Source organism: Phacochoerus africanus, chromosome 10 (genome assembly GCF_016906955.1).
Source record: "Phacochoerus africanus isolate WHEZ1 chromosome 10, ROS_Pafr_v1, whole genome shotgun sequence".
Lineage (NCBI taxonomy): Eukaryota > Metazoa > Chordata > Mammalia > Artiodactyla > Suidae > Phacochoerus > Phacochoerus africanus.
The window spans coordinates 113,693,115-113,942,122 of NC_062553.1; the positions used below are offsets into that span (position 1 = coordinate 113,693,115).

Below are 249,008 nucleotides of genomic sequence, written 5' to 3' on the forward strand. Positions count from 1 at the left end.
TTAAATGTTTAACATGTGCTGTATTATAGTAAGAACTTACAAACATTCACAGTCAACCCTAATGATCCTGCAATTGTCCTTAGTTTACAGATAAGGAATTTGTGACCCAGAAAGGTTACATAATATCTCAAAGGTTATACAAATTTGCTCAGCTTGACTTTAAACTGCATTAGCATCCAAAATTTGAACATTGACTATTTTATGACATTAAGGAATTATTGTTAACTGTTCTTTTAGGTGTGATCATGGTATTACAGTTATTCAAAAAATAAGTGCTTATCTTTTAGAGATACATTCAGAAATATTTACTGATAAAAAAATCAAATAACAGTCAATGTGTGACATCAGGCCCAAAGTATTCCCTCAGTGTACTCCCTCAGGATCACTGTCATTTAGAGAGAACCAAACCCAGTGGCCGGAAGAGGGTCTTTCCCTAACAAGTTCTATGACCTTTGGTGAATCACTTCACCCCTTCCTTTTATAGATGAAAGAGGAAGCATGATGCTCTCCAGTGCTCTGTTCAGCAGGGTGATTCTCGAAGATGATGATACTTATTTACGTTTGTTTTTTAGGACATTTCCATAGTTAATGGTGGTTTTCTTTTAATGAGTACAAACTTCTAGCCAGATATGATCCAATCTGTCTGGGTTTAGACATAACCTTAATAAAATATTCTCTTATTAACCCTTTTTTAAAATGAAATATTATATAGATGCCTAATTTATAAAGACTTTAAAAGGAGTCGTTCGGATTTAAATGAGAGCTGAGAATCACCCCAAACAGCATCCTGTAAAAACTCACCTGTCTATGCCACCCAGAAACTGTTTTAATGACTTATATTTCTTTATTAATTCATTTAATTATCATGTCCATATAAGACAGATACCATTTAAATATGTAACACAAACAGGTCAAGAAATTTGTCCAAGTGTCATAAACATAGGAAGTACCTGGGCTGGGATTCAAACCTGGGCAGCCTGGTCCTAAATCTGTACTCTTAGTTGCTATGCCACGTCCCTCTCAATGCGGCTACATATTTATCTCCCACTAAACTGTAGGGCAGGAGTACATGACTCTGGATTCCTAGCGCCCAGTCTAATGGTCAATCAAGAACAGGCGTTTAGTGTAGAAGGAATGAAATTCACTGGGCACTTTTCAGAGGCTAAACCAAAGCTCATCAAGTTTCATGAATATGAATGAATGAGAGAGATCAAGCTAAGAAGCTCTTTATTTCAAAAATAAAAAAAACTAAGGTCCTAAAGAGTTAAGTGATTTTGCCCAAGACCAGTTAGTAGCAGAACAAGAACCTAAAACCTAGGTCTCTTGACTAGTAAATCAGTAAAGGAAGCAAAAATCATTAAGGGATTTGATTAACAAATGCTTATACCTTTTTCTGTGTTGAAGCTGTTCTTTTCCTAGTCATGTGATATTGATGATTAGGGGGGTGAGAAAGCTTTGTCCTGATCATAGTAGAGCTGGAGGGGACTCAAGGGGTAGATTCAGGAGAGGCTATTTTACATCCAAAATACTTCTAGTTGGTACCAGCTGGCAAACCAAAAAGTGTCTACTCGTCAACATAATCACTAAAAATACTGCCTGACTCCCAAAGTTCTCTCTTTCCTTCATAGGGTTTGATAGGGGACTACAAACTGTAGCCTTGGCCCCATTCCAGGCCCCCAAACAATCAGGATGCAATTAAAGAGTCCCAGTTCAATATTCAGATGGCTTAATCAATGAGTATGTCTAGGCATTTTCTGACACGGTTCTAGAAACTAGGCTTCTTTCTTGTACTTTAGGACCAAACCCCCACATATAACCCAGTTCAGACAGGACTCTTGTTCTTCCATTTTTAGGCCTAAGAAATAATCTAGATAATCAGCTTCCTGAAACATGCAGGGCTAGAAAACATCTGGCTCACAGGCTGCCACTCTATTTCACCTCCCCTTCAGAAGACATCACTCACTGATCACAGCATCCTTTCCTCCCAAGCCTGGAAGTGGCTTTAAGATCTTTCTCTAGGAAGCCACTGCACTCAAGAGGAAACCTGTGTGCCACAAGCTTTATTCCTTTAAGGATCTGTCATTTGCTTCATTCCGGCTTTTATCTCCTAAAGGGGCTGGAGTTCTATCAGTTCCACCGGTCTTGCTGCCTGTCAAATAACCTGTCCAATGCTGAGCGTTGCCTACACACCTGAGAGCCATCTGTGCAGGAGACACAGACTGTCCCTCTTCCCTGAAGCAGTGGTTTGTTAGAGGCCATTTGGGGTCAAAGCCAGAGGAGAACATACATCTCACTTAGAATTCAGTGAAAGTTAGAGGTGTGTATCCAGTACAGGAAGGATAAAAAGTATTAACTCGTTAAAGCCAGAGAAAGGAATTGAGGAAAACCATAAGAAGAAATTGGGGGCCAGCATGCAGAGAAGGGAACTGGAAAGCAGAAGAGACAAGATTATGATGTAGCAGATCAGTAAGTGGACGGGTCATGAGTGGGAGGGAATTATGTAATCCATCCTATTTCTCCTATTCTTGGCTAGGAATCCCAGAGTTAAATTTACTATATGATAACAGTGACTATAACCCACCTTTAGAGGGTTCATTTTGTTTTGTTTTGTTTGAAAAATATGACTCATTTTGTTATACATTATGTATGTATTAATTTCCATATTTTTATTTACAATAAGAATGGATCGGTCCTATTTGAGAACTCTACCTGAAAGCCCACAGAACCTTAGACCTCCATCTGGAAGGAGAAATTTTAAAAGTATCAAGAAATGAAAGGTGAGAAATCTTCTGATGATCCTCCTCTCTCAACAAAGCTCAACAAGTCTATTGGGCATTGAAAATGCGTTGAGCTCTGAATTGGATTCTGGAAAGGACATGAAATTTAAAAGGTGACCCTTGAAGTTCCCATCATGGCACAGTGGTTAAGGAATCTGACTAGGAACCATGAGGTTGCAGGTTTGATCCCTGCCCTTGCTCAGTGGGTTAAGGATCTGGCGTTCCTGTGAGCTGTGGTGTAGGTTGCAGACACAGCTCGGATCCCGCGTCGCTGTGGTTCTGGCGTAGGCCGGCCGGCGGCTGCAGCTCTGATTTGACCCCTAGCCTGGGAATCCCATATGCCGTGGGAGCGGCCCTAGAAAAGGCAAAAAAAAAAAAGGTGACCCTTGCCACTTAGGAGATGATCATTTTCTTAGGGAGACTGATTATACAGAAACATAATAGTTTATAAAAACATCTGACTGATTACGAATGTGTAGTGTGACTGAGAGGTAAACCTCTGCTATCTTAACCATTGAGATCTGGCAGTTGCCTGTTACACAGCAACCCTAAGCCATTCTCAGAGCAGCAGCAGCAGCATCACCTAAGCATCTGATAGCAATTCAAATTCTCAGTCCCACTCTCCACACACAATAAATCAGAAACTCTGGGGGTGGGGGCAGGAATCTATGTTTTAACAAGCACTCCAGGTGATTTTCGTGTGCCAAAGTTTGCAAAACTCCAAGTATATAATATTCTTTGCCACAGACACCTCCACATTTCCTCCTCTTCCTTCTCCCATAGTACAGGACCAGATCATGCAACCCTACACACTCCTGAAGACTGGAACTGAAAATGAAGTCAGGCTGCACAAGTTCTAAACCAACAGTTCCCTTTATAAAAGTTTAGACTCAAATATTTTTTTATTTTATGTATTTATTTATTTATTTATTTTTTGTCTTTTTGCTATTTCTTGGGCCGCTCCCGCGGCATATGGATGTTCCCAGGCTAGGGGTCGAATCGGAGCTGTGGCCACCGGCCTACGCCAGAGCCACAGCAATGCGGGATCCGAGCCGCGTCTGCAACCTACACCACAGCTCACGGCAACGCCGGATCGTTAACCCACTGAGCAAGGGCAGGGACCGAACCCGCAACCTCATGGTTCCTAGTCGGATTCGTTAACCACTGCGCCACGACGGGAACTCCTAGATTCAAATATTTAAGCAAGAGGCCTAGTTTAAAATGCAATAGGCTCAACTGAAGATGGCCAGTGGATCCTGAAGGAAGAGAATTCCAAGGACACAGGTCACAAGTATTGCTCATTTCCTGTGTTAGTTGATCTACCATCCCCCCAACCCCTCCACCTTCCAAAAAACCCTATAAAGAAGATAAAATTATCATTCCCAATTTACAGGGGAAAACACAAAAGCTGAGAGCAATCAAGTAACTTCCTAACACCCCGCAGTTTGTGATGGTATAGAGTCAGATTTGAACCCAAATCTCTCTGACCCCAGAACTTGTGCCTTTCCGCATTTAGCTTCATAAAGGAATGAGCTATTTTCTGAGAGTTCCTGAGAACACAAGGCCCAACAATGAGTCAACCCCATCATCATATCAACAACCCTGCCATCAGTTTGTTGGGCATCACCCCATAATTATGCCTTTAGCTTTTTTTTTTCCTTGAAAAAACCGAGAGATTCTGCTACTTAGCACCTACTTACCTGTGAGCTGGAAGGAACTGAGGTATGTAAAACTTAAGAGAACTAAGGATGAAAAGTGTTATAAATAGTATTATTACAAGTAGCAATAAATCAGCTAAAGAATGTAACGTGCAAGTTGAAACATAAACTGAAATTAAACCTCATAAATATAAAAGAACTCAGGGCATGCGGTTCCTTGAATTCTAATAGTAAAATGCTTAACTTCAACTTTACATCAACAGGGCACCCAAATAGCCACCCCAGAAAGACCTAAGTTGAGAAGGTTGGGAGGGATAATAATTGGGAATGTGTTTCAATGGCGAATCTGATTAAAATATCTTTCACGTTTTTTAGAAAAAAGTTATTGTTGGGAAATTTAACAGTTTATTATATGCCAGGGAGAGTTTCTAAGATCTTTACATTATTATCTTATTTACTCTTCACAACAATCCTAAGAAGTAAGTCCTATCAATATCCTCCACAGGTGTGTGGTCATCCGTGTTCCTGGCGTTCTCTTGCTTCAGGATCCTGGGCCACCTTCACAAGGGCTTACAGTCTTTTAAACTAGGCCTCCTGCTTAAATATTTGAGTCTAACAGGGAAACTGAGGAACAGAGATCACATAACTGGTCGGTGGCAAAGCCAGAATAATTTAGGCAACCTGGAGTTCCCATCGTGGCTCAGTGGTTAATGCATCCGATTAGGAACCCTGAGGTTTCGGGTTTGATCCCTGGCCTCGCTCAGTGGGTTAAGGATCCAGTGTTGCCGAGAGCTGTGGTGTAGACCACAGACATGGCTCAGATCCCACGTTATTGTGGCCCTGGTGTAGGCTGGTGGTGGTTACAGCTCCAATTAGACCCCTAGCCTGGGAACCTCCATATGCTGCAGGCACAGCCCTAGAAAAGACAAAAAGACAAAAAAAAAAAAAGAATTTAGGCAACCTGATGGACAAGAGGCACATGAAAAGATGCTCAGCATGGCTAATTATTAGAGAAATACAGATCAAAACTATAATGATGTATCACCTCAGTCAGAATGGTCATCTCTGAAAACATCTACAAATAACAAATGCTGGAGAGGGTGTGGAGAAAAAGGAACCTTCCTACACTGTTTGTAAGAATGTAAACTGGTACAACCACTATGGAAAACAGTACAGAGCCTCCTTAAAAAATTAAAAGTAGAGTTACCATATGAGTCTGTAATCCCACTACTAGGCATATATCTGGAAAAGATGAAAACTCTAATTTAAAAAGATACGTATTCCCCAATGTTCACAGCAACACTATTTACAAAAGCCAAGACATGGAAGCAACCCAAGTACCCATCAACAGACAAATGGATAGAGAAGATGTGATGTGTCTGTATACATTCATATTTATATTTATACTTATATTTCTCAACCAAATTTTAAAAATCTTTTCCTCTTTTTGCATTAGTTTGTTCCCTCTTCCCTTTTACCATCATTATCTCTGGCTGGGCTCATCACTCAGAACTCCAGCAGTAGGTCAATGAATATTGCAACAAACTACAAAAGAAAAAAACACCACCACAATGACAATAGCCTTTGCATCCTTTTCAAATGAAGCCATTTAGACAAGAAAGTTCTTTAAGCAGATTCCTGTCAAGGAACCTTAAAACAGGCAGTGAGCATTTTGCACACAGTATAACAAAAGGAGCACTGGATACATATGTAGACAGCAATTCTCTGTACACAGTGATAACCACTGCTCTTCTCAGTGAATCTCACATGCTTCCTTCCTCTGGCAAGTCTCACTCAATTTCTCTTATCTAAAATCTCTGCCCAAATTGATGCCTGCCAGATAACTTTCTCAATGTAATTCCATTTCAGAGTATTTTAGAGTTGGTCAAATTCTTAGAAACCAACTAAGCTGATTCCATGAAGCCCTGAGAAGTAAGCAACTTTCTCAGTGTAACTGAGTGGGTTAGTGCATGACTCATCTCTGAACCCCAGACCTGCCTGGGGTTACTTGCAACGAGTATGTGAGTATATACTTAGAAAAGCCAAAGACATTCAGTAAAAATCTATTTACATTCAAAGATAATCTTTTATCTATCCTGTGCATGATAAACATGCAAAAATCACTAATATTTCTATATACCAATAATAACTAATTAATTGGTTTGGTAGAAGGATAACTATTTCTGCCTCTAAATAGAAAAATTAGATATATAAAGGATGACTGATTCTTCACATACACAAAATATATTTTAATGGAATCCCGGTAAGATTTCTACTAGTATTCTCCAAAATTAAATTAAAATCCATCTGTAAAAAACAAATAGGTAAAACTATAAGTAATATTTTGAAAGAAAGGAGCAAGGACAAAAGGCTATTTTTATCAGATCGTAAAATATAGTATAAGGCAAAAATCCAAAGAGTATACTTACCAGTTCTAACTGAAAACTAGACATACACAGTAATGGATCCAAATAGGAAGTTTATGTATAAGGGTATAATACAAGATATGGAAATTTAAAGTATTTTCATAGAGGGCATTGTGCTGTCTCATTAGAAATTGGGGGAGAGAAATAAACTTAAGATTATACCTCACACAAAAACCCAAATGAGTTCCAAATGCTGTTAGGAATTAAGGAAGAAAATAAAAACAAAAACTAGTACAAAAGAAAATCTAACAATCAAATATTAAGAGGATTAATAATTTCATAAGTTTGAAAATAGATGAAATGTCCCTATACAAAGACAGTTTTCCTTAAAAAAAAATTAAACTATAATCATTAAAACAAAAAGGCAAATAGATTAAGAAAAACAATTTCAGTAAAAATGGCAAATGGTCATTTTTATATCATCTTGACAATATAAAAAGGCTACTCAAATCAATTTTTAGACAATGTCAAAATAATAAATTACATAAAGACTTCCCACACATAGACAAGAAAATAATAAGATGCTAATAAATAATTAGGCAAAAGACAAAGCACAGACAATTCATACAAAAAGAAATACAATTAATAAATAAGCCCATGGAAAAAATATTAACATTGCAATTAATCAAAGAAATGCAAATTAAGGCAACAATGGAGCACCATTCTCCAACTATAAAATTAACAATACTGTTTTTCAATAAAAATACTCAGTGTTGGTGAGGTCATGGTGTACACTCATGCATTTTTGGTATTAAGGTGGAGGATCACAAGTAAAATAAAAATGGGATTCACCCTTTTTTTTTTTTAAACATTTTAAAATGAAAGAACTATGAGCAACAAAGGTATTTACAGCTGCGGGTTTTTTTTTTTTATTAAAAACTTCGACGATTATCTAAATGTCTCAGCATGTACTTCCTCTAGGAAGCTTTGCCTTCCTCCCTGCCCTGCTGCTTCCTCTCCTGTGTGTGCCTATCACTAACATGGCCCTAGCCTTTGGCACAGGACATGGCACAGAGTAGAGGGTTAGTAATTATTCATTGAGTGAATGAATAAATGAATGAATCAAACGAATCCCTGTTAAAGAGCAGCAGATTGCATTAGGATGGCTCTTGATGAAATATAAAGCTATTAATTTGCTAATTATGAAGATTATGTTGCAACTCGGAAAATGCTTCAGGATAGCAGTGCCAAGTGGGGGGAAAAAACAGAATACGTAATTGCACATACATTATGATTGTAGTTAGATAATCGTAGTAGGCACATGGACAAGCCCTGGAAGATAATATGTAAATTTAATGATGTTTTTGTTGCAAGTATGGGATTATGGGTATTTCAGTCTTTTTTTTAAAAAAGCATATTAATTTTTCCTTTTTACAACTACAAAAAGGCAAGGGAAAAATTCACAAGCCTTGAGTCAGAATACTTGGGTACTAGTCCTGGCTCCATTATTTAATAGCTTTCTCGCCTTGGACAAGTTACTGGGACTCTTTGAGCCTCGGTTTCCTCATCTATTAAATGGGAACTATAATAGCTACCTCTCAGAGCTGTTGTGAGGTATAAATGGCCAAATGCATGTGAAAGGATTTTATAAACTATAAAGTGCTATATAAATGAGGCACCACTATTATTAAAGTAGCTTCTGTTTCCTTAGAGAAATAAGAACTTTTTCCCTTCCAAATTGTCTATATTTAGTTTACATACAACAAAAAACAATTCCAAAGTCAGTGAAACACACACCAAGCTGTGTTTCATAAGCTAACATCATCCTCCTACCCCATGGGTCCTAAAAGTGGGCCCATCAGGCTGTACTGGATTTCCAAATGGGTAAATATAAGAACCCATGGGGTTGGGGGCATGAATGGGAAGTGAGCCCAAAGGAAAAGGTTTCTCCGGGTAATCAAATAAGGAAAATCACAGAGACTCTATCGCCAGCTTTTAAATGTTAATTATTTAATTAAAAAAAAGAGAGAGAGAGAGAAATCTCCCTCCTATTCCTATCTCTGGTCATCCTGTCATCTCCCTTCTAAATGGTAACTATTATTGCTTTATTGTGTTCTTCTAGGATACTTTACCTACATGTAAGCAAACACAAATGTATTATTTTTCTCCTTTCAGAAATATTTAACTATACATCTTGGCGCTATTTACATATTGGTACATAGATAGTTTCCTCCTTCTTTCTTTTGCAGCTGTGTTCCATTCTATTGAATGGATGTGTCCTTATTCAGTTACTTTATCAGTCTCTTTTGAAAGAATACCCAGGTTGTTTCCAATCATTTGCTCTTCCCTCTGAGGAAGGAAGATTTCATCCTGCCTTAAGCGGTGACAATGAGGCAGTTTGCGAGTAGGTCCAGAGCAACCCCAGCCTAGAGAGCCTGCTGCCTGCTTGCTTCCCTTCTCAACAGTTAGACAGACCTTTGGAAATTTTCTGTTATTTTCCTAGCCCTCGATCAAAACCACATGGTTGGGAGGATCTATTTCAGTTAGCCCTTTTCTTCAAAGTTAGTTAATTCTGTAGTTAAGAGTCTGAAGCCAGACTCCCTGGGTTCAAGTGCTGGCTCTTCTCACTTACTATTCAAATTCTCTACCTCAAAAGGGAGATAATAAATAGTATACACCTCACAGACTTTCATAACGTTTACGTGAGCTATGTATGTATAAATGGCTTTTATAATGTCCACCAACTTTCAGAAGGTATTTAGGAAGGATCAGCCAAAACAATAACAAAAGTATCTTTATCTCAAGGAGTTATACCCTGAATCAGTCATTCTCAAAGTATGGTCTATGGACCAATCGTGTCACCTGGAAACTTGTGAGAAATGCAAATCTGTTGAATCAGAAACCCTGAAGGTGGGAGGGACCCAGCAATTTGGGTTTTAACAAGTCCTCTAGGTAATTCTGATAAACGTTATGGTTTAAGAACCATCGTTCTAAAATGTCGGGTTTGGGGGAGGGGTTTAAGCCATATCTGTATCGTGGAACACCAGAAAACCATGTTCTTTATGGGGCAACATGAATTGTTGACACAGAATTCCATGCATTTTACTAGTGGAAAAATATGCCCATACTATTTGTGTGAGGTTTTCTGTATCTTAAAAAATATAGATAGAATTGTTTTCTTTTAAATCACATTTCCAAAACAAGGAAAGCATCTGTTTGCCACTAGTTCAGTAGCACTGAGAGATTAAATAGTAGCAGGTGTCAATATTTTCATTAAAAATATGGAGGAGAAAAATTCAAAATGGAAAAAATCCTCTTATTAAACTCACTCTATAATTACAAAATGGGACTTAACGCTCTATGATTTAACTTTAGCCATTTTTTCATTCATTTATTCACCCAGCTAATGTTTAATGAGCATTGACTTACATTGTCAACTGTGCTGAGCACTTGGAATTCTAGTGAATAAGACTGGCAAGAGGATATGCTCTGTCCATTGATCTAAGGTGATCTATCCGCAGAAAATCACTGTCCAACTTGTACCGTACCCATGTTGCCAAGTCACTGGGCAGAGTTTTCAGAAAGAAACAAGCCATTACTGTTCTTATTCCACCTGGATCCAGCACAAAGCTTTCTCCAAAGAAGAAAGGCTACTATCCTGTAGCATAAACCAAGGGTTTCAAATAGGTCTGAGGTCAATTGCAGCCAGTTGGCGGTGCCTGCTGGAGCACCACTTGGAGAAAGACTCTGAGACAGTAATCTAGTTGGGCAGGAAAGAGTGCTCCACACAAGAAGAGCCATCATAAGCGTTTTTATATTTGTGCCCCCTGGAGAGCCTAGCCTTTCTTTTCCTTTGGGACATGGGAAGCTATTTCTCAGCATTTCTTGGATTATAAAATCATACCCTTTGCCTTGTGTCTTCCTAAGGCTCCTGATATTTTGGCCTTCTCCTTTCCCCATGTACTTTCTCCTCTAAGCACAGCTGAGAATGGCCTCAAATTCAGTCAGTGAACTATGCTTCCTGATGTAGATACATTAGCACAGAATGATCTTCTCTGTGGTGTTTGGGCTGAGGCCCCAGTGCCCAGCCCTACTGCTTTCTTCCACTGGCTTCAGGATGCACGGCTATTTCCCACACAGTGTGAAACAGCAGGATTTATCTCCCTGAATGAGAGAGCACACACTTTCCCCTTTGCTACCTGGCTGGCATTACACAGATGTGAACAAATGGCCCTTCACCTCCCACCTCCATGTCAAGCAAACTTTGGAATAAACATAAAGAAGATTCCCACTCAAGCTTCATGCAAGAGAACACAGGAGGACACAAAATCGGCATTACGTTCAAGAATCCATTGGTTGGGCTGGTTCTCCATTTGCTCTACAATTAAAGAGGTGTGTGTGGCATTTTTAGATTCTTCTCTATTTGCTTACATGACTCTCTTACCATGAAACTGGACTTAAGAGCCATTCTACTCATAGCTCAAGGGAGGTCTGAACCAGATCAGTTTAGCTCATGTGGTCATCTAGAGCTACAATTTGGAATGCGGTGTAGAAAACCTGTTCCATGATTCAAATGACAAAGACCTTGAAACTCTGAAATTTTTTTTTTACAACCCATTTCTTTCAAGAATAGCCAATATGTATACATTCCCAGGAGAACTTTCAATTAGATCTATTGAGAACAAATGGAGATTCTATTTATTCTGATTTACTAAAGACAGTAGAAATAACTTTTCTTCCCCCCACAAAAGTTATTTTTTTCCTCCTCTTTCCTCATGTTTTGCTTCTTTAGCCACATCCAAATAAGCTCACCATACTTGCTCATCACCTGATTATTTTCAGGTATTATTTGGATTTCCAAATTTTCTTGGCCTTTCTTTCTAAATATTTGTTTTCTTTAAAAGTTTTTCAGGTGTCTCAAATATACTATTTTGTTTTGTTTGCTTTTTAGGGCCACACCTGCGCCATCTGGAAGTTCCCAGGCTAGGGGTCGGCTGAACCAGAGCTGTGGCTACTGACATACACCAGTCATAGCAATGCTGGATCCTCACTGAGTGAGGCCAGGGATCAAACACACATCTTCATGTATACTAGTCAGGTTCGTTACCCCCGAACCACAATAGGAACTCCTCAAATATGCTATTTTTAGGCTCTTGTTTTAATTTTCTTTCCACTCATTAAAAAGTACATATATGTTCTGGAATTATCTATTCTAAACCCCACCACAAAATGATGCTTACAACTTTTGAAAAGTTGTAAACTGGAAATTATATCAATGTTTCCCATAAAATAATTAATTGTAAGAACTATTAGGTCTTTATTTGATTGATTCTAATTCTAGACCTCTGATTAAAAGATGGCCAACTGTGACATCTGATTAAAAGACGGCCAACTCTCAATTGAGCCTAATAATAAGAGATAAGGAGAGTACTGTACATTAAATTAAGTCACAGATTACTGTTTCCATAATAATATCAGAATTATTATATCTCACCAGAATGCAGAAGTGACACTGAAGGGTAAAACTCACAGGCTTACTTTTTTGTTGGTCTTCCTCCCACCTTCTTTTAGAAAACAATGAGCAGGGAGTTGCCACTGTGGCTCAGTGGTTTACAAACCTGACTAGCATCCATGAGGATGTGGGTTGAATCCCTAACATCACTCAGTGGATTAAGGATCTGGCGTTTTCATGAGCTGTGATGTAGGTCACAGATGCGGCTCGGATCTGGCATTGCTGTGGTTGTGGCTGTGGCTGTGGTTGGCAGCTGCAGCTCCGATTTGACCCCTAGCCTAGGAACTTCCATATACCTCAGGTGCAACCCTAAAAAGCAAAAAAAGAAAAGAAAAAAAAAAGAAAGCAAGCAAGCAACAAGCAAAGACAAAGGGGAAAAAAGAGAGTAAAGGATGAACACCATGAAAATGCCATGAACCATCCCTAGAGAGGTAAAAAAAAAAAAAAAAAAGGCTTTGTTGGGATTTTCATGATTGTGGACATAACACACCATGTCCATTCACTGGTTCTAAGCACAGTTTTTACAGCCAGTCATAAAATGGAAAGTAAAGGTTCATTGTGAAACAGTTGGCACATATTTAACAAAGGTAAGACAAGCTGGCACCACTATAATTTACACCCATTAGCATGGGGTTCAGGGGTGATCCTATGTAGAGGGCACAGCTAATAAAGAACTTCAAAGAAAAGAGAACAAATTATGAAACGTAGATTAGTATAAGCTGTTTATATTTTCAACCATGGTGAAACTAAATTTAACTTGACGACATTAGCAAACATCACTACTGGTTCATATAAATAACCCAGCAGTTCTCTAAATGGATAGAGATTTCACACGAGTTTTGTCATAAAAAAAGACCCAGTCATCATATCTAAAATCTACACTGTTTTACTTTTAAAAGAAATGAAATGTTAACTCTTGAAAGCACTTAAGAGAGGTTATATGTCAAATCTACACTTGTAAAGATTTTCCTTGTGAAGAAAGAATAACTGGATCCCTTTGCCTTATAATAACTCTTCATATTTCTCAAAATGGGAATTAACTGGCTCCTTAATCCTTCATTTTACAAGTAAAACAATTCCATCCCCATGAGCTTTTTCTTGAACAACCCATTTTCTATATCCTTGGTTATCTGGTTACTTTTCTCTGGATCTTTTCCCCACCTCTACTTTTCTCTCAAAATAAGAGTGGTTAGGACTCAATCAAATTTCTTCCAAACCTCACGCAGAAGCATTTCCACTACTTCTAACTCCTTGTGTTTTTTTTTTTTTCTTTAGTTTAGGCAATTCTATCAACAACATAAACAGACACTTCTGAATTCCTAAGAGACATGAAGCCAAGATTGCAAGTAAACCTCTAAAATCACGACAGCACTAATCCCCACTAAGTGTACGGAGGGTCTGCAAACCACATGAGCTCCTCTGGAGAACATGCCCTTTACCTGGAAACTAACAGCTTTGCTGTGAGATAGGCTCTCTGCTCATCTTAGGTCTGGCCCTGAGAGCTTATACTGTAACACACAATATAAAAGGGGTGGGGGGGGAGCAGTGAGCAAAATGCTGTGATGAGGGTATGAGGATACTGAAATCACTTGCTTTTTCATGCATTATTTTAGTCGTGAGAAAGTTGGATAAGTCAAGCTCTTTCTGAGACCCCAGAGATCAAAGAGAATTCAGTTAAAGGCAAGTGTTTGAAGAGCAACAACTATTCTATTCTTTACCAGAAGGTCTGTGAAATGTAGGTTTGGCACACTTATTTCTGTCATTCTTATTCATATTTCAAATATCAGGGAAATCTGTTGAAAATATCGATTTGACCCTTAACATTTGGATGGCATTTTGCTTCAGGGCAGCAGACGGCACCAAGGGGCAAAGTGAAGGTATAGCTTTATGTTATTCACTAGTATCACAACGGTCACGCCAGCCATGCCCTGTAAGTTAGGAACAACATTAAAAAAACATAGCTGTGAATGCTTCATAGTCCAACTAAAACTGACACTCGAGTCTCTTTAACCAGAAGACTATACCTCAGAGTTGACAGGCATACTGTAAATCCACGATTTGTAAACCTCTACCTATTCTTCAGCACATATCCCTGCGTGCCTTACTACCCACAGGCAGCACTTGAGAGCTAGTGAGAAATGAGAACCTCTGGCCCCACCTCAGAGTTATTAAATCTGCATTTTAACAAGATTTTCAAGAGATCTCTATGCATATTAAAGTTTGAGAAACACTGCTTAATAGATGTGTGTGTATATATATATATGTATACATATATATATTAATGTGTGTGTGTATATAAATGTAGGCTGTAAAATGACTTTGTCCTCTTAAGTTCCCTCACCAGGAAGTTAAAAACACTAGTTTAACAAATATATAGCAATTCCAACTCTCTTGTAAAGCCACTGGAAAAGCCTTCTGTTTTACAGGACGGCCTGTTTCACTAAGGCCAGGGAGGGAAAAAAAAAAAAAGAGTTAAAAGACAGCTCTTGGCAAAACATCAGATATTCCCTTCCATGTCTTACCTTGTCTAGTGAGGAATCTCCCTAGAATTTGCTCCTTTATTTCATATATTTTTCTACCATTAAGAGTCTCAAAAAACTTCAAAGGAGGACCAGGTGCTCTAAGATTAGCCACTGTTTATTATTTTAATTAATTTACTGAAAGAGTTTAGTTCCCTAGCAGTCCTGAGGAGATTCTGAACAAGGCTGAAAGGAACAGTAAGCAGCCTATATGCATATTCACCCAAGATCAATTCCACTCCACAACTCACAGCAAGTGAGCCTGAAAAAGGTGGGGGAGGGAGAAGATTCTATTATGAAAGTTCTTGGAACCTTCTTTCACTAGTTCAAATTAACATCAGGATGGAACTGTGGGGCTCTAATGTGAGGTGAACTACCTTTCTCTGATGCTGCATGACTTCCAAACCAGCCTGTGGTTTAGTTTTCCATGATATCAGGCACTGGGCAGAACCTCATGGATAGAACATTTTAGGAATAGAGGCATGGATTCTGATGGAAAAGGGCAGATACCTGAAGACTAGGTTTCAAAGGATATGGGAAATAATTTCTTACAATTTCATGTTATTTTCATCAGAGACACAAGAGCAATGGCTAGCAATTCTTGCTAGTTTCCCAACCCAGCCCTTTCAAAAAAGTACTTATACATCTTCAGGCATTTTAAGAAATCATTTGTAAATGGGCTCTTACAAATGTTTTCTTTTCTTGTTTTCTCCACCCAGCATATACTATATAGCAGTAACTGCAGAGAGCAGTCCAAAGACAAGTCCTAAACATAATTCTTTAGAGTAGTGCTTCCTTAAAAGTGGACCAGAGGCCACCTGTTATCAGAATCACCTAGAGTGCTTGTTACAATGCAGGTTCATAAGTCTCCAGATCCACTAAATCAGAATCCATGGACGTTAGGTATTAGAATCTACATTTTTAACAATCCCCGGGGTGATGTTACATGTGTACTACTGCTTACAGTTTAAAATCAGTTGAAGTTTGGATTATGAGAGCACTCCAGCCTATGCAGCATTCCATAACTATCTCCAACATTTAGGAAAGGGTATGAGTGAGCCTGAGGTATCTTACCATCTTGGGAATCTCAACCAGCTGAGGTGTGATAGGAAGTATTAGGGAAGAAAGCAAAGTATGTCAGTGGATATATGCTGATGATTTACACTGAGGATTGATGGATCTCCAACCAAGCTCCTCTCAGTGAAAAGATGTTTCCGCAATCAAACTATAGCACAAAGCAGGTTCTCTCAAACTCTGGGATTAGAACAATCATTGTGGGACAGAAGTGGTACTTCGGCTAGCTGGTTTCTAGAAACTCCTGAAGGAACACACAGCATTCCAGTTAGGTATCTATTGGTCCCTGCCTGAATTCACTTTGTAACTGATTGTTCATATCTTGGGTTGTTTGGGATTGCAGTGCCACCAGAATTATGCTCCCATTTCTTAACTTCTATGCTGAGAAATGGTTAAATTAAATGATTTACATTTTCCCTTCTGGATGAGTAACAGAGAGTTCTGGTTGAGTACGCCTTTTCACCAAGCTCTAAATTCACCATGCTCTTGTCACATTGCTGGTGTTTCTTTTGTCCTCCCCAGTAGAAAGGAAATATTTAAATAGTAGAATAAAAAGTGATCCAGAAAGAGAACCATTACAACACTCAATGTTTATAAATGAGTGTTAATGCATATTTTAATTTAAGCTCCAAAGACGACCAATGAATCAACTTGTACACATTGAAAGCCACTTTTATAGTAAAAGAGCTCTCTTCAAACTCTGTTTCTTACAAGCGTAAATTCAGTCTTCCAATGAAATCAGCAATGATGTTACAGATTTCTGGCCAGGTTTTTTCCACCAACCCATACACCCAGCCCTGATTCATAAGCCATCATCTGGACACCTACATACTATGATTAACAGTTAACCATCTAATGTTTCACTTAATGTGAGATTTCCTCTTTGAGGGTCTGTATTTCCAAAAAAAAAAAAAAATACACAAAGAATTAAGTTTCTCTTCAAAGGAGCAATAAAGGAATGTTATGCTTGGCCCAAGAATTAAATGATTTCCGTCCTCATGGAAAGCAGACAGCCATAGGTATGTGACCAGGCTCCTCATAGGTGACCATCAATTCTTTTTCCCTAAAACAACTGACTGTTGCCCCTATAAACTGCTCAGAACCAAGCACACTTAGAATGAGGTAAGCTTGGCATTTGAATGGCAGAAAGTGAAATATGAACTTTGAGTGATGTGTAGCCACACTCACATTTTAACCCTTTGTTCTTTGTGCTCTCAACATCATTGACATGCGAACAGAGATTTATTCTGGATGCCCACTCTCCCACCCCCGCAAAAAAAATTTCAGTCATTCCATAGAACGACATGTTCAGTGTCTGGTATTTCTGGGTCTGAAGTGTCCAGATCATTGGCCAACTCATTTAGAATGTTTCAACACAATATTGTGCGTTCAAGTGACAAAAGGATAAACAGTGTGTGCCAGCTAGTCAAAGGTAGGAGGAATGGCTCTTTTAAACAAGCTTTGTGAAGCACACAAGCACAGTCAGATGGCAGAGAAGGAGCTGCTGCCTGAGCATTCATGAAGCTACGGGGAGACAAGGAGAGGGCTTATTCCAAGGCCCTATTTCTCCCAGGAAAGGTGTATTTGGTCTCATGGGTCATCAGTTTATGAAATTACTAAGCACTTGTCTGCCCTTAATTTCCTAGAGGACTGGTAGGAAATAAAACAAAAGATCATCACTGTTTAATAGATAAAAAATAAAGAAGTTTTCAAATGAATTGAAAGACTTGCCTCGAGTTTTGTAATCATTCTATGCTGAGCCTAGATTAAAACTCAAAAGACAGGGACGCCTGGGAAGAGATGGAGAGTGTGTCCTCGGGGCCCACACCTCATCAAACAGGATCTCCCACCATTCTTACAAGAATCCTATAAAGTCTTCTTATACCCATTTTACAGATGAGGAAATAGGTCATTTGGCCACCTTCACACAGTTGGGAAATATCAGAGACAGGAATCAAACACAAGTCCTCTTTCTTCAAAACCCATGCACACTAAGCTTTAAGTTTAGCGTTTCTCCTAGCACAGTATGCACGCACTCCTTCAGGTAGTACCTGGAAGAAAACTTCACTACTGCAGTAGTTCTCAGACTTAACTCTGAGTGAGAATCACCCTGAAGCTCGTTAAAGTGCAAAACTCACAGCCTCCCCAAGGGCTCTGAGTCAGCACCACCCAGGTGATTCCGAGCAAATGTTCTGATGGTCTCACCTCAAGAAACACACTAGAGATGAAAGTGTAATTAGCGCTACAAACCCACTTCACAGGCCTTCTCCTTTTTAAATAAACTCAAGTACAAAAAGGGGAGGGATTTTAAATCCACACATTATATTTAAAAATTCACTTTATTTAAAGAAAAGATTAAAGAAATGATGGCAGAGGTGGTGGCAGATCTGCCAAAGATTATGGAGGTGGTACCAGAAAGAGTGGTGATCTGGGAAACCCAGAGACTCACTGCTCTGAGACTGAAAGGAAAAGGACCTGCTTCTGTTTGCCCAGATACAGTAATAAGCTGGGGAGCAAAGTCTTTCTGGGAGCTCTGGGCCCTGTGCTGCTTCCAAGCCCTGATCTCACCACTGGGGCAGCTTGGGGTAAGGACACAAGAAAAACCACTGGGGTCCAGTGAGGAGGGGTCCAGCGAGCAGGGCCTTCTCTCCTTGTGCTGAAGGCAGAAGGAAGCATCCTCCCCCCAGTCTCCCATCGTGGTCCAGCAGCACAGAGGGACAGTGCAGTCTCCTCAGCCTCTCTTGGCTGGGAAGGGTTCTGACCATTTCAAGTCAAAGACCAATTTGATAATCAGTAAAACCTTTGAACCCCTTTCCCAGAAAAATGTTCATATATACACACACAAATGTGTTGTTCTCTTTCACTGGCCTCAGGTTCTTCAAAGTTCATCCTCAGACTCCAATTTAAGAACCCTTTTTTATGAAAACTAAGAGTTTATTCCAGCTCCTGGCAATTTTCTTTGAATTCAACTTAGCCTTCCTCTGAGTAAAACACTCTAAACAGGAGCTCTTTATCTGGAGTTCACGGTTCCCAGTCGGGGGAGCTGGGGAGGGGTGTCAAGAGGTGTAGATAAACCCCTTGATCCTGACATCCTCAGATATTGCACATTTCATCAGAATATTGGAGCTCAAAATTCAGAAAGTTTTTCTTTCTTTTTTTTTTAAAAAAAACCACTTTTATAAATGTAAATAAAACACAGATAACAGAAGACACTCCCCCAAAAGACAAAAGCATGGCATAGCGAACTATTATCAAGTGAACAGCCTGTGACCAATACTCAGCTCAAAAAAACAGAACTTTGCCAGCCCCCCAGCAGCCCCTCCAATGTGCCTCAGCCCATCACAGACCCTGCCTTTACTTCTAAAACAACCACTTTCCTGAGATTAAGAGCAATTATTTTCTTGTAATTCCTTCTGGTTTTATCACCCAAGTGTCCATCCTGAGAAAATGTCATTTAACTTGCCCATTCTTTAAAATCTGATATATTATTTTCAATCTCCTTTAATCTACCAATTAACCTCCATGCCATTATTTTTTTCCTCTTATAATTTATCTTTTGAAAAAATCTCAGGCTATTTAACTATAGTGTTTCCCACAGGCTGGATTTTGTTGATTGCTTACCCTTGGTGCAATTCGTTACATTACTCTGTCCTTGGTATTTCCTTCAAATTGGCATGTGGATCCACAAACTGGATCAGATTTAGTCTGGTAAAGCTCAAATGGTGTTGTGTTCTTCCATCAAGTGGCATATAATGTCTCATTTTCACTCCTTTTTGATGTAAGCAGCCATTGATTCAATGCCTGGGTCTATTCATTCACTAGAAGCTGCAAAATTGTGATATTCTAATTTTATCATTTTGTTTTTGTTAGCTGTAATAATTTTATTTATTTTTCTTTTCTTTTATTTTATTTTATTTTTTTTATTGTTATTTCCCCAACCACTATGGAGAATAGTATGGAGGTACCTTAGAAAACTATACATAGAACTACCATATGATCCAGCTGTAATAATTTTAAAAGGAGATATACCTAGTGATATGATTCACAAAGGAGAAGCAAATAAATGCTTGATTCTCCCCTTCTACCTACCCAGTTTTTAAAGAAATGAATTAGTCCCTGTTATCTTCAGAAGGTGACAAACTAGTGATATATGTGATAAATATATAATTATATATACATAATTATACAATAAATATGTATATACACAATTATATTATATATACATAATTATATTATATACACATAATTATGTAATAAATATATATATGTGTGTATATATATATCTCCTCCCCCCACAGATTTAAGCATGTTTGATGGACTTTAAGCCTTTGCAATTCTTCTCTATTTTGAAGCTCAGATTGGTCAGTGGGAGCCTTGTCTTTAGTTTGGTCTGAAGTCCATTAGACATGACCCTACCAGTCTTTGTCAGCTTCGTTGCTATCTGGTATTACAAGGCTTTCCACGTTCATCTTGTTTTATTGTTTGTGCTTTTTAAGGCCACACCTGTGGCATATGGAAGTTCCCAGGGTAGGCATCGAATTGGAGCTGCAGCTGCCGGCCTATGCTACAGCCACAGCAACACCAGATCCAGGTGCATCTGTGACCTATGCTGCAGCTTGCGGCAAGGCCGGATCCTTAACCCACTGAGTGAAGCCAGGGATCCAACCTGCATTCTCATGGATACTAGTCAGATTCATTTCAGTTGTGCCGCAAAGGAAACTCCAGAATTTTTTTTTTTTTCTTTAAAATTCAGTAATTTTACAAGAATTTTTCTTGTTGTTGGTCACTTGGGGTCCATAGTCTAAGGTTCACAGTGTGCTTCTTAAAACGTACTTTTGGAGTTCCCTAGTGGCCTAGCTAGATGTTAGGGACCTGGTGTTGTCACTGCTGTGGCTCATATTCCATCCTTGGCCTGGGAACTCTTCCATGCTGTGGGAATGGCCAAAAAGAAAAAGAAAGAAAGAAAAGAAGAAAAAAAGAAAATGTAGCTTCAATTTTTTTCTATTTCTAAAATATTTTCTGGAATTTTAGTATCGGTTCTATTCTTGTCCATTGGTTTTCTTCTTTAGGGATCCTATTTATTTGCATGTTTAAATTTTCTTTGTCTAGCTTCAAATATTTGTCACATTGTCCTCAATCTTTTTTCCTCATTTTTTTTTAATTTAAACATTCTTCTTTTCACCATCTATTTCCCTTAAGAAATTATTTCTTATATTTATTCATTCTTGCTTTTCTTCTAATTTAATCTTTTAATTATTTTTGACACCTATTCCCTGATTTCTGGGTCTTTCAAATTGTGTATTTTTGCTGTTCTTTCATGTTTTGAATAATTTTCTTAAAATATTTAGCTTGTTTTGAAATAGTAAATACTGTTTTTATCTTTTTTTTGCAGATGTCTTTCTGGTATGTTTTCTTGCCCGTAGAAATGTTATTCTGCTCTCATTTCTCTTTTTGCTTATAGTAACTCTGTATAGGATTTGACCTCAATAATTTTCTGTTGCCAATTATTATGTGAAATTATCTTCCTGGCCTTTCAAGAAGGCTTTTGGTTCATACAACTTTTTTTTTTGTCTTTTGTCTTTTTAGGGCTGCGCCTGCAGCATATGGAAGTTCCCAGGCTAGGGGTCAAATCAGAGCTATAGCTGCTGACCTACCCCACAGCCACAGCAACTCGAGATCCAAGCCGCGCCTGTGACCTACACCACAGCTCACAGCAAGACCAGATCCTCAACCCACTGAGTGAGGCCAGGGTTCGAACCCACGTTCTCATGGATACTAGTCGGGTTCATTAACCACCGAGCCATAATAGGAACTCCCCATACAACTATTTTAACTTTACAAAGATCTCTCCTCTCTTGTTTTTGTAAATTATTTAAGCATATATATACACACACACACCTATATGACAGCTACAAATACAAGTACAGCTACGAGTAGTCCTTAAAATTGTCAAAGTCATCAAAAACAAGGAAAGTCTCAGACTGTATTATAACCAAGAAGAGCCTAAGGAGACATGATAACTAAGATGGAATCCAAAACCAGGAAAGGGATATTAGGTGAAAATAAGGAAACTCAAATAAGTATAATTTGGGCAATAGTATATTAATATCAGTTCATTTGTTATAACAACGCTATTACACTAATATGTTAAATGTGTTACTAGTGGGGAAACAGGGTGGGCAGTTCATGGGAACTCTCTGCACCATCTCCTCAATTTTTCCCTAAATCTAAATCTGTTCTAAAAAATAAAGTCTATTATGTGCACACACACACTGCAGCTTGCTATCTAAAATCTCCTGGCTCTGTTTTCCCCACCTATCTACTTTTATCTGAACCTACTCGTTCCTTCGTCTCTGCAGTGTGAGGCCCTGAGCTGGAAGAGAGCTCTGGTGAGTCAGTTTCAAGAGCTCACAAAGGCTAAACTGCTCCAGTCACTTCAAGGCTTAACATGAGGCCCTTGTTTCACCAGCAACTGAGGTGCACAAACATCTGACAAGATCAGCTGTTGTTATCAAGTTGACCTGTTTAATCTAAGCTGCATCTACTTTGAGGTTCTTCAATTCTCATATTCATCAAACCCAGCCCCACTGCTTCCCTGTTTCCTCTTACATAGATGTCAGAAGGTACAGGTTTTGTAGCTCATATTTTAGAATTTCACTGGTTTATCTTGTTTCTGGCTTTTCATATGTATTATTCATGGATCCATGAATTTCTGGGTTTATGATCAAGTTGCTCAATTTTTTCCCCTATAGTTTAGGATACTGAGCTTTCATATATATATATATGAATTCTATATATATACACACACAAAATATATATATATATATTCTATTTCTTGTATTATATATTTATACAGCCTTGTTGAGATATAACTCATATAGGATACAATTCAATTCACCATGTGCCTTTTGTAGGGAATTTAGAAAGACCCCCCCAAATCATGCAGCCACCACTTTCCCAACATTCTCAAACCAAACTTCAAGGCAGTCATCAACATCATAGACTACCGAGCTAATGAAGATTTTATTACAGTAGATCCAGTGGCTCATTTAACTATAGGCAGGCTAGAATGTGTTGTGGGTGGTAGAGATATGGTGCTGTATTTTGCTATGTGTTTAGAAGTGGAAACTCTAGGGCTTCCTGCCACAAGTGGTTTATAACCAGTTCACAATTATTGACAGTGCTATGATGGCAGCTGAAATCCATCCATCATCCCAAAAATCTCATTAATTTTACTTTGTTGCCTGAATTTCTCCTAGTTGTTGGGTCTTTGAGGAGTAAAAAGAAAAATCCAAAACATACACAAAGTGTAATTTTGTCATCTTCTGCCAGGGAGTGCATACCTGTGTGGGATTTTCCTCCTCTCACCCAAGAAACTCAGCTGTGCCCTGGAGGGAGCTCACAATGATGCAAAACCCAGGTGACACTGCAACAAAAAAACTCACTGTGAAACAATATGCCTAATTTCCAGAGGTTCATTCTCAAAAGTTCTTAAAACAAACAAACAAACAAACAAAAACCCCTAAACTCTAAAGGTCTTATCTGAGGTTCTTTCTAACTCCCATGATTTGGCGAGCACACACAGACTATATTTTTGGCCCAGGTTTCACAAGCCTGATTCTACTACTGTGATAGACACTTTTCCTAGGGCCTGCTCATACAACAGTCTATAAATCGATAACTAAACAAAGTTAAACTTGTTAGAGGGAATTTTTTTTTTTAAAGGTTAGAAGAGATTTACTGAATACACTGCTAAGGGAAGCAGTAAGCAGGGGAGCTCATCTGCCCAGGGTGGTGGTTTGGGCTCTTTTTATAAAGGAACTAGCTTCAGACCTTTCCCTCTCAGTTCCCGTCATGCAAACAGATTGAAACATGGCAGTTTTGATTGGCTGATATTCGAGGCTGCTCATTAGTCAGCTGGAAGTTAGCAAAAAATGGCTTGGGTATAAAATGATTTCCACGTTACCCCCCTGATAGATAGACAACGCCTAATCTTTGGTATTTAGGTAAAGGTCTCATCTTCTATTGCTGCTTGGTGCTGAGCAGGGACAATGTGTTGGCCCTACCTAGGAATGTCCGTCCATCAAGGGTTCTGTGTGCAGGTAAATTGGAATAAGAACCGTTTTGGCGGAGTTCCCGTCGTGGCGCAGTGGTTAACGAATCCGACTAGGAACCATGAGGTTGCGGGTTCGGTCCCTGCCCTTGCTCAGTGGGTTGACGATCCGGCGTTGCCGTGAGCTGTGGTGTAGGTTGCAGATGCGGCTCGGATCCCGCGTTGCTGTGGCTCTGGCGTAGGCCGGTGGCTACAGCTCAGATTCGACCCCTAGCCTAGGAACCTCCATATGCCGCAGGAGCGGCCCAAGAAATAGCAACAACAACAACAAAAGACAAAAAAAAAAGAACCGTTTTGGTAATTTAGGAGTGGTTTGAGTAAAAATCTTCCGAAACTTGGTCTAAAGGGCTCAGAGAAAGTGGAGCTTCCAGTGAAACGGGTTGGAAACCCTCCTGGAGCATCACTTGAAGATGTAATTGTTGGCTTCTGGAAGAAACTGGATCGGTCCAAGAACTATTGTAACCAGGGGCCCAAGCAAGGTTAAGAAGCAGGTTACACTTGGTAACAATTTTGATCATGGTGCAGAATCAGCTTGGGGTACACTGTCCAAAGGAATGGAACCACTTGGCATGGTCATATATATTCTTGTCCTCTGCCTTTGAGAACAGCTGGTGGCATCAAGTCTGACACAGCTTTAAAACTAAGCAAAAAAATAACTAAGCAATACAAGGACTTGTCTGAAATTACACCCATGTCACCTAGTATTACCTTCAATATCTGAACCACAGCTACTCCACTGTGACTTCTTTTGGCCACACGCATAGCATGTGGAAGTTCCTACTCCAGGGATCAAACCTGCACTGCAATTGCAACCTGTGCCACAGCTGCAGCAACACCGGATCCTTAACCAGCTGTGCCACAAGGGAACTTGTCAGAGAGACTCTTTGGGCAAAGTGCTAAAAGGCAGCCAAGGAGAGGAAGTACAGGGACCCTCACATAATCCATAGCCTGGGGAATCAAGCCCTAAATAAAGGGCAATAGGCTTCGTGATATTTTATTTTAAAGCTGCAACTAGACCCTGTTGGAATTAGACAGCGGCTCTTTCTCCCCAGAACATTTTAAGGATGAGGCCACCCTCAGAATGCCACCCTAACACAAACTCATCCCCATACACACCACCAGTCATGGTTTGTTTTCTTAAATAGCAAAAGTTTATTTTATTTCACTGCTCCATCAAAATTATTTATCTCATTTATCATACAGTTCCTGCCTAGTGTGTTTTGCCAGAACTAACATGCATGAAAATTATGTTAATGGGCCTTGGACTGGTTTTAATGTACTTCGTATAATCAAGAAGCTAAACAAACAGAAAGGGCCCTGAAAGGTACCCATTCTACTTGGAAGAACCGCTTGCTCTTGTAAGACACGTTTTTGAGGAGACTGACTGCCAAGGATCAAACCACCAGCAGTGCCCTCAGAAAAGACCTGTTTATTCAAAAAAGAAAACAGACTTATCACCGTGCGCCACTCCATCAAGTGCCCTAGGTTTCCGTTAACCAGTGGTGGTTTCATGGAGAGAGACTGGGAAGTGATTTGGAAAGGATTCTTAACATGGAAACTGACCCTCCCTGAGAAAAATTAAGTTTTGATTTTTTGAGAAGAAGCCAGCTTAGGGAAAAACACCCATTGCTTGAGGAAATCAATGTGTGTATACACAGGGATGTCACTATAATGCTGGCCTGGTGGTCTACTTTCAAAACACACTGACGCAGGGAAAAGCCATAGTATAATAAAGAGGTCTTTCTGCTACTTCTGAGAAATGAGTATCCTAGGACTTAGTACAAGGTGAACCCACGTTATAATGACTTTTCCTCCATAAATATGTCTTATAGAAAAACTCCATTAAACTTGATAAAGAGCTGAAACTTTGGGGAGTAATTTTAAATAGCGTTGTGATATTGCCTTGAATATTTATATTTATATGCTATTTTTAATAAACAATTGCAAAAAAATTTCTTGAGAGCCAGGAATTGGGCTAACTCTGGGATATAACAACTACCAAAAAACCCCACAAACCCATATTTGCAATATTAAAAGAATGCTAAAACCAGATGAAATCTATGTGTCTAAAATGAAAACACATTGATCTGCTATTTTTAATCATTTAAATGATAGTATCAGATGGACTGACTGACCCATCAAACCTATAGAAGTGGACAAAATACATGATCTCAAAAGCACTTCAAAATGTAAAATATGGAACTGTCATTCTTGTCTCAGACACCATTGGTGTCATTTCTATACCAGTGACAGAAGGACCTTTGTGCATTTCACAGGAGAAATGGTGTCAGTTTCCAAGATTTTTTGTCTTGTTCTGTTAAGTTTTTATCTAATCTCTCTTCCAATGAGAAGAATAATTTTGCTTCCTGAAGAAGACGGCAAAAATACAGCTGGATGTCACCAAACTCCGAAGAGTAGGCTGCACCTGTGAGATTAGGCCATGGGGCAGGCTGTGAAGCAGGGCCCTGGAGACTGCAGGCTGGCCAGGACTTGCGCAAAGTGGGCACCTGTAACATGATATGAATTCAATAAAGCACCTGCCCAGCGGTTCAACCACAGCTAAAACTCGGCAACTGCAACTATTATTTTTTTGACTCAAATTAAATAAAGCTTTGTCCATGGAAATAAAAATGTATATACCTGAAGAGAGGTGGCACATTAAACTTATCACTTATTTTATACTTCAACTCAACATATGAGTCACATTATTTCTTTACTTTTTGTTATAATAGGAGCAGCTTGGGATGGAGGGAGAGCAGGTGCAGAGGCAGCAGCAGTGAGGTAGAGAGAGAAGGACACAAGTGGTGAGAGGGCTCCTAGGGAGGAAAAAGAAAATAAACCCTGAAGGGGTGAAATAACAGAAATAGAAGTATAAATAAAAATAGAAATGGAAGCCAAAATTTTTTTTTTTCCCAGGGCTGCACCCATAACATATGGAAGCTCCCAGGCTAGGGGTCAAATCAGAGCTACAGCTACCATCCTATGCCACAGCCACAGCCACATCCACGCCAGATCCGAGCCGTGTCTGTGACCTACACCACAGCTCACAGCAACGCTGGTTCCTCAACCCACTGAGCTTGGCCAGGGATCGAATCTGCGTCCCCATGGACACCAGTCAGGCTTGTTTCCACTGAGCCACAATGGGAACTCCTGGCAGTCAAATCTTAACCATACATTTTCCCCTTAGGCATTTCACTTATAGTCAGTCCTGCAGGTAGAACAAGATAATGACCCATCTCTACTCTACTCAACATTGTGATAAATACTGGGTCTGTGAGTAAGCCACACTTTTATTATTATTTTATTATTTTTTTATTATTATCTTTTTTTTAGGGCTGTACCCATGGCATATGGAGGTTCCAGGCTAGGAGTCTAATCAGAGCTACAGCTGCTGGCCTACACCACAGCCACAGTAACGTGGAATCCAAGCCGTGTCTGCAAGCTATACCACAGCTCACGGCAAAGCCAGATCCTTAACCCACAGCAAGGCCAGGGATTGAACTCGCAACCTCATGGTTACTAGTCAGATTCGTTTCCCTTGCACCATGACAGGAACTCTTTTTTTTTTTTTTTTTTGGTAAGCCACATTTTTAAAAAGATGTTGCACAACTGTTATACGTCCAAAGAATATGACTAGGAAGATGAAAATCATGCAGGACCTTTGAGGAGACTAAGTATGTTTAGCTAGAGATAAGATTTAGCAGAAGCATGATAATTAACTCAGAGTTTGTAAAGGGGAGGAAGGCAGATGAAGATGCACATTTACAAGTGTTACCACTGACCAATGAAAGGATATAAATTCAGGATCTATGTTGAGTTTTCTAATATTCAGAATCACCAAAAGAGAATTGAACTGTTTCACAAAATAATGAGGGCCCTATCTCTGGATGGATTCAAGAGTCAGCTGCTTAGTACTCATTAGTTTTTATGGAAAGCAATTACACCATTAAGAGCTCTCAACTGCAACTGACAAAAACTAATTTAAATGGCTTAAACAAAGAGGAAATGAACTGGTTCAATGTAATTCAGATTCAGCACAATTTTAGGATCAGATGCTCCAATACTATCATTAGGGATCTATATCACTCAGTTCTGTCAGCCTTTGTGTTGGCTCCATACTAAGACCATGGCAAAGGTGACAGCCTACAGCTTCAGTCTCACACTCCACCAACTAAGCAACAGGAGTGGAGTTTCCTATTTTGAGACAATACCAGCAATTGCTGGAATTCGCTCCAGCTTGGGTCAAGGGCCTCCCCCTGAACCTACTGCTATGGCCATGGGAGAGAAGCAATCTCATTAGTCAGAACTGAGTCATGTGCTCACCCCTACACAAATCTTGGCAGTCATGGGCAAACAGCACTCTCTTTGGCCAGGTCTGGGCCATGGGTGCACTCTTAGAGTAGGAGAGGAGGGTGGATGTGGAGAGATCAACTATTTCTCCCTCCTAAACCATGCAGACTTAGAGTTGCCAAGGGAGAATCGAGATGCTATTAATCAGTAAAAGACGGAAGAGTTACAGAGCAGACAAAGATAATGGCTATCCTTTGATAGGGTTCTTTATAGGGTAGAAGAAGACAGGCCTACAAAACTTTTGTGGCCTTTTTCAGTTAAAATATTTTTGTTGCTAAGTCACACGTGCTAAGTCAAGAACTAATACTTATTTTAGATGGAAAGCCAAACTTTTAGTTTCTTAATCCCATACATATTCAGTAATACTGACACAGAAAGTGAACATTCAAGGAGGAGCCTATTATTAACTTCCCTTTGTAAGATGTATGAAGATAGAAACTAATAGTGTGCTGGGAGAAGGGCTCTCTGGAAAATAAAGCCTTGATGTATAGTATCTGCCAATTTCCATGGTGTAAATACTTCCATGACAACCAATTTTAAGCACTCAACAGGAGGTCACTAAACAGACTTGGGAAGAGATGTGTGTCGCTTCTGAGTTGGCACCATCCAGCTCCAGCACATTTCATAAGACTTAATAAATATTCTGAGCCTGTGAAAAATAATCTCAGATGATAAAGTCCAGGGTTTGCTTGTTTTCTTTTTCATTTCATTTGATTATACAGTAAGGGACTATGGATTTAAGATATGGCATAGGAGCTCCTGCTGCAGTGCTCAGTCCTATGGGATTGGCGACATCTTGGGAGCACTGAGATACAGGTTCAATCCCCTGCCTGGCACAGTGGATTAAGGATCTGGCATTGCCACCCACAGCTACAGCCTAGGTCAAGACTGCGGCTCAGATCTGATCCTGGCTCGGCAGCTCCATATGCTACAGGGTAGCCAAAAACTGAAAAAAAAAAAAAAAAAGCATAAAATATTTAAATTAAGTGTTTAAATTTCCTTACAGTGGATACTATTCACCATCACAGTGGATTTTTTCAACATGGTATGGAATTTCCTAGTGAGGTCTTCATAAAATAATCCTCATTTCTTACGGTTTGATTTCAATGATCTTGAAGGAAAACAGAGGCATTGCTAGATGGTGGCTTATTATGATGCCTCCAGACTTGTTTGAAAAGCCTAAGCCCCCCCTCCACCTAAAGAATTGGTATACTTTTAGCAAAAATGAACCAAACCTAATGGGAAGTAAAACAGGTCTCTAATAGTTTATCAATGACTTGACTTGTTTGTAATAAATACAAAAAATCCCATAAAAACAAATATAACTGTATGGATGTCACATCACAGGCATTCAACAAGGGAAGTGACTATGAGCAAGCGGCACAGAAAATTGATAGGGAGTCGTTCCTCAGAGTGTGCAGATACGTAAAGGTACCTCTAGCACAGTTTCCTATTATGTTTCCTCCCAAAAAGCTTCAGTTCAAACGCTGAGCATCCTATATACCCCAGGTAGACAATGGCATTATTTGAAAGGAATTATGCATATTTCAAGCTTTTCAATTACTCATATTTCAAGTTTACTCTATTGTAAAATAGAGTACAGCTAAATATATACTTCTCAGTTTTGTTTTATGGTATTCCATTGGAATTTTAGAAACTGATTTTGCCTCACCATCAGCAGCCTCAAATATTTAACCATTTTGAACTGTGAAAAAGACCATTTCGATGTAACACTTGGAAAGAGTAATAGTGTGGAGCCCTTCCTCTGTCCCAGGCACTCCTTTATTTAATATGGGTCCTTGGATACATTCAGTCAGCAAACAGTATCACACCAGACTGAGGTTTGCAGGCCCAATATGTGGGTTTCAGGGGGCATCCAAACAAATGAAGCCGAGCTGAGATGCACAGAACAAAAGAGTGAGGGAGAAGTGAGGTGGCCCAGGGAGGCCAGAGGGAACCCATCCTGTGCTCTGGAGCTGCATGGGCTGCTTGCTCTACTTCGCAGGTCAGAGACAGAACAAATAGAGAACAGCCTTTTGAAAATGAGAAATCTGAATTTTAAAATATGTGGATTTAAAAGAATTCTGTGGGGAGGCTATTTTTAAGAAAACCATAAAGCTAAGAGACCATAAATGAAAAGGTTGATCTATTGAATTTGTCTCAAAATTTAAAAATTCTGTAGGAAAAAAAGTGCTACAAATAAAGCAAAAAAACAAACCTGAATAAAGCTTTTGTAATTCATACTGCTTGGTACAAAAAAGATCTCTTATAAATCAGCAGAAAGGAAAGGAAAGGGAAAAGAAAAGAGGGAAGAGAGGAAGGAAGTTAAGAGAGAGGTAGGGAAGGAAGAAGTAAGAAAGTCAAAAAGAAAAACAAGCAAAGGAGAAAACTGAAAACTATCCCATAATTTTATATACATCACCCATAATTTAAAAACATAAATACTGGAGTTCCTGTCATGGCTCAGAAGTTAACAAACAAGACTAGCATCCATGAGGACCCAGGTTCAATCCCAGGCCTCACTCAGTGGGTTAAGGATCCAGCGTTGTGGTGAGCTGTGGTGTAGGTCACAGACACAGCTTGGATCCTACATTGCTGTGGTGTAGGCTGGCAGCTATAGCTCCGATTCAACCCCTAGCCTGGGAAAGTCCGTGTGCCTCGGGCACGGCCCCAAAGAAAACAAAAATAAATAAATAAATAAATAAATATTTCTTATATTTTTTAAAACGTAAATTTACACAACAATGAAGTTCTTTTTTAAACCTGCATATCTAAAACTAAAGCAAGTATGTCAGCAAGTGTGTGGTGGGAGATAAATTATGCAACTTTCCTCAAGGACAATTTGGCAAAACATCAAAATTTAAAATGCATATATTCTTTGACTCCACAATTTGACTGAATCTGGAATCCAGAAAAATAAATGAAATTATGATTCTGAGTAATGAAGAAGCAAACCACCAAAAATGAATACTATTGTTCTTAGATGATTGATAATGTAATGTATAATATGAGAGAATGTACGCTTTCTTAGACTGGCCTGATGGATAGCAGATCTACTTAGAAGAATATTTAGGAGCAGAGCTAATAAATCTGAGCCTACTTTGATCTGTGACTTGCTTGAATTGATTTTGCCCTTGCCAAACCCCCACACTGATCATCCTGTAGAAACCAAGGCTACTCAACACCCAGCACACAGGTTAGCAAGCTCTGTACCAGGGCCCAGGGAGGGGAGAGTTTAGTGTGAGACAGGGTGACAGAAAAAGCAAATGCTATGTGCCTATACAGGGACAGGGGCAGGGGGGGCGGGGGGGTGGTGAGGGGAGGAATGGCTTCATAGAAGAACATTACCTGCACTGTGGCTTAAACAACAGGAGAAATTGGAGAGCTGCAGAGAATTGGAAAGGGCATTCCAAGGACAAGGAATAACGAGACCCAGAGCCAGGAATAGGCAGGAAACTATGAGACTTAAAGATAAATCTAGAGCATATCGGAAAAAGAGCAATAACATTCTTGGCACTAATCTACATCCATCAATAGACCAAAGAAAACAAAGCTCCTGGGTCTCAAAATACCTTATATTGGTGTGTCTTAAACTTTACACACTTAGGACTCACCCTCCATATTTTTCGTTGTACTGGCCAATAGACATATTCACTCTAAAGTTTTCCTTTTAAGTCTATTCCTTTTCTCTTCAGCCTTATCTTAATAAATTTCTACAAAATAAAAGATTTGGCTTGTTATAAATAGTTCTAGTACATGCTAAGTAAACACATAGCCAGTAAAATGTTTTTAAAATTTATTTGTATAACACCTCATACCATATTGTGAACCAACAAAGGGATACATATTCCACCTTGAGAAAGGCAGGTCATCAGAGACAGTCCCTTCAACTGGGCAACGTGAAAGCTGTCATTTATTCGTGTTTACATCACAAATGACAACCTAGACCAAACATGTACTGTGAAGTTGAATACGCCAGATGGCATTTTAAATGGTGCTGAAGCATAACTTTATATACTACAGTAGAATGAGAAGCTAACTTTTTTTTTTTTTGGTCTTTTTTGCCATTTCTTGGGCCGCTCCCGCAGCATATGGAGGTTCCCAGGCTAGGGGTCGAATCGGAGCTGTAGCCACCGGCCTACACCAGAGCCACAGCAACGCGGGATCCGAGTCGTGTCTGCAACCTACACCACAGCTCACGGCAATGCCGGATCCTTAATCCACTGAGCAAGGCCAGGGATCAAACCCACAACCTCATGGTTCCTAGTTGGATTTGTTAACCACTGAGCCACAATGGGAGCTCCGAGAAGCTAACATTTTGAGGGTAACAATTATGTGCAGACTGTGTACTAGTTATTTAAAATATCCTATGAATTCCTGTAAAAATGTACAATGGAAAGGAATCTGAAAAAAAAAAGTGTATATATATATATATATATATATATATACATATATATATATATATGTATATGAAAAGAATCTGAAAAAGAACATATATACATATATACATACACACCCAAATCACTTTGTTCTTCATCCAAAACTAACACAATATTGTAAATCAATTACACTTTAACTAAAAACTATCTTATGAATGGACACAGAATCAAATAATTTAACCAAGCAAGTAACCTCCTAATGCAAACACCTTCATAGTTCAAAACCCTTACAACCTGATATTAAATATCATTTCAAAGTAGTTTGGGCTCAGTTTTGACTTCCAACCTTTGAGGAAGGTTGTTGGATCCCACTTAAAAGGATGACTATCCTCTAAGGAGGAAGGCCACAATACCACAAGAAACAAGAAAAAAAAATACAACTATCAATTATCTTCCAACATTTACTAAAGGAGGAGAGGTTTCAAAAGAGTGTGCCTGCTGGCTAGAGTCGTGGCGTGCCTTCCCCTTTATCTGTTCATTTGCTTAAAATTCATGTATTCATGCTTCTCACTGGCATAGTTTTTTGGGTGACCAAGAGGATTTTTACCTATACTACAAATGTGTCAGTGCGGACCTTTCTTCGTGGAAACTAAGCCTTGCATTGGTCACAGAAAGGAATAAGGGAATCATGGCTGTCTTCCCCTCTTGGTTAAATGGCTATGGTTTGGGGGATCTGGACTGAGTCTGTTTCTATTTCCCTGTTTATCCCTAAACCATACAAAACCCCTCTTCCTCTTCATGCAGACAAATGAGGCTGAAGTGGGATAGGTCTGAAGGTACCAGGTGAAGCATGGTATCAAAAGTATTTTCGAAGGTTTGGGAAATAGTCCTCACGACGAAAGAAGTAAAGGAATTTAGATATATTATGCCTTAAGAGAAGAAGGTTGAAGGCAGAGATAGGGCTTTATTCCCAAGAGAAAGGGATGACTATTGAAGGTGGATGACAAGGATCAGTCAACCACATGCATAGGAGTGGAGCCACATTGAACTTGACAGGAGATGCTTCTATAAGCAGCAACTCCCTGACTGCCTTCTAGAATACTGTCAGTGTACAAGAGGCAGGGCAGCAAACAGTGTAGGCACACAGACTCTGGAGGCAGACTCTGAGCCTTGGTTTCCTTACCTGAAAAATAACAATAATAGTGCCCACGTCATTAAGTTTTTGTGAGGACTATGTTTGTTACTATATGTAAAATGCTTGAACCTGGTGTCTGGCACATAGTAAGTGCTACCTGTCTGCTATTGTTGTTATGCTTTGCCAGTATTATATTAGCTGTAAGCACTTGCTCTATATTTCCAGTAAGATCAAGAAGTTTGGAGATTAGGTTAAAGTGAATGAAATTGAGGCGAGATGTTGAGTGTAACGAAATTTGATATTAAGCAGGATGGGAACTTTATTCTTTGGGGTTGGCCCATTTCTGTTGTTGTTTGAGACAGCATTTCCTTTCTTTTCTTTTCTTTTAATATGAGGCAGCATTTCTGAGTTGGTGTGAACATAGTTCTTTCTAGAGAGTAAAGTGCATCCAGGATGACCCGCTGAGTTCTTCACACCGGCTAATTTGGTATCGACAATGTGACCACGCTAGCCCAGGATAAAGACACTGTTTCCTAAATGTCGCTCACGAGAAACATCTCTTGTCAAGATCTATGTTGTTTTACTCGCATGCATATGGCCGACAGATCTTTGCTGTCCATTAGTCAATAAACATGTGTGATGGAGTCTCTCCCTGGCGGGAGGGGGTGAAGAAGTATCTCTGAATCCAAACTTCACAAAGGATATGAACAGGCTCTTGTGTGTCTCTGCTGCCCATGTCATTCAATAAAATTAGATCCTTACATCTCCCTTTCCTTGAAGGCATTTAATAAGTTACACATTCATTGCTTTAAGCAGCACACTCGAGTAACAATACAGCTTGTGGGCAGAAAAAAGAACTACTCAGACTGGGTTCTGAAGCTATAAAAACTTGGTGATAGGAAGTAACCTCAAACACTGGTGACATCTTCTGAACAAAGTGGGAGTCTCTGCCTGCTGAAATACTGCAGGATCCCATCCGAGGGGGAACTGCTTAGTGGTAAACAGATGTGGCTCGGTGGGTGTTTAAATCCTAGAGATCCTTGACATTTGCAGATTCAACTGTTCATAGTAGACCACTGGGGAGCAACCTCAGCGGTCTATGCCGTGCAATCATTTGTAATTCTACTACAAGGCTGGAACTCTTGGGAGACTGCATAGCTTGTAACAGGACATGGTGGGCTACTGCAGCTCAGTCCAACATATTGTCAGAACTGGGAACAATGACTTACTGGACATATTAGAATCGCCTTTGTGTACTATTGATAATTACAACAGGACAATAGGCATAACTGAATCTGAACTCGGCAAGGAGAAAAATATGGTCACCCCACTCAATGTTCAGCATTGGGATCCTCTACTTGTAGAAGCTGTACCCCTGTTTAATAACTTTAAATTTTCTTTATTTAAAATTTTTTTATTCAGTTTGGTTAACCTGAATGAAAGTTTGCAGACAAAACAGATAACTGTAGGAAAGCAGGGGGCTATACATGTCTATTTTGAAGATTCATCAAAATCTTGCCCTAGAATCTTTGTGAGTCTCCAGAATTTACTGAATTTTCAAACAGATCTGAAGATTGTATTCTATCAAACTGGGTTAGGACATTTAAATAACAAGATGATCACCCGAGCACAACTCTAATCACCACCACAAGAGTTCATAATTCAGAACACTAAACTGGATGATCAAGTGGGTCACTGGTGATATTGATGTCTTGTAAAAAATTACTCATTTAACTTGGAAAAAATTGGAATCGGAAGCACAGTAAAAAGCAACCAGCCCTATTAAAGCTTCTGGGTAAGAGTGAAATAGGCCAATAATTAATGTGTGCTGTGCAGGCCGTTTGCTAGATTCTTCATATGTGCGCTCTGATTTAATCTCCACAACTCTATAAAAGAGATAGTATCCTCACTTAGCTGCTTGAGAAATCAGAAAGTTTGCATAACTTGCTCAAGGAGAGTCATTTATATCTTCAGTAAACATTTTTACACGATCATGGTCGGGAGGCATGTTTAAAGTTAGCAGCAGAATACTAACTTTCATCTTCTGTTCACTTGGGAAGGGGAAGAGATATTAACTATTTGCTGCCTCCGATAAACCACTACTATTCCATGCATCATGCACCAACAATATTCTAGAGGCTAATTAGACTAAGATCAGTGCTTTCCTACAAACCTATCTATTTGTTGGCTGTGATGTTCCTCCATGGAAAAATTCTGGGAAATCCTAAGTGACATAAACAGGGCAATGAGTTTCAGATATTTTACCAGCAACATTAAGAAAGTCCCATTTGGGTAACCTCTTTCCTAGTCTTCATCTATGTTGGGTCATCAAAATGAAGAGGAAGAAATTGGTATTAAGGGGTAAGAAGAGACCATAACTACAAACGGCAGCCAAGAAGTGAGTGAAAAGCACTTTGTTAACAATGCAATGGTAAACAAGTGTGGAGGGCATCAGTCTATTTTAAAACCTGACACCAATCTGCAATATGTGACACCAGATGAACTCACTTTAGATTAGGTGAACAGATTGAAGTTTGACCCTATGGTAGTTACCTATAATTATCATTTTGGATTTTTTTACGTAAAAAAAATAGGTTATAATCATGCTGCAATAATCTACTTAATATACTGTTTTGAGTATAAGTAATTCTGTCTATGATAGGAAATGGGAGGGTGCGAAGAAGGATAATCTTCAATCAACGCTTTAAATGAAAATGTTTTGTGTCCCCCCAAGTGGGATAAATACAATGATCTGGGATTTTTAATGCATATAGGAAACACTGGAATGCTGGCACTGGCAGATTTCAGAAGTAAAAGAGTAACCTGACTAAATCTGTGTGTCTAGCTGGGCAGTGTGTTCAAAGATGAAAAGTTTTTGACTGACTTTCTCTAGGACACACTTTCGCTCTGTAAACTCTTTTGGTAGAAACAGCCTTCTTACTCTTCCAATGCCCTCTGGCAAAAACATGCTCACTATTCAAGATGCATCTCAGATGCCACCTCTGCTGCAAAGCCTTCTCCAAGCCCAAGGCAAAGGTTTGTGATCTCTTAGTGAGTTCCTTTGGTCTATGGACAAGCCTAGCCTTCCCACGCTCAAGCACACCCCGCTAGTATTCCCGAGTTGTCTACCTCCAGCATGTCATCCCACAGACCCTGGGCTGATTCTAGCGACCTAAAGGATTAGACACAGGATCTGTTCCTCATTCAACAGCCAAGAAAATGACACGTATTCTTAGTGGAAGGCTTCTGTTCAGTACAAGACAAAGAAGTAACTCACAAATAAATACCTGTTTGTGTGTGTGTGTGTGTGTGTGTTGTCCACTAGGCTATGAGTTCCTTGAGCCCAGGTTTTAGGACTTGCTGCTTTTTTTGTAACCTGTGCTTATACAGTACAGATTTTATGTGCCTCAAACATAAATGTCTGTTCATACAGTAAATTGCAACAAAAATAATGTAACCACCCTCCTCTTTTTAATAATGCCATTTTCCAAGTCTTTACTTTCTAGAATCCATCCAGGCTTAAGATGTTTTTATTTTTATTGTAACTGAGATAGCTTCCAATTTTTAAAGCAATCTGAATTTCTATTTCCAGCTCTGAGTTCCAGGTACACATGAGCAAATTCCAAGTTGACTCTCCACTTGTATGTCTAATAGGTATCTTAAGACTGTCATGGCCAAAACAGAACTATGGATTTCACCCTCACCCTAACCCCAAAAGTGATCCTCCTCACTGTTCCACCTCCATAACTTCGATATGTATCTTTGATCTCAAATCCAACCATTGCCATCACCCTGGTCCAGACCATTGTCATCTCACCTGAATGACTTCCATCTGCTCTCCCTGTTCCCATCCTTGTCTCCCTAATGCAGCAACAGCTACAGTACCCTTTAAAATAGTAATCACCCTGGAGTTCCCGTTGTGGCGTAGCAGAAACAAATCCGACTAGGAACCATGAGGTTGCGGGTTCGATCCCTGGCCTCACTCAGTGGATTAAGGATCTGGTGTTGCCGTGAGCTGTGGTGGAGGTTGCAGACGAGGCTCGGATCTGGCGTTGCTGTGGCTCTGGCGTAGGCTGGTGGCAACAGCTCTGATTCGACCCCTAGCCTGGGAACCTCCATGTGCTGTGGTTGCAGCTCTAAAAGGACAAAAGACATTAAAAAAAAAAAAAACAAAAAAAACAGTAATCATCTCATGTTATTCCTACGCTCACAAGTCTCTTAAGATTTCTCAAGATACTTGGGACAAAGTCCAAGCTCCTTCTCAGGGGCTCCAGTGTTCAACACCCCGCCTGCCTCTCTGACCTCATCTCCTCTCTTCACCATCCTCTGGGGGTCCACACCCCTTTCTATTCCAGGAAGCTGCCAGGCTGTTCTCCTCTTAGGACTGCATTTCTCCTCTTTGCCAGGCCTTCTCCTGGCTGGCTCTGTCTGGTCATTCCAGTCTCAGCCTAAGCATTGGCTCCACAGAGAAGGTTCCCCGACCATCCCTCTAAAGTAGAACTCCAAGCGCTCCCTAGAACATGCCCTGTTCTGTCTGGTTTGAAAATGATTTTGTTCATTGTCTGTACCCCCACCAGAATGCAATTTCCATGAGAGCAGGCACCTTGCCAGTCTCCTTCACTGCTGTATCCCCAGCTTCTGGAATAGGACAGGGGCTTACCTGTAGAAAGAAGAGGGAGGAATTCTGGGGGGTAGGAAACCCACAACGTCAATGAGAAATTTGAATTTTAGTATCATCTCCAGGAAGCGGCTGTTCTGTAGACACGTGATGCTTTCTTTGTTGTCAGCTGCAGGAATCAGTGAGGACTACACACAAAGAACAATCTAGCGACAAATGTGCACCAGTTTGCGCTGTGACGACATCCCCAGCACGGAAGTTTGTCAGTGTGCTGGTAGAACAGATGTTCTCCAAATTGTCTGAAGGGCCAACACAGCTGTGTTGGACACGTGGCCTGCTCAAAAGAGGGTGGGCAGGACTCTCACCTCGGAAGAGATTCTCACTGACTGGAAGTACTGCAGCAGATGAAAAACACAGACAGCTGACCTTTAAGTTCAAGGGAGGGAGACTGAAGAATTGATCTCTTTTAGAAATTAGAACTCTTGATCCTACCCTGACCCAAACTGGGGTCACCATGACTAATGAGTTCCCACTTTGGTTTCTTTACCTCTGGTTTCTTTAATTATGATCTGATGCTGATATCACATCCCCCAGCTCCTTGTGACACAGCTAAAAAGGTGTTTATGTGCCAGAAACACTCCAAAGGCCATCCTACATTGACTTTCATTGCTTTGGGCCATTTTAATGTCCAATATAACATATAATTTGTTACGGATTTGTGATAACTGCTCATCATTACAGAAGTTTCCCGAGCCACCAGCATGGTACTTACCATATGGCAGTTAATGTGGCCATAACCCCTTACAGACTGATCCAGCCTCCACTGTAGAAGCGCATGATGTACTCTTAGTGGAAACTCTAGAAAACTCACTACTCCCTCCCTCCATCACCGCCCACCTCATCTAAAGATATTTGGTTTTTTGCTTTTTAGTCACTTCTAGGGGAATCAGAAGTTGTGTATCCTGTTTCTGGTTAAGGCTTTAATTTTCTGTGGTTTAGGGGGAACTTTGAAACTGAGCACATTGAGTGACCTGGACACTTCTGCCAGTCATGACTTCCTCTGAGGTTTGATGCCCCCGTTTTAGGACCCTTCGTGATCTGCAAGCCATAGTTGGTCCATCACCTGTCACAAGCAGGAAATATTTCTCCGAAGTTTCTTGTGTCACACAGCACACCTGCTGGTGACAGGGGCTATGGTGGAAGAGATCCACCTCAAAGTTTGTGACAAGGTTATTGGAGAAGAGGAATGTGGCTGAGAGTGAAATGAAGGACAACATACTACAAAGGTACGTTTTGAGATGAGATAGTTAAGTAAAAAAATACCAGATTTTGCCACTTACTGGCTGCACCATATCTGATGACTGACAACCTCTGTCATCTCGGTGTCTGAAAATGAGAAAAAATATAGCACCTACCTTGTAGGTTGCTTAAATGTTTAAATGAGGTAATAGATGTGAAGGGCTTAACATAGTTCCTGGCATATGGTAAATTTTAGCTTTCACTGTAGCAGTATGGAGAATTTGAGTTTCCAGATGCCATTTACTGATAAATGGTGATTAAATGCATCTTTAGTTATAGTTTGATGACTTTATTGGAAGGATTCAGGCAACAAAGTCCAAGGCTCTTCCCGCCCTGTATTTCCAATATTTCTGGAAGGTTAGAGGAGGGAGGGACTGTGCCAGCAAAGGTGTTATTACACAAAACTAGTTACCTGGGAATCTAACACACCATGCCCTGGCATGGGTACTGTATGAAAAAGTAAATGACTGAAGATACCCACTTCATTGGATAATTGTGAGAATTAAGTGAGATAAATTATTTGAAACTACCTAGATTCTAAGAAGTCAACTTTTCCTCTTTGCATGGTTTGGAAAATGTTTAAAGTCTTTATTTGGTAACTAACTGAATTTTTTTAACCTAAAATCTAGAGAGATCATTTCTCTCCGTGATAAATTCTTGGAATGCTATGTGTTTATTAAACGTTTTTCCTAATCTCTCCTTCCTTTCTCACCCTTTGATCCTTTCTTTCCCTTGCAGTCCCTCCATTTCTCACATTCCTTTAATTTACATTTTCTTGCAAAATCCTGATACAAGAGCTTTATTGTGGCACCAATCACAGAATGATTTTTTACATGGTCAGTTTCTACGGAAAAGAGTAGAATCCTAGCAAGATGCATCCTGCCACACTCTGATAGATACTCATTTTTTCTGAATTAAAAAAGCAAAAAAACAAACCAAAAAACCCCAGCTCTTTGGTATTCTATGCAAATGAACTCGACTATAAGTTGGAAACGCATTTAGCTGCCTCCTCAAGCAAAGACGTCTTTTCAGTGTCAGAATTCTTGAAAGTCCTTGAATAAAAATTCACTTCCCTCTAGAGTTGTATTGATGTATTTTTAATATTGCTATTTTTCTTTTATTGTTGCATAAAGATGCATTCTAATTTTGTTTGTAGCTTATAATAGAAAGGAACCAAGGGAAAAACTAGTAAGGGTCTATTGAAAGAGTTAAATCATTTCCCTACAGCTTTCCTAAGCGGAACTGATAGTCTTAGTCTGACTTAGAGAGCTGGAATAGAAAGGCTGCCAACATCTGTTTTGGTCAGAGACAGATAAAAGAGCCTAATTCATAGAGGGAATAACCCATGTATGGCATTCTGTATTCCATTACCCTTTTCACAAAAAAAATATGCATGATATAGATAGACAGATATATTTCTACCTAAACTTTTCCACAGTGAAATAAAAGAAAGGTGAAAGGCTCGAGAGAGTTATTATTGATTTATTTACCTAGAATGAAGCCAGGAGGCAGAGCACAACAACAGCACCACCACCACCTAGCAAAGCTGGGTCTCAGACATTTAACAAAACTGATCTTAAAATCTAAAAACACAGAAGTGAAAACAATTTTTCAAACACCTGTAGAAACACCTGAAAGAAACAATTGAAATGCATGAATAATATGAAGTCTTCATTTTATCCATTCACATAAACCTTCTCTCCATTAAAACTAATTTCAGAACTGCTAACACTAAGTCAAATGAACTAGTTTGAGACCCTTTTTTGTCATTATTGACAAAAGGTGCTAAGAGGTAGACAAGAGAAACAATAAGCTAACTGGACAATTGGTGAAATGAGGGAGCCACACAGAAATAGTCAGGAGTTGCCTGTATCAAGAGGTCAACACCAGGAGAGGGAAGGATGTTTTGCATTTGACAGGAATGCCACTATGGAGGCCAGGGAAAAAGATTTGGTTTCTTTGGTTGGTCAGTTGGCTGGCTGGCTAGGAATGAAGATCTGTCAGTTCCATTTCTTACTTAAGAATCCATAAAAAGCATCCAATACCCAGAGTCATCAAGAAACTTGTTTAACTCTGAATTACTTCAGACAAGTAGTTCAGGTTTAAAACCTATTTCACTTTTTGACATGAATCTTTGCATGATCGAAAGAGTGCTGTGATAGGTATGTTTATGATATACTTTTGACAATGAATAGGAAAATCTCAAGTCAAAGCAGCTTTGTGGATGAGCTACATGCCACAGTTCTGACATCCAGAACGTACGATTCCCATGAGAGGAAAAGCTCCATCCTGGATACTCCCTCCAAAAGCGAAGGGGATGGGTGCTCTTGATCGTCTCAAGGTCTGAATTCTCTTCTCTGACTTAAAAACCAAGCACAAGTTCTTCATGACTAAGCCTACTCTTCTGTTCTTCTACTTCTTTCTTTCTTGGTCCTTTTTTTCACCCTCCCTTTCTCTTCCATTGCCTTGGAAATGGATCACAGTCTAGGCGAGGAATATGTCTAATAGGTGGGGAATATGTCTTATACTTGAATACTGGAATGCAAGCTCACTGGGGGCTGAGACCGCACAAGGAGAACACAGAGGAGATGCTCAAATGGGTACTTTAAAAACAAAACCAGGACCACACCCAAGGTTCCATGCTGAGGATGCAGCAGTATCATAGGGGAAGCAGCTCCTGCACAGGGAGGGTCGGGCTGATGTGATATATTGTTTCTTATACCTCAGAATCTGAAAGCATTTGCTTATGAACAACTGTCTTGTTAAATAACAACTGTAGTCTTTGATATTCAGAACACAGTACAAATGTTGTATGTTTCTAAATTCTTTAAACATCTAGAGCCTTAAACAGAACTCAATGAAATGGAACATTATAACCACCACCCCCCAAAAAGTTTAGGATTTTTCTGTCATTCATCCCATTTTTATTTTATATATATATATGCTTTAAGTGACTCTCAGTGACCGCAGATATGATTGATAAATATATCTCTGAGTACACCAAAGACAGTATAAATTCAGGCCAATCTCTTAAATCTCCTACAGGCAGCACACACAATACTGAATGCATTCGTATTCAGAATCCTAATCCTGAAGCAGAACAGAGCCATGATAATGGAAGAAATATTGCTATGCTCTCTGTTCTTACAAAGGCAAGAAAAACTGCTACTGCTCTTCAGAAAGATTTTCAGCAAGACAGAATATTCTTTTTTCTTTGCATTCCAGATAATTGAATTTCTTTTTTCATCTGCCAAAGAATGTCAGTGCTCTGATCCTTCTAAGAAATCTGGGAGTAGTAGCCTGGAATTATTTATGATTTATGCCTACTGCCATAAAGGATTTGAGGCCTAGAAATCAAAGAATTGATATGACCAATATGCCAGACTCTACCCTTGACTTTTTGACCAAAGATGTGTGCTTCATTTACTCTAATTTAGAACAAGAGACAGGGAATCATAGGATGACAGCGTTTGAAGGGACCTTTCCTACTGGAAACGATAGGTCATTGTGGAGAAAACCAAGTCCCGGGGAAGGAAAATAACCTGTCTAAAGCCAAAGTGCTCAGCAGCAGCAGAACTGGGAGTAGAACCAGGTCCTCTGACTCCAGATCTTTTCCCACTGGCCCAGACAATCTTGTCTCTGTTCCAGAGTCATTATCAGGGGGAGACCATTTTGCTGAGTCTGGGAATGCTGGGATATGCCCTGGAAGCACAAAGTATCATCTAATTTTCCTCTAACTACCAAGTTCCACCCTGACACGTAGACTAACCTAAAGGTTACCTCAAATGGGTCATAAGCCCGCACCTTAGTTACCAAGCACTCACCAGTATGCTCCTCCTTTCCCTGTCATCATCCCTGGTGTACTGTTCTTGAGAAGCCACTGATGAAATAGTGCCCAAAGAGCCCCTGCCTCTGACAGCATGAGGCCCCCCATTAGGTTTCCGGATTGCCTTCCCTGGGGGGTGGAGGTGGGGGGTGGTGGAGGTGGTCTAGCTCACATGCTGGGAGTGTGAGCCAGAGCTGGTGGCACTAGATGCTACCAGACCGCTAAGCTGGGAGTGGGGGTGCGTAAACAAGGAGAGATAATAGGTTATCGAACTAAGAGGGCCTGAAGCATACATTGGTAGATGGAATATGGCTCCATGGGTTTAGAGAACCAGAGAAAAAGAATGCCATAGGCAGGCAGTCCATGCACATGTCTAGATTTTTTGCTTTTCACATGTAGCTTTTTGAGGAGAAAGATCCACCCTTAGGGGACTGTAGGGGATGATTAGAAAGACTGACTCTTTCTTCTCTTTGGGCAAAGCTGTAGTTCAGTCTGTGGAGGTCAAAGAGCCACCTCAAGCAGGTCAGGTACCTTCGTCCCTCACTTGTGCCATAGCTTCTCCTCTAGTATCTAACACAGAAGAAACTTTGGCTCTATCTCACAGAATGTTTTCCTTGATTTTTTTTCCCCACTGTACAGCTTTTTATCTAACTTTTATATCCTTAGCCAACCTATGGCTACAATTATCAAACCAGTATAATTCCCACAGAAACACTGGTTAATACTTTCATGGGTATTAAGGAGTCAAAAACAACAAAGACATATATCAGAACATTTGTTTACTGATGATGTAAGCAATCTCTCTGCTGATTCAGATAATAGTGTTTGAATACTGGAAGAATAGTTCCTCATTCACAATGCGATGACTACACGCACAACCTAAGATTAAATTTAAGGTACATTACTAACATCTTCTCCATCAATTGCTTAGGTCTACATGACAAATCAGGTCCTGATTTGCAGCCAATTTCTGTGATATAAATACTCCCCTCATGCTTCTTTCAAACTACCTATGTGATGTCACCAAAGGTGGTGTTGTGAAGAGACACCCAGCAGCGCGCAGTTAGTTATATGACATGTCCACCGGACAGGTGTGACAGATATAAGTGACTTCAAGGGCAGAGGTCATACTGAAGAGTAGTAAAATGTTAGAAAGTGGTAAAGTTTAGAGTATTTGCTACCTTTGTTTTTAATATAACTTCTACAATTGTATGTTTATATAATCTGATTTTTAAGAGTGGCTATGTTTAACAACTGGCTCACAGATTTCCTAAAACCTTAACAATTGGCTCTCATAAGTTGGTACTAGCTGGCTCCAGTACTCCACTGAGGGGCAAAGACATTCTTCTGAAACAAAGTCTCAGGAAAAAGATTGCTGTTTCATAAGATATATGTTCATATTAAGTTATAAAGCTGTTTATTAAGAAACTGAATTTTCGGAGTTCCCGTCGTGGCGCAGTGGTTAACGAATCTGACTAAGAACCATGAGGTTGCGGGTTCGATCCCTGGCCTTGCTCAGTGGGTTAACGATCCGGCGTTGCCGTGAGCTGTGGTGTAGGTTGCAGACTCGGCTCAGATCCTGCGTTGCTGTGGCTCTGGCGTAGGCCGGTGGCTATGGCTCCAACTAGACCCCTAACCTGGGAACCTCCATATGCCGTGGGAGCGGCCCAAGAAATGGCAAAAAAAAAAAAAAAACAACTGAATTTTCAAAACCCGTGTGCAGTCAGTAGATTTAGCACTTCTGTCCAAGCATGTGTGGGGTTAGGTCCCCCCACTTCCCCCACAGCCTGTAACCACCCTCACCGACTATCCCACAGACACCCACTGCACAGAAGGGATTCATTTAACACACCTCATGAGAGCTTCACCTTGTCCTATCCAAAATAACTCTCTCTGGAGCCAATTTTTTAGTGTAATTTATTCCAAACCTTTGATGGGGAAACTTGTACTCTTGAAGCTGTTCAGATGTGTAGCCAGCGGGGAGCTCCTGGGCCATGTTGGCTGCTACAGCCCCAGATGCTGCGGGCAGCCCTGACGCCCAGGGACACCACGTGGGTTAGAACATTCCTTGAGGGATGGCCCATCCATAGCCTGTAAATGAATGCATTATGCTTATCCACGTACATGTTTTTCATCGGTGACAGGTATTTTATGGATTGGAGCCTTCATTTAAATGTTACATAACCCTCCTTTAATAAGCAATGTGAATATTTAATATAATTGAAACAAGAAAGACGGCCTTTGTTTCAGCATAACTGGTTCAAAAATAAAAGGACTCACCACAGGCTAGAGTTGGAGCATCAACAAGTTATGTTAGAAGGTAGGATCACACATCTATTATGGTTTAATCATAATGAAAGAGGCATAATGATATAAGGATTTTGCCTTTCTATATGGTCATCTCGAACTTCTCAGACACAGGCAGCTACAGAAATACACAATACGGTCAAATTACTGATTTGGCTTAACTAAAAGCAAGGCCAGGATGAATTAATTAAAAATGCTAAGTTACAAAATATTTTCTACCAAGTACATTTTTAAAAAATCAAGTTGCATTACTCTGCAGTCGAAGACATAACTGCAGTTTCTATTCAGTTATCAAGCAGAGAGCTCTACGTCAACAGCTGTAACGTGGGGGAGAATAAAGACTACCAGGGACTCTGTAACCGAATTTGAAAGACTCTGTACCTGTAGCACTTAGCACAATGTCTGGCTAAACACTCAAGAAGAATTTCTAGAATGAATTAATTAATGTCTTAATTTCTAAAGATAATTTATTAACATTATTTTAAAGTCTCCTCTGCTATGTAGGCTAATCTATTTTGTGATTTTACTTATGACACTAATTTGTTTAAAAAAATTTTTTTTCCATTAATACTACTGAAATTTAGGCCCTCACTAAATTATCACATTTTGGATTATGGGAGTCAATAATTAAGAAGTTACAGTACTCCTTTGTTGTTTTTCCCGTCCAGGATCCATTTCACCTTGCAACAAGAGGATAATCGGCACAGGTGCTCCTCTACTTTGAGACCCGTGCTTAACTACGGATTTCTCTTGGGAAACCATCTCTCCCCTTCTCAGAGTCCTTCAGGATATATTAAAATCTACCCCAATGTCAGTCCACAGATAGGCGTATGATCCACCCTGGTCAGTCAGACCATTCCATCCTGCTGTCCACACTAACCGACCTGGGGATGGGCACGTGACCCACTCTGGACCCACTCCCAAGATTCTTGCTGGAACTATTATGAGAGATATGCTCTCTTTCTGTTTGTGTATGGGAGGGTGTAAGCGTGGGGCCACACTAAGCTTAAGGAGAGAACCAGACCAGGAATGAGGCCCATGTAGGAGAATGCAGAGCCGTGAGATGGAGAAAGACAGATGGGTGACATTGTCTGCATCTGCACAGTGACCAAATGCTGCTCTACTCTGGGACTTTAATTTCATAAATATGTAATTGAGATGGGTTGTCATTAATAACCAGAAGAATCTATGCTACAAGTTTCTTCCATGCTTATTTTCAAAGCATGTTCTCATTATATTTTAAATCCCAGCAAAAACATATAGGTTTCTTCAGCTGATATTATGCAAATTTAAAATCTTAGGAATTCTTCCAAACATTTTAGTTAAGAATTTCAGTAATTCAGAAAGCCAAGAACTGAGTTTTACCAGAACCTCTTAAGAAAAGGTTTTTCTGTGTACCTTGATGGCCTCAAGAAGCTAAGACAGTAAATAACTCAAAGCTTGGAAGAATGTGATTCCAAAAGTCCTTTCTCTCTGCGTATTGGCTAAATAATACCCATCACCACCAAAGACAGGAATCTAGAAATATATTGTTAGGGTGGCTCAAAATACACAGATTCACAAAACGAAAAACCTAGAAGATGGCCATTCTTCTAGGATTCGTGGAATGCCTCACAAAACCCTTCTCTTCAAAGAGGGTTTGAGAGAAATTATTCCAAAACGGTTTATCATCCCCAATACTGTACCCTGTACCATGGAATTAAAAGGGAGTATAAAGGTGTACAAAGAGGAGCCCTAAACTGGATGTGGTTCCCACTTTTGGTTACTTGCCATCTGTGTGACCCCAGTGTTAGCTTCAGTCTCTCCATCTGGAAAATGAGGATGCTCTTCGTCATTTTTTCCTTGCGAGACTCACTGCAGACAGGAGACTTCATGTGCTCTAAGAGCTCTACAAACGAACTGTGACCTATCATTTTCAAACATAATAATACAATATTTATTGGCAGAGTTCACATACTTAAAAGAAAATCTGGTGTGGTAAGCAGTTAGTATACAGGGTATTTATCCAAAAATCCCCTATGTACCTGAGACAGACACACAAGGATCTAACCACCTTGCAACAAGAGGATAATCGGCACAGGTGCTCCTCTACTTTGCGACCCGTGCTTAACTACGGATGGCCTAGGGAACTCTGCTCTTTTCTGCAAGGCAGTATGCTAAGCACTATCAGATCAGAGTGACAAAGGTGTGTAAGACAGTCTCTGTTTTCTAAGAATAGAGAAGCCAGCTGTGGAGCCAAACATAGCTTATACCAAGCACAGCATGAGTGCTAGGACAGATGGGCAAGCAAATGGCTATCTCAGTGGCAAGCAAGAAGTAATTAAATCCAGTTAACCTTCATCAAAATGGGCATTCCCACACAATTTTGAAAATGGCCTGGGTGGTCACAGGTGCTATAGAAGTGGACTCACAGGAAAAAGGAAAGCTATCTGGAAAAGCACTGAGGAGCGAAAATGCAGCAGGGATTCATCAAAGGTTGGAGATGAGCAATAAACTATGAACAAAGGGTTTGTCAGATTAGGGAGCAATTTGAACACTAGCAAAGAAGTTGGACTTTACCAACAAGAATGAGTGAGCCATTAGTTTTTAAATGAATGAGCTACAAAAAACAAGTTAAAATTTTAAAAGAAAATAAAAATGCAAACATCGGTGTGAAGGGTCTCTTGAACAGAAAAAGTACACTGGCAGGCAAAAGAAGTAGGAAGTATGGTCATTTATCCAGGTAAGGGAAGAATGCGAGAATGTGAACTATGCAAGTGCCAGTGGGCATGAAAATGAAGGAAGATATTTTAGAGACTTATGCATATAAAATATTGGATATGGGGAGTTCCCATCGTGGCTCAGCAGTAATGAATCTAACTAGCACCCATGAAGACGCAGGTTTGATCCCTGGCCTCACTTAGTGGGTTAAGGATCTGGCATTGCCATGAGCTGTGGTGTAGGTCACAGACGTGGCTTGGATCTGGCATTGCTATGGCTTGGTGTAGACCAGTGGCTACAACTCCGATTTGACCCCTAGCCTGGCAACCTCCATATGCCATGGGTATGGTCCTAAAAAAAAAAAAAAAAATTGGATATGAAAACTAAAGGGAGGCACCAGAACTTCTTGACAGAGTGGGAAGCTGATAATAATACTGATCAAGTAAGAAATTCAAGTGGAGGAACACAGTTGGAAATGAAGGTACATTTTGTACTTTTGGGGTTTGAAGTGCTGATGACATTGTGTAAGAGATATTGAAAGGTATGGACCATGATGGAAAAGAACATTAAAAAGAATGTATATATACGTGTCACTGAGTCACTTTGCTGTACAACAGAAATTGGCACAACACTGTAAATCAACTATACTTTAATAAAAGAAAAAAATTTTTTAAGAAGGCAAACAAAAATGAAGATGTTTAGTCAGGATGAAGGTTAGAGCTAGAGATAGAGACAGAAATCATTTTATAGATACAAATATTTCAGAATTTTTTCATCCCCAGGACCAGGGCCAATTAACACACTCATTGTAAAACTAGATACTATAGAAAGGTGGTTTAAAATAATAATAATCATTTACATTTCTTAAATCCTAAGCACAGTCTCAAATGTTATTTTCCTGGGTTTTCTTCCCCCAAATTACTCTCTCCAAAACAAAGAAGGAACATTAGAGATTTGGGTGACTTTTTTTCTTTGGTTTTACACTTTTAAGTGTTTTTCTAAGTTTAAAAATATTTTAATCAAATTTATTTTCAAAACTAACCTAGGAATTACAATTCAACAAAGCTTCCATTTGAAAAAATGCATTCACATAATCACTTAGACAATGGTAAATAATTCAAATTTACTTTACAGAAGAGACAGAAGAGCCTTAGGCTTCTTGTGTTGTGAGAGCTCAGCAGTGGGAGGCAGTCCAGGCTACAGAGAGGAAAATGAGGAGGACTCCTTGGAGGAGAGAGATTTACTCTGCTGGCCAGAAAACCCCTTGACAGAAAAGACCCTCATGGTGGTCTTCACACGCTTTCTGGGAAATCAACAAGATAAACTCCTAGTGTTATGAATGTGCCCCTGGATCCACCGGCATCACAGAAACTTACTGGCACCAAGGTGAGAATGGCAGAGGAGGGAAGGAAAAAGGTCTCTTTGGTGAGGGCTGACCTTCGGGGAAGACCATGCTGAACAAGTCTCAGCTGGGTGCTCTAATGGGGAAGCCCCTGGTCATTTCAGATTTGATTTTTGTCCTAGTAGCCCTACATTTCCAGGAATATCAGTCTTCAATGTATCTAGACCTGACTGCTTAGATTTCTTTGCTTAGTTCTTCAACCATAAAGTCTATTTCAGCAGTTCCCGACTAGGAACCATGAGGTTGCAGGTTCGGTCCCTGCCCTTGCTCAGTGGATTAAGGATACGGCATTGCCGTGAGCTGTGGTGTAGGTTGCAGACGCGGCTCAGATCCCGCGTTGCTGTGGCTTTGGCGTAGGCCGGTGGCTACAGCTCCGATTCAACCCCTAGCCTGGGAACTTCCATATGCTGCGGGAGCGGCCCAAGAAATAGCAAAAAAGACCAAAAAAAAAAAAAAAGTCTATTTCACTCTGAAGTACAAGAATTAGGTGGAAAAGTTAAAAGGAATTGATTTTCACCAGTCACCTCTTTTCTAGCTGTTCCCGATCATTTCTAATTAAGGCTGATTTCTTTTAAGGTTAACTTGAGGTCATTAATATCCATCTATGTTTAAACATCTCAAAAATTTTACACTGTGAAAAGTTGCTTAGCAAAATGCATCTCTTTCTTTCCACATGCAGTTTTTTGTTTTTGTTTTTTGTTTTTTATCTTTTGTTTTCACATGCACCTGTGACATGTGAAAGATCCCAGGCTAGGGGTCAAATCGGAGCTGTAGCTGCAGGTCTACACCACAGCCACAGCAACGCCAGATCAAATCCTTAACCCACTGAGCAAGACCAGGGATCTAACCCAAATTCTTGTGGATACTAGTCTGATTTGTTACCACTGAGCCATGCCAGAAACTCCCTATGTGCAGTTAATTCTTAACTGAGTGAAAACTTTTCCTCCAATAAAAAGAGAATTATTTAAAATTCAACAGTTGATACCCATTCTATCATTTCCCAAAGAAGTCTGCAGTAAGGATGGCTAGACTCAAGTTTTTGGCTGCCAGCATTACAGAGCTTCTCTAGAAGAAGCCCACAGCACAAATCCAAGGCAGTCACAGCCTCTTCATGGCTCTCATGGACAACACAGAGCTGCTGCTGGTTGCCAATATCCCAAGAACCACAACAAACCAAGCAGAACACTCCCCAGAATGTAACCTGGATCTAAACCTACCCCTGGTAAATGGGAAAGCCCATCAGCTGATCAGGTCAGTGACAAAAGAGGCATATCAAAGATGAAGTGAGTCTTGACATATGTATATACCCATAAAACCATCACTCCAATCAAGACAACAGATACCTCCCTTACCCCCAAGTCTCCCTGTGGTCTCTACAAGCAGCCTTCCCTCCATTCCTACCTCAGGACAACCACTGATCTGCTTCTGACACTGCAGATTTGTTTGTATTTTCTAGAACTTTATATAGAAAGGAATCATGCTGTATGTATTACTTTTTGTCTAGCTTAAAGCAAAATGATTTTAACATTCATTCATGTCATTCTGTATATAAATACTCTGTTCTTCTAGTAGCAGTATTCTATTACCTGGAGATAACCAGATAACACACAACTTGTTTAACTATTTACCTACCTGATGAGCCCATGGGTTATTTCCAGTTTTATAAGTAAAGATGCTATGAACATTTGTTACAAGTATTTGTGTACAAACTTGCTTTTCCCTTCTTTTGCTTAAATACCCAGGAGTAAAATGACTAGGTAATATGGTAGGTATATGTTTAATTTTTTTAAGAAATTACTGAATTATTTGTGTTTAACTGGTATTATTTTTTCCTTCAATGTTTGGTAGAATTCACAAATAAAGCCATTTGGGCCCGGGGTTTTCTTTGTGGGAAAATTTTAAGCTACTAATTTACTATCTTTAATAGGCATAACTTAATGTTCCAAGGCTCACTGATGCTCTGTTTTCATCTTTTAATCTCTCTTTTTCCTGTGTTTCATTCTGGATAGTTTCTATTGCCAGTGCCTTCAAACCCACTAATCTTTTCTTCTGTAGCATTTAATCTGCTATTATTCCATCTGGCATATTCTTTATTCTCAAACTCTGATTTTTCATCCTAGAAGTTTGATTTGGGTCTTTCTGATTTCTTCCATTTCTCTCCTTATCATGCTCATGCTCTCCTCTATTTTCCTGAACATATGAAGCATATTCCTAATAGCCCTTTTAATGTTCTTCTCTATTAATCTTATGATTCATAGCATTTCTGGGTCTGTTTCTATTTATTGACTTTTCTCCTACATTACATGTTTTCCCATTTGTTGTGTGCCTACTCATTTTTCATTAGTTGTCAGACATTGTGAATTTTGATTGTGGAGTGACAGAGTTTTGTTTGTTTGTTTGTTTGTTTTTTAATGGCTGTACGCACGGCATGTGGGAGTTCCCAGGCCAGGTACTGAATCCGAGCTGCAGCTGTAACCTAAGCTGCAGCTAAGGCAATGCCAGATCTTTTAATCCACTGCACTGAGCCAGGGATCAAACTCATACCCATCCCAAGCTGCTGCAGTCATCAGATTCTTAACCCACTGTGCCACAGTAGGAACTCTGGAGTGATGGATTTTTGTTGTTATATTCCCTTAAATATTCTTGAACATTGTTCTGGGAAAGTTAAGCTACTTAGAAACAAACAGGTTGATCCTTTCAGGTCCCGCTTTTAATGTTTGTTAGGCAGATCCATAACGACATTTAGTGTAGGGCTTGACCCCACAGCAAAGGAAATACCTTTCTGAGCACCCAACTGACTGTCTTATGTGCTAAAAGGTCTTTCCACTCTGAACGGCAGGAAGATGACCTTGCTCTGCGTGAACTCTGCGGATTGTTCTACCTACTTCTTCCCACGATTCTTTCCTGGCTTCAGAATTTTCCTTCATACATGCGCTGATCAGTACTCAGCTACAGACTGGAGGGCATCCTATGCACATTTCCAGAGCATTTTCTCTCCCTCATGTAGCTTTCTACTCTCTGGTACCCTGCCCAGTGAATTCTAGTCGCCCCAGCCTCCTCAAGCTGCAAACTCTTTCTTCTCAACTAGGGAAGGGTTGCACTACTGTCTGGAAACATTCACCAGGCAGTGAGCTGGGCCAATCGTAGAGCTTACTTCATTTGTTTACCTTCTCCCAGAGATCATTGTCCTGCAGTGTCTATTTTAAAATAGCTAAACACAATTGTTTCACATATCTCTGCCCTCCCCCCTTTTAAAGTTTAATGCAGAAGGGTAAATGCAATCGTCATAGCACAATGTGAAACTCTGATTCAGAAGATTTAATATCAAGTTCAGAGATTTGAAATATAAATTCTAAGAGTTAATGTAGAACAATTCATACAAACTTCTCAGTCTGACCCAGAGCCACCCAACAGCTATGTGGACCAAGTGGATTCAGTGTTCTTTCATTTCCCATAAGTTAAGATTCAAAGTATCCTATTTTCATTTCCAGAAGTTAAGATTCAAAGTATCAGTGTGTACTGCTGTACATTTTCAGATCCGAACCCAATGCTTTGGAGAGATTTTCTCTCTAGCTGTATGTATGTGTGCATATGCGTGTCTGTGTGAGGGGATGTCCTGTAAAGACACATGGGTATATATTTTGCATCCAGTTGTGTGACTAGATTTAGGCTTAAGATAAAATTTATGAGCAAACTTTGTTTAAAATACATAAACAGGAAATAGCCACTTGTGAATTCATTAATTAAAATCCTGTTTATAGAAGTATTGTGAAGGATAATCCTTTGTTCACATGAATGAGATCCGGTCGTCATTATGAAAAATATAGAGTGAGGTCCCATTAAAGAACATGTTGTAATTTCACTGCACTGTCAGCCAATTTCTCTCAAGAGCCCTCTGCTTAGGATTCCCATATCCTAAGACAGGGTCTTACTCTCAAAGGAGCAAGCCTTTGACTGGGCTAGAGCTTTGCATAAGAATTAATCACCAATTCACTTGCCCCACCCCCCACCCCATCTTTTCTTCCCAGTCTGTTCCTAGAGCCGCCTTGGCTGCCTGCCCAGACCCTTGACGAGTCAAATTTGGGCCCACCTTGTTTCTCATGCCTGGCTGAACCCAAGGCCATCCGCCTTTCTTTGACCTTTGGGATAAACTTTCTAGGCTCCTGTCTGCCTGTCCCACCTGGCCATTGCTTGGCCTGATGCCCAGCATATGTTAAAAGCAAAAGGCAGGATATAGGAATCTACTTGCTTCCTCTGAACTATGGAAAGGCAGCCAGCGGTCAAGAGAGATGGATATGGTACGTATTTATAAAGTTAAATGAACCTAGGATGAAGCTACAATATTAATGCAATTCAACAAAACACTTCTTAATCCAGGCACTGTGCAAAGGTCTAAAATACAGCTGAGTAAGATGTTGGGGGCTCACCTTCCAGTTTGGAAGACAGACAATAAAAAGAGATTGTAATACAGCATATGAGAGAACCACAGCTTCTCCTTGCCTGTCTAGTTTCAAACTCTCTACTTTTATTTACATATATGTTCAAAAAACAGACTGTTATGCTAGATGACAATGACACCAAGTCAGACTGATTTCCACAAACAGTTTATATGTCTGTTTTTCTGACTAAATCAAAATTCCCCAAGGACAGGAGCCATATCTTATTCCTCTTGTCACTCCCAGTGACTAACTTAAATTCTTCTTGAATTAAAGTATATGCAGCTCACATATAAAGGGTCTACTATAAAGTAATACATTCATTATACAAGAAACACATAATAAATTAAAGAACCTTTTGATAAGTAGTAATAATTCTAGTTATCTAAGAAAATATAATTATAACTCACAATGTTAATAGGTTAATTAACTAAATGGTTAAAAGGTTAATAAAGAAATTGTTAATAAAGAAATTCACCTTACCTAAGCTTTATCTGTGGTATATGTGAGTGTAGAAAGGTTATGTCCACACATAAGCAGCCAAGGCACTAATGGCACCAGGCATTTGGGGGACTGACAAGATGGTAGCTAAATTCATATTTTCAAACAAGAAAAACTCTAGATCCTGCCATTGTTGCTTTTTTTTTTTTGTATTTTGTCCACTGCTTTCATCTACCACACCTTCACTCTGTATAAAGTTGCCTGAAAGAGAGAAGACAACCCCACATAGTTTAATGCCTAAGAAGAGGTAATAAGGGCTTAGCTAGCAGCCAAGGAGGGGCAGGAGGTGGAAGGAGGAGTCCAGCTAACCATGTTGGGTAGGATTCTTCCAAGTGACAAAAAGCCAGACTCAAAGTGCTAGAATAATATACAAAAAATAAAGGAAAACTGTTTATGCTTCAGGTACAGCTAGATCGGGGCTCAAACACCATCATCAGAACCCTGACTCTCCACCTCATGGGTCCTGCTCTCTTCATGTTGGCTTCATTCTAGGCATTCGTTCAGTTCATTGAATAATTCTACCTTTGGCAGAAGCTGATTGTAGTAACAATTTGCTAGAAACCTAATACTGTATTTATAGTGAATAAAGGATGAATGAATTGTTTAGTCCCTCTCTGCTTTGGTAATATAATTTCAAGCTGTAATGTCAAACTCACTGACAAAAATATTAAAATATAATCTAACCAAGAGAGGGGCAGTTCCTTTTATCTTGGCAGTTTCTAAATTCAATGGTATCTTCAAGTCTCATAAAAACATACTATGTTAAACAAAAATGAAAGACACAGTTCTGCAGGTCTGTTGATGGATGTGAACCTTGATAAGGGGTACTTATTCAGTTTATCTCTCAAAGTCCATGATGGGATTTATAATCCATTTTCTAATCACCTTTTATGTTCTCAATTCCCATTTGTCATGGTAAAATAATAGCATTTACTTCTGGCCTTTGTCACTGCATTGGTCTGTCTTGGCACATACAATGTTTCAAGATAATATTGTGTTTTAATCAAGCACAGCGCTTGGTCCAAAGTAGGTGGGTAGTGGAGTTCCCACCATGGCTCAGCGGTAACAAGCCCAACTAGTATCCATGAGGAAATGGGTTTGATCCCTGGCCTCGCTCGGTGGGTTAAGGATCCCGAGCTGCTGTGAGCTGTGGTGTAGATTGCAGATATGGCTCAGATCTGGTGTTGCTGTGGCTGTGGTGTAGGCCGGCAGTTGCAGCTCCAACGGACCTCTAGCCTGGGAACTTCCATATGTCTCAGATGCAGCCCTAAAAAGAGTAAAAAAAAAAAAAAAAAAAAAAAAAAAAAAAAAAAAAAAAGTAGATGGGTAGTAAGTGTATTTTAAATGAATGGCCTCCATCTTCAACAATCCGTCAGTCCAGTGTTTTGCTGACTCTACCAGTCCCTACACACCTGCTTGCTATCTCATTCACACAGCACAGTGCCTGTATCTGTCAAGATTCTGGATCATAACCACGGTATGTGTGTGTTAATTAAGGTATAACTTACATATAGTAAAGTACATTAATCTCAAGTGCTCAAGTATACAGTTTGACAAATTTTTGTGTGACCCTCAACCAGTTCAGTAAATAAAGCTTTTCCAGAAGTTTCCTCATACCCCCTTCCAGTCAGTCCCCACCCAAGATAATGGCTATCTGACCTCTATCACTGCCTGGTTTCTAACTACATATAAATAAAATCATACACTGCATTAGCTGTCTTTGCTGGATAACAAACCACTCCCAAACTTAGCTCTTTAAAACAACCACCATTTTATTTGCTCATAATTCTTTTGCTCACTCCACTGTGGGTCACTCATGTGGCTGTAGTCATCTGGCAACTCGATTTGGCGTTTCGTGGTCTAACAGGGCCCAAATAAATGTCTGGTGGTTTCTGCTGACTAGGACTGGAATACATGTGTCCGGCAGGACAGCCTGGGCCTTATCACATGGCATCCGTGTTCCAAGAGGGTAAGAGCCACAAGCCTCTACGGCTCAGGTTGCAAAGGCACAAGGGTCACTCCTCTCACATTCAATGGGTCAGAGAAAGTCATAATAGCAACTGATATTCAAAGGAGGAATAGATGGACTCTGTCTCCTGTTGAGAGCAGCTGGAAAAAATATGTGCCCATTTTCCATTTACCACATACAACATGTAACTCTTTTATGTCTGATTTTTTCACTCCACATTACATCTAGGAGAGACATACACGATATTGTGTGTATTGTTTGTTCTTTTTTCTTGCTATGTAGTATTCTATTATGAAAATACCACAAACTGTTTATCCAGTCTACTACTGATGGACAAATGGGTTGCGTTCAGGTTGGGGTTATTGTGAATAAGGCTGCTACGAACATTCCTGTGTATCTTCTAGTGGACACAGGCACTCCTAGACATGAGTGGGTATATATACCCAGGAATAAAAGGATTGAGTCACAGGGTATGTGTATGTTTGGCTTTGATAAATATTTTTCCAAGTAGTTACTACAAAGTGTTGTGATCTACAAGTCTCACAGTGGCTTGGAAGATGATTTCAACACTACTACCCGTGTGTCTTCTTGGGTTCTCAAACAAAATTATAGATTTCTTTCCCCTCTAACATATACTTCAGCTGCTTCTTTAATGGTAAAAAATATTTTCACATGGCCATTTCTTAACTGATTTGGTCTAAACAAATTTCCTTGAGCAATCAAAATACCAGTTCTTTTTCCAGAATGGTCAAACCAGTTATATGGCAGACCAGTAAATCTAACTGATAGGGAATGCAGCAGCCGCATCAAACAAACATGACCAGAATCACATCAACACTAAGGCAGCAGAGAAGGGTGAGAGGAGGGCAAGTGGTATTAATCAGAAACCTACTGTGTGACAAGCACTATGCTATGCACTCTGCCTACAGAATCTCACTGACTCCTTACAGCAAGAGAATGAGGTAGGCTTGATTATTCCCATTTTGTAGGTAACGAGATTTAGCTGCCAACGCAAAGTCACATTCACCTGCTAAGTGGCAGAGTCCAGATCTAGATGTTCATATGTACTACCTAGCACTGTATCAATTAATAGTAAAATGAAGATCTTCAAGGTGAGAAAGATCCATGAATTGCAGATCAGGCTGAAACTGATCCCTTGATTAGCACTTGAACATCCCAAGGCTCAGAGGAAGCCAACATGACAATGTTACAAATTCCTCAGCATGTCCTGAAAACACAGACTAAAAATGTCTCATACAGTTTGTTATGCATCATTTCTCAAACCAAATTACCCCCACCATCCTCAGGTATCAACCACAGGGTGAACAGCACTTTCCACATGCCCAGGAAGGAGGACCGCTCTGTGGCTGAAATGACCCAGGGTGCAAGGAAAGCACCTTTGAATCCACACTCAGGTGTTCTAGCTCCTGACAGTATTTCATCAATTCTAAAGTCCTCTTCATCCCAGCGGATAACCTTTCGAGCTCCCTGATGAAGCTCTTGGTGCTCTGTTGGAGTCCCTGTCCCACCCTTCCTGTTCGCTGCTGACTCATTCTGTCTCAGATATAGGATGAGTTTGTCTGTCTCCTATGCATGCCAGATCCCAACGCCACAGGCCCTTCTGTCTTTGCTCAGCCCTCTCACCAGGCACAACACAACATATGCAAACATATACATGGTGTGCGGTTTGCAACTGAAGAGTATACAGTCTATGCTTCCTATGGTTTTGTTGCCATAGGGAAACATTTAGTTCTGCACACATGCTATCAAAACAATGTGCCTCCACACATAACGTCCCATTCTTAATACATGCTCACGCACACACATGCACGCACACATCACACACTGCAGTCTCTTCACGGAAGTGAATCAATGCACTGGTCTTTTTCAGTCTGTTATTAAACAAGGCATTTTTTCCTTCCACCAGAGCTAAATATTCTCCATAATTATCTAGGCTTTTCTTTATAAAGAAAAGAAAGGAAATCAATAATCCATATGTACTGCAATTGTCCCAGCCTTTGAGGTGTTTTGGAGGTGCTTTTTGAGACTGAGATTCACTGTGGAGCTTTGAAGATCACTCATCCCAGGCCAAACAGAAATGAGTGTCCTTCTCCTGACTGCTCCCTAAAAGAACACAGGGCCTATCATCTCCTGAGTTCTTGGAACTTTCACTCCTAGATGACATTTGGGAACTGTTTATGAAACACCAACACTCCAGGTTGGAACTTGGGGGTTTATCTGGAGGCTGGATGTGTAATGATTAGGAAGACAGGCTCCTGAGGTGTGAATCTTAGGTCTGTTACTGACCAACAGTATGGCCTTGAGGAAGCTACTTTGGCTTCTAGGAAACAGAAATAGTATTTTTAAATCTCACTTTACTTAATGAGATAATTCATGGGATTACCGTACATTATCTTAGTACAGTACCTAGCACGTAATAAGGCCTCAATTAAATGTTAGCTATTAATATCTCAACAAACTGTCAACATCACCCTTGAATCTTAAGCTTGCTTCTCAGGATCCTTTCTTGTTCCTGTTATTGGAATACTGCCCTACTTGGAAAGTTCCACCCTCTGTCATCCCTTCCTACACACTCCTTCCAATCTAGCTCAACCCCTTCTATTTCCACATCATGAATTCCTCTTCTACTATGTCCTGTGGAACTTCTGTTAACAGAAACACCCTCTTTGTCCTGTCTCCTCAACATCGGCTTGTCCCTGAAGATACCATTTCCTTTACAACCCTTCCTAAGAGGGACCACTCATTCTACAACCCATCCTCTGAGCTGAGCTTACTCTAATCACAAACCTATTCTTCAGGCATCTCCTGAAATTGGCTTACCTCTAAAATCAAACCATCACATATATCACCCTTCTCCATTGTGTTGCATCTATATTTCTTAGCTTTTTCATAAATTATACCTGGTCCAAATTTTGGTCTTACTCCTGTACTTAACAATTATGCTCCAATAACGGGTGTACGAAATCTTGCCTGAGGCACTGGGAACATAAAAGTAAGACCTTTCCAAGCCCTGTATCTTATGTGTCCTTGATCACTTCCATTCTCCTACTTGCCCCGCCCAGAAAGAGACCCCTATTTAGATCTGATCTTTCGTAATTTAGAATTGCTCACCTCCAAGATCTTAAACTCTTCAATTCCCCTATTTTATGGTAAACTCCAATCCCAGCTAAACCTGCTATTTGCCCTCATCTTCTTAAATTCCTAGGACATTCCCTATTCTCACTACTCACTGGTCCCTTTGAGACCTTTTTGCAACCTCTATCTGTGCCATTAATTCTATCAGCCCATATTCTCCAGCCTTAACTTACTTTAAGAATCCCTAACCTGGGTCTTCAAACCATCCCTATCCCTATTTCCTCCTCCCGAGGTGCTAACTGTTCCTGGAAACATTAAGAATTTTTATTTATTTATTTATTTTAGGGCCACACCCACAGCATATGGAGGTTCCCAGGCTAGGGGTCGAATCGGAGCTATAGCCGTCGGCCTATACCACAGCCACAGCAACTCAGGATCCGAGCCACATCTGCAACCTACACCACAGCTCACAGCAATGCTGGATCCTTAACCCACTGAGCGAGGCCAGGGATCGAATCCATGTCTTCATGGATACCAGTCAGGTTCGTTACCGCTGAGCCACAATGAGAACTCCAAGGATAATTTTTAAATGAAATGATCCCGCTATAATGTGTGTGTGTGTGTGTGTGTGTGTGTGTGTGTGTGTGTGTGTGTGTATCAATCTCACCTGGTCCCTTTTCCTTCTCAATAGACAGTACTTTTATTTGGTGAAACCCAATCATGTTGCCTACAAAACCAACTTTACAACATTCCCTTTCTTGAAATCCTCCTACCGCTTTGCTGCATGAGGCCATGGGAGAGCTCTTTCAACTTCCTATCCCAAAAGAGCATTCCCTTGATATACTACCCCTCAAGCTCCCGCCCATTCTCTTTTCTTCTCTTCACTGCCCACTTCTTGAAAGAAACATGCTCACTGATTCCCACTTCCTGACCACCCACTCATATCTTATGCCTGTGCAATCTGGCTTCCAGCCATGTGGCTCTAATAACAGTGCTTTGACACAGATCACCAAGGAAAATACAGGATACCAGAGGAATCACTTGAAACCAAGGTTAAAATAGAACAGAGTTGGGCCTTTTCGGTGAAATTCTCACAAGAATTAAAAACCACCCAATTCTCACGGTTGTGTACTGTTGATTTAAAAGAAAAAAAATGTTCTTAATTGTTTTTCTGAAAGAGGAAGAAACTTCAGGATGTAAATTACAAATCATGTGGGCTCTTTTTCCTCTTCCCTAAAATACTCTAATTCTTAGAGCATAATGACAATATATGGTGTTCTATAGAACCATCTTAATTTATAATATATAACTTTTCTGTTTTGTATGAAATGAATCACATTGGGTCTTACAGTTCATACAGTCCTCTTCATTTATAAAAGTAGTTCCCAGGAAAAGTGATGAATCAATTTAACTAAATCTTTCATTACTCTGAAGAGAGGAATAAAAACTTGGGGAAAACAGTCTCTAATCCTTGGAATCAAGAACCATGACACACCCTTCTAACTATGGCAGAATAAAATTCAATATTAACATTATATTTTCATGAGTTTTAGGAGGTTTCTGCACGTTGTTGGTACTGTCCGCACCTTTACTGTTACCCCCTTTCACTGGAATTCTGCTGACAATTTGTTCTAATATATTCTTGCCTTCTAAAGAACTGCACTACTTCTTCCTTGACCTATCTGTATTAGTGTTATCAATTAACTCCATGCTTGGCAGCTTCACAATATAAATGCCTTATAATTAGTATAATGACATTCAATTATAGTATAAGAATCAACTGAGACTTCAGAAAGCTGAGGGTGTGGCCTCTCTGATCTCTCCAGGCTTCGGACAATTAAGGACATTTCTGTTTATACCTTTTACTTTATACTTTATACCTCATGCTATGCAGGGTGATAGTGTCTACACTTTAAGAGTGTTTCTGCCATTTTAAACAAAAAACTGTTAAGGTATAATCATTTTAGAAGAAAAGTGGGAGGAAAGGATGATTTGGAGAATGATAAAAATTCTTGGTTCCTAGATTTTATTTCTTCTTAGGGCGCTCCCTTTGTGGGTGAATTCTTAAGTAGAAGGAGCTCATTACAATGACTACTCACTGTCACATAGTTAAGCCTAAAAGCTGAATGCTGTTTGCAAGGACCTAGAAAATGCCAAAGCCAAAGAGCCAAGATGCATGGACATTATCCTCTCTACTGCAAAATCACAAAGGTAGCAAAATACACATAGCCAGGCCTGTCTTTTAGTTTTAATGATCTAAGAATTCAAGGTTGAGAAACTGCCTTTCACCAAGAGTATCTTCAGCTAAGAGCCTTAAATCTGTTAGCTATGGAACAAAAGCACACCTTTCTGTGACTATTTCCTGACAAGTGAAGTAAGAAGCCTAGGGTAAAACTCTTCTGCACCGTGATTAAAACTGGAATACATCTTGTCCTTTGCCCAACACTGCTTCCTTATACAATGTTATTCACACACCAAAGGGAATTCTAGTTACCATGAAAAACAAGCCACAGGGACACTATAGAAATTTCCCACAATTATTTGTTCCAAAGTAAATACGTTTCCTTTGATTTTGACAAAACCATAAAACACAGAAGCATATTGTGAGGCTCTGTTTAGCGGTGTGTTTACCAATACCCCGGAGGCTTCACTCTTTGAAACGCAACAAGATTACATCATGCTGTTTCATCTCTCATCACTTGGCATGCATATATATTATACCTAACAATCAGACATTAGCAGAAGAAAACAATAAACTAATTCATGAGTCAGGATTCTGTTTTATACTCCATTTGTGAAGGATAATCATGACTTAGCTTAAATAAGACTCTATGCTTTGATTACAGGTTTCAAAGCATGGAAGTGTTGACTGTGCCAAGGCCCCTAATAGAGCATACAAAATGTAGAATTTTCATCCTATCTTTTCTGAAGGGCCTCATAGGTGTTAACTCATGTACAGCATAGGAACAAGCAATAGGGTATACAGAAGATCTTCACTGCTAAATGTAGTCAATATTCTTCTCAGCCATAAATAACAATACCTGTGTTTTCACTGAATTTTCTTTTGTCTTCCAATCAGACAAGCCTCTCTTCCAAATTTTAAACTTCTAAAATTCCACTCTCCAAAACCATATAGTTGCTTCAAGGGAACATTTTGTTTTCATTTTAGATGGCAAACTTCCCTTTTCTCTTTTCATCTATTTTATTAGATTATAGGTATACTGGGATTACTAAAGAGTGATACATGTTCACAAACCACACAGGTAAAGCCCCACTATTTCAGTTTCTCCTTATGTTTATCTTTTTATTCATCTACTCTGTAAATCTTGAACATCTAAAATATGCCTGGCATTCACCTTCCAAAAAACAATACAGAAGGATCTTGTATTTCTATGACCTCCTTCATTCTGGTTCATTTACACCTGTTCCCATGGACCCATTCCTGATCTCTCTAATCACCACTACTGTCACACCTGTTCCCATGGCCACTGGGACAGGCTTTATCATCACCTTTGGTCACCCCGAACTCACACACAAACCACACCTTCCTATCTATGCCCCTCTGCTATTCCTTTACTCTTTTAAAATTGATTCTTTGATATGACTGACACCTGTAGCTTCTCATCACTTGGGAGATTTCCAAATTTACCTTGATTCAGGCACTTGTTTACTAAAGCCCACAGTTAGTCATAACAGCACGGAGCCAATACCCCTCCTTCTAGTCTCCTTTGTCTTTTCACCGCCTTCACTATGACCAAACTCAGCTCAGTTCAACCCAACTGGACCCACAGAAGGTAAGTGGAATGATTTGGCCCCAGACAAGGTACTGGCCTTCAGAGTCAGTCTGTGATTTGGATCTGCTTCTGCCAATTGCCAGCTGTGTGGCTTTACTAAGCTCCTAACCTCCATAAGTCTCAGTTTCTCCAGCTGTATGATGGAAATGATATCTACATCCAGGCTTTGTTACAGGAATAGAGAATGGAATCTTAACCATATAGCATAGATCCTGGCTTACAGAAGGCATGAATAAACAGAAACTAGCATTAATTTGTCTATTTCTAGTTAAGGTCTGCCTTTCTGGAGAAAATTGCATATTCATGTTGCTGGGCTCCATTATAAATTTATGAGCTCTATCCTTAGCGGGGCCCTCAAGGGTTTTTCATCTACTCCATTTCCGTTCTCCATAACAGCTGTTCCAGACCTTTACCACTTTCCTCAAGGGTCCTACCAGCTTCCTGCCTCATCTGCTCTCAGCAGGTGGCCTAACCTCCTCCCTCACTTAAAAAGCAGGTGCCTATGAGCAAATACAACTTCCACTTCTCTGCTTCTGTCCTGATCTCTCTAATCACCACTACTGCCAGGACCCTTCTCCCACTCCACTCCTAAATCAGGGAAAAGGGTATCCCTGCCCACTCAATCATTAACAAAGTGACCCAGGAAGTATTTATTGAACGCCAATCAGTGGACCATGTGTCAGCACCTGGGCTGGGTGCCAACCTGCCCTCAGAGAGCTCAAGCCTCATGGAGGAGTCAGATCAGTAAACAAAGAGGAAACAAATAAGACTGATGCTATAATAAATGCAAAGACAGGTACAGGCAAAGGCTTGCAAGGTGAGCTAGGATAGCTCCCCATAGGTAGGTTGCTGAGGTCTGAAAAAGAAATAGTGATAGGAGTTCCCTTATGGCACAGTGGGTTAAAGATCTGTCACTGTAGTGGCTTGGGTTGCTTCTGTGGTGCAGGTGCAATCTCTGGCCCAGGAATTTCCACATGCCACTGGAGCAGCCAAAAAAAAAGAAGAGAAGTAGTGGTAGCCAGGTTGCTGGGATGGGGAAGGGTCTTTCAGGTGAAGAGGGCAGGATGTGCAAATCAGGGAACCATGGAAGAGCCAGGTGCTGGACCCAGATTTCATTACAGATAAAGAAACCTAGAGCAGAATAGCTGTTGGATACAGCAGCTGGGCACTGAGTGGAGAGGAATGAAGAAGCCAGACAGACCCTCCTGCCTTGCTCCAAACCCAAGTTTCTAGTGTTTTGGAGGACGACCAGAAAAACTCCCAATCTGAGCATGACAGTTCTGTGCTGGAAATGGAAAGGCTTTCCCCTCTATACGACTGAGATGAGACATGGATTATGACCACAGTCCTTAAGAAAGATGGCCGAAGTCTCCGCGCCACTTTCTATCCGCGCTGAAGGAAACTGTAGTTAGAAACATTCTTGCTTAAAAATCCTATTTGCTTCCTTTTTTGTTATGTGTACCTCCATAAATAGAGGAGAGAGAAACTTGCTTTTCTGTATCCCAAATGAGGCAAAGGGAAGTTCCTTTTAAGTAGCTTTCAAAATGTGAGGCTACAGTTTCTTCTTTGAAAAACATTTTAAAAGATTAGAAACTCTTAGAAGAAAACATAGGCAATAAGTTCCTTGACATTGGTCTTGGCAATGATCGTTTAGGTCTGACAGCAAAAACAAAGGCAACAGAAGCAAAAATAAACAAGTGGGACTATATGAAACTATAAAACTTCCACACAGCAAAGGAAACCATTAACAAAATTTCTCCAATGGGAGAAAATATTTTCAAATCACATATCTGATAAAGGGTAATATCCAAAATATATAAAGAACTCATACAACTTAATATCAAAAACATGAAGAATCCAGGAGTTCTCATCATAGCTCAGTGCTTAATGAACCCAACTAGTATCCATGAGGGCGTGGGTTTGATCCCTGGCCTTGCTCAGTGAGTTAAGGATCCAGCATTGCTGTGACCTGTGGTGTAGGTCGCAAACATGGCTCAGATCCCAAATTGCTATGGCTGTGGTGTAGGCCGGCAGCTGTAGCTTGGATTCGACCTCTAGCCTAGGAACCTCCATATGCCTCAGGTGCGGCCCTAAAAATACAAAAGACAAAAACAAAAGAGACAAACAAAAAAACATGAACAATCCAATTTCAAAAACAGGCAGAAGATCTGAATATACATTTTTCCAAAGACACACTAGATGGCTAACAGGCACATAAAAAGATGCTCAACATCACTAATCATCAAGGAAATTCAAATCAAAACCACAATGAGGAGTTCCCGTCATGGCTCAATGGTTAACGAATCTGACTAGGAACCATGAGGTTGTGGGTTCGATCCCTGGCCTTGCTCAGTGGGTTAAGGATCTGGCGTTGCCGTGAGCTGTGGTGTAGGTTGCAGACACAGCTGGGATCCCGCATTGCTGTGGCTGTGGCGTAGGCCAGCAGCTACAGCTCTGATTAGACCCCTAGCCTGGGAACCTCCACATGCTGCAGGCTAAGCACTAGAAAAGACCAAAAGAAAAAAAAGAAAAGAAAAAGAAAAAGAAACCCACAATGAGCTATCACCTCACATCTGTTAGAATGCTATTATCAAAAAGACTAAAAATAACAAGTGTTGGTAAGGATGTGAAGAAAAGGGAACTTCTGTGCCCTACTAGTGGGAATGTAAATTGGTGCAGCCACTATGGAAAATAGTATGGAGGTTCCTCAAAAAATTAAAGTATGGTCCAGCAATCCCACTTCTGGGCTTTTATCTAAAGATAATGAATATGCTAATTTAAAAAAACATATACACCTCAAGTTTACTGCAGCATTATTTACAATAGCCAAGATATGGGAACAACATAAGTGTCCATCAATAGACGAACAAAGAAATTCGGTTATATATTAGATATAATATATACTCTCTCTCCACATAGCCATAAAAAGAGGGAAATTTTGCCACTTATAATAACATAGAACTTGAGGACATTATGCTAAATAAAATAAATCACACAGAGAAAGACAAATACAGCATGACCTTACTTACTTGTGTGATCTAAGAAACAAAAACCAACCAAACAAAATGAGCTCAAGGATACAGGGAACAGATTGGTAGTTAAGGTGGCAGGGAGGAGGAATGGGTAAAGGGAGTTAAAAATTACAAATTTCCAGTTATAAAATAAATACATGATGGAGATGTAACATAAGCTTGGTGACTATAGTTAATAATACTATATTTATAATTGAAAGTTACTTAGGGAATATATCTTAAAAGTTTCCACCGCAAGAAAAAAATCTTGTAACAATATATGGTGATAGATATTAACTTGACTTACTATGGAAATTATTTCACAATATATACAAACATGGAAAAATTCAGTTTTACTAGGAAGACATCCTGGACAAGCTTCCGTGACCCTGCTACAGAACCTGTCAATCCTCTGTTATCCACCTCCATTTGCTGAGAAACCAGCACCCGCTCTGAGATCTGGGATTTCCCAGATAGCTGCAGATTCTCATCGTCAGGCAAGAAGGGTCACTTGAGCATGGGTTGTGTCTGACTTTTCTTTAGATATTACTTTTGAAAGGAATAAAGGATATGAAGTCATTTGACTGGTTTCTACCCCTCGATGCATGGAAATCTGCCTTATTATACTTAAAAGAACTGAGGTTACTCATCCCCCTGTACTTGTCTCATGGCCTTAGTAGTATCTATATTCCAATACTGTCCATGATACTGTGATTTATAATAAATATTAATTAGGTCTTCATCCCCATTTCTGGCACAGAGCTCCCCAAATCCTCAAGATTTCCTAAGTACACAGCAAGAAAGGTGTTTTTGGTTACATTAATGAGGTGACTTGCGCACTGCACCTAAGAATGGGCACCTGTTGCCAGGAGAACCAACCAAGTGATTAGAGGGTTCGAACTTTCAATCTCCCTCCCTCAACCTCCGGGGAGGTGAAAGGGGCTGGAAATTGGATCAGTCATCAATGGCTAATGATTTAATCAATCATGACTATGTAATGAAGCCTCCATAAAAACCCAAAGAATGAGGAGTTCCTGCTGTGGCGTGGTAGGTTAAGAATCTGACTCCAGCAGCTCAGGTTGCTATGGAGGATCAGGTTCAGTCCTCGGCCCAGACAATGGCTTAAAGGATCTGGTGTTGCCACAGGGCAGCTTGGATTCAATCCCTGGCCTGGGAACTTTCATATGCTGTGGGTGTGGCCATTAAAAACAAAAAACGAGGAGTTCCCGTCGTGGCTCAGTGGTTAATGAATCCGACTAGGAACCATGAGGTTGCGGGTTCGGTCCCTGCCCTTGCTCAGTGGGTTAACGATCCGGCGTTGCCGTGAGCTGTGGTGTAGGTTGCAGATGCGGCTCAGATCCCGCGTTGCTGTGGCTCTGGCGTAGGCCAGTGGCTACAGCTCCGATTCGACCCCTAGCCTGGGAACCTCCACATGCCGAGGGAGCGGCCCAAAGAAATAGCAAAAAGACAAAAAAAAAAAAAAAAAGAGCCAAAAAACCCCCCAAAGGATGAGAACTTCTGGTTTGGTGAATAGGTAGGGATTTCAGAAGGGTGGCATGCTTGGAGAGAGCTCAGAAGCTCCACACCCCTTCCCCATACTTTGCATTGTGCACCTCTTCCATCTGGCTATTCCTGAGTTATTTATAGCCTTTCGTAATAAACCAGTAATCTAGTAAATAAAATATTTCTTTGGGTTCTGTGAGCCTCTCCGAAAAATTAATTGACTCCAAGGAGGGGATCATGGGAACCTCTGATGTACAGCCAGCCACAAGCACAGGGAACACCTGTGCTTGTGGCTGGCATCTGAAGTGAAGGGCAGTTCTTTGGAACTGAGCCCTTAACCTGAGGAATCTGAAGCTATCTCCAGGTAGACAGTGTCAGGATGGAGCTGAACTGTGGGACACCCTGCTGGTATCCAAGAATTGCTTGGATGTGTGTTCTTTGGTCCTCAAGCACTTTGACTTGCGCACTTCCGACTGTTGACAATCTCTGTTGAACTTTCTTCTTCAGGGTTTAGCATTATCATTATTTCGCATTACCTAATGAGGGTACACTGTCATTTTTTCTGTGCTAAGGGACGCTCAAGTTCCTGATATGTATCTTTATGTCCTCAGCACCAAGTACAGCACTGAGCACATAGTAGGACCCTAAGTGACTGTCTGTGGGTGGATGCACAGATAAATGGTTGGAATATAGGGGCAGGTCTGGTTCCTACTCACAGGCTCCCATTCTTGGATTTTTCTCCCCTCATTCTAGCTTGCCTTGAGCAATCTCATTCAATTCCATGGTTTGAAACCATCTTTGGAGATAAGAATTGTTACCAGCTTCTTCGTATTTTCTGTACTTTTTATAATGCATAAACAAACAAAAAAGTTTTTATTATATATACATTCTGACATTTTCCAGTATGTCATGGAAATTAGTCCATATCATTACATTCTTCTTAATAGCTGCATAGTATTCCATTGCAGAGAACCACTAAAATTTAATTTCTGTTGATGAACATATAGGTTATTCCTAATTCTTCTTTACTACAAATAATGCCACATTGGGTATTTTATAAATATATCTTTGAGCATGTGTGTGAATGTTTCAGTAGAATAAATTCCTCGAAATGGGTTCATTTTAGATTTTTCTTAAATAATGAAAAATTGCTTTCCAAAAATATTTTATCAATCCACATTTCCTCCAAGAGTCACTTGAGAGAACTAGTTTCCTCCTACCCTTACAAACACTAAATATTGTGACTATTAAAAAAATCTCTGCCAATTGGATATACAGAAAAATATGTCTTTATGGCCATAATTGCTACTTCACTGAATATAAAGAGGTCAAGGACCTTTCAATATGTTTAATGGACATTTGTATTTATTTTTTTATGAACTACCCATTATTGTACTTTGGTTGTTATTCCTCTGGGGTGTTGATATTTTTCAAATTAATTTTTAGGAACTTTTTAAGTTTTGTTTTGCCATATTGGTTACAAATAGTTTTCAATTCAATGAAGCATTTTTCAGTGCAAAATGTTATATGTTCCTGGTGGATTTTATCTTTTTTTTTTTGTCTTTTGTCTTTTGTTGTTGTTGTTGCTATTTCTTGGGCCGCTCCTGCGGCATATGGAGGTTCCCAGGCTAGGGGTTGAATCGGAGCTGTAGCCACCAGCCTACACCAGAGCCACAGCAACGCGGGATCCGAGCCGCGTCTGCAACCTACACCACAGCTCACGGCAACGCCGGATCGTTAACCCACTGAGCAAGGGCAGGGACCGAACCCGCAACCTCATGGTTCCTAGTCGGATTCGTTAACCACTGCGTATCTTTTATTAATATTACAACAATATTCTGTTCAGTGTATGTTGTCTTAAATTCTTTTCTAAGTACCTACATTACAAATTTTCTTTTGCATGCATTGATCTGAGATATCTTTTCAGGTCTCTTTTAAAAAGTAATTCTTTGTCATTTACTTTCAAATATATCTCATAAATAGGAACTGGTAGTCTTGCTTTTTTTGACTCATTTGGCAAGGCTTTGCTTGAAAATATGTATGTTATTGAGTAGTATGAGGGAACAGAAGTAAGTCATTCACATTTATTCTAAACACTGATATATTTTTACAACTGATTTAGTCTTATTCCTGTCACCTTAATTTGTACTTCAACTATTTATTTATTTATTTATTTATTTATTTATTTATTTATTTATTTATTTTTGGCTGAGCTCACAGCATATGGAAATTCTGGGGCCAGGGACTGAACCTGTGCCACAGCAGCAACCCAAGCCACTGCATTGAAAACAATGGAATCTTAACCTGCTAAGCCATATGGGAATTCTTGTACTTCAACTTCTTTTTTTCTTTCTTTCTTTCTTTAGTTTTTAATTTTTATTTATTTATTTTTTTATTTTTTTTATTTTCCCACTGTACAGCAAGGGGGTCAGGTTATCCTTACATGTATACATTACAATTACATTTTTCCCCCAGCCTTTCTTCTGTTGCAACATGAGTACAAAGTTCTCAATGCTATTCAGCAGGATCTCCTTGTAAATCTATTCTAAGTTGTGTCTGAGAAGCCCAAGCTCCCGATCCCTCCCACTCCCTCCCCCTCCCATCAGGCAGCCACAAGTCTCTTCTCCAAGTCCATGATTTTCTTTTCTGAGGAGATGTTCCTTTGTGCTGGATATTAGATTCCAGTTCTAAGTGATATCATATGGTATTTGTCTTTGTCTTTCTGGCTCATTTCACTCAGTAGGAGATTCTCTAGCTCCATCCATGTTGCTGCAAATGGCATTATGTCATTCTTTTTTATGGCTGAGTAGTATTCCATTGTGTATATATACCACTTCTTCCGAATCCAATCCTCTGTCGATGGACATTTGGGTTGTTTCCATGTCTTGGCTATTGTGAATAGTGCTGCAATGAACATGTGGGTGCACGTGTCTCTTTTAAGTAGAGTTTTGTCCGGATAGATGCCCAAGAGTGGGATTGCGGGGTCATATGGAAGTTCTATGGATAGATTTCTAAGGTATCTCCAAACTGTTCTCCATAGTGGCTGTACCAGTTGACATTCCCACCAACAGTGTAGGAGGGTTCCCTTTTCTCCACACCCCCTCCAGCAGTTGTTATTTGTGGATTTATGAATGATGGCCATTCTGACTGGTGTGAGGTGATATCTCATGGTAGTTTTGATTTGCATTTCTCTTATAACCAGCGATGTGGAGCATTTTTTCATGTGTTTGTTGGCCATCTGTATATCTTCTTTGGAGAAATGTCTATTCAGGTCTTTTGCCCATTTTTCCATTGATTGATTGGCTTTTTTGCTGTTGGGTTGTATAAGTTGTTTATATATTCTAGAGATTAAGCCCTTGTCGGTTGCATCATTTGAAACTATTTTCTCCCATTCTGTAAGTTGTCTTTTTGTTTTCTTTTGGGTTTCCTTTGCTGTGCAAAAGCTTTTCAGTTTGATGAGGTCCCATGGGTTTATTTTTGCTCTAATTTCGATTGCTTTGGGAGACTGACCTGAGAAAATATTCATGATGTTGATGTCAGAGAGTGTTTTGCCTATGTTTTCTTCTAGGAGTTGGATGGTGTCCTGTCATACATTTAAGTCTTTCAGCCATTTGGAGTTTATTTTTGTGCATGGTGTGAGGGTGTGTTCTAGTTTCATTGCTTTGCATGCAGCTGTCCAGGTTTCCCAGCAATGCTTGCTGAATGGACTTTCTTTTTCCCATTTGATGTTCTTGCCTCCCTTGCCGAAGATTAATTGACCATAGGTGTCAGGGTTTATTTCCGGATTCTCTATCCTGTTCCATTGGTCTGTCTGTCTGTTTTGATACCAGTACCACACTGTTTTGATGACTGTGGCTTTGTAGTATTTCTTGAAGTCTGGGAGAGTGATGCCTCCTGCTTGGTTTTTGTTTCTCAGGATTGCTTTGGCGATTCTGGGTCTTTTGTGGTTCCATATAAATGTTTGGATTGTTTGTTCTAGTTCTGTGAAAAATGTCATGGGTAATTTGATAGGGATTGCATGGAATCTGTAGATTGCTTTGGGTAGTATGGCCATTTTTACAATATTGATTTTCCCAATCCAGGAACATGGAATATCTTTCCATTTCTTTCCATCTTCTTTGATTTCTTTGATTAAAGTTTTATAGTTCTCGGCATATAGGTCCTTTACCTCCTTGGTCAGGTGTATTCCGAGGTATTTGATTTTGTGAGGTGCAATTTTAAAAGGTATTATATTTTTGTATTCCTTTTCTAATATTTCATTGCTGGTATACAGAAATGCAACTGACTTCTGAATGTTCATCTTATATCCTGCTACTTTGCTGAATTTATGAATCAGTTCAAGTAGTTTTGGGGTTGAGTCCTTAGGGTTTTCTATGTATAGTATCATGTCATCTGCATACAGTGACAGTTTGATCTCTTCTCTTCCTATATGGATGCCTTTTATTTCTTTGGTTTGTCTAATTGCTGTGGCTAGGACTTCCAAAACTATGTTGAAGAGCAGTGGTGAGAGTGGGCATCCCTGTCTTGTTCCAGATTTGAGTGAGAAGGCTTTCTACTTCAACTTCTTATACTTGCTTTTTGCTTCCTTTCTTCTTCATTAGCCTTTGGTTATTTCATTCTAACAAATGTAAATAAGCTTATATTTTTCTATCAAGAAATATTCAGAATCTTTAACCTATCTCTGCTCAATCATCTTGATCAGATCTTCTGCAAAATTTAACTCCTCTACTCACTTTTAGGCTTCATTGAAGTAAACTGAAATTTTAATTACAGACTTATTTTTTTGTTATAATTTTTCTCTTATGGTATAAAAATCCTTAAAATATACATTAAACTTCACAACTACATTATCGATTAATACTACAAATTTTATTCTCACCACTCTATTTTGTATACCTCAGCTTCCCTTCTTGACACTTTTATTTTGATTTATTTTTCATTTGGCCCAAGTACTTCCCTGAGTAACTTTTTAAATAAAAGATATGTAGGTAGCATGTTTTCGGTCTTTTCACATCTTTACAACTGAATGATAACTTGGCTGTATGTGGAATTCTGGGGCCATGGTCTTTTTTTCATTAGAATCCATCATCTATTAGTAAATAGTGTTTGCTTATGAAAAGTCAGATTCCAATTTGATTATGTTTATTGGTAATCAAATAACTGGTAATTAATTGGTATCTGGAAGTTTCGATTGAAAATTTTCAAAGGACATGAAGTAAACCATTACTCAAAAATGTCTGTCCCCAGCTTGTTCAATAAGTGGTGCTGGGAAAACTGGACAGCTACATGGAAAAGAATGAAATTAGAGCACTCCCTCACACCATACACAAAAATACACACAAAATGGATTCAAGACCTAGATATAAGACCAGACACTATCAAACTCTTAGAGGAAAACATAGGCCAAACACTCTATGACATAAACGACAGCAACATCTTCTCAGATCCACCTCTTAGAGTATTGACAATAAAAACAAAAATAAACAAATGTGACCTAATCAAACTGAAAAGTTTTTGCACAGCAAAGGAAACCCTAAACAAAACAAAAAGATAACCCACAGAATGGGAGAAAAATCTTTGCAAGTGAATCAACTGACAAGGGATTAATCTCCAAAATTTATAAACACCTTCTGCAGCTCTATACCAAAAAAAACAAACAACCCCATCCAAAAATGGGCAGAAGATCTAAACAGACAGTTCTCCAAAGAAGACATACAGATGGCCAAAAAACTCATGAAAAGTTGTTCAACATCACTCATTATTAGAGAAATGCAAATCAAAACCACGATGAGGTATCACCTTACACCAGCCAGAATGGCCATCATCAATCAAAAAGTCTACAAACAATAAGTGCTGGAGAGGGTGTGCAGAAAAAGGAACCCTATTCCACTGTTGATGGGATTGTAAATTGGTGTAACCACTGTGGAAAGCAGTATGGAGATTTCTCAGAAAACTAAACATAGAACTACCATTTGATCCAGCAATCCCACTCCTGGGCATCTATCCAGAGAAAAACCATGACTTGCAAAGACACTTGTACTCCAATATTCATTGCAGCACTATTTGCAATAGCCAAGACATGGAAACACCTAGATGTCCATCGATAGAGGAGTGGATCAAGAAAATGTGGTACATATACACAATGGAATATTACTCAGCCATTAAAAGGAATGAAATATCAGCATTTTTAGCAACATGGATGGACCTAGAAATTATGCTAAGTGAAGTCAGCCATACAATGAGATACCAATATTAAATGCTTTCACTGACATGTGGAATCTGCAAAAAGGACAGACTGAACTTCTTTGCAGAACAGATGCTGACTCACAGACATTGAAAAACTTACAGTCTCCAAAGGAGACAGTTTGGGGAGTGGGGGGATGTGCTTGGGTTATGGGATGGAAATCCTGTGAAATTGGATTGTTATGATCATTATACAACTACAGATGTGATAAATTCATTTGAGTAATTTTAAAAAAAGTCTGTCCCAAGGATTTAATGATTTCATAAATGTCATTTAGGAATAATTTATATTCTACTAGGAAAATAATGGCTAATTTTTACAAAAGCGTAGTTAGCTTTTTTTTAGCCAAGTAGGAAAAGAGCAAATGTGATTAATCTCTATGATTAAAAAAACTAGTCTATGCAGAATGAATTATTTTCTAATTACAACAGTTTGGGGGAAAGTTTATAAAATTAAATACCACAAAATAAGTTTCTCAAGAGTCCAGGAGAGTCCCTGGAATTGGGAGGGAATTCCAGACTCAATCATATAGCATGCAGCAATGGAAGACGATGTATCAGGCATTTTACCTACACTATTTTTCTTCAGGACTGGTCCTCAGAGAAGTGCAACACTTACTCAAGACCCCAACACTAATAAATAAGTGGTGGAACTAAAACCTGAGTCTATGCCTTCAGGTGAATGTTCCTACTTTCAAGTTGTTACCGGAGTAGATCCTACTTAAGGTACTTAGAAAGGAAGGAAGGAAATGAGGGAGGAAGGAAAGAAGGAAGGAAGGAAGAAAAGACGGCGGGAGGGAGGAAGGAAGAAAGAAAAGAAAGGAAGAAAGAAAACTAGCATTTCTCTTCTTATTAGTAAATCTTAGACCAAGAATCTGTGATTCAGAAGAAAAAATGCCCTTATCCAGGTGCATTTTTATACATTAGCATTTAGGGCAAACTGCCCAGAAATCCAATACTAACTTACCCTTAGGATCTCAGCCCATAGTTACTGTTGGAATTTTTGGCAAGTACATTTCCCTGAGGGTAACAGTTAAATTAAGAAATCTTAAAGAAAAGGTGTGAGTCTTAGGCAACAGTTCAAAGCTAGATGTTCAACGGTGGGAGGGGTACCCAGCCAGGCAGTGCCCCAGTGGGTAAACAGGGTTAGAGATTATTGCCTTTTTCTCTTCCCTAAACCCCTGCTTGAAGGATCGGTGGTAGATCTGACTGCAGTGGTGACAGTCTTTCCTTTGCACTCAAAATAAGAGTGGACCAGATTTTAACTTCTAACTCCAAAGTTATTACAGCAGATTTAGGAGGTAAGCATTTCCATGGTCACACTTGAACTCTTTGTAAGTATGAAATGCCAATGTGAGTTTAGTAGTCCAGAATAAACACTTCCTACACCCCTGCTACTCTCTTACAGCAGAACCCAAATTGAAAAGTTCTGTCCTATTGAACTGGGAGTCCCCTTAGATTAACCAGGGAAATGATAAATAGCAATAACAATAGCCACCGTTACTGATCACTTACTATGTGAAATGGTCTCTTCCAAGGGTTTTGCCATTCATTTAATCCTCACAACAACTCTATGAGCTTGCATATCCACTTTATAGAGGAGAAAACTGAGGTCCAGTGAGATTAAGTGATGTGCCAAAGATTATACAGCTAGTAAGTGGCAGATCCAATATGTGAACCCACCCAGACTGGCCCCTGAGCATGCATTACTGATCACTGCCATTTACAAGGTTCCATGTGGTCACATGAGATCTTTAACAAATATTTTATCACTTGCATTAATCTTGCTCAGGCCGAGTGTGAGTTTGGTTGAGGAAACTGACTTGCTTTAGGACTAACTCCTACGAAGTTAAGCGGTATCCTTTGCTAACTCCAAAGGGCTCTAGAAGAAGGACTGTCAAGGAAGTTTAAACATTAAAATGGAATGAGGTAGAAATCAGCGGGAAGACAGTATTAGGGGAGGGCTACAACTGACGGGCAGGACAGTACTCATCCCCCAAAGAGTCTGTGGCAACAGGATTAAGTCATGCCGCACAACCTCGTAAGCCCAAGGTACTAAATCTGCTCACTATTGTGATCAGGACTGATTTAGGAGTTGGGTATTATGGAGCCCGTCCACGGAAGGCACTACAGGCAAGAGGCTGAGAAGGCAGAAAGTGGAAACTAGAATAAACATAAAAGGAACAGTTCTGAGTTCCATGTTCACTTCCAACTTGGGAAAACATCTACCTACAACTTCCCAATTTGAATTAAATTTCTACTGTCAAGTTATCTGACCTACCTCAGTGTCCCCTTCTTTGAGACACTATGGAAAAGAAATATCCAATAGGAGTTTGTTGATTGACATAAAGTGTAAGATAGAAGGAAGGATTGCCCTTCATGCACTCCCTGCCTCCCTTGATCCTCTTGGAGAATCACTTCCTCCATTTTGCCAGGAAGCACTTCCCCAGGAGAGGACACCTCCTCTAGAAAGCCTACAGCTATACCCCAACTAGGAGCTACCTAGATGACTTGACCAGTGTGATAGAGTGTGGCAAACCGAGGAATCAGCAGTCCTGCATAAGACAGCTAATCTGGACTTTTTTAGACCCACAAAAGACTAAAATTCCTCTTCAGCAAAGTGGAATTGACCAGGAGCCTAGAGATAGGAATTTCAGGTAGGGGCTTTCCTGGGTGGCCTTTTAACTTTAAATAGCAGTGAAAGACCTGAGTTTTTTGGTTATTTGCACCTTTCCACATCCAAGGTTTTCCATCAAGGATGTCTCTGGCTGTCAGGGAAAATACTGGCAGCAGGAAGGGGAGATTGGCCACATTTTATTTCTATCTAACTTCAGAGGCATTGCTTTTTGCCAAATTGCCTACCCCACATGAAAGGATTCTCTTTCTTCTGGTTTTGATCTAGTTATCTGGCAAGACAGATGTGATTTTTTCTTAGCACTTCTCTTCCTCCAGCCAAGGCACAGGCTGTTTGTTTGGACACATGGTCTCATTTCTATAATCCTTTAACCTACAGGAGACTTGGGCACTAGGTGACGGCAGGTCTATTGGGGTTCCATCTAGAACAGCTGAGGAGTTGGGGGTCACATCCTCACAGGACACATGTCTAGAAAAAGACGTAAGATTCATGAGATGAGGTCTGTGTGGGTGTTACAAGCCCCGTGTTCCCAGCATGGTCATAATGCCTGGCACAGGGTGTTCTGAGTGGCCAGCACTATAGGTTATAACATCTTTTCCCAAAGTGTTCATGGGACACTAAATTCAAACGGTGTTCAGCAAAAAATAGATTTTGTGATCAGGTAAGCTTGCTAAATATTACACACCAGAGCCTTTTTCAAAAGTCCCTATCAAATTAACCTACTACAGAGGTGTTTCAGTTTTTCTGTAAAGAAATACTTTCAACTTCAACCTAGAATTTCTTCAACTTTTTTTAACCATGGAACCTTCGCATTGTACCTATTACTTCCTATCCCATAGGACAAGTACTCCTCTGAACGCCCATTGGAATCATGTCATGATTTGCCCAAAACTCCTTTGAATGGATCTTCTAGACTTTCCTCTGAAATAATTACATGAGCCTAATGAACTGTAATTTCCAAATCATTCCGGGTGAAAATAGGGATAACAAGCTCCCTTCTGCCCTCTATGAAGAGAGCCTAGCATCCTCACTCAAAAGGAGAGGAGCTGGCAAAGGGCAGCTGTCTTGTGCGCCCCTGGCATGGAGCTCGAAGACAGCTAGCTGGTGGGAGTTGGAGCTGGACCACGGTTAGTGAATGCTGGCTTCTTGTCTGCCCGTCATGTGAAAACTAGGCCAACATCCACAGTTATTAGAAGGAACACTTGTCCCGGGTGTGCTGGGAGGATATTTTGTAGACGTGGTTAGCATTAACAATCGGCTGACTTTAAGTAAAGGAGATCATCCTCAATAATCTAAGAGGGCCTCGTCCCCTAAACTGCAAAATCATAAAAGCAAAGTTGAGGTTTCTCCTGAGGAAAAAGCAATCCCACCTGTGGACAGCAGCCTTAGCTCCTGCCCGAGTCTCCAGTGTCCTGCTGGTTTGGGTTCTCTGACTGAACCCGACTGATACACCGCCTGTTCACTGTGGTGGTCCCTCATCGACGCCCCTGTCAGGCTGGGCGCGATTTGTGCTGACACGCTGGTCAAGCAGAGGTAAGGAGCCAGCAGAGATGGACACTGCATCTTGCCCTCAGGTTGTGTAAAGGGTCTGCCTCAAAGCCATGGGGAAGTGTCAGAATCTGCAACAACAAGAAGGCTGGAGAGATAGACAGGAGGGCCTCTGCCCTCTACTGTGCGGGAACACATGCTTCTAAGGTAGTTTGTGTCTCTTCCACTGCTGCTGCCCAGCAGTGATGCAGGGCGTGAACTCCTCAACACTGACGTATTTCCATGCCTAGGCACAACCAGGTGGATTAATTTCTGGAAAAAAATGCTTGCCTTCAATTTAATTTAATTATCACAGTTTAACAGTATCTCAGGGCATTTAAGATGAAGATCATAGATTTGAATATATTATGAAAATAGATTGTAGTTCCCATTTTGATAATGACTGCGAAAGCCCAGCCTATTCACCTGCACTGACTGAGGAAGAGATGGACCATGTCCATGCGCTGATGTGGCTGTTCTTTGGCTGAGGATAAGGAAGACTTTAATTTTCAAAATATGTGTTTAAAACCTCAAAGTGTGCATATGCAGTGATTCCGGGTCCAAGAGTTTATCCTGAGGATACATGCAAAGTTATAACTTGGGAGATTTCATCTCAATTGTGAAAAATTAGAAGTCTTTTAAATGTCCAACACTGAGAGGTTAAAGGACTATGGTACCTGGATATGGAAGAGAATAAAATAAAAATAGTTATTCATTGAATGGCCTGCCAGGTATTGTTCTACAAGGGTTTCATATGTATTACCTTAATCCTCACAACAAACCTCAAGGCAGGTTCTCTCTGCCTCCTTTTATAGGTGAGCAAACTAAGGCACAGAGTGGCAGAGTAAACTGCTCGAGGTCACACAGTTAGGATTCCAGCTTGGGCAGTCCGGTTCCAGGGCCCACACTCTACATCCATGCTGGGCCTTGCTTTCAAGAAGGATGATCTTATTTCAAACATCCATGAGTTAGGAGACATATATTCAAAACACAACAACAACAAAAATGTAAAGTTCTACACTTTAAAATGAGTGACCTTTTTTCTTTATTGCTCACTTGTATTTACTAAATTTTCTGCAATAGGTATCTGATATTTTATAGTTTAAAAATAAAAACAATGAAAATGGATGTTATTCTTCTGGGTGGGAATGGACTCTTACAGATAAAATCCAAATACCTTCATTCGACAAAGATCCCAAGGTTCAGAGAGGTTAAAGAACTTGTCCTCGGTTACCCAGACTGCCAGAGGCCAAAGCAGAATTAAAAACCAAGTTTTTAGTGCCTAGTCCAATACTCTCTGCATTCGGTCATGCTACCTACCTCAGGGATTTGTGCTCAGTCGAAAGAACGGAAAAAGACATTAGTACAAATCAACAGCTATTTTATGAAAGCCACTTTCTATTCACTCTCATTACACTAGCAGTGTGCACCAAAGTATACAGGGTAAAACATGAGGGTCCAACCTTCACAGACCACAACTCCCCCCACAAAGAGGTGAATACCACAGTCAATAATCTGGGGTGTCACCTTCCAAACCCCTTTCCATGAATCTTGCACATATATTCGGCAGTGTGCCAGAACCAGCTTGTACCCGTTCTTGAGAGCCAACTAAATTTTCAGGAAAGTTGTGAGCTGGATGTTAAATATAGTCATTATTAAAAATTAATTTATATTGAATTATATTTTTTTAAAAAGATCAGAAGTACTCAAAACTAAACAACAACAACAACAACAACAACAACAAAAACACACGGCGTTCTCTGATGGCTTAGTGGGTTAAGGCTCCTGAATTTTCACTGCCTTGGTTCAGGTTGCTGCTGTGATAAAGGTTCAGTTCCTGGCCTGGGAACTTCCACATGCTGTGGGTGTGGCAAAAAAGAAAAAAAAATAGAGAGAGAGAGAGAGAGAAAGAAAAAGAGAGAATCTGAAATAAACATTGTAACTCTCATTTAAAAAAACATAAACGAAACCCTCATCACTTCCCTCTTTTTTAAAAACTATATTTTACTATTACCTATGTTCTTGGGGTTATTTATGTTTACTGGATCTTTATGGTGGAAAAACTAATGGTGTGTTACTACACATCTCTTTCCAACTTCACATTCAGTGATGTCACACTGTAGACCCCACCCTAGTGAGAGCATTTAAAGGAAATTGACAAATACTACAAATCAAGGTCTTCCCTGCCCTCCTCCAAACAGCCAATTTCTAAACACTTACTAGCATACTATGATAGACACATTTTTTTTCAAGTATTTTTTTCTCTTCATAAATAGACTACTGAAAATTTTTCAAGTCTGTTAAGTGTATTTCTTTTCTCTTTTGGAAACAGCGTAGAAGCACTCTGAAACATAATATATTTTTGCCATATATTACAAAATTATTATGTTATTCACCTTCTTTCCCTCAATAACCTCCCTTGATGCTCTAGCCTATTTTAACTAAATCCCAATTCCTTTTAACGTCTCTCTTCAAGTTTATTCTGCCCCCCTCCATTCCCCCAACTTTCAAGCCTTAAAGAGAGAAAAGGCATTTTTAATGGTAAAGGTGAAGTGTTCCTAAGGTAATTACTTGATAGGCAACAAAACAGGAATGGCTGGATTTGCTCTGCCATGATAAGCACTGGATCCTGCTTCCACATTCTAGGCTCTTGAGTGTCAGAGGGAAAGCAACACACTTAGTCCCTTTTGTTTATATACCAGAAGATTAGGTTTCCTTAAATTCCTAAGGAATTTCAGAAGATTAACTTTTAGATAGGAAACTTCATAGGCTGAGCAGGCTGAGAAAAGAAAAAAGAAAAAAATCATGTCACCCTCAAGCAGTTCCATCAAGGGATGAAATTTTAAATCACATCATGTCTCACACCCATTTCTTAGTGCAAAATAAATCACTTGAACAGAGTGCAAGCCAATTTTTACTTTAAAAATGTTGTGTCCTAAGGCTGTCTTCTTGAACTTCAAAAGCACACTTTGTAATTACTCTACCTATCAAAGGAGGCTCAACACTTCACCTCCAATCTTCTTCAGCTTGTGTTATCACTTTTAATTGTTAATAAACCACATTAATTTTAAACTGATTATTCTGTTGGGGAAATTCTATGTTTTCAAACAGAATACAATGAATTAATATACAAATGAATGTATTCAAGTACAAGCTAAAGTTAAGTGGGGCCTTTTCTCACTATCCGTCATTGCTTTTATTTTTAGAAATTTCTGGCATTTGGAGACCCACAGCAATTACTGTCCTTCACTTTTTTAAAGGAAGAGTTTTCTGGGAATGAAATGGATTAAAAAATGCCAAAGATTTTTACCAGGGTTTGTGCCCAAAACGACAGCATTTTATTGTGACTTGTGTGTTTGCGATTTTTTTTTTTTAAGGAAAACGAAGGGCTAAAAAATACTTTGCCAAATTCAGACCACCCTATCAATCTGTATAATTCATTCATATTTATTTACACCCTTCCTTTTCTTAATAAAATTTTCCCCACTTGGAATTAACAAGTGCTTCTTTTTTTTTTTAAATTTAATTTTTAGGGTCGTAGCTGCAGCATATGGAGTTTCCCAGGCTGAGATTGAATGGGAGATGTAGCCGCTGGCCTACACCACAGCCACAGCCACGCAGGATCCAAGCCATGTCTGGTGACCTACACCACAGCTCACAGCAACACTGGATCTTTAACCCACTGAGTGAGGCCAGGGATCGAACCTGCAACCTCATGGTTCCTAGTCAGATTCGTTCCTGCTGCGCCACAATGGGAATTCCACAAGTGCTTCTTGTTATCAACCTCCCCACCACTGTAGGCACTGGTCATGTCTATTTGCAAAAGCATTGGTTCACAAACCATATTTTTCCAACCTAGCCAGTTTTCTCTCATAGACAGTTTTCTCTCTACTAGCAAAATGTTCTTGAGATGGGAACATGCCATGTTTGTTTCCACCCTGGCACCAAGCTCAGAATTCAGGAGTTGAGGGCAGTTCTTCCCTGACTAAAAAGTTCTCAGAACATCCTTCTCTCCACCCTATGCCCTGAGAGTTGAGCCTCCACAGGAAGGGTGCTCCCTCCTCTCCTCCACTAAGCAAGACCCATCCCCCAGTGCCCTCCCCGGACTCCTGGAGAACACTGACCAGCCTCCGCCTGGTTCCCACGCTGCAGTGCTAGTGCCCCACCCCACCGACATCATCATTACCATCATCTCTGCCGAGAGGTCTCCGTGATGCCAGGCACAGTTCTACGAGCTTTACATGTGCTAACTCATGTGAGCCGCACCACAACCCTATTAGTAAGCACCACTCTTATTCCCACTCTATAGCACTGAGGCCTGAGAGACTAGTGCCCGAGGTCACCAGGCTGGTAGATGACAGAGCACACCAGCTCCAGGGACAGCACACTCCTGCACTCTACCATGCCTTCCTACTCCATCAGGCAACTGAGTTTCCCACACTGCTGTCTCTCCGCTGGTCTGTATACCTTATCCACTCCCACACCACCCTGAGTGCCTGCCAGCTGTAGAGCCCAGTGAGTGGTAGGGGTTCATAAGCTAGTCAGAGAATGAATGAATGGATTTTCCTATCATTTCCAGGTATAGGACTTAAGAAGCATCTCCACAAGAAGACAGCCAGTGGTGGCATCAGGAAGAGATCACTGAGCTGGTAGCCCTGGACTGTACATGGCCTTAAGCCAAGATCTGTCCATTCCTGGGCTATATAATGGAAGCAACAAAAAATGACTTTGTTAGTCAGGTTAATACTAATAAGTATCACCTCTCTAGAAAGTTACAGCAAGTAAGGGCCATAGACAATACCTGATGTACTGTTTTAAGTCAGTGACTGAGGTTGGTATAAACTAGCAGGGCTGATCCTGGAAGGCTGGCAGTAGGATATCTTTCTGATTCTTTTATCACTCCATTAGCAAAATTATAATTCAAATTTATTCAGTTGTTTCTACATACCCTATCTTGTCCCTAGAATAGTTTATATACTCAGCGAATTTATAAGTTGGAAATGAGAAAAGAAAAAAGAAAAACAGGGACAATAAATGGAACTTAGAAATAGGCTAATACCAAAAAAAAAAGGTATTTAACAGAGTTGTTACATATTGGCTATGGCTGAGGGAAAAGAATGAAATGTAGGTAGTACTTTGTGATGTACATTCCCAGCGATTCTCAACCTGGATCTTCAAAGAGGACACTCCCTATAGCTAATGTTACTATGCGCAGGCTACAGGTGAGGAATCTGACTGAGTTCACGCAGAGAGCCAGTGTGAGCGAGACCAAGGCAAAAATGAACCCTGTGAGATACGGAAGTGATTCCAAATACTGTTGCCTAGGAGGCCTAACAAATCAGCCATACCTAAGGCATCTCTTCCAAATGGGAGAAAATAATCAAACACAGTTCAGGTAAAATAGCTATTTGTTCCTTTCACCCACAATCATACAGCATAGTAACTGCAGCTTGCCAAACCTCTGTGTGAGTCTAGAACTGGTATTTCATGGGTCTGATGGTGCATCTTCACACACTCCTGCTGACGTAAGCCATTCTCCCTCCTCACAGCCCAAGTCTAGGTGCTGTTTTCCTGAACCTGCTTTTTGGGTTAAGATCAGAAGCTTCACCTCCACTCCTTTATATCCCTTGGTTTAAAGAGCTCTCTTCGGGAGGACTGCTGGGGTGGGTGGCGGTCCCCGGGCAGAATGGGTCTTCTGAGCATGAGGAAACCTGTGGACCAGCATCTGGCACCTCACATAACCCTGACTTCCCTTTCCCTTCTAGTTAGACTGGAACCAAAACGTGAACCAGAGGGGCTCTGACGTAGGTGCCTGAGAAAATGCAGAGAGCAAGCAAAAGAGACTTCTGATAATGGAGAAACAGAACTACGCACAGGCAGGTAATTTTACTAGCTGGGAGAGAGGGAGCTGGATTTTACTAGCCTCAGTGGACTCTCCTCCCTCTTTGCCCCTTATCCTTGACATTCCCTCCATCACTCGTTCTGCCCCAGGACAGTTCCCCACCTGAGCAACCCTAAGGGAGGCGCTTCGGACACGCCTTTCCAGAAGCGTGTTTCTGAGCATCTGCTGCTGTCAGCATTTATAGAAGGTTTCACTGCGGGGTACACGAGCCATCAGAGTGAAGAAACATAATACTACCCACTTAGACATGGGATTAGTGGCAGCCAGACACTGAGAAACAAAAATTCCCTGGCCTCCTGCTGACTTGCTGCATGAAGGAGAGGTCCAGCTGATGTGTTAGCTGTGTTCTTCCCTGAACAATAAAACAATCGAATGCTTTCTGTTCAGACACAGAGTCACCACTAATGGGATCCTGCCAATGACACAAACAGCCTTGCTGCCCCCACTTTTCCTGACTTTCCTTACATGGCCTTTTTCTGGCTATGATAATATACCAGCATGTACATATGCAGATACTTCCCTTCAGAAAACTAATCATAATTCTGAGAAGTTGGGAAGAACCCCAACATCATCTTGAGACTCTCTGGAGTCCAGCAACTTTGTCTGTTTATAAAGTGAACTACAACCAATAAATAGACTGTGGATTAAAAAAAAAAAAAAAAAACTTGTGGGAGAACATGAAATAAAATCCAAAGATATCTCAAAGAAAGAAAAGAGATTTGGGGAAACAGTTTAATCATCTTCGTCAAATACCCTGACAAGATGACCACAAACTGGAACAAACTTTGGAGATAATGAGGAACACCTTCATTTTACAGATGAAGAAACTGAGGCCCAAAGAACTTAAATGTCATCTCAAGGTTGTAGTAAAAGTTAGTGTTAGGACAAGAAACTAAATGAGTAGGACAGGTGGCAGGAGAAGAAAAGCAGTAAAAGAGAGCAGCTTGGAGAACCCCAGACTGGTGGGATCACGCGGGCTTCTGCACAAGTTAGAGGCACTTGTACCCTCTGGCCCCGTGCTGGTCCCGTACAATTCTCTCATCCCACTGCCTTTCCCACTGCTTCCACCCCGCCTCCCATCCTGGAATGGATGCCACTTCACACTTACATCCGGGACACTGTCACAAATGATGAGACGCAGAATGGATGACTGAAGTCATCTGAGCCCCTTCGTACACTCAGTGGGTCCACTTTCCATCCACTTCCAAGGAACAGGCCAGGGAAGAGTATGGCAAAGGGAGCAGTACCGCTTTATTTATCCTTATTTACAGAAGTCCCCCTGCCCACCAAAAAAAAAAAAGGTTTTAGCAAAAAGATATTAGGACAGATTTTTTTAAAGGCTTAAGCTACAGAAGTTTAGGAACTTAAGTTTGTTTTTTTTTTTTTAAAGTGCCACGATGAAAAATGAGGTCAGAAATGAATCATCGTCCAATTGCAAATGGATAGCTACCTCTTCAAAGTTGCTTAGGAAAACTCATTACAGAGGAATTGGAAAGAAGACTACAACAAATGCTACTGAGTTTTAGGGTTTTTTAAAAAAACAAAGTTATCACTTAAAAATTAGCTTCCTTTTTTAAGAAAGTAATGGTTGGCCCTTGGTGACAGTACTCTAAGGAAGTCACACCTGCTCTAACGATCGCTTTGGAGGCCTTACAGGATTCCTGAAGGCTGGATTCTAATTTATTCACTACTGACTTATGTACAGCCTTTTTTTTCTAAACTCCTTTGTGATGTTTAATGATACATATTTAAGTTTTACCGTAGAAATGGAACTGATCATCAGCGCCAGATGTATCAAGGTAACTGTGAATCTTTGCAAAGAGGGAGAGTGTTCAGAGCCTACATATGCAAAACAGCATCTAATATTACATGTTGAGTAACTGAACACATCTGGGAAAAGAAACTCACTGCCTCTTAAAATACCTACTCTACCCTCTAGCACATCTGTGGTGCAATTAAGGAACCTAGTGCACAGTTAAAATTCAGGTCAGCACACAGCAACAATGGGGCTCTTTGATGTGAGGTCAGCTTTGGTCATTCTCATATACTCATTAAACAGGTTAATCAACTTAGGGCAGGATATAGGACAGGAGTAACCAAAAATCTATTTAATTACCATTACCCTGAAAGCATCAGCAGAAAGATCTGTTTTATTTGTTGGATGCAGTGACTGCTGTTTCACTGTCAGTACATGCTGGAGTTAAAGTGCCATTCTGGACTTGTGGGCCTTTTTCCAGCTAATGAAACATAGAAATTACACTAATATCTGTGATTTTTTTCTTTTTCTTTTTTTCTTTTTGGTCTTTTTGTCTTTTTTAGGGCCGCACCCAAGGCATATGAAGTTCCCAGGCTAGGGGGCGAATCAGAGCTACAACTGCCGGCCTACACCACAGCCACACAGCCACACCAGATCTGAGCCACAGCTGCAGCCTACACCACAGCTCACAGCAATGCCAGATCCTTAACCCACTGAGCAAGGCTAGGGATCAAACTGGCAACCTCATGGTTCCTAGTCGGATTCGTTTCCATTGTGCCACAACAGGAACTCCTGTTTGTATTTACTATTAACTAAAGTATTATGAAAACAGGTGATCTGGTTTGTGCCTTTCTTGTTTCCTCCTTGCGCATTTCTCTTTCTTGGGTAAAGTAACAAAGCAGAGGCTGAATCTGTGGATATATGAGTATGTATCATGCTCCTTACATTTGTTTGTCTTCCCTTGAGTGAAGAAGGTATTAATGTGACACATTTAGTTCAGATGAGTAAACTCCATTCATGTTCTCCTAATATGTTTTATGAACTGCCCACAAAGAAGGACAGTTAACAATGACTAGTGCCTATTGTGAATGCTTTAGCAGAAAGACCTGGAAAGACCTGGACTTTAGGTCAAATAGACTTGATTCAAATGCATCTCCCTGTCTGCAGACGCTCATTTGTAAAACAAAGATAGTAAGACCTACTTTGCAGAGTTGCTGCGAAGATACAATAAAATAATTCATGCAAAGTGCTTCGTGTGGTGCTTGGAACACAGTTAAACTTAATGGCAACTATTTTTATCACTGAGAAAAAGCATTTCTAAGTCACTAAGGAATGTACAACATCATTAATTAGAGTACAATGTTCTTTTTCTCCCTAAAATCTGTATTCAGTGCTTCTTAATACAAAAAACCCACCATTGTTGGGGGTTTTGTTTGGTTTTTTTTTGGCTGCACCCGTGGCATGTGGAAGTTCCCAGGCCAGGGACTGAACCTATGCCACAGCGGTGACAAGGATGGATTCTTAACCTGCTGACCCATGAGGAACTCCACTGTTGTTTTTCAACAATGATGCACTGAACATGCACTAATACTAATAGCAATAACACTAAAGTAAAAAATAAAAATCTTTCACCAGATTTTTAAATAACGGGGTCTAAACAACCTCAAGAGGAAGGCATAGTCAGTAGGTGTCAGAGGCATCCAAATGCTTCCTGTGTCATGGCCAAATAAGATGCTGGGAGTCCCATCTTTTAGGAGTAAGAGATGACATGGGTACACTCGAGGTTAAAAATCACAAGTTGCCCAAATAATCCTCAAATATCCTTTAGGAAAGTACACTTGATTCTTATTATTTGCAGTAGTTACATTTTACAAAGTCATTGCAAACAATGAATTAACGAATACTGAACCATTGCTCATAGGAGAAATGTAGGGTTAGGTTCCTGTGAGCTTCTAGTCACATTCTTGTCAACTGATCAACACATAACTTTGTTTTCTGTATGTTTCTGTGTGTTTCTTATTCAATATATATTATTGATTCATAAATACTGAACTCACAGCAATAGCACTTCAACTCATGCCTGAACAAGGTTTATCTAATGCCCATATTTTCTCCATAAGTTACATCACAGCCTTCTTGCACATAATAATACTGGCCAGCACTTCAACACTGTGCTTGGAGGCCATTTTAAACATCACAATCAAGAACAAAAAGCACAAAAATGCAGAGTTCCCATCCTGGTGCAGCAGAAATGAATCCAAAAGAACCATGAGGTTGCAGATTTGATCCTTGGCCTTGCTCAGTGGGTTAAGGATCCAGCATTGCCGTGAGCTGTGGTGTAAGTCGAATATGTGGCTCGGATCTGGTGTTGCTGTGGCTCTGGTATAGACCGGCAACTACAGCTCCCAAAGAAGGACCCCTAGCCTGGGAGTTCCATATGCCGCAGGTGTTCCCCTAAAAGGGCAAAAAAGACAAAAAAAAAAAACAAAAAACAAAAAACAAAAATGCAAAAACATGGCACTAAAATGAGCACAAAAAGAACCCTTTTCCTTAGCAGAAATAAGGATGCAGAGTTGTGTTGTTCCACCAGCTGGGAAACTCATGCACTGGGCAACTCAAAGTTTTGCCACTCTGCCATGTCTGTGAATGAGTATGGAAACACCACAAATATTGATTTTGTGGGTACAAATAAATTTAACAAGTGGATGAATTCACAAATATAGAATCCATGAATAATAAGGATCACCTATGTCAACTTGAAAACTGACACACCTCTAAGTAAGCACAACATAGTGAGTCTTTGCTTCAGTATTTGAAAGGAAGCTGATTCCCTGGGTAACCACCTGATGAAGTCCCTGGCATGCAGTTAGGAACCAGGTTGCACGAAAAGAACTAGAACAAATTTTAAACACTAGAACAAAAACTCTGAGGAGTCTCAGAGTGCAGCAATTCTAACTCTATGAGAAGCAAGAGTGAACTTGAGAACAACTAAATAAAGGATGAGCAGATTCAGGTCTCCCATTGCCCATTCGTTACGGAAAAATAAAGAAATAACAACCAAAAAATAAGTCAAAAATGATAGGTCATAATTATTTAGTGTTTATTATGTTCAGTATGTTCAAGTATCCAAGTTTTTATTAAATTATTAATTTACTAAATTATTTATTAAATATATATTAACACAGTAATTAAGTACTACGTTACTATTACTATTGAATGGGTCAACTTGTTTTCCTCTATTTTTTCTTTAGAAAATTTAGTTTGGTGTCCCAGGAAGGACAGCTATCCCTGGTGTTTGGAAGCAATGACGTAGAAAGACTAGAAGCCGTGGATTTCTAGAAGCATGCTCTCACCTCACCCCTTACATAGGAGCACAGATTGATTCATGCAGAGAGAAGCCTCGACTAGGTTCAACAGGACCAGTCAAGTGGAATCTTTAGAGAGCCAGATAATTTTTAAGATAATAAAATATTAGACCTGGGTGGGAGGTTAAGATGTTAAGTGACAGAGCTATTAAGATACATTTGGGAGTTCCCTGGTGGCTCAGTGGGTTAAAGATCCAGTGCTGTCACTGCTATGGCAGGTTTGATCCCTGGCCAAGGAACTTCTGTGTTTTCTGGGTGTGGCCAAAAAATATAGATATGAATTGATCAGTTAGAACACTTATGTGATCATAGTAACAGATGTTGAAAGTAATTTGATTAAAATAACTACTAATTTAAAAGAAGAGAAATAAGAATGGACACTTGCCTATTACAATTAAAATGTATTATAAAAAAAGTGTATCATTGTTTAAAATGCAGCACCAAAGAAGGAATAAACAGACTCGTGGAGTGGAATACACAGCCCATTAAAAAAAGTGTGTTCGTACGGATAATCATTTGTAGTAACACTTATTCTCCAAAAGAATATACAGATTAAATTGAGCTAAATTTTTATAAACTGGAAAATATAGATAAAATATAAATTGATATTATTAGGTCTGTTTAAGAGGGGCATTTTAATTTTGCAATAGTGATAGAAATTACAAAAGAAAATATCTACAATATAAAATCTGGTAACCACAAGGCAATAACTACAGTGTCAAAGGTCTATTCTCTCCTTTTCACTAACATAGAACCAATTTTGTTAAAGTAGCAATGTATCCAACTAAAAAGCCTGCTTTGGATATCTTTGCAGCAAGGGTGGCAATGCAGTAAGTTTGCACAGAAGAATTATATTAGAGGTTACCTTTTTTCTTGTGAAAAAAGAGACAAACTGCAGCTAGTGTCGTGGTTTGTCCAGAGCCCTCAGAAAACCTTCATCTGCCCCTTGCGCCCTGCCCTCATTTCTGTGCATTCTGATCCTAACAGCTGGCACCTGTTACTTTCTTCCAACAGCCACCTTTGGGTTGCTCGAGAGAGCCTCTCTGCTCAGATGTTCACAGCCCCCACCGACTGGGGCAGAAGTCTGCTCTTGGAGACAGAGAGGTCTCTGACTTAATTCATGCTGTGTTCTCCTTGAGTTCAGGCCCAAGCACTCCCTTGCTTGGCTTTAGAGTCTTCTCTGTGCTGCTTCTCTTACTCTACTCATTTACTGAATTCACCTAGAATTATTTCCTTAGTAAATCACTAACATGTGAATGAATCTGCTTCTGGGGAATCTGACTTAAGACATGTTTCCGTCTATCTTTCAGTCCTTTGCCCTGCACACTGCCACCATTTTACCTCCTGGAGCATAAATGCTTGGAGAAATGCCTGCAGTTTCAGCAGCCATCTAGCAACCACAAGGCAATAAGCACAGTGTCAAAGGTCCATACTTTAAGGATGATACAGCAGAAAGATGGAAAGAGCTTGAACACCTGATTGTATAATCGAGTTGTCATACTAGTCCTGGCCTGACACCCTTAGACTTATTTTTGCATAAGACAAGTAAACACCTTGTTTATATGCCTGGTGTAGTGTGTAGTAACGGCCCCCCAAAGAGGTCCACATCCTAAGCCTTTGAACCTGTGGCTATATAGTGTTAATAGTAAAGAGGAATTAAGAGTACAGATGGAATTAAGGTTGCTATTCTGCTAACCTTAAAACAGGGAGAGTACTCCAGATTATCCAGGTGGGCCCAATGGACTCACAAGAGTCTACAAAAGCAGAAGTGGAAAGCAGAGACAGGAGTTACAATATGTGAGAATGACTCAACCTGCCGTTGCTGGAAAAGTGGGCAGACTTTAGCAGCTGTCTCCTAGAGCCTCCAGTCCTTTTTTTTTTTTTTTGTCTTTTTAGGGTCACACCTGCAGTATATGGAGGTTCCCAGGCTAAGGGTCAAATCAGAGTTGTAGGTGCTCACCACAGTCACAGCCACATCAACGCCAGATCCAAGTCGCGACTGTGAACTATACCACAGCCACAGCAATGCAGGATCCTTAATCCACTGAACGAGGCCAGGGATCCAACGTGCATCCTCATGGCTAGTCAGATTTGTTTCTGCTGAGCCATGAGGGGAACTCCGAACACAGCCCTTTTAACATTCTGATTTTAGCTCAGAGACACATTTTGGACCTCTGACCTCCAGAACTACAGAATATGCTTGTATTGTTCAAGACACAAGTATGTGGTAGTTAACTCTAGTACACTGGAAAATGAATACACCTGTGTATACTTAACATTTGCTGAGAGAGTAGATCTTAAGCATTCTCATCCAAAAAAAGTAAATCTATGAGATGACGGAGGTGTTAATTAACTTGACTGTGGTAATGATATAATGTATCATATGTCAAATCATCATGTTGTACATTTTAAACACATACAATTCTATTTATCAATTATACCTCAATAAAGCTGGGGTGGCAGAAAACAAATCACCTGCTTTTCTGTTACCTGCAGCCTAATTCAGTCCTAAATGATACTCTTAAACTGAAACTGGTTTACATTTCTGATATAGAAAAAGCTTACATAATTCAATAAAAACACTAAATCTAATAAATTTATGGGTAAATAACACATGTAAGACACAGATGAGGACATAAAGGTGCTAAGGAATAACATGGAAGTAGGTCTTCATAAAAATACATAAAATATTTTTAGGGAGTTCCATTATGGCTCAGCAGGTTATGAACCTGACTAGTATCCATGAGGGTATGGGTTTGATCCCAGGCCTCACACAGTGCATTAAGGATCCAGCATTACTGCAAGCTGTGGAGTAGGTAGCAGATAAACCTTGATCCCGTGCTGGTGTGGTGTAGGCCAGCAGCTGTAGCTCCACTTAGACCCTTAGCCTGGGAACTTCCATATGTCAAACGTCATTGTGTTATAATGTTGCATAAAGAAGCAAAATGGAGAGGTTATATTGCATGTTTCCAACTATATATATATATATTTTTCCCAGTGCTCCTGGTCTTTTTCTTCTCTTTTTAATTATTTCCCCAATACAATTTTTTTTTCTACTGTACAGCATGGTGACCCAGTTACACATACATGTACACATTCTATTTTCACACATTATCTGCTCCATCGTAAGTGACTAGACAGAATTCCCAGTGCTACACAGCAGGATCTCACTGCGAATCCATTCCAACAACAATAGTTTGCACCTATTATCCCCAAGGTCCCAATCCACCCCACTCCCTCCCCCTCCTGCTTGGAAACCACAGGTCTATTCTCCAAGTCCATGATTTTCTTTTCTGTCGACAGGTTCATTTGTGCCATATACTAGATTCCAGATATAAGTGATATCATATGGTATTTGTCTTTCTCTCTCTGACTTCACTCAGTATGAGAGTCTCTAGTTCCATCCATGTTGCTGCAAATGGCATTATTTTGTTCTTTTTTATGGCTGAGTAGTATTCCATTGTGTATATATACCACATCTTCCTAATCCAATCATCTGTCCTACACATTTGGGTTGTTTCCATGTCTTGGCTATTGTGAATAGTGCTGCAATGAACATACGGGTGCATGTGTCTTTTTTTAAGGAAAGTTTTGTCCGGATAGATGCCCAAGAGTGGGGTTGATGGATCATATGGTAGTTCTATGTACAGCTAAGGTACCTCAAACTGTACTCCATAGTGGCTGTACCAGCTTACATTCCCACCAACAGTGCAGGAGTGTTCCCTTTTCTCCAAAACCCCTCGCACTTGTTATTTGTGGACTTATTAATGATGGCCATTCTGACTGGTGTGAGGTGGTATCTTGTGGTAGTTTTGATTTGCATTTCGCTAACAATCAGGGATGTCGTGCATTGTTTCATGTGCTTGTTGGCCACCTGTACCTCTTCCTTAGGGAAATGTCTATTCAGGTCTTTTGCCCATTTTTCAATTGGGTTGTTGGTTTTTTTGCTGTTGAGTTGTATAAGTTGCTTGTATATTCTAGAGATTAAGCCCTTGTCCGTTGCATCATTTGAAGCTCTTTTCTCCCATTCTCTAAGTTGTCTTTTTGTTTTCTTTTCGGTTTCCTTTGCTGTGCAAAACCTTGTCAGTTTGATGAGGTCCCACGGGTTTATTTTTGCTTTTATTTCTGTTGCTTTGGGAGACTGGCCTGAGAAAAGATTCATAAGGTTGATGTCAGAGAATATTTTGCCTATGTTCTCTCCCAGGAGTCTGATGGTGTCTTGTCTTACATTTGAGTCTTTAAGCCATTTTGAGTTTATTTTCGTGCATGGTGTGAGGGTGTGTTCTAGTTTCACTGATTCACATGCAGCTGTCCAGGTTTCCCAGCAATGCTTGCTGAAAAGACTGTCTTTTTCCCATTTGATGTTCTTGCCTTCTTTGTCAAAGATTAATTGACCATAGGTGTCAGGGTTTATTTCCGGGTTCTCTATTCTGTTCCATTGGTCTGTCTGTCTGTCTGTTTTGGTACCAGCACCACACTGTCTTGATGACTGTGGCTTTGTAATATTGCCTGAAGTCTGGGAGAGTGATGCCTCCTGCTTGGTTTTTGTTCCTCAGAATTGCTTTGGCAATTCTGGGTCTTTTGTGGTTCCACATATGTTTTTGGATTGTTTGTTCTAGTTCTGTGGAAAATGTCCTGGGTAATTTGATAGGGATTGCATTGAATCTGTAGATTCCTTTGGGTAGAATAGCCATTTTTACAATATTAATTTTTCCAACCCAGGAGCATGGAATATCTTTCCATTTCTTTACATCTTCTTTAACTTCCTTGATTAATGTTTTATAGTTCTCGGCATATAAGTCCTTTACCTCCTTGGTCAGGTATATTCCCAGGTATTTGATTTTTTGGGGGTGTAATTTTAAAAGGTACTGTATCTTTTAATTCCTTTTCTAATATTTCATTGTTAGTATACAGAAATGCGACTGATTTCTGAATGTTAATCTTGTATCTTGCTACTTTGCTGAATTAGTTGATCAGTTCAAGTAGTTTTTGGGTTGAGTCCTTAGGGTTTTCTATATATAGTATCATGTCATTTGCATACAGTGACAGTTTTACCTCTTCTCTTCCTATTTGGATGCCTTTTATTTCTTTTGTTTGTCTGACTGCTGTGGCTAGGACTTCCAGTACTATGTTTAATGACAGTGGTGAGAGTAGACATCCTTGTCTTGTTCCAGATTTTAGTAGGAAGGCTTTCAGCTTTTCTCCACTGAGTATTATATATTTGCTGTGGGTTTGTCATAAATGGCTTTAATTATGTTAAGGTCCTCTATACCCACTTTGGTAAGAGTTTTGATCATGAATGGATGTTATACTTTGTCAACCACCTATATTTTTTAAATAAGCCTTGAAAGAAAAGACTGAAAGAATAAAAGATTTTTAAATAGTGAGATTAGGGGTGGGTTTTTTCCTTCTTTCTATTACTTTTCTGTATACATCATATTCAAATGGCCAATTCTCTCACTTTATTCAGTTCTCTTTAATAAGAAAAAGAAAATACACTTTGCTTTAAAAGTAATTATAATACTGTATGCTATCTGTAATAATACACTGAAGGAAGCATAAAGTCAAGTGATGGCACAAAGGAGGGGGTGAGGCTTCACCTGCAACACTGGGAAAGCATCGCAGAGGAGCAGATAACTAAGTGGGTCTTATCTAGGACCACAAGGGAAGAAAGGTGTCCCAGGTAGAGGAAGGCTGTGCAATGCAGAGGCCCAGAATTTTACATAAACTGCACACAGCTGTGATGGTTATAATTCTGCGTGGGAAGGAAAGAGCAGTGCAAGATTAGGTACGGACAAGAAGAAACCACACCTGAGACACATTTACATAATAAACAGCAGAGTTTGACTTTTATTCTAAGGTTTGGCTGTGTCCTCAACACCTAACACAGTGCCTGGCTCATAGTACCTCTCAACACACTGACTAAAAGAATGAATTAATAAAGAATAAAGTCCCAAGGGGGGGGAACCAAAAATTAGTCTCCATGCCAAGAATAATCTGCACCCACTAAAACAAGACAGGTTTGGGGCCAGAGAATAAAAGTACACAGCTAGCCCTTCTGTGCCCCCGTTTCCTCATCTGTAACTGAGAATACTAAAGAGTCTATTTCACAGGGCTGTTGTGAGGATTAAATGGCTTAGTAGAAATAAAACACTTAGAATAGCACTTGCCATAAGCTGCCACTGTATGTGATTATATGCTTATTATTCACAAGGGGCATTTTTTCCTGAGTAGTGTACCTCATGCCTGAAGCAAGCATGCACAGGAAGGGTTGTTTACAGCACAGTGATGTCCAGCACCCCAACCTAGAGGGGCACAGAGCAGGAATGGCTGAGGTTGCTCCTCCTTGCAGTAGCCTGTTATCTACAACGCGGTACCAATGAGAAAGTTATGACCCTGCTCTGTGGAAATGCACCTAACTCACTGCTGCATTTTCAGCCCATCTGTAGAGCTGGGCCCAATGAGTATTCCTTCTTTATCCTTCCCAGTCCCCAAGAATAACACTTCAAAGAGCATGTTTGCCTCCTTACAACAGATAACAGCACTGCCATAAGCTTCAGGGTCCACACATGCTACAGACAGAATGAATTAATAACTTCACATATTTATAAAATATAAATTAACTCAAGAAATATATAACTCCAAGTGAAATTCCTGCTTTTTAAAACTGAGCAGAAAAAGACATTTTGATAAATAAAAGGTTAGTAAATGTTCATATGTGGCATCACCAAATTGACACTTATCACATGGAACAAATCACTCCTCTCTGATATATAGATGTTGACACACAGAAGCATCAGGCTGAGGGTAGGGGATGTGGAATCCAGATAACAGATTTTTTAATTACATTTGATTATTTGATGCTTTCTTTTAACAACAGAAAAGCAAGGAATATGATCAGTAAGAATTCTAGAGGCTTTGTTGCATTTATATAAGCACAGTAAATTACTCGTAAAAACCATGGGGCATTACCTTCGTTTCTGTGTATAATATACCATGTCTGTGTGGAACCCAGTTCGCTTTGATGGTAAACAGCTATTCTCTCTGAAATCTTGCTTTTTCTCTTGCTCTGCACTGTGCTGAGAGGTTCCCTTAATAACCAAACTGGTTCTCCTGGAAAAACAAAAAGAAAGCAGAGCAAGAAATGTATGTATTAGATTTCTTTCTTTTCCATAATACTGTAATGATAATTTACATTCATATTTGAAGATGTAAAGAGCCATACACCAGCTTACAGAGAAGCAGGCAAAATGTAAAATAGTATCCTATACTAAATATACCACAGCAAAGAAAAAAACTGTGAGTCTATTCCCCAAAGACATAGTGTACTAAAAACCAACCATTTTCCTTCTTGGGTTCCTGACCTCAAAATAGAACAGTACGTTATATGTGTAAGAGTGCTGAAGATATTTACTTAATGTGGATTATTTATTACTGGGGTTGGGGATTACTGTGTTGTTAAAGAGGCCTGAGGGAGGCTATGTTTAGCTATGAGACATTTCCAAACATTATTAGAGACATATCATTAGAAAAGAGAGCAGCTTCGTAACTTAAGGTTCTATTTTCCTTGAAAAGAATTTTCCATTGAAAACCTGAAATAATTTTAATAATAACAATTATACATATATATATATATATATATATATATCATGATTTTATAAGTACAATAGAAAGAAATAAGATTTAAAAAAAAAAGAAATCATCAGCATCACCTTCAGGTCAAGAAATACATGAACCGAGATGGAAGGCCTTAATATGTAAAGCTAAGAATACTTATTTCCATACTGAAAATGTGTCAAGTTTTGCAGAGGTAATAGCACTGACGGAAAAATGTTAATTACAATAAATTTCTCAGAAACACCCTGAGCTAGAATCCCTCTCCCCACTTCAGGATGGCTTATAGAGCAGACCAAAGAGATTGTGCCTGCCCTCTTCTCCTGCTCTCTGGCCTTTTCTGAATGTTCCCAGGTGTACTAGAAAATTTCCCTTTGGCAACAGTGCCTGGAAGTGGCATCCAGAAGGACCCAAAGTTACCCTTCGTGGAAGCTCGGTAAGGGCCCCCACAGCCATGGAACAGTGAGCCAGAGATCCAACCAGAATCAGGCTGTGAGCTCCACCCCAGCTGGGGCCACCCGGCCTCTTGGCAATGCCCACTGGGCAGCCACTCAAATGCTGCGGCCACACAGAGCGCCACCTGAGAGAAAGGAAGAGATCCTTCCTGCTCCACACTCCTCCACCCGCCAGGCATACCTGAGCCAATGCCACCCGTCCCCCTAGCACACCCAGCAAAACCGCAGTTGAGTGCAGAATAAAACAGCACTGCATGGAAAGGCAAGAAGCTAGAACAGTGTGTAGTGCCTGTACCTGACAGAACCCTCCTTACTGAAACTTCCTCCCAGAACTTTTCCTTCACCGAGTAAACACTGTTACTAATACCAAGCTGTGGTCTTGAGGGATGTGCTGGGTATGAAGCTTATTTGAAAACAGGAAGAATGCAAAATGGGCGATGTACACAAACTACCTTTTATTAGAAATTTCTATTGTACTAAGGGTCTGCATGCGTTATCTCTGGAAGTTTCTGTGATCATTCCATTCTATAGAATGGAAAGCAAATCTCAAAAACATTATAACTTGCCCAAGACTACGTAACTGTTAAGAATCTGAGCTAGGTTTGAACCCAGATTTGTGAGACACCCTTGCTTTTAACCACTGGGGGGGAAAAAAACATACTGTTTTTCTCTGTATATTAGGCAAATGTGGACAGTATGAAAAAGAACCCATTTATTGATTTAACAAGCAATGGTTTCATCGAAATATGTATGACAATCTTATAAACAGCATTTGAAGGAGAGACATTCTAATGACATAAAGAAATTGATTTGACTTTATATTCACACACACACATAAGCAGGCAGAGACACACAGGTTAAACTGATAGAAAGTACAAATACAGGAAGGCACACGTAGGGCAGAAAGGCTATATCGTGTGATCACATGATCTGATCCTGTGGTCATAAGGGTTTTCCTCCAGCCATACAAGAGCCTACATGGTTAACCCCAGAGGCTTCAAAGCGCAAGGTTGCTGCCTCCCTCTGTGGGTTAATCAAAGAGCAGTACTACTAAGTGCAATGCGGTTTCCTGAATGGATCCTGGAACAGAAGAATGATATGAATGGAAAAACTAGTGAGATCTGAATACAGCCTATAGTTTAGTTAAAACCAATGTGCCAACGTTAGTTGCTCTTTTGACAAATGCTCCATAGTTATTTAGAATATTAACATTAGGACGAACTGGGTAAAGGGAACATTGGAACACTGTACTAACTTTGGAACTTTTCTAAAATCTAAAATTATTCCAAGATACAAGATTTGGTTTAAAACGTTAGGTAAAATCTAAATATAAAAATAAGAAAGAGAGTGACATACTAGAAGCCAGAAAATCATCTTGTTGGCCACTTATATCCAAAGGAGAAAACTATGCAGTATAATTTTGCAAATGTTTTTAATTTCTTATGTCACTAAAATGGTAGTATTTTGCATGGATGCAAAATCATTGGTTGTGTATATTTAAATAAAGAGAAAGATGATCCTCAAAGATTAGAAATATACATCAGTTAAATCAAAATCTTGCTTTGTCTGAATAATTCTCTGGGGAGCTTATCCTCTTGCTAGTGTTTCATTGGGAGGGATTCTCTTTACTGGAGTTGAGTATTAAAAGAATCTGCTACTAGACACAAAAGAAGACTTGGAAAAAAAAGCAAAAAATACCATGTTCTTAGAAAAAGATTTAATATCCTAAAATTCAATTCTCCCTTAATTAATCTGTAAACTTAATATGTTCCCAACAAAAAGGCTATTTTTGTGGGGGAACTAGACAAGTTGAACTTAACATCCATAGGAAACAATAATAGCCATGAAAATTTGGGGGAAAAAAGAATAAAAGGAGAGAACGAACTTTACCAGATTTTAAAGTACATAAACTATGATTTTTAAAAGCAAAGTGGTACTTACTGACTTTGACTAGAAAACTCAGTAACATAAAACAGAATGTTCAGAAATAGACCTGAACTGCTGAGATAATTTCATATTATAGAATAGTAATTTTTCAAAACATTATTGAAAAGATATTTAATAACTGGTGCGGAGGCAAGCAGGTGGTAATATGGAAACTATCAGCAATACCTTTTACCAAAATAAGTTCCAGATATATCAAACACGAATTCATAAACAAACAGATAAAAACATGCAAGGTTTTTTTTTTTTTTTTAAATAAACTATTTTGGGGAAAGTCTCTTTAAACACAATAAAAAAACCTTACGTCATAAAAGATAAAGACCTGGATATCTGACTACATGAAAATAAAAATTTCTAGGAGTTCCCGTTGTGAGTCAGTGGTAATGATCCCGACTAACATCCATGAAGACTTGGGTTTGATCCCAGGCCTCAATCAGTGGCTTAAGGATCCACAGTTGTCGTTAGCTGTGGTGCAGGTCGCAGATGCAGCTTGGATCCTGCGTTGCTATGGCTGTGGCATAGGCTGGCAGCTGCAGCTCCAATTTGACCACTAGCCTGGGAACTTTCATATGCTGTAGGTTCGGCCCTAAAAATCCCCCCCCCCCAAAAAAAAGAATAATGTTGATTGCCACATTGTTGGTGACAGGAAAAAATTAGAAACTATCTAAATAGCTATCAATAGAGGACAGGTTAAATAAATTAGGCTCATAAACCAGGTTAAATAAACTCTATCCATATAATGGAACACTATGCTGCAAATAAAAAGAAGCAATTCTGTACGGACTGAGAGCAAAAGGCCTCCAGAATATATTAAGTGAAAAAAAGCAAACAATGAGACAATGAACAACAAGGTATTGCTGGGGAGGTACACATTTATAAATGGACATAAAATTTGTGTAGGGGAACATTTGGCTACAGGAACAAATACAGAAAGAGATTTTGTGACAGAAGTTCATAAGGTTACTCTTTTCACCCTTGTGAATTATTGTATAATGAACATTAATTCCATATCGAATAAAGAAAATAAAGTTAATTTTATAAGAAACTCCATCAAATGCCCTGTAACTACTCAAAGGCATTTCTGAGAAGAAAGTGAAAACAAACAGAACCACCTGGTTCTTCAGACGCTTCCCCCCTCCCCACAGGAAAACAAGGCAGTGTTAAACCCTCAAAGTCTCTCAGCTCAGTTGTTAGGGTAATTGTGTTTACTCTTTTCCAAACAAAGTCTAGAATCAGAAAAGTAAATGTGCTCAGTCTTCAGGTTCTTTGATGTCATCTTCCTCCTTGCTCCCGCCCAGGGCACTGCTGCCCAGAACAAGACACACGAATTCTAGCAGTATTGCCATAGCTACGCCATGCTGCTTGTGATCATGATGTAAAACAAATAAAACGTAAGGAAAACCGAATTCGAAATAAAACACTAAGCCCCAAACAACGTTAAGCTGTGGTTTGTTTGTTTTTTTCTGCCCTTTGAACACTTGCAGAGATTATGAAACTCTGGAGTATTTTAAAATTTCAGAACAATGTCTTCGTGTGGCAAAGTCCCAGAAACAAGACTACTTTCTTTCCTGAAAATAACATCTGATCAAGGCAAATGGTATGTTGAAACATTAAAAGCCAGTGTACCTCCTGAGCCTATCAGATGCTTTCCCTCTAGATGACCCTTGTTAAACATCACATCAGTTCTAAATATGATTTTAGGATTTCAGGTTCCTAAGACTCTGAAGCTGGTAGCTATTTAGTCATACTGGCTGGATCTAGGCAGGCAAAGGACAGAGATGTCCATGCCGTATTAGATGGACTGCCCGAGGCATCCAGATAAAGCCCTCTGGTCTACAGGATACCTACGGTCTCCTCTGCCCTAAACCTCCCAGAATCAGTCCCTTCTCCTGGTGGGGTCCTCAGTTTACTGTCCTGGAGCCTTGGGTGTTTTCATTGTCCCCCCACCCCCTTTTTTAACACTCTCTTTTCCTCCTAGTCTTATAACAACAAACTTGAAGTTGAAAGATATTTAAGACGGAAAAAAATAGAAAAAGAGTCCAGAGAAATCTGCCAGAATATCCTTTGCTCATTTAACACCCTGAGGTTAAGCTTCTCTAATGGCATTTAAATCCTTTGGGGTTTTTTCATTACTTTATGTACTTGCAGTAAAAACATTCCTTTAGATGCTAGAAATTCTAAATAAAACAAGAACAAAGAGTGTTCCTTCTTTTCAGCTCTCCACCCAAATGTTACCATTGTAAATCAAGGTAACAAAGTAAATTAACTACTGGCATTTAAATGTTTGCTGTCCCAAATATTTATTCCTTTCCACTCCCCCAAATTTGTTTCATACAAAACATTGCTCATAAAAACAATAAATATTCATTCTTTATCTACTAAAAAGTTTAGATCAAAGTACTGTGTGGCCCAAATCCTCAATAGCAAAAAGTAACGCTCTTTGTTCAGCAGGAAGCCTTCAACTTCCCAATAGCAACCTGACCAAGTCTGGCTTCCACTTTAAGTGCTGGCGTGCTGGGTATAAACATAATAATATGATCAGGATTCCACATTTGCATAGAACATTGCAAAGAGAGTTTCACTCACCCTTTAAACGTACAATGTGTTAGCAGACCTACTGGTTCCACCCAACATCCACCATTCACCACCACGTTGTTTTTTTGTGTTTGCATGTCTGTCTCCCACTATTAGAAAGGAAACTGCAGGGAGGAACCAGGTCTCTACCTCTGTAGCCTCAGAGCAGGCTCCAAGGCCACTTTAAAAAAAAAAAAATTATCACAGTTGATGCACAATGTTCTGTCAAATCATGCTATGCACTGAAGTGACCCAACCATTTTTTATGCTGACTTAAGCGTATTAACTTTTTATTCTTTTCTTGGGCTCACGAAACTGCTCTGTGGTCCCATCCATGCCCCCCAGCAAAAGGGAACCAGAGCCTCCATTTTTCCGGCCACATTCCTACTACTACTCTGCCAGGCCCACTGAGGCTGAACATTTATGGGGAGCTGTGAGAACCTCCCGGAAAACGTTTCCTCCAGGCTCCAGTCCTGAGCCAGGCTAGGTGGGCATAAACCATCGCCACCCTTGCCAGCCCTGACTTGCCCAGAGCCTCGCTATTCTCCATTAGTTGCCGTGTCCCTCAAGACACCCCCTCCCAACACAGGCACACACATGCACATACACACAGGGACACAACTCCCAGGCTCAGGGTGCCAGGCAGCCCCCAGCTTTCCATCCAGGCCTGTGGGATTCATTCCCAAGGCATTTGCACCTTTCTGCTGTCCCCTTAAGAACTCTGTTTCCCTGAGGTGAAATCCCAATCCCCAGAACCATGGTTTGTGCCTGTGCCTTGTTCAGTGACAAAACTGTTGTCCCTGGGGACATGCTCTTGTGTAATGAACTTGGCAAACAACTTTGAAATGACTAGCAATGATCCAGCCAGGGCAGATTAGCCAAGGGCAGATGCACACTGTCCACTCCTGCAAACTGCTTTGTGGTCCCTGAAGTGCCCTTGGGCATCTCTTTCAGAAAGTACATGGAGAAAGGATTGAGGTTAAGTCATGGACCTGTAAAATAAAATACTTTTTAGTGAGATGGACTACTGTCCTACTGAATTATTTGGTGACATGCTAAGTGATGGATTATTGAGCCATCATTATGCTAGCTGCTACCGGTGAGACAGCTACAGGGGGCACAGGTTCCAATTCCCAGCTCTGCCCCAAAACCATCTGGATGACCCTTAGCCTAGCTCTGAGCTTCAAATTTCTTTCTGTGAGATGGAGCTATTCTGCTTTGCAGATTATTTCCAGGATTAGAAATGACATTGTGACACACAAGATGTACAGCAGAGAGGGAGAGGCTCAGTAAATGACAGGCTTTATTATGTTGTTTTTTAAGGGCTTGCTAAGAGGCACAGCCCACGCTCTCAAGAGACTCATGGGCATATGTGGAGGGGGCAAACATGTAAATATCACGTGGGCTCCAGAATGGACCTCTCCATAGGGTAAAGTCCCAGGCTGGCGAACAAAGGGAGCACAGTCATGCCTTCTGGGGTGGGGAAGTCCTTCATTGAAGAGGTGACTCAGTCTGAGCCATGAAGGATGTTTAAGCACAGGGCAAATGGCAAAGACCAGAACAGCACTGCAGATGAAGGGAACAGCATGAGCAAAGTTCAGAATACCCGCAGCCTACAGGATAAACTTGAGTCATATAGCATAAGCCTGCTGTGTGGGGGACAGGAAGCTTTAGGGAGAATCGGCAGCAGAGTATGGTGAATTTTTAGCCCCCTGCTTGTAAGCAACAGGGGGTGTACACTGAATGTGTTTTCTTCTTGAAAACCTCTTTATTCATTTGAACTAGAAAAATAACATGCTCATTATTACCGCAAAATCAAGTTGTATAAAAGTACGCATAATAAAAAGCAAATGGTCCTGCCCCACTCTCTAGAGGTAAGAGTTTACTGTTTGCCCCGGATTTTTCATTAAATAGTGTTTTAAGCAAGAAAGTGTCATGATCAGACTTTGTATAAGAAACTCACTCTAAGTATAGGATAGTGGGTAAGGTGACTGAAGGCAGGGAGCCTCCCTAAGTGCCCGGGGCAGGTCTTCCAGAAACCACGGGAGCCTGCATGGAGGCAGTGCCATGGGGTGGAGAGGAGGGCACTTGACTCCTCATCCGTTGTCAAGGGTGACAGAGAGGGAGGAGTCAGGGATGACATCTTGATTCTGGCTTAAATTCATGAGACTGGATATACAGAAGAAACATTAGGTGTTAGGGGAGAAATTATGAGTATAATTTTGAGCACGATGAGTTTGATGTGGTCCCGGGACCTCCAGAAAAGGAGGCCCTAGGTCTGGGACTGAGAAGAAGAAGTGGCTTAAAGAAGACATGGAGGAGATTTCATGCCATAGTGAGACCACTCAGGGAGGAGAGGAAGGCCTGCATTTAAGAAATGCGCAGGGATGGGGGCCCTTACGAGGAGATGAGAAGTAGACCTAGGAGGAGAGAGGGGAGAGCGGTGTCACAGTCAGTGAGGCAGGAGACTTCCAGAGGATCAACCATGTCAGATGCAGTGAAGGAATGAGTAATCTGACTCAGGTGAAAATGAGCTTTGCTCATAGGAGTCGTCAGGGAGCTTTCCTGGAGTGGGTTCAGCACATCATTTACGTATATTATTAGAAAAGAACAGGAAGAAAATATAACACAATGTCAACAGTAATTATTTCTGGGCATTGAGATTATGGGTGATAGCCATTTCCTTCTGTTCCTAGAAGAGAAATGAGGGGAAAAGGAGGAAGAAGAAGGTACACTATTCTAAAAGGAAACATTTAAAAATTATACTGATAAATCAAATCTATTCAACATGCCTAACCATTTCAAGTCATAAGGGAAGACACTGACTTTATGGGGAATATGTCATAAAATAATATTGCTGCCATGTATTACTGCTTCCTGTTTGTAAGGGTGCTACATGAAGCAGAGTGGGAAACTCTCTGGTTGCCGCAGAAACCCCACAAAGTCAGCTCAGGAACCCACAGCAGGGTGTTCCTCAAACTTCAGCCATTTAAGTCCACAATTTTTGTCAAATCCCTTTACTGCTGGTCCTAGTATTTTATAAATATTGTGTTTAAACCAAGTCATTTTTAAAACAAATGGATCCATGTATATCACAATAGAAAACAAAATATAATACATAGAAGGTAATCAAAAATAAGTATATTGAAAACAAGACAACTCTTGGTAAGTCTAGCAAGATACTCTTAACAACCTAAAGTTTCCAGCCTGAGGCCTGAACTGGCTCGCTGGTAATAAGGAAGATCAACAGCACTAGAAATGGTTAAAGCCTTACTGGTACTGTCTTAGTTCAGATTTCTCCAGAAACAAACCCTCTGACAAGAATTCAGTTGCAAGTAGTTTACTTAAAAGGGGAAGGAAATATGGAAACACAAATAAGGGAGTTGGGAAGTGAGGCAGAAAAGGGGAGAAAGCCAATAAATGATGTGTTATCAAACCAATGATCACCCTGGGCAACTGAAGCTTAATCTCTCTGGGCAACCTGTGGGAGCCAGTGCAGAACACCCCTCAGAATTAGCCCACACAAAGGGTGAGAGAGCTGGGGTATGCATACACCACTGGCTGCTGAAGGCGGATACTGGGAACATGAATTCCCCAGCACTTACAGGCTGTCTGGTGGGCAGCAGAGCAGGCCCCAGAGGCAAGAGAAGACCGCAGGCAAAGAATACAAGTCCTGCAATGAGAAACCTGATAGAACACAGACTTGATCAAGGGTGGAGATGTGGTCAGAGGCTGCTAGGTAATAAACTGGAACAAAAAGAAACTAGAAAAGGAAATCATTTTCTCACTATTTGAGTCAAAGGAATTTGTGGTGAGCCTGTTAATCACTTGAAATCATCTCCCCTACCACCAAGGTAAGACTCCCCACTCCAGGAAATCTTCAGATACCTGGTAAAGCCTGAAGCAGCTCAAGAGGTACAGAGCTCAACCCCACAACTGTGTGAGGAGCCTGGTCAAATCTCATCCATACCACGCCACCGAAAAACAGACCTTTTAAAATATTTTAAAATTTAAATTTATTTTCCTTCGTACTATTTAGAAATAGCCTCATCATAGCTGACTGCCCAACAGAGTTAGGATGAAAATCTATATAGACAACATGGGCAAATGAGAGTACAATTGGTCATTTTTTAAAGAAATTTTTACCCTTATACAAAGACTTCAAATTCCTTCAAGTGATAGTTTCCCTGATTAATTTAAAATATGAATTATTTATCTCTATCAAGCTCTGCCCAACTATAACAAGGGATAAAGCATACAGGTTCTAAGTGCTATCAAATGGTATGCATGTATTTTTGTTCTTTTAAAGATAGTCTTCTATTCAACAAATACATGTTGGACTCTTTTTATTTACAAGGAACTATTCTAAGTGCCTGGAGATATAGCAATGAAAGAAAAACACAAAAATCCCTTCCCTCCAGGAAACTACACCCTAGTAGGGAAGACAGTCAATAAATAAATAATATGTCCAGGATGTCAGCTGGCAATAAGTGTCACCAACACAGCTGGAAATGAGGATAGGGAGTACAGGTGGCTGAAGGAGGGGTTATAATTTTAAATAGGGTAATCAGAGAAGACCTCACAGTCAAGAGATATTCTGAAAGACCCAAGTGAGGAGAGGGTTTAAGCCACGCAAAGATCTAGAAAAGAGAACTACAAAGAGAGGAAATAGCCTGGGCAGAGATCCTGGGGCCAGAACCTGCCTGAGATTTGAGAAACAGCAAGGAAACTGGTTAAGGCTGGTACAAAGTAAGGAGGGGAAAGAGCAGGAGGAGATGAGACCAGAAACATCAGGGGTAGGTGGGGTTCAGAGAGGGTCCTGTGGACCATTGTGAAGTTGTAAATGACTGGAGAGTTCTGTGCAGAGAAAAGATCTGAAATGATTTGGATTTAAGAGGATCCCTTTGGCAGCTCTGTAGACATGAGGCAGAGATGGGGAGACAAACTGGGAGATTGTTGTCAAAATCCAGATGAAAGATGATAGCAACCTGAACCAAGTTGGTGAAAAGTAGCTGGTTCTGGTTATATTTTACAGGTAAAGGCTTTGTAGACAGATTAGATGTGGGGTGATAAGTATAATGCGAGGGTAAAGGATGGCTCTAAGTCTTTTGGTATGAGCAGCAGCAGAACTGACCTGTCATTTCCTGAGACAGAGAAGACTATGGAGGATCAGATAGGGGGAGAGGTCAGAAGCTGGATTTTGAACAAGTGAAGTTTCAGATACCTACCAGACATCTAAATGGAGAGTCTGCAGACAGCTGAAGCAAGGCTGTAAGTCAAAGGCTAGGTCTTGGCTAAAGACATAACTCTGGGAGTGGCTAGCATCTACAATGTATTTAAAGGAATGAGTTAGACAGAAGGGGCTGAGAGGCTGAGCTATAGGGGCAGTCTGCCAGCTAGAGGTCAGGGAGAATATGGGGAACAAGAGGGGAAAATGAAGGGCAGCCCAGGAGACCAGGAAAGAATCAGAAACAGATGGCATCCTGGAAGCAAGGGAAGGAAGAGTGTGAAGAAAGAGTAATCAAGTGTGTCAAATGCTGATGGTGGGACTGACAAGGAGACTGAGAACTGACCAGCAAATATACAAGTTTTGGCAGAGAGCGGGGGCCAAAAGCATGCCTGTAGTGTGTTCAAGAAAGAGTGAGTGAAAAAGAATGGACTTCAATTTGCCACTCTCTTTTTTTTGGTTTTTAGGGCCGCACCTGCAGCATATGGAGGTTCCCAGACTAGGGGTCCAATCAGAGCTATAGCTGCCAGCCACAGCAACATCAGACCTATGGCACAACTCATGGCAATGATAGATCCTTAACCCACCAAGCAAGGCCAGGGATCGAACCTGCAACCTCATGGTTCCTAGTCAGATTCGTTTCCGCTGTGCCACGATGGGAATGCCTGTCAGTGCTTTTAACACTGTTTGGAATCAAAAGAAATGTCTGGGAGTTCCCGTCATGGCTCAGCAGTTAAAGAGCCCGACTAGCATCCATGAGGACTCTGGTTTGATACCTGGCCTATTTCAGTGGGTTAAGGATCCAGCATTGCCACAAGCTGTGGTGTAGGTCACAGACAAGGCTTGGATCCTGCATTGCTGTGGCTGTGGCTGTGGCTGTGGCATAGGCCGGCGGCTACAGCTCCAATTCAGCCCCTTACCTGGGAACCTCCATATGCTGTGGGTGTGGCCCTAAAAAGACAAAAAGGCAAAAGAAGAAATGTCTCATTCCCCCCAAGACAAAATAAAGTCCAAATGAATATCAGTTCTGCTCAATTTATTAACTGACTAATTCAGGCTAAAAAATGGCCTTTTCTTCAGCAGTAGGGTGTTTTGCTTAAGATATTTAATATTTGGTTTAATTTTCTTCTTTACTTTTTAAAAACACACACAAAGTATTGACTACACTATAATACGTGTAGGCTATCAGGTAGATATTCTGCATGTGCAGCCTGTGTAGTGAGGTGACTTGTAGAACATAATTCACCTAAGGCAGTAAATACCTATCTCCTTCCAGTTAGGCACCAATAATCTAGAAGACAGGAAACAGGAGATGGTAGGAAGAAAAACAGAAGCAAGCAATACTTCTGAATTATCTCCAACCTGATGATGAAGTTGGTTCCCTTTAAATCCAGTATCTACACAATTGACGGACACAAAGTCACATTCATCAGTGTTCACAGCATCAGAGGGTGGAAGCAAAATGACTGATGCAGGCACAATGTAAATTAAGTTGCCAAAATAAAAAGAGAAATTGCTACTTCCTTTGGAACTAAATCTGTCATGTTGATCTGAATACAATCCTGACTTTTCAACTATATATAAATTAATTGTAATGTCTGCACTATCATTTTTATTTGATTGTAAATGCTTCTTTCAAATTATTAAGACTAGAAGAAACTATGCGGGAACAGGATCTTGCTCACCCCCTGGTTAACTAGAAATAAGAGCAGTTTTATTCCAAGGATAGAAATGCAATTACTATTGTTTCTCTATTTCTTTTACTTTTGGTCTTTTTTTTTTTTTTTTTTTTGCCTTCAATAAAAATGGAGCAAAAAGAGACAGTATAGCTGAAATAGAGTTACTTCCATAAACTTTCTTCCACAGTGCTGGGAACCCTAAGATAACAGCCCTATATTCAAATGTGAGAGGCAGAAAATGTAATTTACTTCAAGCATTATGTGAAACAGAATACGCTTAAAAAAATAGTAAAGTGAAATACAGTAACTAATATACAATGTCCATTTGATTTTCAATTTTTTTCATTTTGAGTAATCAAAACATAGATATAATGATTTTCATTTAAAGATCATTTTTGCTATTGCTATTGTTAGAATAACGAATGTAATTAATTACAGAGCAGTAACTCTTACATGGAAAACAAGCAAACAAATAAATGCCACTTCGATTTACAAGTGAGGAGAAGAGACAGAAGAAAATATTTAGATAAAAAGTAAACTTCCTCTCGCTTCTTTTTCTCAGATTATAACTTAATTTTTATTGTTGCTCTCTGTTCAATGGCCTTCTCATAGAAATGAATCTTTTTTGTTACCTTGGTCTTCAGCTCACTTACAATTTCTTACTCATATAGCCATTATGCAAAGGTGTTTCTTACCTAGGTGACCCTTTTTGGTGACCAATTCACCACCCTGGGTACCAAATCATCCTTCCTATCTGTTTTCATTTCCCTTCATTTTCAAGGGTCAAACGATGAAATTCTTGTAGCTCACCAGTGGAAACAGTTTATCAAGTGATTTCACACCCCACATGCTGCAGGGTCCATGAAGAAAGAGGGACAGATGAAAAGCATGGAGAAGCAAGACACCAGCTCGGGAGTGCTCTGCCATCCATACCTGGAGGAAACCCCGAAGGCTGTTTTCACAGTATTGTTTTTATTTCCCTCACAGCATGCCACGTCCTTCTGGACTACCAGTAGAGTAATCCAAGAAGTTCTGATCTTAGCTAAGAAGTTATCCGATCTGAAACACTGCAATTCATTCCACAGCCCTCTTTTGGATGATTCTGACCTGTTAACTCATCAGATTGTTCTGGCATAGGCATTTGAACCCACATTTAAATTGATGAAATTTCCCCCTTCCTGCAAGTTCAGGTTTATTTTCACATTAGAGAAAGAGATAGAGACAGAGAAGACAAGAATGCCAACTATCTCACAACAAAGGGGAAACACATCAGACTACATCCCGTCTGTATATTTTAACACTTCCCATAAGAGAAATCCAGGAAATGTGCCTTTTTTCCCCCAATGAGTACAACTTTGTGCTACAGCCAAGAGACCCTCCTGTTTGCTGTGCTCAACTGCATGAATTCAGTGGACTAGATCAGACAGAGCCCAAAGGAATGCTGAGCTTAGCAGGCAGGCGCTGGAGTCTGCAGAGATCTGCTGTATTGCTCCACTTCTTCTATACCCACCGAAGAGCCCCACATTGCCAAGTCTCTGGGATGCAGCTGCCTCTGGAAATCACCCCATTGCTTTGTTCTCAACTTTCTTCCCCCAAAACATCCATGCCTGGAGCACCCAAGACCTCTTCTGACTGCTGTGTCTGTTAGGACCACAAATATTTCATCTACTAGATTGAAAAACAATTTGCAGTACAAATATTTAAACTAATTCACTTGGTGTTTCAATTCAGCATTTCAATAGTCAACCACATACTGTGAGTGCCATTTCTTCCCTTCCTATAAAATACATTATTAGCACATTTTCTAGAAAGGTATATTCTAATCTGACAAGTTTTTCAAACAGAAATTAGATCACGGAGTTTAAAGGACATGTGCAAAGCAGTCAATAAAGAGTCTAGGAATTTCCACTGTGGCTCAGCAGTAACGAACCTAACTTGTATCCAAGAGGATATGATACCATGAGCTGTGGTGTAGCTCACAGACACAGCCTGGATCCCACATTGCTGTGGCCAGCAGATGCAGCTCCGATTCAATTCCTAGCCTCAGAACTTCCATATGCCGCAGGCGCAGTCATAAAAAGCAAAAATAAATAAATAAATAAAAGTCTTACAATACATGACCTGTTGCCAAAAATGTAGCTTAAAAAGGTGCTTTAGTATAAGTTCATCCATAGCGGAATTTCTGGGATAGTTGAAATGTTCTGTATCTTGATTAGAGTGGTGACTCCACAAATATATAAATTTACCAAAACCCATTAAATTTTACACTTAAGACCTACACATTTCACTGTTTAATTTTACCTTAAAAATAAAAAAGTCCATCTTTCTGATTACTACAAACGGTGAGAGCCCCTTCCACACACCTACCAGTTGGCCTTGAAATTGTGTCTGCTATAACACAGTAGCTCTACCACTACCACTGCTGCCCCCCCTCTTCTTTTCCTTGATGATTTCTTACTTTTTTTTCTTTCTTTTTTTTATTATTGTCAAAAATTCTCTAGAACCAGCTTATTTTTAAAATCTTTTTAATCATATTACATTTTAACTTTATCTTCCTTTAATTTATTAATATTGAATCAGTGCACATAAAGGTTTTTTAAAGCACAAAGAAGATAAAACCACACGTATCTCCACTATTGTACTTTAGTGACAACTCTGGATATATTCAGTAGGTACTGACTTAGTGACAGGACTTGTTCTAGGCACCAGGGATACTGTGGTAAGCAAGACAGTGCCCGACTTCATAGAGTTTACATGCAAATAAATGATATGCACAGAGGGATTTTTTTTTCAAATTAGATAGGACTGCACTTACTCTTTTATGACCTGCTTTTCCCACTTTGCAATATATCACTAATATCCTCTCATGCGAATAAAAATCGTGTGATGTCATTTTGATAGCTGTACACTTCACTGTATGGCTATATTAGAAATTATTTAATAAATTCCCTGGTTCAAACAGCTAGCACTTTCAAAGTTATAACCTACATTTCTATAAACATCTCAAGAGTCTTTTGAATATATATTTCATGATCTTTCTGCTGGCAAAATAATTTCAAGAATCATTGTTTTTTATTCTGTTTTGTTTGTCTTTTCTAGGGCCGCACCCCTGGTACATGGAGGTTCCCAGGCTAGGGGTCCAACTGGAGCTGTAGCTGCCAGCCTACACCACAGCCACAGCAATACGAGATCTGAGCTGTGTCTGCGACCCACACCACAGCTCACGGCAATGCCGGATCCTTAACCCACTGATCAAGGCCAGAGATCAAACCCGCAATCTCATGGTTCCTAGTCGGATTCGTTAACCACTGAGCCACGATGGGAACTCCAAGAGTCATTGTTAACACAACTGTTTTCCTTTAAAACACTCTTCACTTTAGTAGAGGCATAAGCTTAATCCTTAATTCTCTGTACGTCTGATGAAAGAAACTATAGGTAACTTTCAAGGTCACAGTAAAGGATGACATGCTTATGTAGTTATATCCAAGTAATTCATCTCTACTATAAAAGCACATCAAGGCCTTGGAGGCAGGTAACTCACCAGACGATTCTTTACCCATTTCTTCCAGGAAATTATCCTGTTTTTGTTGCATCTCTGAAATGGGCAGAATGATTTTTGCAACAATAAAGCATTTGCCTAAGCCTAAAGCTAATGCCTTATGAAGGTGTTTTGGTTACTATCTGGCCCATGTGTGGCCAAGAAACAATTGAGGACGTAGAGCTGAAAGTGAGTCTGGGTGGGAGTGGGAGCTCGCCATGTTATATACTTCCTGACAAATCCTTGATACTAGAGAACTTCACACTTAGCAGTTTTGCTGGGGAGGGGAACGTCATTCTTGAAAGGATGATACAGGAAATCTTCAGCTTACATGTTTCCCAAAGTTCAATAGTAAATCTATTATTTAGAATGTAGAAAAAGACTCAGAGAAACAATTCAGCAACACATCTAAACCACAACTATTCACCGAGCCCCTAATTATGAGCAAAGTACATTTAAGATGACGTTCACACTCTCAATCCAATTCACAAAAAACTTGTTTCACCCTCCAGTACAGGTGAAAGCCTATATTTGCCATGAAAAATAGCATATAACAACATACTGTGATAGTCTTTCATACAAAATTACCTACTTTTTCAAGGGAATTGTGCAAGGTGGGGGTGAGGGCTCCAAAGATGAACCAAAAACTTGTCATTAAGGAGTTAACAACTACAGCTGCATTCATGTTACTACAGACGTGTTGTTGAGCCCTCGAAATGGGGTTGGTCTGTTGGGAGAAGGAGGTATGGGGATGACACATCAAGTTTGAAAAACTCAATATGAAATAAAGAAAGTTAAGAGCTGTCATTAATAACTTTTGATAGTGATTACATGTTGAAATGGTAGTAGATACCTGGATTAAACAAAATACATCATTAAAATTAACGTAGGGAGGGAGTTCCCGTCGTGGTGCAGTGGTTAACGAATCCGACTAGGAACCATGAGGTTGCGGGTTTGGTCCCTGCCCTTGCTCAGTGGGTTAAGGATCGGTGTTGCCGTGAGCTGTGGTGTAGGTTGCAGACGTGGCTCGGATCCCGAATTGCTGTGGTTCTGGCGTAGGCCGGTGGCTGCAGCTCCGATTAGACCCCTAGCCTGGGAACCTCCATATGCCGCGGGAACGGCCCAAGAAATAGCAACAACAACAACAACAACAACAACAACAAATTAACGTAGGGAGCTCCCTTCGTGGCTCAGTGGAAACAAATCTGTCTAGTATCCATGAAGACACAGGTTTGATCCCTGGCCTCGCTCAGTGGGTTAAGGATCTGGCATTGCCATGAGCTGTGGTATAGGTTGCAGATGCAGCTCGAATCTGCTGTTACTGTGACTATAGCTTAGGCTGGTGGCTACAGTTCTGATTCAACCCCTAGCCTGGGAACTTCCATATGCTGTGGGTGCGGCCATAAAAAGACAAAGGCAAATTAGTTTAGCCTGTTTCTTTCTAGCTTTTTAATTTGAAATTATATGTATGACATGTGTTATACTTCAGTTGGAATTGCTAATCTACAAAATTATAGTTACTATGTACTCAGTGTTTATACTATATGCCAGGTAATTTTTATACCAAAAATATGTGCACTTCCATGAGAGGGATTACAGATGAGGAAGCTGAGGGGTCTAAAGCTATATTAATTAATCATTCAACACATATCTAGTGTATGTGCACCAAGGGCTGTCATGGGCAGTGGGGATACAACAAAGTCCCTACTCTCATAGAACTTTCGTTCTCGTGGGAGTAAAAGGTAATAAATAAGTATCAAAAATTTGCCAGGCAGTGAGAGGGAGGAGAGATGAGGCTGTAAAAGATGGAATGCCTATAAAATTGGGTGAGGTGGTGTGGGCTATTTTTCAGATAACAAGGTCTGAGCAGCTGTTATCAAAGCAGAAACATGAAGTGATGAAGTGAGTCCTGTGAACATTGACCTGGCCAGGAGCTTCTGGGCAGAAGAAGCAAGCACCACAGTGTGTGTGCATGTATGTGTGTGTGTGTGCATGCCCATTCATGCTTTACACTCTGGAGGAGCAGCAGGAGAATCAGTGGTGCTAAAGAGCAGTGAAACAGAAGCAGAAGGAGAACAAATCAGGAGCCAGTTCATGCAGTGACTTGGAAGCCACCACACCTAGGACGCATTCAAGGAGGGCTTTGGCTGCTCTGTGACACATGGGCTGTTGCGGCGCCCGTGTGGAACCCAGCAAGAGTGGAAGCCAGAGACCAGTTAGGAGACTACTGCAGTAGTACAAGAGAGATCTTATGAGGTCTGCCCAACTCAGCCACTGGAGATTTGCTGTTCCTGCAATACAAAGTAAAATAATCTAAAAATTATCCAGAGAATTTGAACAGCAAAGGTCAAATATCTGGATAATTCAAGTCTCCAAATATATTTGAGAGTCTATGGTTATCTGAACTGGCAGTCAAAAATCACTGTCAAACTTCATAGGGTAGTAATTTATCTCTGTCCCTTGCTTTCTACCAATTTAACCAAAGGGAAATGGATTTGAGATCTGTAATTGGCAGAGTGGGCTTGTAGGACCTTTAAGTTAGATTCAGATCAAGCAAATCAGCTTTATTTTTGCCAAAGAAAATTGTTCATTGACCTAGATGACAATTTTGTAGCCCAAACTATTTACATTGGTTCTGCCTACCTTCTGAATTATTCCCATAATTAATAATTCGGAATTAAAGTTAAGCATAGCTGCACACAAGAGACAGAGTTAAGGAAAGAACCAGAAGCTGTGTTTTGGATAAATATATCACTTAGTCTAGATAACTCCACTCAATGAGTCTGTTTTTATGGACAAAAGCACTCAAAATAAAGAAAAGCATCCTCAAGATCAAATGTTACGTACGCCAATCCTTCCTCCTTTGAGAGGTAAATGAAGGCTTAAAGTAGGTACCCAGTTTCAAATGAAAACAAATAAAAATCAATCACAAGTATCCTCAAAAGTCATGTCTTGATAAAAAGGATGCTCAATCCTGACCCTCCAGGTTGATTTATTTACTGTGATGGAACTCAGTGGAAAATTGTTCAACTCCATGCTTTACTGTGCCTGTGTAGATGTGTTTTCTGGGCATTGGATGTAGTTCATGTCAGTCAGGCACTTTCCTGGAGCACTAAAATGTACAGATTATACACATCAAAGGCAGGCTGCAACGACTGTAGCTGAAATTTACACAAATCTGTGCTGCGCGTAACTGGATAAACAATGAGACTAATGACCTTGTTCTGCATTAATCTCCATATGGCTCTGTTGGTACTGCTCTTGCCTTCAGGCAAGAAGGTTGTGGCTTTGGCTTCTAGCCTCAAACCAAGGATTAGGCGCTGGCCCAATGCTGACAGAGACCAGAGCCCTGCTCCTACAGCCCAGGGAGCCTGGGAGGACCACAGAGGTCGTCCATCTTAAGAGGTACATGTACCACAATTCAAGAAACACCCCTATTACCAGACTCAGCGAGGAAACGGATTTATAAAAATCAGAGAATCTTTTAGCCATGCCCCCTTCCCCTTCAGAGAATTTATCTTCTTCAAGAGGGCCCCAGGTTTTCCTTGAGGATTTTCAGGGCCTCCCCTCTGCCTTCTCCCCAAATAAGACAGAACCCTCAGCATCTTGGCCCATGTCACTCTTCCAGTCAAGAATGAATTTCAAAATGGCTGCATCTAGAGAGTTCCTGTTGTGGCTCAGCAGTTTATGAATCCAAGTATCCATAAGGATGCCAGTTCGATCCCTGGCCTGGATCAGTGGGTTAAGGAGCCAGCATTGCGATGAGCTGCGGTATAGGCCATAGACCTGTAGCTTCAATTTTACCCCTAGCCTGGGAACTTCCATATGCTGCAGGTGCAGCCATAAAAAACAAAACAAAACAAAAAAACAAAAAAAAAAACCCAAAGCTGCATCTACAAAAAAGAGTGGAAGGAAGGACTGAAGTTGACCAGTAATTTCAATCAGCATTCACTTCTACTCTGGGACATTTAGGAAAAGATATGCTAAAAATAGAAGGTTCTCCCCTCCCAAGTCCCCTCTGTTGCCCCCCCCCAACCCCTGAATTCCTACAGGGTCCCTTCAACACTAATCTGCATGTTGCTGCTGGCAGAGGCAGCCCAAAGGGCTGGAACATCCCAGGAGGATTCTGTACCTGGGCAGCCTTGGGCCACAGTAAAAGGAGACCGGAACACTGGAAACCACCCTTACTCCTGCTTTCATCACCCTGTACACAGGTCATAGTGAAAAATTTATACTGGGAGGTGGAGTCCAGGAAATGACTCCAGAGATGGGGTTACCTTAGGTTAGCAAGGATCATGATCAAGAAGCACACTCAGCTAAATGCCCTATTGTGCTACACATGTGGCACTCCTGCCACCTTATATCCAGCTCTAGCCATAATCCTTACTGCCTATAAACTGGAGATGAATCAATCTAAATATGTAATCACATTCTATTCAGAAACATAAATTTAGGTATCCCAAGAAACACCTCTTATATACCTTTCTAGTCACTCCTCTTGTGTTATTTCTGTTTTTGTTCGGACTATTTTATCCACATACATGCTAATCCTTTCACAGGCCACCACATTACCAAGGCTGTTCACAGAGTTATTGTGAGCTGTGTCAAACACCTCACAAAAAAATATTCTATATTCAGGGCCATTTTTCTTCATCCACTTATTAATTCATCAAGAGCTCATCATAAACCTGATGAGAGTTAAGTTCCCTCTCTCTTTGGAACATTCTTCCTCCCATCACATTCGCTCACTCTGGGGATAACAAATGCTAAGGTGATTTTGATGCCTTTGTAACACAGCTGTTGCAGATGTGGAGATGGTCACAGCAGTGGATGTCTCAGTGTGAAACCACTCCCATTTGCCCCTGTGGTAAAGATTCCTAGTGCTTTAGACATTTTTTGTCCGAAACTTACTCCTTAAGGCATCACCTATGCTTTGTACCTTACATTTATATGTACTTTCACGTGCATTATCTCACTGAATTATTACAACAGCCTTCCTAGTACGCTATTATTACACCTATTTTGCAGAAAGGAAACCGAGTTTGGGAGACTTAAATAGCTTGCCTGCCGTCACCACAGCAGAGACCTAGTGGCAGCATCCACCTCCAATGCAGGATTTCTGACTCTGCATTACACTATTGCAAAGCTGTCTCTTTATACTGGTTATTTCTGAAACAACAGAATACTGATCAAGCAGTGTATTTAAGAAAAGACCTGAGAGGTTTTGTTTTTTGTTTGTTTGTTTGTTTGCCATAAAGACAGAAACTTTCTGGCTAGTCAGCATGTCAGAAGATTTTTCCAAAGTCTATCAAGAGGAGGATTTCAAATCATAGAGACCAACTGTGATAGTGAGTGCTTTGGTAAAAATAATCTTAACATTGGTTCTCCAGACTGCCATGGAAGGAAAATTAAGTGGAACACTGTACCGGTGTGTAGAAAAAGAAGCACTTTGCACAACCAACGTATGCACACGTCTCCTGTCAAGGTTCTCTTTCTAAATGTGGCCGCAGAAGAAAGTGTGAAGCATACTGAAATGAGACAGTATTTATAGCTGAAGAAATTCGACTTCACATAATGGTAATTACGAACAAGATATTTTCCCTAATAAAATTACTGTAAAACCAAATCTGGAGAAACTGTTTCCCTCTGTGCTCTTTATTTCACTCCATGTGCTTAAGAACGGTTGCGAGAAAGAGTATAGGGAGCAAAGGGAGAAAGAGAGGCAGAGGGAGACAGCCTCTGCTGAGGGTTGGTTTTGCTTTAGAAACTGGAATGTGTCCAGGCTTGATTTTTATTTTCAATTCACATTTCAGATCCAGCTCCCCAAACTCTTTGATCTTTCTCCCTGTCTCCTTACCCGGAAGAGAACCCTTGGCCTTCTCAGCTGGGAGCTGGGAGCACACGTGGAAAGACTGGCTCGGATCCATATTCTTGCCAAATTTAGTCACACAAAGGGGCCTGCAAGGGAAAAAAGAAAGGATGAAAGCGGCAGCCGCCGGGACTTCAAAGGCCGGGCCGCCGCGCCGGGCCCTGCGCAGGCGCCGCCCTCCGAGGATATAAGGCGCAGCTCGCGCGCGCGGGCCGCCTTTCGGCGCGGCAGTCCCGCGCGCGTCCCCGGCCGGAGGGTGGGTGGAGGGGGACTGGCGGCGGAGGCGGGGGGGGGGGGGGGCGCCAGGGAGGGACGCCGTGGCTGCGCTACCCGCCGGCAGCCTGAGGCCGGTCCGCACGCCAACTTTAAGTCGCCTGAGAAGTTTTCAGAAAGGAAGGAAAAGAATCTTACGTCCAGCCCACTAGGAGAGCGGTCCTGGGGCTCGGGACTGCATTCCAGTTCCCACATCCATTCCACTCCATTCTGGGGACCCTTCCAGACGTATCGCTGGCTCCTCTGCGCAGGAGCCAAGGGGTCCCCGTCACGGAGCCGAGCCGCGAGGACGTGTGGCAGGGCCCTCTCTAGCCATTATGCTCCTGTGCGCCCGCCCCGCATTCCCGTCGCGATCGCCCCAGCTTTCCTCCTCTCTGGGCGCCCTCGGGACGTGAGCCCTGGCCTGCGAGTGGGCAGAGGGTCTGCTGGCCTTGCCCACAGATGGTGGGGTTGGGTATGGCTCTTCTGGCGGGCCCCGGGAGGACCTGGCCCCTTGGACAGGAGAGCATCGGTCCCGTGTCTCCCCCCCCCCCCCCCCCGAGAGATGCGGACGCGGAGGTCGGCCCGGCAGGCGGGAGCATCCCGGGAGGGCGCGGGAGAAGCCACCCGAGGGCTCTGGGGGAGGGGGTCGCGCCGGCGCGGCGGGCTCTGGGGGCGGACCCGGGAGGCTGCGCGGAGCTACGGACGCCAACCGGCGCCTGCCCCGCGGAAGCCCGACATCCGCAGGGGGCCGGATCTGGGAACGGCTTTTCACCGTCCCACGAGTTCTCTGTTAGTCGGGCGGGTGGTGGTGGTGGGTGTTGAGTTTGTCTTAGGAGGAGGCACGAAGAAGCGGAAGAACCCCTGGGACACAAACTGCCATTTCCCTCTCCCCCCACCCCTCGCTTTCTGAGAATTCCGTTAAACCGAAGATGCCCACAGCTTTAGTCCTCTGGTGGCACTGGGGTGGGAAATCGAGGGTGCCGGAGTTCCTTCTCTGGAATTACATCGTTCTTCTAGTCCTTCACCCTTGCTTCTCTCTCTTCCAGCATCCTCTTCCGTAGGCCCCCGCCACCTCCTTCCTCTGGGATCCCACCAAAGTTGTAGCTGGGAGAGAGTCCAGGCCACACAAAGGGCGGGGGAGGGGGAGACCCGGAGCCTGGGCGGGGGGGGGGGGGGGGTTAGGACTGAGGAGGCGGAGAGGGCTCTGAAGGGCACTGCGCTTTTCTCTCCTCCCTGTAATTAAGGACTCACTTGAGTGTCTGTAGCTGACTCGACTTGGCAGCAGTAACGCCGGGGGTGGGGGGAAGGGTCTCTATTAGGAGGTGGGGGTCCATCCCCTAGTTCCCCAGTCCGCACCCTAGGGGGGCTGGGCCCCGTTTACCCCGCGGGCTTCAAGGCGCGTCTCTGCGGCCGCGTCTCTGTTCCCGCGCGGGTTGGGCGCCTCGCCTCCACGGTCAGCGCTGGGGACGGCGCCCCGCGCCGAAGGAAGTGTTGATATAAAACAAGTTCGCTCCCAAACTAAACCCCAACCAACCAAAGCCACCAAGAGGGGAAAAACCAACAGCAATCCAGCCACCCTCTAGCAATTGTTTCACGGTCGGAATTAAATCACATCAAAACGCCCCCTGAAACCCACATCCTGAAGGAGTGAACCTGCACCAACCAACCTCCAGTCGTTCGCTCGAGTTCACACGAACAACCTGCCTCTACATCCGAGGGAAGGGGGCGGCGGGCGGCGGTCTTTCTCCCGCCCGGCACCCACCACATCCCGGACCTTGCTCCTGAAGAGGCGGCTTTATAATGGCATCCCCCGCAAGAATTCGAAGAGACCTTACATAAATGCCTTTGCCTGGAACTTCACCGAACCTGCAGGGAGGGAGGAACGTTTTTCCCAGAGTTATTTCGCCCCTCCTGCGTCTTCTAGCTCCCCCTCCCTCAGAGACTTCACATGGAAATATCAATCTCTCTCCCAGGCAAAGCTTTAAGAAAACTTGAGTCAGTATTTTCTAGCAAAGGCTCTTTTAAGTGCACCTCATCAGAATATTTGCAACAATGCTAAGGACCATCAGCCATCACCCCGCACGACACGGGGAAGGTAAACAGCCACACAAATAGAGCAAGGCACAGGGTGATTTCGTTAGAAACAATGTTCCCAAAGAAGAGGTTTGCCGCAAAATACAAGACGCAGCCACCTACCCTCCTCCCTTCTGGTAATCAGTTCCCACTAGTTATTGTTTTAAAAATTTCCATCTTCGAGAGCTCCTAATCTCCAGGACACCTGGAGCTGAGCTCCATTTGACTCAGGGAGTCCAGATAATTAACATGAAGGAGTAAATGGGATTCGAATTAGTTGCAACACTTTAACATGGGGGGGGGGGTGTAAGAGTCGTCATTTAATCTCTTTGGCTCCCAGAAAATACCCCATGGCCATTCTGTCACCCCCTCCCCGCCCCTTGACAGTTTGATGAAAAGGAACATCTACTTTGGCTGCTTTGGTGAAACTGTATTTTTTTTACTTCTTTTCCTATCAGTCAAACTGGCGCATTTGTGGAAGGACTTGGGACTTTGTTTTCCCATGTTTTTTTTTTTTTTTTTTTTTTTCAGAACAGAGTATAAATGTCTGGCATGGCTACATGTTCACATCTCTGAAACTTTACCTCTCCCTGGTACAGAACTTCAAGGGAAATTGCATAATACTACCCGCCAAAAAATTAAACAGGGTTTTTCCCCCCAAAATCTTTTTAATATTGCGTTACACATTGTAGCAGCTTATTGTTTTTGTTTTCTCTCAGGTGTAGCTTGTCAGCTATTTACACCGTATTTAATGTTTTACTCTTCCAGGCTCCCATCACCAGCTCTTTAATTTGACCCCAATCCCGGGATAGAATATACCGTGTGACTTTGGTCATGATTTATGCGACCAACTGAATCCTTTAAATGATATAGTTTTAAAAATTGCTTCCTAGTGAATTCCCATCTCTGTCAAGTAATTAACAGTAGACGAAGTTTTGAGTGCTCATTTAGAGCATTAAGATCTTTAGACAACATCTAGCAGCATGCAGTTTCCCCCTTAGCAAAAGAAAAGGGATTTTTGCATGATTATTCCTATACAGTAAAGCTAAAGTCTGATTCTGTGATGTTTTTCTCTATTTTCAATTTAAGGGAGGTGGAGATATTTCTTCCTGCTCCTTGTTTACTGTTCTGAGGTTTTACAGATGGCTACTGTATTGGGTATAATAATTTTGCCTGGATTTTTAACTGAGGGGGTTTGAGAGCCAAGGAACAAAATGTAATGTGTTTTCAAACTTCAGCTTCGCTTATACTGTAACTTTCACAAAGCATCTCCTTAAAAGTCCTGTCCTTGTACAAAATGCATCAAAGAGACGGTGAAGGCTGGGGAATTTTTGAGGTTGGATTCCGATTTGCATCTTCAAGAGTCCCTTTGAGCACACAGTCCGAGGTGCCAGAGACTGCCCTGTTCTCCCTCCTTCTACTGGCTTCACTCTCCTTGGTCCCTTTGCCTTTTCTTCCCCCTACTTGGGTTGTTTTTTCATTCTCTACGAGGTTCCCACATATTGTGGCGTGTATCTTCAAAAATCCACGAGAGACGTCGCGTAAGTCTCCTTGTGCATCCCATGGTGAGGAGGTAATGAACAAGAGCTTGCTTAAAAAGCGATAATTAAGATTCAGTCTTCAGTTTTTTCTTCCTCGTCCTATTTTTCTCGGTAAGCCTGGAAATTTAATTTTTTACTGGCATGTGTTCCCTTGTCCCTTTACAATGTATTTAGGAGAGCCACAACTCTTTCTTGTTCTTCTTGCTTCCGTTCTCTTATTAGCTGAGCAATGTGTTATGTTTTCCCCCTTCTCTTTGCCCTGATTCCCGCCTCATCCCCTGTCAGAGCATCTATCAATGTGGTGTCGATCACAGCTGCGGCGGCTTCTCTTTCATCTTCTTCCCACTGCCAGAGCCAAGGAGGGAGAGAGGGAGGCGGAAGGGAGGTGGGGGAGAGACTGGTAGAGGAAGGGGGGTGGGTGGGAAGGGAGCAAGAGAAGAGATACTTAGAAGATGAAGTTAATAAACCATTCCCGCAGTTTCTTGTCAGTTTCACGCGGGCAAAAACGTGCCTTCCTTGGGTCACAAGAAGCGCGGGATCCTTCCTTCGCCAAGTTGCCTGAATCTTCTTTCTAGGCGCTCTCCGCGCGCGCGCGCGCTCCCTCTCTCTCTCTCTCTCTCTCTCTCTCTCTCTCTCTCTCTCTCTCGCGCACACACACACACACACACACACACACACACACACACACACACACCCCAAAACTAGGACTAGTCCTACAGGCTCTGGGAAAAGAAAAAAGTCCTCAATCACCAGCTCCTTCTCGCCGTCCCCCTCCTCCCTCCCAGCGGGCAGCCAAGGAAAGCTGGAGGCGGGGGAGGGGAAGGGGAGGAGAAGCGACGCAAGTGGGTAGCTTTTCAGCGCCGGCGAGGCGCGGGAGGAGGAGAAGCGGTGGGGAGGCGCAGCCGCTCACCTGCGGGGCCGGGCGCGGAGGAGGGATCAGGCTGCGCGCTCTCAGGCCGAAGAGCCAGGACGCGCCCGTAGCCCCGCAAGCCGCCAAGCTCCGGGCGTCCCCCTCCCCCGGGCCGGGCGAACCCTAGGGTTGCAGCTCTTTGCTTTGACAAGCGGCCGGGCGGAGGCGTGGAGAGCAGCGAGCCAGCGAGCGAGCCAGACTGAGAAACTCGAGCCGGGAACAAAGAGGGGTCGGGCTGTGTGTGTTTCGGCTCCAGCTCCGGGCAGAAGCTTTTGGGTCCGCGGTGCCTGCTGTGACTCCCCGAGACCCAGCCGTGCCCTCCACTGCCGACTCCCTGAGCTTGCCCGCACAAACTTTATTCTTGGCAAACTTCTTTTCCTTTTCTTCCCCTCCTCCTCCGCCCCCACCTTCTCCTCCGGCAGATTAAATTCGCCTGGAGAAGGAAAACCGAAGCGAAAGGGAAGGAAACAAGAAGCTCTAAAACGGACATCTCCAACCCTGGTGGCTTTTTTTTTTTTTTTTTTTTTTTTTTTTGCTCTCCAGGAAGTGGACATTCATTATCTTCTGATTCTCCTTGCACCGTCTCTACTGGGGCAAACGGAGCCGTTTTGCCCGAGTCCCTTATTTTTCCGGGAAACAAACTCCCAGATCGGCCTCCGGGGGAGCTGAGGTGGAGAGATTTGCGTAGAGACGCGCCGGCGGACCCTCCTCTGCACTCCGGAGACTCGAACCTCCTACGACCCGGGAGACGCTGGGGGCGTCGGGTGGCCGCCCGGGCAGTCTAGCCTAGCGTGCGCCACGCTGCACGGCGCAGACGCCCCCAGAGGCGCCGGCAGCGGCGGCCCTCGCAGTCCTGTGTCCTTCGGCCTCGCGGACGGGTGCCGGCGTGGGTCTCGGCCGAGTGGGAAGACGCGGGCGGCCGCCGGGACGCGGACACCTCTGCAGTTGCTCAGGCTGCCGGCCGCCAGCCCTGCGCTCGCCAGCCCGGCTTCCGCCTGCTGTCGTCCCTCACACACCCTTCCAATTCTCCTTTTCCTCCCCCACCTTTCCTTTACCCTTTCTCTCTTCTGCTGTCGCCTGGGGTGCTCCCCCAGCGGAGCGGAGATTACAGAGTGGTCGGGATGCCCCAACTCTCCGGGGCAGGCGGCGGCGGGGGGGACCCGGAACTCTGCGCCACGGACGAGATGATCCCCTTCAAGGACGAGGGCGATCCCCAGAAAGAGAAGATTTTCGCTGAGATCAGTCACCCTGAAGAGGAAGGTGACTTAGCCGACATCAAGTCCTCCTTGGTTAACGAGTCCGAAATCATCCCGGCGAGCAACGGACACGAGGTGAGCGGGCCGCTGCCCAGAGCGGCGTGGCGGGTCCGGGGGAAGAGCAGGGAGGGAAGGCTCTGGACAGCCCCAGCTGGTGGGTCCCCAGCAGGTCTCCTGGGGCCGAGGTGGGATGGGGTGAGGGGCTGGGCTACTTTGGTCAATGTTCTTCGTTTGTGCGTGTGTGAGGTGGAGGGGGATGCAGGGAAACATTCAAAATGGATCCGTTTTGGGGTTCTGTGACTAAACTGTTGGCTTGCGGCCCTTAACCCATAACGTTTCGCCTTCAGACGTTTTCGTGGGGTTGAGAATGTGCGATGCATTAAAGCGAGGATGTCTGAACAGCACTACTGAGAAGTTCTTCCGTAGGACGGAAAACAAAGTGCACCCGCTCTCTCGATAGATGTCTCTGCAAAAGTGCGTTAAACCACCAAAAGCTTAGGTAGAAACGAGCAGAGCCACAGGCAGAAAGGAAGGGGAGGCGGGCGTGGGCCGAGGACAGGCGGGGCCATCCCAACCGCCGCGGAGCCAGGCTCGCGCCCAGCGGGGCGCGCGGCGGGGGCGGTGCGGGACCCGGTCCTTGCCGCCGCCGGAGTCCCAGTGCCGGGGCTGGCTGTGGGGAGCCGTGGGCGCGCCGAGCGGAACCAGCCCAGGGCGGGGGCACTCGCAGTAAGGTCCGCAGCGCTAGTTTTCTCCACGCACAGCCACTTAAAGAATTGAAAGAAAAAAAAAAGCTTATATTGGGGGTTAGTTTGGGCCCGGATCAGGCCTTAAATCTATGCAAAAGAAAGGCGAGCCAGAGTCGAGATGCGGCGGAAGCCAGGGCACCCACTCAGGGGAGAGTGGAAAGCACGTTATCAGATCTCTGGCCCGCTGCGGGCGATAGCGTTGGTAACCCGAGTAGAGTAAATAGAGACACGTGGGTGCTGGCGAGAGAAAGCCGAGAGCTGGACCTCGCGGAAGGGCTATTTCAGGCCGAGCTGAGAGCTTTGGGGGTGGGGGAGCGGGAGAGCGGATGGACCTTGATACCCGACACTGCACTGGCCACCCTTGTTCAACAACTGGGAAACGCTTTGGAGGAAATCCGGTAGAAAAGTCCTGACATTCAGAAGATTTCACCAACGCTTTTTCCCTCCAAAGAAATTCGGAGGGTATATCCTTTTTCCTTAAATGGCATCCTTCTGCCCCCAAAAAGAAGGCGTGTGAGGTTTTGGGGGCGGGGACATTTTGGGTTTTAAACAGCAAGTTTAAGAACACCTCTGAGTTACCTTCTTTATCCCAATGGCAGGGGTGAGTACGCATTTTGGAAGTCGGGGGCCTGGGTTCTAAAGAGAACGTAGGGATGTTCTGTCCCCTAAATCTTTCATCCCAACGTGCCAATTGCGCGGGAGGGAGCGAGGGGGGCCGTGGCAGCGGAGACGATGCCCCCAAATCTACTTAAAAGATTTGTGATTGTGTGTTCATTGGGGGGAGGTCACCAGGAGGACACGTGTTAAAGAACCAAATAACATCCACAACACTCGAGGCCAAACTCATATTTGTAGAGTGGCCTGTTAAAATTTCTTCTCATTTTGTTTGTCCGTCCTTTTGCTATAAATAAATTCGCCACCCGCTTCACATCGTCTACCTGTGTCTGCATTGGGGAGAAGGGCACTGCATTTGAAGCCCAGAACCCCTAGGTACTAGGGCTCTGTTCATCTTTGCTGGTGGTGAGTGGGCATGGGGCAGACCCAAGAAAAATGGTGAAAGGGTAATACCACTGATTTGCACGTGGTTGAGGCTGGGTGGATGGTGGTTACAGAGCTGATATTAACTGGGCTGCCTTTTACGTGTCTGTAGCCTTACTCTCAAATTTTCCTCCCTTTAACCACAAAATAGTTCACTTTTCTCTTGTAAGCTTGCACTCAACCAGCCATGGTAGGTTATAAGGGGTGGAGCTCCTGCTGCAACCAGTTTGGGACAGTTGCCTAAAACCCCCTTTTGTGAGTGGTGGGCTTGTTTTTATTTAAAATGTCATTTTCAGTTGCAAAGTGATATTTCAGCCCTCCTTTAATCAGATCTGATTGAAGTAAACAGTGGTTGAAGAAGCTATCAAAACGACCAACCCCGTTAACTCAAATTCCTATCATATTTAGGCATCCAAGTAGCCTTGATGTGTTTTAGCAAATAGCAGCCAGAATAGCATATGAATTGTTCCCAAATTTGTTTTTGTTATTATTGTCTTTATGCTTTCCAGTCCTGGGCAGATAATTCTCAAAAATGTATGCTGAAAAAAAGATTTCTCAGTAGTCAGCCCTAGCCTATCCTCATAGATTAATAGAATAAGTAGATTGAGTTGCACCTAATCCTCCTCCTCCTCAAGTTACCAGTGGATACACATAGCACTTTTGTCACAAACTCTAAGGTGATTTTCTTTCTTTTGTGGGTGGGGATTCATGCTGTTAGGTGGCCAGACAAGCACAGAGCTCTCAGGAGTCCTACCATGACAAGGCCAGAGAACACCCTGATGACGGTAAGACAGTAATACCACTCCCAATGTTACTGTTTAACATGTGCCAATTTGTGAATATAGGTATGCTTTGCTGTTTTTATTTGCATCCGAGAAACCTGGATGAGATGTGATAAGACTGCCTGCTATTTTTACAAAATGGGAAAGAAAACCCAGGAAACTTAACTGCTTATCTCTAATGTATACATACATAATTTTTAAACTGTCTTTGAATGAGTTAGGGGTCTTTGGATTTCAGTTGGCTTCCAGATTCCTTGTGGAAACAAAATGTCTATAATACGTTTTTTTCTTTTCCTCATTTTACCTAAAGTTCTAATTGTGGTAGATCTTTAGTATTTTTTCCTGCATGGTTATATAAAGAGTGACAGTCTCTACCAGTTTATTTTCCAACAAGAATAGTTTCAAATGGACTTTCATTTGTAAAATTGCTGGGTTTTGTTATGGTGAGAAGGCAGGCACTGTACGTCCAGACTAAAGATGGCTCAGTAAAGAAGAATCTAACTTGTAAAAATATAAAACTTCATTAAAATTGGGAACTATGCATATGGAACATGAGAGTCAGACTTTCTCCCTGTTTCTGATAAGAATCAGAAAAATTATGCATATTTTTTAAGATTTAAGGAGAACTCCTCTGACTTTAAAAGAATCTGTAGGGTTCCCATGTTGAACTCTCTGCATTTCTGTTCTCCTTAATTACTTACAATTGGCCTGAACAGAATGAAGTGTTCACACATACAATATGTCAGCCAGGGGAAGAAGGGAACTATAATATCAGGCTTCCTTCTGAGCTACAAAGTAGTTAAATAGATTAAAGAGAAGAAATGTATGCACTGAACACACAAATTTCTTTGGCAGAGTGATGTTAGTATAGCACGTAAAATTAAGTCTCCTGGACTTAATTTGGGTTGTTGCTCCCTCAGTAAAATCTAGAAATTATCTAGAAGTCTAGAAGCACAGGTAGAATTTTTTAGTTTGTCTGGAAGGTAAACTTTGTGCATTAATGTATATGTATGTGTATACCAGAATGGCCTAATATATTTATATTATAGCTTTGTGTGCCTTTCCTCTGTCTGTATTTCTTAGGCCAGTTTGTTAGTATTAGAACATCTAAATTAAGTTAGATGGGTAACACTTATTTTTGTAAAAACACCAGTCAGTAGTGGAAGTAAATTGAACCACATGTTTTTAAAACATCTGGTTCACTGCTAAGCCATTTAAGAGAATAAATACTGTCAATCTAAAATAGATCATCATAATCCAGTTACAGTATTTTGTAAATGAATCTTTTATGTAAGATCTGATTTGTTGTAGAACTATTAACTTTTCCAGTGAAAAATACAGTGGTAAAAAAACCAAAGCATCATTGATTGTTCTTTGCATTCTCTCAGGAAAGCATCCAGATGGAGGCCTCTACAACAAGGGGCCCTCTTACTCGAGCTATTCCGGATACATAATGATGCCAAATATGAATAATGACCCATACATGTCAAATGGATCTCTTTCTCCACCCATCCCGAGAACAGTGAGTAACATGCTGATGTTGCAAATTATTTTCAGAAGTGCAAATTAATTTGTGTTTTGGCAAAATGTTTGTTTTTTTAAACACATTGGAGATATTTTCATTATATATGACCAGTTGTTGCTAAATAAGACCTGCTATGAGGAATGACTGCCTTAAAATAGTGCTACCTTTAATGTTTTGCACTTGGAATTTTAGCGTTTGGCTTACTGAGTTAGGATTACTAAAAAACAGATCATGAGCTATCATGAAATCAAGTGAATTTAAATCAGCAAATTCATGATTATATGTGTATTGTGCTTTCTACTCTGATGAGAGAAATCTGATTTAATCTTTCAATTAACGAAGCGCTGTATGGCTTTCACTGCCCATAAGCTATCTAGAATTAGAACTTCTTTGGCTCATTTGGAGCTGAACATTGGAAATATTACTTCAGCTTTTAAAACAGACTCATTTTATTGTATTAGCTTGTTTCTTTACGATTGGTTTGGAGGTGGAGGGGAATGAGTTATTTCTACTTTATTGTCAATTGTTAAGGAAGTATCATTTGAAGATAACTCTAATGAAAACTTTTTATTTCGGGGTTCAGTTATCTTTTAAGTTCTAAAAATGCAGTGGCATTGTAACTGCGTTATGCATTATTGCAAATAACACTGTGAAGATTTTAGGCAAATTATTTGTTGATAGTTCTCTTTTGCTGGGAAATGGAAACCTCACTTATAGAAAGAAAACATCTAAAGGTTAACTTCTTTAGTATGTGAACGTGAAATGTGCTGGTGATGGATTCTCCCTGAGAATCATCTCTTTGGAGGTAGCCATGGGTTTTTCCTGATGCATCTTTCTGGCCTCACTCTGCTCTACACCTAAACCCCAATGAAAAACATGTATGTTTGGGTCTTGGGGATGAGAGTTTCTGTCTCCCTGGCCCTCCTGTGAGTCAAATCTCAGATCATAAAATGGAATCTGTAATCTTTGCCTTATTAGCCCAGTGCTTCCACCAAGTGAAAAAAATCAGTAACAGACACCTGGGGCGAGTACCGTTGTTAATACCTCAGTGAACAGAACCTGGGAGCAATAAGACACTAGAGTAGCAGAGAAGAATCACTCCTAATCAGTCATCACCAGGAGTATTTTGATGATCTTGATTATCTGTGGCCCTCAGCTGTTGAAGTGATAGGTCTGTGAAATAGAACCACTTTATGTGGGCACTGTGATTTGGAAGTGATACTTTTTCCTCACAAATTTTAAAAGATAATTGACCTTTTAAGTAGGAAATGAGATTTTTCTAATTTTTGTTTAGCAGTTAAAATGGAGATCTTGGAAATCTTGTGGTGGTTATGGGAGATAGCAATTTCCTATTTTATTTTAAAAGGCTTTTCAAATATTTAATGATAGAAATGTCTACGTAGTGCATATGAATCTCTTACCTAAAAAGTGAATGAACTAATAAAAGCAAATACAGTTTTATTATTTAGAGGCCACCCAAATAAATGCTTCTGAGTTTAAAATTTGTAGGAGACTTTATAGCTGTTGAATTAATAAATATGCATATATAGCAGATATTTTTAAGTTGGGCTGTTTTTGTTTTGGTGGTGGTTTGGAGGTGAAACGGAAGAAGACTGTTTTACATAAGGAACAACTGAAGATTTCTGCTAAAGGCATTTTAGAATAAATAATCTTTATGACAAATCAAATTACAGTCTCTGATTTAGTAACAATAGACAATAGCCACTAAATGACCATATACTTTTTGGCATTGCACATGGTTAATGCTTATTAGTAAGTATTTGTAGAATTCATTTTTAAGTTGAGCCACTTCTCTCTTCAAAATAGTAACTTTTGATAAGTCGTATAATAAAAACCTATAAATTATCCCTAAGGATATGGGAAATTGAGCTTCTCTTCTTCCTTAAGCTAGCATTTTCTGCCTTAGGTCTCTCTAGCTTTTTCTCTCCCCTGCTCCCCCCAATCATTTTTAATTGATAGAATGGAAAGTATATATTAATGTATGTATCAAAATTTCGAGGTCAGCGAATTAAACATTCATTGTTTAGGGAAGATTTGTGGCCAGAATAGATGTTGGTGGGTGTAGAGTAGAGGAAAGGGGTGTGGTCAGGAAGCAGTTACCTTACCCTGTTATCTGCTGTTTTGCTTTATTATATTTCGGAGCACATTTATTTTAGGCAGCTTTTCTTGTGATATTCTGCAGTTTGCAAAATTCCAGAAGCTTCTCAGTTTTAACCACAAGACTATTTTCAATTTCTTCTTTTAGGGTCTGACCAAAGTGAGTTGCAATCTTTGGTTTTTAATACCTAACAGCTGTTTTTAATGTGTCTGAGACCTAAAACACTTTAACAGGAAGGCAGCCCCTCCTCTTCACCCCTAACCACACTTCTGCCTCTTGCTCTTTAGCTCTGTCTTTAGCCAGACTGAGTGTGTGTGTAACTGACATCCACAGTGGTAGGTTTGCATCTAGGGTGTCAGGAGCAGGGTAACCATTTGGGTTTGGGTTTAGGGTGGGAACAGTCCCAAGGCAGCCTGTTACTTAGATTCGCATTACAAACAACTGCTTGTTTACTGTATCTGCTGCCCTCAGGTGTTAGGATAAGAAAAACATTTGGTGTAGGGCCCTGACCACCCTTTCCCCACACAGAATCCTCTATGTGTAACTGCAGATAATCCAGAGAAAACCAATTACAGCCAGCTGGCATGCACACAGATTTCTGCTAGTAGCTCATTTAAACAATGCTATGGGTTTGCTCTTTTTTAGACAAACACCAACATACACATGCTTGCACAGCTTTTACCTATGACCTAAATATAGTATTATCTACACAGGAGAACCACCTGTGCCAGTCAGGTTGTTTTTTTTTTTTCCCCCAACCGAAGGGAAATTTTAATTGGCTAATGACATCCATACAGAACTGAAATTCTTAGAAGTGTGTCTGTACCAGAAATCTTACAAATCAGCGTCTCATAAACTTTTAGATAATCCTTATTAGTTCATTTAAACTGGACCTAACAAGAAAGCACCTATGATATTCACACATTGGTGTCAGTGTGAGTTCTTAAAGTGCAGTAAACCTTAGCTTGAGTTGGTCGTCTTCAATGAGAATGAGCAGAAGATGCAAAAGCCTGTTAAATATTTCAGAGCAGGGGCTCTGGAGAGTTTATTAAAAACATACTCCCAAGACTTTCTCTGAATCTTATTTATGAAAATCCTTGGAGGCCAATGGTAAAGTATTAAAAGGAAAAAAAATAGTTTGTTGCCTCCTGTGCTGGGTCCTGGCACTGGTGTCCTGAGTACCTTGTGACAGTGAGCTTGGCTGGCTTTGCGTAGTGAAAGTTCTCATTGGCCTCATGCACTGTGGTTATTCATCTTAGGTGTCAAACTTCCATTTGTTCCTCATGAAGCCCAAATGTTTAACACCTCTGAAGAGAAACATCTCATTTCTCCTCAGCTGCTGGGGAGGGAAAAGCAGCAGACGTAGCGCAGGAAGCAACAGCAAACGTTGCAGGCCAGTCGTACCAACCTCAGTAACACCTGGTTAATGCTGCTGGCTGCATTGTTTGTTTCTTTGTGATCTTTTTGAGGATGGATTTTTAGGTGGGAAAGGAGGATGTTTGTGTTAGAATTTCATCTTCCTTCCTTTTCTTTTGGTAGACCATTCTATTAAAATGTTTCAGGGGTTATTTTTTCATTATTTTGAGCAACTCAGTTCTGTTGTGTGGTTTTTACCTGAAGAGAATCAACGTTTTGATATCTACTGAACAGAATTATACCTATTACAACTTTGTTTTAAGCTCCCCCACCCATGTTTATATTCGCTTACATTGAGAATTAAAGAACTAGGTGGACAAATCTAATCCATAAGCTTACACTTACCCTGCTGTCCATCACACTGCTGCATAGCTTTGAAAATAATCATAAAAATAATAATAGGGAGACTATAGCTTATCAATTTTCAAGGGTTTAGGGAGAGTATGGCTTATCTTTTGGACAAAATTTCTTGTGTCTTCAGTTCAAGGAGCTACATCATTTGACTTACTGATAAATTATTTAAAATTTTTTATAATCTAGTAAGTTGTATACCTTTTGAATCTAACTATATTAAAATTTCCTCTTCAGGTACAGGAGAAGTTCAGAAAGTATAGTCTATCTCAGATCTGATAATAGATGTCCAGAGAATGTGTGGGAAAGTTCCTCAGTGCCTCAAACTCTTCCATTTGATTCATCTTGATTTTACTGCTACAAAGTTGATAATGGACCATAATCAGAATAACTGGGAGCGATTGCCATCCTCCCTTCATATACTTTCAATATCCTGTGACCAAATGACACTGAATTTCAGGTGTCCCAGGAGCCTGGAGGAGCTGATAGCACATTCACATGCCTGGTATGGCAGAGGCATCTTCCTTATTCAGACAGGTTTTTTTCAAAATGACCCTAGAAATTTCTTGTTCATTCATGAAGACACAGAACAAGCCAGTTTCACTGAATCAAGCCCACTGTCTTTTCTGCAGAAAATCTTGCTCTTTGAAGTACTCCTCACCACCTACAGGTCCTGGACCTGTTCTCATCAGCCCCATTATTTTGACCCATTTCTATTTTGCAGATACTGGTGTAATTTTAACAGGACAGAGTAAGGGTCTCACAAATGGGTCTATCTGGACTTGAACTTGTTACCTCACAAGTGTTCTTCCGTAAGATCAACTGAGAAAATTTGGCAGCTTTGGAGTCATATTTTGTTTTTAACGAATCCTGTTAGTTCTTTAGGCAGAACTGGATTTGGTTCAGTGACTGACATTTTTAAAGCAATCAGATCATTCCATTCCCCTCTGACTCCTTTCGTTCCTCACTTATGTATAATAGGCATGATTGAAATTTTATAAAAACTGGTTTCCCTTTGATTTAAAGATAAACTTGAAATTTACAGAGGAAATATGCCAATACTGTCCATCGACCAGCAGAAAAGCACGTGTATTTTATTCCCAGGCAGAAGTAGAACTCAGCATTATATAGATGCTGCTGTCATGGGACTGAAGGTTTTTTTAAAGAGAGAATATTCATTTAAAGCTTGTTATCATTAAAGTTATTACTTAAGCGATTATGTCAGACTGAACTAGTCTGTAGAAAGCTAGTACTGTAGGAATCAAGAGACTTAGTATTGCTTTGTACTGTCCCAGAAGGTCCTTATTTATTTGGAAAAGACAGTCAGTAGACTTTATTTAAATAATTCTAAAAGTATGTTTTAGATTGATGATAACTCTTTAAATAGTAATTGTGACCTTACGAAGTTCCTGTAGGAACTGTAAACTCTACCATAAGCTTTTAAGTCAGTTTAGGTATATGAATTATCAATCTGTAAGATTTAGAGGCTCAAAGCTAGAAAAACTAGAGACCAACAACAAAGATGGGAAGGGAGAGGGATTGAATGCACCAAGAGTCAGGAGTTGAGCAGAGCGCAGATAGGGAACAGGGATTGCTAACTTCCAGATTCTGATAGTCTAGCCAATCTAGCTGGGACTGTTTGCACACTATTATCAGAGGCTGTAAAGTCTCTGTAAAACAATACATTTACACACCATGCACATTAAACTTCTAAACCTGTTGAAATTATCCACTTGCTATGTATAGGTGATGTATAAAGCTCATTAAAGAATGTTATTCACCTGCCTTCAATTTGTATGGGGAGAAATTGCAAAGGCATTACAGAGCAAACAAGAGCTTAAGTTGCCTGTCTTCTTTCCCTCATCTGTAGGAGATATATGACTGGCAGAGATGTTGCATCGCAGGGGGTCCGGAAATATTTTTATTTTTTCAGCTTACTGGGGTCAAGTAGGCTCTAAAAAATCTTTTTGATTACTCATCATTATTTCTAACTACACCCACAAATAATAAAAGTTCTGCAGAATCAGGTTTTGATCAAAGTAATTTGTTATTGTTATATTCACTTCAAAAAAGAGGCCTATTACTAGTTTACTCAGTATAGGGAAAGGTTGAATGAGGGGTGGATGAAGGGAAGTCTCTGTAATATAAAAAGAGGAGTGTCTTTAGTGTAGCTTAAATTTTCTTTTATTATTGTCAGCTTCTGAGCAAAAGTTACATAGAGATATTTTTATACATCCTTTTTATTTATTAATCCTGAAAATTTTTGCAATAAAACCTATTTGTGGATGATAATTGATCATCTGATCGGTTGATCTGGGACAACTGATGAATTATGAGATAGTTATATATTATGAGTCAGCCTGGTACAGAATAGACACTTCAGTCGATTGCTGAATAAATAATGTACTAAAATTTTTTCATGTGTTTTTTTATATTTCCAAAGGATTTGTCTTTATTAAACCAAATGCTATATAAAAAACAAAATCTGAAAGTGCGTGCTAAATAATCCTTAGTATTTTTTTTCCCTTTCTCTCCGATTTGTTGCATCAGTGAAAAAGCATTGGACCATTGTCTTTAATGAGGACATCAAAGTCTCTCCTTAACATTCAAAATGTTAGGTCTCCAAATAACAGCTGAAAACAGTCAGCTAAGGATGCTCACTGCTAAAGTGAGAGAATGGGGCTGGGTCCTCAAAAACTGATCATAAGGAGGAGTACTTATCTCTTACCTAGGTCCTAGAAATCTGACTGAAGGAGAATAGATGATAGAAATACTTTTTTCTCCTCCAGAAGTGTGCTCGAGATGGAAATATAATAGTAATAAAAAGAAAACCATCTTCAATTATGTTTAGGTAGCATATGGGAAATGCTTCTCAATTCATTTTTATTTTTTCGCAAATAGAAAAGACATTTCTTTTTTCAGTAACACTTGAGATATTTTGAAATAGTAAAAAACTTTGTTCTTTTTAAACACATGTGGTAGCATCAGTGCTGACTTTTCTAGGCCACTGTGTGTTGTGAATTGTAAATCCTTCTGCAATGTGGAGAGCAAAATTTTTAGTCTTTATTAAGTGGATATAGGCAGTCCCTTGCACTGGCTGAGCCTTTGGAGGACAGAAGTCCTGGGTAAGATGGCAAAAGGTCTGGGGTCTAGTCCCAAGTCTATCACTTTCTACCAAAGCCTTGGGAAGGCATTTAGCCTTTATCAGCATTTGTTTCCTCCTTTATTATGAGGCATATTAATATTCAGCTTGCCTACCTTACAGAATTGATGTGCAATTTGGATGGCACAAAGCCTATAAAAGCTCTCAGTTTTCCAGCTAAGGGAGCAAAGTACGAGTCTCAGGTGGTGTAAGCCAGTGACCTTGTCCCCACCTGGGAGAAATTCTGCTGCAAGAAGTGCTGGCTGTATCCAGGAAGCTCTTGAGAAGGGGGAGAAATTTTTGGTTCTTAGCATGCCACCGTGCTGGATAAAGGCTCTCCATTAACCTTTAGAAAATATTTGCATAAATAACAGTTTTAGGAATTGTGACTGTGTTCTTTACAGAGATAGCCTTCTTCTCTTGGGCTCCTTTTTCTCTCCCAGTTGTTAGGAGAGCACCTGATGTTCTCCTCAGTACCACAGTCTTCTAGGCAGTGAGGTGTGTGAGGGAACGGATTTCTAAACTTCTGATTTGTTAAAAATCTCACATCCTTCTAATATTTGGCATGAAACCACCAGATAACTCTTAACTCCTTAGATGGGGGTAAGGAGACTTTTTCTTAGTCCTTTAGGAGCCAGGGTTCTTCTCCCCACTGCAAATATAATATGGAGAGGAGATTGAAGAGCCTTGTGGATATAGAGGATGACAGGCGAGTTATTTTTTTTTCCTCTACAGATTTTCTTATAATGTAAATCTTTCTAGCTTTTCTGGCACCTAAACAAAAAAAAAAAAATAGGTCCGAGGGGATATGTTGGCCAGGCAGCAAGGAGAAATCAATGTTTTCTTGTCTCGTTAGAATATTCCACCTTTCATCCTTTAAAGACTTTTCTTTTTCTCTCAATAAAACTCAGTGAATGTTAAATATTTTTCAGTCTGGAGTCAGCTATCTTGGTACAGAACCCGTCAATTTTAAACACAATGTATTATACCTCGTGATAATTATGAACACACACCATCTTGGTGCACTAGTTTAGATGACTTGGATCAAGGGAAAAAGATACTGTGATCTTATCTCAATTGTGAGACTTTGTCTTAGACTCCAACAGTTAGGTTTTTGTAAGTTCTGAGACAAAACCAACAATACAAGAGTAAAAAGTGTTTACCATTTATTACAATTGGGCTAACTGGTTAAATAGCTGGCAGGGTTAGGAAAAGAATCAAGTCTCCCAGACATTGCTTGAAATAGTTTTTCTTAATTTTTGGGGTACATGTTAAAAGTTTGAAACTAAAGAAAATTTTTTGAAAGGGAAAACGATTAACTTTTTTAAAAACTTATTACTGTGTGCCAGGTACTGTGCTACTGTGCTAAGCACTTTACACAAATGAAAACAGTGGCTGGGTTTTGTAATCTCCATGTTGAAGATACAGGCTCTGGAGTTCCTGTCGTGATGCAGTGGAAACGAATCTGACTGGGAGCCATGAGGTTGCAGGTTCAATCCCTGCCCTTGCTCAGTGGGTTAAGGATCCGGTGTTGCCGTGAGCTATGGTGTAGGTTGCAGATGAGGCTCGGATCAGGCGTTGCTATGGTGTGGGCAGGCAGCTGTAGCTCCAGTTAGACCCCCAGCCTGGGAACCTCCATATGATGCAGATTTGGCCATAAAAAAAAAAAAAAAAAATGAAAAAGTAGATCCAGGCTCATGCTCAGGCGAGCAGTAACCTGCTTCAATTTAGTAATTGATAGAGTTACTGCTCTTTCCTTCCTAAGGTTTAAGGTCTTATTTTCATTAAAAACAACCATATTTGCCTTTTAGAATATAAAATACTTGATTACATGAATCGTAATGTTGATTAAAATGTAAAGAAAAAAATTACTATTTTGAAGGGTTTTTGGCAATTTCTTTTCAGTAATGCTTAACTATTTTTTATAAAAATAAAAGGAAATGATACTTTGAATTAAAAAGCAATACATGTTCACTAGAAAACTCAGATGAGCAGAAGGAATAACACTGAATTCTCAAGAACTTGCTGTCAGAAATGATCACTCTTAAAACTCACCATGTAGCCTCTTAGCCCTCTTCCCAGGCACATTTGGAAATATACATAAACTTACATGAATATGTATTATATTCATAGTAATGTGAACGTAATATACCATTTTGTCCTGCTCTTTTCCTCACCAATATTCAGTGGATATCTTTTTACTCTTCTGTAACATCATTTTTTAATGCTTGCCTAATTTAATCAGTCTTTTGTTGGTATTAGATGGTGTCACCTTTTTTCTCTAGCTTAAGCAACATTTCAATAGAATGCATATTTTCTGACTATGTTTTTGCACAAATTCTATTCTTTGGAATAAATTGTTAAAAGCGAAATTATAGAGTAAAAGGCAATACACCTTTTAAAGTTGGGGGTTAATCCAACATTGCAGTTTAACCTTTAAAAAAATTTGACATCCGTATTTAAAAGTACTACTTGATTACATTCACATTTTGTTGTGGTTGGTGTTTTGAGGTTAATCACTTTCATGCCTTCTTCCAATCAAGAATCATTCCAGCAATAGACAAGACATCAGACAGATGGCGGGCAGAATATCAGCTTCATTATTAACAAGGCTGGATTGGAGAATGTAGCTTGTGCAGTGACTCCACTGTGGACTTCTTGAACGTCCCCAAAAGTAACACACCACTAAATCACAGGCCTTCCCACCAGTGGGAGGGAACCTAGCTCCTATAGAACTGGAGGTGAGAACAAACCCATGCCACTTGGACAGGCTGGCTCCGAGAGAGAGAACAAAGCGTCCTCCTGTCCTTGCTCAGTTCCTTCTCCATGTCACCAGAGATGAGCCACTCTCTTGTGGAAAGTGAATGAGGGGGTGGGAGAGACAAAGGCTGCAGCCGCTGCCAAGAGAGCGCAAGTTCCTGCTTTACTGGCCAAGTGAGGAAAGAGGGGAGAAGGGGAATGTATCTATCTCTTTAGTCATGATCCATGATCAGACTGTGGACAAGGACTGGGATGGTAAAATAAGTGCGTGCACACGAGGACACTGCTGCGTGCACTGTTGTTGGAATCAAAAGATCTAAATCTCAGTGTCTGCTGCTGACCAGCTACAGCCAGTTCTTTACTCTCTGACTTTGGTTTCTTCACCTGTAACATAGACTGCCACCTCTTGTACTTATAAAAGTATGCAGTACTTTGTATTAGTAGTAAAAGGGGGGCCAACTGCATCCACGTTTACTGATGTTCTTATTAAAAAGGCACATGTGTAGATCCCTCTGCAAATGTCCTGAACCATAAGCTGCAAGCAGGTCATGCATATGCATTTTTTTTTTAACCAAGTGCTGGAGTGATTCTTACCAAATGTCAGGTTTAGAAAAAACACCGACCCAGTAGATATTCCATATTTAACTGAGGTTCAGATATCCTAAGGGACTCACACACAGTCTCATCCTAGAAAGCAGTGGAATTTAGACTCAAAGTGGGGCACTTTGGCCCCCAAACTCCTTTCTTGCTACTCAGCCTTGTCCAGCCCTATCCCTTGTGGAGACCACTGGCACTGTGTCTACTTCCAGTCAGGCCTCAGGGGTTTCCCTCCTCCATGGAGTACAGAGCATTATTTTCTAAGCTTTCTACAATCTGGAATCATCTACCTTTGAAGCCTTACCCCTCACCACCCCACCATGCAGCTTACAATTCAGCTACGTTTCCAGACCTACCTTACTAAGCACTTTCCCAAACCCCTGTCTTCAGGTGGTTAGAGCTTGGTCTCCCTGAAATGACCTGTTGCATCTTCCCTGCCAGCAGTCTTGTTCTTAAAGATCCAGGCTAAATGGTACCTCTTCCATGAGGCTCCTCCTGATTCTGCCATCAGTTAAGACTCAGTGCTCTTTCCTGTGGGTTCCTCAGGATCTTCTACATAACTGTCACCACATCTTACAACCATATGTTGTGTTTGTGTCTTTCTGTCTCACTAGCAGTTAGTTCCTTTAGGGTAGGGAGCTTGTCTTATTTATCGCTATTGCCCAGAAGCTATTGTACTGCCTGGCATAGAGCAAGTTATTCCACAGATATTTGTGGAATAAAGAGAGCAGAAATTTCAAAACTACACTAGTGTTGGGCAGTAATACCAGATATCAGTCTATATTTCAATGAAGATTCTTCAAAAAGTATATAATCTAATACAGAATCGCAAACCTGAAATTGAGCTTAGAAATTTCGTGAGCATTAAGTATAGTCCGTGGACTAGACATTAGCTGTTAGTTTTGAGTACTTTGTATGTGCCAGGACCTGTTCCGAGCACTACATATATATTAACTCAGTTTTAATGCTCACAATAACCCTGGGATATTCCCAGTGTGCCCATATTTCAGATGAGAAGACTGAGGCATAGAGGATATAGAAATGCTTAAGGACCACTGTAAAATCACATCCAGATGTGCTTGGTCAGATGAAGTAGGTAATTGCCAGGATCACATAGCTAGTAAGTAGTGGTACCATGCTTGGACCAGGCCTTTACTCCCCTGCAGGGCACTGTCTGCAGCTTCAGTTTTCACTGCCCCTGACACAAAGAAGATGCTAAGTGATTGTTGAATCAATTTCTCATCAGAAAGATGTAAATGAATCTTAAACTATAGTGGGTTTGTGAGTATAAAATAGGTAGTATATAAAACTATAGACATCTTTAACGTTATTTTTGGTAGTAGTAGATATGATACTAGAAGAGAGCCCAGCGTTCAAAGGCAAACGAGTTAGATGCAGCAAAGGGAGGGGGGTGCAGAGGTTGGGGGAGAGGCACAGAAGATGGGCAAAGTTCTAGCCTGATGATGAGGGTTAGTATTAGTGGAAATAATGAATTTAGAAAGATGAGGAAGTTTTAGGACAGACATTCATGAGTTTGGCTTAAGGACTATCCTGTGTTTTTTATGTTGAGAAAATAGTATTAATATTACTAGCTTGAAATATTTAACAAGTGCACTTTACATGGATTTTTAAAATTAGCTTCTCACTACAACACTGTGAAGTGAGTGCTACTAGTCTTCCCATCTTTCCATTCAAGAGACTGAAGCACAGAGAGGTTATTTGATTGCTGTAGTCTCAATGTTCTGTAAGTGGTAGAACTTGAATTCAAAGCCTGATATCCCTGACTTATGAGCTGGGACCGACTTCCGTAAACTAATTCCTCCTTCTGAAGGTATTGAGAATAATCTTTAGTCAATGAGTAAATTGCTTTGATCATTAAAAGCATCTGTTATGCTCGAATTTTATTAAACAATGCAAACAGTTCAGCTTTAGTGATAGCTTAAATAACAAGTTCTAAGAATACTGAAAAGTGTCTTCTGGTATATTCAGCATATAACCATGTAACTGCCCAATGTGTTCTTGCACATTCCCAGGAAATACTTGTTTCTCGAGTGTAAAAATCAGCCACATTTTGATAAATGTCTAGTTTTTATGGGAATTCCTATTTACTCTCTCTAGGGTCCCAGTGTCCTCAAGTCTTCAAGGACAGAATAGACTAATCAATAGCTATGGGGCCAAAGGCTTTGTGATTCTTGGAATCCCTTTGGGAATGTTTTGACCTCATTCCATAAAAACTAAACAAAACCCACTGCCAAAGAGTGTTCTTTGCACAATAAGCAATTAAAATGTGGTATGTGCTTCATTTTTAGGAGCTATTTGTGGTGATTTTTTGTGGTATCGTGATGTTAGGTTAAGTAAGAGAAATTAGTTTAGAATTAACTGGAATTGTAATCATTCCTGAGAAGTTGCAACAGTGGGTTTCCTTTAAAAAAAAAAAAAAAAAAGAAGGAGTTCCCGTTGTGGCGCAGTGGTTAATGAATCTGACTAGGAACCCTGAGGTTGCAGGTTCAATCCCTGGCCTTGCTCAGTGGGTTAAGGATCTGGTGTTGCCATGAGCTGTGGTGTAGGTTGCAGACACGGCTCGGATCTGGTGTTGCTGTGGCTCTTGTGTAGGCCTGTGGCTACAGTTCCGATTAGACCCCTAGCCTGGGAACCTCCATTTGCTGCGGGAGCGGCCCCAGAAAAGGCAAAAAAAAAAAAAAAAAACTTTTTCTGTTAAGAAGGTAATTATTAGGAAGAATCTTCGTTCTCTCAGAAGGAAATGTCTTGGTGGGGTGTTTTAAAGTAATGTGTTTTTTTTTGAAGTTGGAAAAACTTATTAACAAAAAATAAAAGTCTGTGTTTCTATCATAAAGGTACAATTATTTCATTTGTTTTTTTTTCTTAGGTGTTCTTTTTTGCATCTGTGCTTATAGTAGAAGTATTTTTATGAGTTGGTACAATTATTTCATTTGTATTTTTTTTCTTCAGGTGTTCTTTTTTGCATCTGTGCTTATAGTAGAAGTATTTTTATAAGTTGGCTCATAAGGCTATCATTTTATTGTAATTTTTTTCATTAAAAAGAGGAGTTCTGGAGTTCCTGTCATTGCTCAGTGGTTAGCGAACCTAACTAGCATCGATGAGGACATGGGTTCCATCCCTGAACTTGCTCAGTGGGTTGAGGATCTGGCGTTGCTGTGAGATGTGGTATAGGTCACAGATGCAGCCCAGATCCTGCGTTGCTGTGGTGTAGGCCAGTGGCTGCATCTCCAATTGGACTCCTAGCCTTGGAACCTCCATATGCAGAGGGTATGGCCCTAAAAAGACAAAAGACCCCCCCCCAAAAAAAAATTAGGAGTTCCTGGTGGCTTAGTGGGTTAAGGATCCACCACTGTCACTGCTGTGGCTTGGGCTGTGGCAGGTTCATTCCTTGGCTCTGGCCCAGGAACTTTCACTTGCTGCATGTGTGGCCTAAAAGGGAAAAAAATACATACACACATACGTGTGTGTGTGTGTGTGTGTGTATAGAGTTGCTCACCTTTCCACGTGAATAAGTAAAGGTCTGTATCATCATCTGTCATGGCTAAATACCCACTTACTAAGAACGTTTCAATTTATTGATTTTATGGTTTTGGTCGTTGCTTGTTTTTAACAGCAATACGATGCAACCCTACTAAAAAAACATGCATTTGTAGTCTGTTTTATAGGTTATAGAGATTTAAGTAGATTAAAGAAATCTATTTAAGTAGATTATAGATAATTAGGTATTTTTACATAATTATGTTTATATGGGTCACCTGATCATCTTTCTTGATTTATGAGAACTTCTTTTTAGGGCCACACCTGCAGCATATGGAAGGTCCTGGGCTAGGGGTTGAATCAGAACTGCAGCTGCTGGCCTGTGCCACAGCCATGGCAATGCCAGATTTGAGCCACATCTGCAGCCTACACCACAGCTTGTAGCAATACCGGATACTTAACCCACTGAGGGAGGCCAGGGATTGAACCTGCATCCTCACGGGCACTAATTGGGTTCTTAACCTCTTGAACCACAACAGGAACTCCTATGAGAACTTTTTATATGTAAAGCATATTATTGTTTTGATAACAAGAAAGTACTTTCCAGCTTAGCTTGCCTCATATATTTTATTTCAGGAGAGAAGATACTAATCAAGCTCTTTTGACTCTTGTAGGATGGTACAGTAATCAAAGAAATATTTTGCTATCAGAAGACAATACCTGTTGTTATAGCAGTATCTGAATTAACCCTCAAGTTTAGGGTTAAACATGAATCTTAGTTGAATGAAGGCAAACACCAAAGAATGTTTGGGGAATGACTTAACCATTCACCTCATAAATATTCATTGAAGGAATTTGTTTTGAAAGTCATTGCACTGAGCCTCATTGTTGATATATGACAGGGAAGACAGGGTTGCCACCCTCAAGGAGCTTATGGATTAGTGAGGGAGAGACACTTTTGCAAACATCACCAGCACAGCCCCTGGGGAACAGGAGTGGGCCTGTCTTCCCTGAGTGGTACAGCCCATAACAAGCAGCTCTTGGGGGCTGTAGTTTTTATATATGCTAGGCTTTCTTGATCTGCTTTCATTTCAGTGTGGACAGTGTGAAGTATGGTTGAGAGAACTTGGTTTACTTGTTTTTAAATGGTTGTATAGATACTTATATTTGGGTTGGGCCAGGAAAATTAATAACCTTTTTTTTTTTTTTAATTAAAAGGTTATATGTAGGAGTTCCTATTGTGGCTCAGAGGGTTAAGAACCTGACTAGTATCCATGAGGATGTGGTTTGATCCCTAGTCTTCGCTCAGTGGGTTAAGATCTAGCGTTGCCATGAGCTGTGGTATATAGGTCACAGATACAGCTCAGATCTGGTGTTGCTGTGGCTGTGATGTAGGCCGGCTCCTACAGCTCCAATTTGACCCCTGGCCTGGGAACTTCCTTATATTGCAGGTTTGGCCCCGAAAAGAAAAAAAAAATTAGGCATAGTAAGTAACTTAAGACTATTTAAGAACTCAGGGAGTTCCTACAGTGGCACAGTGGATTAATGATCCGGCTTGTCTCTGTGGCAATACAGGTTCAATCCCAGCCCAGCACAGTGGGTTAAGGATCTAGCATTGCCGAAGCTGTGGTACAGGTCACAGTGCAGCTCAGACTCGATCTCTAGCCTAGGAACTTCCATATGCTGCAGATGTGGCAAAGAGGAAAAAAAAAATTAGAACAATTCATAGAGTATTTCATTTTTAAAATAAAGTGAGTTAACACATCCATCATAAAGCTTTTTAAATGAGTTTATAAACATTGTTGCCAGGTTAACTGATGGTTGGTAAGAGTGAAGGCTGGGAGTTAGACCTTCCTCTGGTTGTTGGTACTATATCAACTTTTTTCAGCCCCACCATAAGAAACCTTTACTTGTATGGCATTTGCTCTGGGTACTCTTTAACCACATTGTAAAGAGTTCCTGTCAGACTTGACCACAATTAGAATTAGGCAGACAGAATCTAGGAAGGTAGACCAGTTGCCATTTGCTTAGATCATACAGGGCTAAAGAGCACATGCCCTGGATCTTGAATGCCTGAATCCAAATGCAGGATCAGCCACTTGCTATGTGTCCAATGGGAAAATTTCTTTTACTTCTCTGTTTTATTTCTTCTTTTTTTTTAATATTTGCATTTTTTCTCATTTTATTTTATTTTTGCCTTTTTAGGGCCACACCCATGGCATGTGGAGGTTCCCAGGCTAGGGGTCAAATCAGAGTTGTAGCTGCTGGCCTACACCACAGCTCATAGCAACGCCTGACCCTTAACCCACTGAGTGAGGCCAGGGATCGAACCTGTATCCTCATGGGTACTAGTCAGATGCATTTCTACTGAGCTACAACGGGAACTCCTCTGTTTCTATTTCTTAACCTACAGTTTGAAAATTTCCTGATAGCTGAAAACAGCAGGAAATGACTGCTTTGAAAATGATGTTAACTTGGTTACCACATAGAGAAAATATTTGGTCAAAATCCATGGCAGGGAATCACTACCTGCTAGGAATAGGTATCAAGATAGATCTGTGTATTGAAGGACTGAGGATGCTTGCTTTCATGTCTTTTCTACCATTTATTGAATAATTGTAAGCTGAAGTCAAGTGTAAGTAATGTAAGATCATATTAGCTAGATTTTTGAGGGGTTCTCATGTATCTAATTGGGGAAATGTGTCAGAGATTAAATGTTTCAAAAAGGATTGTTTCCTCCCAAGATGGAAAGAACAGAAGCCTCTGTATAGTGGCGAAAGAAATGTGACATTTAGCCTACAATTGAGAAAATGGTTCATAATTCAGGGACATCTGAGGTGTTTATTTTACATTTGTTTTTTGAATAGTTTCTGAGTGAATTCAAAAATGTATATGCATGTGGAGTTTGAAAATTGTTAGCTACCTGAGAATTTTAAAAGGCTTTTTTACTCTTTTTTAAAGTTCTGTTGTCTTTGTCCTGTTTTGTTTTGTTTTTAGGGCCACGCTTATGGCATATGGAAGTTCCCAGGCTAGGGTTCGAGTCGGAGTTGCAGTTACTGGCCTATGCCACGGCCACAGCAATGCAGGATCTGAGCCACAGCTCACAGCAATGCCAGATCCTTAAGCCACTGAGCAAGGCCAGGAATCTGGATATTAGTTGGGTTCTTAACCCTCTGAGCCACAATAGGAACACCTAAAGTTGTTGTTAATTGCTTGTTGGGGGGGAAAATACTGACGTGAAGCTAGGCAAAGCATTCACTGGCTGTGTGTCTTTGAAGGAGTTCCTAACTTCTTTGAGCCTTGGTTTTCTTATCTGTAAGTGGTAACAAGCGATGGTTGTGGGGACAGAAGGAGGCAAGGTCATATATGTGTGCTTTCCTTATTTAAAGGCCCCTGGGCTTCTTGGTGTCAGATCGCTGAGCTGCCTTAGAAAAGGAAGCACATTTGCATTTCCTTTGAGCTGTTTTATCGGTACAGAAAGCATCGACCTCAGTGCTTTGGCAAAGGAGTCTTTCTACTCTAGGTAGGAGTTAAGTAATGTCTGATGGTACAAGAAGCAAAGAAAATTGATTGGGTACTACTTTTGCCTGGCTCTGGAAGGACATGTCCTTGTGCGTTAGTGACACACCAAGTGCAGATGGAGTGAGTTCTGGACATCTAACTTGAATAGTTCCACGTGGTTGACTTGCTGACTGTTAAAGGTCTACTTCAGAGACCCAACTCATGCGTATTCCTGCTTTTCCTCCTCTTCTCACACCCCAGTATATTCCTAGAATTCCTTGCCCACTGTTGTCATTCAGATGCTGCTTTTTCAGTACCAAACATTTTGTTGCTTTAAAGTTACAGTGTAGCCCTGTGGACAAGCATTAGGTCATGTAATGGTTTTACTTGGGAGATCATGTCCAGGAGGATTTTCTCTCTTGGTTTGTTTGTTTTTTCCAACTGGGAAGGAAATTTTTATTCCCTTATGCAGCATTTATTCAATGATTATTTATATTTGAATGGTTTTATTGAGATGCAATTCACATGCCATCCACTTCCCCCATTTAAAGGGTGCACCTTAATGGTTTTTAATGTATTCACAGATGTGTGTGTGACTCTCGCCACAGTCAGTTTTAGAACATTCTCATCACCTCAGAAAGGAACCTCATACCCCTCACCCCCCATCTCCCCATTCCCTCATCCCCACCCCAGATCCAAGCAACCACTAATGTGTATATATATATTTGTTTGTGTTTTTAGGGCTGTACCTGCAGCATGTGGAGGTTCCCAGGCTAGGGAGTCGAATGTGAGCTGTAGCCCCCAGCCTACGCCACAGCCACAGCAATGGCAGATCCGAGCCATGTCTGCGACCTACGCCACAGCTCACGGCAATGCCAGATCCTTGACCCACTGAGCAAGGCCAGGGATTGAACCTCCATCCTCATGGATGCTAGTCAGATTCGTTTCCACTGAGCCACGACAGGAACTCCCAGTATTTTTTTGTCTCAGTAGATTTCCCTGTTTGGGAAATTTTATAAGAATGGAACCATAATAGTGATCCTTGTGACTTGCTTCTTTGACTTAGCATAATGTTTTTAAGATTTATCCATGTTGTAGCACATGTCACTACTTCACTACTTTATTCCTTTTTTTCTCTGGCTCTTCATGGCTAAATCTCACCTTCTAGAGGCTAGATAACACTCCCTGATGCAGGAATGAGCATCAGTACACTGAGAAAATGATTTCATCTATTTTTGGAGGAGGGAAAGTTAAAGTCAATTGATATTTCAGATATGTGTAAATCAGTGGTGAGAATATTTTTGATTATAGATCCCTGCCAGTTAAAGTTTTTGATCATTTGTAATTATTTGTGAATTATATAACTACCTGAATTACATATTTATCATAATAATTCCTATTATACACTTAGGTCATTGATGGGAGCTGAAAATTGTTATTTCAAATAAAATGTTTTCTAATTATTTGATTTGTTTCTTGTCAAATCTGATAGATTTTTTACTTTAATAAAGAGTTGTTACTAGAAGTAGGATAACTGTTAGCTTTGCCATTTTCTGGGTTTACTTTTTGCTTTCATTATTGGCATTACTTTCAGGCTACTTGGTATTCTTGCCCATCTGACCACAGAGCAAATGGGGGCATTTGCCCAGTGACAGTATATATATTAAAACTATTTTGGGAATTCCCATCATGGCTCAGTGGTAATGACTCTGACCAGTATCCATGAGGATGTGGGTTCGATCCCTGGCCCCGCTCAGCAGGTTAAGAATCTGGCATTTCCGTGAGCTGTGGTGTAGGTCACAGACAAGAATTGGATCCTGTATTTCTGTGGCTGTGGTGTAGGCCAGCAACTACAGCTCTGGTTCAACCCCCTGGCCAGGGAACTTGCATATGCTGAGGGCCTACCCCTAAAAAGATGAAAAAAAGAATGGTAAAGCTTAAATTTTTTCAAATAAAAATAAATATTGACATTGTAATGTTTCATCCCCAAGGGATGATGCTGTGTACTCTTTGTACTACGTGTAACCCAGTGCTCTCCATGGGGAGAGGAAAGTAAAGGGAAGCTGTTTGCTTGTTTGTTCCAATAAGATACTTGTGACAGTCTGGCTGCTGTGTGTTTCCTGTGAAGGTTTTTTTATGAGACCAGGAGATTCTGCAGCACTCATGAAAATACTGTCTTTGGCTATTTGGGTAGGTTCTTTGCTGTGTAGGTTACTTGCAGATGGCTCAGAATCACCTGGGTTTGCTGCACATGGGGCTGTGGGCTGAGACTGTGTGTGCCCTGATGTGGCCCAACCAAGTTGCATCATTTGAGGTTGTGCTTCATGCCAACCTTGTGGTATCTCCTGTTCACCCTTCTTGTGGCCCTGCCCTCCAGCAGCTGTGTGGGAATTTTGCTGCCTTCCTTCCCCTAGATTAGATGTCTGTGCTGGGGTGTTTGCTATTTTAAACCAAAAATGTACAGTGTGTGCAAGTGATGAAACCGCTTGAAAAGAAAGCCCTGTGCTCTCTGAGACCTCAGTCTTTCACAAGCACGATGGAAATTGGGCACTGTCCAAATCTTGACATATTCTTATGGCTCTCGATGGCAGAGCTCTCTGCTAGTCCCCAGAGGGCCCTGTCTGATAAGAAGTGTGTGGGGGGGGAGGGGAGTTTGAAATTATTTCTGAGTGTAAGACTGTTTCTTCCAAATGAGTTTGTGACCAGCTTTGTTCTTCACTGAAGGAGTATCCAAAGGAAATGGGCTTAAATTGTTGGAAGGATTTAGGTTAGAAGAATTACTTCAGAGGGAGGGATTAATAATCATTGGAATTGTTTATCAAAGGGAAAACATGGAATCTGATTATTTAAAGGTTTTAAGAATAAATGATTGTTTGTATGAAGTGATTTAAATGCCTCACCTGCAGAAATCCCAGACCTTGGGCTGTGCCTCTTCCTCAGCCACCTTGCCTCCCCACTCCTCACTCTGAGGCAGTTGTATTTTCTCTGCAGTCAGCAGCGTGTAAACCCTCCAGTTCCTCCATGAGATTATGGTCCTTCCTGAAGGGAAAAATAAATAGGCCAGCATATTAATTATGCCATATGACAAGTCTCCAGTGTATGATTATGGTCTTGTCACCTCAGTTCTCAATTGTGGCCATTTTGGCTGAGGAGCAGTGTTGGGGGGTGTGGGCCTGGGGCTTCTGAGATTCTTTGGGCTTTTAGCATGTCGCTGCTCTGTGCTGTCGCTTCCAAGGCTGGAGGCTGAGCAGAGGGTGCTGTATCCCCTCACATCCTGTTTAGGTGACTGAAATTCTAAATGCATTTTCTCTGGGGAGAGCCTTGAAGAATATTGGACTCACTGGAATGAGTCTAGGAAAAGTGGGATGCTTGCTTGTGAGCCAGGAACTGGGTTCAGTCAGCCTGTACTGACTGTTCCTCAGGTACAAATGGGAAGTGGGGAAGGATGCTTCCAGAGGCTATTTTTGCTTGTTACTTTGCTGGAGAAGGCTAATGATAGAATCATAAAAGAAATGGTTTTTGCCTGATAATCTGAAATTAGATTGGGGCCTTGGGGTGTGGAAAATGTGATAAGCTTATTAGGAATGCAACATAGAGAAAATAACTGGAACTTATTTCTGGCAGTTTCTGAAAATGGTAAAATTAAGAAAAAGGCCACATTTTCCAAGAGAAAAATATTGAAAATATTACTCATAATTTCTCGTTGTATTTTACTATTACAATTCTGAATTCATGTAGTTTTCACCCCCTTTTACAAAATAAAACAGACAAAATGAACTCAAAATAAAACAAGCATTAAAACTGTAACCAGGTAAACTGCTGTAGAATTTTCCAGTTCAACACACTTTCAGACAGTTTTTCAGAGAAAATTTATAGATGGGGACCTTACAACCAGGCTTGTTGATTCAAAATCCTATCATACACACAAAGGCAGCTTTTGTTCAACGATTACTTGGTGTTTCAGAACTAAGGATTTTGTACAGAATGAAAGGACGCAGTTATTTCATAGTCATTTCTTCTATGTCAGTAAGTTTTAGAACTTCGTAGACTTGGAAAAGAAAAAGATTCATGGTTCATTGAGTAATAGCTACATGAACAATATTAAATCTTTTCGAAAAAGGGGCTCTAATAAATGAGATGCATTCAGTTTTGTAAAGTTCTTAAAAAGTTCTTTCCCACTCTCTCTATCCTAAAAATCTCATCCTATATTACATTTGGAGTTTCTTTATAGAGTTACATATATTAACCGGGGGAGATATTTAAGTATTGGAATATGATAGGGTTTTCTCATAGTGGAAATTACTAAACATACATAGCACCTACATCACTTAGAGATAAAGTCTAATGATTTATGGTTGACCTACTTGTTTTCTGTATTGATTTTAAATTCAGTAGTGGATTATTTACACGGTACGCTTCATAGTCGTATCTGAAATACCTTAACTTTTTTAAAAATCAGAAATAACTTTCACTTTTATGTGCCATTTTAAGAATGAGTAGAATACTGGTGTTGATACATTTTGGTTATTGTGTGCTTAAGAATTTCTCTGCTGTTCAGTGGCTTCAGCTTTTGATTCAGATGTCAAGGTGTAATCATGGCAAACTGATGTATGTCTGTGTATTTGGAGCCAGAATTGAAAACCTCTTGAACTTTTTTGTTTTTTTTTTTTCTCCTGTTAGTAAGGAATTAATGCATTTACAGTTTCCCAAATGAACCTATGATTTATTACAGATGCTGATGTTAACTCTCCTTAATAGAAAAGGGAGTGGGGAGGGGGCAGTTCTTGAGCTGCAAGATTCACCTTGCATCAGGTGTCTGCAAAGTCTTCAGACCCAATGCATGTTAGAGACCCTTTCCCAATTGGATCACTTACCCCATCATTTTTATTTTACTCTTTAGGCTTGAAAAAGGGTATTTAGTCATCAGTTCATTTTGTGTGGTCTGAGTTATAAAAATGCCCCTGCTGGTTTTTCCATCTGAAAGCATGTTTTTCATTTGTGGAAACTTATATAATTTTTTTTTTTGGCTGGGCTTTCTTTTGTGCTGCTTTAAATTAAAAGCAAATGTATTTCCCTCCCCTTCATTCTCGATTCCCCACCCCCATCTTTGCATGTTCCAATTACAGAGTTGTGAAAATAAGTCATCTTTCGGCTTTTGTTACTTTAAAACAGCTATCGGTGATGTCAGAGTCAATACTAAAAGCATTAAGAATGCTGGCAGAATGTAATGCAGCTGCAATCCAACATGATGCTGGAAATGGGGTTGAGAGCATAAAGGCTTTCCATATTCCCAGGGCGCACAACTGCTTGCGGCCTTGGCTTTGATCTCTTCAAAGGCTGCTGCCTCCTCCTAGATGGAGAGACTTGGCTGCCACTCGCTTGCATTGAAAAAAGGCAGAGGTCTCTATTCAGGCAGAAATCAATCACTGTGCAGAAACAATTATGTGTAATTCAACCATCATGAAAACAGGACGAGATTACGGGTTTGTTACCTGAGTGACTGTGTGGAGACAGGGAGCAGAGAACACTGGAGTCCTGCTGACATGCCACATCTCGATGACAATTATAGACATATGAATGATGTGGCGGGCGGGGGAGGCATGATGACAAATGCTGGTCACGCTGTCCAGCAGAGCAGAAAATGAGGTTACAATTGGGAGATAATGTTTGCATATGTAACCATATTTCAGCAAGCTGAACAACTTCAGGGAACAGACCCTCAAAAACTCTTGTGGGTAATTGTATGTATGTATACTAACATGTGAATGTGATACTTCCTGAATTAAGGCAAAAATAATCCTAATAATTTGAGAATTAGACTGAAAGAAAGTGAACTTTGGGTTATTATATTTGCTAATTTGGAATTTATACTGCTAACACCCAACTCTGAAAACACAATTAAATTTATAACGTAATATATGTGAGTCTGTCTTTAAACATCTTTTGGTTAAGGAAGTAGCATTTTTGTTTTGAGTTTGTTAAGCTGCCTCAAAAAAGCCTTATGTTTTTTTCATCTTAATTTAAGCCCTTTGGGAAAATGATTTTGTCAGTTGTTCTGTCTTTCCTTGTTTTCAAATGTTATTTTTCTAAAGCGACCTTCTGAAATGTGTTGAAGTTTCCTTTCATTGTGAATAAAAGCAGGGCTTTTTTTTCTAGGTAGGAAATAACTTTTTGCTTTAAGTAGAAGTATATTTAATCTCAGAGCCCTGGCACGCAAAACTGTCGAGGCATTTACTTTTATTTTAACTTGCTCTTGTCACCTAACAAAGGCGTAGGAGTAACCTCACACTTTGCCAGCTAGCCCAGCTAAAGGGGGGGGGGGCCAAAATAAGATGAAAACCTAGATGGCTGATTATAAAATGGTATTGCTGCTGCTCAGCTTGCTACCCAGGCCTGGGTTTACCTTTTATGCCGCTCCAGCTTAGACATCAGAGGCGTGAGAGCTGCTTTGAGTTACAGATCTTCAAACAATAAGTCAAAACAAAAAATCAATCCCCTCCGGTCCCTGGGTGCAGTTATCGAAAGATAAAAGAGAAAAATAAAGTTATGCTAAAGCAGATAGAGGAAAGGAGCAGATATGCCAAGGAAACTCGGAGGACAAGTGCAGAGTTGGAGTGGGCCTCGTGTGAGCCAACATCAATGAATTTTTATCTTATCAAAAAGTTTTAGGGTTGCCAGTTCTTTTCAAACTGGATCCAGTCTGCTCCAGGGCTGCCTGGAGCATTGGCTTTAATAAAGTTGCTTCTCCCCCTCACTCCCCTTTTAAATATAACCACGTAGGAATTAGATTGCATTTCACTCAAGGTATAAAAACTTGCCACAGACTTCAGCAGCAAATTAGGGGTTTCAGTAATCCCTTGATATTTTGAATATAAATTGAGGGGAGTTTTTTTTTTTTTAATGTTTATTGAAAGCTGTAGATTTACATGAAAAGTAAGGCAAATCTCTATAGTGTATGTTCTTTCTGCAAGCCAAATTACTAATGAGAGCTGGAAAGCCTCTGAAATTTTTTTTTTTTTTTTGAGGTAAGAAATCTGAGTTTTCCTCTTTCTTGTGGGTAATGTCAGATATTTTTGAAGATTAACTTTAACCACCTATCTGAAACATTTTGGCCAGCACTTTGATATATGAGCCAATTATATATTTCTATGAATCCAAGTTAGAGGGTTTTTTTTTAAAAAAAGGCTTGTATTTTTAGATATTATTATAGAATCGTGAACCTATTTGTTCATTAAAATTTTATAGCTGTAAACAGTTTTGAAATTATCCAAGATACCAGTTTCTTCATTGGCTTCCCTAAAGGTTTTTCATAAAGCGACAACACAGATTGTATTCTTTACCCTTCCCTTGGTTTTCCTTTTTTTCCTCGGCTAGAGTCATGTACCTGGGCTTACCCTCATCCATCTCCTTAACCTCTCTGGAGCCCGGTCTGCCCCTTGCCAGGTAATAAGTCTAGATTTTAAGGAAGAAAAAGAGAGTTTGGCTTTATAGAACTGGATGCCCTGCTATTTAAAGAAACTTGTTCTGTATATAAACTAGTAGTTAATCATTTGAGTAAAATCATCATAGCTTTCATCTGCATGTAGTTCAGATGACTCACTGTTTTGAAAATTAAATAAACTCAAATGGAAAACAACCACATACTGTGAGTTGCAACTTTTATTTCCTAGAATAGAGTTAATGAGCAGAAAAATGGCAGAGCCATTTCCACACATCTAAGGCATACATGTTTTTCTGAGCTATTAATGAATATACTTTATTATAAAGATTGAAGCTTGTGAGTGAGTTCTGTAAGCCCTGAGAGAAGAAATGGAATGCAGATTCTTTCTAGTTTCTTATAATAAAGCTGTGAGAATTTTAGTCTGTATTTTTAGGCCTTTGTCCTCTGACTCTCCTTCGGGCTAGGTTCAGCTTGCCTTTCTACTCCAGTCACTCTCTTCCATTTCCTATCCTTAATCCTATCTTGTCATCCTTCCAGCCTCCTTAGCAGACATTATTATTATTATAAGTGTCTTCACATTTCCATGCGAGGAGGGAAAGAGGACAGAGGAGGAAAATGGGGCAAGGTGTACATGTAGCAGACAGGTACCATGCCCTAGCAGACTCTGCTGTGGCCCAAGTGGAAGAACCTTTGAATTCCTGACACCCCGCCCTGAATTCTGAGCTCATTTCTTTTACTCTCATGCAGCAGTAGCAGCTCCCAGGGACTGGGGGTGCCGGGGAGTGGGCCTGGGCTAGCCTCCCATAATTTCCAGCAATATCCTCGACTGCCCAAGTAAACACCTGTGCTAAGTAAAAGCATTCTTCAAGGTAGAACCTCTAATCCCTTCTTCCAACTAGACTGCTGTCCCTAAGACCCTTTTATGTTGAAGTGTATGTGGTAGGTAAATTGTCAGGCGTATTCACATGTGTATGAATATGTATAGGTACATGTACATATAATGCAGTGTTTAAAGCTGATGAATCACATTGCTTGTACTTGAATCCCCGCTCCACCACATAATGGCTCTGGGACCTTCATCAAGTTACTTAAGTATTTTAGCCCTTCATTTCATTATCTGTCTAATGGGAGTAATAAAAGTAATACTGCAGGGGCTCTGTGTAAAAGTAATGCACATACAAAGAAAGCATAGGTGACATTTAGGTACAAATGTCAAGCTGTTATTTTTAGAAAAGAACATATCTCTTCTCAAAAAATTATTTGTATTTTGTCCCTACTTTTTTGAGATATATTTTCTCATCTCTTTACACACTTTTGATACTTGAGTTGCTTCATGACCCATGCCTAGAGTAGAGCCCAGGCTGTGGAGGGAAATGTCCAGCATGTCTCGTCTAAGCCTAACTTTCTGTTGAAGATGCAATAATGGGTTTTGTTGTAATGATCCTAAGGGTTGTATAATTATGAGAGAAAATACATGACTAATAATTTGTTCAAATCTTAGACTTCATAATTTGGAATTGAGGAAAACAACCGTAATTCACATTTTTTCTAGCCTTTTAAATATAATAAAGGAAATAGCTTATCTCTTTCAAAAGAAAAACATTTTAATTGCATATTATATTTTAGCATGTTACATTTATTAATTGGATATATTCCATAGGTCACTATTAAGTTCTTATTACAGAGTCTGTGCATATGTAATTTATAAGCATTTATAATGGTAGAAAGGAGAGCTGTATTCGAATATTTTGTGTTACAAATAAAACATGGGTTCAGAATCTAAAATTTTAAATATTCAGGGATGTGATGGATGAGACAAACTAGATCCAAGTTACTGGAGTATTATAAATCCCTGGGATAAAAGCAGACTGGGCAGCCCAGTAACTAGTATCTCTCCTCCCTATGTTCAGACTGTTCCTTCTGCCCAAGCACACAGGGTGTCTCACCATCATGCCAACAGTCAGCAGTGCTTCTTTGCCTTTCTTTTCTTGGGCCTTGAGGGCAATTTTGTCCCTTGCAAACTCCAAAATTTAAAATCTTAAGTTGTAGTGTGGTGATAACTTTACAATATTTAAAATACTGCTTGGACCTTCTGTTTTCACAGGAAATCTCCAGCTTTGGTGATTCATGTTATTTTTGTAAACACCATTGAGAATAAATTATTTTAACAATCTTGTTCCTGTTAGCCTCAGAATTCCATGCTGTTTGAATAATAATTATTTAGGAGAGGGGTACCAAAATGTTTCTTAATTAATGTTAATTAAAGTCTGTTTGAAAATATTTAAAATAAAACTTCTGAGTTTTTGCCACTTCAAAAGAAACCGTCGGAGTAAATAGCTTTATCCTTAGCAGATAGGCCCAGACAGCCCCTCAGATTTTCTTTCTCATTTTTTTGAGGTATAATTGACAAAATTGTATATAGTAAAAGTGTACAAAATAATGTTTTTTTTTGTTTTTGTTTTTTGTCTTTTTGCCATTTCTTGGGCCGCTCCCGCGGCATATGGAGGTTCCCAGGCTAGGGGTCCAATCAGAGCTGTAGCCACCGGCCTACACCAGAGCCACAGCAACACCAGATCTGAGCCGTGTCTGCAACCTACACCACAGGTCACGGCAACGCCAGATCCTTAACCCACTGAGCAAGGCCAGGGATCGAACCGCAGCCTCATGGTTCTTAGTCGGATACATTAACCACTGCGCCACGACAGGAACGCCACAAAATAATGTTTTGAGCAACTTTTATGAATTTTAAAAGAACTCTCTGCTCTGAACTATAGCTATTTAATTTTCAGTGACTACATACCTATGGAGTAACTTCATAAATATTATGGGCAGGTAGGTCCCATTTTACTCTGGGCTATTTGGAGTTAGAACATTCTTTCAAAATCTTACAAGCATGACAGGGTAAACAATCACAAACATTTATACTTTTGAAAGATAAACGCAAATCTTATTGGAGGGCACATGACCCTAAATGGTTTTATTTGCCTCTACAGGCACACTAAGAATAGAACATCATGCTTTTTAAAACATGTAAATCTTGCCTCTAGCTCTGCAGTTATAAAACTCCAAAAGGCAAACTTCTGGCGTTTGATCCTATTTTTTGCTGAGCTTTCCAGATTTGCGTCAGTTTTCCAAACCCAGAATATTACTATGCAGCATAAGCATCTAAAGTTTAAAAGAAAAAAAAAGGAAATTGAGATGTACATGTACACTATTTCATTGGAAGTGTTTGAACTGGCAATTTAGCACACATTTCCATAAAGACCAAAGCTTTGATTTTGGAGTATTTGGCTAAATAGCCTGAAGTATTGAAAGTTTTGAGGAACATGTATATAGTAGAAGGACAAAGCATAAATGATAATACATAAATTTTATAAAACACTAAACCAGCACCACATGGAATTTTAAAGAGTTCTTTATTGAACTCAAGCACATAGTGTTTGCTTGTATATCTTAGAAAAGATTAACTATGCCTTATAACTTTAAAGTTTTTAATCTATAAATTATTTTGCATGTAAGATCAGAGATTATCTTTTTTCCTTGTCTACCATGTTTTATTTTTCTACCTGAATTTTTTTTGGGGGGGAAATCCAGTATTTTATTTATTTATTTTTATATATAATGATTTTTATTTTTTTCCATTGTAGCTGGTTTACAGTGAATTTTAACCTTTGAAAGATTAAATCTTTTTACTCATCACCTTCATATGAGTGGTTGCACTGCTCCCAGGTAAAATGAGAGTTTTTGTTCAGTTGGCTTATTTGTCTAATACTTTTGTGACTGATTTTCTTTATGAATGGGTAAGGATGAAGTCAAGCTAAGGAATTTTAAAAGGATGTACTTAATCATACATACTGTTTGATGTGCTTTTGGGCGGGGGTTGGAGGGGAGGGATGAAGCAAAAAATAAGAGATTCCTTGGAGCCAGCCCATGGGGCGAGTGGGAGGAGGGTAGAAGGAATTGCCGGCTCCAAGTGGGGTTAGCCCTGAAGGATTCAGAGGGATAATTACCTACACTGTAGGGCTTGAGGAAGCCTACAAGTCTCTGCCTGCCTGAAAATCTCTCCCCTGCTGGCAGTCCATTGAAGTGTCACTCAGCTGGCCTACTTGCTCCCAATTCCCACTGTTAGAGGTTCATTGCAGACAAAGCGTTGCTGCCTAAGGCCCCTGTTCAATGCCCATAACACAGATGCTAGGGATGGGGGAGGGCCTTAGAGGTGGGCTGGCCTCACATTCTGGCTGGTAGATACAGCATTGTGCCTCTCTCCAGGTGAGGCCAGCTCTCTGCAAGAGTAACTCCCTCACCTCTCTCTCTGCCACCATATCCCAGCCCTACTGGGAAGGCACCTGCATTCTGGGGCCATTACTGAAAATGAGTGGAATTACTCTTCCGTGTATTTGAGACTGCTGTCATTTGCCTTTCTCTCTCTCTTTGCCTGTTCTAGGCTAAGCATTCTTAGTTCTTCCAAGCCTCTGCTTTTAGAACTTTTGCTGTTCTGGTCCCCTTCCTCATTACATGCTTTGTTTTTGTTCAGTAAAGGCTTAAGAGGAGTTCCCATTGCGGCTCAGTGGAAGCTAGTATCCATGAGGACGCAGGTTCGATCCCTGGCCTCGCTCAGTGGGTTAAGGATCCAGCATTACCCTGAGCTGTGGTGTAGGTCGCAGATACGGCTCAGATCTGGCGTTGCTGTGGCTGTGGTATAGGCTAGTTGCTACAGCTCTGATTTGACCTCTAGCCTGGGAACCTCCATATGCCGTGGGTATGACCCTAAAAAGACAAAGAAAAGAAAAGAAAAAGACTTTGAGGTTTGAACTCCTTAGTGTGTAAGATTGGGTCTGACCACTGCAACATGGGACTGGTCTATGGTGTCCCTCATTCCAGGCATTAAGAGTTCTATTAATGTAACCATAGCTTTTAGAGTTCTAATCACTTCTTGACACCAGGGCTCAGTTAATTTGGGACAACTAAAACTTCTGTCTTCCTCCAACATGTCGGCTTATAGACCCAGCAAGTTGTAACAATTTTTATTAATCCATATTAAATCCCCTCTTCTCAGTGTTAAGTCTTTTTTAGCCTTTTTTGGGTCATTTTGGATCCTGTGATAACAGTGTTTCATATTCTTCCCATTTTCTCTTGTCCCATCAGAATTTGAAAGGCAGGCATCTTCATTCTCTTTAAAATCATTGATTAAAATGTGCATAGAGGCAGGACTAAATAAGAACGGACTACTGAATCATTCATCAGTACCCTTTGGATATTTTGGAAGGATCCTGCTTAGACTTTGGAGTTAGGTAAGAATCCTAATTTTGCCTTTGTCTTGCAACTAACTTCTCAAGGAGTTAGTGTCCTCATATATAAAGTAATGGTACCTCCTACTTCATAGAGTAGTTGTAAGTTTTGGAGATAATGTATGTCAATCATCAAGCACAGTGCCTGGTGCATTATAGTGGTCAACAAAGATTAGTTATCTTTTTTCCTGTACTTTGGACTCACAGAAATTTAATCCTTCATCCATGTCTTAGATTAACTGAATCAGTCTCACCCATCAGCTTCACAGGCCTCCTCTTTTCTAGGATTGAGTGCCAGTTCTTTTGACTGCTCTTCCTGTGCTCTACATTACTGCACATTTGAACTTTAACAAAAGAAGTAGGGATGCTTTGGATCAGCAGTTGACCTTTTACCTAGTGCTCTTTCATTATACTGGATCAATTTGTCAGATAATTTAGAAGAATGGTGACATGTAGGAGAAGGTCTGTTAGGTAAGAGGGAGGGTTATGGTAGCTATCTTCAGTTAGTTGACTGACTGCTAGTGTGGAAGAGGAAGTAGACTGACTTTGCGCAGTCACAAAGGACACAGTTATACAGGTCCACAGATTTTGATTCACAAATTTAGAGTTGAAAAATACCTGAAAATTGAGTTTTTTGGTAAATTTGGTGGCAAAATTTGACCCTAAGTAGGGTGAAGTTGTTTATAATCTCTATTCCACTAAGTATGAATATTCATATGCCTCACTGCACAAATAAACATGTTTGATTATAGAGTACCGCCCTAGACCCCACTGAGGACAGTACAGAGTATACAGTATGTGTGCCATATTACTTTTCTAAAATCTTAGAAAGACTATTACCAGCTTAGTTTAGAGAAGACTTTCTCACATACTTGTCAATAAAGTGGGATTGTTTTCCAACAGTGATGACATTTCTAACACTGGTCATTTGTGGTAGGGGTGGGGAGGTGCTGTGCAATCAGCTCTTAAAGACTTTGTCAGGGGAATTTACTGAGTAGGAAACTGGACCTATAAAGTCTCTTCCAACCCTGCATGTCAGAGTACAGGCACCTAATGATGGAGAAGCTTGTGATTGCTTTACACTTATTGCTTACGTCTCATGATTACATAGAATGCTATAGTCATTATAGAATTCAAATTCTAAATGAAGGTTGTATGATAAACTTCTGTTTCATGAGGTTCATCTGACCCAGAGTTTCTCAAAGTGTGGTCCAGGGATCAACAGCATTAATATCATCTGGGAATTTCTCAGAAATACAGATTTCTTTTCCCATCCCAGATCGACCAAGAACTATGTGAGGTCCTGAAACCTGTGTTTTATTAAGCCCTTCAGGTGAGTCTCATACATGCTAATTCAGTAAGCATCACTGAGCACTTGCCATGAAGAAAACACTTGGGGGCCCATGGTGCCTGCAGTCTAGGCCCAGATTAACCTATGCCAAAGCACCATTTCGAAAGGCTGTAAATGAAACTAAAAATACAGAGAGAGAGAGTAGAGGAGGGGAAGGAGTAAAGGAATTCTAACTGGGACAATGAGAAAGGGCTCATTGGCAAGAGTGTGCTATAAGAGGGGTATGACTGTGGGTACAGAATGGGATAGTATTTCTGGCTCAGGGGAAAAAACAGTTACCTCCCCACTGGGGAAGTCGTTTGTCCTCTGGAGTATTAGTGGAGGGGATAGCACTAACAAGGGAGGAGTAACGCAACGTATCAGCCAGACTGCTGGATTACATTTTTCACATATTTTTGGATCTGAAATCAATTCTTTTTGGACCCAAGTACCTTTCCTTATGTATCCTTGTTAAATTCCATCTTGTCAAATAAGCACATTAGTCTAGTCCTGTAATGTTTTGGATTCCCAAATCTTTCTACTCCATTGCCTAATTAGGTTCTCAACCAACACATTAATAATAATAACTTTGAATTTGCATTGGAAATCTTCCTCCAGGTTGACTTATATCCTGAGGTCTTGTTAGTGTACTTGCCAGACTAGAAAGAAATAACCTTTATTTCTTGTGTGGCTTGTTAAAAAAAAAAAAAAAAGTCTCTTTGTTTTATCACCATATCCAATACCCCCTAAATTTTTTACTGGGAATTTTCTACATTTTAACCTTTTTATTATAAGATGTATAATCTGCCAAAGGGCAGCTTTGACTGATTTTTTTTTTTAATTTTGACTGATTTTTAGCTTGTGAGAAACTTAAAATTTTTCTTTCATGCTCCCAAAGAGCTCATAGCTCACTGAAGCCATCCTGGTGCCTAGTAGCATATATTGGCTAGAATATCACCCAAAGCAAGGGCTCATAAGTTGGTCTTCCACAGCCTCTTCTTGGACTGCTTAGGCAGTTTGTGGAGACTGACTCTGATGCTGTTGCATGAGAGTTCACAGTGTTTCTAAATGTCTTTCTTTTGATCAGAGTTATGTCTAATGATACATGGAAATGTGTTTTTATGATGGCCTCTTACATAATCATGTAGGCAGTGCCTTGGTATTGTTGAGTGGTTTAAGAAAAAAACTTTCTGTATAGCACCCACCACCAATATGTAGTAGTTTGATGCTATTTAAGACAATATATATATGTACATAAAGACTATATATATGCAATGTATACATGGTATGTGTATGTATGTGTGTGTATAGTGTGTAGCTTTCTCATTTTCTTTCTTTGTTGGCTAAGGACAAGCCTAAGCTCCAGGAAGCAATTTGGGGAGGCAGGGAAGGGAACATGTTACTTTCCCTGCATAGCAAATTAACTGGCAAGCAGTTTGATGAACTATAAACAGTTAATAATGTAATCACAGGCTGATAACACTGTGTTATAGAACTGTCAACATAAGAGAGCATTCTTTATGCCTTTAAGATTCTTATCAATATTATCCAGGTAGATAGTTATCTGTCAAGCTCTTAATTGCTTCATTTAAAGAAAATCATATAAGCAGTCTTAATCATTGGTTTTGGTCACCTGTGTTGAAGGCTATCCCTTCCTCTTTTTTTTATCCTAAATTCCAACTGCTGTAAAAGTTCTTGTATGGAGGGAGAGATTCAAGGACTATTTTAACTCATCCTGAAACTCAAAGGGAAGTGAATGAAATGATCACTTATTTTAAGTGATCTTGGAAGTGATGATATGGAAAAAAGAAATGGAAAATGGAATCACTACTGACGACCTCAGCGACTGTTCACTCTGTAAATAGCACCAGAACTAAATAGCACCTCTTAACTACGCAGAATGTTGTTTAAGAAGACAATATTTCTTGCTAAATTGATAACATTTATTATTGGTACTTCAGACAGGCTAAGAAAATTGTTCAAAGTATACATAATGTGACTCCTAGGGTTATACCAGTTGATATCATATTTTTGTGCCTAGGATTTGCAACTGGCTTTTACTAACATAAATAAATATGTTTTTAACTTTATTAAACAGATATGCCAAGATATGATCTGAGTTAATTAAGAACATTTTGTTGTTTGATAGACTTAGGAAGAATGAGGAAAACAACTGGAGATCGGTTTGTTGTTTGTTTTTTTTAAATAAAATACCCAGGTTCTATATGTGGAATTGTCTCAGAATCTGAAAAGTGTTGTTTTACTTGGATTGTTCTTTCTCCTTCTGCCTCTCCATTATTCATGAATAATCATGTTTTTGAGAACAAAGCATTCAAAATTCATGAAATATATACATGGTTTGAGCTTAACTTACTCCTTACCCCTCCTTCCCAAATTATGACTTTGAAGCTTAGAGAAACTATGATTCGGAGATATTTTTTCCTTCCAAAATTATAATTTTCTTTGGAATTCTAGTGCTCCTATAATGCTAGAGGCAGGGAGAACATTCTAATTCACCATTGGTTCTTGGAAATTGAAAGGTTTTGTGTTTTTCTGTCTCTTTAGTGAGTTGGTTGGAACTGACCAAAGTTCCACATAATCAAAAAGACTGGAGTGGCTGGAGTATTGCGAGGTGTTCAAGGAAACTTGGTTTTCTGTATTACTTCTTCCCTTGGGAGCAGCAGGTTTGGTAATGTCTGGAATGGGAGAAAGAACAGAAATAAGAGAGCTCTCCTGATTGAGTATAGGGGTGGGGGAAGAGGAGGTACAAAAGACAGTGCCCATTGGAGGCTCCCTGGGGTTTTACCTGGCCTTATTTTCTAAAGTGAAAGTGGTGCCTATGATTTAATAGTGTGGAAAGTATAGCAAATGTGATAATATTTACTTGATTGCTACAAACAACCATGTATGATAGGCATTTTATTGGTTCTTTTATTTTTAATCTGTATGAAAACAACAACAAAGAAAATAAAATGTGCTAATTCATGAACAATCTTACTACCTTAGCAAATAACTTTTCATTATTCATGATCTTTTTATTTCCTAGTCTTTGCCCATGTACGTATGTGTTTTGATGTTTTTATAATCTTATTTATTTAGATATTTATATCCTTTCAGTAAGAATGGCTGCTGTATCTTTAACTGTATATTTTCAAGTTAAAATGAATATATTTCATGATTTGGAAAAGGACAGTTTAAAGTCAACTTTAAAATAAGTCATGTCCTTGGAAAACAAAGGGGAGAAGGAGAGGGAAGAGACAAATTAGGACTACGGGATTAACAGACACAGACTACTATGTTTAAAATAGATAAGCAGCAAGGATTACTGTAGAGCACAGGGAATTATACCCAAAATCTTGGGTAAAATCTGCAATAAAAAAAACCCACAAAAACCAAAAAACCAGTCATTATGCTCTACACCTTAAACTACCACAGTATTGTAAATCAACTATACCTCAATTAAAAAAATTGTCTTTCCGTGGAGTTCCCGTCGTGGCGCAGTGGTTAACGAATCCGACTAGGAACCATGAGGTTGCGGGTTCGGTCCCTGCCCTTGCTCAGTGGGTTAACGATCCGGCATTGCCGTGAGCTGTGGTGTGGGTTGCAGACGCGGCTCGGATCCTGCGTTGCTGTGGCTCTGGCGTAGGCCAGTGGCTACAGCTCCGATTCGACCCCTAGCCTGGGAACCTCCATATGCCGTGGGAGCGGCCCAAAGAAATAGCAAAAAGACAAAAAAAAAAAAAAATTGTCTTTCCAGGAGTCCCCATCATGATGCAGTGGTAATGAACCCAACTAGTATCCATGAGGATGTGGTTTCCATCCCTGGCCTGGCTCAGTGGATTAAGAATCCCACATTGCCATGAGCTGTGGTGTAGGTGGCAGATGCGGCTTGGACCTGGCATTGTTGTGGCTGTGGTGTAGGCCAGCAGCTGCAACTCCAGTTTGACCCCTAGCTTGGAATTTGCACATGCTGCAGGTGGGGGGCTATAAAAGTAGGAAAAAGTCTTTCCAGGAGTTTTCTAGTGGCTCAGCAGGTCAAGGATCTGTCACTGTCATTGCTGTGGCTCTGATTACAGCTGTAGCTAAGTTTCCGCCCCTGGCCTGGGAACTTCCAAGTTCCACGAGCTTGAACAAAAAAAGTCTTTCCAAATGGCAAAACAAACAAAAAAGTCCTACTTCTTTATTTTAAGTCATCAGTTTTCCTTTAAAAAAAACCAAAATTCTTTTTTTCTTTTGAGATTTTGATCCCACCTTGCTTTTCAGTAGAACTAAAAACTGATTTCTTGTCATGCTTTTATGGATACATTTTTTTTTAAATGATGGCTAGATAATTTTGCTTATATTGTAAGCACTGACACCTAGGAGCTGTTGTTCCAGTTTTGTTCATCTTGCTGTTGTTTTTCTTGAACCCCTAATTTGTCTTTGGAGGGCAAGATTGAAGGTCCTTGTGAAGCTCTGGCTCCTGACTCCCTGCACTAGAAAAAGGTCCTTTTGTGGGACTGCTGCAACAGGTGAATACTACCACTTTTATGCTAGGGCTGCGTTTGCATAATTGATTTGCACTTTTTCCCCAGCTGTCGTATATTATGAAAACTTATTCTGCGTATGATGCATTAGCAAACCTTCAATGGAGAGATAAAGAAATAGGATTTGTGGGATTAAAATATCCAGCATCAGACCAACCCTGCAGAGAAGATTTAGGTCCATGGTTGAAAGCCCCAGATAAAAGGAAACAAGGACAGACACCCAACCCTTGACCTTGTTCCCTTGGCCTGGCCCCAAACACTTGAAACCTTAAATTTCTGTTTCCCACAATTCAGCCTTTATTATCTTATACAGGTTATACTCCCTGCTTCCGTAGGTTCTCTATGACTTCCTTTTTCCCTCTATGCATTTTCAGTACTAAAATCTCTGTTTCCTTACAGTGCTACCATACATTTCCTGCTTAAATGAGTGAAAAGTGGCCTTAGCACATCCTCTTTTTGAGTGACTGAGATGTGCTGTAAGATTGGTTTGGGAGACCACCTGTAGCCCCTGACCTATGGTGGGTGGTTTTCAAATGCATGGAGGGAAAAGGAGAACATAACATTTATGACAACACAGTGGTAATTGTAAGTGATTTCTTACTGTCAGTGAGTCCCTATGCTTGCTGCTTTCTACCCCAACTCCCTCCTGCTCTGTTGAGCCTCTCTCCAGTTTATATAGCATGTGGTCAGCACTTCCTTAGGTACACAACTTTATGAATGAAATAAGTAATTTTTAGACATCTTTCATTCACTAGCCCCCTAAATTTGGAGGGCTTTGAAGTGACATCGGGAGCCCTCCTGAAGGGGATAATCCAAAGAATCGACTTGTCAGATGGGAAATCCTGAGTGCAGTCTCTGGCCTCATTCGGGTTTCAGTGTGCTCTGTTTTCTGCTGAAATGCTCCCCTGAGTGAGAAACACCTACTCAACCACTGACCAGCTCACACGTGACCCCTCCTGAGAAGCCCTTCTTGAGCCCTAGTTGGCCTTAAGCACTCCTGTAAATTTTTTTTTTTTAAATTCATGCCTCACAGCATTTTCTACCTTGTTTTGAAAGTTTTTGATTTATATCTCATCCCTATCATTAGACTGTACACAGATTTTTCAGGACAGGGACCACCTTTGTATGATTAACCCCTAAAATAGAGATGCAAATCAGCGAATGATGAAGTAAGTAAATGGCACTTCCACCTCTTTTTTTTTTTTTTAAGGATAAAAAATTTCAATGAGTATATTGAGAAACTTAAATTACAGTCTTGATTAATTATTCCAGTAGTAGTTTATCCTAACTCATCCTTGTAACCACTTTTCTTTCATCCCTCCCACACCTTTGTGTACCTATCAGAAGGCACAGAAAGGACAAATTCAAACTAATCAGCTTAAGTCCTGATAAGATGAAAATTTTTGATTGGGAAAATTGATGTAATTGACTAAAAAAACTTCTGAACACTTATTAAAAATATCTATGATGTGTTTTTCATTATTGTCAAAAATCTAGAATTGATTTAGATAACACTTTTTTGCAATTAAAAAAATTACAATTGGAACTTTAAGTCCTTAGTGGAAAATGTGAACATTTCAGAACATAATTAAGACCGCTGGACTCTGGAATAGGACCATTTCCTGAAACGAACAACAGGAAACTACCCATTCCAGTAAAGTTGTCTCAAGTCCATCTAAAAACCTAAATATTAAGAACTGGAGATTATGGGTAGTCTTGTAGGTTTTGGTGGTAAAAAATATGATTGGTGCTCAGACTTATAATTAATAACTCTCTGAATTTAAGAGTTCTAAATAATACAAAATAAAACATTTAGGATTACCTTATAGGAGAATGACAGTGGATTTCATCAGTCTGTATGGACCACATTAAGTCAAAGTCTCAGGCAAGCTTTTGCCCATGTTTCTCTGGTGATAGGACTGCATATTCACACTCCGCCACTTAAACTACTTATTGTGGGTAAGTTGTCTCCACAATTTGATTACTAAATTATTTTCCAAACTCATGGTTTTTTTTTTTTTTTTAAAGGGATTCTAGGGAAGTGTTACACAGTAAACATGCTTTTTCTGGAAGACCTCAAAGTTGCAAAATCTCACTAATATCGTAAAAACAATGATATGTACATACCTGCTGGGCTTTCGCAGATTTTTACTAGTTTGTCAGATGAATTCTAAACCACTAAATATTTAATCCATGACAGTGGGAAATTTAAAAATGGTAATGTGTGGAGGGATGTATTTAAATGAGCTGGAATCCTACACTGTAAGTAATACTGTTATGATAATGACTGGATTATATTGAATTGGTAAGTGCAGTGAATACTGGTAAGCTCAATGCATTAGTCCAGAGACAAATAGCTAGCCTATAATGGGAAAATATGTTGGTATGTTAGAATTCTGAGTTGAAATGAGCTAAATTCTGTATGATTAGCTGTTGAGCAGACAGTTCATTTCAGATTTAACAAGTCAAAAATAATGTTTCCCACAGCTTGGTACCAATGATGCTGCAATAAAATAAAAGGAACAAACCTGGTGATATCTAGAAAGGAATGTTAGGAACCCTAAGTTTTAGTCCTAGGCCCAAGTTGGGCTGTGGACAGATTGCTTGCAGATAAAAGAGTATGGAAATCCAAAAACACTCTGATATCTGAAAATGTTTTTGTAGGTTATTTGGTGGCCAAAGCTGACCAGAGTTGATGTGAAACTTTTTGTAACCTATGTCTACTCTACTTAATGTGACCATTGTTGAGCTTTGCTGAAGAAATGTTCATGTATCTGATTAAGGGGTACTTCCCCAGTCTCTGCTAGCAGTATTACTTATTTTATAGTCTATATCCTGTATTACCTGACATACATTTGAAAATTGAAAAACTTGGGTCCCCATAGGCTTCATATAGCATGTATGTTGTGGTTGAGAACCTCAGTTACCTCATGTAAATTAGATTAAAAACACCATGCTCTTTTTCTAAGAGAAAAGTTTTTGGTGTTAGATCTATGTTTGAATCTGCCTTTGTGTCTTACTGTGAGACCAGGGACAAGATATTTAACCCTTTAAAAAATGATTCTTAGATTACAGGGTTATTTGTTTTGAAAGTTTCTAAAATACAGTGTTTATTAGGTGATAAGTCAAGATACTCCATAGCTTTGATTATTATAATTTTAGATTTAATAATTGGCATTAGGCGTCTTAAGAATTGGTATGGTCTTCTAATTCTGGCAGCATGGTAGATGAGATACTCAATCAGCCCTTCTGCTGAAATGAGCTAAAATTTTACTTATACACACTCATATATACACAAATATGTCCACATTCATAATATATACACATAAACATGCGCATACCCAATCTGTAAATTTTTTTCAAAATTATGTTTTGAGTACATACATGAACTGTATACTCAGAGGTCAATCAACAGGTAGAAGTGGGAACCCAGTGATGTAAAGCTTATACAAAGGCTGGCTTTTGTTGAATGTATTGAATCAAGCTTCAGTTTACATTTTGGATAGTGCACAGGAAAAAAGTACCATCTAATAAGAGAAAAACACCAACCCCAGCAGAAAGCTGGATACCAAGGCTATATATTCAGTGTAAAGGTGAACTGGCAATGAACCCACCTTCCCAGGGAAATTCCTTGTGTCAAATGTTGGCATTGACTTGAAGATTGAAAAAACACTCCGCTGAGAATTGTAACCACAGCTGGCGTTCACTGCAGTTTGCAACCCAAGTTCACATTATCTAAGAGGACTGAAAGACCTCAAAATGAGAGTTTTCTTTAAAGGAATCTTAGTTTGGTAATGCTTCCCAGCACATGGCAGAAGCAGTGACAAATTCCATCTGGAAGCCCTACCTTCAAAATAAGTCTCAAAGAATTTCCTTAGATAAACTTATAAGAAATGGGCACTCATAGTAAAGAAGAAAAAAAAAAAATGGCCCCATGAGCCATAGTCAACAGATGCAGTTGAGTCAGACACCAGAGTCTTTTTTTTTTTTTTTTTTTTTGCCACCAGGTGCATCAGCTCATTGGAGCATCTCAGTTTTCAGATCAGGGATTGAACCTGGGCTGCAGCAGTGAAAGCACCAAGTCCTAACCACTAGACCATCAGGGAACTCCTGACACCAGTCTTTAAATCATTGCTGTCATATGTATTATCCAATATGGTAGTCATATATGTATGTGGCTCTTGAGCACTTCACTAGTGAAACTGAGAAGCTGATTTTTTTTCTTGTTTTATTATTTAATTTTTTTCCGCTGTACAGCCATGGGGACCAAGTTCCTCTTACATGTATACATTTTTTCCCTCACCCTTTGTTCTGCCGCAATATAAGTATCAAGACATAGTTCTGAATGCTATTCAGCAGGATCTCCTTGTAAATCCATTCCAAGTTGTATCCAATAACCCCAAGCTCCCGATCCCTCCCACTTCCTCCCCCTCCCCCTTGGCAACCACAGGTCTATTCTCCAAGTCCATGATTTTCTTTTCTGTGGAAAGGTTCATTTGTGCTGTATATTAGATTCCAATTATAAGTGATATCATATGGTATTTGTCTTTGTCTTTCTGACTCATTTCACTCGGTATGAGAGTCTCTAGTTCCATCCATGTTGCTGCAAATGGCATTATGTCATTCTTTTTTTATGGCTGAGTAGTATTCCATTGTGTATATATACCACATCTTCCTAATCCAATCCTCTGTCAATGGACAGTTGGTTTGTTTTCATGTCTTGGCTATTGTGAATAGTGCTGCAAAGAAGCTGATTTTTTTTTTAACTTAATTTAGGTAGCCACAAAGGTAGTGCCTACTTTTGGACAGTACAACTTTAGAAAATAGAACTGTTGCACACTTAGTTCAGTGTATTTAAAAAATAGAAAAGAGAATTGAGAAATCTGAGTAAAGATCAAGAGACTATATAAAAATGACAATTTTGAAAATCAAACAGAATTTTTAGGAAAAATGAGTATTTCAAGCTAAAATTTAAAACAGATGGATTTAAGAACAGATTGGACTTAGCTGGAGAGGGAATTAATGAAATGGAAGAGAGCTGAAAAAATTTTCCCATTAATACATGTGAGACCAAAAAAAAAAAAAAGGGCAATTGTGAAAGGTAAGGTAAATGATAGTACATGCAAAGACCAACCCAGAATGAGCTGATAGAATTATGGTAATATCAGACAAAGGAAGGTATAATTCTGGCCTGTCATGCTTATAACAATGTAACTTCAAAATTTTATAAAGGAAAAATTGACAGAATCACAAGGAAATATGGACAAATCTACTTTCTAGTAAGAATTTTCAATATATCTCAATAACTGATAAATCACCAGACATTCCTCCTCCCTCTCAATGTAATTAAGTTACAAAATATTTCAACAACATGTTAACTTTTGTCAAATGGATTATGGAGACTGTTGTACCCAGCAGCTACAGAATATAAAATATTGGGCCAAATTTCAAAGGACTCATTATCGTACAACTCTATACTCTGATCACAAAGCCATTCATTTAGAAGACAACTGGAAATCATTCATTCTCTTAATATAGACTAAAATTTCCTGAGTGAAAATTTATGATGAGAATATATCATGTTCTTAGCTTTTTAATTAAATACAAAATTTCAGCATGTGCATTCAAAAGAGATCAAAAATAGAATCAGTCTTTTCTAATGAAAATAAAGAATTTCCCCATTTCAACAGAAAACTAAAACAAATGATTTAGAACCCAAAGACTTGCTTTTTTCTTCAGTTTTTGCTTTTCGGTAACCTGGAGTTTGAGCTTTTGTTCTGAATGTGGAAGTTGGCCTTCACTTTACCTTTCCTCATGGCCTTTAGACCTCAGAATTCCACAGACACAAGAGAGATGGGAGTGAGAAAGAAAAATCATCTTATGTATCCATGAATATTCTAGAAAGTGAATAAGAGAAAACCATTAAGACTAGGAAACCCACCTTTCTGCACTATTTGCATCTATAATCTACATAGCTGACCTAATGAAGCAAAGAAATCGAATAATATTCTCCTTTTAAAATGTTATTATTATAATTCTTTCTTTGGTGTAAGCTACTTGAATGCATTTGATCACAGGAGTTCCCGTTGTGACTCAGCAGTAACCAACCCACCCAGTATCCGTGAGGATGTAGTTCCATGCCTAGCCTCCATCAGTGGGTTAAATATCCAGTATTGCTCTGAGCTGTGGTATAGGTCGCAGACACAGGGCTCAGATCCCTTGTGGCTGTGGCCTAGGCTGGGAGCTGTAGCTCTGATTTGACCCCTTGCCTTGGAACTTCCATATGCCATAGGTTTGGTCCTAAAAAGCATGCGCACACGCACACTTTTTGATCACAAACCACATGCTATGAAGTACAGCTCCCTCACAAGGCTGCATAGCTGTTATATATACACACACAAAATGTGTGTAGAAAAAAATCAGCTACAAATTCAAGAACAGATTTGACCATAACAAATTGTATGTAAAACAAAACTCAGAAAACAGGTTGGGTGGATGCTGTGTTATACTGTCTCATTAAAGAAAATGAGTCAAGATTGATCTAATTAACTCACACAGATTCAGCACATTTACCCACTAAACCAGGCAGAGTGGCCATCTCCTGCCACAGCTGTTTGTTTAAATTGCTCACATGAGTCACCCTGAGACTCTGCCTTTAAAAAAATAAGTAAACAAACAATTTGAAATCTTTGTCTTCTACCTGATAATCATCTGAGAGAAGCATGGTAATTATATACTTGGGAGAGTCCCTGGCCTGAGGCCTTTCCAAACCTAAAGTGGCCCAGGAGAAATTTAGAAGAAATGTCTTTGTATTTGTCATTCATTGGAGATGTAGTGTTTTATCAAATCTTTCACCTTTTCTGCTAGTTCAACTAAAGTATTGCACTTGGTAGTTCATATTTAGCACAAACTTTACACTCACGCTGTTATCGGAACCATTATATGAAATATGTGGCGGTTGACTACCAGCAGATTGATCTGTTGAGTATCTTTATGTCACTGTTCAACAAATGCATTAATGTGGATTTGTAAAAGGATGACTAAAGAGATGAAAACATGAATTCTTTGCCACCTTCTAAACTAACAGTGAATACTACTTAGCTCATCTTTTGAAAAACAATGCAGTGGAAATAAAAATAATGACTTTTACTATTATTCTTGGAGGGAGCCTGAGCTGTGTTGTCAGATCTGGATTTGACTCCTAACTCTACTGCATACCAGCTGGGGATCTTAGGAAACTCATTTCCTCTTTCCAAGACTCAATCACCTCCCCCTCCTAAAATAGGGATAATTATAGCAATTTCACAAAGTTGTCGTTGGGATTAAACATTTGTTTAGCACAGTACTTGGTACATAGTAAATGCTCTAAATGGTAGTAATGGTAATTGTAGCTGTTATCCTTACTAATATTAAGTTGTATTGCACAAGTGCTAATTAAAGTCCTGTTATCTTCCAGAGCTTTGGTTCTCTTATCTCTAAAATATGGGGTTGGTAGGTGAGCTCAAAGTAACTCTTACAGCTGGACATTCTGAGTCTGGTTCAGGAGGTTGGCATGCTGCCCAGTGTGAGGGTCCTTCAGTTGCCACCTGCTCCCCTCCCCCATCTTCTTTCCCTTCTAGTTACCTCCGGCAGGAGGTTGCTAGATCAAAGTCCTGGGAAAGGTCAGGCACTCCTGGCACTGTGACACCCAGCTGACTGCAGTGTCCCTAGTCTAGAACTGCAGAAGCTCCAGCCCCTACATGGAGAGGATTCTCTAGAAGCTACTTTCTGAGCAATGGGGCTCAGCTGAACTGGGGAAAACCATAAGGGAGAATTCTTGTTTGGAGGTCACCATTAAAAGCTTTAACCGTTAAGCTTCAGCTTTCTTTTGAGAAACATAAAGGATGAGAATAGGAAGGTGGAGGTCAAGTCTTGTCAAAGATGTTTACAAACGGTAAATTACAGTATAAAGAGTGCAACCATTAAAAATGGTGTCATGAAACATAATCCACAAGGGAATATATTCACAATGTATTGAGGAAAAAACTAGATTACAAAACAACATCACAGTTTTGTTCTTCAATTGTATATGCGAATCTATAGTAGAAAAAAGGTTGAATAAAACATCGTCTCTGTGTTTAAGTGTTTTTTTCTGTGTAGGAGTGTCAGGTAAATTTTTTTAATTTGCATTTTCTAAATGTTTTACATGAGTTGAGAATTCTAATAAGGAGGAACAAAAGCTGATTAAAAAAAAAAAGAAACCAAATTGTTTTTCAGATGAAAATGTTAACCTTTCAGAGAAAAGAGGATGTGTGAGTGTGAATTGTGTGCAGCAGTACCTCAAAGCAACACGTTCCTTCTGTAATAGTCAGTGGCTTCAGTTCTCCCTACAACAATAACTCTTCATAACTGCCTCTCTGTAGAGGGAGGGAAAGCAAGGTAACAAGGGAAGGGCATCCCTGGCCTGAGGGCTTTAAGCCACAGGTGTACCTAGCCCATCTCTGTGTGTTTCAGGCAGACCTCTTAACCCCTCTGGGCCTCAGTTTCCTCATTGGAAAGATGCAAGCATAGAATTAAATGAGAGGTCTCTCAATGCTCTGATTCTTTGAAAAGTTTTAGTACAGCCTTTCAACATTTTCTGTTATTTACTGTTTTTTTTTTTCTAATACATTCCAAAAGCAGAAAGAGATTAGAGTCTTACTGTATGTTTCTCCAGCAGCCACAGAACTCTTCTTTAACCTCTTCCAGTTTGCTAAGTACCTCAACTGTGTCCTGTTTTAATGGCAACTTTCTTACTGTGGCATCAATTGCTAATTTATTTTTGATGGAATACTCAGAGTTACCAATTTTGGGGTTATTAGCAAAATTGTTTTCTGAAAAACTGTCATCTCCTCAAAGTGAACCACTTTAAAATAACATTTAAGTAGAGCTATTTTCAGGGTTAAAAAGCAGAGGAGTGACGGGCTCACTGTAGCCACTGAAGAGGATGTAGCTTCCCAGTATTGCACCAAATTCTAACTTCTCATCTGGTCTTTGTACCCTGTCTGCTTATTCCCATTCTCACCCTCAGGTTGACACATGTTAGGCTGTACCTGTTGGTCTGATCTATTTGGACAGTTAGTTTCCAATGTATAAAGTTGGGTATTTGCATAGCTGGTAGAGATTTTGTCTTCAACAGAGGAATATATCAATTATACCAGTGTATGTATATTTGTGTCTATATAAAAGAAAGGGGAGCTTTAGTTGATGGCTTATGATCTCAAATAGATGATAAATACATTGCTTTAAATTCAGCCTCTTGGATTTAGGTTGTCCATGGCAGGCCAGAGGGAAGACTTATTCATATGCCTTCCTCCCTATCCCTTTCTTCCTAGGTTAGGCAACCCCTGCCCTCACCAGTCCCAGGACAGCTCTTGAGATGATGCAGTCCTGGGCAGCTGAGGGGCAGTGCTTACAGAGAAAGCTGACAGTTCCATTGATAAGGACAAATGATAGTCACATATGACATGTGCCTCTAACAGTGGTCCTGACTGCCCTCTATAAACCCTTTTCAGGGCACAGGGTGTTTTCCTTGCCCTTTAGCCACTGCTTATTCCCATTCAGTGTCTCTCCCTAAACATTCAATCCCATATATGCTCATGGAGTTTATCTGGGCGTATGCACCAGAATTGTCTCCATATGTCCTAGAGAACACTTGTTTTCATAAGACTATGGGCTGTTTCCCCATACTATACGTTTTCACCTCTGCTTTTGCTGATTTCCTCATTTTGACCTTTCCCCTTTAACACAGGATCCTTGGGATGGTAGGGGTGATGAAAACCTTCTTTCTGCAAAAACCATTTCCCAAACATCCCAGTTGATATTTGTTATCATCAGGCTATATGGATAACAACAGTGATGATGATGGTGATAACTATTTGTATGGCTTTTGCATCTATCATTTAGGCAAGCTTGGTCCTCCTCCTGCTTCGCCTTACTCATTCCTTTACTTGATTCTGAAAATATTTTTTAAGCTGAGTTTGCTTACCGAATGGATTAACTATAAAGGAGAAAGAAAATCTCTGAAGGCCAGTTTTTCTTTATGTTTCTTGTTTTGCTTGAATGCTAAATACTTGGGGCAAGTTTGAGTATTTACAGCTACTGATTTGAATATGGCTGAATTTCTGTAATGAAAAAACGGATTTTTGAAAACTTTCAATAAAATAGGTAAAAAAAAAAAAAAAGCTTGAGTATTTGAAACTTCCTGGAGTTTCCCTAACATACTTACCTTTTAAAACAAAAAGAGAAGGAAATTCAGGTTGCTTTAAATTTATTTGTTGCCTTTCTTTTATTCTTTGTCTCTCCACATAGTGGTTTTTAAATGTGCTTAGTGTCCAGAGCTAAATCTTTTATAGCTGCAAAGTAGAACAAATCACTTTCAACTTGAATCTGCCTTTTCTTTTACTCGAAATGATTATTTTGAGTAATGATGACCAGAGGTGGCCAAAAGGTAGCAATAGCCACATGTTGATTGCCTCTTCTCCCCCCCCTTCTCTCTCTCTCTCTCTCTCTCTCTCTCTCTCTCTCTCTCTCTCTCTCTCTCTCTCTCACACACACACACACACACACACCTACACCTGTATATTCATGGCCCCCATTTTAAAGAGTGCCAGGGAAATAGTGTTGAGTTCTTCGAAGAGCAGATTTGTACGTGTCTTATGTTTTGATATTTTGACAGCCCTAGGTGCAGACTTGGGTTAAGGTGCTTGTGATCTGTGGCAAAAACAGGATGTTTTAGGTGAGCCTGGCTGTACGGGCGGTAGGCTTGTGGCAGGGTGGGTGCTCCCTGATTTAGGTCTTCATTTCCCCCTCCACGCCCACAACAATTCAGTTTTTTTGTTTGCACATTAGTTTCAGGACTTGTGAAGGGACAGTGGCTCAGTAGGTGCTCCTTGTCCCTTTAACACAGCTCCCCAGGTCCCTCGTTGTCCCACCCTGCGACACACCTCGGCCAGGTGGCTCCATCCCACCCCCCTCCTTTCTGCCTCAGCAGAAAGTTTCTGTCCCATGCACTCTCCCTCTGATTTCTGGTTTGGTGGATTTACTGGCTTAATGTATTTATTCCTCTTCGGTCAGGTAAGACATTGAACAAAGAGGATGGTTTCCCTCAGTATCATTAAACATTTTTAAACATTTTTCACTTCAGTAACCTCTCACTTTGGTGGAGCAGCCTCAGCTTATGGCTCACAGACTCTTGGCAGCACCAGGCTTCCATTCCTGGGTTCCTGCTATTCCAGTGCTACTTCCACTCCCCTGGGAGCTTTCTGACACTGCTTTTTGTGACTTCGCCTAACGGTGTACTTTTGGGGTCTCTGGGGGTGTCTTAGGGACAGATAACACTTTACTGTGTGAAGTTAGATCTTGGCTTTATTCTGCTTTTTCTGAGAGGGCTGTTTCTGTAAAATGGTTCAGATTTAAAATGAGACTCACATACTAATCACGTTCATGTTAAGCCGTTTGTACTAGGTGTGAGTCGCATTTGGTTGCTGTGCAGCAGATGCTGATGTATTTTTATATTTTATCTATAAAAATATATGTATGTCATTATTACGAGCCAGGAACAGATCCAGAAACTTAGCTGATAGTAGCTCATTTAATCTTTAATGATTCTGTGAACTAGGTACTGTTACCATGGTCCTTATTTTCAGATGAGGCACAGAAAGAACTAGTAACTTGCCCAAGGTCATACAGTAGTGGCTCAGTTGAGATTCATACTTTGGCAGTCTGGCTCAAGACCTGGTCCCCTTTACCCCACGTCTGTGTGCCTACAGGTGGACGGAGGCAGCCAACACAGACCTGGTGCCATTTCAAAAGATACATTCTCTTTGCCTGTGAGAAACCAGGATCAAAACGTTCAGTATAGGGGATTGGAGCACATTTACTGGCTTAATGTGTTTATTCCTCTTCGGTCAGGTATGACATTGAACACAGAGGATGGTTTCCCTCAGTATCATTAATTAAACATTTTTAAACATTTTTCACACACTGAAAAACTAACCCTCAGGCCTAAGTGCACTTTGTACTGGTGCTGGCTCTTCTTGGGCCTTTTCTAATAGAAGCGGGTATCTCAGGCCCTCATCTGACTACATCAGAGCTATCATTGGCTCACAGAATGGGGTTCCAGAGATGAGAGTTTCTGAAGCTTTGGCAACTGTACAGTGTGTTCCAGTTCCTGACACGTCAACGTGGTGTAGGTTGGCTGGTGCCAGTCCAACATTTCAGCACCATTGAACCTCTAAGAGCATTACCACTGTTTTTTGTCTATCTCCAAACAACCCAGCTCTCTGCCTGCTCTGACAAACAGCTGTTGACCCTTACTGAGGGAATTTAGGGCAGGACTTAATTTCATGGGTAAGAAAGTACAGTGCCAGTAGTTCACCTTAAGCATGGGACCTAATCTACCTGCCACTCTTTAGCACAGCAACACCTTTCTTAACCATCTTGTCTTCCTCTTGCTCATCTTTTCTTAATTCTCCCTCTTACTAAGTAAAGTGCTGGAGCTAAATGTCAGAATCGGGGGTGGGGATTATATGGTAGCTGCAAAAGGGAAAGAATCTGTTTTTGTAGCCATCTTTTATTTTTCCCTCCTGTCCTCCCCTCAAGCAGGAGTTTTTGGGGACTTGGTGGCATGGCCTGGTTGCAGAAGGGTGACCTAGCCAACAGTGCAATTCACTGGCTGGATCCCCACGTACACTCAGCAGGTGGTAATTTCAAAAAATAGCTACAGGCCAGTGTGCTGGGAATCCAAGCGAAAACACAGCTTTTGTGAAGTCATCAAAGCTTCAGCTGCATTCAGAAACAACCATGGGAATGGAAGGAAGGTGGAGTTGAGTTTGCAGGGATGTATCTCACAGACGGGCATCCTTCTTTTCTTCTTTTATGACACATGTGTTCTTTGGTGTGTCCTATGGGAATATTGGGTGAGGAAGAGGTAAGAGTTTGATTAGCTCTGTAGTCTGCTTAAGAAGAACTTAGAGGAAATTTGCCCAATTTTTAGGAAATTTAGCATATAGAAAGATGACTCATCTTTTTTCTTCCAAGTTAATAAATGTTCAATATGGACAGGCTTCAGAGACCTTACGGTTGCAGGACCCATCCAAGTTGTCAAATAATATGAAGGATTGCCATGTACTGTTAAACAGCTACTAAGGGCTGTGAATTCTCTATATATTTTCCTTAATTCTTAGCATAATACTGACATTTAGTGCTGGCATTAACACTGATGTTGAATGTTAATGTTTGCATTTTACAGTGGGGGAAACAGACGTTAGTATCCAGACAAGGATTACCAAGGGTGCAGAGTCAAGATTTGAACTCAGATCTTGGGTCAGCCTTACAGCACATCAGGATACACTGAGCACCCACTTGAAAGGAGGAGCATAAGTTAGCTGGGATGATTTCCTGAGAGAAGTGGAGAGGGGAGCTTTACTGAGAGGGGTGAAGAAATAAAGGATGTTGATGTTTCTGTCTCCTTATTGGAAAATAACCTCCTTTTGTTGTTGTTGTTTCTTGTTTTTATTTGTTTTAAATACCAGTAGCATAAGTGTCAATCTCAAAGGCAATTATAATCATCCTGTTAGCAACCTTCTAGGCAACAAAGACAAATAGTTGCATTACCAGGGACAGATTGAAGCTATTACATTGTAGAGATAGTAAATACCCATGCTGTACATGCTTGTAAGAAATTCTGACTTCAGAGAAATGAGTGTAAAATAATAAAATGTGTTAATTTTATAAAGTGAAAACATGCCCTATATGGAGATAATTATAATACTTAGTGACCCCTGTTTCTGTACTCAAGATAGCAGACAGAAAAATTTAACAATTACGTACTGTTTGGAGGATGTTAATTTTCTATCCAGAAAACGTTCAGCCAACATTACCACCTGCCTTTCTTCATCTCCCCTCCTGCGCTGGAAGCTCCTCACCCTTGCTAAATATAAACAATTGAAGGGAAAAGCAGGTCTGATACAAATCCTCATTACTTTCCCTTTCACACCCCTCCCCCAGTTGCCTTTAAAAGTGATAATTGCTTGAAATACAGGGAGAAAGTAATTTGTATTGGTAAAGCTCCGGTGAACTTCAAACAAATCTGCATTCTGTAACGGTGACCTGTTTTTAATTATGGGGCTGGGCAGATGGGTATTTCTGTGGCCCTGCTGTACCTGCCCCTCACTCCCACCCCAAGAGACTGGAACTTGATGGAAAAGAACCTGTCTGGATTTTTAAAAATCTGTGGGTATACAGTGGGAGGCCATAGGTTAGAACCTCAGGGAATGTCTTAGTATTCAGGACCCTGAATGTTTTGACTTCTGTTTTCTAGATTAAAATTTACATTGAAAAGGAGTAGAAATGTCTGATGCTTATTGGCCAGCATTCCAAGTGCTTCATGTACATTATTTTTGTTCAGCCGTGCCATAGTACTTAGCATGAGCCAGGCGCTGTTCTAAGTGGTTTGCAAATATTTACACACATAATCCTCAGACAGTTCTTCAGGGGTGCTCCTGTTCTTATTCCCACTTGCCACATAAAGAAACTGGGCACATGGAGATGAAGTGACTTACCAAAGATGGCCGAGCTGTTAAGTGGCAGAAGTGATACTCCAACCCAGGCAGTCTGGCTCTGGAGTCCACATCTCAGCACCTTACCAGACTGGAGGACAACTTGTACCGCCTCTTTCTCAGAGGCATTTTTAGATGACAGCCTCCAGCAAGGGAACAGCATTTAGCTTTCATCTGTTAATCACTGAAACAAATTGAGCACTGAGGAAGTGCTCAGGCTAAAAAACATTAAGGAGGAATAGTTGATGGCCATGGAGTGGATTCATTTTTTTTTCCAGTTTAATTCTTCCACACAGGTGCTAAATGGACTATGCCTAAGGATCGCACACCCATGGCAGACAAGTTGCTTCTGGCATATTTAACAAATTATCCTTTACTTGTCAAGCTCCTTTGTTATCAAAACTGTATCCCTTGGTAGAAACGTAGGTTTTTTCATACAACAAAGTTTGCTTACTAAGCTGGGGACACAGGAGGGACCTATTGAAATTTCATAGTTGGTCTGGATCCAGCCCTTTAGTTGTGGTTTACAGATAGAGAATGAAAAATACACGTAAGTCGCCCTTAATTATTAGTAAGATCTTCACTCCAGGTCCTTTTAATGTAATTAAGAAGGTTAATAGGGATAGGAGTGCAAGGGAGGAGAGAGAAACTTGTTAGCTCAACAGGAAGGACTTGTTTGCTTGTTTTCTGTTTATTTTTAAACCTAATATTCAACTGTTAGTCCTAACCTCCTGCAAGTGTACCTTATAAATAAATTGAGAAGGTAGTGATTTTTTTTTTTTTTTGCCATTTTTTGGGCCGCTCCCGAGGCATGTGGAGGTTCCCTGGCTAGGGGTCAAATTGGAGCTGCAGCCGTCAGCCTACGCCAGAGCCACAGCAACGCGGGATCCGAGCCGCATCTGCAACCTACACCACAGCTCACGGCAACACCAGGTCCTTAACCCACTGAGCAAGGACAGGGACCGAACCCGCAACCTCATGGTTCCTAGTCGGATTCGTTAACCACTGCGCCATGACGGGAACTCCAGAAGGCGGTGGTTTGCACAGGTTTCATGGGTGATCCTCTTTACCTTGTGGGAAAGAGCTGGTAAGATGAGGTGGGATGCCTTTCCAGCCACGTGAGTGTTTCTCCGGACCATGTGACTGTTGTTATTTTGATAGAAGTGTCCCCTGTGCTAAGGCCATGAGACATCTCCCCTGTTGTAAGTCAAGTTACTGTACACATTCAGAGGACAAATTCCAATTGTTACACATGTGGTTGCTTTAATTGGGGTAGGAAAAACTAAGTCAGTAAAACATTAGTGCTGTACCTCTTAACCAGATCAGGTTGCAAGGAGAAAATAGTGTATGTACCATGAGTGAGTCAAATCTAGAAGAAGTTGAAAGTAAGAAAGAGGTGCTGTGACAAACTGATCACAGATAAGATGATAAACTGAGGCCTTTTCATTACCAGCATGATGCTATGGCTTCTTATATAACTGTCATCTCTTGCAAAGCACATGAAGGTTGATATGGAAAATCTGAGCCATTTGAAGAGGAAACCTCAAAGTTGAAGCACACTATTATAAAGCCACATACCAAGGTCGAGGTGGCTTGCAGCTGTACACTTTCCAGAGTGATTGAATAGAAGATTGGGTCTGTCTTGAATTCAGTGCATGAGTTTCATTCATGGCTTTCTCTGTCTCCATCCCTGCCAGGAAAGCTGTCCCTGTCTAGCCAACTTAGCACACTGGATGTCTGGCCTAAGTCATCAGAGTTGTGCTTTCTGAGGATACTTGACTCTCATTTATAAGACATTCATGTGGTACCTGTCCCCATGAATTATGTGCCTATACTAGGTTTTCTGTGTCTTATTCTTTAGAAGTAACAGGGGAGATGACAGTGGGGGGCAGAAGGCTGGGAGGAGTGAAAGTGGACTGTTGGGTTCGATGACGGTCAAAGGACATAACACCCAGTTCTCTTTTTCTTCAGTGTTTTCAGTGTGTGCGTGTATCTGTGTGTGTCTGAAGATCATCATTTACTTGACAGAAACATTGGAGGAAATTTACCCCCATGAAAAGCCTAAAATTTTACATATGAGGCTGATTTCAGTGCTATCCAAAATAAAATTCATAGGCTACAATTTCTTTTTTATAAGAAATCTCAAATACGGAGTTCCCGTCATGGCTCAGTGGTTAACGAATCCAACTAGGAACCATGAGGTTGCGGATTCGATCCCTGGCCTCGCTCGGTGGGTTATGGATCTGGTGTTGCTGTGAGCTGTGGTGTAGGTTGCAGACGCAGCTCAGATCCTGCATTGCTGTGCCTCTGGCGTAGGCTGGCAGCTACAGCTCCATTTGGACCCCTAGCCTGGGAACCTCCATATGCCAGGGGTGCGGTCCTGGAAAAAGACAAAAAAAGAAAAAAGAAACCTCAAATAGCACTAAAATTTCACTTTGTTATAAAAATTTTTTCTTTGATTATAAAGCTAATGCATAATCATTGTAGAAATTTGGAGCGTAAGGAAAAAAACCAGAGACAAAAATCACCTCTGGTCTCACAAATAAATATTGTGATTAACATCTCGGTGTGTGTATTTCCAGTGTTTTTCTGTTCATAGACATTATATGAAAATTCACTTTTCCCAGAACTAAGGCTGCTAAATCTGTGTGGTCTTTAAAAAACAAACCAAAAAAAACCTCCTTTCCTTCTCTGTGTTCATAAACTCCATCGTGTTTGCATGCAGAGGTCACTGACCTCAGCCTCTTGCAGGCATGTGTCTGTACCTTCATGTGAAATAAAAAGGAGGAGGAGCGCATAGTGAGGGCAGAGAGAGAGTACATTTAAAGGCCCAGTCAGGAGTTCCCGTCGTGGCACAGTGGTTAACGAATCCGACTAGGAACCATGAGGTTGCGGGTTCGGTCCCTGCCCTTGCTCAGTGGGTTAACGATATGGCGTTGACGTGAGCTGTGGTCTAGGTTGCAGACGCGGCTCGGATTCCACATTGCTGTGGCTCTGGCGTAGGCTGACGGCTGCAGCTCCAATTTGACCCCTAGCCTGGGAACCTCCATATGCCGTGGGAGCGGCCCAAGACACAGCAAAAAGACAAAAAAATAAAAAATAAAGGCCCAGTCAGCCTTTACCAAGGCCAATGGGCCTTTTATCTTAATAGGCATGTAAGATATGGGGGTTTTTTTAGTATTTTCTGATTAGACTCAAATTACCCTGCCCACCCTTGGACTTTGGCGGACACACTGTATCTAACCTGCTGTCTGATTTCTACTAGTTCCTCTCTTATTACTCATTTTTAATCTCATCTACCTCCTCAGATGGGTTTCTTTTCTTTGAGCACCCAACAAAAGTTGAAAAGGAATATACGTAAACTTTCCTTCATTATTAAATGTTTTTTGATAATCATGTGATGTCGCTTTTTGTTTTATATTTTTTACCAATGTGGCTGAATTTTATTTATTTACATTTATTTTTATTTTGCTTTTTAGGGCCAAATCCATAGCATATGGAAGTTCCCAGGTTAGGGGTGGAATTGGAGCTACAGCTGCTGGCCTACATCACAGCCATAGCAATGCGGATTGGAACTGCATCTGCGACCTACACCACAGCTCACAGCAGCGCCAGATCCTCAACCCACTGAGCGAGGCCAGGGATCAAACTTGCTAGTCGGATTTGTTTCCACTGGGCCACAATGGGAACTCCATGACTGAGTTTTAGAAAAATAATTTCTATTTATGTAACTGATCTCTGAAACTAATCTACTATAAAGGTAGCATTATGGAGGCACAGGATGGCTGTGGCCAGAAGTCAGGTGAAAGACAGGTGGGATATGGGGGTTGGGGATGGTAAAAGTGGTCTGTTGGACTTCACGATAGTACTAATACCCATTTTTTTTCCCCCTTCGATGGACCTAAAATGCTCTCGAAACGTGTGTATAACAGAGCTCATTGTCATTCCTCATCCACCTGCCTTCCCCATCCTAGTCCACAAGAGCATTCTCTCTGTTCCCTGAGGCTTCTAGTTTGGAAAACTGGGAGGCTCTTTCTCCTGGCCCTTCCCCTTGCCACCACACCCAGTCTGCCATCTTGTTCAGCTCACTGTCCTTGGCCTCCTCCTTGGTGCTCACATTTGTAGCCATTCCCTCTTGTCACTGCCATGTCTCCATCCTGTTACCTCCTGCTGGGCTCGTTCCTCTCCCAGCTGAACTAGTTTTGCTTTGAACATGCCGAGTTATAGTTACTTGCATGTGTGTCTTACCTTCTTGAGAGGATACCAAGTTCTTTGAGAACAGAGATGAGATTTTACTTATTTCTTCCCCTTTGCCATTCCTTGATTGTCTGGTCCTGTACCTTTACATGGCTCAGTTTAAAGTTGATTGAGTTGGGTAGAAGAGAACTGAGTTGATTAGACTGTTTAATCTCTCTGAGCCAGGTTTAGGCTCACCTTTGAGCTTTTGGGTTGATCTGATAGTGGTGTGCTATCATAGGGGAGCATTGCATCTGGAGTGGGAGGATCTGGAGCCTGGCACCAGACAACCACATCTCCAGCTCCCCAGTGTCACTCCTCTCTGCCCACTGAGGGTAGTCAGACTTGTGGGCCCTCAGGCTCCTTCCAACTCCTGAATCCCGCTTTAATAAACTGCTTTGCTCTTGATCACTTTGAAGTGGCAATTTTCCCCCTCTCATATGAGATAAAATGAATATTTCATCTCAAGCCCAGGAGTCATTTTGCACATAGCCTGTGACGGGAGGCTAATGAGAGCCCTGACAGAGACTTCACGTTGGAAGGGATGGGATCCTTTCCATTGTTCTGTCATAAGAATTTGTCCAGGTCCTCTATAGAGAAATGGGGTGGAAGACTTAAAATTTTCATTCATAACAGTAAAAATTATGATGTGAACATTATTGAAGTTAATTTTGAAACCACTTGGGAAAATGGGGATATTTGTAGTGAGAACCATTTTTTTTTTACTTTTTTAAATTATAGTTGATTTACAACGTTGCGTCAATTTCTGCTGTATTGACGCACTTTGCTGTAGCAAAGTGACCTAGTCATACATATTTTTTTTCTTTTTCTCATATTATCTTCCATCATGTTCTATCACAAGAGGTTGAATATAGTTCCCTGTGCTATACAATAGGACCTCATTGCTTATCTGTTCTAAATGTAATAGTTTGCATCTACTAACCTCAAACTCTCTGTCCATCCCACTCCCTCCCCCTCCCCTTGGCAACCACAAGTCTGTTCTCCATGTCTGTGAATCTGTGAAAACTGTTTTTTTTTTTAATTAGAAACTAACCTTTAAACTTTTTATTCCAACCCCAGTAGTCCTCTTAAGGTGTGCATATTACATGGCAGTGGATTCTTTACACACTGGTAACTAAAACTCACTGCCTTTTAAAATACAGGATAAAATATATAAAGCATAGTACTTAAAACTCCAGGTTACAAATGCAGGCTTTCTAGGTTTGTGCTGCTTATAAACCTGGCCAGCTGACTGGGCCAGAAGAAAGCCCTGGGAGCCTTCCTTCTGTGTGTGCCTTGATTCCAAGTCTGCACGGCACACTTCCTTTAGTGACCATCTGTCTACCTGGCAGCTGAGAGCAAGCTGAGAAGTCAGTGCCAGTTCGCAAGAGGTTCAAGCCACACACATCCTCTGGCAGGCTGGAGAATACCTGGAAAATTCTCCAGTTCCCGACTGTCAGTTCACTGGCAGTGCCCACAGAGAGACTGATGCCATTTATGGACTGTCTGGAGAGAGAGCTCCAAGGAGGGGCAGGGCACAGCAGAGCCAGTGACACCCTCCTGCTAGCACTATGAGATGGGCCCAGGAATGTGTCTATGAGAGAAGGGGAGGCTCACCCCTAGATGAATTCTTCAGTGTGATTGTATAGGTGTCATCTGGGTCCCTAAACACACAAGGTGTGTCACGCTTTTGCTGTGGCTGTGCTTTAGTTGTATATAATCCCAACTTTAGCCTTCTGAGACACAACCCCCTCCCCCCAAGCATCACGGCATGTAAAATTATAAGATGCAGAGATATAATACACATACACAGTAAAATACCACTTCGATTAAAATTGTACAATTTAGGGAGTTCCCTGGTGGTCTAGTGGTTAAGGATTTGGCGTTGTCACTGCTGTGGCTTGGGTTTGATCCCTGGCCCCAGGAACTTTTGCACACTGCAGACGTGGCTCCCCAAAAAACCCAAATGTATAAATTTTGCAATTTAGTGATTTTTTAGTATATTCACTAAGTTGTGGAACTATTACCACTTTCTAATTCCAGAACATTTCTACCACTTTAAAAAGAAATCTCTACCTATTATCAGTCATTCCCAATTTTTCCTTCACCTCACTCCTAGCAACTACTCTTCTTTCTATCTCCATGGGTTGGCCTGTTCTGGACATTTCATAGAAATGGAATCATATAATGTAACATTTTGTGTCTGATTTATTTTTTGCTTAATATAGTTTTTAAGGTTCATCTCTGTTCTAGCATGTATCAGAACATCACTCTTTTTTTGGCTTCATAATATTCCATTGTACAGATATACCACAATTTTTTTATCCATTCATCAGTTGATGGACATTTAGATTGTTCCCAGTTTTGATTGTTATGAATAATGCTTCTATGAACATTTGTGTACAAGTATTTATGTGAACACATGCTTTCAGTTCTCTTGGATCCATAGCTAGAAGTGGAATTGCTAGGTCATAATGGTAATTCTGTGAGAAAAATTATTTTCCTGTCTGTTTCTTTGAAGTATTTGTAAAGGCCTCAATATCACCTAGTTAAAACATTGTTAAAGGAGATAGGAGTTAAACTTTAAGTCAGCATATTTTGTTAGAGAAAACATAACTGAATTAGTAATATACTGTTAGAAAATTTCAGGTTGTGTTAAATACAAGGAAACATTATTTACAGTGATTTATGTTATCTTCACATTAACCTGGCTTAAATAGGGTTGGTGGAGAAAATGGATTCCCACGGATTTTTTAATAGATATAGTCAGACTCTGGTGAAATAAAGTTTAATTATTTTCAAGAATTAGCAGCAGCAGTTAAGGTTGAGAAGATAACCTAAGCATTGCTAATTAGCTGAAAGATTGAGAGCCTGAAGAAATAAATGGCCATTAACATAAGCTAGAAGGTGAAAAACAAAGGCACATGGATTCCTTAAATTCTTTGTTGGCAGGAATTTTCTAAATAAAATGATAAACTATATTCTTTTTTTAACATTCCATTCTTAAGGTTGGCTTAGGAATTACAAGGCTTGTGGATAAAGTACTGATTGTGCTGTTCATTAGTATGTCACATAACCATTTCTAAAACATAATCATGGATGGTGATCGTGATGATAGTATTTTAGGAGGGGTGGAAAGGTTCTGTAGTGATTTATTTGACTGCTCGTTTACAGCCTAGCATTTCTCACACCTGCCTCTGAGGCCCTGTGGCCTGTTCCAGGTCAACTTTTGTGACCAACCTCGTGGGAGAGGCTTTGGACCACTGGATAACCAGAAAATGGTTTGCATTGTGGTTGGGTAAAAGAAAACAGGATTGAGTCCAGCCTTTCTTTACTCTGTGGTGTCGGACTCCCCTAAGTCCTTGTCTGAACATGGGGATATTAATACTTCCAGGGCGGTGGTGAGATCCAAACGAGACGAGGAACATGAGGACACTTTGGTAACTAATGTAACTTGGTTGTTTTTGTCATAGTTCCGTTCTGACTTTTCCACCCAAGTTATCAGCCTTTCCTTGGAGTGGCGTATTCATAGCTCGATCAGACTGCCAGTGCTGCGTCCTCGTTGCCATACAGCACTTGGAGGAAACCTGGAATCCAGACTCCTTAATTAGAGCAGGACTCTTCATCCACGTGCCTTGGTTTGGAGAACCGTGGCTCCGTAGCTGTACAATTCATACATAGCATTTACAAGTACTGAGCATTAGCTCACCCTGTCAGCATAGACTCTGGGCTGGCCTTTTTGTGCATGTGCAACTAACTCAGGCTGCCATCTCCCTGCCAGAAGGGAGTTACCACTTCTTGGTCATAGACTAGTCCAGTTGAGCTTGTCTTTGAATTTAGTTAATTTAGGTAGACTTGAGGTACAGGAGCACACAGTGGTGGTTCCTGTCTTTGCTGCCAAAAGGAAGAAGCCCTTAGTGGAATTTTGGCAGCATGACTTCCTCTCATCTGGAAGTTCTGTCCCTTGATCATGATTAGCACAATCTTACATGTCCTTGCACTGGGAGAAGTTGAGTTTAATGACAGAATGCTTCTGCCCTCTGTCTTACGTCTGTTTTTTGTAAGTTGTGTTAACATTCCTTCATGTTACCAATACACACTGGCGGCAAGCCAGTGCCCCATCGGCAGTGTGACATTGATCCATCTTCACACACTGATTTTTTTTTAAATGTCCAGATAAATATTCTTTTGCCTTCACAACATTCTTCTTCCTTCTTCCTAGTTACTAGTAGAAGAATCGGAACTACAAGATATTAATGTATTGAAATTCAGACTTTGAGAACCCTTGGGATCACAGGGTGATTAGTGCTAGAAAGGGTATTGAAGATAATTCGGACACTTTTATCGTTTGTAGATGGCAGGAATTCAGCCCTCAGATTCAAAACCATGAAGTTGTTGCACCTAAGATTCTTGCCTACCTACTCCTTACATGCATTTGCCTTTTCAGCTGCCTCCTGTGTTTATGAATCATCTTTGGTGTTTCTTGCCCCCCCTCCAGTATTACGTATTTCCACTTTCTGTATTATGTTATCCAGTCAATCACTACCTTCAAACGTCATTAAAATATTGATATTCAGGAGTTCCCGTCGTGGCGCAGTGGTTAACAAATCCGACTAGGAACCATGAGGTTGCGGGTTCAGCCCCTGCCCTTGCTCAGTGGGTTAACGATCCGGCGTTGCCGTGAGCTGTGGTGTAGGTTGCAGATGCGGCTTGGATCCAGCGTTGCTGTGGCTCTGGTGTAGGCCGGTGGCTACAGCTCCGATTCAACCCCTAGACTGGGAACCTCCATATGCCGCGGGAGCGGCCCAAGAAATAGCAACAACAACAACAAAAAAGACAAAAGACAAAAAAAAATTGGTATTCAGATGGAGCAGGTGACACATATTAAAGAGGTAAATTGAAATAGCCTTCATTCATTTAGGTGGACCAAATTGTACCATATTTGTGTCAGAGAAAACAACATTTTTTTTCTTTTGCTTTTTTAGGGCTGCACCCCCAGCATATGGAGGTTCCCAGGCTAGGGGTTAAATTGGAGCTACAGTTGCCAGCCTATGCCACAGCCGCCTCAGTGCAGGATCTGAGCTGCGTCTGCAACCTACACCACAGCTCAGGGCAATGCCAGATCCTTAACCCACTGAGCGAGGCCTGGGATCGAACCCACAACCTCATGGTTCCTGTTGGATTTGTTTCTGCTGCACCACTACGGGAACTCCCCCAAAAAACATTCTTACACAAAAAAGTTATTAGAGAAGTACAGATTTCTTCGAGGCTACAAATCAGTAGTGAAACAGTGATTGAGATGATTCTTTGAAGCCATTAACTCTTTCAGCAAATTTCTAGGTTAGCTTTATCTGTTTGTTTTGCTTTTTAGGGCTGCACTCTTGGCATACGGAAGTTTCCAGGCTAGAGGCTGAATTGGAGCTACAGTTGCTGACCTATACCTCAGCTATAGCAATCCGAGCCATGTCTGCAAGGTACACCACAGTTCACGGCCACACCGGATTCCCGACCCACTGAACGAGGCCAGGGATTGAACCCTCATCCTCATGGGTACTAGTCAGATTTGTTTCTGCCTCCACAGTGGGAACTCCTAAGCTGTATCTGGTATTCACCAAACATGCTAACTCAGGTAATAACTTTCTCAATGTAGGAAATGAGATTAATGACTTCTTTTTTTCCAGAGTGAAATTAATATTGTATTTACATAGTGTGTTACCATTTGCAAAGTGTTTTTCCATGCATGATCTCATTTGATCCTTATACAGACTTAGCCACGGAAAATATTAGCCTCATTTAATAAGCAGTCTGAAATACAAAAAGGGTAAGTCATTTGCCTAAGTTTACACAGCAAAGAAATACTATCCAGGTCTTTCGCCCTCAAATCCGATATGCCATTATTACTTGCTCAAGATCTGCCCACTACTCCTAGCCTTGGTACAGAAACCCTGGCAAAAGCTTTGTTAAAAGCAAAGAATAGAGTGTCTTAAGAATATTCCTTAACTAGCCCATAAATATTTTTGCTCCTTTATACCTCTCCCTAAAATTCCCAATTGCCTTTAGATATCCCTAAGTTGATTCTCATGTTCTCTATAGAGGATTTATGTCCTGTTTCTTGAGTGAATGTGCTGCAAAGACAGCAGTCTCTCATCTCCTTCTTTTTAATATTTAGCCCAATGTGGGTATTGTGCAGTTGGCATGGGTAATTGCACTATGATAGGGCACCCTCGTGTTGGAAGCTGCATTTTTTAATGCACATATGACATAGTTTCAATTACTTGCTTTTCTGTGTAAAACTCATTTGTCATAGATAACTTTCAAAATAATTACACTAAGCATTTTATACTTTTTTGGGCTATATGAACTGTTTTCTTGAGAAGGTAATCCCCTGTCAGAGGGACAAGGAGATGGCAGCCCCCTGAATCTTCCATAGGTCTGTTCTCAGTGCAGTGAGGTGGCACCACCTCTGTCTAGTGACTCAAACCCCATGCTGTTGCAGCCTAGAGGCAAGGAACCAGGCCGAGTAACTAAATGACCAATGGTCACACATTCCCCCAGTATTAGCAGGGCCTGGGGGCATGGATCAGGTCATCCTGGATCACATCCAGTGTTAATATTTGAAATGTCTTATTCTGGGGTGGTTTCAGATGAAAATCAATAAAATATTCCTTGCTTGTCACAGAGAAATAAGGAAGGAAAAGTTTGTTTCACCTAGTAATTAAGGAAGGGATCCAATGGTTCCCGGTGGTGTGCTGTCTCATGTTTAACAACCAGCTTAGGGAGAAGTGGCACTGACTTTTCACATTTGCCAATTTCCATGGTGTAAATAATCTCACCATGGCCAATTTCAAGCTACCAATGTAATGTTAACAGGCTCTCAAAATTCCTGAAAATTTAGCAGTCAGCTGTGGAGAGTTAGTACAAGCTGGCTCCAACGTAGTGCTATAAATTCAGGGTAACCTAGGTTGCTCTTGGGAAAGATTTGTAGATTAGGCATTCACTATCTGCCTTGCGTTCATCATCAAGTTCCCCTGCAAAAAACACAAAATAAAACTCAAAGAGGGGAGTTCCCCGTCATGGCGCAGTGGTTAACGAATCCAACTAGGAACCATGAGGTTTCGGGTTCGATCCCTGCCCTTGCTCAGTGGGTTGAGGATCTGGCGTTGCCATGAGCTGTGGTGTGGGTCGAAGACGCGGCTCAGATCCTGCGTTGCTGTGGCTCTGGTGTAGGCCGGTGGCTACAGCTCGGATTGGACCCCTAGCCTGGGAACCTCCATATGCCTCGGGAGCAGCCCAAGAAATGGCAAAAAGACAAAAGAAAAAAAAAAACAAAAAAACAAAAACCTCAAAGAGGAAGTAAATTGAGTTTGTATTCACAGGATTGATATTCATGGGACAATCTTCTTTTGCCAGCAGAGAATAGGTATTGTTATCTTTGCTCCTATACTTTTCCACTGGCTAAAGAACCTTTCTCTTTTATAATATATAAATAGAATTGAGTTCTTAAAGGGTCTCTACACTTTGCTTCCTCTTTTTGTACCACTGAAACAAATATTTTCAAGGAAAGTTTACTATCCTCGTTTGACTTATTTCAGGGCTTTAAGGTGAATCAAAATGTGCAAAATTACATAAAATCCTATTTATGTAATCTCTTTCATTTGTCATTCAAGTTTTATGGCTCAGTTTCAGTTCATATCAAGATTTTGTTTTCAAATCCAAAATAAAAGTTTCTTTTTCCTTGACTCATATAAGTATATCCTATAAATAGTGATGTGTCTGTAGCATCATTTTCACTCAAAATAAACTCTGATTTCTTTTTCAGACAATTTACTCTGTGAGATGGGAAAGGTGGTTACTCATCAAGGAATGAGTTAATCATTAATTTGTAATGAGTCTGAAAATGTGTATTAGGTGTTTTTAAAAGTAACCTGACACAGTTGAAGAAGTTACATATAACTGCTGTGCAACACACCATTTATTCAGAAGGCTCAGTGACCTATAAAAGGTAGATATCATTTAGTAATTTCTTTCACGCTGTAATATGAAATGTTATAGTTTTAAACTACTTGTCATATAAATACTTGGTTTTAAATGTACTGACTTGGCCGTCAGTATGGGATATTGAAATCCAGTGTTTGATTGCAAGCTCTGCCACTAAACTTTCCTGATTTTCAGTTTCCTTATCTGTAAGTTTCCTTTTCCATAAAAGGAACTTTTGTTAACAAATATGCCTACTTTTTTGTTGTTTTAAGTCAAATTGGAGTACAGTAGGAAAGGGGGCATTCTTACCTACAGATTCTCAAACTATAAAGCAGAGCCGCCTTATAGAATTCAAGTCCACAAATGCAAGTCACATATGTAATTGTGAATTTTGTGGTAGCCCATCAAAAAGGTAAAGAGAAACAGGTAAAATTAGGAAGAACTTTATTTAATGCAGTATAATCAAAATGTTATTTCAGCGTATAATTAATGTGAAAAATTACTGAGATAGTGTACATTCTTGTTTCCACAATAACTGTTTGAAATCCAGTGTATGTTTTACACTTAGAGCACATCTACATTTGGACTAGCCATATTTCAAGCCCTCAAAAGCTGGTGACCAATGGCTGTCATATTGGACAGCACAACTCTATGGATTAGCTTTTTTTTTTTTTTTTTGCTTTTTAGGGCTACACCTACAGCATATGGAGGTTCCCAGGCTAGGGGGTCAAATCAGAGCTACAGCTGCCAGCCATATCCTTCTTATTACTGTTTTGTAAATGTGTCATGTGTCACACCTGATCTTAAAAATCAATTTTATTTAAACTAAAATAAGGCAAATGCTTTTCATAGTTACTTTAAGTATGAAGGATCATTTTTCAATATGAAATTACCAGGTTTAAGCATGTTGGCTTTGCCCTCTGTGGAATTTCATTTTCAGCCCGAACATAAAAACAGATCGTCCACCCTCCCTGTCTGGGTAGCCCTTGACCCCAGACAGGCTCCCACCTCCTCACCAAGGAGATCTACAGTCATCCAGTTCTCAGGCCCCAAACATTCTTCCTTTCCCACTGGATGATCTGAGTGCCACCGGGAAATCCTCCAGCCCCCTGAGACTGGATAATAGATTGTGCTGTGGTGGCAGTGGTAAGACTTCTCTTCCCTTTGAATGTGCTATCCCTGGGCAGTGGGTAGAGAGAGTCTTTTTAACCAGACTGTGCTCAGATCAGCGCCAGACCTCCTGATTGAGTCTATTCAGGATTGCTGGCTAATGGGGTTCAGAGGAGAACTTCTAGAGATCCACTCACTCCCTCTCTGGTTCTGGAGCTCCTGGAGTTGCCCCTTTCTGCCCTTTTCTGTTGCTTATTGTCAACATCCAACCTTGTCACTGGGCTCCAGAGGAAAGTTTAGCCTGCCGCTTCTGCTCTGAGCTGTTAGAGAAGGCCCTTGCCTCTTACTTCTTGCCCACCTTCACTGGCTCATTTACCTTCCATTATTTCCCCAATGACTTACACAAATACTACTTTTAATAAGCTGATTAAGCTCCAGCTTGTTAACAATAATCAGTTATCATGCACTGATTGCTAAAGCACTTCTCTTAGAATAGGGCAGCAGGTTTTAATGTAGGGTCCATGGGCTACCCTGTCCTCCCCTGTGCGCACGGAAACCTCCCACTCCAGACCCTTGATCTGTGATTGTATTTGTGTATGAAAACATTGACACATGGCTCTCATGCAATCACGATGTCTGTGATTGAGAAAGTGTTAGCAGCCATTGAAATCTTGCTCAACTCCATGTCCTTCCACCACTGTGAAATTTTACAAACACATATGTACCCCATAGAACCCCGGATTCCTGTGGCTAGTAGCCCAGGCAGGCTCCTCCTCCTTATCCTACCGCCTTAGAACCTAGTGATCCTTCCTTTCCTTTTTTAATTAATTATTTTTTTTCGTATTTTTAGGGCCACACCTGTGGCACATGGAAGTTCCCAGGCTAGGGGTCGAATCAGAGCTGTAACCTCCAGCCTATGGCACAGGCACAGCCACAGCAATGTGACATCTGAGCCGCATGTGCAACCTGCACCACAGCTCAGGGCAACGCCGGATCCTTAACCACTGAGCAAGGTCCTCATGGACACTAGCTGGGTTCATTACCGCTGTGCCACCACGGGAACTCCAGCCTCATCCCTTTATTCAGCTTTTGAATTAGCCACCATCTGGCCTCATTTGTAGTATTTACCTCTAGCGCAATAAATCTCATACCTGTTTCTTTTATTCTTTGGCTTGTTTATCTTGCATAATTCCAGTTCTTCCGCTTAATTTTCAAAGAGAAAAATAAATGCAGCACTCAGAGGATTAGGGGTGTGGTGAAGGTGTTGTGAAATCAATCAAATAATAGGATGTTGCAGCTTTACATAATTATAAGTCATTTTCCCTTTTACTCTGATCTTTTCTCAGCTTAAACCCAGTTCCTCTATTTATAGACTCCTGTTACTGGAAAGTGTAGGCCCCCCTTTGCCTCCCAGAATGAGTTACTCCTCTTTGTTGCCATTCTTTTCAGCAGTTCACAGTGAACAGTTTATCATTTTGGGATAGAACAAACCTGTATTTAACCCAAGTTCAACCATTTATAGGCTAACCTGTGTGACTTTGGGCAAAACTTAACCTTTCTGAGTTTCAGTTTGTTTCCTCATTTGAAAATGGGGAGATAAATTTGATCACAGATATAAAATCATCATCCATAGTTCCTAGAATTTAGTAAGTATTCGTGAATGTCTCTTTTCTTTCTCATTCAAATGTTTAGGTTTTAACTATTGTAACCTATAACTTTGATTTATTTTTTCTCTACCATATATTGTTTCATACAGAATTTAGTATGTTATTAGTGATTGTTAAATGGTGAGACAATTATATGACTCTTTAGTCAGCCTCAAGAGTCAGATAATTAAGTTAAAGCTTAACCATGTAATAGAAGAGTTGCAGTTAAATGTAAAATAATGATTTTTCTAAAAATTTTCTTGAAAGGCAGATGATTGGCCAAAATATGATTTGTTAACAGTAGAAATAAACCCAAAGCTCTTTTAAAATTTTCTTCAAAATAAAATTTCTTCAAAATCTGCTTGGCGTCCTAACTTTTTCCATTCCTTAAGCTGTGACCCTGTAGTTACATGGAACTTTTCTTGTACATAGTTCTCCCTGATTTCCTGATGTTGGGAGGTGGGGAGAGGAGGAGGTGCTCTTCTTCTCTTGTCCCTTCCCCTTTGATAGGTGTGAGTTACATGCTCTTGACTGTGGAGCCCCATTATTTAAAAAATAGTAACAAGGAGAAAAACACAAAACTATATATACTTCAGAACTTTATAGTGTAACCAGAATTAACTGTAACACAGATACTGACATTTGCATCGGCACATCATTTTTGTCTGCTAAAGATTAATTGGTGATAATGTTTTGCAAACACAGAAATGAGAGAGTGAAGTGGGTTATCTGTGTCTGTATAGATGACATCATGTCCTACAGCATCCTGAGCTGGTAATCTCGGGCCCCCGCCCCACTCTCTCCCACATTAGCTTTAGGAAAGGGTGATTATGGGTAGGCCTGACATAGTCACAGGAGCCCTTGGAATGCAGAGTGGTTCTCCATTTTCTTCTTCCTCCAAGAGAAAGTCGGGGATTCAGAGCAAAAAAAACCTTTGATGCACTATTTTCACTTGTACGTTAGGCAATGAAAGTGGCCCCTCTTGACAACCAGCAGGGAAATGGGGACCACCACAAGGAACTGTATTCCACTAACAACAGGAGTGAGCTCCCAGAGCCTCCAGGCAGAAACTCAGCCCAGCCAACACCTGTGATACCCTGAGCTGAGAACCTGCTCACACCACGCTGGTCCTGCCCCACAGGAACTGTGAGGTGATAAATTGTGATGTGTTAAGCTGCTTATAAATGTGTGGTAATTTTTTTTAGGCAGCAATAGAAAATTCAAGGATAAATCCCTGTTTTTAATTTAAGGCTATGAATTCTTTCTTGAAAGGAGCTGACTTCTTAGTGTTGAAATCCTCATTCAGACCATTAGTCATAAGGAGGTATTGAGTGTCCCCACTTTGCCAGGACCAGAGCGAGATGCTAGGGGCAAGTTACCAAGGCCTGACCTCTGTCTGGTGAGAGAAAACAGATGCACAAACAAGTAGTAACACACAGTGCAGTAAGTGCGTGGTGTCATGTCCTGGGGCTACGAGCACAGAGCCAGTGATGACTGAGTGCACCTGAGAAAGTTGAAGAAGGCTTCTAGCACCAAAGAGTGCAATCCATGTCCCCAATACTGTGTATCAAGAATCCCTTTGAAGAAAAGAATTCAGAATTGAATGATAGAGCACAAGTCTGGAGTTCTATATTAAGTTAAAGGAGTTGAAGGAGTATAAAAACGTTAAACATCCTTTAAAAGGATGTAGTATATCTTAATTTTTATTGTTTGCGTTTCAGATTTTTCTTGATTTGTAGATTTATAATAGCAGGTAGGAAGGGAAAAAATGGTATCTTAGTACATAACGAAAACATTCTACCTTTGTAACCCATAAATTAGTTTTTTCTGAATCAACTTAACTGAAATAATACCTTTCACTTTATTAGCTTGGATTATCCACAATCAACAATTGTTTCTTTTTTTGTTTTGTTTTTTGGGGTTTTTTGTTTGTTTGTCTTTTTGTCTTTTCTAGGGCCGAGGCATATGGAGATTCCCAGGCTAGGAGTCTAATCGGAGCTGTAGCTGCCAGCCTACACCAGAGCCACAGCAGCTCGGGATCCAAGCCGTGTCTGTGACCTACACCACAGCTCACAGCAACGCCAGATCCTTAACCCACTGAGTGAGGCCAGGGAACGAACCTGCAACCTCATGGTTCCTAGTCAGATTCATTAATCGCTGAGCCACAATGGGAACCATTATTTAGTATAGGCAACAGTTCTCGAAGTGTGATCTGTGACTTCCCAGCGCTCCCTGAGGTAGGGGGTCCACGAGGTCAAAACTATTCTCATGGCAACACAAAATATTATTTGCCTTTTCCAATATGCAGGCATTTGCATCCTGCATTTGCATGCAGGAGCGAGAGTGGGTAAAACTGTTGGTGTCTTGGCACCAAATGGTACTAATAGTCATTTAATTCTGCACCACCACACGCACACAAACACACACACACACACACCCCAGGGGAAAAATGCCAGTGTCACTTAAGAATATCCTTGATGAGCAATAAGAAAATTTTATTAAATCTCGACCCTTTGACTGCATAACTGCCCAACAAGCTATAGTTCTTTGGACTTTAGTACTTGGCAGATTCTTTCTCACAAAAATCTCTCTCTTCAGTAAAAAACAATTGATAGCATTTGTTGCCAGTGATAAAATTTGAGCTTTCAAGTAAAAATCAGAACTTTAGAAAACCTGTGCCACTTCTCTGGGCTTGATAACATCCCAAATCCTTAAAGTTTTTCTGATGAGATGAATAATGATAATGTGGGGTTTTTTTGTTTTGGGGTTTTTTTTTTTTTTTTTTTTTGGTCTTCTTAGGGCCACACCCAAGACATGGAGATTCCCAGGCTAGGGGTCCAATCTGAGCTGCAGCCTCTGGCTTCTGCAGCCGCTGGCTTATGTCACAGCCATAGCAATGCAGGATCTGAGCCGCATCTGCAACCTACACCACAGCTCACAGGAGTGCTGGATTCTTAACCCACTGAGTGAGGCCAGGGATCAAACCTGCGTCCTCATGGATACTAGTCAGATTCATTTCTCCAGAGCCATGACGGGAACTCTGATACTGTGATTTTTATTTTTATATCATATAACAAAATATACATATCAAATCCATCAATGGTATTTTCCAAATGCATAATGTTATAAAATGATACATGGGCAAATTCAAAGTGCAAGATAGATCACTCAACTTTAAGAGTAAGAAAAGTATATTGATAATGTTTTTGGTTCTACATTGCTACTAGCCTTTAAGAAACTACCACTTGTTGGGTTTGAGTTTAGTATCAAAGAAAATTATCAACAATTATCTGGAAGAACTATTAAAATAATCCTTTCCTTTTCAACACTTCATCTGTTTGAGGTCAGATTTTCTGTGTACTTCAACCAAGATAACATATCCAAATGGAGTCTTGAATGTAAAAGTAGATATGAGAATCCAGTTGTCTTCTGTTAAACTAGTTGCAAAGGAGGTTTGGTGTTCACCTGAAAGAAAGCACAGTTCTGAATTCTGAAACTGTGTCTAGAGATGAGTGATTTGAACTTGTGGGAGCAGAGTAATTGATTTATTGGCTCTATTTTCCTTTTCCTCTTTCCTCTACCCAGTCCACAAATATTTATTGAGCATGTTTTATATGCCAGGACTTGATAGATGTTTTATTTGCATTGTTCATTAATCTTCACCTTAAACTTATGTGGTATTATTCCACCCATTTTACATGTGCACAAACTGAAATTCTAAAAAATAAGTGAACTACCTAAAGCATAGCAACCAAGTGGGACTTGAATGTTTGGGATTTGAACTCTCTGCTCCAGTTCCCAAGTACTTGAATATTAAATTTTGTTAATACTCATCTCATCCACTTAGCAGTCAGAGGATGCCAGCATTGTTTCTGTTTCCTTGGGATACAAGCTGTGGACTTCAGAGTCACTGACTTGGGTTCAGATCCTGTCTCTATACTTAACATCCTGTGTGATCTTGTGTAAGTTGCTTACCCTCTCAGAACCTTCGTTTTCTTCTCTGTAAAACAAATCATAACACCAGACTTGGGGGGGGGGACCTTCAGGATTGATGAGGAAATGTATAGCAATCATCACCTTATAGAGCAGTGGGAACAGGGAGGACACACCACACATTTTCGTCTTTGCAGCAATTCCAGAGGTCTGTTTGGAGTCCTTCTGGTGACATCAGTCTTCTGCAAGTGGTGTGTTGTTCCTGTCCAGACCTTCATTACAGTTGAGCCCAGGGTAGGCACGCTCAGGTGGCTTGGACAGCGGTGGAGAGAGAGGCTGGGTAGTGAGCAGTGCGGAAAAGGATAAGTGGGGAACTGATACCCAACCAGGCCAGCATAAGTTCTGTCTGCTCTCATCATTACTTAGCTCTGTGTCCAGAAGAACTCTTAGCTTTCATCTATAAACATAGAGGTGGTACCACCTACCTATGTGGATGAGTGCCAGAGAGAAAAAGTCACAGCAGTAATGATGGGCACTTACTGGGTGTCCAGTCCATACTCATTCCTTTCCTCGTGACATGTTCCTTCCTCTCTTAGGGTGAACATTCCAGGTGTCCAATAGAAACCATCCCTGTGCCTCCAGGGTTGGAATCATGGAGTATTTGTCCTTTGTGAACCCTAGTGTTTTCCCAGTTCCTGCTCAGGATTTCTGCAAAGTCTGGGACCTCATCATTATCTCAAAAGAAGCTGATTCCTCATAACCAGTAGTGGTCTCAGACTTGGATGCCATGTCAGACCTGATCAGGTGTTTAGTTTTGATGGATCTTAGGGAAGTTTTCCAATACTTTCTTTTGAGTTCTAGTTCATGAAAAAATCATTGTATCCTTTTGGTGTAAACTAAATCTCCTTTTCGTGAGAAGGCTCGAGAAGCTCAAATTCTCCAAAGAGGAGGGGAAGGCACAATGTGAAATTATACAGCTTCTATTTCACGAACACCAGACTTAAGAGTTTAATAAAAAACTAAAATGCCACCATAACAATTGAGACCAGTTGAAATTCCTCATCTAAATAAGTTGGAGGAGTGTTAAAATTCGCCTGGATTCAGTTATTACCAAGAGGAATCTTGATAAAATGAACAGCCAATTGAAATGGAACTCAAGACCTTTATGCACAGCCAGATCAGTGCTGTGGGTTTAGTGGAAATCTGAAGATGTACGGAATGGCGACTGGCCACCAGGCCAGCAGGTCTCTCCCCCAATTACTCTGCTTACCAGCAGGCCCACGGCCTTAGCCAGGAGGGGGCTGAGCCACTTTTTAGTCCTTCCCAGAACCACAGCCGCAGAGGCTGACAATATTCATGACAGTGTGAGTTACCCCCAGCGGTGAGGGGGGTCATTTCTGGGAATGCTACTTTGGGAGTGGTTCTCAGGATCCCTAAGTGGCACCCACTTTGTGTCCGCAGGAGGTGTGGGTTTTATTGGCTTTGATGCCAAGGAAGTCCTTACCTGCAGGGACTAGCCTGGGTGGCAGCCAAGCTAGCTTCCTTGGAATGTTTTTCAGTCCTGGAGAGAAAGGCAGCAGTTGAGTCTCTGCAACCCTGACCACTCTTACTGAGGCACTTCTATGTCTGATGTGATTCCTGTGCTGGGCATAGAGACCACACGGTCATTTCATGGATGTCACATTCTGTCAGGTGTGGCCCAGGTGGTCAACTCAGTGTCCAGGATTTTATGAACTGGGCTCTTCAGGGAGGCCACATCATGTACTGGTAATGAACGTGGCCTTGAGAGCCAAGCTTTCTACATTTGAACTACTACTTCTACGCCCTTGGGAAAATTACTTCTCTGTATCTCAGCTTCCTCATCTGGAAAAGGAAGCTATGATAGTACCTGCCTCAAAGTTACTTACAGAGTGCTTAGTACATAGGAGGTGCTTGGTCAAGTATTACTTGCTGTAATGATTATGTGCTAAGTGGGTAGGATGGCCTGGTAGTGGTTTTTCCAGTTGGAGGAAGGACTTCAGGCTTCCTACTGAATAGCCATGTGTAGGTGCTGAGGGTAGGCAGGAGAGCTGTCTTTTGAATCCACCCTTAATATTTTTTACCCCTTTCCCAGTACCTGCTCTTTCTATCTTTCTTCATTTTCCTTTGCTCACCTGACTGATCACCTGCCTGAGATGGGAAGCTGGAATCAGAAATATCAGGGTCTGTGGCCTGGCTCGCACTTGCTGCTGTGTGTGCTTAGACAAGTCACTGAACCTCTCTCTGAACAGGAGTGGAGGATTTGGGATGTCTTAAAGCTGCCAGGTTTTTTTTGTTTTTTGTTTTGGTCTTTTTGCCATTTCTAGGGCCGCTCCTGTGGCATATGGAGATTCCCAGGCTAAGGGTCTAGTCGGAGCTGTAGCCGCTGGCCAAGGATCGAACCCGCAACCTCATGGTTCCTAGTTGGATTCATTAACCACTGAAGGCTGCCAGGTGTCTTGTAAATGTGGAATAATTGTGTGTGCTGCTTTCCTGGGGTGACCAAGCAAAGGATACATGTTGGGAATACCTGGTGGTTCTCCCCTGGGGGCTAAGACTTAACTGACTGCACATGTGAATGAAAAACAGTCAAAGTGATTTTTTGCCCGCCCTCCCTCCCTTACAGGGGTATGTGTGGTGGAGAAAGTACCAGAATGGGAGTGAGGAGACAGGTTCCATAGGTGTGATACTGGGTGCTCGGTACCTGGCACGGAGGAAAAGTCCAAAAAATGGAATTCCTCTCCTGCTTGATTCCACTGGATTGAGAGCCCTCGGGGTTCCCACTCTCGTTTTCCTCTTAGTGATCCCTGTTACTAGAATTGTGTAGTGAGCAGGGCTCTCTTATTGTAAGTGCTAACAATAGTCATGGCTTGATCACCCGTTCCCTGGTTACTTCTGTTTCTCAGCTCCCTGTCTTAGAAAATAAGGATTTGGAGTTCCTGTCATGGTGCAACAGAAATGATTCCGACTAGGAACATGAGGTTGGGGGTTCAATCCCTGGCCTCACTCAGTGGGTTAAGGATCCGGCGTTGCCATGAGCTGTGGTGTAGGTCGCAGATGTGGCTCGGATCTGCCATTGCTGTGGCTGTGGCATAGGCCAGCGGCTACAGCTCCGATTAGACCCCTAGCCTGGGAACCTCTGTATGCCACAAGTGTGACCCTAAAAAGACAAAGAAAGAAAGAGAATAAGTATCTTGGACTAAATGAACTTTTGGCTTCTAATTACAAAGACATGTAATTAGATATACACTGTCTCACTTATCACCTGGTCACCTGGTTTCTCTTCTTTGTATTACTTGATACCATCTTTTTGGATTTAGCTTTTTTTTTTTTTTGGTTGTTGTTTGTATAGTTTTGTTTTTTACATATTATTATTATTTTTTTGTCTCCAGTACCCGCATCTCCATTTCCACGCCCCTGGAAAGGAAGCTGCATGAGAACAGGGAGCTTGTCTCTGTTCGCCATAGGTGCTGGAATGGTGGTTGCCACATTTTAGGTGCTTTAATGCATATATACATATGCCCACATACACACTTGTAGCCAGGCATTATGATGTAGTTTTGTAAGTTTGTCTCCGGAAACGATTGGTTGTTATTCTCCTCACCACCTCCCCCCAATATTCAGCACCTTATTATTTGGAGATTAGAATTCTAGCGTTAAGAATGATTATATTGTCTGTCTGAAAATTTAGATGAAGTAGCATTGCTGGGTTCTTGCATTACGTATGCATGTAGTATCAAAGGACAGAGACTCCTGATATCAGAGGGAACCCACAATTTAGGGCTGAGGATGCTTGTCCACGAGGGCGCATATGCTAAGCATCTGAGGTGTCGGTTGGATCCGTTTATATACATGGTGGAGGAGGTCGGCAGAAGGCAAAATATAAACCTTAGAATTGTCATCACTCATATTACTGAGATTTCATATTGCTTTTATTATTTGGCCACAAAAATGGACATCATCCTTGTTGGCTTTAACACACCTACTAGTGCTGCTTTCGCTATCCATCTTGCAAAATATAAGACAAGGCCAGAGCTTAAATTAAAATCCTCAGCTTCTTATCTCCTTCCCACAGGAAAGCAAATCTGTGTTGAAAACCGTAAAATTAAGAGGAGAGCAAGGATAGCATAATTTAACAAAAATTCATGGCACTGGATTCTGAGCTATATGACTGGAGGGATAGGTCAGACATTTAAGAAGATGCTGCCTGCTAATGCAAGTTCCTTAAGGTGGTGCTCTGGAAATAAGACAGGCATGCAAGAAAATTATATAGATATATGTGTGTGTGTGCGTATTTCTAGAAGATTTATGCAATGCTACGCTTTGTAACTACCCTAGGAAAATATCTTCATAGATAGAAATTATGCTTCTTATGAGACTTCTGAAATGAGACTCAAAGCAGTTATTCTATAGTATAGTTGAAATATATTCATTTTAGCATTTGAGTGTTGAGATATTTGCTTCCATATTTTAAAGGGTTTATAATAATAATATCCTCCTCTCTCATGCCCACCCACCCCCACTTCGTCTAGCATTCTAAATTCCTTGTATTTAAGAGGCTCATTCTGTGTATTTGGCAAACCACATCATTAACACTTGAAAAGCATTGAAACATTTTTTTAGGCTTTTACACATTTATATGCATAGATGTCTCTGCTGAGATGTATAGAGAATAGGCTTTGATAGTGGTGCTCTATTTAATAAATGCCAAGGGCTATAGGAGCTATTTGAGTTCTGCCATTAGAAAGGAGCTGATGATTATAAAATAGGGGGAGTCTAGTATGGATATTATATCATTGTCTAAAAAAACTATGATTTTTCTCCTTGCTTTTTTTTTCATAAGTTTCTTTTGGGTAGAGGTTGTAATGATAGGATATAGAGAATTACTGTTACTAACTGCAAAGAGAATTAAGTGTTACGGGGATAATTATTCCTAATTTTCCTGAGGATGGTTCTTCCTTTTGGAGCCACATATTTTTTATACCTAATTTGTAAAAATCATGAAATAAAAATCACTGTGTATCATAGGGGCAGCCACCACACGCAAATGTGTTACAGGCCCTTAGCCATTCCGATACCTCCCTACATTTTAAGCAGTTACATTATGGAATTTTTAGGCACTTCCTCAAAATTTTTTTAATACAGATAATTGTTTCTGGAGAAAGCGATTTCACATGCGCTTTAGTCTGTAGTATAGTAAAAATCTCACCAATTCAAACTAGTTAGGATAAAGGCATGTCTGAACTAATGAATTAGAAAATGTTTAGAATTTGTTATAGTCTGTTCCTCTTAAATTCACAAGTTACTTACTACTCCAGTGTTCCTAAATAGATATCTTCCTGAGACTGCATTAATTTAGCAGATGGGTGTAAAATCAGAAACATATTTTGCATGTATATTATTGTGTTGATTTTTTATTTTCTTCTGGGAGGGGCAGGCTTTGGGGTTTTTTGGTTTTTTTTTTCCTTCTTTTGCTTTTTTTCTTACAAGTGCCACACCCACAGCATATGGAAGTTCCCAGGCTAGGGGCTGAATCAGCTACAGCTGCTAGCTACACCACAGCCACAGCAACTCAGGATCCAAGCCGCATCTGCAACCTACAGCACAGACAGATCACAGCAATGCCGGATCCTTCACCCACTGAGCAAGGCCAAGGATCGAACCCTTGTCCTCATGGATGCTAACTAGTTGGGTTCATTTCTGCTGTACCACAATGGGAACTCCCAGGTAGGGGTAGGCTTTCTTTTAAAAAAAAATCCCCCAATTAGGTTAAACTGCCTGAATCTTGTTTACATTACTGATTTGCTTATTAAGTGCTTTCTTGGTAGTGCAAATTCGACTTTAACCAAATAAAAGATTCCCATATTGCAAATTATGTCCAAGTAAATAACCTGAACTTTTTTTTTTTTTGTCTTTTTGTCTTTTTTACAGCCACACCTGCGGCACATGGAGATTCCCAGGCTAGGGGTCTTATCAGAGCTGTAGCTGCTGGCCCACGCCAGAGCCACAGCAATGCAGAATCCGAGCCACGTCTGCAACCTATGCCACAGCTCATGGCAATGCTGGATCCTTACTTAATCCACTGAGTGAGGCCAGGGATGGAACCCACGGCCTCATGGTTCCTAGTCGGATTCGTTTCTGCTGCACAACAATGGGAACTCCTAACCTGAGCCTTTAAAAAGTGTTACTTCACCTAGTTTTAGAATTACAAGTTAAATAACAAGATTTACTTTCAAACAACTATAAGATATAAAATATGTTAAAATGTAAATGTTGACAATTTAGAGGGTTCTTATAAACCATATTTCACATTGTGCAGTTAAACTCAAGGTTGGAAAGTTAAGACTCCTAGAAACTAGAGAATCTGCAGATGAACTCAGTAGCTCTAAAGCATAATGAATGATGGTCGTGTTTGATTAACAAAGCTCTAAAACATGAAAAAATGTTGTATGGTTCTTAAAGATATGCAAATCTAGAATTACAAATTTTATAAACTAAAAGGATACCAGAACAGCAAATTTATATTTACTGAGTTGTTTAAAAACTTGACCTTTCAGTTGGCAATATTTATTTATTTGTTCACTGAATAGTTTTTATTGAGTGCCTTTTTATGGCAGACATATATAATGAGTAAAGAATTTATAAAACGTCCATAACTTTTGTTCCAATAACTCTTTGTTGACTTTAACCCGAGGAGATAATCCAGAAGGGACTATAAGTATGTAAGTATACCACCTGATGTCAAATGGACTAATAGTGATCAACCTAAATCTCCTAAAGGGCCTTGGCGAAACAACTGATGGTTTCTTGATGGGATATTCCTGTAGTTGAGGAATACTTAACACGGGAAAATCCTAAAGGGCTAAGTGAGTACAGCCAGTGGTTTCAGTTGTCCAGGTCTGGAGATGATTCTTGTTACTGCTGATGCCCAGTTGCTACTATGGTGTCACTTTTTCTTGGGGAGAGGAGACAAGAGCTGGGCATCCACATTAACTGTTGATCTTGTGGTTCCTTTGCAGTCAAATAAAGTGCCCGTGGTGCAGCCGTCCCATGCAGTCCATCCTCTCACTCCCCTCATCACTTACAGCGACGAGCACTTTTCTCCAGGATCACACCCATCACACATCCCATCAGATGTCAACTCCAAACAAGGTGAGAGCCCTCCCTCCTCTTTGGATAAATGAGGAATTTCGTCTCATCCCTCTAAGTGACCTCACAGGTGCCTCCGCTCATGTCATTGGGTGGGTGGTTGTGGAAGACAAGAGTAATTTATTTGATAGAATAAATTTTTAATAAGCATATAAGAATTTGTGATTGGCTTCTTTTATTTTCAAGATTAAAAAAAAAGTATTGAAGGGTCATTTTAATGTGACAGCTCTGAGGATCTGTGATCACAATATAAAACAATATGTTGTGAAAATAAATTACAAGTTCAGCTCTTGGTGCCTCCTGCCATGTTTCAACTTATGCTAGGTGTTGATGATAGTGTTTAAAAAAAATGGAAAACGGACAAAGTAGAAGTTTTTTTCTTTAAATGTCCTTTTTGAACTTTTTGTGATTCCTCCTTGTTTCAGTTCTAACTGTGCTTTTATCCTCTTTTGTTGTTGCCCGGCACCTTTAGGTTTAAATATAATTAAAATACATAACCACCTCTGTCTAAATCAGAGTAATATGAATCATATGTTGCTTCTCTAAATTACTACCAAGTTCTGCTCCAATATCATTTATAGAGAAACACACATCATAAGACATCTGAAAAATCAAAATATCCAGTTTCTAACCCAGTGTGTGTGGGCGTGAATTGATCATGGCTCAGGGTTCCCAAGCCTTCTGGTCCTGTCAGCTTAGAGCAGACTTTGCCAGGTTGGGGGCTTTGTTCTCAAGAGAGCCTTTGCTCTTTCCATGTACACGCACACATGGACCCCAACAGGATCTTTAGAAGTTCAAAATAAAAGGTCCTATAAAACCATGTGAAGGCAGAGAATATAAAGGGGTAAAACTTGCTATCTCTAGCACTATCTCTGATTAATAGTAAATACCAAAATTTTGTACATACGTAAGAAAGAGTGGAGTTCAGAGGCTGTTTTTTCTGCTGCCATGAACTCTTCTTTGTTAAATATGTATCACCTTCATTTCCCACCTTTGTTAAAAAAGACAACTCTTTGAGGACTTAGTTACTGTTGGACTTTGAGTAGAGCCCCAAGAATCTTTCCTTAGAAGAAGAATCATCAAAGCAGATGTTTCTGGGTTTGTCTCTGTTTTATTCCTCATTTCCAGCCCTTCCTCTCCTCTGCTTCCTTTTGCCAAGGACCTCCAAAGAATAAGAAACAGACAGGAAATGGGATGGACTGGGAGTTTGGGTTAGTAGATGCAAACTATTGCTTTCGGAGTGGATAAGCAATGAGATCCTGCTGCATAGCTTAGGGAACTATATCTAGTTACTTGTGATAGAACATGATGAAGGATAATGTGAAAAAAGAATGTGTGTTTGTATACATGTGTATGTCTATATATACACACACACACATATAACTGGGTCACTTTGCTGTACAGCAAAAATTGCCGTTGTAAATCAACTATAACAAAAATAATTTAAAAAAATTAAGTATCATTATGACTACTAAAAAAAAGAAACAGACAGGTCTATGGGTATATGGTGAGAAGGGGAAGTAAGATAGGCATCTTGGGAAGAATGCTGAGTTTAAGAGGGAAGATCAAGAATATGACCTTGGCTGTAGCGAGGAGTTTGCGGTGCCTCTGGGATATCTGAAGAGGGGAATTGTGATGTAGGCAATTTCCACATGTGGGTCACAATCCCAGAACAGGGTCTGAGCTGGAGATAATGTTTGGGAACTTGAAAGATGCTACCGACAGTTAGAGATAGATATAAAAGCCCCCAACAAGCTATCAGCAGAAAGAATCCAGCAGCAGGTTTTATTTAGTTTTATTTTCTTAACAATTACATAGTATTTACTATGTCCCAGTTCCTGTTCTGAGCACTTTGAAATGAACTTATTTAGAAGAATAACATTATTTAAAATTTTTTTTTAGAGAATAACGCATGATGGTTCAGGAGTTTTTCATTCAAGAAATCTAGGAGAATTCAATTTTTAAAAGAGACAATTTTATGAGTAGCTACCAAATTTTACTTTCTTTTCTGTTTCCATATCTTAATGCTACCCTACCTTGTTTATCTTACTAATTGTAATTTATATCATTACTCCTCAGACTTTTTTTTTTTTAAAAAAACAAACTTTTCAGAACTAGAGAAGGGACTAGTGAGCTGACCAGAAATTGTCTGCTTGCAGTTTCTTTGAAGTATTTTGTCCTAAAAATGTATGTAATTTTTGCATTCTATTCCATACACTGTTTGCATTTGTTTAAATATAAAAACCCCGTTTTTAATTACTTTTTTTGTCCTGGACTTGGTGTACCTCATCACCATGTAGTTAAGGGGATATGTAACCTTGTTTAAAAAGAAGTAATTTACATGATTTTGCATTTATATCCTTCCATTTAGGTACATGCATCACCAGAAAATAAGAAAAGAGTCTACAGCTTCCTAGGTCTCTTGCTGTTTTACTCTTTTTCTCTCCTTCTGCTTGCCTTTTGGTTTATCATGTGGCCCAGCTACTTAGATCATGGTATATGGAGTTGCTGATTCAAAGTTCCAGGGAGGCTGGTTAGCTTTATCCTCCAAAATCCAAAATTAAAAAAACAAACAAAAAAAACCCTCAAAAAGGAGTATCATGTACATACTCTAACTCTAGATGGAATTATTCAGTAAATATAAACTGTTTATCACCAGAATCCATTCTCATTTGTAGAAAAATAACTTTAATTTCCTATTTAGCACATTCGTTTTTACCTTTCCCTCAGTGTATGGCCTGGATGGGGTGGGGAGCAGCTTCGAGTGGGAAAGTGTAGTTGTAGGAAAAGGAAAATTAACATCAACTTTGAAGGTAACATTTCTTTTCTTTCTTTTTTTCTTTTTTTTAGGGCCACACCCTCAGCATATGGAAGTTCCAGGCTAGGGGTCCAATTGGAGCTACAGCCACCAGCCACAGCAATGCAAAATCCAAGCCAAGTCTGCCACCCACACCACAGCTCATGGCAATGCTAGATCTGTAACACACTGAGCAAGGCCAGGTATAGATCCTGCATCTTCGTGGATACTAGTTAGATTTGTTTCCACTGAGCCATGACGAGAACTCCCAGTAACATTTCTTAAGCCATTCCCATATGCTCAAGGCCTGTAATATCTTTTAAAATCCAGATGAAATTCATAGACATTTTAAATAGTGTTTGAAAAGGCAGAATGCTTAAAGAGCATCTTCTGTGTACTCACCGAATTTTGCATACTGGTCAGTGTACTGATAGCCACTGAATGCATATTCTGGGTGTATGTGTTCATACATGGTAATGGTCTTTTAAAGTCAGATTAGTTGTGTAAAGATACCCATGAGGCTTTTTTTCTATTCAGAATCACTTGCCCACAAATAAAAAGTCTAATTTTTTTATTTTGCATATTTCTATGTCTGTCTTACCCCTTCTTTTCTGTACCCAAGGTAAGATACAAATAAAAAGATGTCATTTGGGACTAGGATTAGGTATGTTACAGTAATAGGGCAGTGTACTATAGGGAGTGTGAGCTCAAGAAACAATTTGGTGGCACTCTCATTTTCTGTGGAATACAACTAATCCAGAACAGCTTGACCTCAGAGCCCAAAGGACTCAACTTGATGAAGAGCTTAGTTGGAGCTAAAGTGGCAGAGACCAGATGAATCATATCAAGTGTGACCATTATGGGGCTGAAGATGATTTCTAATTAATCTTTGATCCTCTGAGGTATCACATTTCCCAAATCTATATGTCCATAAGGGAGCCAGTGAAAATCTGAAAGTAGCAATTTACCTAATCCTTGAACATCATGGCAGGCCTTCTACTTATGAAGTGCTGTCTTTTTCCATTCTACACAGAAACAACTGTCTACCATTTTCTTGACCAAAGTGAGATAATGCAGACAAATGAAATAATTTTCAAGTCTTTTTTGATGTCTAGTTTACTAGCAGTATATTTACTCTTTCAGGAGCTTCTTAAGATGTACTACCTTTAAGACATGTTTTCTCAAATGCAGAAATCTTGAGAAAAGCTGAAAAACTGACTTCTCTTAAATGGATCTGAAAAACATTGTTTCATTCTCTAGTTTAAGTGTTAGGTACACAATGCATTTTCTTGCATTTCTAGTTCTCTTCCTGTGGAATGTCCTGACTCTGCCTCTCTATTGTTCTTTTTAATAGGCATGTCCAGACACCCTCCAGCTCCTGAGATCCCTACTTTTTATCCCCTGTCTCCGGGTGGTGTTGGACAGATTACCCCACCTCTTGGCTGGTAAGACCCTTCCTGCAACCTTCAGCCAGGCATTTGAATACATGTTCTTGTACTGCCCACTCATGGAAGTTAGCTTTATGAATGATAACACTTGTGGAGCCAAAGAAACCTCACATCAACAAGCAAGGTGCTAACTTTATTTCATTTCAATTTAAATGAAATTTCAGATTAAAAAACATACAGACTTTGAAATGGATTGAACGCCTTTGCTAATATGTGTAGAAAATGACTGTGTAGCATTTGCTTTGAAGCTTATAGTTTTATGGATTCAATTTGTGGCTTTGGGCATTCGCCATGCCTGAACAAAGTGTTTGGTGTGGTTTTTCTTTTCTAGTTCTTTATGAACAGCTTATATTTTTGAAACATAACCTTAGATATATTGAATGTCCATCTTTGCTTATAAATGTGCAAGTGAGGTAAATGACAAATAACAAGAGAGAAATTAAAAAATACAAAAAGTGTCTTTCGAATTTTAATAAAGCTAGCACCAGAGTTTAGAGGAGTGAAAAATTGATGTTTGGACTTTCTTTTTTCAGAATCCAAATGCTATTTTGTTAATTCCGAAAAATCCATACCACTGCTTTCAAAAAATTTTTTAGTTGTAAAGGTAAATGAAGAGAAATGTATTTAGAGAAAAAAGAATAATTTGATACAGGGTAGCCTATTTTTCTCATTTTATTTGTTAGCACAAAGCTTTCCCTGCTCTCATTTCCATCCCTTTTTCTCTCCCTACTGCTCATTCCCTGGAAACAGTGCTTCAACTTTAGCAAGTGTTTTCTCTTTCTTTATCAGACTCTCTGTCCCTACAGACCCCATGTCAAGGCCCCAGTCCTCCCCCGGCCCACCTTGACATCCTTATACTGTCTCGTCTTCATAAGGAGGACTCAGCCTGCCGTGGAAATTCCAGCATTCTCTCTTTAGCATTAAATCTCTCAGTCAATAACGCTGTTTGAATTTAATTGATTATGCGAACACTTTGAAACCTACATCAATTATTCCGTCTGAATTTAGCTACTTAGGGGCAGTAATCCTTGGCTGAGTTGCATCAGTGGCATCTGGAAATAAAAGACCATGTAAATGAAAACTGTGAGATGTAGGAAAAACAGAGAGATAGAATTCTCAGAGCAGAGAAAAAATAATTCCAATGAATTAATCTTTTATTTCATGACTGTAGCATGGGTATGTGGGGGAAGATATGCAGTATTTTTAGAAATTTGTTTATTTTGATATAAATATGAACTTTAATTTCCTTCTTTCTTCCCTTCACTGAAATTCTCAGACTCTGATAGAGAAACTACTAAGCTGAAAGGAGTATTTCACTATTCTCAGGTTCTGTACTGTTGAATAAACATTGTTCATGTGCCTACTTTCTTCAAAGCATTAGTGGGGCCGGGAGAGGGAAAGGGTCAGAAGACAGGTCCTTCCTAGCCTATGGTGGGAAATTTCCTTCAAGGCAGACAGTGCCTTGATTGTGTGGAAGGTAAGGAAGGGAAGCAGGCAATGTGATAGTTAACGCTTTTCAAAAATTCCCTTTGAATTCCTCCTCCTCCTCCCCTCATCAAACTCTTATTGCTGGTGTTTTGTCATTGATGGGTTCCTTTCTTCTGTGACCTCAGGCAAGGTCAGCCTGTATATCCCATCACGGGAGGATTCAGGCAACCCTACCCATCCTCACTGTCAGTCGACACTTCCATGTCCAGGTAGGTGGAGGTGGAAACAGCGCTGCAGGACAGGTTGCCCTTCCTGCGCTTGCATCTCGTGTGCCTCTGCTTGCCTCTCAGTCTGGCCAGACAGGTGCACAGCTCAGCCACGTCTGTCTGCGCAGGGTGCCTGGCTCCCACACTAGGCGTCCTGGAGATCCTTGGGTAGGAGCCAAACGCTGTACCCCAACTGTGCCAGCCACACCCATCAGGGGGTGGACTCAGCCTCACCGGGAAACTGCGCCTATGAAAGATTTCACTAGCCATGGGTTGGCAAGTGTCCCCAAAGGGGACATTGTGAGATGTAAGAAGTGCTTGTTCAATTCAGAGTATGCTGGGGGGTGGGATCAGGGGGAGGATAAAGACTGGTTTGATCTGAGTTCTGTAATTTGCTTTCTGTGAGAGAAGTTCTATCAGTTTCATGCCACTTTGTTGGCAAATGCCCAGAGAGTCTAGAGCCTTCCTGGACCAAGGCTGTCAGAAGGACCGGTGCTGATGGGCTATCAGGCCGTATCAGTGTGTGTCCTAGTGTGTGAATCAGGCCCTGTGTGGACATATTGGTGCAAGCGAAGCTCTGTGAGGTCTGCTGTGCCACACTGCTCTGTATAATGCTTTTGCCTCTGGAAAGGATGGCTTCTGTGCCCTGCGCTTGATGTACACACGCATTTGTGGTGTATCATCTGTGTGTGCAATGTGGCTTTTTCAAGGGAGCTAGCATTACAATGCTGGAAGCCAAATGGTTGGGTTAGTAACTGGTTGTGAATCTTTCTTATCTAGGTGTGAAATTCACAGTTTTCTGTGGTGAATTTCAGCTTTTAAAAAAAATTATTTTTTTAGTAAATTATAAATCTAGCTGGTTGAGAAAGGATGAAATTAATATCCTTCCCCCCAAATATATTTTTATGCTTTTTAACATTGTAGGAATTAGGGAGTTCCCTTCATGGCTCAGTGGAAACAAATCTGACTAGCATCCATAAGGATGCAGGTTCAATCCCTGGCCTTGCTCAGTGGGTTAAGGATCTGGCATTACTGTGAGCTGTGGTGTAGGTCGCAGATGTGGCTTGGGTCTGACGTTTCTGTGGCTGTGGTGTAGGCCGGCGGCTACAGCCCTGATTCTACCCCTAGCCTGGGAACCTCCATTTGCCAAGGGTTCAACCCCAAAAAGACAAAGAAAAAAAAATTGTAGGAATTATGTGACAGGATTTTCTCACGGGCAAATAAGCAGCATCATGAATTTTTGCAAATGATACATTTAGCAAAGCATTATAATTTGATCACATATTCTCCCTACGCCTCCTGAATTTTTTGAAATTTGTTTCTGAAATATTACATACCCAAACAGAGTCCCTTCTTTCCTTCCTAGATGAAGGAATTGTGCAGGCTGGCTGTGATGAAAGACTTGAGAATGTTGTTTCTGTCGAATTAAATGTTTAACACAGAAAAGCAAAAATAAAAATGTCTAGGGTATATCCACATTTATCCAAAGTGCTTTTTGAAAGCATTGTCTTTATTTTTCTTGCATGGCAGTTTCCCTCCTTTGTGTTGGATGGTGGTGGATATTTTTAAGATTTTTTTAATACTCTACAAGCATCCTCTGGGAAAAACCTTTATTTTAGCATGTGTAGTTTTTACCTTGATACAGAACTGTATCCTTCCCTTTAATTAAATCCTTCCCCTTTATTTTGTTAACAGTTTTCCATTAGGCTAGATCTTTCAAATACTACTTTCTGTATAGAAAATTATTTGGGATGCTATTGATAACAACCATATTAAATTGGGGACTGGATAAATCTTCCCGTCCTTCGTCTTCTCAATTGTTCTCTCCTAATGTTAAGAAAGAGGCCAGCAGGATGAGAAGACTCTGAATATTATGGTTCACTTAGGAATGTAGACAGAGATTTTTAAATGTGATGTGTTTAGATTTTAAAATCATGTAAAAAGCTAAATCTTAATAAAGTGGTATATTTCCAATAATTGCTGTTACTGAAATTCTTCTCTGAAAACTGCTTTGCAAGAAAAATGACTTTTTTTTTTTAACCCTATGGTCTAGAGCCCTCCCAGGAAAAGTGCCAGATTCCACCATTAACTTGAAAAAAAAAAATTCGTTTAGGCAGTGAATAATTATAAATATTTTCCACCTGAATACAAAAAGGAAAGAAAGTAATCATCATTCCACCCTGACTTCTAGTTAATACTTTCATGTACAAAGATGTGTTTTCACTCTCAGCCAGTAACAGTGTGGGTTGTTTTGAAATTCCATCTAGCTTTAGCTACAGCAGTACATTTGTTTCCTTGTCTTTCCTTCTTTTAGGTTTTCTCATCATATGATTCCTGGTCCTCCTGGTCCCCACACAACTGGCATCCCTCATCCAGCTATTGTAACGCCTCAGGTCAAACAAGAACACCCCCACACTGACAGCGACCTAATGCACGTGTAAGTGTGCCTCTGTCTTCACCTGGGAAGGACTTCTGGAACTGAGGATTTAAACCGCACAGTTCCTTCTCTGCTGTTGAATCGTCCCCCTCTGTTGTTATGAAAATCAGTGTAGCTCTGCCTTGAAAGCTCTGTCCCTGAGGACATTAAGCAGCTTGACTCTCACTGCTCTGATTTTGGTTCTGAGATTGGACAGGTGCACAGACCTCAAAAGATCAAGGGAACTCCCCAAGGGGGAGTGATCTTCAGAGCATTGGGCACTTGAACTGTTTAGCCATTCACTAACCAGTTTTTAATTGGGTTCCCATAGTCTGGGAGCATGGGAGTGAAGTGGATTGGAGGGTTCAGTGTGTTTCCTCCTGGAAATGCAGTTACCCTGCATCTAGGCTTCATAAGCATGCACTGCAAGGGAAAAGGGCAAACCAAACCCAGGATTTCTTCTCAGGCCAGGATTATCTCAGGCTCTTAGAGCAGGGCTAAATTCTCAGAAGAGATTAGTAATGGAGTTTCTTATTCTAGGAGTTGTACTGGTTCAGGAGAGTAGGGTGGCAGGGAGCATGTGATCCATAAAGCCCCTGCATACACAGGCAAAGCCAGAATGCATTTGTTTGGAGGAGAGAGTCTAAGGTTTCATTGGCCTCTCAGAGGGGGCTGTTGACCCAAAAAAGTTAATAATCTCCGTTCTGGGGGAGAATTGATCACTCACACTACAAGTTCAACTTTTCCTAAGGTGACCAAGGAGCTCAGCCTCAGGGCTGTAGATAGAGCATCTTCACAAGCCCATTTCCATGTTGTGTTAAATACTTCTATAGCCACAGGTAAACCTTCCCAAACCAAAGGAACCTTATTCACAAAGAGTCAGTGAGTTGCTCTTCTAAGTTGATGGTATTCTGGGGCGTGTAGAGAGCCCAGAGGGTGGTCCCCAGCCTGAGTTGGACTCATGATGTAAACAGACACTTTGCTGTTCTCCTCCCATCTCTTCCTTATTCTTCTACCCCCTTCCCCACCCACACTCCCACCTTTTAGGAAGCCTCAGCATGAACAGAGAAAGGAGCAAGAGCCAAAAAGACCTCACATTAAGAAGCCTCTGAATGCTTTTATGTTATACATGAAAGAAATGAGAGCGAACGTCGTAGCTGAGTGTACTCTAAAGGAAAGTGCAGCTATCAACCAGATTCTAGGCAGAAGGGTAAGTCATGGGGAGGGGTGTAAATGTTTATGGTAACCGTGGAACTGCTTCATTAAAAAAAAATCTGCCCAAATGCACTTACATATCAGGTAGTGAGAGAATGCACTCATATAATCACTAGCCAGTTGGGGAGTAACAAAGAGAGCATGACAACCTTTAGGAGGAGTAAAAGAGAGAACACATGGTAAACAGCTTAGATTGTACCTGGTACATAGAAAGCTTCCGGTAAATGACAACTTTTTTCCTATTATCATTCTTTAAACAAATATTTCTTGACTGTCTTTTATGTGCCAGGCACTGTGGTAGGCATTAGATAATTATTATGGAATGAAACAGATATAGTCTATATGTCTTCATAGAGCTTAAAGTTTTGTGACAGCATACAGATATTAGACAACTATTATCATATATACATAAATTATATATATATAAAATTTAAATTGTGATAAATGTTGTGAATGTAAAGAGCAAGGATCTAAGAAAGAATAACAGGGAGGCTAAGGAAGGGCCCCTCTGAGAAAATAGTTGAGACCTGAGTGATAAGTAGCAGGAGGTGGACTCTGCCCCATGGACAGCGTGCGTGCAGACTCCAAAGCAGGAGAGCACTTGGCCCACTCAGGGAGCTAGGGAAAGACCTCCCGGGACCCACGCACTCTGGATGGCCCCTAGCCAGCAGAGGTGGCTGCCCCATACAAGATGGACGCAGATCATTCCACCCTAGTTTATACAGGCCAGAAAAGTCTTTATTTTAGGGAAAAAAATGCTCTCTGATTCTTAAAATGTACCTGTACCGGGTTTCTGGATTCCCCCTCTTTTTATTGTCATGGTTGCTTCTTTCACCCATGCTAAGATATTTTTTTGAGAGCCTGTCATGTACCAGGCACTGGACTACAACTAGGACAGACACTGAGATTTCTGTTTTCTTTTTTTTTTCCCCCTAAATGAGAAACTTCCAATTTCAGATTATTTTTTCCTTCCAATATATACTGTTGAAATTTTTTTTTCCTTTTTTTTTGTCTTTTTGCTATTTCTTGGGCCACTCCCGCTGCATATGGATGTTCCCAGGCTAGGGATCTAATCGGAGCTGTAGCTACCAGCCTATGCCAGAGCCACAGCAACGCAGGATCCAAGCCATGTCTGCAACCTACACCACAGCTCACGGCAATGCTGGATCCTTAACACACTGAGCAAGGGCAGGGATCGAACCTGCAACCTCATGGTTCCTAGTTGGATTCGTTAACCATTGTGCCACGACAGGAACTCCCAGACACTGAGATTTCTTTATCCAACCACCAGCCCAAAGACTAGTTATTGAAATGGGTTTGGTTAGGTATCTGAAGAATGGTGGAGAAAATTGGAGTTTTCCTAATTCAAATTACATTTTTACTGTAATTACATTGTAATTTTAGAAATGCTTCATCCTAACTTGTTCATACTCTTCATATATGTGTGGTAGCTTCTTAAAATATCACCTTGTGTATGTTTTTGCAGCCTCTCAAGAAATTCATGATTTGCAACTAAACATTTATGAGAAAGAGGGTCTTGGCAATCTTTGTGAGACTGAGAGATCTTGTTTCAGCTGTTGTTGATGGTCTTTTTTTTTTTTTTAACATGTTTGCTATAGAACCTAATACATTTCAACACTCGTAACAGAAAACATTTAAGAGATTTCCATTCCATGTGAACAGATAGAGGAAAGCAGGTGTTCTTGTATCATTGATTCCTGTTGGATAGCGTAAAAGTGCAGCTATTTCTAATCTGCAAGACACCAGGGTTTCAGGGGTAGGGTGCAGGGGTAGATTATAGTTCTTCTGGTGCCCTGTGTACAATACTCTGTCTCCCTGTGGATTCTTAAATACTTAATAACAATAATTACGATGATTTCCCAAGCCACATCTTAGCAGAAGAGTGATTCCCATCATTTTTTAAAGAACTCTGCCCTAAAAGCTTAAAGACTGATGACCATTTCCCCTGACCCTTTAAAAGAAAGAATCAGGGGAAAAGAAGAGTTCTCATTCCAGTGTGTGTAAAAATCTTTCACTTTTTTTTTTTTTTTCTTCCTCGAGTTAAAGGTCCCTGGTCCTCCAGCAGGAGTTATTTTCCTGCTCAAGAGAGTAAGTAAGGATATGATATGGACGTATGCTTCCTATTTTTAATTCGCATTTCCAACAGTTGCTACCTTCTCAGCTCACTTAACAACCCCCACATCAGAGCATGTGTCCTAAAGGATGGTTCTCATTTGGGGTCTCGCTCTGTCTTTGATTTGGACACCTGTTTCTATTTATAGGTCTCTGAGCTCTTTGATTAAGATCAGGTTTTTTGTCCTTTCATAACACCCCTCTGGCAGCGCAGTCATTGCTAGTTCTTTAAAGTTCCTGGCTTTAAAATCATGAAGTTTTACACTGGAATAATTAGAATTCTTAATAGTGGAATTGAAATTCATCCTGGAACATTTTATCTTTTGATTTTCAGTCATCTTTACTGTATCCCTAGCATAGAAATGTTTGTTCATATGAATCAAAGTTGTCTTTGTATGATAAGTAATAATAACATGATATATTACTTTAAAGTAAGATTTTTTTCATACCTTGAAGGCTATTAATTACAATCCATTTATTGTAGATCTGTTGCCAGAATTTTTAAATCTTGGGATAGACTGCATAAATTTCTTCCAATTGAATGGGTATTTTCCCAACAAGTAGGTGAATTTTGAGTAAGCAAAAGAGATAGAGGAGTTCCTGTTGTGGCTCAGCAGGCTAAGAACCTGACTAGTATCCATGAGGATGTGGGTTAGATCCCTGGCCTCACTCAGTGGGTTGAGGATCCAGCCTCAATTTGACCCTCAGCCTGGGAACTTGATTATGCAACAGTTGTGGCCCTAAAAAAAAAGGAAGAAAAAAGATAGGAAAGCATTTTTACTCAGTTGTGTTTCAGAAATTCCTCTAAGGATCATCTTTCTAGTTTATATCAAGCTTTATTTTTTTTTCCAATGCACAAATTTAATACCATAGTTTTACCTATTGTTTTACTCTGGTAAATGATGTTTCTTTCATCTGTGAGTAGAGCTTGTGCATTAGAAATACCAGAGGACTAAGAGCAATCGAAAATGCAAGTAAACAGTTTAGTTTATGGGTCTGCTTTTTCTCCTTGAATTTTATTCAGTTTTGTTAGGTGGGGTCTTGTCAACCTAAGTTTCCTGCTATAACTGAAAAATTTCTGCGTGTACAACTGATTGTTTGTGTGAAAGACTCAACCTCTGTACACATCTTAGGAGATAATTACACAATTCCAGGTTTTCTCAACAAGTTATAAAGCTGCTGTAAGTTTCATCAAATTATACTATAAAGTACTTAAGCTTTTTTATACTTTAAAATATATCCACATAAAATATATTTATATATAAAATATATCTACAAAAATGTTTTATATGAAATATCTTTATATTGACATATTTCAGTAATATGAGAGATTATCAAATGAATAAACAAATTTAGAGAGAGTAAGACTTCTATACTTTTTTTCCTTTTAGTCTCTTTTTTTGTTCCTTTTTTGGGACACTTTGCTTCTTGCCAGTCACATCATTAGCACCAAAACTGTCTAAATCAAACCTTTTTTTTTTTTTTTTTTTGCTTTTTAGGGCCACACTTGCAGCATATGGAAGTTCAGGCTGTAGGTTGAATCAGCGAATCAGAGCTGTAGCTGCCAGCCTACACCACAGCCACAGCCATGCCAGATCCAAACTGTGTCTGCAACCTACACCTCAGCTCACGGCAACACTGGATCCTTAACCCACTGAGTCAAGCCAGGGATCAAACTCTCATCCTCATGGATCTTTGTCAGGTTTGTTACCTCTGTGCCACACCGGGAGCTCCCAAAATCTTAATGAACAGTCTTTAAAAATAAAAGTGTACACTGCTCTTTTCCACTGTGCCTAGTTTGGCTTTTACTCCCTGTGAAGGTCTCCAGCATCAGGTCAGTGTCTTAGATTTAGAAGAGTCGTCAGTTGACAGAGGCAGTGTGACTTTTCCTGCCTAAATCTTCCACTGTTCCTCAAATGTGCCTTTTTAGGCTTAACCCAACAAATTGTGATTATTCTGCTGGTACAAGCAACTGTGTATCAGGTAACTTTTATAGGTAGGTTTGTTTGTTTTTAAAGAAAAGCATATCACCTGACTTGCCTTTAAGGCTAAGGTCAAATCCTGCTGTGTGTCCTGCCTATTAACTTTACACTCTGTTCTAAAGCAATTAAAAATTAAATCATCTACCCTACCCAACACAGAAGCCTTGACCTTCAAGGGGCTTTTTGAAAGAAGTGGAATCCGTTGCCCTGTCTGTGGCCCCACTGCCTCTGGACTGGAGGCTGGAGTGGAGAATGGGATGAGGCCAGAGGTACTTTAGTACCCCAGAGTTCAGAGTCTACTCCTTTTAACAGGCAAGAGCAGCAGGTGTTTGTTTTCTTAAGGAGAGTACCAGCCCTGCCCTAGGGGCTGCATCCCAGTGGAGGAGGGCTTAGACAGACTCTCCTTGAGCAACACCTTTTCTTTCTCCTCCACTTCTCTCCCTCACTCTTCCATCCTTCCATCAATCCAGCCACACCTTCATTTTCTTTTTATCATTTTAAAAAACAAGAACAGGGTAATCGAAATCAGTATGCAGAGTAGATGTGAATAAGAAAGAATCGCCCACCCTTTAATGGGAGGAAACAAAATGGGAAGCAGCACATACCAGAATAGTTGGGAGAATGGAGTGGGAACCAGGCTGACCTAGAGAGCGTGTGGGTGTACCGTGCACAGTCTCAGGTCCACTTCTGCAACCACTGACTCTGAGCCATCGTCTTTGGCTAATGGGTCCCCCCAAAGTGCAGCCAGTTCTCCTGGGAGGTTCTGATGACAGATCCTGGCATTTGGGAAGTAGGGGGATGTATTTGAAAACTACCCACTGTGGCCCTGGGGCAAACACACAAAGCAGTGTGCTTAAAATTCCAAACAGTGCCTTGCCTGCATAAATGATTTTGCTCCATGTGATATATATGTTACATAAAGGAAAATAGAAATTTTGCAGGTTGTCAGCCACTATTTCTCCAAATTAGATTCTACAATCTCAAAGTCTAGATGTTAAACTTAGTTCGTGCTCTTTGCTTTCCATTAGAAGGAAGCTTAAAAACATAAAAGTGTGGGAGTTCCCATTGTGGCTCAGCAGTAACAAACCCAACTCGTGTCCATGAAGACACAGGTTTAGTCTCTGGCCTTGCTCAGCGGGTTAAGGATGCAGCATTGTCACGAGCTATGGTGTAGGTCGCAGACATGGCTCAGATCTGGCATGGCTGTGGCTGTGGTGTAGGCTGGCAACTGTAGCTCCGATTCAACCCCTTGCCTGGGAGCTTCCATATGCTGCAGGTGTGGCCCTAAGAAGCAGAAACAAACAAAAAATGTAAAGAGTGCATGTGTGATTGTACAGTGTTATCTGTGTTCTCCCTATGGACAATTGGTGTAAGTCAGCGTGAAGTGTGGGTGAAGAGACTGAGACTGACTTGAGTCTTGCTTTATTGACAGGATCACATGATGAAGGTTTCATATTCTTCATTTGACAGAATGGGGGTGGGGTGTGCGTGTAAGGCAAGGATGTATCTATGCAGAAGGAAAAGATGTGGAAATTACTTCATTTTGCATAAATGTGCTTGGGTTCAGGTGTCACAATATGCTACAAACTATGCAAAAGCTAACTTGGGTTTGAGGTTCACCAGTGAATGTTCTCTTTAATTTGTATTGGAGAGAGAGGTTGGGTGTCAGGCCATTTCACTTTCGATCCCTTGACAAGATTCATGTAACATGAGAAGAGAATCAAGAAACCAAAACTTGAGTATCACTCCAGCCACCAAACCCTGGGTGGATTTCCACAACATATGGTTTTCTGTCATTTAAAAATAAAAATTTAAATGCTTAGTGTTTTCATTCTTTGGTGTTTGAAATATGAAATATGTAATACTGTTGCTATTTTGCCTTTACTTGATTTTTTTTTTTCCTCTTTCCCCTTTCTTTTTCAGTGGCATGCCCTCTCCCGTGAAGAACAGGCTAAATATTATGAATTAGCACGGAAGGAAAGACAGCTACATATGCAGCTCTATCCAGGCTGGTCTGCAAGAGACAATTATGTAAGCGGCTTCTACACACCAGCGGCTCTTGGCTCTCTCCTCTCACTCATTATCTTTCTCTTTTGCTCTTGTGAAGGAAATGTGTTTTAGGGTGTATCTAATGCTGGGACTGTTTGCTATTTTTGAAAGTTAATGAACTTTATAATAAAGGTTTCATGGATATTGCATTTTGAAAGCTTTGCACTGTCATATATATATATATATATATATATATATATATATATATATATATATATATATATTTTTTTTGGCTCTAAGTGCTACTGAATTTTTTAAGTAAAAGTTTTTTTAATTAAAAAAAAACTTGAAGTTCCCGTCATGGCGCAGTGGTTAACGAATCTGACTAGGAACCTTGAGGTTGTGGGTTCGGTCCCTGCCCTTGCTCAGTGGGTTAAGGATCTGGCGTTGCCGTGAGCTGTGGTGTAGGTTGCAGACGCAGCTTGGATCCCGCATTGCTGTGGCTCTGGCATAGGCTGGTGGCTACAGCTCTGATTAGACTCCTAGCCTGGGAACCTCCATATGCCGCGGGAGCGGCCCAAGAAATGGCAAAAAAACAAAACAAAACAAAAAAATTTATCATTAAAGTGTTGGTTAAAAAGATTTTCTTAAAAAGCCCATGATCTCATAAAGGCAACATTAGTAGCAACTAGTTACCCTACCTTCCAGTATTTTTTCTGAATCTTTTTATTTTTTTACTTGGGGGGGTGTGTGTGTGTGTCCACATATACTTTTGTGTCATGCTGCTCGCTCTTATATATACTAAGTATTCTTCTGTTATGGCCTAGTGTTTTGGTATATCAATTTTAACAGCTATACAATTTTCCCTTGCTTTTAGACATTTACTAATTTTTTTTATAGTTGGAAATAATCCTGCAATGAATTGCGCTTAACAGTTTTTTCTGTATTTAGAACTTATTTCTGTAGGATAGAGTCACAGTAGTGGAATTGTTGAGTAAAAGATATAACTCTTTTAAAGGATCTTGATAGATACTGTCAGATTTCTTTCCAAAAGTATTGATATTTTACACTTCTTACAAACAATGTATTCAAGTGATTGTTTTGCCACAAACTAATCAGAACTGGGTTAAAAAAAAAAATTGTGGGAGTTCCCGTCGTGGCTCAGTGGTTAATGAGTCTGACTAGGAACCATGAGGTTGTGGGTTTGATCCCTGGCCTTGCTCAGTGAGTTAAGGATCTGGCCTTGCCGTGAACTGCAGTATAGGTTGCAGTGCTTTGGCTCTGGCGTAGACTGGCGGGTACAGCTCCAATTAGACCCCTAGCCTGGGAACCTCCATATGCCACAGGTGCAGCCCTAAAAACACACACACAAAAAGTTTCATATTAATGCACTCTGATGTCTTTTATACATTTGATTCAGATGAAGGTAAGTACTATTTTTTAAGTTATACTGATTTTTATTGGCAAAAAATAGCTCATTTACATTGCCAATTATTATTTTAGAGTTTGAACATCTTACTCATGTAGTCTTGATATAGCAAAAACTATTTCTGAGAAAGTATAAATGATACTAGTTTTATCATTTTGTAGAAGGGAATGTTTTTGACTATTTAAGCTCTTAATTTGCAAATTTGAAGGTCACTTTCGTGTTTCTTGTGAAGCTGACATTCAGAGTGCCAGCAAGGACAATCTTAATATTAAATGGAATTGTCCTTTTTGAAAAGGGCGAGGGTAAAGCCATGAATCCATATGTAAGTGAACGTGTGGCCATTGCTGTAGATGGTCCCGTGGAGCAGCATGTCTGTGGTCATACATCCCATGCAATGAGGCACCAAGACTTTTGGAACACACTTGTTTCATGTAACATGCTGCAGAGAAAATAACTCCTAGTCAAGGTTTGGATGCAACTATGACATAGGAAGTAAGAGTCTTACCATCTGTTTCTTGGGAGCAGCAGCTTCATCAATGCTCCCGAATTGTTTTGTTCGTTTTAATGATGTCTATTGTCAAGAACTGTCTTAAATTCTTTTTTGTGTTATTTCCTAATCCTTACAGTAATTCCATGGCATAAAGAGTATTGCATTTTATGGACAAAGGAAATTGAAGAATCAGGAGGTTAGGTCATTTGCCCAGGGCCACATAGTGGCCAGGTAGCAAGGTACACCCAGGTCCCCCAGATGTCACAGTTAGTGCAGTTTGTCTCCTCCAGGCAGACCAGCTCAGTCTTCCAGAGCCTGTGAAGGGAGACTGCTTTAGTTGAGTTTGCACCCTGAACTGGGCTTCTGTTCTCTGGACCATAATTAGCATTTTCTGGATAGAGCCTTTGTGATGTCCTTTAAGTGGGAAGATCAGTTCCCCACCTAAAGGGTTGAGACGTGGCCTCCTCTCACCCTGGCCTGGGTGTCTTTTGGGTGTGGTTGGCCTTATAAGGGGAGTGACCTTCCTTCTCTGACCATTGGGAGAGCTTTGCTGTGCTTCGACTTTGTATAGATTGAGCATTATGAGTTGAATGTCTTTAAATGAAGCTTCTGGTTCTGATCCTTAAGGAAAGAAGTAAGTTTTCACTTAAAAAAAAAAAAAAAGATAAAAGGAACACATGTTCTCTCCCTGTTGCTTTCTCCCATGTGGAGAGATGGGAAGGAAGTAGTTTTAAAGAAAACCAGGATAATGTGAATTTACCTTTCAAGATTTTCCTCTGCACTTTTAAAGGAAATTGCATAACTTTTTAGGATCCTTTTAAATGAAGAGGAAGCCCAGCTTTGTTGCATACAGTTTTTATAATAATCAAAATAAGCCCATTAATTTCTAAGGCACACAAGTCAATCAAGTGGTATCACTGTAGCTGAAGATATTATGGTATATTCTTAAAATAAGAGTATAAGAATACATTCTAAATAAGATACATGCCCTGTATCTTAGCATTTAGTCATCAGAATACTCTACTGACATTCAGCGAGATCATAGTAAATATGTATCTTGGAGTTCTTGCTGTGGCACAGTAGGTTAAGGATCCAGCATTGCTGCAGATGTGGCTCTGATTTGATCCTTGGCCTGGAACTTCCATATGCCACGGGTGCAGCTGAAAAAGGAAAAAAAAAATTATATATATCATATGATTTAAAATGTCCAATTCTATGGGATCATAGATTTTACAACTTTGTTTTTATAACTTTCATTTTTTATAACTGAAGTTTTCATTAATCAGTAGTGCACATATTTTCTCAGGTAAAAATCAGCCAAATATTTGTATTGCTAGAGCTTTTAAATATCATCCTTAAAACCACAGTACTATGTATAATTTTAATGAAAACTTTATATGTGTTAACTACGTATGAATTTTGTTTGTTGTTGCATAAGTTGGCATTAATACATCCAAACTCCTTAGGTTCTTTTGTCTACCATAAATGTAAGTGCTCTTGAAGCACTAGTGTATTTCTAGAATATAATACCAGTTATTTCACAAAGGCAATACCAGTCCGGCACCTCAGGCCACAGTCACCTGTGCTAGGCACATGCTAGGTGGCAGAGATGTGCTGAGACTCCAACAGACATAAGGTAGAGATACTAGACGTGATGTGTAATCTGTTACACTTATTTCAAAAGACGATCCTAATCCAGGTTGGTCATTTATTGTTTAGGTAAACCAGAGGTATACTGTGTCTATGCTCTATTACAATTTTCTTGAGGGGAAAGTAATTAAGAAAAACAGAAAAATAACCACTATAAGTGGGACCTAAAATTGTACATTTATGATTAAGATGATTTTGAATTGTATTTAAAATTGCAAGTATATTCATGTTATTATGTCTGTTTTAGGAAGCAAGGTCCATAGCTGCCAGAAATAAGTCTTTAAAATTACTTTTTGAGTTTTCTCAGGTTCTGTTTTAGCCTCTACTGCTGTCCTTGGTTGCATCGTGTCTATGCCGTGGGGGTGAGGGGCCTTAGTTAACATCCTGGACTTGTAATTAGATGGTAGAATTCACAGCGAGATTAATCAAGAACACTGCCAGAAGGAGGTTCTAAGTGTGATGGCTAAAAGTAAAGGGAATTCCTCAAGTGGGCTTTCCTTGAAAGGGGTGCTATGGCCACAGCCTTAGGTCGTGTGTGTGTGTGTGTGTGTGTGTGTGTGTGTGTGTGTGTGTGTGTGTGTGTGTGTGTGTGTGTGTCCTACCAGAGTCAGCATTAATGATATTAAATACGAACCTATACAGGCAAAGGTCACAGATCGAAAACTGTTGTCTCCTGCTCTGTTTTTAGGTACAGATGGTAAAGAGAGACAGAAAGTGAGGCATCTTGATCTCTTGGTTGACTGCCTGCCCATCCTTTTGTATCACATTCATCGATGTGTTCATAGTAAGTCTGTAACATGACAGTGTGCCTCTTTTCCTCCAGGGTAAGAAAAAGAAGAGGAAGAGAGAGAAACTACAGGAATCTACATCAGGTAGGCACCATGTGACTTTCCAGCCAGTTGTCTTGCTTCTGACAAACACCTTTTAAAGTAGGCTGCCTCTTTCTACACAATGCTTTATTCTTCAACTATAACGTGATTCTTCAACTCTACTTTTCTTCCTGCAATTCTTTACAAATATTTGAAACACCTTTCCTTTAAATATCACTATGTGAAGGTACATCTTTAAAAGCTCCTTTCCCAAACCCTGTCCACCTGGAATCCTGGTGGTTGTTGTTAGCTGTGGTTATTGTTTTGGTTTTGTTTGTGCTTTTGTTGTCTGTGTTCTCTCCGCTTTAACACTCCTGTTCTTTTGTATTTACATAACTCCTTACAACACAGTTTTTTTATGGTGATTCTGTAATATGCTTATATCCCCTTGAGAATCTTTTCTGTGGTTTGGGGTTATTTAAAAATGTAAAACATGATGATAGGGTTTATCTTTCCTGTAACATAAAATTCAAGGCATCAGTTGGTGAGGTCCTATTTATTTCCCCTTTTTCTTTCATTAAAAATAAGGCCTCTACTTGTACTGCACAAATAAAAGTGGCTGGTATAAGAACCATAAGAAATAAAACAAACAGGTCCACTTAATATTGTAGCTACTACATATTTGGAATGTTACAAAAACCCTCTTCAATAAAAATTTGTTAAAGACACAATTTTCTGCAGGTACAGGTCCAAGAATGACAGCTGCCTACATCTGAAACATGGTAAGAACGACTCTCTAGTCCTAACGCTGACATTAGTTATAAACAGAGGCACTTGCTTGTGACTCTTCTTGCTCGTACTGATGCCACCCAGCATTGCGCCTTTAAAGAGGAAACGCCGCCACCATCAAATCAGTGCTAAAAACATCTGATGGTTTTTATACCGGCTATGGATTTGCAATACAGTATGCGTCTCTCTCTTCTCTTCTTCCCCTTTTGCCCCTTTAATCTTTCTCCATTCCTCTTTCCCTAACTTGTCAAGTATTCCTTACTGACCAGTGGCAAATCTGCCTGCTTCAAAAAAGTAACAAAAAACAAACAAAACACCATCTTATTACTCCGCAAACCCCGGGTTGTGTTGCAGGAGCTCAGGCCTGTACTGGCAGGAGTCAAGAAGTTTTAGCTCTACACGTAGAGACTTCTTCCCAGTTGAGATGATATTAAGAGGCTTAAAAATAGTATATTTGTTTCAAGTGAAAGAGAGATGCTTCCTTTTTTCTCTTATTTAAAAATACGGCATGGGGACTTACTTGATTGACTATATTCTGCTATCGAGTTCTTTTTTGGTAACCATGACTGGGTTTCAGTCTTATCTTTATAGGTAATATTTATTTTACTTCATTTCATTTTTGACATGACCACCAGCCTTGGTGGGAACCTAGCTTTGTAAATTGCCTCGGTCTTTGCTGGCCTTGAATTCAGTGTGTCCACACAGTGACAGTTCTTCTCCGAGGCGCTCCCTTTGAAGCTCTCTACTCTCAAGGAATTTGCATCCCAGTCCCATCAGCTCTGTAGTTTGGGTCTGTCTCGAGTCTTTGCTCTCATGCAGCAGTCTCACAGCCCCAGCGCAGGTGCTCGGACTTTCCATCTGGATTATTTTCCTGCCTTTGGATAATTTTCCTGCCTCCAGGCTTCCTTTCTGCCAGTTCATCCTCTGTGTTGCCTCCAGAGGGATTTGCTGAAACACAGATGGATTGTGTCACTTCCCAACCTAAAAACGGTCAGCGGGTCCCACTGTCTGAAGGACAAAGTGCAGACACATTCGCGTGGCTCTGCATCTGCCTCTCCTTGCCTTCAACCTCGAGTCCTGTGCTCAGTCCAAACAAAAGTATTTGCCATCCCCCAGATAGCCTGAAGCTGCTGCACTGCTGTCCCTGTGCTTGGAAAGCCCGTTTCCTCTGCCTGGGGACAGCATAGGTCTGCGTGGTGTTTCTTAGAAGAGCGTTAGCCTGCAGGCTGGTCATTTGGTTTTTGACTGGAACCAGATGACCATTTAATCTTTTAGAACTTGATTTTGGTACTGAAATTTCAATATACTTGCCCAGAGAGCCTGCAGAGATTTTGGCACCAAGTAGATATGAATTTTAAATCAGCTATTTGCCTAGGCAATCTTCTTGAGCTTTTTAATCTTCATCTTCCTCAACTGTACAACAGGAACCCTAACACCTGCCACCTCTGGTTCTTGGTTTATTGCATGTGGCTCCCTTTCTTCCCTCTATCCCACACCAGAACTAACTCAGCTGCCCTCTCCTCTATGAAACTTTCCTGATCTTTATTCAGATTCCCCAGGTTCTTCAAAATTGCGTCATTGTTTTATGGTATCAAGTTTTCTAAACTAGTGCAGGCAGCAGGGCTTTTCTCCAGGTGAGAAGAGGATCAGCCCTTCATATAGGTAACCAAACAAGGTATCAGAAAAGTAATATCACAGATGTTTGTATTTAATTCAACCCAATGGCTATTAGTTGAGGACCTTTTCTGAGCTGGCCTCCCCACTTTGTTATTAGGAGCACAGGTCCTGTCCTCAGAAGCTCATGGCATCAGAGTAGAAATAATTCTAGTAGCAAGCACATGCTTTTGCACTTTCTTTTTAAAAAATGCAAAAAAAAAAAAAAATGTTGTCCTGGAGTTCCCGTCGTGGCTCAGTGGTTAACGAATCCGACTAGGAACCATGAGGTTGCGGGTTTGGTCCCTGCCCTTGCTCAGTGGGTTAAGGATCTGGTGTTCCCGTGAGCTGTGGTGTAGTTTGCAGATGTGGCTTGGATCCCACGTTGCTGTGGCTCTGGCATAGGCTGGGCGGCTACAGCTCTGATTCGACCCCTAGCCTGGGAATCTCCATATGTCTCGGGAGTGGCTCAAGAAAAGGCAAAGACAGAAAGAAAAAAAAAGAATGTTGTCCTGGAGTTCCCGTCGTGGTGCAGTGGAAACAAATCCGACTAGGAATCATGAGGATGTGGGTTCAATCCCTGGCCTCGCTCAGTGGGGTCAGTGGGTTAAGGATCTGGCATTGCTGTGAGCTGTGGTATAGGTCACAGACATGGCTCGGATCTGGTGTGGCTGGGGCTGTGACGTAGACTGGGAGCTGTAGGTCCAATTAGACCCCAAGCCTGGGAACCTCCATATGCCGAAGGTGTGCCCCTAAAAAACAAAAAAACAAAAAAGCCCAAAAAGCAATAAAATAAATACATAAAAAGAAAGCTGTCCTTGTAAACTCCGAACACTTAGGTCTCGACAGCAGCCCTCTTTATGGCTCTGCCTCTAAAAGCCCTTGTAAGCGAGACACGCTAAGGACCAACATGCGCTGATTTACTCTGTCTTCTGTTTGCACCAAAAATCTTTAACATTATTTCTATTAAAAATCATTTAAAAGTATGTTTCTGTACTTCATAGTTTGATACTTGGTTTTGTGTCCTTAATGATTAACACATATAATATTTTAGAAGATTAGGCTGAATGTGCGTTTTTGTCCTAGAACATACCCCAATGTCCCTTTTTAAAATAATGTTACAGCAATCATTGTCCTGTCTTGTCACTTGTTTTTTTCTAAAAGTCAAGTTGTCCCCTCTACCCTGTCCCAGAAAAACACAACAAAGTCCTCCCCTATCCTCCCCCCAAGAAAAAAAATTCTCACCAGCGGCCAGTGAGACTCCAGTAGGCTGGGCTGCACTTAATCAGAGTCTCCAGTGTTCCTCTCCCGTCTCGTTGCTTGATCAGTCATGCAGCCTTTGAAGTTCTGTCCTCCACACTATCCTATTTTAGAGAGCCACACTGGCAGTCATTTGATAAGAATTACTAAGCGGAGAGGAGCTCAGATTTGCATTCATAAAGATTTCAGCAAATTAGGAGTGAAACTCTCCCTACTGTTTCCCCACCCCTTTCTTTGTTTTAAAAATTCAGAAACTTCTATATGTGTAGTAGTTGTTTAGTCATTACTCAGCATTTATTGAGCACTTTATAAATGCCAGCTAGCTCCGTGAGACCTGGAAATTCAGCATCAAATGAGGCTCGGAGGTTCTTGCTCTTTATTGCTTTTACATAGCTGGAAAAGCAGTCAATTAAAAACAGACAGGGAACCATAAGTGCTATAATAAAAATGAAAGGGGGAGTGATTTGAGAGTCCTCTCTGGGTTGGTGGTTAAGAAAGGCCCTTTTGGGGAAGTAACACTCGGTGATAACCAGTTGTTTTCCCTAGAGGGTATTCTGTGTATTGTTCTAAAACAGAGCAGTTCCAGAAATGAAGACCAGAGCGTCAGACCACCATGTTGTAGAGTTTAAACTACAGTAGAGCCACACCAGTGCTCAGATTAGCCCTCCATGTGCTGTGTGGCTGGGGCAGTTGGTTTCAGCCAGGAGACTGGCTCCCCAGGCAGGAGTGAAAGGGCCATCTCACCCACCTCTAAGGCCCAGCTTCCTGGGCTGCTGTGCACCCTGCGGGCTGTACTACCTCCCAGTGTCATTAAAAGGACTTGGGTCTCTTTGTTTGCTAATTTGTAGTCCTCATTCTAGGTCTGAGTGGCCCTGTGTAACTATTAAGCACCTGTATGATCTTGAAAACGACTTGTCCATGCTGTGGTTGCTCTTCAGTTCCTGTCTCAGTCACCTCCTGCCTCTCCTCCTCGGAACCAGTGCTCAGAAGCCCTGTCCCTCACTGCGGCCTTTGCTTCCCCACTGATGCCATCATGTGGTCGGCTCCTTGTTTGCCAGACTTGAGTCCCACTAGTACTGGCTTCAGCTTAGAAGCTGAAGACAGAAGAAATATCTGGTTAGACTTGATCCTCCAGATGGTGTAAAGTGAAATCTCACAGGACTCGTTTTCAGTGCTGAAGGGAAGTTCTGAAATCATGGCCCTCCCTTGAGGAAGGTAAAGCTAACGGAACACAGAGCCTCAGGCAGGGAAGAAGCTGTGACTCCAACATGAAGAGATTTGTGAGAGGGTTTCCTTCTGCACAGTGAAACTTAACATTATCTTGGTGCCCTTAAAGAAAACCCCTATTGTTAGAAGGATGGTTGAGCTTAGATGTCCATGAGGTAGCGCAAATGCTAGAGAACTTTCATTACTCTGAACTAGCATGGACAATGGACTATAAGGAAAATACCCCACTAATAACAAAAAGACTCTCCTCTGTGATTAGAAAAGCCCTTTGAAAATTTGTGTTTCTGCTCCTTAAAATATATGCCTTACATTCCTTGCTTTCACTTTGTTGGTAGGGAAGGCCATTGCAATCCTCATACACCCAGCACTGTCCCCATCTCCCTGTGTGTTTCTACCTACCTTTCTGCTTTGTTTAAGAATATTGACTCTGGTGAAATCAGGTAGGAACAAAGAAATTAGCATGAAACCAGTCTCAACACTTAGCAACAAACCAATTTTAGAATAATTAGAAATGGGATCCCTAAAAGGCACTCCTCCAGGTCGGAGGTGATTCCCACGCTGCAGGATCTTTCAAGAAATCCAAATTCACCTTGAGCCTTTTGGACTAACTTGTTACTTGTGGGAAAGCTGGGATCCTGGGGCCTCAGGCAGTGAGACAGCACACCTTGTCCTGTGTTAAGCTGGACGGCCAGTATCATAAATGCCACTCATTCGTTTATTCACTCTCCAAACATACAGTGACATCTACTCTTGCAAGTTAACAGCTGCTTTAGGCAGTGGGGTTACTTGCTAAACAGACCCTGTCTGTTCCCAGAGGAGTTCTGGGTTTAGGGAGGCACAGACATACAAATGGATAATTATGAAATAATATGTTTTATGCTATGAAGGAAGTGCATACAGTGCACTGCATAAAAATAAAGAGAACAAAAAGTACATGCAGCAGATTGAGAACAAGGAAGGCTTCCTGGAGTAGGTAACACTTGAGCTGTCCAGTCATGAAGGAATTCTTGGATTTGATAGAACAACAATCAAGTTACTGTGAGTTTCTGGTGTCTTGGTACACATTTGATTTGGAATATGTAACATCTTAAGAGTTTGTTGGAAGTCAGAGATTATCAAATTCTGACCTTCCCTTTCTTCCTGACTTAATCAAGATGCATAAGGAATTAAAAGAAGCAAATAAAGAGAATTTTTGAAAAGCTGAAGAGAATTATCATTCTGAGTTTACTAACTTAAAAACAACTTTACAGATTGGTTTATTTTAGTTTAGCAAAACATACAAAGTCCACTATCTTAAAATTGTATAAATTAAAAAGATATATTTCAATGTATTTCCTTTGATTATATAATGTCAAAGAGCTAGTTTACAGGTAGAAGCAAGCTATCTTTTTTAAAAAATAAAACCTTTGGTTAAACACACACCTAGAGATACACATAGGCACTCAATACAGACGTCGTTCTGTACACGCTGTTTTAGGCCTTGGCATAATCTTTATCTTGTACACTTGCTAAACTGAGAAATTAAATTTTTTTTTACTAAATAAAAACTTGAGCCTTTGTTTCTCTGAATCCAAGAAGTGTGTCAGAGAGGTAATTTCTAGTACAGTGTAGAAAGCAGTAGTTAATTGTGCAGTGCTTGGATTTACATCTTTTTTTTTGTCTTTTTTGTTGTTGTTGTTGCTATTTCTAGGGCCGCTCCCACGGCATATGGAGGTTCCCAGGCTAGGGGTCGAATCGGAGCTGTAGCCACCGGCCTCCACCAGAGCCACAGCAACACGGGATCCGAGCCGCATCTGCAACCTACACCACAGCTCACAGCAACGCCGGATGGTTAACCCACTGAGCAAGGGCAGGGACCGAACCCGCAACCTCATGGTTCCTAGTCGGATTCGTTAACCACTGCGCCACGACGGGAACTCCTGATTTACATCTTTTTTAAGAAAAGGTTTCCAGTTTTTGATTTGATTGGAAATCCTCATCCTCAGGACCAAGAGGATCGTGACCTTAAAGGTCTCCTAGGAGCCTTGCCGGAAGCCCTGCCCTCTTAAGAGCCAGGGAGAGGTCTCTTTGAGAAAAATATTTCATAGTGTTGGTAAGGCTTACCATGGTGAGTTTTGACACTTTTGCCTAATCTTTGCTCTGAACTCTGTTCCCTGAGTACAGATGGTGGTCAGTCACCCGTATTATCAATGAGCCTCTGGGCGTTTGTTCCCAGGTTGGCAAGTCTAGATAAGAAAGTAAAACCAAGCACTTTTATGTAATAAAGTTGAAAGCAGCTAGAGAAACAGGCTTGTCCAAAGTCTCAAAAGTGAAGACTCTGATAATGAGAAAGTGAAAAGGCCATATCCTGTTTTCCATTCTTCGTTTTTAGTCACACGCTAGGCACCAAGTATGTCAAGCACTTAGGGAGCCCGTGGCCTAGAATTGCCACTAACCATGCAGAGGTGGGAGACAAGCTCGGCACAGCCACAGTGGCAGTGCACGGCCACTCATTCCCTGCTCACTGCTGTCTCCAAGCTCTACCAGAGCATCCTCTGGTTTGGAGGCCCAGCCCAGTGTGGCCCAACTGCTTGCCAGTTAGCCAAGGACTTGGATCCTGATGGAAACAATCACGGGTGTTCACTTGTCTTGTCAAGATCCCAAGGGAACTCGGCCTGTTCCTGTCTGAGGTAGTGGCCCACCTGTGTCTCCCCTCCTCTGATGTTTGTCCACAAATACCTGCTCAACTTGTAGAGGATTCGCACAGCAGTGACTCAACTAGAGTGTCTTTACTAGGGACTCCCTAGTGGGAAATTCAGACATTGACAGCGAAGGCCACCTTGATCGCACTGTCTTAGACAGAGATGGCTGTCTGACGGCACTGCCGGGTTCCAGTGAATTGTGTGCAGACTGCAGGCTTTCAGGTTCTAGCCCATCTCCAGGATGCCTTGTGAGTGTTCATGTGATGGGAGCCTTTTGACCACAAGGAGCAGAAACGACCCATGCTAGTCTAAGGAAAACTATCTTAGGGATGCAGAAGCACCTTGTGGAAGCCAAAGACGATAGGGCAGGTGGCCCAAGGAAACTACTAGAAGGTGGTCTGGGAGAACTGTCCAAATGCTTTTTCTGTCTCCTTTGTCTGCTCCATCCACTAAAATTACACCCTTCCTTCCATAGAATGACCTCCTCTGTTCTTTGATCTGCACTTCCAGAACCCCAAACTCTGTGTTGTTACAGTATCAGTCTCCCAAAGAGATAATTCCTTCAAATTACAGAGAAGGGACCCTGGCTAGCCCAGCTTGAGTTAAACTTCGACCCCAGTCCGTAATCAAGTGTTGCAGAGGAGATGGTCACACAGTACAGAGTGGCTGTTGGGGGTTCGCAGCGCCAACCGTGGGTGTGCTGGAGTTGGGACAATCAAGAAGGAGGCAGGCTGCAAGCCTGCAGATGTCCACCACAGCTCACTAATAAGCTGGTGGCTGGGGGGATTTGACCTAGGCAGCTGTGCATTACTGAAGGAACTAAGAGAGGATCAGACACTCGGTGAAAGCTTTTCAAATCGCTGCTGTGCTGTAGTATCCTTTCCCTCAATTCTTTTTCCCTCTTTAATGGTCAGAAGAGCTAGGATTATGTTTAAGTTTCCTTGGGAAACAGGAAACGGAACTGAACCCTTGGCTGTAGCAAGAGTGATCACGTGCCATTAAAAAATAATAGGAGATGGAGGAAAGAAAGAGGCTTGCTACAACCCTCTTGAGATACATAATATTTAGTATTGTTCATGAAAACCCATGAAATTAAGATCAGTGCTTGTAAGAATAGTTCATAGAATTAAATTATTTTGGACAAGTTTGGTTTAATAGAATGTTTTTTCTTACTGAGCCATCTCAAAATGTGAGGGAATTATCCTTCTGGATAATGGAGTTTCCCAAAGAACTCCAAGTTTACCTCCTTAAGTACCTAAAGCTGTAATTTCTCATTTTAACACTTGGGTACACCTCTTTCTTCAACAGAGTACACAAAAACTAAATATTTTCTAATGCCCCATGCCATTATTCTGCAGTGCATGTATTCTACATATGATCTATGGTAGTAAGGAAATGACACTATCTGACCCTGTTCTAAATGACCTCAAGTAATGTGGGATTTTTTTTTTAAAACCTGCTCTTTTTAACTTACTAGGTCTTCCTGTTCTGTCTAGGACTGTACGCCTCCCCTAAAGTAGTAAATCTGTTCCTTCTGATTCATTTTGTGGATGTGGGAACCAGAAAACAAAGCTCGCTTGAATAATATATAAATTCAAAAGAAATGGATCTGGAGTTCCATCGTGGCTCAGCAGAAACGAATCTGAATAGCATCCATGAGGATGCAGGTTCAGTCCCTGGTCTTACTCAGTGGGTTAAAGATCCAGCGTTGCCGTGAGCTTGTGGAGTAGGTCACAGACATGGCTCGGATCTGGTATTGCTGTGGCATAGGCCAGCGGCTACAGCTCTCAGAGTTTGACGCCTAACCTGGAAACCTCCACATGGCATGGGAGCAGCCATAAAAAAACAAATAAATAAATGGATTTCGTTGGGGTACGGAGGGCACTGTTATTAGGAAGGGTAAGTCTGTGTGTCCTTTTTTTTTTTTTTTTTTCCTTTTCAGGGCCACGCTAGTGGCATATGGAGATTCTCAGGCTAGGTCCAGTCAGAGCTGTTGTTACTGGTCTCCGCCAGAGCCACAGCAACATCAGATCCGAGCCACATCTGCGACCTACCCCACAGCTCACAGCAACGCCGGATCCCTACCCCCCTGAGTGAGGCCAAGGATTGAACCCACAACCTCATGGTTCCTAGTCGGATTCATTTCTACTGTGCCTGACGGGAACTTTTTTTTTTTTTTTAAACATGCATCTCTTGATACTACAGTGAGAGCCTGAGGCCTTTCCGCTCCCTTTTCCTCAGCTGTGTCCTTTAGGTCTGAAGCTGCCAGGTAACAGATAAAGATGAGTGGGGTAGTCCTGCTTGAACTGTCCGTGAGCCCTAGCAAAGTCACTTATTCTTTTTGATAGAATGAGGAAAAGAATTAAAGTATCTCAGTCAAACAATACTGCCCACTTTTTTTTTGCGTAAGTTTTAAATCTAATCTGGAATTTTCTAAATTTTTAGATATATTCTCTGTGACTATAACACATTTTTTTGCTCTCTTGGGATTACTTTTCTCAGCTATCATTGTATTTCTGGAGACATTAAGACGTTATAATATTTCGTAAGATTTTGCAGAATTCTTGATTGGTTTTAATTTTCCACCAGAAATTCTATAAATAGTATGAATCTTGCTTTTACCCTGAACATGCTGTGTGAGGTTGGAACGACAGAAATGGAAATATCACCTCTAGACCACATATTCTGTCCTGGGTGCCCTAGTCGAAGCCCCTGCATCCCGTTCTCATGGCAGCCCAGTACGGAGAGGGATCCCTGTCCTGTCTGAGGGATAAGAAAGCATCAGAAATGTCCAGGGCCATGTGGCTGGTGTGCAGGATGTCTCATGCAGACCTGGGTCTGTTCCTCTTTAACTCAAGTCTCCACCCACTACAGACACCAACATTCATTGTGTCCTTTCAGGTGCCAGGCACTCGCCAAGCCAAGCCTATTGCATCTGTTACCTCCTTTCATCCCCTCAGCACGTGCGATGAGATGTAGTGACTGTTTCCATTTTATGGACTAGGAAACTGGGGTTTGGTATGTTGATTAACCTGCCCAGGATAACCCACGTGGTACGATGAAGGCCAGGCTTCACCCAGCCCACCAACCATCTCAGATCTCGTGCTCTGAACCACAATGCAGAGTTGCCTCCCCAGGCCACGCGGCCCTAGAGACGCAGACTCATACACACATTAAGTGTGACAGTAGAAATTCTTGGTTTCAAAGGAAAAAATTGTGCATTAATTCTGTTGCCTCACTTTTAAAAGGTGAGTTAGTGTCTTTGGTGGGAGACTTTATGAAAAGGTGAAATGGCTAAAGAATTTGGAGGTAGATAAATGAGTCTCCATAGTTATTGTCCTCCTGAAGCACTTCATCCTGCAAAATTAAAAATGGACATTGAGGCTCTCTTGCTCTGCACTTTGCCGAGAATTCCTCTGTAGGGTTTCCAGCAGAGGCAAGGAGCTGGCGGGTGAGACCTGCTCTGGGAGGCCCAGCCAACCAGTGTGATGTTCGTCCTCACGGGGAGACACACGGGGCTGGTCAGGAAGAGAAACCGATAGCTGCAGATGGAAACCAGCCTCTCCCCAGAATGTGTGGTCCAGAGGTATTAGTTCCATCCCTGTTGTTCCAACCTCACACAGCATGTTCACAGTAAAAGCAAGATTCACACTACTTACAGAACCTCAGGTGGAAAGTTAAGACCAATTAAGAATTCTGCAAAATCTCTTTTCCTGGGAATCATCTTGCATCAGAGCTTGTGACTAGGGTACTGTGCGACTGTCTAGTTTGGATGCCAGGACTTAAGGATGAATTTGGCTGCTGAAAGCAGACTTGCACTGACTTTCTTAACCACATGTTATCATTTTTTCGTTTCTCAAACGCTGGGTAATAGTTACTCTCAAAGACCTGAGGTTGCCTTTTGTAGGTTATACTTTCAGTCTTAGAGATTTAAATTTCAAAGTTAATTTCTTATGCCCTTTGGTGGCTCATCTTGCTTTCAAACAGAGCATAGCACCTTTGGATGGGCCGTGGTCTAGATGGAGACTGCTTCCACCTGCACAGCACCAGTGCTGCTGGTGACTCAGATGGGCAGACAGATGCATGGAAGGCAGGCAGGCTGGCCAAAAGAAGAGAATGAGCAAGAATTTAGCTCTAAGGTGTGGTGGAGGAAACTTGGGTTTAGGGCTCAAAAGCCAGTCCTGCCACGTGTAGGTTGGGTGGCCTTAGGCAAGACCTTTCACCCCGCTCAGCCCAAGCCCTCTGAAAACTGGCCGCGATCAGCACAGCTGTTGTGATGGCATGACATCATGCATGTGAAGCTCCCATCCCGGTGCCTGGCGCAGCGGTGCCCAGCACCCACTGCCCTCCTTCCTTCTTCCTCACCAGCTTCTGTGACCCAACTGGAGCCGGGAGGCCTGGGGACTCTCTCAGGGTCCCCTCAGCGCAGCCATTGATGACCGAATGGCTCAGTTCCCTTTGGAATGACGGGGCCTGCCAGCTCTGTCCCGCTCACTCCCTGCTCTGCAGATCTGTTCCCCTCTGCCTGAACACAGGACTCTGCTCTGTTCAAGGGTTTATGCCCCGGAATAGCAAACAGCCAACTGTCAGTTTGCCCAGAGGCGAGGCCAAACACCTCAGGCGGTTGGCATGAGGGGTGTGCTGTGCTGCTGTGAGGTGATCTTCACAATCAGAGTCTCTGCCTCTGTTCACTCTCACAGGCTGATCTCGGATACTCTCCTCAAATTTCACGTCTTAATTTAAAACTTTTTTGAAGTTCTTGCTCCTTTGGGAGGGAGAGGAAGGATCTCTTATTCCAAGTCCCTTATTGGCCTCTTAACCATTTCTGGACAAGGAGGTGAGGTTATGTGACAGCAAGGGGAGGTCCTGGGGTCTTGGCACAGGGTGCTCACCCGCGCACTCTGCTGTCCCCACTTGGCCTGCACCATCTCTGGCGGACCCTGCAGGTCCTGTGTCACATGTCACCCCTCCTCTCCACGTGCTGCCCCTCCTGCTGGGGAACAGCTTGGGTTGGGGGTCTGGGCTTTGGAACCCAAAGGGTGTGGGCTGGCAAAGCATTCAGCTTCCAGCAGAAGCTTATGTTTGTCCTTCTGAGGCGTTTCCCCTTTCCTCATGGCTTTTGAGCCAAGGCCTAGAAGGCCCTACTGCCTCAGAGTCGGAGCTGGTCATCTCCCAGATGCAGGTCCTTCCTAAAATCTTGAGATTCCCCTTTACTGAGTAAGCTTGGGTTCCTGGTTCCATGTGGGTTAGTGGGATATTTTGTCAGGATTGGAGTTTGGTCCAGGAGAGCTTCCCAGGTTGCGGGGAGGGGGACATTTTCTCATGTTGCCCCTTCAGATCCACTCTATGCACGACCCACATGTGACTTGTGGTGGAGGGACCCCAAGCCTGACGGCCATCAGATGAGACTCTGAGCTCCCTTTGAAGCGGCAGCTGCACTGTGGCTCTGATGATGACTCCATTGCTGGGTTGGGCTACGCTGGGGCTCGCCTGCCACCCCACCTCAGCCACAGCCCCCAGTGAGGCCTTAGATGTGGGGAGTCTCCAGTCTCCTGAGCCTCATGCTTGTGGTTTCTTGAAAAGAATCTTAACTTGACCCTTTTCAGGTCTCTAACACAGATAACAGTGGGGGGCACTGGAAGGCCCCCATTTCTTCTCTTTGGAGCTAAGACTGGTCTGCTGCCATGGTGACCCTGTATTTTAAAGGAGAAACCAGATTCAAATGAGGTGCCTTATTTGATAGAATTTCCTTGCAAGTTTTTTAAATACTAGGTGTGTTATCAGGAGAGTGCCTCAGGTGGGGAGGAGTTGCTTTTTGGTTGGTGGTTGTAAGAGCATCTCTGAAACCAACCTTCTTGTGAGGATTTGTAAGGATACTGAGATAATAAAATAATGGTGGGGAAATGGGGGACTGTAGAAAGAAATGGCTTTATTAAAGGATGTTGAAATTCTTTCCAAGGAAGCATGTATTATCCTTGTGCCGAATGGCCACCTGGCCAAGGGTTGTTCTAGCAATTATATTGTGCTCAGCTCAAGAGGGGAAGAGGAGAAGGCCCTGTGGGTGCCACGAAGAGGGAAAAGGATGACTCGGTGAGCTGGTGCGGAGGCTGGGGGCCACCACAGAGCCACACCGGTTGTCTTTACCACCTCACTTGAGGCTGGGGTGGGGACAGGTCCCAACAGAGGGACGGTTTGTCTCTGTGAGCAGGCAGACACTCCTGGATGCCAAGGCCAGTCTCTTCTGACTGGGAGCATTGGTGTCCAGCTGCCCCGCCATCCCTCACCAGCATAGCCCCAGAACAGACAGACCTTTGAGAGTCAGTGTGGATAGGAAGCTGCGGGCTGCGCCTTCATCAGTGTGCAGCCTCTGCTCCTGCCTCCTGGTAAAGCCGGGCCCTTCGCAACTCCTCCACCCTCCTGTGTGGAGCATCTGTACTCTGATTACATTTTAAAAGACCACAGCACTATAGTGCAGTTGCCTGAGAAAGGGGGAAAGGTTAGTTTTCCAGGAGAATAGGAATTGGAATTGTCATTGAAGACCAGTTGACAACATGCTGTGGCTGATTTTCTCCCATTTTGTGTTTGCTTGTCTGGTTTGTTCAGTAGCCAGCCAGGTAAACAGAATTGCCACTGTTCTGATCAGTCATTTTGAGGGACCGCACTGGTGGCGGTTCGCAGTGATCATGCTAACACCTAGCTGAGAATTGTCCTAACTGCAGCACCCAGTGTGCGCCTGTGTGCTCCAGGCCCCTTAAAGGCAGGGGCTGAGCCCGTCCTGGGGCAGCTCCCCCGCAGCACCCAGACTGCAGATCGCAGCAGACTGTAACTCACCATCCAAAGTTTAGTTTTCATTATTAAACTGCCAATGCTTCTTTTTATTTCTCCTGTAAGGCTCTTTCCCAGTTAAATAAAAAGTGTAAAGGAATCCACTCCACTACTTAGAATTAACTTTTTAAAAGAAATGTCTGCTCCTATCAAGGTCACTGCAAACAAAAAGTTGAGACTCGTCTGCTGCTGGGGTCCATGAAGAATAGGTATTTCCTGCAGCTGGATGAGTCGGCTCCCCAGGGTCAAAGCAAGGGAGGCAGATGCTCTCCAGGAAGGAACTGAACTTGGGAGGCTTTCATTTCCTTTTCTCTTTGTCTCATCTTGTTACAATGGGTCACTTTTTAAATCTGATTATTAAAGCTTTGGGGATTGAGGAGTCTCCCTTCTGAACACCCCTCATCATCAGCAGTATCTTTAAATACTTGTACGTTCCAAGTATAATGTTAGAGATCCTAGTGGTTAGGAAGAAAAAAAATCTTGAGAAGTGAGAAGTCTGAGGTGAAATAGGAAAGGCTCACATGCCTCAGATGGAACATCGGCGGACAGAGAACACCCTGGTCGCACGGCAAGAGTATGCGGGACACTGCCTGACTCGAGTGCGGCTTAGCTTCATGTGAGCGTGTACAGTGGCCCCCACAGTGGACTGAGAATGACAAGTGGCCCCTGCTCTGGCCACTGCCGCCATTACAACGCATGTTTAGCCATCCCCGCCTGAGGTTTTTCACACAGACGTTTTTTTTAATTGAGGAATGTACGTAAAGTAAGCATTTTAATAAAGTACACTTCCTCTCTACCATAGTCTGAGGATCTGGGGCTGCCATGGGGCAGTCCGTGTTACCATCACCAAATCAACAAAGCAGTCGATTGATAAAATGCAGACATCCCGAGATGCTCTTTGTGATTAGAGGTTAAAATCTGTAAAAGTCAATAGGAGATTCACATTAACAGCATTTTATCTGTTCCTTCTTGAGGTGGAAAACGGAGCTCATTCCCCACGTGCAAAGCCAAGGCAGCGACCCCGGGACCTCTTCTGGAGATGGAAGCTTGCTGAAAACCCGGCCCATCTCCATGGCTTGCCCAGTGGACCCCAAGGGAGACTACCAGCTTCACCCTGAGGTCACTGCTAGAAAGGCTGATCCATAAAGACAATCACTGCCAAACCCCCTTTCATCTCCTGCAAGAGCCAAGTTCCACAATAAAGCATAAAAGGTTTCTCGAAAGAAAAAAAGCACATGAGAATGCTAGCAGGCCCCGGGTCAGCTGAGCAGCTTTCCTTCCCTGTCTCTGCCGTGCACTTCCCAGAGCATCCTGCATCCACACCTGTGACCTTCTGGCAAGGACAGTCACTGGCTACTTCTGTCTGCCCCGAGCACCTGGCGTGGCAGCAGCGCAGCCCTCAGCGTCCTGGCGGGGAACTTGTGGAAGAGTCCCCTCCGTTTCTGTCTGCATTTCTCTTTCTCAAGCTTTTATTTAACAGTGCAAAAGGATCAATCTTCTGTTTGCTTTTTTTTTAAACTTGAAATTTTTTTAATTTACACTTTTTAGTTTTAATTTTCTTGTATATTTTGTTAGCTATGAGCTTTTTAAGTCAAATTCAAAGATTGGAAAAGTTTGAAATAAAAACAAAATGAAGCCTTTTGAGCGATACCTTGTCGGCTAAGTGGCTTCTCCAAGAATTACCTGTAACAAATAGTGGCCTCTGTTTTTGTAAGGTGTCTGATAGAACTAAATAAACATAACAGCCAGTCCACTCTGTGGGTGGCAGTTGGCAGTCCTCTTTCATTGTATTTTTTTTATGATTTTTTTTTAATGGTAAACCTTAACAGATACTTTAAGCAGACCAGTTTGCAGTGAATTTTCATTTCTTTCCTTCTCACCCTCTTGTAAAAAGCCCAGCACTTGAATTGTTATTACTTTAAATGTTCTGTATTTGTATGTTTTTATTAGCCAATTAGTGGGATTTTATGCCAGTTGTTAAAAATGAGCATTGATGTACCTTTTTTTTTTTTTTTAATAGCAAGGCACAGCCTTTGCCCCAAACTGTCATCTAACGATTGTCATTCCAGTTTGAGTTAACGTGCTGAGCATTTTTTAAAAGAAGCTTTGTAATAAAACATTTAAAAACAACTTTTTTTTTTAAGAGTGAAGTTTCCTGATAGTCTGCAGTTGGTAATGGGGGACCAGGGATGGTGTGTCCACATGCTAGGGGCAGGCCGACCCTTCCCCACCCTCCAGGGTGGCAGACCTCAGAGGTCCTATATGGCCTGGACCCCCGCCACCTACTCCTAGGTGCAGATTTAAGCCAGGGCCATAGGATTCAGAGGGGGCTAGTCTCCCTCCCTGAGCACCCAGACATCCTCATGGGTTCTCGGCACCGCAGGGGGGTTCCAGTGCAGCCTGTGGTCAGAGCACACCAGTTCTCAAACTCGAGCCCCGCCTCACCATGAAGGTGTCCCTGTGATTTAACTCCCACTCATCTCCACAAGTCAGGTCTTCCCAATTTGAGGGTTATACTCCATCATGCTCCCTTAGGCTTTTGTTACCTGGTATATAGGACGGTATCAGGTTTAGCAAACACCAGGTAGGTTTAGAACATCAGTATCTCACAGTCTTTCACCAGGATGCCACAGTCCATTGAGCTAGTTTGAGAACACTGATAGCAGTGCCGTAACTTCAATCTCTTGCTCATATTCTAGTTCTTTTGCCTTCTCTCAACCTTCAATACAGCTGGGCAACAGCTGGCGATCACGCTTGTAAGAACCCTCCACATACTGTACTTGAAGACTGCCATTAAATCACCCCTCAAATTTCTCTTCTCCAGGCTAAGTAATCTCAATTCCTTGAACCTTTCATCACTGGTCCTTTAATCATTTTCATTACTCGTCTCTGGAACCTCTCCAATTTCTCTTCATTTAGTCCTAAACTTGAACCAGGGGAAAATGTCTCTTATGTTTAGGGGACCTACTTGTTTTAGAGATTTCATATTCATTTGAAACCTCTTTCAGATTTTCTTAATGTCCGCAAACCAAGTAGTTAAAACTGTCTAAAGCTGCCACGGTGATCTTTTAACTAGAAAATCCAACTAGAAAAAAGAAGGCCACACGTTGACCCTTCTGGGTCTTAGGAAGAAACTAGTAATTAAAGTCTGTCCACCAAGCAAACAGAGCAAGGAGAGAAAGACTTGAGCCTCAGCCAAAGCCCACTCAAGTCCCTTCTCGGTCCCTCCTCCTCTGTGTTTGTAGGACCAAAAATGAGTAAACCATGTTGAAAAAAATGGGTTGTTTGGATCCTCTGAGCCCTTTGTTCCTTCAACAACTTGATCACTGCTAGTTTCCTCTATTTCCTCCAGAATAACTTTTCCCAGATAACTTGGATGTGGTGGCATGGTGCTCATTCCTGCCCTTTCTGCCCAGGTCCGGCTTCCTGCAGGCAGCAGGTCTGGGGGAGGAGTCCCTAGTTTCCCCCAAGAAGCACACACAGACCAAGGAACAGTTCCCGGGCCATCTGGGCAGCAGGTTGCTTTCCAGCCACTGCTCCTGTAGGATCTTGCAGGGATACGGCTTCCTTCCTTCCCCTGAGCTTGGAGCTGGATGGTGTAACAGGAGGAGGAGAGGACGGGCCAGCCTTTCTCTGAGGTCACAGCTCACATGCCAGTCCTTACCAGGGGGTGCTTGCCTCCTGGCTCTATTTTATTTAGTTGCTAGGGATGCTGCCAACTACTTGTTTAGCTGGAAGGAGCTTCTGAACAGTTGCACAATGGTAGCTGTCCCAAGTACAATTATTTTTTTTTCCTCAGAGCTTGGTCTAAGTCTGCAACAATATGGAAACTTCTGATCAGGGGCCCGTGAGCGATAATGTCTGTGGGGTGTTCTTTTTAAAGGAGAAAAGCCACAGGGAGGAATGCACGGTTCTGACAGAAAACAGAAATTTAGTTCCACATAACACAGTAGTTGTACTCATTATTACATCCGCCCCAATATGTTATCTTTCCTACATAGAAATGTTAAGAGCTGCCCTGTGAAACCTGATTTCTAGGGGTATGTACATACACACACACAAACACACACACACACAAACACACAACTGGAACTGCTGTTTAACAAAACTGAATAGTCTGAAGGTAAACATCTTAATACTAATAGAAGAATATGGTTCTCGATGCTGCTTATAGATATATTACAGGAAAAAATGACTGGCTTTGTTGGCTGTCACTTAGTGGAGAGCGTTGGGAAGCTGCAACTCTAATGGGAAAACCTACATTATCTTCCTCTGCAGGTGGGGGCAGCTCGGAGGGATAAACAGGGAAACGGTGTGCAGAGAGCAGCTATTTAAAATAAACACACGAATCAACCTAAATTAGAGCTTTATACTTACTAGGTAGTACAGAATGAATAATTTTCAGTAAAACTTGACCTCAAGTGAAAGCTGGCAGTTTACCTACTTGCCGTGTTAGGGAACTAACGCTCGTGTCAGCAGCACAGTGAGGCTGGCATTAAATAGAAATGGTCAATGCCCTCACTCAATACCTGTTTACAGATCACCTGCCCAGGGGCTATGAGAAAATAACCTCCGCTAGGAAAATGTTTTTATATTTTGGTGAGCTTGCTCACCACTTGTACGTGTTAGTATGTTGACATCCTTCTCCCTGAATAGTAATCTAAAATTTAAAAATCAGAGTCTCATAATGGAAGGAGGAACACAGAGGGGAAAGCCCAGGTTTGGGGTCACCAGGAACTGCATGGTGTCCACTTCCCCTGCCGTCAGGGGCTGTGTGCTTCGCCCCTCTGCACACACCTCACGGGCCAAGGGACCTCTACAAAGGGACGGCGAGTAGAAAATGAGACGCGTCAGCACATACAAAATAACTAAAAAATGAACTTTCCCTTGAAGAGTTTTTTTTTTTTTTTTCTTTTCTAGGGCCTCTCCCGCGGCATATGGAGGTTCCCAGGCTAGGGGTCGAATCGGAGCTGTAGACACCGGCCTACGCCAGAGCCACAGCAACGCGGGATCCGAGCCGCGTCTGCAACCTACACCGCAGCTCACGGCAACGCCGGATCGTTAACCCACTGAGCAAGGGCAGGGACCGAACCCGCAACCTCATGGTTCCTAGTCAGATTCGTTAACCACTGCGCCACGACGAGAACTCCCCTTGAAGAGTTTTTTAATTGGTTATTACACAGGCTTTTTTCCCAACGTAGAAAAAAAAAGCAAAAAAATCTTTGTGTAATACCTTTAATCATAGAACATATGAGCCTATTTCTGCCCATGGCAGCAGGTGCTAACCAGGACTAACCACTCTGTTTGGGACCAAAGATCAAGGAAATACTTAGACAAAGGGACAGAGTCTGAATTCTATTGGCTTGTCTACACTGATGTTATATTAAATATGTTTCTTACTCTATAATAGCTTGAGATGTTACCAGCTAAGTTTTTGGTTTTTTTCTTTTGTTTTGTTTTTGCCTTTTTCCAGGGTTTCTCCTGCTGCATATGGAGGTTCCCAGGCTAGGGGATGAATCGGAGATGTAGCTGCCAGCCTACACCAGAGCCACAGCCACAGCCGCGCGGGATTCCAGCCTCGTCTGCAACCCACACCACAACTCATGGCAACGCCGGATCCCCAACCCACTGAGCAAGGGCAGGGATCAAACCCACAACCTCACGGTTCCTAGTCGGATTCGATAACCACTGAGCCACGACGGGAACTCCAGCTAAGTTAATTTTTGATTTCCATTAAATACAGAGAAATTGGTAGAAAACTATTATTTGCCAGATAACACTGCCTACAAATAGATGCAATCACACAACTGTTTCTTTTTGGAGTGACAGAGGAATTGGTAGATTAGTCATTTTCTCTTTTCTCTCTGTAACTTAATTGTCTCAGAATTTGAGCTCGGTAGAATCACTGAATTAGGTTCTATACTGGAATGATATTTTCTCCCATTGGAAAGAAAGCGCAAGACAACCAAAGGAAAATGGAGCCCCATAGATTGGCCTGTTGTTCTTACAGGTCCTATCAAGTTTGCTCAGCTGGGAAGAGGGAAAATCTAGCTCACCCTCCATGCCCTGCTCTAGGCAACCGTGCAGTACACAAAGCAAGGCCTGTGTGGTGCTCACTGGGAGGCGGTTACAAAAGCCCAAAGGTGCCTGCTGAACGATTTCATCTGTTCCCCACATGCCAGCCAGCATCTGGCACAGGCTGTGCCTGCTCCAATGAGCTGGAGTTCTTTCCCCAGTACCTGGTCTCAGAGAACTCCAATCCATCCAGGCAGCCCTTACAAAATTGGCCCATTTTCATGAGCTTTCAACCTGAACACAACAACCACTGTTGTGGCCACCATAGCTTTTATTCTGAAACGTTAGGAGCACTGTCCTATTCCCCCCTCCAGTCCTTTCTCCCAGAGCACTAGGGATGGGGAATTTCAATGGCGATCAGGCTTTGGAGTGCAGAGTCCCAAGGCGGGTGTGATGCACGGGGAGGGGCAGGGGCTCGAACCCGCAAGAACCGTGAAGATATTCGGACCCCATGGTCCCCCAGCAGTTGAGATTAGCCATGATTTTAGTAACTAGCAATATGCTACTTCTCTCTTTGCAACAGTCAACTCCTAACCAGCGCAAGCCTTAACCAGAAAGGGAGAATAAGAGAAAAAAATCAAGACAGGACCATTAATCATCTCACACAGGCCTCTGACTCAAGAGCTTTGAGCCAGCTATTGGCAGAACATTCCGCCCCCAAGCACGAGACCCAGTGCTAAAAGGGCAGTGGGTTCTCTCCAAGCATCCCCACGCGTTTGGCTTTCAGACTGGGATGCGTGAGCATCCACTCAAGCTCTGCCAGCTGTGCAGTTTCCCACCGGCAGCTGTTACTGCTTCCCTCCTTCATGCATCATCTTTTCATCTGACACCGGTTAAGCAAGAGCACCTCAGCTGGGGGGCAGTGGGGGGGTAGTGCTCGGGGCTCACAGCCTCTGCTCTGGACTCAGCAGCCACCCAACCCCCACCCCAGCCTGACCTGCTACGTCACAGTCCACGTGGCTCTGTACCCTCCCCTTCCCTTGAACTTTAACATTGAGGCAAAAAGCCTCTGGCAATCTCCCTCCTCGGAAGCAGACAGCAAGACTGCCACGCGGCTCCAGAGTGAGGCTTTCAAGGTTCAGTCCTCCCACCGCCCCCACCAGAAATCTTCATTCGAACACGTCTTCCTCCCCAGGACTGGTTCTGGAGGCCTCTCAGTTTTCTGTCCTCTAAACTAGGTATTTCTAAACCTAGTCGAGTGACAGTTTAGGAGGAGTTCTTATCTAGGCTCTCCCCTCTAACACGGGCTTGCCTGAGAAGGCACTAGATTTCTCAGGGGTGGGGGGGGGGAACACCCAGGGAGTATAAGAGAAACGAGGCCCGGGACCCACGCCCCACGCAGGACGCCCCACCTTCCTGCACCACTAAGGCCTTGCCGGATCGCCAGCCTTGACAAACTACAATAGCATCAAGTCTGCTTTCTCCTGCTCACACACCGCCGCTTCCCTGATTGCCTTTGTGCTAAGAGACTCTCAGGGCCTTCTCTCCAACGCACTTGCTTTTTTTCTGGGGTCTTCAATCATCCACAGTCCACCGCCCGTACATGAAGCGTAACTTACCTGGGTACCAGCCGCCTCTCCCTCCCAGCTCGCTGGACCGCTTCCTTCCTGCCTGCTTTCCCTCCGGATCAGCCCTGACCGTCGACCGGCAACCAACACCCTCGCAGGGCTGGGGAAGACCTTCCGGAGCTGCTGCGGGGCGGAGCACTGAGCTCCTGCACCTGCCTTTTCACCCAGGTGGCCCCCTCAGCTTCACTTCCAAGCCTCCTTTGCTAGGCTCATGGGCCTCTTCCCAATCGTCAGCCCCCTCTGCCAGGTGGAAGACATTCACGGCCCTTCTGGAAGCCTGTAGTTTCTCGGAACTGTGGTCTCCTTCCAAATGGGGCCCAGCAGAGGCAAGTGGACCCTCAGCCTATTAAGCCGGGGCAGGGAGCTCACAATTGCTATCCATCAGCTCATTTGGTCCCTAGCAATCCTATGGGATAGGCTCCATCATTCTGCCCATTCCGCCTGATTTCTCCAGAAGAAAGTAAGCCCCCCGACCCCAGGTTAGCTTACATAGAGGAGCTGAGCACTAAAATCCAAGTCTGTTTAATTCCAAAGCTGATGGCATTAGTCATTTATACCAGTTAATTCTGCAGCAGCTCCAGTTGGCCTTTAAAAAAAAAAAAAAAAAAGAAAACATTGAATAGAATCAGTATCAGTGATGGGATTTTTTTTCTGTCTTTCAGGAGTTAAAACTTGTTCCGCCATAGAAATAAAAACTGTGGTTATGAAATACTGAGAGCGATTTAAAAAACAGAATTTACACAACCAAATGGTTTGAAAGTGCCACAATGCTTCCATTGTTCAAAGCATTTTTTATTACTATTATGTACCACCAATGCCTGTTTACAGGAAAATTAGTCCCACAAAATTACAGCCGTACCTTGTATTTTTGGTAAGATGTAATCAGGTTGAAATGTGAAAGGGATTATAGTAAAGGTGGGACAAGCCAAAAGGTTGTTTCAAATATGTGAAAAGCATAACTTGCAAACTATGAAAGTGTAATTAGTGTATGTTGTATAAGAGTTGACTAATATAGGAGTTCCCATTGTGGCACAGCGGAAACGACTCCAACTAGTATCCATGAGGTTGCGGGTTCCAACCCTGGTCTCGCTCAGTGGGTTAAGGATCTGGTGTTGCCGTTGGGATTGCTGTGGGTTGCAGACGTGGCTTGGATCTGGCATGGCTGTGGCTGTGGGGTAGGCTGGCAGGTGTAGCCTGGGAACCTCCACATGCCTCGGGTGCAGCCCTAAAAAGCAAAAAAAAAAGAGTTGACTAATATATTAGTTCTACCCCCTCCAACAATTCAATGGTTGAGCTCTCAAATAAGCTTCTAAAAGCTGATACATTAAAGAGTCAGAAACCTTACCATATATACAACACAACCCAGTGAGGACTCACTTTATACCACCAGGTTTTGGGCTGCACTTTCTCAGTTCCAAGGTCTGGCCCCGATGCCGCACCATTTAACAGTCCTCACGCTGGA

At 41.0% G+C, this 249,008-nt stretch overlaps 1 protein-coding gene and 1 long non-coding RNA gene across 9 annotated transcripts; one reads left to right on the forward strand and one right to left on the reverse strand.

Moving 5' to 3' along the window:
• The first annotated feature begins 123,798 nt into the window (after positions 1–123,798).
• LEF1 (lymphoid enhancer binding factor 1) lies at positions 123,799–242,033 on the forward strand. Of its 7 annotated transcripts, none has more exons than XM_047799638.1 (12): positions 123,799–124,783; positions 127,211–127,277; positions 128,663–128,796; positions 205,287–205,419; positions 209,568–209,658; positions 211,275–211,358; positions 213,670–213,792; positions 214,819–214,981; positions 221,025–221,132; positions 225,483–225,531; positions 226,210–226,250; positions 240,878–242,033. In XM_047799638.1, exons 1-11 carry the CDS (start codon positions 124,574–124,576, stop codon positions 226,242–226,244), a joined length of 1,197 nt encoding a protein of 398 aa, XP_047655594.1. In that variant the 5' UTR covers positions 123,799–124,573; the 3' UTR covers positions 226,245–226,250; positions 240,878–242,033. The 7 variants fall into 7 exon arrangements, with proteins under 7 accessions (XP_047655594.1, XP_047655593.1, XP_047655597.1 ...); XM_047799643.1 differs by lacking the exon at positions 123,799–124,783 and adding an exon at positions 125,197–126,055; XM_047799637.1 differs by lacking the exon at positions 226,210–226,250.
• On the reverse strand, positions 226,842–232,079 carry LOC125138263 (uncharacterized). Of its 2 annotated transcripts, XR_007137615.1 has the most exons (3): positions 230,062–232,079; positions 229,156–229,274; positions 226,842–227,205 (listed from the first exon to the last, which is right to left on the reverse strand). It is a non-coding gene; the product is annotated as an uncharacterized LOC125138263 (long non-coding RNA). The 2 variants fall into 2 exon arrangements; XR_007137614.1 differs by having other exon boundaries at positions 229,156–232,079.
• Positions 242,034–249,008: the final 6,975 nt, after the last annotated feature.

Excerpts from the sequence above, each read along its gene's own strand:
- LEF1 (XM_047799637.1), top strand. The coding sequence starts at position 124,574 with ATGCCCCAACTCTCCGGGGCAGGCGGCGGCGGGGGGGACCCGGAACTC. Across the intron at positions 209,659-211,274 it reads ATTACCCCACCTCTTGGCTG|GCAAGGTCAGCCTGTATATC; the intron begins GTAAGACCCTTC and ends CTGTGACCTCAG. Across the intron at positions 221,133-225,482 it reads GGTCTGCAAGAGACAATTAT|GGTAAGAAAAAGAAGAGGAA; the intron begins GTAAGCGGCTTC and ends CTTTTCCTCCAG.